A 288,358-nucleotide genomic window follows, 5' to 3' on the forward strand; every position below is an offset into this window, starting at 1 on the left:
GTCAAAAAAATGACGGAAATAACTGTCAGTTGCCTCAGTATCAGTACTCTGAGACAATCATGTTAAACTTTTAACTGCGTGTAGGCCTACATCTGTATTCATAGAAAGCTGCTGTACCTGCTGTTGTTCTCAGGGAAGATGCAGAGAGAGAGACTCAAGTAGTTTACAAGCGCAAAATATAGCCTAATGCAGCGAGTTTTGCATAGTCGAGCTACATGTAGCCTATACATGTTTGTCGAAATATAGAAATATAAATATACATGAAAAATCGGAGCATGTATTTCAGAGCATGTGCAAAACGCCCAAGGAAATTATTTTTGGTAAATATAGAATCGAATTTTTATGTCTGTTAAGGTAGTCACATGAGTGAAATCAATAGTGTATGAAAGCTCACGCAAGCCACTTTCCACGCTGCGAATTCGCGTGACTAACTCGAACTAACGTTAGTTGCGAAATTTCCGTGGGGAAATATTCGCCCTTACGCGAAATGACTAGCTTATTATTGCCCATGAAAATGTTCTATTTCGCAAAAAAAAACAAAAAAAAAAAAAAACCGGATTAGTACGATTTCATTGGACTAAAGCATTTACCTGAAAATGTAAAAAGATACATTGTTTTAGTCCAAATGAGATTAAACATGATAACAATTACAAAGACGAGCCAACTCACATTATACATATAAAAGCAACTATTAAGAAACAAATTGCAAAAAAAATAAAAAAAATAAAAAAAGTTTCATTAAAATGTATCATTTACTAGACCTGTCATTATTATACATTTACAAAGGTACAAGAACAGAGAACTGAAACACAGGTAAATCCTACAGTATTAGAGGAGCTGGTGTGGTTTGATGTCACACATACATCATGTCCCCTTGTGTTTGGAACATCATGGCTGCACATCCTACAGTGCAAAATAAACAACCAACTGGGATGAAATCACTGACCCTCGTAAACACATTTATGATTTACTCCAGGTCAGATGCTCTAGACATTAGAGTAAACAATAATATATGAGGATTTGCATGCATTCACCCTGTTAAAAGCATTAAAAAAATAACTAATAAAATATAAAATAGTACAGCAAACAAGAGAGATGTACATGAACATTTGTTTAAGTCAATGTAAATAAATAAATAACAGTTTTGAAGTACTGTGCAAAAATCCATAAGTAAGGCTAAATGGTTTCCCTTTGTCACCTATGGTTTTACACAAAAGAAAATTTGGATTTCTAAACATTTGTATTTACTCTGGAAAGACAAAAGAATCAGACTGTAGGTGGAATAAAAAGTGTGATTTTGACTAGATTTTATCTGAACTGGTCTGTAAAATTACTCTCATTCATGCCTAAAACAATACTGACTCCAAACAAAGGAAATAAAATATTTTTTATATGTGGTTTGAATGTACTGAAAGGTCCAGGGCTGGGTTTCTAACATTTATCAGTCCACTTCTGGGAAACCAGCCCATATTGAGTGAATAAGTGAATGTATTTAAAAAAAAAATTTTTAAATGCTTGACTCTTAAAGGGTTAGTTCACCCAAAATTTTAAATTCTGTGTCAAAATATTTTTGTGTTCCGACGATGAACGAAACTTTTACAGGTTTGGAACGACATGAGGGTGAGTAATTAACGGCAGAATTTTCATTTTTGGGTGAACTAATCCTTTAACTGCATCTGACATATGTTCAATCTGCTTGTATATATTTATATATAACAACAAAATAATAAGCCTCTCTATAGGTCCAAAGGTTCCAGCAAAAAGCAGCTTTAGTTTAAAAACAGCATTAGTTTATTACTATAATCTTTTATCTGTTGGTTAAGCAATACCTCAGACTGTGAAGAAAGACACTTAGTGCTAAAATCCTCACATTCAGTTCCGATTCATCTCCCACAGAAACATTCAATCACTGTGCTCCATTTGTCAAATCCATGAGAGAGTCTGAATCATTCAGGGTCTACCCATCAAAAGGCAAATGTCATGAGGTGCATTTTTATGGAAGAAAAAAAGAAGGTTCCTGGACCTAGTGCATGTCACGTGATTGGCCTGCAAGGTTCCCTGATTGGCCATGGAACCTTAAGGTTTTTTGGGGAATAAGGCTTTAAGTAAAGGAGTTCTATGGGTCTCCATGTGGAAGGAGGGAGAATGTAGTGGTCATGGGGAACACCTGTGCTTTCCATCGATGGGAGGAAGACGGTCTTACGGTCCCTCAGAGGTATGAGTGAGTGTGTTAGGTAACGCTGGTGCAGTGTTCAGAGGGTGTGTTAGTTAATGCTGTTTGAGGCATTGGCTTCAGGGCTGTCCAGTTCTCTGTGGAATGTCTCATCAGGCTGAAGGTTTGTTCTGGAATATTCCTCGTACCATTCCTGCAGACAAAAAGAAACAACCACTTTACACAAACATACCAATGCCTATCTGGAAATGTCTGTTTTTAAAAAAGGGGGGTCATTCTGAGCCAAATACATCACAGTATAGCTTAGCACAACAGACCATGATTTCATTTAAATACATTTAGCTAACATTTATTTTTCTTTTGCAAAACTTTCCTAGTTTCCACTTGGGCATATCCTTCTATAAATAGCTGTCTGATATATTACAATTTCAAACTTTCATGATTTAATTTTCTGATCCAATAAGAGAACCGTTTGGGAGTGCTTTACATAAAACTTTCAATAAAAGGTTAAAATTAATGTAAGAAATCTGGTTAACACATCACTTTTTATGACCACAATGCTACATTTATGCAAATTCAAAAGTGTGTTTTTTCCATGTGTTTCTATATGTGTGGTTTAAGTACCTGAATCTCCTCCTCATACATCTTCATGCTGAGGTCACTCTTGGTACGTGACCTTCGACCCTGAAATACTAATGAGGAGTGCTGTGAGCAAAGACAAAATGATCCATTAGTGTTCAATCAGTCTAATGAAAAAACTCAATTCGATGCTCTGAACATAGACTGCGCGTACATGTGTGCATGTACTCACCCCACTTCGCTCCAGAGCCACACACATGTCCTGCAGTGAGCTTAGGTTGGTGACGCCCAGTGTGTGTTTATACAAGTCCAGAATCTGTAGAGCTTCAGTCTGAGACACCTCTGTGTCAAATACAATCCCCTTTTCATCTATTACACACACACACACACACACACACACACACACACACACACACACACACACACACTCTCAGTATTAGATCTCAGTGAAATAGATCCCAGTCACACTCATTGTCATTGGTTGAACAGGACTCATTCAGAACCTTCTGGGTCATCCAGCGGCTCTCTGTTCTTCCGACTGTAGTTCATCCTGAAGACGAATGCATCCAGTATGAAGGCCACGATTATCGTCATGACTACCTGCATCACATAATCACACAGGCATTTACACTCAAAACAACACAGAGCTGTGAGAAAATATCAAGATCACTAAATCAGGTTATAACACATACAGACATGGGTAGCTGATTACAGTAGTGTGACATTCTACAGTTTAATAACATTCTAAAATCATTTTAAACAACATCATTCTATTGATACTTTGCAGTCACGTGATATCTGGCGGGCAACAAACGCGGTTAGTGCATCCAATCGCACAACAACAATCTGGCATGTCGTGTACACCTCAAAACACCAACTTTTGTATATTAAAACTGGCAACGTCCTGGCAAGATCCTTGATTAGTTTACTGGTTTTCGTTGCTAGAGAATGACATTCTTGCCCGCCAGCCAGTACAACTGACGTCACGTGCAAAGTATCAATAATTGCACAAGTATTAAACATGCACTTTTTGTCTAATATTAATTCAGCAACTAGATGACATACATTTTTTTTTAAATAATTAAAAGAAACCAGTTCCTCCCACTTAAAATGTACACTGTTCCTTATACATTTCAATCTAAAATCTTCATGTGAAAAACAAATAATGTCCACATTATTTCCAGCAGTATTATTTTAGTATTATGTATATACTATTACAGTTTTTATTAATATTAATTTTATTCTTTATATCAATATTTATTTTATTTTAATTTTTAGATGTTTTTATTAGCTTTGGTGAATTTTTTTTTTTTCTTTAAGATTACTATTTTGGTTTATTTATTTTTATCCATTTTAGTTTTAGTTCAGCTTTAGTTTTAAAAAAATTAGGTAGAATTTCAAGACAACTATTCTAATTTTCGTTAGTTTTTATTCTATTTTATTTTATTTAAACTAAAAATATGAAAATAATTTCTGTTATTTGAAAGTTTATTTGAAATTTGTTAGTTTTAGTTAGGAATAATAACCCTGATTTACTGACATACACAATCCCTTACCATGGTGACAATGTAAAAGGTCATGAAATAAAGGCGAGTCCAGTGAGTAGTTTCTGATGTCACACCTTCCTGTGAAAACAGGATTCAAAGGGTTCAATAACTACAAATGACAGACAGATGCTCATTTACTGACTGGTTCATAGGATCAATAGGCTTCTGCTACAAACACACACACACACACTGCACAAACACTTAGAGATGTTAGCATTACTTCACATTTAAAACAACACTTTCAAACAATGTAATGTTCATTGTTTACAATGACATGGGGAGATACACAACAATCTGCTGACTGACATTTAATTCCAATAAACAGCAGGTGTTTTTGTGCATTTACACTCACCATTGTGATGTACCAGTTGTTCACCACTGTTAGCTCAAATAGAGTGACTGAAACATGGCAGAGAAAAAAACTCAGATACAAATTACACAAAGCTATATACTGAAGTGAGACGGAGTGTGTATTTGTGAGTGTTGCACATACCAAAGCTGCTTAGGATGTTATTGAAGTTATTGAGATAGTAATATCCCTCTTCCAGCACGGTTCGGTTGCCAATGGTCACATTTATCTGGCGATACGAGTCAGCAACTGTGCTATTCCTTTGAGAGACAGAGAACATACCATTAAACACACCACTATTCAGTGAGAATCGTTTTTGTAGCTTGACATCTACTGATCACGTTGTACTTTCAGAAACATTCTTTAAAATGTCTTCTTTTGTGTTGCACACACCGCACTTGAAATAACACGAGGCTGAGTAAATGATTTCGTTTCGAGGTGAACTATTCTTTCATTATGTAACAGGACAGCAGTAGTAGATCATCTTACATTTATAAACTGCATAAGTTCAAGGTGATGTTCAGTCGGTTTTGATTTTTGCAAAAGGTGATGATTAAAGGGACTTACTTGCAGCAGTTCGGATAAACAACCTCAGCAAAAAACTCCATTCCAACGATGGCAAAAGAATAATAGAAGATAATCAGAGTCAGACCTAGACTACAGAGACAGAGAGAGTGTTATGAGAGAAGATCCTTCATCTGTGAGTAATGAGCTGAAATGGATTATTATTTCTGTACCTGGCCATACGCGGGAACAGTTCAAACATTGTGTCCAGAACATTCCGATAGCGCTGTTTAATTTTAAACAACCTTGACAAGAAATAAGAAAAAAATGATGAAACTCTGTTAAAAAGGAAAATATCTGTTTCTATCTATATCAGCTATGACTGATGAAAATATAAATTATAAAAAAGATATTTAATGATTCACACAAAATGACAGAGTTAAAGACACATCTTAAAAAAGTTATTACACTACAGTGAGGTAAAAATTTGGCATTTTTCTAAACTGATTGGTTTTTAATATAATGCACAAATTACATTACCAGGATAACAATTTGAGTGAAAGTTGAATACATAAAAATGTCAAGCCTAAAACATTTTTGTTTATTGAGAGGTTTGAACTAGGTTTTTGATTTTGAATTTCAGGTTTTCAATTCAGTCTCACACTTCTGGGAGAACAAAAATCAAATGAATAACTACAACTATATGCAAACCAAAAGACGTCAAAACACAAAAATAAGTACACACACCGGAGGAGCTGAAGAGGTCTCAACACCACGATGAAGTAGAACGGCTCCATGTCAAAGGCCAAAGCAATCAATCCCAGAAAGGCAAATACTGTTACTGAGAAATCAAAGCTGGAAATAGAAGCACACACCCAGCAATGAGGCATATGTGTGTGTGTGTGTTAGTGCTTATATGAATGTACGTGTGTGTACCTACAGGTTCCATCCTGAGCTGAAATATGTCATTGGACCAAGGCCTGTGATCTTCAACAAGACCTCAATTCCATAAACTTCATTCCACAGACACATCAGCAGGGAATTAAAAAATAATTGTAAATGGCACGCATATTCATTAAGACATTTACATTTGATTTCATTTGAAACAATTTCCACTTACTTGTGAGGAAAATAATGTAACTCAAGGGGACAACATGAGTCCATGAGACACCATCTGTGGGGAGAGAAGAGCTCCCTGAGAGCCAAATTCAATTGGGTTCACACAGAGAAAACTGTTTCCTCTGTTTACAAGCGTTTCTGAATGGTGAATTCATAGAATTATCTAGAACTGCAACACAGCTGCACTGCATGTCCTACTGTTACATTACATTACTCAAGCAGATCTTACCATTTACCATGTTTGTCTCCACTAGGATCCAGATGCCATTAATTGCTACTACCAGATCTGTTACAGGTCAATAATGAAAAACAGACAGTATTATTAGAAATATTGGAACGAATTTAGTGCAAGTGCAAGACACTACTACAATTTAAAAGTTTGGTGCCTGTAAGACTATTTTTTTTTAAACTAAATGAATAGGCCTACTTTTATTAAGCAAGGATGCATTAAATTGATCACAAGTTAGAGTAAAGACATTCACTTTGTTACAAAAAAAATCTATTTCAAATAAATGCAGTTCTTTTCAACTTGAGCAACAAATCATCATATTAGAATAAAAATACATCATTGCCTTCAAAGGAATAAATTACATTTAAAATAGAAAATGGTTCTTTTAAATTTCACAATATATAAATATTTCGCAATACTGTTTTACTATATCTTTAGTTAAATAAGTGCAGCCTTGGTGAGCATAAGAGTCCCCAAACTTTTGAACGGTACAGTATATAATAATATAAGAGGTACAAGGAGAATATCAGACAAATATGAATTTTTAAAATACAAATTTTTCTATTAACCCAGAAGCCAATGGGTTTAAAGGAGTATATATTCTGATCAGGTATTGCATGTTAATATCTAAAGGGGTAGAGCATACAACAAAATATTTAAGAAATATAACTTACACATTGCATATTGAAAAGCTTTAGATTTCACAAGTAAATTCATTCCTGTTAAAAAAAAAAAAGAATAATGATCATAAAGAGTATTACGGAAGAAAAATATTTGATGCCAACTAATCATAAATGTACCTGATCATTCTAAGCAGATCTTTAACGTGTAAAATACTGTAACTAATACCAAATTAATTTAAATGACAAGGAAGCCTTAAAAACCTTTGAAAATGAGGAATGCTGTGCGAGGAAGATCATCAAACCAGTACTCCCCACTCCGTCGAGCCTGCAACAAACACACACACACACACACACACACACACACACACACACACACACACCAGATGTTCTGGCTCAAGAGGGTTTAACATACACGCTGAGAGTATAATCATCATGTGACGGTGTGTGAAATCTGACCTTCCATTTGAGCCCAATCACTTCATAAAACTTATAAAAGTCCTGGAGACTAAAACACAAGCACAAATACACCTTAAAAACTCATCATCTGTTAAAATAATCAAAAGAATGTGAGCGTATGCACTCGTGCATGAGTATGAGCGTGTGTGTGTACCTAAGCATGGTTGTGTCTGAATAGTTGAGGGCTTTGAATGTGAGAAAACGATCCCGTGCAGTCATTCGTGGACGATAGAATCGCATCAGTCCATCAAACTGCTTCAAAGACACTCCATCTGGCCTCTAAATAAAAGACACACATGCAGATTTATCACATTCACTTTCTTCACAAAGTACACAAGGCTAAAAAACAGTCGTAAAAAACCAAGAGATGGGAAAGAGTGTTATCTGTATAAATCTCACCTGCCGACTAAGCAGCAGCTGGAAGGCATGCTCGATGGCAGATCGCTTATGTAAAAGCAGAGATTTAAATTTCATCTTCTCGACTCCATTAAAGGTGTCAAAAACTACTGCCAGAAGCTGAGAGGCAAAAAAGAATAGCAAACTCAAGGTAAAGGCTAGTTCACACTGCCCCAAAAGACCATTTCCAAAAAATGAATACATTATAACAAACAGATGTGATGTTGTTCATTACTGACCAAATTCATGATGAAGTAGAGCTCGATGGACAGATACACAATGAAGAAAATGCATGACCAACGATTCTTGGAATATGCTGGCATCATCACATCTGGAAAACTAGTGAAGAAAAAAGATGGAAAAACTGAGGTCTTTATAGATGGATAGTTTACTATGAATCATTTAGCAAACACTTTCTCATTGAAATTGACTATTACTACATTTTTAACAGTGACAGTCTGACTGTAGCAACCTGTGGTTAAGTACGTTGCTCAAGGGGATCTGAAAAATTCTCTAGTTAAAAAAACTCCAGGGGTTTGAACTGATAACATTTGCATTACTAGCTCAGTTACAGGAAGACATGAAACAACCCCACTGAGACTCAGAGTCATGTTATCTTAGCCAGGATGTGTGCCCCACAGTGAGGCTACATACTTACTTCGCAGTGGTCAGAAGGACGAACAAACTCACAATGCTGTTCTCAAGTGTGCTAAAATACTGTAGAGAGAAAGAGAAGTCATCCGGTCTCAGGGAGAGTTTTTATGTATGTGAGAGATAGAGAAACATCTGGAACACACAGGTGAGTGTGTGACTGTGATGCACTAACCGGGTCAGCTGGGTTGGCTGAGAACAAGCAAAATCCCAGGATGGCAAAGATGACCATGAAGAAAAGCAACAGCAGAAGAATATCAATGAAGGGAGGAAGAGACTGAAATATCTGCCTCAGGTTTCTGAGGGAGGACAGAAAGAGAGATAGAGCGTCAGAATATCACTACAATGTATCCGGTCAAGGACATGCTATACAGTAATTTTCCTAAAAGTTGATTTTAGGCAAAATCTGTGTAACACACAACCTCAAGCAGCTTATTGCTTTTATAAGATCTCAGAAACAGCAACAGCATAAAAAACACCAATGTTTAACAAACAATGTTTTATTATTACTAGTAGTAAACTTTTAATTTAATAATGATAATTTAGAAATGATTATAAAACATAATAATAATAATAATAATATGCCTGCGAACGGCTCCACAGTAACGGCAGTCCACCAAAAAGATCGGTCGCAGGGCTCTCGTCACACGCAGGTGAGATGTCTGCCGGACTAAGACCACAATCGCCTCGATGAATTGAAGAAACAGGACACATGTCTGAAAAGCACACAAATCAAGAGAGGATAACAGGATTCATGAGCTGAACTTCTGTGAATATGAATCTACGATGCATGCCGATTCAAAGAGGAAAACATAAACCATTTTAAATGAACATAGTCTATTACAAAATCCACACACCTTCACCATGGTCCTTTTATGCTTTATAAAGGTGTGAAAGCCAAGCCATCGGAGCTTCATACCCAACTCAAATGCCACCAACGCCAATGCCAATAACTCCAGTGTCGCGTGAATCTGACAGGAACAAAAATACACACTTTTAAAGTCTTATTCATATAATCGAAATCCACAAGCATACAAAAAAAAAAATAACAAAGGCATAAGCCCTGTCTGGATGGAAATTGTTTCTGATGGGGACATAAGGTATGTTCAACATTTACAGGGACTAGTCTGTGATTTTATTACCGTCCGAATCCAGAATGTCTGTTTTTCTTCCAAAACCCACGTAAAAAATACCCGGCCGAATTAACTGCTGTTTTTTAAAATGACATCCATCATTTTGAGAGATAAAATGCATTACAGAAAAGCAATCCAACTGTAGCACGTCTATTTTCCTATTTTTAAACATATTTAAATAACCAAATAATAAATAGGATATTACTATTATTAAAATAAATATTTATTCATATGACATTTTATTTACAGCAGTCAATCATACGACCATGTGAGCAGCCCGTTGGTTCATAGAATAGAACATTTTTAGAGATGTATGTGTGTGAGATGTATGTAAAGCCATACTGGGTTTACACACATACACTACCTTTCAAGAGTTTGGGGTCGGTACTCGGTAAGATTTTTGAATGTTTTTCCAAAGAAGTGTCTTATGCTCACCAAGGCTGCATTTATTTGAAATAAAAATACAGTAAAAAGCATAATATTGTGAAATATTATTACATTTTATTTTTATTATAACTTCAAATAACCATTTCCTGCTTTAATATATTTCAAAATGTAATTTCTGTATTCTTGTGAAGGCAAAGCTGATTTTTCAGCAGTTATTACTCCAGTCTGCTGATTTGGTGGTCAAGAAACATTTCTTATTAGTATCAGTTTTGAAAACGGTTGTGCTGATTAATATTTTAGTAGAAAACGAAAAAGAATTCTGGATTCTTCAATTCATATAAATTTCTAAATAAAAGCATTTATTTGAAATAGAATCATTTTGTAACAATGTAGAAGTCTTTACTGTCCCTTCTGATCAATTTAATGCATCCTTGCTAAATAACAAATTCATTTCTCTTGTCAAGTCTTACCGACCCCAAACTTTTAAATGGTAGTGTATGCACACAGTGCAAGTAGAAGTCACATACATAGACGTCCAAACGGAGGAAGGGGACGGCAGGGGCCTCTGAGAGGGACAGTAGCATGAGTAACACCGCAGTCAGCAGCTCCATCACATAGAAAAGGTGATTGTGAGCAAACAGGTAGGCGCTGAGCGCGTGGGCACTTCGCGGATGAGTGAAAAACTTGTCATTATTCTCTCCCTCCTGAGGACAAACACAGACAAATGGGAGAATTATTATTAGCCCTGAGTGTGTGTTTGTGATCATCTGCGTCTATTTAGGTGCTTCATTGGGAGTTCAAAGGATGACCTGCAGGTATATTGCTGCTTCCTGGTAGTTCATTTCCCAACTCTGCCGCAAAGAATTCTGGGCTCTGGGGTCTGGTGCTCCTGGGGTCGGTATGACAACATTATTCACAACATCATGATTTCCTGCCCCATCTGTGTAGAGAAAGAAAAAAATATATAGTAAAAATGATTTCTCAATATAAAATAAGCATTAACTTCTAGGTAGGTAGAGGAGGTTTTAAGCCAGTTGATCAACACATTTCATTAGCATACCGACAGATGGAAACTGCTGGCAGAAGGAGGATGTTTGGACTGGCCTATCATGTGTTAGTCCAGTCATGTTGTCAACCACACTACTGATTTCCATAGCAGCCCCTGTGATCGGCCCCACGTCCCAGTAGTCAGACAGAGAGCATGTCACTGGTCAAGCAGTTTTAGCACTGCAAGGGTTAATTATAAACAATGGACTCGAACATGCGAGTTTCATTGTGCCAGCTGCGGTGGCCAACGGTCCGAAAGCAGAACAGAATCCAGTGGTTATGCTCACGATTCCTCCAAAGACGACACGGATTCCAGGAAAACTCAAGTCAATTCAGGCCAAACGCTACTTTAAAACTCTAAACATCTCTCTCTGCACCTTCATACATTCATTTGATTGTAACGTTTGTTAAGAAAGACGAAAAACAATTGCTAATAATGTGTTTCTATGCTAACAATAACTAAATAGATTACACAAAAAAGTCTCTTTCGCTGGCAAAACATAAAAAAATATCCACAAATGAGGATCCCACAAAGTTTTGCTTCTAAAAAAAAATTTGATTAGACAATTTTACAGAAAAGTGAAGAATTAGATTAGGGCAGCTTTCAATAACATCAACAAGATTTAGATATTCAAAGACAATCAAATACTGAAAAAATTCAAATGTGAATAAAATGTGAACAAATGCACTTCAGAGCTGCTTCCCAAAACACTGACTGGACAGTTGAATCCCAAATAGCTAGATATTCCAAAAGGATTCCACTCTGCACTTTCCCCTCTCTTTCAGAGGATATGTGGGAAGGAGACGCTGTTGATGGTTCAGAGATCACAGTGTAACCCAGCAGTTGAATAGATAGTCCAGTGGATTTTCTTAAGCATCAGTCCCAAACACAGTGAGAATGTCCTTCAGAATCTTAGAGTTGCTTTGTCCGACACTAGTCCCTTTTCCGGCCAACCCCATCAGCTCGGTTTCAGTCTCTTTGTCATAGCCTCCTCTCTTCCGTGTCATCTTCTGTTTCCAGTGCTACATCCTCTATATACAGTGTCCATTTTAGTCCTTTTTTTCTCCAAGCTCAAAAACGCAGCAGTCCTTTGAGATTGAGGGTACTGCTGAACAAATCTACCAAGCTGAGAGCCTCATTTGACTCAGAGGGAAGTCAAAAGTTTCAATTCATTTTTTCGATTTATACTTACCATTGCTTCTCTGTAAGCAATGAATATAACATTAATCCACTAACACCCTTTTAAACGATCTGTCAGGCCATAGCCTGGTAAATATGCCTGGCCTTACCGATTAAATCACAAACAGTAAGAGCTTTTAGTTTGACCAAACACAAGCTGATTGAATGAGTTGCCGATAAGTTCATTGTAAACAGCTCTTATGGAGTGCGCACGTGACAACAACAGTGTGGGTTTTGCTCTGTGTCTGTCTGATCAATAAGTTCCTGGCAGAGCAAGAGCGAACAAGAGAGACAGCACTGATAGCAGTTTTCTTTTCAGTCCAGTTCCAGATTTCCTTCAAACACAAAGCGGAACTAAAGACCAGAGATTTAAAATATCCAAACAATCTTCACCATGACACTGACAAACATTTTGAGATAGCAGCTTGAGGCAGAATGAGGAAGTGAAGGCATCTGATATTCACGTCAGCTTCTTTCCTCATAAATTCAGAGACAGCTGTTCAGGAACCAAAAAGACAAACTGTGTCCTTACGTTGTTTTTTCTTAATGAAGAATTTTCTTGGCTAACTAAAGGAACATGTCAAATCCCAAAAAGAGCGCTACAATTTCCATTCATGTCCTCAAAATATTCACGCGTCCAGCTCTCATCACTCCCACACAGTTTTGACACAAGGCCATGGACTGTGTGTGTGCCAGATGGGAGTGGAGAGGGGGCCACAAACACCGTTGTATTTGCCATAGGCTGACACAGCATTTTAACTCCTCTGTCTGTGTGTGTGTGATGTACAAAAGCTGGTATGCTGCTGCATTGGACACTTGAACACGATCGTTGGGGTTGGGAATACTTCACTCTTAAAGTGAAAGTACTTCACAGTGTCCTTCCCCAAAAGAATTACAGAACAGAAATAGTCTTTTGGTAATTGATTCACATAAGGGTGGTGGTGGCGCAATGGATAAGACACATGCCTTTGGTGTGAGAGACCCGGGTTCGAATCCACTGTGCGACACCAATGTGTCCCTGAGCAAGACACTTAACCCCTAGTTGCTCCAGAGGCGTGCGACCTCTGACATATATAGCAATTGTAAGTCGCTTTGGATAAAAGCGTCAGCTAAATGAATAAATGTAAATGTAAATGTACATAATGTTTGTTAATGTTTTCACCAAAATGCAATACCACACAATAGCACTAGAGTGCAGCATCTCCCCAGTGATTTTAAACCACTTAGCCTACACCAAAAGTCTCAATCTATAAATGACTCTTACTACAGCTCTGAACACTTATGCCAAATTTACACTGCGAAGGTGTCACACATGCGCTTCTGAAGTGGCATTTAGGTGTCTTTACATAGACTTTTTAATGCTGCTCAGAAGTGGCATAAATGCATTTACAAAGCAATTTCAACTGTATACTTATGCAGCATTATGTCTGGTCTTTACACAGAATTAAGCAGACACAGCACATATTTAACTCTGCTGTGTAAAGTAGCCTTTTAATTCGATTATTTTCCTTAACTTTACACTGCAAAGTGCAAATGTGTCACAGAAGTACTTTCAAAGTGGCCTAAGTCTAAGGTTTAATGCTGCTCAGAGGTGGCATAGTAAATACTTTTACACCAAAATTACAACTTTGATTCTAGGGGCTGAGCTGGGTGAGAGCAGGCATAATTTAGTCTGGCTTTTATGCCAAATTGCTTCTTAAGACTGAATTTTGAGCAGGCACATAGTAGCCTTAACTCAGCTGTGTAAAGATGCCTTAAAGGGCTAGTTCACCCAAAAATGAAAATGCTGCCATCATTTACTCACCCCCATGTTGTTCCAAACCTGTATGATTTTCTTTCTTCTGCTGAACACAAAAGAAGATATTTTAAAGAAGGTTGGTAATTAAACAGTTGCTGGTCCCCATTGACTTCCATAGTATTTTTTTTTACTACTATGGAAGTCAATGGGGTCCATCAGTCGTTTGGTTACCGACTTTCTTCAAAATATCTTCTTTTGTGTTCAGCAGAAGAAAGAAAGTCATACAGGTTTGGAACAACATGCGGGTGAGTAAATAATGGCAGCATTTTCATTTTTGGGTGAACTAGCCCTTTAAGAACAACATATGCCAAATACCACTATAAGCAATAGTGTATCTGTATCCAATGTCAAATCTGTTTAGTGAAAAATGCCACACGTAACACAGTTATGTTATATTCAACAAAACTGGCTTCCGATGTATGGCCGTCAAGCCAACTTGATTTACTTCATAAACATATTTTTTAGTGTTTTGATGAATAAATACTACTGATATCTGTTTATCTGAATGTTGTAGATAATTTGTTAAACAATATTTGAAAATCATTAGAATTTTTTTTTTTTTTTTTTTCAAAAAACAAGTCGCGGGTGCAATTATTATTTTCACATGAACATGAACATAAAAGATATTTGGTGTGATGACATCATGATTAAGTCTAGCACTCTCAAGCCCCTCTATAACAAGATCCGCCACTGATGACAGCTGGCACACACTGATGAAATTAAATTCAACATTAGAAAAGCTTTTATAAAGCGGTATGGGGGGAAAACAGCCATGCTTTAGCTCTACTAAAACCGTAAATTGTGCCTATGCAGAAGGCCTACAAATCATCTCTCAGCGCATTAGCAATGTCAATAATGCAGTCAACAACGACGAAAAGGTTTGACTGCCGAGCCCTCTAGAGTCAGTGTTTGGAACTCACACTATATAAATGGCCATCTTTGCTAGTATCCACTGTCACATGATGGAAGTCTGGGGGTTAAAGATCAGCAGGTTTCATGTAGAACAGCTAGGCCTGTAATATCTCAGCGAAGTCTAATAATCAACATGTCTGTAAGAGTGCTAATCACTGATAATTAACTGACACCCAACAGCAGAAGTTGTCAAATGTCGGTTCTGCCTGGGACACTAGGGAACTACAGGGAGTCTGTAGACAATTCAGAGAATTTTATAAATGGTGTTTATAGGTCTATTGTTCTATTGACTTCACTAGTTGTTAACAGTGAGAGATCAAAGCGATTGTTGTTGTCGTTATAATATCACGCTTAAAATACTTCTCTTTATAGCCTAACGTTACTAGAAAATATGTAGCTACTTCGCCAGGATTTAGGCTATATTTGCATTACATTTGCGGACCTTGGAATGAAAAAGTTTCAAACTCCCTGCTCTAAAGTATCTGACAGCTCAGACTAAGCCAAGGAGATAGAGGCCGTTGACAGTATTCATGAAGGATGCTGAACCGGTGACAGATCTTTACAAGAAGGCTGAAAGCCGGTTAAAGATCTGTACGCAGTCCTGCTCTACCACCAGCAAAGCTCAGGTAAATACAGGTGACCGAACAATATTGCACAGGACACATATACTCACTCTCGTCTTCCTCCAGCAGCCCGCTGGTCGCATCGTCCCAGGTCAGAATCAGCGGCACATCGTCGTCCCCGTCCGCCATCCCGCAGAACGGCGAGAGGACCGCGGGTTTTAGGGGACACGGAGTCTCTATATTCGATAAACTAACCTTTCACTGCTGCAGAGAAACTTGTGCTACACGACACGAGTTACAGAAACCGCTTTATTGTCCCCAAACACCCAACTGAGCGCGTTTATGCTAAAATGTGTTTTAATTTAACTTTAACAGACGTCTAAGTTAAACAAATCAGAATTAAAAACTAACAGAGCCTGTCTGTTTACGTCATTATCGTCGGCTGTTATTAAAATACCATCGCAAGCGCAAGGTATATAGCTGCTTTCTAAATTAGTAATAAACTAATTTAACTTTATAATGCAGAAAAATGCGATTTAATCGCGTTTTTAACATTCTAAATAAAAGAACCGACGCCGTCAAGCAGGAGGATCTGACGTTACGTCTTTTTACGACAGTGTCGTTTTTGATCGCAGAGATAAAACAGCTGAAATGTCACAATAAAAGTCACGATTTGAAAAATGTCCCTTGTGCCAAAATGTTCAATTCATTCATTGATAATATGAGGTTTATGAATTTTCTTTCATACACGTGTATAATTAAACGATGAGTGAGATTTCTAATTTTGTTCTTTGTTGGAGTCGAGTGGGAAGTCACTGAATGGAGTGGAGGGGTTAAATATAAGAATGTCATGCCAACGCCGGTTGTCACGGCAACTGGTATAAACAACAACAGAGTTTGAGTTTGACTCTAATGAAGTGAATACGGATTTCGACCAAAAAGAATAGCACGGTGACGTATTACATATTAAAATGAATTTTAATTCAGAACTGTTTTTATTATTGAAATGAAAACATTTGTGTACTTAGGTATTTTTTGTATGAATTGCATTTCAACTTTGTGGAGACTTACACCTTCTGTATTTAAATGTCTTTCAAATCTTGTTTTAAATGTTTTTAAAATCAATATTGTTAGTAATGTTTCACCATAGATGATATATTGTCTGTTTATTTGGTGTGTGAATAGTTTTCTCTCCCTTACTCAATCAAAGACACCTCTAATGATGAGCTCAAAATTAGATGATCTCCCTCCTGAAGAGAGACTATCAGATGCAGCCAGCATTCCAAACAAAACTAAGAGAGACCTCTTAAAGACCATCAACCCCTCCATGAAGACTCTATCATCTCGGGAAGCAAAGCTCATTTTAGGGGTACTAGATGAGTGCATTGATAAGATGGAGATAGCCTCTCTTTTACGCACTTTGATGAACTGTCCAGAAACTCTTTCCCGCACTTTGCTGAACAGTCCAGAAGCTCTTTCCCCGAGCCTGCGAGAGGAGGTGGTGAGGGCCCTGAAAGAGCATCATAGACTTGAAGAAAAGTACCAAGCTATGGTGCTTGATGGGAGTCTTGAACAAAAGGATCAACTAGCCAAATCAGCAAAAGCAATTCAGGATTCCTTTCGTAACATTGTGCGGCTATTTAGGGCAACTCCGACCACAAGGGAGGTGCTAAAACGGATAGAACCTAATACAGGGGGAGAGATGGGGTCTCAGAAACTGAGAGATGGCCTGTGCGAGTTGAGGGAGGTCGTTTTGGAGAGGCTCCTCACAACCCCTACGGAGGAGAGAGAACGCAGAGAGATGATGCTGGAAGTCAGTCTACGTGACTCTGCCAACCAGGCAGTGATAGACTCACTGGACAAAGAGGTTGCAATGGCAATAAAAGCCAAGGATACAAAGGTGAGAAGCACCATAAGGAGAATTTTTTTTTATAAAAGTTAACAGTTGTGATTAGTCAGATGACAGAATCTTGACAGATTAATGAGTTCTCCAAACTATGTGTCCTCCTCTATTTTTCACCCTTTTCTTTCTCTGTCTGGCTTTCACTCCTAATTAGATCTCCATGTTGAATAATAAAGTGCACCAGCTGAGGAGCTCACTGCATCAGATGGAAAAGGGTTTGGAAGAGTCTGTTGTCCGAACTCAGCAGGACGCTGAGAAACAGTGCCAATCAGAAAAGAAAACTTCAGAGGGGAAGATAGCTCGTATGCAGCAGGAGGCCAATCAACTGAGAGCTCAGTTCAATAATGTGATTTCAGCAAACAAAGAGAGCGAACTGGAACTACGAAAGGTGTGCACACTCGTGGCTCATCCAGTTAATGAAACAGGAAGCATGCGTATAGTGATTAGTTTGTTGTAATGTTACTGATTTTTGATTTGCAGAAAAAATACAAGGTAGAAACAGAGATAGAGAACTTGATCCAGAAATACGATGCTGAAATGGGAGAGAAACAGGTAGACATTAATCTAATATGGCTTTAACTGATGTTTGATGCAATATCATTCCCAGATGTATTTACAGATACCGGTCAAAAATTTTTTGTTCATAAAAAAAAAAATATATATATATATATATATATATATAAATAATAAAATAGAGAATAGTTATTTTAAATTGTAATAATAAATCACAATATGGCTGTATTTTTATGTATTTTTTAAATCTTACCGACTCCAAACTTTTGAACAGTATTGTATATGAATTGCATTCAAAACATTCAATGTATCAGTGCATCAGTGTGAATGTATTTTAATATTTAAATGTATGTTGTCTTTATGAATACATGTATTTGATTTTATACGTATATATGTGTGTCTAGACAGAGTTGGAGGAAATTACGAGCATGCACGAGAAAGATAAGACAGAGCTGACAGGGCTGGAGGAACTTTTTGCAGTTTTGAACCTGGAGTACTCCCAGATAATGAAGGAGCGACAGGAGGCTCAGGAGAAGAGGAAACAGCAGGAAAAAGAAAGAGAGATGCAGAGCCAAGCTGCCACTATCATTCAGGCCCACTGGAGAGGCTTCTGTGTGCGCAAGGCCACGAAGGCCAGCGCAAAGCCCAAGAAAGGAAAGAAAGGAAAGGGTAAAAAAAAAAAATGAGAGAACTAGAAACTAATGCACAGTGCAAGATAATCATCATTATTACTATGTTATTAGATAAATAAAACCAATAAAGCCCACTGTGACTGAGACTCATGAAGCATTCAGAAGTGTTCACATTCATCTTTTGTTAATACTTTTACTCAGATTTTTGTATGTAGGCCACTCAGATATGTTTGATATTTTGAGCAGATTTCAGAACACCCATTGTTTTCATTTGTCATTATAATTATAAAGTCCAATTCTGCAATTTTTCTCGCAAGTTTATATCTTTAAATTTTGACTTTATTTCTCAGAATTGTCAGTTTATATCACAATTCTGAGAATAAAGTCAGAATTGTGAGATGTAAACTCGCAATTGTGGGGGAAAGAAAGTCAGAATGGGAGATAAAAAGACGCAATTACCTTTTTTATTGTTTTATTCAGTGGCGGAAACAAGCTTCCATAGAAATAGGAGGGCAATATGCTTTGATAATATTTCACTGATTAATTAAAAGGGAAAACCCTTAAAATTAATCATCCTTGTAATCTCCATACAGTATCCCTGCTGTCCCTCCCCACCCCAGTGCATAATCCTGTCAAAAGATTGATCAGATGATGATTTGTATTTAGCTTAGGCACATCTGGTCATTTTCAGTTGATGTACTGTACATCCTCAGAGCTTGGGTCTTAATCTCCTCAATCATTTTCTTCAGTTCGTTTCGGCATTGTCGTAATGTTGGACTTTAGATCATCATCTACTAGAGCTCCCATAAGCTGAAAATAGTTCTGAATCTGGAGAAAAAAAGAAGAAAAAAAGAATTTATTCAACACAGCAGTTGTGAAACATCAGCTTGCATATGCTGCATTTGATCACACATTGCTGTGATGACTTTTAATAACTTTACTGTACCTCGTTTTAATAAAAAAAACAGCAACAAATACTTGACAAACAAAACATTATTCACCATTTCCAACTGCTTGAAGGTGTCCTCAGAGTCCACAGAGACTCTTCTGTTGTAATGTGTGATCATTTGATAAATGTTATGGATTGTGGACTTTAGCTGAGCAAAATAGAGAATCTCTTTTGCTGCAGTGGAACGGAAGTGCTTCAGTTTTAATTCCTGTAGAATACATGAATAATCTGTAATCTTGGGAGACAGAACGGTACAAAAGACAGAGGTGCCACAGTGGCATCTGTGTGTCTTTTTGTGTATGTACATTAACACACTGACCCTTTGTAAAAGTGTGTGTGTATGTTTTTACCCATTTGTATGCTTCTAAGCGTATGCTGTCTAGCTGCGTCTGTCGCTGGTGTAGTTGGTTGTTACAGTGCTGGAAAACAGTTCGCTGTTTATTTATGTATTGTGTCAGTTCCCGCTTTGTCCTCTCTCTCTCTTTCTCTAACGCAGTCTGGTTTTCTAGAAGTTCCTTGTGAATGGACTGGAGTGCTTGAAGACGGCCAATGACTTGACCAATATTCTCAAACTCAAATGTCATGAGAAAAATGGGGGGGGGGGGGAGAGAAAGAAAAAGTGTAACATTACTATACAATATTCAAATATAATAAAAAAAAAACTTTCAAAAATGCATGTTTTGTCTTCAAATATAAAAAAAAAACTCAGTAGTATCTTTATGCAGATATTTTCTTGTTACCCCATCTGGCTCATTCAGAAAACAGAAAATCCAACCACACAGAATAAAGGCCCGTTCACACCAAGGATGATAACTATTATGATAATGATAAAGATATAGGATAGTTCTAAATATTGTTCTAAATATAAAAGAATAGCAGAGTCCACACCACAACTATAATAATAAAGGCACAGAGAAACAATATCTTAAGAATCACTTTCAGAATGTTTTTTTTCAGCTGATGAGTGATAAAAACATTTTAACAAAGTTAAGCTGATGACAAAGCGGCTTGGTGCGCTTAGGAATAAACAAAGAGTTATCATTCCTCCAGTGTTTACAGTTGCCATATTGAGCATTCAGGGGTGCTGCACATTTTTTTAAATCAAACGTAAGATTTTTTAAGAAGAAATGTACATTAATACTGTATTCACATAAAGAACAAACGTACCCATTATCAAAATTCATAATATTATAAAAGCAAATATACAAATACTAAACACATAACATGTAACATCTTAAAACATGTAACAGTGATTAATAAAAGTTCAAATCTAACATGAATAACTGGATGTAATGTGACTGATCAAATGACAGATAGTCATTATGTTTTTCATTCTACTGGCATTTCAAAAACAAAGTAATAATTCCACACCAGAGCAGTGTTCTTCCTTTTTACACATAATAGTGGGAGTTAACATAAGGGCCTGTTTTATCAGTAGCCCAACATCTCAGGTGGAGGTGCCGACTGTGAAGACCCCACAGCCTTCAGTTTTTCTGATGGAGCAAAACTTGCACCTTTGCAGTTGTGTTTGCCATTGTGTTACCCAGAGCTACTGCTAGTGGAAACTTTTATCACAGTATTGAATATTTCGACTTTTAAGACTTTTAAATGCCCTGCAGGAACCCTGGCGTTGCAATTCATAAATGTACAAGCAGACCATCTCTGCCCTACACAGTCTTTAGTTCAGACTCTCAAAGTGTGGAAAGTCTCACTCGTCAGTCAAATGAGGCAGGTGAGTCCAGACAGCTTGACAGTTTCTCTGAGTTGTTTCAGTACCTCTCCCCATTCCAGACACAACAACAGCAAAGACCTAGTTATTTAATGCCTACCTTTCCAGACATTTTTACAGCTCTTTCCAGGAACTCTTGGTAGCACATGGCTTTTCTGACACGTTCCTCCAGAAGCTCTTTACGTGCCTGCAGGGCGTCATTCTCTTTCTTTAGCTTCTGAATCTCCAGTTCTTTCAGTCTTATTTGAGCTCTCTCTGCCTCTGCTTTCTTTATGGCACGCAACCGCCTGGCATCATTTTCCTTAAGGGAAAGAAAAACACAAAAAAGGTTTCCAAAAAGTCAGTTTACATATTATTCATTCATATCAAAGTAGTTGTTTTAGAATGTTGTTTTACTTGCAAAAACTTGTTATATTTCAGTATGGATTTCTTCAGCTTCTCCTCCTCTTTCTTCATGTTTTCGCCTCTCTTTCTTAAACTCTCCCGCTTCATCTGCATCCCCTGACAAAAGCACACACAAGATGGAGCACGAAAACATTACACTCATTCAAACTGAAACAGCGAAAATGTAAATACAGTAGTTTATTTAATTATTTTCATACGACCACCTCTTTCTGCGCTTCCAGTGCTGTGGTCACGCTCGCGCACTCCTCGTGCACCTCCAAAAGTTGCATCACGTTTGTACTCATATCCGTCAAATCCTTCTGCTCGGCCTTATTTCTAAAGGGTTGAACAATCTCTGAGTAACTTACATGCAATTCACTATCTTTATCCGCCCAAACAAAGCTTTGACTACAGTTAATTGCACTTCAACGACTCTGAATCTCAGTGGCCATAACGGAGTAACAGATACAAAAACAAGATTTGTGGTGTAATAAATTAGATATACTTACAATGAGGGCCGTTCTTTGAAAACCAACTTAAAGTAATCCTCTAAATTCATCTTTTAAGTCCCACAAAAAGCTTTCTGGACAAACTTTTTCCGCGTGTGTCGTTTCCACGGCAACAAAAAGGAAAGCTTTTCCTCTATTGCCCTCTAGTGTAAGATTAATATTCCAACTTTGTTATTACTGAAGAGAAGACTGATGTTTTTCCTTACCGAAATAAATACCATCTCACGTCGTGATTAGACATTAAACAGGCATTTAAAAATAAAAACTGCATTTAGTGAAGATTGGTGCTGATAATACTTCGTTGGTGTGAATAATAATAGAGTAGTCTTTATGAATAACGTTGCTGTAATGATTCCTGTCTTGTGTTTCCCTTGTCTTGTGTGGACTTTAGTTATTTCCTGTTCTGTGTCATGTTTTGTAGTCCTTTGTAGTTTTTCTAGTTTATTAGTATCCCAGGTGTTTCTGATTAACCACGCCCCCTTGTTATCTTGTTTAGCTTGTTAGTCTCTGTATTTAAACCCTGTTTCTTGTTTCAGTGTTTGTGGGTTCTTGATGTTGGTTGTGCTGTTCCCTATGTCTGAGTTTTTGAGTCTGTCTAGTCTTTAGTTTATTTAATAAAAGTAGGCTACTACTGCTGCATTTGGATCCTGCTTCCTTCTGTGTTCCAGCCTGCCACGTTACAGTTACAGTTGCAGTTGCAGTTGCTGAGTGAATCATTTTATTAACACTAACTGTACATCATATAGATCTCCTACAACGGTTTTGGTGTATGGATCAGTACATAATCATCTTCAATATGGGGAGACCAGGGGCAATTCTACCATTTTTTACATTTTCCTTTGTAACTCAGAATACTTGAAATTCACTAATCATCTTTTGATACAAGAAACAAATATAGGTGCACCAATTAACAATACAATTTATATATTTTCACTAATAAGGACAAGACTATAATATTAAATTAATTAAGTGTTACAGTTTCCGCCTTGGTGGGGGCGATTGTAACAGTGTTTGGAGGTAATTGTATGATAAATAATGATAAATAAGTCATATTATATTTATACCCACTGTATAAATATATTCATTTTCTAACAGAAAAGTATGTCAACACAGACAAACAAGGTGCTTCCACTGGGCCATGTGACACAATGTTACATTTGCCCCCAATGTTGCAGCCATGATCAAATCTTGTATGCTAGCTAGCCACACCTATATATAGAGGGTTACCCACAGTAAATCCTCATGGGGGCCGAAACGGGCAAAACTGCTATGGGCCCCCGCAACCCACTGGGGGCCTGTGTGGGTTTTCTGTGGGCTTGCCCACATGGGGCCCCAAAGGATTTGCCTTTGCCCACACTGTCCCACAGAAAACCCACACTTACCCACAGCACTGGGATGTTTGCTGGGCAATAGCATAGGTTGTTGTTCATATTTTCATTTTTTTTTCAATTTTACATAAAATGTATGTAAGTTTAAATTCGAAGTCATCTAAACTTTAGAAAAATACAATAACAAAAAATAGTGTTCATCTAAAAAGTAACTTACATAACTCAAAATTGTGTAGGCTATTATGTTGAAAACTTCTGCTGGGGTGAAATGATTGTGATCCTTTTCCACAGGCAGAGAGAAAATCCTACTGATCATGTGCAGATTAAGTGTCATCACTCTAGCTTGTTCCTGATTGGAGGAATTAAGTGTGTCACAATTGCCCCCGGTCTCCCCCCTGCACACTGAAGCACTATCAAATGTATAAGCTATAAACATTTATGAGGAATTTTTATACACAAGCTTGTTAAATGTCTTTTTTGGTTCAAAGCGTGCCAAAATGCACTTTTTTGTCTACATCATTAGAATTTAATATATTTTTTCGCTATTTAATGAATAATTCCACTGGAATAACAATGCGAGAACATGAAAATTCCCTCTTTTTTTACTATGCTTAATGGACTTGATAAGATAAATTCAAATACGTTAAGTGTTTTTATGTGTTTTTTTATTCCTTTTGTTTTCGTGCGTGTGTCCAGACCTTCATTTATCTTTAATAAACATGCTTCTGTCTCCTGTCACCTTCTCTCCTAATGCATTAAGGCCACGAACGCTTCTGTTGTCTTAGTGTGGAATTAGAGGAAATGATTTTAACACCCATGTAAATGTCCAAATGCTGAAAAGACAAGAAACTATTTTTTCCTCACAACAGGCATTTATTTATTTCACTCTATTTGGCTTATGTTTCTCAGCTTTTGAACAAAAAAGAAGTTAAACTAAAATTATTTTGGAAGACGTTAAACAGTGGGGTTCCCTGAACAGTCCTCCATCAAGCCAGGGATCCCATATTTAGCCCATTATTTGACCCTATCCCTGACCTCAAATCTCAGAAAGAAAAAAAACCACACAACCCCACATATCAGCATGCTGTTCAGTAAATTAAGGAGGCATCAGGTTTCTGTGTGTCTCTCTGTTGTGTTCACACATGATCGAACACTGAACAAGCGCAGGCGAAATTCATTATTCAAAAGCATAACAGAGGTGAGTGAGTGAGCAGGAGAGCCACTCAATGTTCAGGATGATGTTTACCCTCACTTAGCATTTGTGATAAGTGATGAGACACCACAGCTGTCCCGCTGAGCCGGGGTCAGGGAGCATTTGTTTGTTTGTTTGATAGTTGTAATGCACCGTTTAGTGTTGCAAAAAGAGACTTGCTTATGGGTAGTAAACAATATCGAACAAGAACACTGGGGTGAGAGAGTGAGAGAGAGTGAGAGAGAGTGAGAAAGAGGAGAGGGGGAGACTAATGCTCATAAAGACCGAACAGCTACAGGTTGAATTAAAGCGATAGTTTAGCCAAAAATGTTAATTCTGTCATCTTTTACAGGCCCTCGAGCTATTTCAAACCTTTTGGATATATATATATTTTTTTTTTTATGTTTTTTGAAAGAAGTCTCTTTCCAAGTCTCTTTCCTTGGCTCACCAAAGGCTGCATTTATTTGATCAGAAATAAAGTAAAAACACTTGAAATACTATTACAATTGAAACGTTTTAATATATTTTAAAATGTAATTTATTCCTGTGATGGCAAAGTTCATTTTTTAGCATCATTACTCCAGTCTAGTGTCACATGATCCTTCAGAAATCATTCTAATATGCTGATTTGGGGCTAAAAAAAATATATTATTATTATCAATGTTGAAACTTTTTTTTTCTTAATATTGTGGAAACTGTGATACAATACTATTCAAAAACATTTAGAAAGTCATTCAGATGGTAGGGTCAGAATTTGGCATAAATAACATGAAAGCATGGATGACATGGATAACATGAAAGCCTTGTATCAATGGTTCAGGCTGCTGGTGGTGGTGTAATGGTTTCTGGGATATTTTCTTGGTACACTTTAGACCTCTAGACTCTTAGTATATGCATCGTTTAAATGCCACAGTCATCATTGTTTGCAGACCATGTCCATCCCTTTATGACCACATTTACCCATCTTCTGATTGCTACTTCCAGCAGGATAACACACCATGTGACAAAGATCATCTCAAACTGGTTTCTTGAAGATGACAAAGAGTTCACTATTCTCAAATGGCCTCCACAGTCACCAGATCTCAATCCATTAGAGCACCTTTGTGATGTGGTGGAACGAGAGATTTGCATGATGGATGTGCAGCCGACAAATCTCCAGCAAATGCATGATGCTTTCATGTTAACATGAACCAAAATCTCTGAGGAATGTTTCCAGCACCTTGTTGAATATGTGCCACAAAAATGAAAGCAGTTCCAAAGACAAAAGGGGGTCCATCCTAGATTCCCGGGACTGCATGCAGGGTTTACCTATAAGTGAGTGAGTATATATATATATATATATATATATATATATATATATATATATATATATATATATATATATATATATATATATATATCGCCTATATATACATTCAAAAACAATATTCTCTTTGAGGTCATGTAGGAGGCCAAACATCTCATTTTGCTCAAACCATATTCAAATAGACACAAAAGATGTAGGAAGGCATTTAAAAAAAGGTTCAGATTAGTGAAACAAGTGTTTGTGAAAGGTCAAGCTTTGGACATTAGGTCTCGCTCACATACACACACATACGCAGACACTGCATGACCGGCGGTGCCACTCGTGGTTAGTGATATCATTATGGCAGTTTTGCATGGGAGGGATTAGGGCTTTCTTGCTAATGGAGAGTGACAGTGGCTCCTTGCTGCCGAAGCACACTGCCCCAGAACATTCGGAGGTGGGGTGCGCTAGGGGGGTATTCACCCCCACATCGACAGTGTGTTGTGCGTCATTCCAACTCTTTTTACTTACTCTTGTTTGCCTGGGAATCATTTGTGCGTTCATGATCATTACATAAATCAAACACAGTAATCAGTAAATTAAAAAAATAAAGAGAAAAATAAGAGAAAAAAACATGGTTAAATGGACAATTCTTTGGAGGATTAAATATATATTTTAATTATTAACTTATTAAAAATCTAAATTATTCTATACATTATCAGTAACGCACTACAGAAATCATATTATCTGAGCAGGTAAAATGAGCACATACTGCTTTTTGTGTTAGTTTTTGATTTACAGAAAATCTCTATTACGATGTATTGTTTTTGAGGATCTGCTCAGGTCTTTTCTGTCTGTGTTTGGCTACAGGCTTTGACTTTGAGGATTATGAGGTCTCCATAGGGAACAGTCTTCTTGGGATGAACTGTTGGGGGAGGGGCTTCCATATGAGTGTTTTCTGGTCCACTAAGCATCAGATACATGGATGCACTGACCCACTCTGAATCTCTTGGCTGCTGGTATTTACTGATTATTGACAACTGCTGACTACATTCTGCCTCTCTATCAAGTTTAGTACAGGTTTATTGGCATAAATATTGAAAAACAGTATTAAAAAATCTAGAGGAATATTTTAGTTTAAATAAAGAATTAATGTAAAAAAAAATATATGTTCATACATTTTAATGCTATAACACATCATCTTTAAATATTTAAGACTTTATTTAATAAAAAAAAATTTCTATATTTTCAATGTATAATCCTCAGGTTAAAGAAAATTCTTGTTTTAAATTCAGTTAAGTCACAGTGCCTCCTTCTCTCTTGCCATCAACTTAACCTAATCAAACTTACTGAATAAATGTGAATTGAATTATGAGTAACTTCATTATGAGGCTCTACCATTCAAAATTTTGGGGTCTGTAAGAATGTTTGATGTTTTTGTCATAGTCCCTTATGCTCACCAAGGCTGCATTTATTTGATGAAAAATACAGCAAATAGTAATATTGTGAAATGTTGTTACGATTTAAAATAACTTTTCTATTTTAATGTATTTTAGAATGTAATTTATTGCTATGATGATGATGATTTAGAAAGTTAAGAAAAAACAATCTTTTAAAGCATTATCAATGTATTTACTGTCACTTTTGATCAATTTAATGTATCCTTGTTGAAAAACCTATTAAAACCTTATGATACCCCCACTCTTAAACATTTATAGGCCTACCAGCTGACATACAACACATTCAACATTAGATTCTTCAGGTCAAAGCTGGAAATGAGGAACAAGAAGACACAATTATGAATACATTAGTTGAGAGCTGCACTCCTAACAACTCAGCATTAACATTAAGATGTACGCTTTTCGATCTCTTCCCACTCCGCAATAAATTCCGTTAAATGGGTATCTTTCGCTTTCGCATTTTGCTTAAGTGGGCATCTTAACGATGAACGGGTTAATAGCATTACAAGCTAATGTCAGGGAGGTAAAAGGGCCCTTATTGGAGTGTGTGCGTATGCCAGAGTGTACTGGGGGCAGCGGCGTGTTTCCTGGAGGAGCTGGATGATGCCATTAGGATTGGGAAAATGAGCTCAGATCACTTAATTAGCAGTAAATAAGTGCTTAGCTGAGCCAGGAAATCCAGTCAGGGTCAGAGGCTTTTCAAAGACTTGATTTGAGTTCAGATTTGACATCTGCCACCCTAAACAGCTCTGCTGAGATGAGACAGGGGAATTCTGATAGCAGGCATATTATTCAGTTCATATTCTGTGTACTTAAACATTGCTTTTTTACATCCCTAAAAATTTGTTGGGATGTTCCAAATTTGATCTGAGATTTAGTTATAAATGGCAAACAGATACATTGCTCTCTGAATACAGTGCAGTGTTGTTTGTTCACAAAACCTATAATAACCTAATAATAATAATAGGCCTTTCAAATGTCAGCCATATAATCCAATGACATAAAAACTGGTAAAGGGGACAGAAAAGGGCTGAATTATTTTCCTCCAAGTAGAAATTGTTGTTGAAATGCACAAGAAATTCCCTGGTCTTTACATGATAAACTGTTTTGCCCTAAAGAACTTTCCAGTCATTCCTGTGAAGACAAATTCTCTCTCTCTCTCTCTCTCTCTGTTTCCCTGCAACAACTCGAACTCTTACATGAGGTGTGAAACTACACCTCTAAGGCACAGAAACACACACATGTTGGGTTTGCATGTTTTATGGGAACTTTCCATAGACGTAATGATTTTTATATTGTACAAGATCCCCCAACCCTCACCATACCCCTAAATCTCCCCAGCACAGAAAACGTCTGCAGTTTTACATGCTGAAAAAACATCGCTTAATATGATTTATAGAATGTTTTTAAGATGATTTAAGATGTTTTCCTCATGGGGGGCCAAAAATGCCCCCCCCCCCACCCACACACTGCTGTTGTCATACATGCATGCAAACATACACATTCAAAACATCAAAATCTATGAATGAAGTACATTTCAAGACATAGGCTCTAGATTAAACACAAAATACATGGTTGTGGATTACCATTTTATTTCAGCCCCATATTCAAACAAGTTTCAGAAAACACCTTCACGAAACACGGAAACTCTACATTTTCTGGGTAGATCACTCTCAATGAATTTAAAAAACGCTTTACAAATAAATATCAGCAAACACAAATTGTGAACTCAAAATCAATAAATAGTTCATCATTATAAATAATTGGAACATGAATTTCACAACATTAAAAACTCTTTTAAATTACCCTATTTCACTAATGAAATTCTTATTGCATGTTGTGTCTATAAATAAATGTCCAGCTGATGCCCCTCCTCTCTGTCTCTCTTGCCTTGGGCCATGGCAGGATTGGTAACATCACTGCTCCCTTAACGGACTGTGACACGTGCAGTACCCAGCATTCCCTTTTTTCTTCATTATAGAGTTAGAATAAACAAAATAAAGGACCCCCATCTGAAGCTAGCACATGAGCGTGTTCAAGTGGATATTTAAGAGTCTTTTGCATTTGGGTTTGTTAGTGCTTGTACATCAGCATTTCCCAAGTGAAATAGTAAAAGAGAGGATTCTCTCTAAATCTTCACAAATACTGGCCACAGTGAAACAACCCACCTCCTTAACTTTTTTTTCTTTTTTATTTCCTGGTGTAGATGTAGCTTGATGATTTTTTTTCTGCGGTAATGGTAACAGAGATTCACACATCTTTACTAGAAGAGATATTTGATGAGATACAAAGGTACACAAAATCTCACACACATCACTGAAGATGCAAGGGACATGCAAACGTCCATCACTGTGTTCGGGATAAGAGGAAATTAAATGTTTTTTTTTTTTTCAGTATTAAATGAAAATTTCTCATTTTTATCCTGAAATCCCATTAGTTTCCACTTGCTCCACAGTGAATGTGAACATGAAAAACTTTGTCAATATATATATATATATATATATATATATATATATATATTGACAAAGTTTTTCATATATATATATATATATATATATATTAGGGCTGTCAAACGATTAATCGCGATTAATCGCATCCAAAATAAAAGTTTGTTTTTACATAATATATGTGTGTGTACGGTGTATAATTATTTTCTATATATAAATACACACACATGCATATATATATTTAAGAAATATTTGCATGTATATACTGTGTATATATATTTATATTATATATAATTTATATTATATATAAATATTTTATATATAAATAACACATTTTTCTTAAATATATATGCATGTGTGTGTATTTATATATAGAAAATAATTATACTCCATACACACACATATATTATGTAAACACAAACTTTTATTTTGGATGCGATTAATCGCGATTAATCGTTTGACAGCCCTAATATATATATATATATATATATATATATATATATATATATACTGTATATATATATATATATATATATATATATATATATATATATACTGTATATATATATATATATATATATATATATACACTGTATATATATGCATGCTATAATACTCTGTTTGGTTATAATTGGAAACTTTATTTTTAATTAATTAATTTTATTTTTACTTAAGCTAATGACAAATCATGAGAAAGTATTAAATATTATAAAACAGTATATATAAAATATATACAAATATGTATATCAATAAATTAAATAATTGCTTGCTACTACACTGCAGATAATGTTAATTTTGATGTCAAATTTTATTGTTATTATTCATTTTGGTGAAATAGCAGAACTGTAAAATGTACCATTTTTAATCTGCCAGACCTGATTCCCAACAACATAGAATCTGTGGAGCAAAACAGATGCAAATGTGTGATTTCAGGATGTTATGAGCAAGTTATCACAATTATTCACAGACTTTTCCCCCCTTTTACACAAACAAACACACACACACACACACACACACACACACACATACACACACTTGCTCAACTGCCCCCACACCAGCTGTTTGGTTGTTGGTTTTGGCTGAATGATCGACTGCAAGCATAAAGCGATAAATCAGTCATCATGCAGTGTGACTGGACACCCACCTCACAGGTGTATTGTGGATACAGTTCCTGAGAGAGGTCAGTGGTGGGACCAAAAGTCCCACCCATTTCTTTAGCAGAAGAAAAGCTCTGGTAAGTTGTACTGTCTGTATAAGACGCCCACCTGAGGTCCTCCATGCCCCCCTGAGAGCTTCCGTACATGCAAGGCTGGTGCTGTGCGGTGTCCATACTGCAGGGCGAGAGCTGGTAGGTGAAGAGCTGGTAGGTGGGGTCATGAGCGCGTGGGGCTTCAGTGAGGGTGTGATCACCTGCAGAGAAAAAAAAACCCTGATTCAATCATTTCAGTAAAGACATGGCAAATAAGAGCTGAAATGTGCATTTCTGCTTTAAAAGAGTAGTTCATTGTTTTGGGTTTATATAGTTGGTTGCTGCTAGCTTAGGAGACGGCCACTGACCTTTTGAATTAATAATAACATGCATCCAGGATGGCAAAAAAAGTTTACCGAGTGCTCTCTGCTGCATACAGAATAGAGTCTAGACAGCAAAAATGAAAAGGACAATAAAATAAAATATTTAGGAGCTCAATTACACTGTAAGTAAAATAAATAATAAAAATATATATTTTTATCTAAAATACTTTTATCTGAAGTAATATGTTTTGCATAATAATTTAATATGGCTCAAAATTAGATCAATTTAGTGCAGAAATTAGCACATTGCATTCCCCGATTCAAACCTCAACTCACAAGCAATATCGTGGCTTCGTGAACATTTTTGGCTGACTCATTAAAAATAACCTGTTTGAATCAGACATCACAGCACAGGCTGTTTTTATTCTTTTTTTTTTGCGTGCAGAAAATAAATGTTTTCTCATTTCAAAGGCTAACGTAGGAAGTTACATTCATTCATTTACACCTAACAAATCATAACAGTCGTAACATTTTATAATGGTTACTTTTAGCTTGCTTAGTTGGGGACACTTAATATTCAGTAATATTATTGACTTGACTGTACTGACTCTATCGGACGAGAACTGAACTGAGCTGGATTTTCTCCAGAACTGCTTTATAGATGAATTGAATTCATACCATAATTGATGAACTTTACACTTATTGAACCGAACTGAATCAACACTGAACTTATTTGACCTGGATGGTGACTGTTTGCTATTTGCTATCTTTTTCCTGTTAACCAGTGTAAAGCAGCAGTGTAAAACAATCTGTATTGTACAAAGCGCTAAATAAAGAGGACTTGAGTTTTCTGAAAAGAGAAAATGATGTAGGCCTACCTGAACATTGTTTAAAAAAAAACACAAAAATTCCGAAGCAACACAAGAACGTACAAAATAAAAGTACAAATAATAAATAATAAGTATAAGTAACAAATAATAAGTACAAATCTACAAATTTATAAAATCAAATTATGACATATTAAATGAGTAAAGTTTAAAGTCATTTAGAGAGGTATAAGGCACTCATCTTTTTAAGCTGCTAAAATCATTTATTGGAGCCACTATAACAAAACTACATTTGAGTAAATAAAACTTACCTTTAGTCAAAATATTATAACACAAAAATACAAACTCTTTGTTTTGGACTATACCTGAAGTGTCGGAGCAGGTGTAGCCTGGACTGGGTTTTTGTGTCACAGTGTATTCTGACCGAGAGAGACAGTCAGGAGAGGGTGGAGCTACACGCTGCCTTGCAGTACTACGTGGTACAAGTGGATACTCCTTACTGTGGAAAAAAAAAGGCATCAGACACACTGATTCCTCCAGCAGAGACCAAAGACAATATTTGAGAAAATGATGATTAGAGGAAAAACTCAAAAGGATATTTCCAGGATATATCCAAGTGAATTATGGTACTTTTAGGGGAGGAGTCACAAAACACTGGCACTAGGGTTGATAGATCAGGGTGTTAAAAGAGAGAGAGCAGTCTCATGATTTGCATTGGCATGGTGGGGCGGCGAGGGTAAGGGATATCATTTGCACAGTACTGATCGTTTCTAATTAAATTTCTAAGCTAAGAGACAATTACAGTAGCTAAAAATCTTCTCTATACCCCCTTTCCAATCTGACCCATTCCTCTTTCTCTCTGTTTTCTCTCTCTCTCTCTCAAAAACGCATTTATTCAGACACACACACATTAGCCCTTCAGTGACCTTTCTGTGTGACAGTGTGTTGTGCCGCTCTGCTCTTAATATTGTTACACTATAAATATCCCTCTCTTGTGTGTCACATTCAATAGTGTCAACATTCAACAGAAAGCTTTGACTTTTGTTCCCAAACCCTGCTAGTTAAAGTACACCATATTCTCTGTGTGTCTGAGACAACAACATGCGACACACAATGACATGCAGGCACACACATACAAGAAAACTGAAAGAAAGAAAAAATACAGAACATTAATGATTCATCATTACTCGCTTCACCAACTGTTATGGTGCTGACATGATCTACTAAAGTAAAATATGTTTGTGTGTGGACATGCATACGTATTGATATGTTTAAAATATGTGCGCTCCACCTTGGCGTACGGGACATGCGATGCAATTCGACGTCGTCATTTCCACGGAAACCTTTAGCGAATGGATTATTCTCAATCTTCAGCTGAGTGATCTGAAAATAAAAGAGGATTTAAGATGAACACTTTATGCAAATCTGTCCATTTATTTACGATCATAGGACTCCTGCTGCTTACTGTGTGGTTCTGGTAGGAAGTTACAGCGATGAAAGTCGTCTCAGGAAAGGAGTGTGTGCAGAAACTTGTGTTGCTGGAGCCAAAGCTGTTCCTCTCGTCTGCCTTCACGATGTGCAGGCGAGGTTGGTATTTATGCATGGAATTTAAAATGATCTGCAGCAAATAACAGGAAGAGATTTCCTGGTTAACCCACTGGTTAAGAAACTGAGATGTAAACCTGTGGGGAGCAAATGAAAGAACCAATTCAATCTGATTGACATCATTACTTACATGTCCGAAAGGGTCCAGGTGGTTGTTGGTGAGTTTGAGTTTCTGGAAAGAGACGAGCTGTCTCATCCAATGAGCTCCTGAAGCCGGTGAGTCTGGGTGCACATACAGTCGGCCTGGAATCGCCGGCTCAGCTTTACCACTGATGGACCTGCAGAGGAGATAGGAACGGGTTAGTCAACATTAAAGAAGATGAGGACTTTCTGTCTGCTCCACAACTCTAAGATAAAAGTTCAGGGTGCAAAATGAGCTTCTGTCTCAGAGCATCTCTGTGTGGATCCTCCACTCACTGAACAATACAACCTAACCAAAGCTCATAATTATATGAGTCATGCATCATTTCACAACAACAACACAGTTCATTTTCTATTCAGTCATATTTACACTACGCATTCCTTTCTCTTTGCATTCCCCCCACGCATTGATTTAGCTAAATCTCTCATTTTCATTCAGTCATGCTCAACAGCTCAATGCCCTACAGTAAATAAAATGCTCACCACTCTGAAATTTTTTTTAATAAAATGCCCATTTAATATTGTTGTAAAAGAATGAATCATCTAACATCATAAAAAGGTTGACCCTTCTATTCATTTATGAATATTAATATTACAAATGACATAAATTAAAATGTATGAATTTCACTGTAGTTCTTACCATTTGTTATCTGCAAATTTATACCGATGCTCGTCGGCTGAAATAATGTCCATCAGTAAGATATATTTTGCTTTGGGATTTAGGCCTGTTACCTTCACTTTGTAGCTGGGAAACATTCGTCTGTAAAAGATTAATGATGCATTATAGAGAGCTAACAACAATTAATAATAATAATACATAAATGCATGCATGCATACATACATACAACAATAATGTTACAATGGAGTATTTTCTTGATTGTCTCTGAGCACTGGAACATTTTCCTGATCCATGAAGTCATTGCATGTAAAGAAAGAGCTTTTTCTTTTTGCAATAATGCAATCATTTTAATGAGCTGCAGATTTATGTCGCTAATGAGAGTCCCTGAAACTATCACATATATTTAAAGACATTATTTGTTTATCAATTTCAATTTTATTCAATGTGGCACACTCTTATTAAAAAGGGAATGGATTTTTTTGGAAATAAATCAAACCAAATATTTTCTGGCATCCATCCAGCATGTTTGAATATGATGACAAAGTTTGATGACAAAGTGTCACTCACCGGCCAGCTTTGGTAATGATCATCTCTGTAGAGACATCATGAAATTTCGCCCACAGATCTCTCTCGTGCAAATAAACTTTGATTCCCTCCATACCCTGCATCGACGAGGAAAAAAAAGGGGGGAAATGGAAATTACAGCTGATTTATTTATTTATTTATTCTGTCTGAATATGTTGACAAATAAAAATAATAAATATTAAAACATAATAATAATAATAATAATAATATATTATTTAAATAAAAGAAAGCGATTCCTGTCTGGTAATACATTTTTACGTTTTTTTTTTAACCATACAGTGTTTTGTTTTTTTGTGTGTTTTTTTTAAATTAGCCCATACGATAATTGTGAAATAATAATATCGAATTTGAAAGCAAAATAAAAAGATATGCGTGTAAATTTTGAAGACACCCAACAACAAACGATCTAAATACACTACGTACTAAATCCACGTAATATAAATAGGCCTAATACACTCATGTAATGAATGTGATGCTACAAAAATGTCTATTTGTTTTGTAAACATTATTTATTCCCTTTTAGCTGTATCCGCGGAGTGAATATCATACGTGCAATAAACAATTTCCACTTAAAATAAACAACAATACCACCACCAATAATAATAATAATAATAATCACAAAATGTACCAAAAAAAAAAAAAAAAATGTGACAGCAGAATTATTGCCTTGCATACTCGGGGAGGCTGCACGTGCAGTCATGGCTGACCTGTTGGGAAGGCTGAGTTTGCAGTGGCGGCGACCCGGTTTTGCTCCGACCATGATGTCCGGAATCTTTATCGTTCTCGAATTCCATCGCTGGAGAATCGCCGCCGGAACACGATTGTAGAGATCCGAACTCTAAATCCGCCATATCCCCGTTTGAGGTTAACTACGGCGAACTAAAAGATGCGCAATGGAAAATGGTAAAAAATAAAATAAAAAAAATAATCAGCAGGTGATCTCCATATGTTAATTACAAATAAACAAACAAATAAATAAATCCACACAAACTCACAATGTTCTTTAAAAAATGCGTTCAAAACAGCCGATTTCTTAAAATTCGTGTGAAATGTGATTAAGTAGGCTACTGATTTAGCCTTGATAAAAAAAAAAAAAAAAGTTTCGGGTTTTCAGTTTGCGTTCGATGATAAATCTGTAGGCTAGAATTTTAGGACAGAATAAGAGCGACGTTTTTTGGCTGAAAATGTAAAACGTTTAACGTTAGCTATAAATAATATTATGTAGCTATACCGACTGTTGGAAAATCTCGATTTGCAGGCTGCTTTATAGAAAAAAAATTATCTTCATTTATTTCTATCCGAAGAAATACTTAGCTACATTTATTTTCTCTTTAACCTTTATTTTTCTCGCGCATAGGCATAGGCATATTTGGATTTTTGATGTCTCTTACCTCATCGTTATAAGGAGCTTTTCGTTGGTGAATTAATTCCGAAACAGATTTAAAATTCGTCCCCACTGATTTGTTAGGCAGTTTCTCCAATAGGCATTTTTATCTCCGTGAAAACAAATGAGAATGTTGGCAAAAGCGTTTAGAACGTTTTGATTTTGGGGTTTCTCTTCTCAGACACCTATGCAAGCTCTGTCCCTTCTTCTGTCGTGTCTCTCCATCTGATTTCTCGGTCTCCCATTAGCGGGATGCCTTCTATGTCGTCACACCTTTTTCATTCATACACTCGACACGCCATGTCCAAACTCACACACGGCGACAAAATAAACACCACATTTCGCGAACTCCTATCCGTGATATATCTGCTTGTTCCTATATGTGCTTCCAAAATACAACTAAAAAATTAAGCCTAAAAAGCGTAAGAAGAGAAATTTACTATACTCACATTTATGGTGCAGAATTTATGCTCAGGGTGCAAATTGTGCGGTAAAAAAGCGGCGCTTGTCAGTCAACATCACTGCGCGCGACGGTTGCGCGCGCTGCGGGGTTAAAAGTTTAGGAGGTCGAAAGGAGGTAAGCGAGCGCTCTGTCCTCTCTCTCTCTCTCTCTCTCTCTCTCTCTCTCTCTCTCTCTCTCTGTGCGAATCCGCTTGTTTTTGTTTGTTGGTGATAGAAAACAAAATTCCCCTCAATGATAACTTTGGAAATATTATTTAATCTATTTAATGAGTGTGTCCAAGCACGCGCGTTCTCTGTCACTCGTGCACATTTCTAAACAGGCTTCCATAAATAAGACAAGTGGATGATAACAGGATAGCTTGCACTACTGAGCCCGAGCCGTGGGAACATTGCTCGTTAAGATAAGACACTACCCCGCAATCGTGCGGCCGGCGAGATAACGACAGGACACACCACGGAGAGCGCGAGTTTGACGCCGATCGAGCTTGTGACTTGTCGGTATTTGGATTAGGCTCTGTTTAACGTTGACAAACAAGATAATTTGGCAAATCGGTTTTCCTTACAATTACTTCATTACTGATGATGACTATTATTTTCATTTTTGTTTCTGCTGAGAGTGACAGGTGAATATAAATCTCATATCGGTTGCTGTGGTGGGCTGTCAGCAAGAATGGGCCTGACATGATCTGTAAACCAGACCTCGAACCACTTTTCATATTTTATTGATAATAAATTCATATAGGTCATGATTCATATAGGGAAATATTTCCAAACATATCAGTAGACAGATAGGCAACACAGGCAATATGCAGTAGCTGATATTGTCAACTGATATTGTCGTGTAGGCCTATAGCCTATATGCGCCACCTAGTGCACTTGCGTATAAGTCTACTTCTGTTTATAAACGTCTAGTGTGCACTGCTTTTAGAGCTCCATGTTGTCAACGGAAATGACGCTTAAATATCCAATTAAATATTTATGTTCAAATAGCCTAACTGTCTACAACCATTCTCCTCAGACGCAGGTTGAGACACAGTTATTAATTACGAAAAAGAGGAAAAAGGAAAATACATAGTTGTGTAGCGCAAATGCCTTCCAGGCTATGAAAACGCTTTCTTTATCAAAGGACTCAACATTCAAAGGTAGCGTACGACTAGCACGGACAACGTGTTAGCTAAAATATAGTGTTTATTTATTTATTTATTATTATTATTGCAAATTGAGAGATACATACATTAACAGTGATAAGAGAAAAAAAAAAAATATATATATATAATAAAACAAGGAGGGGATACGGACATCATCCTTCGGATGAGACGTTAAACCGAGGTCCTGACTCTCTGTGGTCATTAAAAATCCCAGGATGTCCTTCGAAAAAGAGTAGGAGTGTAACCCCGGCATCCTGGCCAAATTTGCCCCTTGGCCTCTGTCCATCATGGCCTCCTAATCATCCCCATATACTGATTGGCTTCATCACTGTCTCCTCTCCACCAGTAAGCTGGTGTGTGGTGGGCGTTCTGGCGCAATATGGCTGCCGTCGCATCATCCAGATGGATGCTGCACATTGGTGGTGGTTGAGGAGATTCCCCCATCTATGTAAAGCGCTTTGAGGTCTCAGAAAAAGCGCTATATAAATGTAATGAATTATTATTATTATTATCAAAAGAGATTGAAATAGGCTACACAAATCAATACAACATTACAGTTTGTAAATATAACAAATTAAAGGTTCTTTACAACAGACTCAAGGATATTATTTGTTTTAGAAACCTTTGAGTTTAAAGGTTTTGACATTTTCTTAAAGGAAGAAAAAAGGGACTTTAAATCAGAGGAGAATATTCTAAATATAGTGTTTGTTAGTGATTTAAAATTCCATAATTTATTTTTGATCGCAGTTGTATCTAAGTTTCTAGAGGCAAATTAACCAAAACTCCCACCACTAACGCGCAGGGTCAGTCAGTGAAATTAAGAAAGATAACAGCCTTGATCAACATGTATTTTAAGTCAAGTATATTTGTATAGCGCTTTTCACAATTGTATCAAAGCAGCTTCACAGTATTAAATTAAAATACAACAAGGTTTGTTTCTAGTGAAATTTATTGATTGATAAAATTAAATTAAATATTCCCAAAATATCCCCAACTGAGCAAGCCAAAGGCAACAGTGGCAAAGAACCAAAAAAACTCCATCAGGTGACCTAATGGTGAGCTGAAACTCCATCAGGTGACCTAATGGTGAGCTGAAACTCCATCAGGTGACCTAATGGAGAAAAAAAAAAAAAACCTTGGGAGAACCCAGGCTCAGTCAGGGGCCAGTTCTCCTCTGGCGTTTAATTTAATGTAGACTAATATGTAGATGGTGCAGACTTTTTTAAATATTGTGTATAATCTATAAGTATTTTTTCCCTTGTACATGTTAAAGAAATAAAAATAAAACCATATGTAATACCGGTAGCCACTAGATGTCTGTAGCCTTTTATATAAATATATGTACGGGGCTCTGTAATCTAGTTGGTGATCATGTCAAGGCACGATTAAATAAAATTACTTTGATGATTGCTTTTTACCTGACTTTATATATGTGACCTTAAAGGAATCCAAAAGTAATCAGATTACATTACTTTCATAATGTGGTGCTTGGATTACGTTACTGAATACTTTTTTTATGAAGTAATTTGTAACTGCAACAGAATACATTTTAAAAGTAACCCTCCCAACCCTATATAATAATTGGAAAAACAAGCAGGTGTGCAGTTTATACATGAAATGCTTTACTTGTTCTGTATTCAGACAAGATACAGTCGTCAGTATTTTTTTTCCTTCATTAAGGCAAACGGCATAGACCTATCAAATCAAGCTCTGCCATCTCACATATTTCTCCAGTGTAAGCTGTAGGATAGTTAGGTGTATTCTCTGAGCTCGTTTAAAGGATTAGTTCACCCAAAAACGAAAATGTCTGTTGTTAATTGCTCACCCTCATGTCGTTCCAATCTCGTAAAACCTTCGTTCATCTTCAGAACACAAATTAAGATATTTTTGATGAAATCCGATAGCTTTCTGACCCCTCATAGACTGCAATGTAATTGACACTTTCAGGCCCAGAAAGGTAGTGAAGACATTGTAAAAATAGTCCATGTGACTACAGTGGTTCAACCTTAATATTATGAAATGACAAGAATACTTTTTGTGTACAAAAAACAACAACAAAGCAAAAGAAAAATGATTTTGTTCAACATTTTCTTCTGTTTACGTGAGCACCACGACACACACATGTGATGCTGATGCAGGAGCCGGCGTTCAAAGTATTCTCGTTGCTTCGTTAAAATTAAGGTTGAACCACTGTGGTCACATGGACTATTTCAACAAAGTCTTCACTACTTCTCTGGGCCCTGAAATTGTCAATAAAGTTGCAGTCGATGGGGTTAGAAAGCTCTCAGATTTCATCAAAAATAACTTAATTTGTGTTCCAAATATGAACAAAGGTCTTAGGGGTTTGGAACGACATGAGGGTGAGCAATTAACATCAATTTCATTTTTTGGGGTGAACTAACCCCTTAAGTAGCATGGGAAAAAAGAAACATACTTCAAAGAACAAACACACGGACCCACACAGACATAAGCAAGAAACAACGAAAATATGGTTCAATAGGCTGATTGTTCAGGCCAATTCCACAGTAGCCACTTAATAGGGCTTGAGTGTGTGTTTTCAGCCCAATCTGAAGGGCACTTCACAGATCTGTGTTCAAGCAAACCAAAACACTGCCTAACTGTAAACATGAACAAACATCTTAACCAGAACCCTTTTTTTTTTTTTTTTAAATGACCTAATTTGTCCACTCAGATTTTGGCTTTTGCCCTGTCAAGACCCTGAAAAGATGAAAATCATTAAAGTAAATTAAAATAAAATAAAACCTGAGAAGAGGAACAAAAAGGAAGAAAAAAATCCAGCTGCCATAACAACGGCAATCTAAAGGGCCCTAACCCATCTCTATTCTTTTCCAATCTTGCCACATGTTAGTAATTATATTCTATAACAAAAATAAGATACAAAACTCATAAACGTCCATCGTACCTTAAGTTAAACAGTAAACTTGGAGTTAAAATACCAAAAAAATCCAGTTTTACAGGAGATTTTCCATTATAAGCATTACAAGGTTTTTTGTCTAATTGTTGCTTTAAATGGTTTCTAAGGAAATAACAGACAGACAAACATGCAAGTAACATTTATGCAACAGTGTGACGGGTGAAATTCAATGAGTGGATAGTAGATGGAAATCAAGATGATAGAAGTATCAAATTATTACATTTCACAATGTTCTTGGGGGGAAAAAGGCGAGTCAGCACATGCAGCAGAAAGGGGGAAAGCTTTCATTCTTTTCATTCACTGTCCAGGATATGTCTTCAGTTAAATGTTAAAGCGTGTGTGAGACTCTTACGTGTGACAGACCCAGCAATGGTTCTCCATCATGCGAGTCTGTACACTGATGACGTGTAAAGAGATGACGTGTGTGCGTGTGCGTGTCTGCATGTATGTGCGTGTTACAAAGGGACGTGGCTGAACAAATACGAGACAGACTCCCCATTATGAGTTCGCCTGATGGCTTCAGCCAGGATCATAGAAATGTCGATCACCTGGAGAGGGAGAGAAAAATAAATCAGTCAGAATGCTCAGAGTAAAGAACAACAACTAAAAAATACTATCTGTACAGTAAAACAACCAAATCAGATATAATATTCCAGAAGTTAAAACCAGATTACACTACCGTTCAATTGTTTGTTTGTTGTTGGTAAGAATTTAATACTTTTATTCAGCAAGGATGCATTAAATTGCTGTTCTTCGATATTCATTAAAAAAAAAAAAAAATTCCTGAAAGTAATTTACTAAATATATTCAGCGGCAACATTCATTCATAGTAATAAGCATTCATTTATAGCAAATATACTGATATTAATAAGAAATGTTTCCTGAATACCAAATCAGCATATTAGAATGATTTCTGAAGGATCATTTGTCACTGAAGACTGGAGTAATGCTGAAAATTCATCTTTGTCATCACAGGAATAAATTACATTTGAAAATATATTTAAATAGAAAAAAATAACATCTAGCCTCAGCTAACTTTTAAACAATAGTGTACATGTAATACAAATATATGGTAAAATTGTGAGACCATAATAGAGTTGCATATCATCACTGATTTGATTCAGATTCACAAGCTTGAGATTCGATTCTGACTTTGAAACACATATTATACAATTATTGCATTATCATGTGATTATGTTTATTACAATACTGTGTGACCGGAAACATTTGTTTGAATTATTTTTAAAAATAGATCTTGAAGAATCGATATTTAAATTGATTGTTATTATTTGGAAATTATTACCCATCCCTATAACATCCCCCATTTTTTATATGATAAATGTCTGTGCCTGAATCTTGTTGCAGTGTTTGATTTTGTCCTCCTGTGGAATTGTGTTGGTGACCACGACGGCCTCAAAGTTGGCATTGTTGATCCGAGAAATGGCAGGCCCAGAGAAGATACCGTGAGTCAAGATGGCGTAGACTTTAGTGGCTCCTGCAGACACCAGTCTGATAGAGGACAGAGACGCACATATGCGGTTAAAACACAGACAGGCCTGTATGGAGGCATGACAGATTACTAGGAAATTCAGGAATGTGCATGTGTTTGAGCATGAAAGTGTATCATGCGAGTCCTCACTTGTCAGCCGCGTGACATACTGTCCCACATGTGTCCGCCATGTCATCTACTAAAATCGCCACTCGGTCCTTCACGTCCCCAACCAGCACCATACGATCCACCTCATTGGCCTTCTTCCGCTCCTTGTGGATTAGGGCAAAGTCCACGTTCAGTCGGTCAGCGATGGATGTTACTCTGATAAAATGAACACACAATTCTTAGGTAGCATTCTGTACAACAGTGAGAAATGACAATGGATGCATTCAGGCTTCTCTGCAAGTATCATATACAGACATCACAGATAGGCCACATGCGCAAATGTCAGTAAAAAACAAGTACAAACTCCAGTCACAGTGTGTTTAAGATCACTCACTCACTCGAGTGCCTTAAATTGTTACAAAAGGGGGCGCTGCAGTCAGTCCATTTCTCCAGAAACACATCACATGATGTAATCAGCGTGATTAAATTAGCCAAGCTTTAAAAGGCTTCTTCAAACAGATTTGAAAAAATGCCCACCACTATATTGTACAGCTAAAGGTTTAGGCCAAGCCATCGACTGTTAGCAGAGAATCACACACTCACACACAAACACACAAAAAACCTGACATTTCCTCACCCTCCACACCTAAAAAGAGTAAAACACACTCATGTCCATCGTCTTGAAAGAGCCTTATCAACATTATAAACTAGAATTCTCCAGGTTTAACAACCTGAAAGGGTTATGTTGCTTTAAATCATATTATTTGCAATCCAATACTTAAAAAGATCACAAAATACATTCTTTTTTTAAAAACTTTTTAAACAAACTGGAAATCTAAATGACAAGAATGACAGTGAAACAAGAAAAGAAATAAGTGAGGAAGAGAATGGGTCTCATTCAATGATAATTGTGTAAATTATTCAAATTTATACATGGTGGTCCAAATTTAGACCACGTGCATACAGACACTCGTTTGTTCTTAACCTTATTGGAATGTTAATGAATTTGGATTATCCTGAATTCGCCCCCGGTTAGTAATTTGTGTAAAACACACCCAAACCATTTCCATATGTGGCGTTTCCACACAGCTTCTGGTCACTCCACAAACATGGAAATATTATTAGGCCTTACTTACTTTTTCCTCATGAAAGAAAAAAGGTTTATTATATATAATATAAAGTATAATATAATATAATATAATATAATATAATATAATATAATATATACATACACTGACTTAAGACATAAGTGACAATGTTTACTTGCCATGACGGGCCTTTCAACAATTTTGTTTGAATAGGTCTGTTCAAGCACAAGATGATGTGAAAGAGCTCAATTCAGTATCGCGCGCTCACTGAGACGTGTGCTTCGAGAAACAAATTGAGTTCCCTTTCACGTCTTCTTGTGCTTGATTATATAAATTGGCAAAGCTTTAACTTTCATGATGATGCATCACTGGCCCGTAAACTTTCCTGAGCGTTGTTCACTTTAAAATGAAAATTACCCCATGATTTACTCACCCTCAAGCCATGTATATGACTTTCCTATACTATACACCAAGTATATGACAAGGTGTATGACTTTCTTCTTTCTAATTATATTAATAAACACCCTGACGCTTGCAAGCATTATAATGACAGTGGATTGCAACCATCAGATTGAAGCTCAAAAACTGCATCCATCCATTATAAAAGTGCTCCACATGGCTCCGGGAGGGTCAATAAAGGCTCTCTGAAGCAAAGCGATGAGTTTGTGTAAGAAAAATATTCATATTTAACACGCTACAAAGTAAAATTCTAGCTTCCGGCTAAACACAGTCTACTTGCCCCTGATGCGCAACTTGCGCAACTCATGACGTCAGAAGTAGCGTAGTGCGTCATGGCGTAGCGTAGATATCAGCAGTACGTCACATTACTCGCATAAGTTGCGCTTTACACTGAAGTGCAATCCGTATGTTCGTTTGGCCGGAAGCTAGTTATTTTACTTATTTTACTTAAGTTTTAAACATGAATATTTTTCTTACACAAACTCATCGCTTTGCTTCAGAGGGCCTTTATTAACCCCCCGGAGCCATGTGGAGCACTTTTATAATGGATGGATGCACTTTTTGAGCTTCAATCCACTGCCATTATAGCGTCAGGGTGTTTATTAATATAACTCCGATTGTATTTGTCTGAAAGAAGAAATTCATACACCTAGTGAGTAAATAATGGGGTAATTTTCATTTTAAAGTGAACTACTCCTTTAATGTTTTCACAATACTGCATTGTTAGAATACATAAAAATGTTACCGGCCAACTGGCGATTGACACGGTTTCATATACTCGCCAACAACATTTTTATTTGCATGTGGTGCTTGGCGAGTGTTAATTTTAGGCCCTAAACATAAATATAACTATATAAACATGTAAATATATATAAAAACGTTTATAAGACCACCAAGACTGTGATTTTTGCCTGTCTGGTTTCAGTTGATGTTACATTTATTGTGAAGTTATTCTAAACTTTTGGTACAACAACTGATGAATCTTGATTTATTTGTTTGTGAAAACCTTTGTACGCAGGTATCACACATATTTCTGCATACACATGGGTCACTGAACGAGACCCTATGTTTTTGAGAGAGAGGCAGGAGAGGAAATAGAAAAAACACACCTCTTGGCTCCACCGGCATCAGGAGAAACAATGGTGCAATTCTTCCACTCATTGATGTTTTCCTTTATCCATTTGAGGACTGCTGGCTCAGCATACAAGTTATCAACTGGGATATCAAAGAATCCCTGACAAAAAAAAAACACATCGACTTAAAATCATACCTTGAGCAAAAACGTTTAAGAAAAAAAACACAAAAAAAAAACACTTTGTGTCCAAGTCTCGAAACTATAAAATGTAATGCCCACCCAGTGTTACATGTGCCTGACTGTAGGGTTATGTCACTGATCTCTGTTCTTGAGAGATAAGGGTTTGTTTTGAGTCTGTAGAGGGAACAGGGAAGGCGTTTTACTGTGTGTACCTGAATTTGAGATGCATGTAGGTCCATAGTGATGATGTGGTCTGCTCCGGCTACAGACAGCATGTTGGCGACCAGCTTGGCTGAGATTGGAGCCCGACTCTACCAGACAAAATTTTCACTCGTAACTAAACACACACTCATAAACGGGTATCATCACGACCATTAACTATAGACACATTAACAGGAAAAGAGCAAGCATAATTAGCCATGCCTTATAAGTTGCCAAGAGGCCAGAAAAGGAGAATACAAGAAACACACAGTGACACCACAGAAGAAAGACTTACAGAAAGTAGCCCACATGGATCCATCAACAGTGATGTGATTAATGTATGATCAACTGTGTGTACATGTTAATAAGCAAGCTGTTTCTCTCACCCCCACCTTGTCCTTCTTGTCCTGCCGAGCGTATGGAAAGCAAGGAATGACCGCGGTGACTCTGGATGCTGACGCAATCTTACAGGCATTGATCATGATCAACAGCTCCATTAAATTGTCGTTTATTTCCCCACAGCCACTCTGGACAATATATACATCTTCTCCACGCACACTCTCTCCTATCTCAACACTACACACAAAAAACACACAAAAACACACAGATAAGGCTGAGTCTCAATCACTAAAGACAGTACACAATAAATCTATATATTTGTCAGCCTGATTAAAGGGGATTATCTGATACGAGCTGATATTTGGTCTTGACTGTTAACCATTGCAAAAACAAACTGAAACTGTTGCGTCAAGAACCTGGCTACATTTATCAAAAGTCAGGAGCAGATAAAGAGTAAGAGACATTTTATCTTAGGGTCACAAGCCTTCCACTCATCTTGGGCTAAATGTCAATTATATAAACAGACAGCAGAGCCAAGATGATTTTTCACGTCTACATATGAGAGTTGTGTATTTTTTTTTTTATTACGTGTAATGTGTACAGCAGTATTACAACTATTAATAATAAATAATAATACAGCTGCATTTCAAAAGGGCACAATTAATAACAGTATGACTCCTCACGTGGCAGAGGAGGCCAGACAGGACGTTTAAAATTAGCATTAGCGGCCCTAGAGTCACATGCTTAATGCAGGTGCATGCTGGGAAACTGAGTCTGTTGCATGTTTGAGGTGCATTGCGCCAGACGACATCTTCCAATTCAGAAAACTACAAACTAAAAAAACAAAACATGGTTACCATGTGTTTACCATTCCGTGTACCCTAGCCAAAACATTACGTGAAAGCATAGTTTCAGTATCAATTCTGACTGAAAATAACTCACCAGGTTTCCTGATTGCTGAATTTTTTGGTGACCACTTTGCCCAGCTCGAGTCCCAGTCGGTCCGCGATCTTCTGCGACAGATCCGGATGCGAACTGCCGCTAAAAATCTTTATATTTGGCATTCTTGGCTGATCCGTGGTGCCTATAGTGTCGGGGTGCTGTACAGTGTTTTTTACAAAACACTGTAAGTGAAATTCTCTTCTGATTCAATGTTAACCTCAATAAAGTGAGTGCAGAGAGGGCCTTGGTACCGGTTATCTGATTTCGGGTCCGTCCACGCAGCAAATGTACTATGTGCCTTTGTGGCCCCGCCCCCTCAAGCAAAACCACACCCATAAACTGTGGCGCTCGTCAATTTCTGGGATATGATTGGATACATTTCTAGGGGCTTGATGACTGACAGCTAAACAGACAGATATGCGCAAAACGCGATAATGATGTTCCAGTTTACAGTTTCAGCGTAATGTAACTATATTATAAAGCTTAACAAATGAGATACAGTTAGAAACCAGCTAATTGGCCTATATAGATAGAAATGTCGTAAGTCTTATGTCATCAGGGCTGGTTTTATTAAACCTGTCCTGTGTATCATAGCCTACATACAGATGAAATATAAAAAATCATTTGCAAGAATGAAAATAATTTCAGTATTGTAAATTCTTTTAGTTTTTAAGTTCAGTGATTTCTACGGAAAATCTCTGGTTTCATAGTTAATAGTGCACTCGTGTGGTATAAGAGGTGTAACAAGTTTGTAAAAACTGCCATCAAAGCTGATTTACCATGAGATATGCAGATATATTTATATTTATAACTCGACAGAGCAACAACGTTGGAAAACAGAATGGCTACATCAAATTTAGTTAAATCAGATTTGTTCATATTTTTACAAGCAAAAATGAAACGGTACTGAAACAAGTGATCAAAAGCTCTTTTAATTAATATTTATTCCATAAACATGATTACAAAACTCAGCAAGTTACCAATATTACATTTGTCACCATACAGGCTTGATCACAAATATTTCAACTTTTGTGACAGATACAACAAAAACAAAATACTAGAATAATTTACATGAAAATCTATAAAACAGCAATGAGATCACAAATTAGTGTTATTGTTCCACTGTCTGTTTTCATGGTTTCTTTTTTATCTTTAAATTAATATATATTTTTTACTAGAGCACAACACTCTTACAACAAGATTGGTCCAATTACAAAAACTCTCAACAAAGAGTCACAGCTTGCTCTCCTTCTCTCTCCTTTACAATAGTTTTTTATTTATTTTTTATAATATTTTCAATTTTTGGTTTTAAAACAAACAAACAAAAAACAAATAAGAGAGAGAGAAAGAAAAAGAAAGAAAGAAAACATGGCAATTAGCAACCTTCTCACTTGCTGAAAAGGGAAAAGAACAAAGCCACAGTAAGAACGACCTCACATCACTTTCTAAGAAAAATATACACTTAGAAAATATGTTACAAATTGGCACAATGAAAAATATACAGGTCATCATTTTTTTCATTGAGAATCCACCTAGTGAACACAGACCAGGCAGTAGAAAGAGTTTCTTTTTTTTTTCCTTGATGAAAAAAGGCAAAAGTAGTTACAAGTAATGCAGTGTCAAATAAATCATGAAAAAAAATCAAATAAAAATACTTCCAACTTGACAATATAATACATTCATAAATAGGGCACAATTAAGTGTTTGATATTCCTGTTTTAACTTTACATGATGCACTTATAGGGGAATAACACTGTGTAAGAACTTTTAAAAATATGAACAGTAAGTGCAGGGGATGTGTGCTATAAAGTTTTCACTGGTGTAAAACTCCGTTCTCAAAATATGAACAAGAGCACCCTGCACTGGCATCACAGATGTCCTGCAGGTTTAGCAACAATAGGGCTATGTAAAAACAGTACAGTAGGGGGCACCGCTGAGAACAGCTTGAGTTTATGTCGAGACGGACAGCTGAGGGAATGAGAGATGTGAATGCAGTTGGGTTCCCTGAGCCAACGGACCTGAACCAACTGTGTTACATCTCCATTCACTCAGCACGGGGAAAACATGGACAACAAACTTTCCCCGGCTAATATTTCCTGGCTTTTTGCTTGGCGAGGCTCTAATTAGTTCACCCTAAAGTCAAGAAGTTTTCAGAGGAGCTCACTTCTGAATCACACCACCAGCTGTGGAATGTCACTCATCATCTGCACCTGTGTTCATCAACATTTTCTCCAATAATTTAACCTCAATTCATTCACAGCAATGTGAACAGCATTTGCACAAATACCCATTGAACTCTGAAATAGGAGGATCAGTTCACAAACTAACCCGATGTAGTGAACAACTTAAAAGACAAAAAGAGAGAGAAAGAAAAAAAACTTCTTTTCAAATACATATTCACAAAAGAGGGGATCCAGGGAGTTGTACAATCCTGCAGCAATGTAGTAAACAGTACATGGGGGTAACCAAGTTGGCTTCTTTCCCTCTTTTTATAACACAACAAATAACATTCCAACAGCAATTGAAAAACAATGGTTTTGAGATCAGGTAAGAAAAAAACAAAAAAACAGGCTAGTCAGAGAAAGTAATACAGGGGATCAGCATTCACAGCACATATTCATATGTTTTAAATGCATGCACAACACTAGCAACAAATTAGAAAAACTTTCAAACAATATTTGGTCCTGTTCTTATCTGGTTTTAAGGGTGTAAAATTCATTAGAGGTACAGAGAAAATATTTACTGAAAGCTAAATTAGAAACTTGGGGACGTAAACCGGTTAGAATGCATTTTATGTCTTGTTATGAGAAGGAATGATCATTTTCTTACCTTGTTATAGATGAACAGTGATCTTTTACCATCCAGAAATAAATCAGAATGAAAGGCAACCAATGAATTTCTCTGCCATTATAGCACTTCGGCTTCCTACCACCAATTCTTGTCATGCATCTCTCTCTTCATGCCTCTAAACTGGAACTAGCCAAGAGTGTAAAACAGAAAATAAACCAACATTTTTCTTTTGATTGTTGAGATGACTCCTCGCTGTTTGTACAGATGTGATGCAACAGGAGTGAATCTCAGATTAACAACTCCCCCCATCCCAAGCACGCACCCACACACACACACACACACACACTCCTCAATCACTGCCACATTATAAAACAGCAAATATTTATGTAGATAAAAATGTCTGTACATTTAATTGTTCATAGTTTGGCACATTAATTTAAACATGTTTGATATAATCTTGTTTTGTAAATAGTGCATATGTTTGTGTACAACAGCATTTTGATACTGGCAGGAGATTCACTGGAGAACAGATGAATGAACCCCCTTTTCACAACTTATAAACAAACAACAATGAAAAAAAATCTCTTTCGGAATTTCAGAACCTCAGAAAACGCACATCTTGGTGAGGACGCTTTCTTTTAGCTTGTCAAAGCCCAATGTTCTGAGGGGTTGGCACAGAAACGAGGGGAAAACGATTCTTAGCACAGAATACTACACATGACCTTTGACCCCTGAACAGAAGGCAACCATTTGCTGAGAGACAGAGCAGGGCGCTGGGCTCGATTTAAACCATGGTGCTGTGACACCGATTTAACACATACAGTGTTGTAGCTGCAACGGAAAACAAAAAGACAAAATATTGATATTTAGATAAACACCACACTAAAAGAGAATCCAAAGACTTTCAAGGCATTTTTCTTCTTGTAAAACAAACAAAACACAACTAAAAACAACTGAAAATTTGTCAGGTAAAAATGCAACAAAGCAGCAATGGTGAGTAGGGTGCAGCCATGACAGTGAGACTTCAGTCAGTCTAGTAGGTAGTTTAGCAGGGCTGACATGCAGGATGTGCCTGCCTTCCAGTGGGCTAGGCAAAGGATTGTGGGTAAAGTCGGTGCCATGCAGCTCTGAAATGTGGAAAGGATTTTAGGAGGATTTGGCAGGGTGCGAGGGAAGGGAACGGAGAAAGAGAAGGGGCACATTGCAGAGAGAAAATATTACCTCCGTTTCTCTACCAAAGCGGTCAATGCTACTCCTTTTATGTCCCTTTTGCCCGCTAAGAGTTCCTCACGGGCAAACTTAGCACTGCTTTTGTGACGGTACATTTTTTTGTGGGCTGGGCGGTGTGGAAGTGGGAGGCAGTCTAATCCAAGGGTAGGAAAGAAGCCTGGTGGGAGAAGTTTAGGCAGTGCTTTACCACCACGCCCAGCCCCTTTCTTCCCTCGACCTCCGCCTGAGGCACCACCCCGCTTTTTAAGGTCAGCGGCACTACCCAGAATCTTCAGAGTCTGGCTCTGGAGGGCATGTTGACCTGGTGACAGGCAAGGCCCCCAAAGAGGTTCCACAGAGGCCCTCATAAAACGCTGTACCTCAGCCATGCCAGACACTATATTGGACAGGATGTTTGATGGTTCCTGGAACTCTCGTTGGTCATCGTTCGACAGTCCCCCGGGAATAGGCCACTCCCCCTGAGCTCCAATCAAGCCAAGCGATGGGGTGGGGGATGAAGCGCAACTTCCTGACCCTCCGCCACATTTGGCTGCTTTTCCCTCTAGCAAGGCTTTGATCTTCTTCACAGAACGAGAACCCTGACGTGGGAGCTTGACTTTCTCTCCTTTTACTGCTTTTGGAGTTTTGGTCTTTTTAGTGCCTTGTCCATTTTTCCCACCCTTTTTCGTAGAACCTTTGTGATCCCTTAGCCCTACATCTTCCTCCTCTGTGTTGAAAGACTGTATCTGAAGGAGGTGTGGGCTTCCATCTTCATTTAGTTGTGGGACAACTCCACAGTTCCATTGTACATTTGCTTCTGCTGCCTCAGAGAACTCTCCAACTTTACCACAATTCCCCAGCAGCTGTGGGGAAGAGTTAGGTGTGTCTGGTGGGGACATCTCAGATAGCGATGAATGACGGAACTTGTCAGGGGTAAAGTTGGAGATATCCAGAAGGTCAGTGGACTCTCGAAGTGGAGCAACCTCCTCTAGACTTTGCTGTAGGATGAGCCGTGGACTGCAATGTGGCAAGAAGCCATCGTTGATCTCACTGATCTCTTCTTCCCTCTCTCTTTCACCCTCTCTTAGGCTGAGCGAGCTGTAGTTGCTAGAGGTGGCAGAAAGTGACCCAAGGGAGTTAAAGCTAACCAGCCGCCCTACACCACTGTCACTCCTAGACCCAGTCGGACTCAAGCCATAATCAGCATCAGGTTGGGACTCTTCATATGTCACCCTGCACCCTGATAGAGACACTTGCCCATACCCTGCGACATTTGTGCCATCCCCTGCTAACACAGGCAACGGTGTGGGAAAGCCTGATGGCATCATAGGCGACTGGGTTGGGATGTCTGGGGAGAAGGGCAGCTGTTCAGCAGATGGTTGGGATGGCCATGAAATGGGCTGGGTTTGTTCAGTAAGGTTTGGCTCAGCATAATGTGTGTGGTTGGGCCCGTGGTTCATAGGTGGAGGAGAGTGGGGCAGCTCTGATTCAGAGGGAGGAGAGAGAACACAGCTCTGGACTGGCTGAAGGGTGGGATTCTGCAGCCCTGGATGGAAATAAGTGATGTTAGCAGTGCTCGATGACTCAGAGGCTTCGAGAAGAGTCTGCAGGTATCCTCCCGGGAGGAGTTCAGCGTTTCCATTAGTCCCTGGAGCTGTTGGGGTCAAAGTGCATTTTTCAGGGTCATTACTGGAGGTTTCATTTGTAACTTTAACTTCTAAAGAGTTACTAAGGTTTTCTGGTAAACATGGGCTGCACTGCTCAATCTCAGAGGCTTCAGGGACTCCCTGTGTCTCAGCGTCTTTTAACTTTTTCAACCGAAGTCTTGCTTCACTTTTAAACTTCTTTATCTTTCCTGTTTTACCTGCCTTTCTTCTTTCTTCTCTCTCCTGTGTTCTGCTTTTAGCCCTGGCAGTGTGCTTAATGGGGGTAATGTCATCTTTTGGTTCCTCTGTGCTTTTCAGTGATTCAGTCTCCTCTGGCTGATTGTTGGCGTGGACCACTATAGTTTGGCTGGGGAGGGAATTCTGTACTGCATGGATCTGCTGGATCCTGAGTCTGGCCAACCTGTGCTTGCGTTTGGGTGTAGTGTTTGGCGGTCTTTTGCAGCCATTGAGACGTTTGGTTGTTTCTGCAGCTTTCAATCTATTCTGTTCCTGCAACTCCTTTTCTCTTTTCTGCCAGTAAGCTTTTAACGGTGCAAGTCTCTCATAGCGTAGCAGAGCATTTGGACTCAAACAGACTACAGAAGGTGATGGGTCGACTCGTCCCAGCCGCACCCTCATGTGCCTCTGGCCTTTAAACCGATTAATGATTATGTATTTTATAATGACAGGTGGGTCCTTCCTATTGGACCGCCTCCTCTTCTTCGGACACCAGTCATCATCACGCTCTTTCTTGAGCCCAGCAGGCTGTTTATCTCGTTTCTCTGCGTTTTTCTCACTTTCTATAGAGTCCACATCATACAGGTAGTCTTCTCGGTAGGCCACCTTCCTCTTGGCTCGGAGGCGGTAGCTTAGCTGGCTGGAGGAGCTAGAGTTTTCTCTGGACAAACGGCCATGGCGAAGGGAGAGAGCGTGGTCTGGGGAGCCTGTGCAAGAGCTGTCATCACTGAATTCACCAGAATCTTCTGGAGAATTACTGAGGTCAAAAAGAAAGTTACTGTCTGGGCTAATATTGGGGGTCACATGGTCATCACCCTTAATCTCAATGGATTGGTCCGTTTTCTCTTTTGGCCCCTCTTTTCTACTGCAAGGTAAACTGGGAAAGAAACCTAGCTGAGATTCATCCTGTAGGGCAGATTCACTTCTCTCCTGTACTCCATCCTGATAGGACTCGTAGCGTATCTTAAGTGAGCAGACGTCAGTACTGAGTGCTGTCTCCTCCTCTTGAAACATGTAATTCTCCACATCTTCTTCACAGAACAGATTGACTGCAAGTTCACTGCGAGAGCATAAGTCCAAGAGCTCCATACGGCTTTCACTGATGAGTGTCTCTAGACAGCTCCAGTCCTGCGCCTCCTCACCGAGACCTTCGTATATGCTCCTGGATGCAGGATCCTCATCTGATTCGCTCTCCTGCATCGACCTCCCTTCCTCAGCCCCCTCATTGGTCACAGCTGGATGGGCGGGGCCGCTGAGCAGCTGGTCAGATAGGACCTGGTCACCATAGCGACCTGCGCTGGGGGCGGGGCCAAGGCATTGCAAATTGATGCTGGCAAAGCCGAGTACGGACTCACAGGATTCCGGTTCTGTCTGATTTTTGGGGATCAGACAGCTAAGGCAATCTCCGCCCCTGGAGTCCATGTTAGAGAGGGATGACCTGTCACAGGTCTGCGGCACAGACCAGGGCGTCACAGGTTTGGAACAGGGCACAGAAGAGAGAGATGAGAGGGAGGAAAGAGAGGAGAACGAAGAGAGAGAGGATAGAGAGGTGGTGTTGGAGACAGACCCATCATGCAGGTCAGCTGGGCTAAGGGGACCTTCAGAGGTCTGACTCTGGCCACAGAGGGAGGGCAGGGACAGCACTGCAGGAGTGATGTCATCACAGCGCCTTAAGTCATGTGGCACATCTGCCAACGGGTCATGTGGTTCTAAAAAAGTCAAAAACAAAAAGAGGGTGAGAAAAATCTTTAAAGTGAAATTCAAGTTTTTCCTGACAAACATCTGTAAAGATTTTTATAGATATAAAAGACGCATTTTACATATTACACTGAAATCAATGTGATTTTTTAAATTAGGTGCAATAATAGTTCTTAAAATGCTGCATATTATATGCATGTGGGAACTCCTACCATTTTCACTGGCATCTCTTGGGCAGGGGCTGTGATCTGCCCCTGAGAATCGAGACTCCCGTAGAACATCCATCAATCTGAACTGAATCTCTCTCTCACTAACATAATTACCACTGTCCAGCCTGTAGAAACACAAAGACACACACAGTAAAGGCTATAGTGGAAGCCATGCAATCTTTAAAATCTGTCAGCGCTAAAGTCTGGAAAAAAAACTAAAACAAATCACACTTTTCAGAACTCTAGATTTGACCGATAAACCAGTAGTGTTCTTGGTATTTTAGTATGGTGTTAACGTATTCTTTTATCTGTATTCTGTATTCACAGTGACTTACAAATAAGGAATATCCCAATCAATTTGTCATAAGAGCCAACATTATTTGCACTACACAATGGCAAGTGTAAAGGATAAAATTACTCTAGCTAGACCAGAAGTGAAATGCAGAAAATAAGTGTATACATTTTTATAAGTGTATAAAAAAAAAGTGTCAGAAAACATCAGTTCTTAGCCAATTAATAGAAAATAAAACCTAGGGAATTCTCATAAACTTCTTTTGTGTTCCATCAAAGTCATACAAAACATTTAAATAGACATGATGGTATTTTCATTTTATTTGGGTGAACTATTCTTTTAAGTTTATCAGCAGCTAAAATGATGAAGAATGACTTGTTAATTTAGGGGAATTTTAGCTTCAGGTCCAGAAAAAAATATTCAGTATTTCAATGTTCAAAACTTATATTCAGAGAATTGAGAAGAGAAATTATTTATTTAACATGACAACTATGAGTTACAAATCAGCCTTCTCTCTCTAGTACTTCCTTGATTTGTGTCCCGTTTTCCGTTCCGGTCTCTCACTTTTACTCTCAAGGATTACAGTAAGTTGTATTGCTTTACATCATTCTGTCCTCTGATTGCCCTTCACTGTGAAGTACAACTCTTGAGGATGTGAAAGAAATGAAAGAGCTTTGTAACAGCAGAGACAGAGAAAAGAAAGAGTGCTATCTCTTGCCTCAGGCTGTGTGTGCATGTGTCAGAATAGTGTGCCATATATGCAAGTAAAAAGACATGCAGCTTTTTATTTAAAAAATAAATAAATAAACATAACGCAGCAGCATATGCTGTGGGGAGAAATGCTGATCTCTAGTACACTGTTTGAAGTGTTCCCATGAGGTGAATTTATATAGGAAATCAGAACTGACCTATTGAAGATTTATGAATCGCACATGAGTTTTGAAACTGTTGAGTGGGCATTGTGTGTATTTCAGTGGTTTGCTTCTCCAATTACAATATTTTTCTATACACTTTAAATAATGTAATTTAAACAAAAAAAAATAAAATAAAAAAATAAATCTAATTTCATTATCACTTGGAATTCCATATGAAATTTTTGTGGATACATTCAATTCGAATTCATATAACTGATTTGTTGTTATTTACGGTTTGTTCAATTACTATTGTTCAACAAACATAACCGCTAATTCAGAAATGTATTTATCAAATGTTATTAAAACATGCTTCTGATCATAAATACGTGAACATTTACCTATACCTTAAAATGTTTATGGCCCAACTATTTCAATAAGCTGTTACTGTCAACAACACATTTGTCTTATACCCCATAAAGATATTCTCTGGATAATTTTAAAATATCATCAGGAAAAAATTCCATAACACCCATTTCCAACAACACACAGAGTAATCCACTAAAAACACCATTTCCGGATCTGGAAATGGCTATGATCTAGGATTTGCTCCTTCCAAACCAGTGCCAGTATGAGAAAAAGCCCAGGGCTGTTCTGAGAACAGCATGGCTGGGCTCATTCTTGCCAGCATTGCAGACAGAGACAGAGAACAGGGCAGTGGCACTGTCTGCAAACTGCTTTTATTAAAAACGAAATTAATATTTATTCAGCTTCAACATCCACCCAAGAGACAGACAATGGAATTACAGGGGGGAGAGAGAGAGAGAGAGAGAGAGAGAGAGAGAGAGAGAGAGAGAGAGAGAGAGAGAGAGAGAGAGAGAGAGAGAGAGACCCCTAATCCACGTCGGTGTGAGTTTGTTAGATCTTTTTCAGAGATCGATAAATCTGCTGCAATCTGTCCTTGGTCATCTGTCAGACAAGCAACCAAATGATCAAACATCCATCCATTTATGTAAATGAAAACATTACTTCACTGACTGACTACTTAACTCAAGGTAGAAGGTTTAAACACTGCAAGTCTGGCTTCTGTGTGGAAAACCAATAGACCTATGCATCCATTCTGATTGATTGTTTCGTCGATCGATTGATTGATTGATTGATTGATTGATTGATTGGGGTGGTTGTTGTGCAAGACACCTTCGGTTCTGTTATAGCCGTACGTGTGCGGTGCAGCTTGACAGCATCAAAGAAACTTCCATAACAGCTTCCCAGGACAGGTATCCGGTGACAGACAGGTCCTATACTCTAAACATGATTATATCAAGGGCCTGAAAGATGAGCACGCTTTCAACATCTCGGATAACCAAGAGAATTTACATTATTCAGAGAGACGTAACAGGTTTGAGTCCACCCTTAATTATTGAAGGCCTGGTGCGCTATGATACGCGCTCTGCTGTTCTGCATCTCCCATCGCCAAATGCCGCATCGGTCGCAGGCGCCGAGCACCGACCACAAGCAAAACGCGGGGGGAAATGAAAATGCGTAAAACGGCACATACAGAATGTCGCCACATAACATCGTTCGTGTTTATTGCTCTGTGTGAACGAATGCGTATGTAGCTGTGATGGCCTTGGCTTAGGGGGGATGGTGTGTAAGAGCGAAAGAGAGAGAGAGTGTGTGTGTTTGCCTCACGTAGCACCAATGCTTTCTGTCCCCTCAAACGATGGCCTGCGACTCAGCTTTCGCAGGACACAGAACCATTCCTCCTCCTCTTCTCCCTCACTCACTCACTCACACACCTGTGCAATATGGACGCATCATGACAGCTGACACTCGCTCCACCATTTCTCCCCATTGCAGCGTTTGACGCGCGTCACACTGGCCCGCTCACCGCATCACGCACATAAACACGCACAGCCCACATACTCACCTCCCGTTACACTCGGGCCGCACGTCCCGCCCGCTCTTAAGACTCCGTTTGATAGCTCGGCGCGTGGAATGTTGTCATATGTTGTTTTTTTTGCTTTTTTGTTTTGTTTTTTTTGTTACCCACTTCAATGCAGTGGTCTCAACATGTTTCCCCTCTCGCGAGCCCGGACTGCCTTCCCGGTAGCAGCAGGTGGACGCGCCTCTCGCGCCTCGGAGCCCCTACCACTCCATTTTATTTCCTCGCGCTCCAGGGTTTCCAGGAAACAAACAAAGGTCTGCAGCAGCCCCTGCTCCTCGCCGCATGCTCCCTCTCTCCCGTTCCGCTCTTCCCTTAGAGTCGCTTTTGTTTTTTTTGCCGTATGTGCGTGTATGACGGAGACGGGGGTGTGCGTGTGTGTGTATGTGTTTTTCCCAGCTGTACCCCGTCCGTCCCTGACAACGACGGCGCGCTCGTGCGCTGCTGCTCCCCCTCTTTTGAGAGCTGCCATAAAGAGCGCGCCCCCATATTTTGCACGGCGGCGCGCTGAGGAATCGGGAGCGCGCGGCACTGCTGAACAGGTGCAGAGGCGCACGCATGCGTACTGATGTTTCACAAGCTCCAAGCACCAGCTAGTGGTCTCTGCAGATTTAGTTTATTTCTGCTTATTTATAAGCTGGTATAACATGCACAGTTACTTTAAATAAATAAGTAAATATCAGCGAGGAAATTTGAAAACCAAAATTTAGAAAAATCCATCAAGTTGAAAATAAAAATAACCTTTACGACAGTGATAGTATTACACACACGCAGCCAGTTGCATTAGATAAATAAATGTCAGCGAGGAAATTTGAAAGACAAAATTTGGAAAAATCCATCATATTGAAAATAACAAATAATCTTCATCTACGAAACTGATATTACAAATGCAGTTACTTTAAACAAACAAATAAATAAATATGTTCGAATGAATTTTAAAGCCAACATTTCTTACACATTGAAAATAAAAATTATCTTAATTTCTCGTGTAGAAAACTTGCAACAACGCTCCCTTTAAACAAACACTATCAACACTAGTTATATCTGTTTTTGAAAGTTTGACATACATGAATATTTAGTGGAATATGTAACATATGTTCTGCACTGCTGCCTGGTGTGATGCTATCTTTTACCTTGTAATTATTACCCTATAAATTCACTGCAAGTGAATAGTCACTTGCTTGAATGAGGGCCGCAGTGTCCCGCCCCTTACGTCAGTGAGATTTAGATTGGCACAATTTCTATCCAATCATGTGAACATGGGATATGACGTCAGGTTGTTGTTCCCGGGAGCGTGCGTCATGTAGCATGCGTCTCCTCCGCTCAGCTATAGACATGGCGAGATAGTGGATCACTGAAAACCTCATCAGTTGAAAAGAACAGCCATCATTTAAGTGGACCAGGTGGTTTCGTGTAGTGTTTCCTTCTTGTGGTTTTAGTCCTATGGAAACGGATCTTATCGAAAAGATGCCGTGCCATAATCAGCAGCTGAATAACAGTGAAAGCCCCGAACACGCCGCGAAGCACGTCCGCTTCGCCCGCAGTAGCGCTGCTGCCGAGACCTGTCAAGATGACACGGAACCGTGTGAAAACCAAACCATGAGCGACATCCAGGGACAAATAGGACCTCAGCTGAAACTCTTGCCATTAAATGACCAAATACGAGAACTTCAGACTATCATTCGGGACAAGTGAGTCTCCAGTCCGCATTTTAACCAGATTGAGTGCACATTGCGTGTCCCCATAGGCCAGATCTGTACCATATGCACCTGTATATAATTTCATGTGTACAGGAACATAAACTTGTAACTTATCAGAATGTATCTAAAATGTCCATGGAATAAACTGGGATATAGCCTCATGTCATTTGGTTGCACATCAATCAACATGTATATTGCAATAGTTTGTCACATAGTGACTTTTCTTCTTCTCTCTCTCCCAGAACTACCAGTAGAGGTGATTTTGTGTTCTGTGCCGATAGATTGGTAAGCATCACCAAAAAATGGTAAAGAATTGTGGTCTTGTCTTATATCCTACTAAACCAGCCATTATTCTTATAAAGACCTTGTAAATAAAGGCAGCTCACACAAGAAATTTTGCAATCAACACAAAGTGAATGTATCGTTGATTAATTACGTTTCACATTCCTTGATTGCTTTTTTTATTTGACTATATTCATTAAAGAATCAAAACTTGATTTTTTTTTTTTTTTTTTGTATTGTCAAATTAGTAGGTCAACTCTTATGTTCTGTATTTGGTTTGCTACTCCCTATTCTGATTGGTTGTTTGTTTTGCTCTCAGATAAGATTAGTGGTGGAAGAGGGTCTCAATCAGCTTCCATACAGTGAATGCACTGTAACCACACCAACAGGTGAGCCTGTCACCATGGTGATTACCCCCCCCTCCCCTCTTCCTTTTGCATATGAACATGGCATTGCTGCCATCAGCTGTTGAATTTGTCCAAATTCAAAGTTTCATTCTATACTCCTTATGCAGGGCATAAATATGAGGGTGTGAAATTTGAAAAGGGAAACTGTGGGGTTAGCATCATGAGGAGTGGTGAGTCTCTTTCTTTCTCACAAAGTCATACACACACAGCCATGGTGAAAAAAACCCCAGCCCTATTTAGTGTGCATGCCTTTTATACTTAAACGCATATGTTAATGTGAGCAGGTGAGGCCATGGAGCAAGGCCTGAGAGATTGCTGCAGGTCAATCCGTATTGGGAAGATTCTGATCCAGAGTGATGAGGAGACACAAAAGGCCAAAGTTTACTATGCAAAGTTTCCTCCTGACATCAGCAGAAGGAAAGTTCTGCTCATGTACCCTATTCTCAGTGAGTAATTCACCTCTAACAAGGCATTAAGCCAGCCCACGTGGAATTTGAGCGATTTTTTGCATTTTCTGCACTGATTTGGGGGGAAATCTGGATTTAAAAATGGTCAAATATGGCATTCAAAGAGACGATTTATTATTGTATGTGTTCAGGTACAGGCAACACTGTGATAGAAGCGGTGCGGGTGCTGAATGAACACGGCCTGCTGGCCAAACATATCATACTACTGAGTCTATTCTCCACTCCACACGGTAAGACACGAACACAGTGAACGGTGAAGACTTGATTTGTATTCTCATTTACAAACCAATCACATCATAAATGTCTGTATCTATATTAGTACATGTTAATAACACTCTTGGTAACATACAAACGAGAAACAATTTGAACTTAGCTGTATATTTGGAATATTCTGTCATTTATAATAACTTTTTAACTCAACCCTGAAGTGTCAGCAGAGACCGTGTCATCTAGACTATCCCCTTCGAAGGCCTCATCGACACAAAGTTTTTTTTTTCACGACTAACATTTTTCCTCAGTACAGATGAAAACGTTATCAAAATGATTCCCGTTCACACGATACGCGGAAACGACTAAAAACGCTGTATAATGCATGCCAGACAAGTAATTGGCAATGTCACTTTGTAAAGACAGACATGCGCAGGTTCACGTACTGCTTGTAAAACACGTTTTCAAAAACTTGCACTTTAAAACCCATTTCAAAGTTTGTGTTCTCAGGACACCAAAACGCTGTTTGTTGTGTAAATGAACAGCCAGAACGCATTAAAAGTTTTCTGTTTTCAGTTGAAAACGGTGTGTAAGCAGTCCCTAAGTTAATGACTAATGATTTTTACAATGGAAAGTAATCAATTAAAAACTTACTTAAGCTAGACAATGACTTTTTTCTAGAGCTGCTGTACAGCCAAAACAATCTTTGTTGCATTCATTTACTATTATCACTGTAAAGCTGCTTTGAAACAATCTGTATTGTAAAAAGTGCTATATAAATGAAGGTAACTTGATTTAATAAATGATAAATGATATACTCTACTATTCAAAAGTTTTGGGCCAGTAGGATGATTTTAAAAGAAGTATTTTATGCTCACCAAGGCTGCATTTATTTTATAAAAAAAATACAGTAAAATAATACAATTTAAAATAACTGTTTTCTGTTTTAATGTATTTTACAATGTAATTTTTCCTTGTGAGAGTAAAGTAATTTTTTCAGCCATTACAGCCATCGTGTCACAAGATCCTTTAGAAATCATTCTAATATGCTGATGTTGGTGGTCAAGAAACATTTCTTATTATTATCAATGTTGAAAATGGTTGTGCTGCTTGTGGAAACATTTGTTTTCAGGACTTTTTGATCAAAGCTCCAGTGACAGTCCATAACTTTTTTGGGTTAAAAATTATCCAAAATAAACTTGAACAGGTAGCCTACATAACCAGCCAGTGTTCAAAACTATCTGCTCGCCTTAGCGCCATTCAAAATGGTAAGCTTGTAATAATGTTTTTAGTTCCAGTGGTACTGGTGGATTTCCGCGGGAAATTCAAGCATGTCTTTGCATCATTACGTCACATCTGTACACTTAAAGAAGGTGTCCCGGCTAGTAGGCTATATTGCGTGTGAGGATGTTGGAGGTGGAGATTTATAGCCTATTCTCACAGCACTTGATATAATTAAATTTATTAATTTGATGGCGGATCCAGAAAGGTTCAAACGACAATCACTAGTGACAACTGGAGATTCTCCCACTGTAAAATGCAAAAGACTTAGGAGTGGCTACAGAAAAAAAAGACTGCAACCGGGCCCATGCGAAAACAACGATAAATATCTGAAGGGCATTAAATGTAGTCACGCAATGCTGATGTTGTTAACATTAACAATTTGAGAACAAAGTATAATTTGCACGGTTTGGCGTGATATGATAAGCGATCATTAGATTTAATCAGCGTGATTAACTGCAATGCTTTTTTAATCTTAGTTGTTCAGAACAAAAGTGGATGTTACTTACTTGTTCAGACGACATTTTCCGGTGAAAATTCTTATGTTGGTCGAATGAGTCTCCACACTGCGCGGTGACTGACAGCCGCACGCTCTCCTCAAAACATTGGGATTCATCCGTGCTGTGCCGAGGCACAACCCACGTAAAGTTGATAATTCTGCGAATAACTGCAATTGCAGATTTCAAACAGAGATGGCGACAAAGAGGAAAAACTACGGACTGCAGCTTTAATTAAAAGTTCAAAAGAACAGCAGGCATTTGAAATAGAAATCTTTTGTAAGATTATAAATGTCTTTAATGTCACTTTTGATTTTCTTCATATAAGTCCATTTTTTAAATTGTGCAATGTATGTGTGCAGGTGCACGGTCCATTGTTCAGGAGTTTCCTGACATCACAATACTGACAACTGAAGTTCATGCTGTCGCTCCGACACATTTCGGCCAGAGGTATTTCGGCACAGACTGACAAACCACCAATTCCACACGAGTTCATTTGGATTCATCTGAAGCCTGACCAGCCCCACAGCAAGTGTCTGAGTGTGAGATTGGTTGATCAGGGCTGGCCTCTGTATTTTTATTGGTTATGTATTTATCCATGTTTAATGTGAGCAAATGGATCAAGTGATCTTTCAAAAACATGTGCTTTTCCATGATACCACCAGGATTAAAACAAACTGTGTTCTAGACTGTTCCTGAACACTCTAGAATGATGCAAATAAAAGAATTACAAATAAAAATATTTTGTATTAAATGAATTGCCTTTATTTTCATAAAATGTGTTATTCAATTCATCTATGAGACACTATTTAATAGTGTCACCGTAAAGCTAGAATCCAATCCTACAACAGAAAAACCACTACATTTCAGCACAAAAATATTGAATTTAAAAGATTATCGCTGAGCAAGGACACCTGATAAAGCGCTCTCACACCCTGATCAGTAAAAGAGGTTTCGGAGACCTGATCGCTCCCTTAGGAAGTGTTCCAGGTGAAAACTGAGCATGCGGGCAGGTGTTCACCCTCACCCCTTGTTCTCCCCGAGGGCCGGCCGCCACTCCTGTAAGCTTAACCTGTGACTGAGATCTTTCTAAAATCACCTCACTGTGACAATGTCACACAACACATTCCGTTAACCTAGAAAGACAAAAACACGTTTCTATTATTTGGATTTCATTTAGTTTCATTTGAACACTGCTGAAAATGCAGAACAAGCATTTCTCATACCTAATTTCAAGACTTCTAATCATCCACTGCTATGGTAACGGAGACCCCCTCAGGTGAGACTGGTGGCAGAACAGAATGATACAAATGGCTCAAATCAGAATTTTCGATTAGCCTGTGCAGCCCTAGATTGGCCTCACGGGGGCAGTATACACTTGGAGTCTGAACCTTTTCCCAAAATTCTAAATTACAAAAATCTAAACTTTGTATTACAACAGAAGATTCCTTTCATTTCTCTCCTAAACTGCCAGTTACTTCTGAGAATTAAAAAAAAAAAGAATATTCAGAGTACTATTTAGAGTTACTGGGGGAATTTTAGAGGATGTGTGTTCGTAATCCTACTCTTTGTGATAGCACACTTAAGTTAATGACAGAAGCAGAGAGGAGATCACCTTCGAGACAGCGTGAGAACTGGGATAAATTCAGTCTCCCTCTAAATAAAAGATTTACCAAACCATTCTGACTACAGTGCTGACACATAACTAGATGACTCTCTCTATACCGGGAAACATGACTTGGATTGATTAACCAATTTGTTAAATTTTGAAATATGATTCAGATAATATATTTCTTACCCACAGTTCCTTCCATGACACAATGCCCATTTCCATTTATCACTGAAGGACTGCGAGACGACATCTGCCATCTCAAGGGGAATGAATGTCCATCCCCTTGACTGTGATGGATATAAAAGAAACAGTTGGTAAACATAAGCTATGGCATCTGTGATGTGGCATTAAATCAAAAGAAATCACATCTTTGGCTGGTTTCACAGACAAGGCTTAAGATAATCCAGACTAAAATGCATGTTTGAGCTGTTATAACTGATCTTAAAATGTCAATGCCAATTTTTTGTCTCAAAATTCACACCAGTGATGTTTTCTTCTATGGAACATTTATAAAAGCTACTTAAATGTCGTAATTGAACAGCCTAATCCTGGCTTAATCTTAAACCCTGTCTGTGAAACCAGGCCCTTAAATGTTTGTGACTGGTGGCTTAAATTAAATGTCTGTTTACTAAACAGCGAAATGCCAGTATTTAACAAGGAAATGCAGTTTGGAAATTCATCAAAACTGGCATTTTAATCTGAAAACTGGAAAATGTTATTATTGGGACATGTTTCTCATTCTCATGGCTGTGCTTACAGTGATTTTATCATGAGTGAGCAGTTTACTTAGGCAAAACGAAGCAGAATGCCTAAAACTCCCTTAACTACTGAAAGACCAGGCTTGAGTGGTATTGCCAACAGCAATTTAAATGACAGGAAGCATTAATATACAATTTTAATTAAGTCTCTTAGGCTCACCAAGGCTGTGTATTTGATCAAAAAAAAAAAAAAAAACAGTAATATTGTGAAATATTATTGCAATTTAAAATAGCTGCTATATATATACACACACACACACAGCACTGTGCAAAAGTCGTAGACTTTTAAGCCAGTTATTTATATCTTTTGCTGAAGTGTGTCAGTAGGAAATATCAGTTTACATTTCCAAACATTCCTTTTGCCATTAATTGTAATAATCCAGTGAGAATCCGTTATGCTCCACACAGATATTTGTTCTCACCATCATTGAGTCTGTCTGTAAATACATGAAGAACTGCAGCAATGCCTCCAAGTGGATTGAAGAAACCGACCAGCAAAGCTACAGTACTGTGAAAAGTGAGGATGCTTTCAAAAATAATGCCATAAATAGATTTTATTAATTAACTTTTATTAACTAAATCAAATCAATATTTAGTGTGACCACCCTTTGCGTTTAAAACAGCTTTTGTCCCAGGTACACTTGCGCAGGTCGGTTTCTTCAAGCGTCTTGGAGACGTTGCCACAGTCCTTCTGGATTTAGTCCGTCTCAGTTTTTTCTATTTCTTCATATAATCACAGATGGACTCTATGATGGTGAGATCAGATCATACCAGCTGTTGTCAGACTGCTTGTGCATGCAAAAATCTCACTGGATTATTACAATTAATGGCAAAAGGAATGTTTGGAAATACAAACTGATATTTCCTACTGACACACTAAAGCAAAAGATATAAATAACTGGCTTAAAATAATTGATTTGTTGAAAATACTAACATGCCAAAGACTTTTGCACAGTACTGTATTTATACACACATCGGTTTTATTCTGTAATAGCAAAGCTTTCCTTTGGAAATCATTCTATTATGCCGATTTGGTGCTGAAGAGTCATTTTTATTATCGAAACAATTGTTCTTCTTGATATTTTGTAGAAACCGTGGCACAGTTTTTCAGGAATCTTTTATTAATAGAAAAAAAAACAAAAAACAGCATTCATTTGAAATAGAAGTCTTTTGTTGCATTGTAAAAGCTTCACTGTCACTTTTTAATTATTCTGCAAAAAATAGTGTTTATAATCTGAAGGCTGTTTATGGGTGCCATCAATGGTGATTACTGCTTAATACTGACCTGCCAAACACTGGAAATGGCCAGTGTCTCTTTTTCTTTCCAAACACCTGTAAGAAGTTTGCCCTGACACCCACATCAAATGCTTCACTTCCTGGTCCATCCGCAAAAAAGGGGACTGACAACCACTCTGAGAGAAAGAGAGCCAGAGATGTTATGACGCCTACAAAACCTCATTCGAATAATGAGCATATGTGAAATGTAGGTTTTACCAAGAGTAGTTTTGTTGCTGGCGAGCAGCCAGATGTGGAAGAAGAGCAAAAAACAGAGGGTAACAGCAAACATGGCCGACACCAGTGTCAAGAACAAGACGTGCAGTTTAACACAACTATCAAACAGTTTGCCCTGAGAGAGAAAGAGAGAGAGAGGTCCCATTAATATTAGTAAATGCAGAAGCTAACGAACTAACAATGAGCAATATACTTTTCATAGCATTTCTTAATAAAAAAAAAGTTCATTGTTTGTTTACAGCAAATTAACTAATGTTAACATACAAGTTTTGATTTGAAAAATGTGTTAGTAAATGTAGAAATTAACATCAACTAAGTTTAAAAATTCCTGTAGATGTATTGTTCATTGTTCGTTCATGTTTAGTATGTCGTTATCTAATGTTAACACATGAAAACTTATTGTAAGTGTTACCAAATTATTATATAAATAAGAATTCATTATACTGCAAAAGATAAAACGTTGTATATCAAATTTACTCACAAACACTTTATTACAACCACATTTCCAGAAAAGTTGGGACATTTTGTTAAATGCAATAAAATTAAGAATCTGTGATTTGTTAATTCTCTTTAACCTTTATTTATCTGACAAAAGTACAAAGAAAAGATTTCCAATGTTTTCACTGATGAACTTAATTGTATTTTGTAAATATAAACAAATTTGGATTTTGATGGCTGAAACACACTCCAAATAAGTTGGGACAGAGGCATGTTTACCACTGTGTCACATCACCTTTCCTTTTAATTTCACTTTTTAATTGTTCGGGAACTGAGAATACAATGCAAGTGCAATGCAATACAATACATTCTGCAAGTGGAATTTTTGCCCAATCTCGCATGATACGAGACAGCTGCACAACATACATTTTCAATAAGAGATAGATCTGGACTGTCCGGCACATCCACTCTATGGTGTTTAGAAACCACTCTGATGAAGCACGTGCTGAATAAGGCCTGGTATTGTCTTGCTTCCCAGGAAAGATGTCATCTTGATGGCAGTGTATGTCTCTGTACAATCCCAATATACGCCTCCACGTCAGTGATACCTTCACACACATGCAAGTCACCCCTGCCATTTGCACTGATGCGCCTCCATACCATGACAGATGTTTGCTTTTGCACCTGTCGCTGATGAAAGTCTGGATGGTCCCTTTTGTCCTTGCGACTGAGATCCCAATGTCCGTTTCTCCCAAAAACAAGCTGAAACATGGACTCATCAAACCACAGCACACATTTCCACTGTCTTTTAGACCATCTGAGATGAGCTCGGGTCCAGAGAACTCACCAGCATCTCTGCATTGATCTGATGTATTTCTCCTTGTGTAACAGAGACTCAAGCATTTCTTGATGCAGCAGCAGAGCGTGTAAAGCGAAAACGGTTTTCCGAAGTACTCCCGAGCCCATGTGGCTGTATTTAACAGAGTTTCTCATGCAGTGCCATCTGAGGGCTTGAAGGTGACGCACAACCAACAGAGGTTTTCTTTCCTTGCCCTACACAGCCTCAGATTTCTCTGGATTCCCAGAATCTTTTCACAGTATTATGTATGGACAAATTGTTTGCAATCTTGCATTGAGAAATGTGATTTTTTAAATTGTTTGACAATTCTCTCATGAACTTGGCACAGAGTGGTAAGCCATTACACATCTTTGCTAGCAAAGACTGAGATGTTCCTTTTATACCCAATCAAGATACCCTCAGCTATTTCCAATTCACCAGCTTATTGTGGGCTGTTTCAAAAGTTTAACTTGTATATTTTATAATCTTTTAACTTTTAATTTTGGAGTGTGTTGCAGCCATCAAAATCAAAATTTGGCCATCTTTACAGAATACAATTCACTTGAAAACATTGAAAATCTTTTCTTTGTACTTTTACCAGTAAAATAAAGGTGAAAGAGAATTAACAAATCAGAGGTTCTTCATTTTATTACACTTTACAAAATATCCCAACTTTTCTGGGAGTGGGGTTGTAGAATGTGTGTAAAATTCTGAGTATATTTAAAATATTTTAATGATATTTCATTAATATTTAAAATCTGTGACTCACTACCACTCAAAGTGCATGTAAATCTTGCAACAACAAAAAAAAGTCACCCACCAGCCACAGTTGGATGAAGGTCGGTGTAACCGTTGCAACGATGAGGAGGCAGTACAGGAGTGAGTAGAGGAGGAAGAGCATGAAGAACTTATAGTTGGAGAACCCAATACAGTTATTCAGCCTGAACATGCTCACAACAACACACAACACACACACGGAAGAGGAGAATAAGTGTCACTTTTTAAAAATGGCAACATTACTCATTTAAACAAAATGTAACATGTTAAGTCTTTTCAGTGAACGTAAATAACCATTTTACTTCCTGAATGAAAGCTAATTAAATATCTAAGTAGATATTTGGCTTCAATATCCAATAGCCTTCACAGACTAAGCAACAACAGCTGAAAATAAAAGATGTTTACAGGAAAAGTAAGTTACTAACCTTTGATTAACCATTACTAAACTATAGATTACAAAGATTATTTATTCTTTAGAATAAAATACACCAATAAGTAATTCACAATAAACAGAAACAAGAATTTAGCAAGTAAATAGGGTCCATTTGAATTTAGTTTACAAACCAGGGGCAATGATGATCCATCTTCAGTACACACCTACAAAAAGAGAGAGAGACAGACCGCAGGAGTGAAGTGCACAGGCCACAGGAACTATTCTCATTAAATAATAATAAAAACCCTAGTGTAATCAGACACACACACACACACACATTCAAAATCTCCACAAACACACACAGTCATTCTTTTTCTCCATTGCACTCACTCGCTCTCACACAGACACTCAGACCTGGACTTTAATCAAAGGCAGGGAACCTGATATTGACACGGAGCTGAAACTCATTTGAGAAGATTCACTGTGTCCGCTCAAATAAATGTGACCAAGCGCTACAACAACATCCTGTAATTATCACACACACACTCACACACAGATCACATTTCAGCATCTCTCCCTTTCATTAAGGGAAGAGTGTGTAGGTGAGTGGGAGATGCACTGATGCGCACACAGAAATGGAGAGAGAGAGAGAGAACAATTCTTACATTTGGCAGACAGAACAGTGATGGCAGCGATCTGGTTTTATCAATTGGCAGTGATGACAGAACCTGATAGCTGAGATGAACACACACACAAGCAATCAAATGAATAAATAACATTTTCTCCAACGTTTAGGAAAATAGAATTCCTTTTTGATAAGAGACTGTTATGTTTTCATTATGTTGTATATCTTATAATAGAAGATCATTTTAGATTAGTTAACAAAAAATCTTGGAGGATATATATATAGGTCACACTTCATTTTAGGTTCCAATTCTCACTATTACCTAACTATTAACTACGACTTTTGCTTCAAACTCCTAAATACTGCTTATTAATAGTTAGTAAGGTAGTTTTTAAGGTATTGGGTGAATTATGGTATGTAGAATATGGTCATGCAGATTAAGGCATTAATATGTGCTTTATAAGTACTAATAAACAGCCAATATCCTAGTAATATGCATGCCAATAAGCAACTAGTTAATTGTGAGAATTGGACCCTAAACTAAAGTGTTACCATATTGATTGGTAAGTGAGCTGGAATTTATTCTTTAAAAAAAAGACGTTTATTGGTTTTGTTTGTTGTTGACACATTGGTGTTATTGATCTACTTTGCATTAAAGTAAAATGAATTTAAAAAGAATATTTCGTCGTCATTTTCTTATCCTTACATTTCACCAAACCAGTGTGACTCAGTATAACTGTGTTCAGTTAGTCGGCATCATTATTGTTCAGATTTTCAGCAAGTAACATCATTTTGTTTGTCAGTCTGTTGTGGGACTGGGTATTGATACAGACTTTCCAATTCAATCTGATTCCAGATTTCCAATTAATTTGGGTGTATTTCAGTTTTAATCATCTATTATTTAATCATGCATCTATATGGTAGAAATTCTCTCTCTACTAAAGCTGAAAATAAAGGCAGCGTTTGATATTGATTAAAATGGCAACTTGTCTTTTGAAATATTCAATAAAACAAAAAGCTCATAAGAGCCATTTGGTTCAGGATCTGAGCTACACTGATACGGCTGCATTTCTTTTTTTGATTCACTAAAAAGAACGGACACATAATAGTCACTGTTTGTGAATCAGACTGCAAACCCAAGACACAGACCTGGAATATAATTTCTTTTGCCACAGTGCTGAGTATTCAGTACAGGCATCAGATTCCCCTCTCTTACGAAGCAGTGAAGGGAACACTGATGCAGTGAACCTTCTAACATGATGCAGATGCTTTTCACTGAAAGCCATTCAAAATGCACTAATTGCAGGTTCAGTGTGTCTAGAGTAATCTAGAGTTCAGTGTCTTCCCTCAATTACATGATGCAGGTTAATGTTTACAGGTTCAGTGTGAATCGAGTTACATTTGGAGTGGGTCCAGTTTAGTTTGGAGATTTGATTTACTTAACATTGTCATGTTTCTCCATTATAGCACTGACAGGTTTCCTGACCTCCGGTTGCTGTACGTGTATGAACTGGAAGCTTCTGGGAGATTTCCAGAAGAATCTGACTCTTCTCCATACCGCCATGTTCCTGCTCAAAGAGCATCGAGTCTGAAGAGGAGAGCTGAAACTGAACACAGACACCCAAGCACACACAAACACAATTAGTAAATTAGATAGCGGTGCTCTGAGAGGGAGAGGGGTTTCTTTTACGCTCATTTGTCACATATGACATGCCTGACTTGAATAACTTGCAAGTGGATGGGCTGACCCCCGTAAGAGCCCAAGTCTACTCATCTCTTCTAACTGTGAGGTTAAAGCCAGCAGAAATGGTGAAGAGTTTAAATTCCCCTTGCAAAGAAAGTACTGGCTGCGGGTGTACTATAGTACATTGATGCAAGCCTGAAAACTAATTTTTTGGGGGGGTTGGGGGTTGGTTCCTTTAAATATTTAAAGGATTTTTAGGGATTTAAAGGAATAAAGAAAACAAAAACAGAAAAAGAACTAGAATTTATCTATTTGAATTATTTTCAAATAATACTCAACATATAGCACCACTAAAAACAACAAATGTTGACCAAGGTGCAGTGCACTATATCAAATATCATCAACATTTAACACCATGTACAACATAAATTACAGAACAGACAGCACAAATCAACTACAATTAAAAGCCAAAGAAAAAAGATAGGCTTTGAGTTTTGCTTTAAATTTTATAAGTTAAAAATTATTTCTAAATATTTATTATACACATTCCCTCTTAGTATTTTTGCCTAATGTGCCAAAACGGCTTTGTTAATGTTCCTCGTCTTGTCACATTTAATTATAAATTGCATGAATCATGTGAAATCCTGTATTTTTTTATTCAAACAGTACAATTTGGCATAAAAGTCAAGTAGTTTGCATCACTGAATATTACTGTTGGCCATTCAACATTTCTATAGTAAAAAAATAAGTCAAACATTAAATAGTTAGCTACTTACATTGCACTCTATCAAAAAAAAACCAAAAAAAAAAACCCACACACTGTAATTCATGTTCTGCGGTCAGTAAAGCCTGCCTTCTTTGATTCGATTGGCCATCTCAATCATTTTGACATTGACAAGTGCTGTCAGACCACTAAGGCAGACCAGCCTAAAAATGTTAACTTTTAAAACTTTTTTATCCTAATAACAATTTGACCATATCTGATTATTGGGGGGACTTGTCCCCCTCAATGTCTATGGTGGTTACAGTCCTGCAGCAATGGTATAATATAGTCATACTACTGTCCTTAATTTATATACTATAGTATTTACATGGTACTCCAAGATAGGTACATCAAAAGTCTTTTCTATGATGTGTACAAAAAACATGCCGTTACGATTGTACCATTTGCAAAAAGCCATAGACGACCATTCTCCAGAAGTCAGGGGAGGAACTTGTTTTTTGGTTAAGAACTATACATTTCTAATGCTACTGTACCTCCACAGAAGGAGAGGATGGTGGAGTAGACACTGCTTTCCAAAATGACCACGAGAACATCCCAAAACACACGTGGAACAGGCAAAGGAACACCACTGAGAGAATAAGTACATATACAATTATCAATCAAAATAGCAGGAAGCAAATGCCAAATTTGTTCATTCAAACTTTAGAACTGCATTTTTTCACACAATAACTATTTATAACACCACAAATATTTCATACCTCTCTGCGTTGCACAGGTAAGCAGGACTGGCACACAAATATGAACAAGAGTCATTCATCAGTTATAACATCTGATGCCATATCTACGTTACTGAACAGTTTTAAATACTTAGATTAATAACTGGTGCTCAATGACTTTCCAAAATAAGAGGGAGACCAGGGAGTGCAACAGCCACAATTTAACCAATATGACATGAGCTGCAAGGCTGAAATCACTACAATACTTGACCACCAATGCACTTCTACTGGACCCACAACGACCAGTCGTCTGACTAATACACACACAATCTATATATATATATATATATATATATATATTTTTTTTTTTTTTGGATTGATTGATTGCCGTTTTGAATTAAAATGTTTTCTATTCGTTTAGCATTTTGCACTCAAATGAATTACATATTTTTTATTTATATATATAAAACTGACGCCCATGATTTAAGATAGTCTTAAAACACACCTCAGCAATGTAGTTGTAACTCTGACATTAAATAACAGATAAGTGATACTTAACCTGTAGCAGTCAAATACAGGAGCATCTTATAAAAGTTGAGAAACAACAAAAAACACCGAGTTACACAGACGCTAAAACAAAATGTTACATGAACTTCGGTCTCTTCTACATTTTAATATCACGTATGGCCTTTTAATCCCACGAAATCTGCGTCATTAAACTAACTTTAATAATTTTGCAAAAATATTACTCACTCCAACAGAAGTGCACGACATAGGCGTAGTATGACCACATCACAACCACGATAATGATCGTAACAGGGATGCAGTAAAGCAGCCGCGCGCAGCGGCGCAGACACGCGGGCAGAAGCATCAGGGTGACCGGCGCGAGACCAGCGCGAGACGCGAGTCTATGAAGCATCTGTGACTGGAGTGACCAGTCCATGGTATGAAGCACAGTAATAAGAGAAACAGCGCCTGCACAGGACACAGCAAGCAAGTGGGTTTTTTTCTATCAAGCAAGTGTATCTTTATTTCTTTTATCTGATTACATCTACAAAGCAGTTGAACAGAGAACAATCCTCACGTCATAAAACAGATTGAGCTGACTTTTAAGACCTTTTGAAAACAAAATTATTTTATATTTTTTATATTTAAACATAAAAAGTGTTAGCAAAGACACTTAACAACTGTCTTTTTGTATACAGGCTTCTGAACCCCATTGTGCCCAAAAGGACATACATGTGCCGGATACATTTCAGCATATTCATACTGGTTTTGAGGTAGTTCGAAAAGCAATAGGTCTTGGACCTTTTTTATATCAAGTCAATATCAGGCTATGTATTTGCTTTTGAAACGGAGTAAACCACTTTGGGTTGCAGCTGGAAGGTGATGCTGGGGTTGTTATAAACATCCAAAGCAGCAGAATGTTGGGCATTGCCTTGTTTGACAGCAAGTGAAGTCGGAGGAACGCTCTTGGTTGTATAGCCGACATTTCGAAAAGCCACAGCCTGCTGAGAGAAAGAGAGAGATTTTTAGCACTGCAGTCTACAGCTGCAGAATTTCTGTTTAATACACACACAAATACAGAATCCTTAAATGTTAGCGATTAAACTGTACCTGTAGGTCCCGATTGGCTTGTCTGGAGGCGGCTTCATTGGAGATCTGTACAGCGGCCTGAAAGAGACAAATCATGAATGAGCTGTTGAACAAATGTGACATGCAGAATGAAGGCTAGTGTGTGAATATGCATCAACATGATGCATACAGACAATTTTTATTTTCACATAAAGGTCAGGGTCGTGTAACCCAGGTTTGGGCAACCCCAATCTTTAAAACTGCCTTAAGAAGATAAAACTCACAGAAAACACAATAATTGCTTTTAATGTCTCAGTTTTTGGTCACTCTCTTTATTGCACAGAAATTTTTGCCTAGAAGTTTCTAGTATGCCTGGTAAGACCTTGAATAGCTGGTTCAGGTGTGTTTAATTGGGGTCGGAGCTAAACTCTGCAGGACAGTGGCCCACCAGGAGCAGGATTGGACATCCGTGCTCTAAAAGTGTAAATTACCAGGGTTGTGATGTACCACCTGGGGGCACTCTGTACCACAGTTTAAAAACACAGACTTGCAATATGTACCTTCTTTTCTGCACGATATTCATCCCAGGCTGCTCTGCGCTCTTCCTCACTCAGCTCCTCTTCCTCCCGGTGGTCTAACAATGAGTTGTGCTCATGATAACTTACTATGAGCTGCTCACAGCTCTGCAGCAGCCGGACCAACACCTCATCCTGATAGACAAAAGGAAGATAAAGCCTTGTGGTCATAATTATCTCACGTAACCACATCTGTGTGTTGTACAACAGCAGGTCCATATATGCGTGTTTACCGCAGGCGTTTCTGTGTGTTTACTGGGCCGTAGGTCAGGCTGGAAGTGGTACAGCTCGTTCAGCTGACTGTGTGTGAAGTGTCTCTGAATCTGCTGCTGGTCCAGAACACGGGAGGACAGAGACTGCTTAGCAACCTGCCGCTCATAAATGTTCTGTTCCATCGTCCCCTACACACACACACACACACAAAAAAAAAAAAACATTAAAAATGTATATATATAAAAAATTATCAAATACACAGTACCTGTCAAAAGTTTGGAAACATTTAATGATAATAATAATAACAAATGTAATGTTTTTGTCTCTTATGCTCACCAAGTCTGCATTTATTTGGATAAAAATACAGTAAAAACAGTAATATTGCAAAATATTATTACAATTTAAAACAAATTATATTTTTAATATGTTTTAAAATGTAATATTCCTGTGATGGCAAAGCTGAAATTTCAGCATCATTACTGTCTGATTGTCTTATTGTTATCAATGTTGAAAATAGCTGTGTTGCTATGCTTAAAATTTTTGTGGAAACTAATACTTTTTTTTCCCCCACAGGAATAAATATATTTTTTTAATTTATTAAAATAGAAAACAATTATTTTAAATTTCAATATTTCAGAATATTACTATTTTTACTGTATTTTTGATTAAATAAATGCAGCCTTGGTAAGCATAAGAGATTTCTTTCAAAAACATTAAAACATTGTAATGTTTTCCAAACTTTTGACAGGTACTGTATAAATTCTAAAATAAATACAAAAAAATACAAATATATATATATATATATATATATATATATATATATATATATATATATATATTATATATTAAAATATTTTACTCTTAAAATAAAAAAATAATTAAAACTAAGACAGTCCTCACAAGTAATAAAATCTTCATGAATGGGTTAAAAATTCCTTAACTAAAATCTTAAAATAGCATCTGTAATTGTTTTTTTCATTCATTTTAATACATATTTTTCTTAAATATGAGAAGTCCGCCCAAGTATGTGTGATTCTATGTGCATACCTGAGCCAGAAACCGGTACACAGCTACAGTTTTTTTCTGCCCAAAGCGATAGACTCTGAAGATGCTCTGGATGTCATATGATGGATTCCAGCAAGCGTCAAACACCACGACTCGGTTTGCAGCAACCAGATTGATTCCTAGAGACCCCGCACGAGTGGAGATCAGAAACAACCTCCCTCTGGCACAGAGGAAACACAGAGTCAGGACAAGAAATCCAGAAAACTTAAATGTAATGTTTATAAGCATTTTGTGTGCAGTACCTTATGTTTTTAGTGTTGTTAAACTCTTGAGCCCATCTCTTGCGAGCACAAGCACTAGTGTTGCCATCCAAACGATAATAATCTTTATTTTTTACCCAAGATTTCTTTCCTGCCAATACACACAAACAAAAAACACTATTGTATGCAATGAACAAATGACAGCTCTAACAATCCCCTGTACAAACTGTTTTTACCTTTGTATGGACACCCTTCCTTCCCGCTGGTCTCATCTGCATACAGGAGGAAACTCTCAATAAGGTCCAGTGATATCAGAGATTGACTGAACACCAACCTGAACAAAAGCAAACAGCATTCATTCATGTGTCAAACTTAGTCACTCTTAACATTTAACACACAACCGTTTAATCCACAATATCGTTTAAAAGTTTAGAAATACAGTAAAAACAGTAATATTGTGAAATATTACAATTGAACGTGATTTCTATTTTAATTAATTTAAAAATAATTTATTCCTGTAATGGAAAAGCTGAATTACTCCAGTCTTCAGTGTCACATGATCCTTCAGAAATCATTCTAATAGGCTGATTTGGTGCTCAAGAAACATTTCTTATTTCTAATTATCACCAAGTTCTGCTTAATTTTTTGATGGAAATTGTGAAATGTTTTTTAGGATTCTTGAATGAATAGAGTTCAAAAGAACAACATTTATTTGAAATAGAAAGCTTTTATAACAGTCTTTACTGTCACTTTTACTGTCACAATTTTAAGCATTCTTGCTTGATTTCTTTCAATGACCCAAATATGAAAATGAACCAAAACAAAGCTTATAACAAGTGCTACTTCTATTCAAGTATGTGTTCCTCACACTTTGTCTTGTAGTTCCTCTGCCCAGTGTAAAATCTCCAGTAGCAACTGTAATTTCCCAGAATGCTCCAGCACCTTGGCATCAGCTGCTGTTACAAACGGCAGATACCAGTCCGCAGATGACCCGTTCCCCACAATAAATCCTGAATAATAGACAGAGACACTAAAAGTGAGACAGACATACAGACAAAGAGAGACAGATTCAAAGAAACAGAGAGAGACTGTGTACATGTACCTGCTTCCCCACCAGGAATTTCCATCGTGGGTTTGTTTGTGACATCTTGCTTTTGATTGGACCCACAGACTGAGGAGACTGGATCAGTATTTCCCTCTTCATCACCCACTAAACCTGTGATCGTTGCATCTCTCCTATGAGACAGATGGTGGAAACATCAGAGCAAACCTGGTCTTGTCCAAAATTTGACTTCTAGCAGGTCTCTACATAACTGTGTATTACAAATAAAATATGTTCTGGTCGGTTGTGATTGTGTCATTCAAGCAGCAGTCTTTCATTTACCAATTGTTTCCAAAACAAAATGTTCTCAAATTACTCTTCTATTCAAAGTCACTCAAGCATCAATGTGTGATATTTTACAAAAGCATGAGAAACATTATTGGTATAGAAAAGACTGAAATCTGATATGACACAGCATACCTTTCAGAGCCATTTGGCTTTACGGAATCTCTCTCCAAACCTGCATCCAGCCCTGTGAAGACAGGAGCAGGCTCTTGCTCTTTCCCCTGCATCACACAGAAATATATAAGGTGATGGAGAAAAATCAGTGACAACTGATAGGATGTTTGTAAAAATGAGTCATGATGCATGTACACTACCATTCAAAATCTTCTCATTCTCACCAAGGCTACATTTATTTGATCAGAACGACAGTAAAAACAGTAGCATTGTGAAATATGATCATTTAAAATAAGTTTTGAATAGATTGTTAATAAGTTGAATAGATTTTAAAACGTCATTTACTTGTCATTTTCAGCATCATTACTCCAGTCTTCAGTGTCACATGATCCTTCAGAAATCATTCTAATATGCTGATTTGCTGCTCAAGAAACGTTTCTTATTTTTTATAAATGTTGAAATCACTTGTGCAGCCTAACATTTGAGATTTTTTTTAAGGATTCTTTGATGAATAGAAAGTTCAAAAGAACAGAATTAGTTTGAAATACAATTTTTAACAATGCAAAAGTCTTAACTGTCTTTTGATCAATTTTATGCCACCTTGCTGAATAAAAGTAATCATTTCTTTATTAAAAAAATCTTTCTGGCGCCAAACTTTTGAACAGTAGTGTATCTGAATGAGGGGTTGTATACCTTATTCCTGCTCAGCTGAGCAAGTTTAAGACACCAGGGATGAGTCCAAATCAAACTCAGAACATGAAGATCCTGAAACAAACTGTTCACACCTGCTCCTTGCCCTAAAATAAAGACACTCTTATCATTTGCAAGCTATCAATCTTTTAGCGCAGTGTGTGTTAATGCAATGTTTGAAATTAAAATAAAATAAAAAAAGTTATCATCACATCACCATATAGCAATATTAAATCCATGTTAGTATCTAAGGCTATTTTTATGCAATACTGGATTAAAATATCAGCCAATATTGGATATTTAATTGTACATGCTCATTTATCCAATTTTTACATTTAGATGATATTTTACACCATCTAAAACTGACTTAAAATTCATCTATACAACACAATTTAATAACAAAATATATATTTTGGTACATTATAATGACATGATGCTTAAACTAAAAACTAAAATCAGTCATTTAAAATGATTAGTGTTTTATTTTGAATTTATTTAGAAAAAAAAAACAAGTATAGAATTTCAATATGAGCCATACCATGAAAACAAATATTAGCTTAGTCTCTACAGGTTGACATTTTTCTACTGTCACAGTACTAGTCCAGCTCTAGTGTGTGCTTGTGAGACTCTGACCTTTGTAGGTTTGCAGATAGTGTGTGTATAACCGACACTGCAGAGGTGTCATCCGGACTGACAGCACATACTCGCGCTTGGGCGGCAAACAGGACGTCAAAACTGCATAGTCCCGCCTCTGCAACACAAACACAGATCATCAAATACAAAACATTTAACCTTTTTTTCCACAGCCTCTAGCTCTATTTATTCTCTCTCTTTCACCTGTATGAATCCTGACATCATCTGATGGAGCACGTGCGATCTATTCTTCATCAGTCTGACATCAGCAGGGGTGGAGTCTGCGCACTGGCCGTTCTGGATTGGATTAATAAAACGGTTTCGGAACTCCTTTAGAGAACCCAGCAGGTTCTCCTTAATGAAGTTTATCATGCAGTGATCTAAAACAATAAACAAAAAAATTACACACTTTGCCTTTAAAGTCAGAAAACCTCAAAAAGATTGATTGAGTTTAATATTAAAAAAATTATTAAGAAAGTAATTTTTCACAAGCAGCTTTTTATAGAAACGGAGATGAAAAGTGATTACACTCAGTGAGGTTGTTTTGAAGCGGTGTTCCCGTCAAAATGACTCTCCTACGTGTACGTATAGCTCGCATGGCTTTTGAGATGCTGGAGTCTGCATTCCTAAGGACATGGCCCTCGTCACACACCACCAGATCAGGGCCTAACACACACACAGGTTTTAAAATACTTTAAAAAACATTTTAACTGTACTCAGTATTTGAAGATGGATTATTCAGAAGAATTTACCTGGATCCAGGAGAATTGAGCGGAAGCTTTCTTTGTGCTTGCTGTATTTTGCACTATCTGTGTTCGTCAGAACACGAAAAACCTCATAACCCATGATTATCACGCCACCATTCTTAAACCATTCAGTCAACAGCTCAACGCGAACAGCCAAAGACTTCACCGTAGCCAGCTCTGCCACCTGTGTGAGGCAGACCCAAGAAAAAAGGCAGAGATGATCAGAAAAAAATATCAGTGATGTGGTCAAAAGTCCATATTCAACAAAGTGGCAAGAAAACAAGAAATTTTGTTTTGTTTTTTTATGCAACACAAAAAAAGATTATGCTTAACAGATTTTTCTAGGCTCAGTGATTCTAGGTCAGTGATCTTAAAGGGATAGTTCACTCAAAAATGATTGTTGTCATCATTTACTCACCCTCAAGTTGTTCCAAACCTGTATGAGTTTCGTTCTTCTGTTGAACATAAAAGATGATATTTTGAAGAATGTTGGGAACCAAACAGTTGATGTACCGCATTGACTTCCATTGTATTTTTTTCCTACTATGGAAGTCAATGGCTACAGTCAACTGTCTTACCAACATTCTTCAAAAATATTTTGTGTTCAACAGAAGAAAGAAACTCATAAAGGTTTGGAACAACATGAGGGTGAGTAAATTATGACAATTTTAATTTTATCCCTGGATTAATGTAACCCCGAGTTAGCCTTATCCCTTTTGCACTGTCAGTGTTTAAGTACAGATTGAAAGTGGCCTTAACCTCGAGTTAAAAAAGGGTTACATTATGTGTAGTGTAAAAAGCCTAAACATTACTTGAGCGCTTTATTCCAAGTCTTCTGAAGTCATGTGATAGCTTTACATTAGAAACACATAATTAAAGATGAATAAATGCAACACATATAAGGAGAGATTCAGGTCTGAAAAAAAAAGCCCCTATGTTAGCTAGTTCTGCACCTTTCTAATGTAAACTTCCATTCAAGTTTGGGGTCAAAATTTTGTTTTTTAAAGAAACTTATTTTATACAGTAACGATTAAAAGTGACAGTAATAACATTTATAATGTTACAAAAGACTTCCATTTCAAATAAATGCTGTTCTTTTGAACTCTGTATTCATCAAAGAACATATCGCAGTTGCCACAAAAATATTAAGCAACACAAGCATTTTTAACATTGATAAGAAATGTTTCTTGAGAACCAAATAAGCATTTTCAAATTCTTTCTGAAGAATCACGTGACACTGAAGACTGGAGTAATGATGCTGAAAATTCAGCTTTGCCATCACAGGAATAAATTACATTTTAAAATACATTAAAATAGAAAACAGTTATTCTAAATTGTAATCATTTTTATTGATCAACACAAGAAGTGAAATAATTCTACCGACCCTCAGTCTGTGTGGTCTTAAGCCCCTCTGCCACTGGTCAAACTCACTCTTCCAGTTCAGCACCGTGTTGAGAGGACACACCACCAGAGCCGTCTTCAGTGGCAACTCTTTACACAACAGCACTGTGTGAAGGAACACGATGACCTGAAACACACACACACAGTTACTGTCTGTGAAACTTCCACTTTCTGATTTTTCAAACAAAAGGAGAATATTCATGTGCCCCTTACCTGAAAGGTCTTGCCCAGGCCCATGCAATGGGCCAGAATACAGCCGGAGCCTGGAGACGACTTAACACTCTGAACAGACTCACAACAGCAGTCCCACATGAACCGTACACCTAACAACACACAAATACATGCACTACATGAACCATCTCTATCACAAACTGTCACTAGGTCACATCACTGGCTTTCATTTCATTCATGCTGCTTCATAAATGCATGTAAATATTAAAACGGATGAAAAACAGTCATGTTCTGACTAATTTCTACTGTTGTAAATCGTTAGGAAAATGTCATAGGGCATATCCCCTAATGTATCCTTAAAAGTTTGTTTAAAAAAAAGAAGAACTTAATACTTTTATTCAGTAAGGATGCATTCAATTGATTAAAAGTGACAGTAAAGACTTTTATAACTATGTTTTTATTTATCCTTTTGAGTCTGCCACAGTTCTTCAATGGACTTTTATAAAAATTATACACCAGAAAGACAAAAAAAAGAAAACAGGGAGTGAGTTTTGGAGAGCTCCTGTACTGCACAGTTATTACATGTCATAATGACAGACAGGTGAGTTAATACATTTGAAAAGCATAAAATGTGTAAGTAAGATAATACAATGAACATTATTTGACACATAAAAATTGCCTTGGCAATTTGACCCACAGTCCACTCCTGCATATTGACTCCTGACCCACACCCGCAACGCAAATGACTATGTTAGTATTTTTCAAAACCATTACATCAAATATTAGTGGTTAACCCCATGATTTAGGCTGTTTCGACTGCTTCTGTCTCTTTATGCAATACTAGACTGACTCGATGATGGTGAGATCAGATCTCTGTTGCAGGATTTTTGCCCACACAAATATCTCACTGTATTATTACAATATTTGCAAGAAGAATCTTCAGAAATCAAATAATTATATTTTCTACAGGCACACTTAAGCAAAACAAATAAATAAGCATGTTAAAACAAATATTTTTGTGAATCATCTAATGTGCCTCGTGCAACTTACTGTATTAACACTGTACAAAGGCAAATTTTCTCACCCTCTCGCTGGTGTGGTTTAAGTTTATTCAGAAAGCCCATGTGCACTTGCAACATAGGCTTTTGCGTTACATCATCTTGCTCAAGAACCAATGGTGTGGCCTGTCTCTCAGAAACTAAGATGACCTAAAGAAGGTGAGAGGAGAAAAAAAATGACAAATGATAGACCAAACACTAAATTTATCATTCAGGTTAAAAGCATGTCATTAATAATGAACATTAAAAAACATTGAAGGAATAGTTAAGCCAATAATGAAAATTCTGTCATGACTTAAATCACCCTCATGTCATTCAAAACCTGTATGACTTTCTTTTGTGGAACATTAAAGATATTTTGGCCAAAACTGTATGGACAAAATAAATAAATAAAAATCCCACAACATCTTGACATGAGGAAGAGTAAATAGGGACAGAATTTCAATATCTTAATCTCTTTAATATTTAAAAATGTAACATAATATGACACTATGCAGGTCATCACCTCTGGGTCTGCTTCTTCCCGTTCTCTCCTCTCACGGTCCAGTCTTTGTTTTTCTCTCTCTGCTAATCTCTTCCTGCGCTCCTCCTCTTCTTTCAGAGCGCTCTGTGTCTCCCGGGCCAGCTGACCCACCTCTAGAAGCCGTCTGATCTGCCTTCTCCCTCGAGGGGTGCTCCTCAAACTTTCCTCGGTGGTTGGAGAGACATCATCCTACATATTGACCCCCCCCAAAAAATAAAATTACATAAATAATTGAAGAATCCACATTCACAGCATCTATGATATAGAAGGAACAAACACACACATCAGCAGCGGTGGTCTTGTCAGGTGTGCGTGATGGACTTTGAAGCTTCTCATTATGAGTGGGCAACTGGGACCTACAAAAATGAATACATTGGGAAAAAATGAATCATCACTGCACACATTTAGGCTTGTTGGTAGGTACTAATTGAAAATGTGCTTTTTTATTCAAGTGTTTGATGTCCATAACAGACTCCAGTTGATGAATATGATATCTTGAGCTTTACCCTATTTCCTCAGACTCTGAAAGGCTGAGTTCCTCATATTGGGCAGAGTCAACCGTTTCATCACTGCTGCTCACTAGGATTAAAATGGGAAAAAAAATCTAAATAACACCAGGTCCGAACAAATAATCAGAACATTACATTATTTTTAAGAGTTAAAAAAAAAAAAAACCTGTGCAACCGTACATCTGACGTTTAACTCACCAACAACGCATCCAAAATCTTGGACTTCTCTTTTACTCTTCTTCTTCTTCTCCCCTTGCTTTTGACTTTTTGTTTCTGCCTCTGATAAGGTAAGACCATGTCGCAGTAATCGGTGGCGGTGCCGTGACCCTGACTTTGACCCACTGGACTCTGAGCCATCATTGTCTGAAGAGAAACTATTTTTGTTCACGCAACAATAAAATACAAGCATACGTCTAATAATATTGTAACTATTCGAAGGATCTGCTGCATATGTTAATAAAAGATATTATAAAGTGTTATAAAGCTACATACAAATACAGTGAAGTTAAATCAGTTTCAGATGCTGTTTATGTTGTTTTCATCAGAAATGCCATATACATTGAGATGCAAAAGTAGTTGCAAGGTCTGTTCTCCATGGTACCAGTGGTATTGGCCTTCACTCACCTTCCTCGTCTGTTGTCTCAGATGCTTCGCTCTTGCTCTTCTTCTTCTTCTTCTCCTCATCCTCTCCTTTCGTGCTCTCTGATTGCTCATCTGAGCTGGCGTCCAGCTCAGAATCAGAGAGGTTAGCTCTGATCTGAGCCAGCAGAATCTGCCTCGCAATTCTTTATAAAACAAATGATGGGATGAAGCAGTAAAGAGAATAGAGAGAGAAAAGGGATGAAGAGAAAAGAGGGACAAAATGTGAGGTGGGTGACCAATGGATTCAGATTCATTAAACAATGCATCTTCCTCCAACCTCTTTCATTGTAATTTCTCAAAAGTGCACTTAAATAGTAGCAAGATTACATGTTTTGTTACACAGAAACAATTCAGAAGAACAGAAGTAGTTTCTATTCTTTTTTCTTTTCATTTAAATTAGGAAGGACGTAAATATAAAGGACATACCAACATTTAAATAACAGGTTACTAAACAATGAAAAATATCAAATGGGCTGTAAAGTGGTCTGTTAGTTTCACAAATATAAAACCCCTTAATTTATGAGTGAAACGTAAAAAGACACAAGAAATGTAGATGAGGCATTCTGAACCTCTGAATATGACAAACTGAATGCAACAACCCCAAAAACTAAATAACAATAACAAAATATATATAATACAAAATGCACAGAGGCTGTTGTGGGTGGGGTATAAACTTTTATTACAACTACAATTCATATACAGTTCTTACACAGTTATTTACATTTTCTCTTCTCAGATGCAAATTAATGCATGCTTCTTTCTGATGAAAATAATGAAAAGGCTGTTTCTGCATAAAACATTTTAATAAAACAATAGCAGTAATAAATACTTCCAAACAAAAGGACATTAGCATGCAATAAATATTTGAGCTCTTAGGGTTTTTGAAATGCAATGAAAAGTGAGAGGATTCTACAAGAAAGTAAAGACAACAAACAGAAAAAAAGAACACTTTGAAAGATGGGTGAAAAAAATGGATTATTATCAAAAGCATGTTAATGTTAATGCATGTTAAGGTCAGGCAGGGTTCCCACTTGGTCCAAGATATTTTTTCCATTTATTCAAGGCATTTTATGTGACGGTCATCTCTAATATTTAATCAACATCTATGGCCTGCTGTTGTTTGCCTTAGAAAATAAAAGTTGACGTCCATTAGATTGCAAAAATTATAAAACATTTTTGCAGTACTGCACTTACAATGGAAGTTTTGTAGGCTTGAGAGTTTAAAAGCAGAAATACAAAGGTTTATGTTTGACTTTTGAACTGTAACGTTCAAATCTGATTGACTGAGTTAAGAAACACAACACAAACACAGAAGATATTAATCAGAATTAGATCACATTCTGATTCGATAGCACCAGTGTCATGTTAAACACATGTAATGTTCAATGGTTATGGAGATGAGTCAAGCTAGTTTTCCATGGTAATTGACAGCATGCCACAGATTCTGATTCCGCTGGATTTAATCTTGATTATAATTTTGGAAGAATCTTCATAAATCTAATAATTATATTTTCTACAGGCACACTTAAGCAAAACAAATATTTTTGTGAATCATTTAATGTTTACAGGTAACATAGCCACTGAGGTATCGTGGTTATTGGCATGGTTCAAAATGCACAGCTAATGTGAATTGGCCTTTGATTTGAGTGACAAAAGAAGCCTCCGGAAGATTCTAACTGTCCACTCGAATTAACCTGATATAGTAACTTTCCTTTGGAAAATAATAATAGTAATAATAATGTATTGAAATATGTATGGTATCAATGTCAGTTGATATCAATGAGTGATTTCTATACGGAGAACAGAAATGACGGTGAGTGTGCAGAGACTATGACGTATTCCTGCTCATGACAATACACAGGCAAACGCAAACGAAAAAACAAAACGATATGATTCTGCGATGTCATTCATGCCAGAATCCATGAGAACTGACCCCGGTTCCAAATCCCGATGGGTCCCAGGATTTCTTCATTTTATGAAAACGTTGTCAGTGATACGGTGAACCAGTTTGATTAAAAGGTTACAGTAAAGACATTTTCCAAGATACTGAGGTACATTTCCCATGATTTTTCCATTATTGGAAAATCGCATTACAAAATTCAAAGTTTTCCAGGTTTTCCAGGATGCGTGGGAACCCTGTTAAGCTACAGAAAAAGAGACGAAACGGGGAAAAAACAGAGAACAAGAGAAAGAATAAATAAGTGTTTATTGCCTCTCCATAAGAACCATGCAAATAACACACAGAAACCACTCATGTGAGAGTGAAGACTACACTCGATCACGCGCTGTTTTTAGCGACTGACTACACACAAGCTTACAGATTGCATGTTGGGCCTGAAAGAGCATCATCACTGCCACCTGCTGCTGCCCCGTGAACATTCGAACACAAACTGAAGCCACGTCCACCAAAGCAATCGTTTCACATTTGGGTTGGTTCAGCCTTCTAACCGATTTTATTTATATGAATATTAAAAAAGGGTGGGAACGAGGGGGAAATAACACAAGCCTGGCTTAAAATTTACATTGCATGAGCGAGCACCATTAATCAATGAGTTAGAGCGCATGCACCACCTGCGAGGCCATGGCTCCAATCTAAACTACCATTTAAACCACCAACTCAAAAACTTTTACGTGCTGGAGTCAAGTTTTCTGTTCCCTCAAATTTCCAATCCCTGACATCCATCAACTTCTGCTAAAATGAACAATCATTAACAGGATAAACTTTTGACCTTCTCACCAATTTACGAGGACATAAATTCTGTGTAAATTATTTGAAAATGTAATACTGGACCAATAATAATATAAAAAAAACAACGCAAGTAACTACGTGAAAAAAAACAACGGTAACTTATTTAACAAAGGCAGTTCAGACAAAGGGATAAACAAATCTTCAGTTTAAGCTCCTAAATGTAGAAAATTCAGTTGTCTGTCGCAGGATTAATCTCCTGAAAAAGAACAAACACAACCGCGTTTAACATAAATGCTAATACTGTACGACTGCGTTTCACTCTGCCTAAGAAACGTGTTCACTTGAATTCCACCAATAATGACATTTTACTGTCAATAACAAAAGTGTTATATGAAACTAACACCTACCGTTAGCAAACCACACAGCCTTTGTTTTGACTGACCGAAAACATTACAGCGTGAGAACCGGGAAGCTGAGCCCTAAAACACAAACACACACAAGAAGTTGTCTGTCTTACTGAGCACAGGATCCATCAGATCCGAGGTTTAGAGGTTTAGAGTCTTTCTACCCTCTTAAAATCTTTATTAGCAGCACAGACAGTAAAGAGGACAGTGTGGCTTTCAGGAGTTCTGCTAAAGACATGCAATGGTCTGTGTCAGTGAAGTAAAATTCAAACACAGGAGCTTCTCCGGAGATGATTCACTGACTTCCGTTAGACAGTGCAGGCTCAGAGCTTCCCCACTGACGGGCGGTGTGTGCCTACGGCTACAGATTCTCTACTGCGTGTGGAAGAAACTGTGGGGAAATAAAAATCGGACAGTGTTGATCGAGCCAAAAAAGCGTGTTTGGGTGAGAGACATGTTCAAAAGCCCTGTCTAGCGGCTGTGCATGTGGATGGAAGGGAAGCTTGCGTGCTTTTAAATGGGATTTGGATCAAAGCTCTCGCTGTAGTGGGTTTGGGACAGTTGGAGTCCAGTGGAGAAGGCCTGTGCTGGGAAAGTGTGTGTGGCCCTGGTGTAGTCAGAATCGTACCTATTTTCTAAATCATCGTCCTCCACAGACAAAGACGGACCTGGCTGGATGTCCATCTCATCACCTAGATATAGACAGAGAATAAGAATGATTCAAATTAAAAACAAAATTTTGCTTCTGAAATATGAAAAACAAAACAGAAACAGAAATGAAAAGTGCTCTCTTCATGTCAGATTTTTTAAAGATCAATGTAAAAAAAAAAAGAAGTTTTTACATATAGATTACAAACACTTTTATATTTACATTTTTTTTTTCTTAAGAAAAACATGTTCCTGGTATTACTGTATAAAGAAAATGTTGGCTTTTTGCACCCACACACAAACTTACCGGAAGACTGCTGGAAATTTCCAGAGCCCAGCAATGTGACGCCCTCTGTCAGCGGTTTGATCCTCTGATCGTCGGAGTCGCTGCTCGGACCACTTTCCAGTTCCTGTCCTCCCACCTCACTTGATGAACTCCCGCTCTGTCCCGTCATCCTAGCAACTTTGTGGGCTCTTCCTCTGGTCATTCTGACCGCAGACCCCTGGTCTTGGGAGCCCCTCCTTGAAGACGCAGAAGAGGATGACGAGGACGATGAAGATCTCTCCTTGAGATTCCGCTTACGAGAACCTCTGTCGGGAGGTGTGGTTTTTACCAGCCCAAAGAGTCGCTGCTTTCTGACATGCTGGTTTGCCTCATCCCCGTCCCAACTGCTACCTACCAAACCCTCTTCCTCACTATTCGCCATGGCAGCAGCGGTCTGGAGCAGCACTTCAGGCACCTCGTCAGAATCAGAGTCATCCTCAGCTAAACCAGCATGCTCGGCAGAGGGGTTTGTGTTTGTCCGCCGACGGCGCGGTGTGGTTTTTACACGTGGAGAACGTTTATTCTCCTCTGATAAAGACAAACTTTTTGGGTCAGTTTGATCCTCCTCCTCTTCTTCCTCCTCCTCCTCTTCTTCCTCCTCTTTCTCTTCCTCTTCATTATTACCACAAAAATTCTCCACGTGTCGATCTCTCTCAGTAATTCCCTCCATCTCAATCCCTTTCTCCATCTCCACCTTTGCTTCACTTTCTTCCAGTGTTCCATCAGTCTCTCCAATGTTTATGTTTTGTCTGTCAGGTGATGGATGAACAGAAGGAAAGTTGCTGCTGATGGGCTGTGGGCTGACTGGTACGGGAGTAAGTTTGACCACCAGCTCTTTAGTGAGTCCAGGGCTCCGTGATGACATGGCCTTCTTCGGTCTACGTCTCCCTTTTGATTTATTATCTAAAGCAACTCTACTGGCACATTTGGGCCCAGTCAGCTCATGGTCCAGGGCTTCCTGCAATTACAAATTAGATGTTGTTGTAATACATTCATATGAACGAACTGCAAAAAAGTATTATGGTTTCCACAAATATATTTAGAAGCAACAACTGTTTTAAACATTGATAAGAAAAGTTTCTTGAGCACCAAATTAGCATATTAGAATGATTTTAGTGACACCAAAGACTGTAGAAATGACTGCAAATTCAGCATTACTATCACAGGAATAATTTACATTTAAATTAGTTATTTTAAATTGTAATATTTCAGAATAAAGTTTTTTTACTGTATCATTGATCAAATGTTATATCTGCCATAGTTTAACATAAGACGTCTAAATTCAACTTACACTAGCATTTAAAATTATTGATTTTAGGTTTTAGTGTTTTTTTAATTATTAATTTTAAAATCAGACAAGTATCGCTATCAATCTTAACATGGAAATAATAATTACCGGCTTATCTGTGCATCCCTAATCAAAATTGTATGGTTCTTTTATTGTAAGCATTCTTTTGTAAGCATTCTTCTTACAGTTTAATTAGTAAAAACTGGTAACTTCTTTTACCTGTAATGCACTGTTGGCTGCTTGCAGATCATCCAGTACAGCGCGGAACATCCGTAACTGCCCAATTCTCTCTACCTTGTCTTCTTGGTTTCCATCCTCCTCTCTTTCACTTTGAACAACTGCCTTGAAGGAATGACTCAAAGATGTTGTGACATCTACAAACCGCTGCATTCGCTGGTAAAGGCCTTCAGAGGGCACCGTTCCACCTCCAGCCCCCATCAGATAGGACGCACTACGACCTTTGTTAGCCCTCCCCCTGACCGAGTTTGGGTCGGTACGGGAGACTCGTTTTTGAGCCTGCTCCAAGCTCTCTAGAACAGAGTCGCAGGCCAACACCAGCTCCACCAGTGGCTCGGGACTGCACACATAACAGTACCACTTCCTCTCCTCCTCCAGGATGGTGGACAGCTCCTTCCTCCCCAGGTTACGCAGGACACATTTCTTACAGAAGGCGTTACTGCAGTAATCACAGCCAATCAGACTGCCTCCCTCTGCACACCACCTGAATGAACAGGGATTTAGAGCACTTGTTTTACAAACCCACAAATAAGTGAATACTTCAACTAGAGATGCGCTTTTGGGCTATTATTTCATCCGCAACCGCATCACAAAACTCATCATCCGTCCGCCATCAACGTTTTTGACCAATTTTCAAAACCGCACCCGCCCGCCATCCGCTGATTGGTGTATACTTATATTTTTCAACAAGCCACATTTTCTTAAATCCTAAATATAAATGTATCATTTTGTAAATGAAGGTACAGGAGATATTAAACCACACATATTAGTTAATCATGTATGATCCTAATCTGCTTCATAAAATTCTCTCTAGACTCAAAAAAAAAAAAAAAAAAAAAACTCAACTTTTTGACAAATCACACACGTACCTGCATTGCTCGTCCATCCCCTCTGAATCTTTGCTGATGTCATCACTCATATAATATTTAAAGCAACTCTACAAGAAAGCAAACAGATTCTTATAAAACTCTGCGGAAGATTTCACTAGTTGTTAAACATGCTCTAAAACCAATGCAGGTATGAGAAAGTAGCGTTGATTTTAAGACTCTCCTGTTAACTTTCATATGCATAAACAAACATTACACAGATTACTGCAGAGAATCACATTTACATACCTTGCAGATAAGCACTTTAAGCATAGGGTGTCTGTAGACTGAGTCACGTTGGAAATGATTCACCTGCTGACCACACGCTGTGCAGTTTACCCTCTCCAACTCATATCCTCCTAACACACACAAACACAAATCAGAAGAGTTTACCCTCATAGCCTGACACACACAGCTAAAAGCGCCACAGAAAATGGTCTGAATTCCCCATTGTGAGGAAAGTTATTTTGTGTAAGATTGGGTGACAAACTATCTTTCAAGGTTGGCTGATAAACTGTTTCTGGCATGAACACTGAATTCTTTGTTTTATGTGTACTACAAAACAGTGTTTTGAGATTGGGTGCTTGGGAACATCTCTGAAAGGATTTGAGGTGGCTGTTAGTCTTCTGTCCCGGGAGCTCTAATAATAACGAAAGCATCACCATCAGTTTGACATTTTTTAATTCAAACCCTTATGTTTCATGATATAGCCAAATTCTGCTAAGGAGAAATTACATGTAACAAATCATGTAAGAATGTAACATATTTTATTAGAAAATTAAACATTATCAATTACTCTGATAATTGCCTTAATCTTTTAAACAACTGAGACGGTAGGCAATTTTTTATCAAATGTAGTTTGATCATGGTCAAGTTCCCAAAGCTATGTTTGTAAGAGTCAATTATGTACGTTATCGTCTCTGACACACAGCATGTTGAAGCCGCTCGGGACACCATTTTATCCCTCTAATCGGAAAGAGATAACAGTCAAAACATCCAGTAGAGTGAGTTTTCCAGGAAATGCATGTACTCTCTAGACCTCTGCTTCTCAAACACAGAGCAGTCTGCACAGCGCTGCCTTCATTGAAACAAATCAAACGAATGACTCAACTTACTTATTTAGACATTTACCACCACCTACTGGTGGTTTTAGTTACTTATTTAAATTATAATTTCATTGAAAAACAATTTCCTATTTTGGGGATAGTTTGTCTAAATGAAAGTTCTGTTTATATACATTTACTCATCTTCATGTTGTTTCAAACCTCTATGACTTTCTTTTGCAGAATATAAAAGATATTTGGAAGATGTTGATTTTGTTGAAGGTAATAGTTTTGGTCTGTAAATATATGTAAATACCAATACCGATGCAGCTTCTAAAAAAACAAACAAAAAAACATGGCCGTTGAAGCCTAAAAATTTGCGTTTAATAAATTCTCGTTTGAATCAGATGAAATATTTCTTTCTAAATTTACTTTTTGTATTGTCTATTTGGTGCTTTTCTCATTTAACACATTAATGACTTTAAATGATCTTTGCAATTAATTTGTGATAAATTAGACTAATTAATCGGCACATCATGTAATTTAGATGTTTAAAAATCATCTTAGTTTTAGGCAAGCAGTTTTTGCTGTATTATCAAAATTGTGAAATTTAATCAGTATCTAAAATTGTGGTGTCATAATAACCTTATTTATTACAATACAAGGTTACATGGGTCAAAAACAACTGGGCCAGTAGAAAAAAATCTTTAGTGTTGAGCCCTGAATGATTTGTTTTAAGTTATCTTTGTTAATAAAAAGATCAAAGATGCAAACGACAAAAGGACAAATACAATAAACAAACAAACAGTGCTTTAGGTACAGTAGGAAATACTACAGAAATTGAATAAACAAAATATTTTACAGTCTTCAGTGTATGAAACAAATACACATTTAACCCTTATTAAAGCCACTTAAAGGGGTGGAATAATGCCCTTTTCACAAGATGTAAAATAAATCTCTGATGTCCCCAGAGTGTGTAGGCCTATGTGAAGTTTTAGCTCAAAATTGCCCACAGATATTTTTTATATAGCATGTTAAAATTGTCACTCCCTGAGGGTGAGCAAAAACGCACCGTTTTGTGTCTGTCCCTTTAAATGCAAATGAGCTGCTGCTCCCAGCACAGGGGGCGGAGCTACAAGAGCTCTTGTCCTTAGCAGCTTTGATTACCTCACACAGGCATGCAGTGAAAATTTCAAAAACTTTTAGCCTTTTATGTTTAAACTGGAGTCAGGAAGATGGAGACGTAGACAACATTTCTGAATGGTTAGTTGATGAATTTATGTAACTTATGTGGCGTTATCTTCTAGTCATTGATTAGCATATTCTGTCTTGATGATCTATAAACCGTGTTCCGGGAGAGGGGTTTATGTAAATATTGGGGTTGGTGATGTCACTAACCCAGGAGGAAAGTCGTGTAGTCCTTACCAGCCATTTGTTGTAGTCCTTAAAAAGCAATTTCTTTCAAAGAAAATATGTCCCTTTGCTTTAAACTTTGAGCGTGGTAACTTTGCAGATGTTGTTTATGCTCAAACATCAACATTACACACTAACTAAAGTTAGAAAAGTGAAATCATAATCAACCACCCCTTTAAGTTATTCACTAAAGAGCAGTGATTGATTTTCTGTCTTTTGTTGTTTGATTAACATTAAGGACACAGGAAGCAGGTATATTACTCTGCTGTGCACAGTTCTAATGTACTGACACATCCAAATTCTTCCCTATCCATTTACGCTCAAGTAAGAGACAACGCACCATGTTTATGTGAATTCTCACCAAGATTGTGCTGTTATTTCATTTGTATCAATGAAGTGCAATAAGCCGTGAAAGAGAACTGAGTTCAGGATAGCATTCTTTCTGAATGGCGGCTTTTTGTGCACTTGCTCCAGCTTCAGGTGTCAGACAGCACAAGTACAGCATTGTTTTGTTTAGTTTCTTGCAACTTATTACACTTAAAAATCTTTTTAACATTAAGCATGTCCTATGCTTTGTTTTCTCATTTTGCATGTTTCTTTATTGATCTAACAAGTCAATAACTTCAAGCAGTCCAATACATGATACAGCAAAATCTCTATACACACTTTACATCGTCACCAGAATATATATATCGGCCAGCCCTACTTAAAGCTTAACGTTGTGCCTCTCTCTTACCTCGGCGTCTGTCACCATCTCTGTGCGGCTTGTAAACACGCCTACTGCGGAATTCTGGACCACGGAAATCATCACGAGCTTCATTAAAGACCGGCTCTGGCAGCACAAACGCCGTTCCTGTGTCAGATAATAAAGGGGCTCAAAGACAACTTGAAATACCCTAATGTATTCAATAACAGAAACCATAACATAAAATACATCACACAGGCACGATCATCTGAATCAGCCAAGTGAATACGAGAATGGGAGTAGCACCTTTGGGTAGAAAGTTAGTGTCATGGTCGTTGGAGTGGACAGACATCACATCCTCTGCTCCACTCTCAGACGAAGCGTCCGACTCGTTTATCCCGCTGTGTTTGGTGACAACAGTCGGTTTCCTGTAAGAGTAACAGTTTACAAATGAGTTCACTAAGTCAGAGCACAAAGGGTCTCCAGATGTGGTTCATCCTTAATTGACAAACCTTCTTGAACGAGCCGACGAAAACATTCCCACTTCTGAGGGACCGCTGGGCTGAAAAGAAAAAACATTTTAAAAACAATTAAATCTCAAGAATTTTTCCATTTAAAAAAAACTAACTAACTAAATTTCAGCCAACTTAAATTACAATGAGAGTTCTTGTTAATCTATACAATAGAGTGCCACAGGACCTAAAGCCCAGAAACAAGTTAGCATTTTTAAACTTCCGGTTCCATCATACCAAAGTCAATGGGTTTTTGTTTAAATGCATCAAATAACATCTGTGGTTAATACAAGCTCAAGATATTTTCTTTATTCTACTACATAAAATACATCACCAATAACCCACTTGTGATTTCTTTAAGTTTTTATGTGTCTTGAAAAAGGCGGTTGCTAAGCTGTGGCTAAATGAGACTAAAGATTGTCAGAGACATTAAACGTCATCATGGCAAACAGGAATATCATCTACTCAATAGTCCACTTCTACAGGATCACTGTGTATAAACTCACGCTCTTGCAAACTATTCTAAATCAAACTTTCCAAATTGTAGATTTTTAAATAAAGATGGAAAGTGTCATCTGAAGCTTAGAGGTGGTGACGTTAAAGTCATGCGACTGCAGTGAAGTTCGTTTATAGCCTAACTTTAAAGGAGAACTCCGGTCAATTTTAACATTGAGCTAATATTTTTGTAAATTTGGAGTGCTGTCAGTACAGAGAACAACGACAAAAATCGGTGTTGCCTACACCTTGTTATCCTCTTTTTAAAATTTGCACCCTGTTGACTTAAATGGGGCAAGTTTTAAACCTGCTTTTAGCCTCTTAAAGGGGGGGTGAAATGCTATTTCATGCATACTGAGTTTTTTACACTGTTAAAGAGTTGGATTCCCATGCTAAACATGGACAAAGTTTCAAAAATTAAATTGTACGTTTGAAGGAGTATTTCTGTGCCAAAAATTGTCCTTCCGGTTTGTCACAAGTTTCGGAAAGTTTTTTTCGAGTATGGGTATGTGTGACGTCAGATGTAACGGAATTTCCTTATATGGGTCCTAAGGGCACTTCTCCGGTAAGATCGCGGCCGCGCGCGCACTCGTAGACCAGAGCAAGAGAGCGAAAGCAGTTCGCCATCAAAGCGCCCTGCCCGGCTTTTGGGAAGCCAATGTCACCAAAGAAGTGTGTTTTTGGTTGCCAGGGCAAGACAACCCTGCACAGATTCCCAAAGAACCCGGCGTTAAGGCACCAGTGGATGGAGTTTGTTTTTCCTGAGCATAAACGGAGTTGTGTAGACTGTTTGTTCCCTGCATTTCGACGATGATTGTTTTATAAACAAAGCCCAGATCGACAGATTTGCAGATCGTCTATATGCTTAAGGATCGAGCAGTCACAATGATAAGTTCGGTGAGTAAAACTGCTTCTATTGTCTCTGTGTGTTGTTACTAGCTCGGCGCGTTAGCACAGCTTTAGCTTCGCCCACAGGGCCCGCCTCCAGCCGCTCGTTTTTTTCCGGAAAGACTCGGTACAGCCTATCTTTCTTTAATAAATATAATAAAACTAAAGACTTTTTGGAGATATGAAGGATGCAATACTACTCTATAGGTACTCAAGATTAACAGGAGATTGAGTGAAAATGAGCAGTTCACCCCCCCCTTTAACATCCTTGATGTGTCATTACAAGTGCCCAGCCATGTGAGTGATTCCTTCAGAGTGAACACGGGTAAATCTGACTGCAGTAGATGTGAAAGATATGAATAAAAGTGATGTTAATTCAGCCAGCGCACATACCTGTATTTTCTTCCTGTTTTCGGTCAACAATCGATTACTTTGGACTTCGACCGAAAACAGGAAGAAAATACAGGTATGTGCGCTGGCTATTGACTGGAGTTCTCCTTTAACTTTCTGATACAATTGTATTTAGGCTTAGGTATGCAAGTTGTTTTCATTTGTGAAGATCATCTCATCCCTGCAGCAGTCTAGAAAAAGTCTACCTCCTCTGCGGTCTGGACAAGAGCCTGCTGCTCCAGGTATTCTTTGGCCGTAGTTCCTGTCAACGAGACATGATAGAAATTGAACTATAACTGCTCCATTAATGAGTTTAATTTTGGTTCTGGTCAGTTGTGACTGTAATGATCAATATATTTTCACTACTGTTCTCACCATTCCAGTGTCCGGGTAAAGTAGGTTCATTTTTGTCTTCCGTAGATGCCGACAGGTATTCATGGAGCTTCCCAATCAGCTCACCTAACTTACTTCCTCCACCGGCCACCGGCCTGGGTCTGCAAAGACAAGACACAGCTCATCTCCATGGCAACTGCCTCCCGCTGGAATCCCTCATGATACATTAAATACACCGAATAGCCCTTTATAAACCCCAAACCACACTACACACAACCACAGAGAGTTTCTAATATACAGAACCATATCTCAGGCTTCAGTCTGACAGGAATATGTGAGGTTTACGTTTAATAAGATTTAAATAGGGTAATTTATAGATCTTTCTCAGAGGAGCACCGACTCTTTGTTCGGCTGGTGCAGATAGACCAAAACTGCAAAGTCAAAACGTAAAACCTAACATTCCTTTATGTAAGGGAGATTAAAGAGCAGAGATTTAATTCAAACAGCGACTGGATTTAATTGATGTATTGTCGAGGAATATTAACAAACACACCAGTGTGTACGTTAGCAGTGGAAAATAAAATAGTGCGCCTTACCTCAGGACTTCAGTAGACATCGCTTCCTCACGCGCGGTGGTTCAACACACCGTCGAGCATTTAGCACAACCAACAGCAGAGATGCGTTTAACAATTATCGGCATAAAACTTATAATTGTCCAAAAGAAAAAACTAACCAAAAGCCAGTTTCACCCGCCATCTTCCCAGTGGAACTTGCGCCATGCAGCCTAAAATGGCGCACCGGAAACTACGCTGTGACCGTGACTGACGTAATGTGATGACGTAATTACTTCATAGGATTTCGTCATAACCACACGTGGAGACGACTGAGGATGGGCAATGTCAGCTTTATTTTTGCACGGAAATGAGCGAGTTGCAAACAGTATACATTCTGATCACTGTAATAATGCAGAATATACATTTGGTTATTTTCTGCTTAGATTAGTGCGAAAAAGCAAATTAAGGTATGGACCCAATATGTTACACATTTTGACTCAGCAGCGTTTGTCCTTGGTATAGACTGTTTTCACAGTGGACGCCATATTAAATGTTTCACAAATGAAAACGAGCCTTTATTAATATTATTTGATATTAATATTTTGAATTAGCTTTCATTTAAATTTTGTTCAGTGCATTTGTAATTTTATTAATTAATTTATCTTTAATTAATTTATATTTCAGTTTTAGTTTGTCATTTTGGTATTGCTACATCAACTTTCATTTCAATTAGTTGCCAACTTTTCTCATTTTCGTTTGATTTAAAACATAATAATTACCTAATATTTATACTTTATTGTCTTTACATGGACACATGGTTTGGAGAATTGATGGATAGATGAATTTATGTTTTATTTCAGCTTTTTTTTTCAATTAAAAATAGTTAACAATAACAACACTGATGATATATTGAAGGACTACATCTATCTCTCACACATTTTCATTTAGGGAAAATTAAATATGCCGTCTTTCCTGAAAAATACTTGAAAAACCAAGTCTAAACGCTGGAGGCTGCTGGAACATGTTTGAAAAAGCAAATGTTTGTGACTGTAAATGTATGTGCATCTAGAAATATTGGCTAATCCTGCATGTGACATAGAGGCACACAATCTTCATGGTGCAAATGCGCATATCTATGCAGTTGAATTGGCTCGTGGTGGGTTAGCATTACTCTCAAAGTCCATCTCTTGATCTGAAACAAGCCCAAGGCCCGTATGACACAGTTGTCTCTCAAGCGCTGTGATTCTTTGCTTCAGACTGCTTTGAGTCACTGTGAACTCCCCGAGCAACCGTGCGAAACGTGCTTGTAGAACATCCAGTGAGCCCTCCAGCTGTTTAACCTTCTCATCTGTGTCCATGACAAGCAAGCCTGCCTGTGCGGTGCTTTCATCCAGAAGCCCCTGCTTCCTCAGAATCTCCCTTCCACGCTCTTCCAGAACCTTCTGAGCGTCTGGGTATTCGGTTACGGCCTCCATTAGGTCGTCCTTTGAAAGGCAGAAGAGGTCAGAGTAGCCGATGCTACGAATGTTAGCTGTCCGACGGTTTCCCATTTTACTACCCTGAATATTAAGAATGCTAATCTCACCAAAACAACCTCCAGCTGTTAGCAATGCAAACTGTGTCACCCCATCATCAGCAACAACTGCTAATTTTCCCTCTTTAATTATATACATCTCTTTTCCAATGTCTCCTTTTCGGCAGATGTAGTCACCAGGACTGTACACTTGAGGGCGCAGTTTTAAAACCAGTTCTACTAACAGTCCGGCCTCACAGTCTTGAAAGATGCGAACTTTCTTCAGAGTAGATAAATGAACGTTGATGGCAATTTCTGCACGTAGCTTGTCAGGAAGATTCTTTAAGACTTCCTGCTCATCCACCGCTTTCTGATTTGTCCACAGGTAGTCAAACCATTTGATGACACGTGTCTCAAGATGGCGACTGACTTTGCGGAAGTGCATGTAATGTTTAATAGCATCAATCCGTCCCTGGAACTCTGCCCGCGTGGCGTTCATATTGGAAATCATGGAACCCACATTACCCACAATGGTGGCAAAAATGAGCACTCCGACAAGAAAATCAAACACCACAAACACATATTCCTCGTCCCGTACGGGTGGTGGCATCTCTCCGATGGTGGTCAGCGTCAGTGTGGACCAGTAGAAGCAGTATACGTAACTCCGTCTCAGACCTCCTTCCTCTGTGGATGAGATGTTGGGATAAACCCATTGATCTGACCCAAAACCAAGCGACTTTGAGATGGCATAGAAGATGCAGGCATTCCAGTGGATAATAACTAGAATGTAGAGCACTAAGTTCCAGATGCGGAAGATGTTTGGGTAGTTGGTTCTCGTCTCAGTACGATTAAAGAACTCAAACATACGAGAGAAGCGCAGGAGGCGGTTGAAACGGACCTGTGGTGTGTTGATGCCCACGATGATGTACGCCAGGTCCGTGGGAAGGATGGAGAAAACGTCCATTTTGAACTGAAATGTATGAATGTAGCTGTCTCTGAGTTTCGCTAAGTCCTTCACCAGAAGTCCTTGCTCCAGGTAACCTGGAAGAGCATAAAAATGCTTTATAGTTTGTTCAGTAACACAAAGAATACAAAAATCTGCACATTGTTGTGCTTCCAAGTTGCTGAATGAAAATAAAATTTCACAATCTTCCATATTGTGTTGTACATCTGAGTGAAACGGAAAAGAAAAAATGTAGGACGAGAACTTGGTTCTGTCCGTCAGTTTTTGAATGGATGGAGGCAGATGTGAAAGAAAGGGGTGGGGTTAAAGCAGACAAAATGATTGGAGAAGTCTGGCATATGTCACCAGAGAGAAGTCTGTCGTTTCAGAAATTACGAGGTCAAAACAAAAAAAGAATAAAACATACATGTATGAAACGTTTACAATAAAATCAATAGCATGCAATTAGAAAATAGATGAATTTTCATTTCATTACAGTTATAAATTAACATGAAATATGCATATGTTTTAATATGACTTTGCCCGAATAGAAAAACTGACTTTGTAAATACATAAACAACAGCATAACTGTGATTTTCCAGCCTATCACATGGAACAAACACGGGGTCAACAACAAAATATATGGGAAGTGTTTTCTTTTAAAAGTTAATACGGCTATTTATTTTATTAATTTAAACTATGCACAATTAGTTATGCAACAAATAAAATGCAACTAATATGGTTGTGTTCAGAATTGATTTTTGTACTTGCTGTCCACAAACAAATATAAAGCACTCCTGTAGCTTTATACAGTCAAGCACGGTGCAGGAAATGCCAAGGTTATAGGTTCAATTCCCAGAGAATTGGCCAAGATTTTGTGATGATAATATATAACATGATTTCCATATAGTGTTTCTGTAATGAGTGAAGGCACTTAATGAATTCAATCATTGGGATAATTAACTTTAACGTGGTGTAAGTCAGGAATTTTGAGTATGTGTGTGTCTATACCTGTCCTTAGCCGCATACATGAATCCAGTATGTAGACAATGTCACAAATATAGTCAAAAACCAGCCAGACAATAGGATTCTCAGTCTGAAGCTGATCAAAACATGCTCTATTCACACAAAGACAGAAAGAGAAAGAACATAAGAACCACAAATATTTAGACAACCTGCAGACACACACATCTGTACAGTTAGTCAAGCAGTTGTCTCAAAGGACTGTTCTCTTTGTGGAAGAGTGACAGGCGTAACGAAAGAGCCTTAGAGCATCGTAACAATTAGTTACGCCAGAAACAAACCGCCAGCACAGGGAACTGTGTTTATCAGGAGCACATTAACAAAGGGTATAGTGATGAATATGTAAAGAAGAAAGACTAGGTGAAAAGTCACACCTGGCTACAAGAAGAACCCAGTTATAGAGCACAGCAGCGGCGATGAAGAAGAGCCAGTAGTAGTAAATATCATCAGATGGAGAAACTATAAATGTCTCCCATTGTTTCCTGTGGGGAAAAAAACACACATATGTAACAAATGTTATCAGATTTATCCTCTCTGTATGCAGACTAGGTTTCATGCCCATAAGTCAAAGAAAAAGAAATGTGTCACATTACTTTGTATTTCCCTTAGTATTTCCATTGGCGTCTGGTTGGTTGTTGCTCCTTCGACTGGGTGGGGCTCGTCCTTCGGGTCCCCGGAATCTCTCTAAGAAGGAATCGGGTCTCTCTTCTTCCTCTATCAGACTCCTGTGTGCCCAGTCTCTCAGAGTCACCACCAGAGTCACCAACCTGGCAGCACAAGAGAGAAAGGATCTATCCAGACTTGCTGTGGCACATGTGAGAATGTGTATGTGCATATTTGTATGGATCCTAAACCTGGATAGAGCTCCTCTTCCTCTAAAGGAGTTTCTTGATGGCGTATCTTGGGGCTCTAGAGCAGCTACTCGCTGCAGCTCAGACGAGGTGTCGTCACACGCAGACTGAGACCTGAGAGAACAACGAATGAACATATGAGCGGGAAATGAGTTGAAATCACACGTTTTATACCATCATGGTTAACTCAAATCGAATTCTGTTGTTCTTGAAGTGTTTTGTGTTAAATATGACTTTTAAACCTGTATGAATTTCTTTCTTCTGCTGAACACAAAAGACGATATTTTGAAGAATGTCAGTAACCTTTTTCATACTATGGAAGTCAATGGGGACCAGCATCTGTTTGGTTACAGACATTCTTCAAAATATCATCTTTTGTGTTCAGCAGAAGAAAGAAATCCTTACAGGTTTAAAACAACATGAGGTTGAGTAAATGATGACAGAATTTAAATTTTTAGGTGAACTATCCCTTTAGGATGTGAATTACACTACCACTCAAAGGTTTGGGGTCAGTAAGATTTTATTTTTTATTTTTGAAAGAAATTAATACTTTTAATACCTTCATCAAGGATGCTTTAAATTCATGAAAAGTGACACCAAAGAATTCTGTTTCAATTAAATGCTGTGTTTTTGAGCTTTCTATTCATCAAAGAATCCTGAAAAAAATGTATCATGGCTATTAGCAAATAAACTGTTTTCAACATTGATAATAAGAAATGTTTCTTGAGCACCAAATTATAATGATTTCTGAAGGATCATGTGACATTGAAGACTGAAGAAATGGCTGGTGAAAATGTAGCTTTGCGATCGAATGAATTACATTTTAAAATGTACTCAAATAGAAAACAGTTCTTTTAAATTGTAATAATATTTCACAGTATTAGTGTTTTTACTGTATTTGGTGAACATACAATACTTCTTTCAAGAAATTTTTTAAAAATCTTACTGACCCTCAAGTTTGGATTTTTTGGTCTTTACGTAATTACCAAACCAGTCTCACACTTACATATGCAAATGTTTAAGAGTTTGGAATAGTGTGTTTCGTCCTTTTATGACACTTCTGAGGACCACAAGCTCACCAAATTGGTTTTACTATCATTGTGAGGACATTTGGTCCTTGCATAGATTGAAAACAGACCACACACAAACACAAAATCACTGACCTGCTGAGCACACTCTCTGCTCGGTCCTGCTCATCCTCTTGAGTTTGCACAGAGAGACGATGAGAGCAGGGAGATCCCTCAGCGGCCGACTGGCCCGTCATACTGTACACACAAACACACACGATCACTTACCCTTATTCTCTCGTTTATTAAAGTGTCCTAATATAGTATACTTCTTTTAAACTAAAAAATAAGACAGTATACTTTCAGTCTACTTTTTATGTACTTCTCTAAAACATGTGCTACAAGTATTTGACTATAGTACATCAGTATAAGTTCACTTGTAGTATAGTTGCAGTACAAATGAAAAACTCAGTTGTAAACTAGTTGTGTACTCAAAGTTTACTAGGCTACTGTTAAAGTAAAAAGTGAGCCAATTTAGTCCCAAATATTGAAACAGTACACTTACAGTATACCGATGTTAGTATTACAAAAACTTTACTTAAGTAGGCTATACTTAATAAAATTAACTTGAATACTTATTTTTTGTAAGGGTAGTTGGAGGACGTTGGATGTTTTTTTTATATAAATCCCAGCTCTCAAAAATATGTTCCAAGAACGCTTTGCAAGCATTCCCGTTAAGATGTGAAAACGTTATTTCTGAACATTCTCAGAACATTCAAAACGTCCAGTTTTTAAAATGTTTTAAAAACTTTTCTTTTCTTGTTATATGCAAATAGAGAAAACATTATGGGAATGTTTTCTCTGTTTTATCATTTTGCGAGTATTATGGGAAAGTCAATGTTCTTTAACCCATCTCAAAAAAGTAGTAAAGTTTAAAAACTAATGTCCAATTCAAATGTTTCAGAAAAACTTTTCATGAATAATGTGTAAACAACCATTTTTGTGCTAATGTTTTGATAATGTTAAGAAGAACTGGAAGAACGTTTGTGAGAGAACTCTCACAAGGTTCTAGAACCTTCCCTGTTAGCATGGGGAAATTACTAAATGCTAACCCTTAAACAAAACACTGCATCTAAAAAATAATAAATTATTTATTTATATTTATTTAAAATATATTTATAAAAATTTTCATTCTAAATTACATTCCATTTTCGGTACAACTCAGCCCTTCAAACTTCTCAGGAGTGCATGTCAAAGACATTGTGGATGAAATGCAGAGGGACAGCAGGTCAGGGGAGTTACCAGCAAACACTTCTCGCCTGGGAATGTGGTCACTATGACAATCACCTCAGATTACCGTAAGATATAGATGCAACAGGGAGAGATTTAAAAACCACAGCCCAAGATCCAAACTGAAGGATGATCTCATGGTTAATAAGGGAACGGCTTTAGGGACTGATGGATGGATGGTTCAACAGACGGATGGATGGATAGTGCTGTGTCTAGATGAATGTTAACAATGTTTTTGGTAATTGGCTCATCATTAAAGAAACACAGAACACAGAGTGACACACAACTGTCTTCCCAGAGGACAAACACACAGAGCTAATGTCTCATGAGAAATCATGGTTGCTAACAACCATTCCTCTGACACAGACACACACATTAGATTTTCATGTTTTATGGGGAGATCCCATAGACATAATGATTTTTATACTGTACAAACTGTATATTCTATCCCCTAACCCTACCCCTACCCATCACAGAAAGTACTTGCAATTTTACATTTTCCACACACGATTAATATTATGATATAACATATTATAAATATAATAGTGAATATGTATTATGTATTAGTGAATATGTGAATATTATATTATTATACATCATTCAAATTAACATTAAAGAATTAAACAGTTGTACCTCATTGTTATTAAAAATCTGTATATTATAAACATGTATGAACCTGCATGCATGTGTGAGACAAATTCCCTGACTCACCTTCAGCTGCTCCTCTTCAGGATCCCAAAAAAATCTAGAATGTTGGTCCATATTACATCCTTATACTCAACAAGAAACACACAAAGTGTGTTTCTGATCTTCATACTAGTCTAAAAACATAAAGTTCTTTTCCTGTGCTTAAATGGAATAATGCCATGATCAGTCAATCCATCTGTCTTTCTCATCTCTAGAGTAAAAGACACTCCAGCAAAAAAGGCGGGGTATGAAGAGGCAGGGCAGGAGAGAATGGGAGGAGAAAATTAGAGTTGGTCACATAAATTAGTGACATTTGCATGAACAGTATAGTTGCAAATAAAATGGACATGAGCTTTTTTCATGACCATGTTATAATGTACACTACTGGTCAAAAGTTTGGGGTCACTAAAAAACTCTGTTATGCTATCCAAGGATGCATTCATTCTATCAAAAATACAGTAAAACAGCAGAATTGTGAAATATTATTACAATTTACAAGAACTGTTTTCTATTTTAAAATATTTTAAAATGTAATTTATTCCTGTGATGGCAAAGCTGAACAGTTGTGCTGCTTAATAGTTTGTCGAAACTGTGATACATTTCAGGATTTTTTAATAAATAGAAAGTTCAAAAGAACAGCATATATTTGAAGATTGAAATCTTTTGTAATTTTTGACCAATATCATGCATCCTTGCTAAATACTACAGAGCCCCTAAAGCAGGGATGGGCAACTTCGGTCCTGGAGGGCCACTGTCCTGCAGAGTTTAGCTCCAACCCTACTCAAGCACACCTGAACAAGCTAATCAGCGTCTTAGGATTATTAGAAAACTACAGGCAGGTGAGTTTTATCAGGGTTGGAGCTAAACCCTGCAGGACAGTGGCCCTCCAGGACTGAAGTTGCCCATCCCTGCCCTAAAGGGACTTTTGCAAAAATAAAAATAAAATACCGATTTTTACGTGCTCATGAAATTCATTTCTCATGAGCACGTGAAAGTCTGTATATTTTTATTTTTGCAAAGGTCCCTTTAGGAGCTCCGTAAAATACAAATATTAATTTCTTTAAAGAAATTCTAAACTTTTGAACAGTGCAAATGGATGTATAAGAGAAAATATAAATCTTCTTAAAAAATGAATTATATACATATATACACATAAAGTATATTATAATTATTATTTTTTTATTAATTTTATATATAGAATTTTACCCCAAACTTTTAAGCGGAAATGTATATGGATGTATATATAGGGAATGCTAATTTTAAAACATTTTTCAGTGCTTTAATCACCTTCTAGCTGTTCACTTTTATGGTCCTGGAATGTTACAAATTAAATTATAGAAGTACAAATATTTCTTTAATCACATGTCTGATAATTATATGTTTTTTTAACTTTTTGTTTGACTTGACAGAATTTTTTTTTATTCCGTCTTACTTTCTTCAATAAAATTCATGATAAAATATTGTTTTTGAGGGAAGAACAATTAAGGCACTCAGATCTGTCATCTAAATGACTCCAGGTGGACACATAAAATCAGGTAAGACTCCAATGGGAAATTATATGAATATATAAATTGGTTTTGGTTTTTAAGCAGCACATTTCTCCTTGGACTCATGAGCCAGCGCATCAGTAACAGCTGCTCAGCTCTGCTAACTCTGAACCCAACGGACCAATCAAAACCTATCACTCTTTGAAATCTTGAGCCCAATGGACCAATCAAAACCCTATCCTGTTGTAACTCTAGGCCCAACAGGCCGATCACAGTCATTGTACAAGTCTGAAAACTAGTATTATAATGCCAACAGACACCGATTCTCTGAAGAAAAAAAGATTTTCCCAATATACAAATAAATGTGAATTGAATAAATTATTTACATTCAAGAACATAGAAATTTGCAAAATATTTATTTATATACACAAACATATATATATTCTCATCTGAGCCAGCTGATTGAGATGTACATCACCGAAGGAAGTTTATTATGTTTTATACATTTCGGATAGACCACATCAGAAAAAGATCAGAGTTTCTGTAAAGACTTAGGGCTGATAAACTGGGGATTTTACTGCCTTGGACAAAATGAAAAGATTTTATTCAAATCATCATCTTGATCACATGCATTTTAAGGTACAAATTCCCACAATCCATTGAAGCAGAGGCAAAAACGTGTGCAGCAAGAAAAAAAACATGTCACAATTTTTTCCCAACAGCTGTTTGATACTAATGCTGGTATAGGTTAATGTAGCTACATTGGCATCAAATGTATATGAGAGACAAGCAAGTATTTAAAACAACTTAAATAAAATGAGGAATATTACAAAGAAATGTTGCAAGCAATATTATAATCTTTATACCAATTATTATGGACTGAGGGAGAGCAGGACCCCAGAACAATCCTGATGACAGCAGCGTTACCAAATAACATATCTAATTTTGTCTAATTCAGTTTCCAGCGTGTCATTACAGTTTGGTTTCGGTGTGTTCTAGTGGATAAGGAAAGCTGCACACCCTCAAACATCTGCACACACCCCTCAAATGAATAAACTGAACAAAACAATTAAACAATGAGGCTGATATTTCCAGGGGTCAGTAAACAGGGGATATGTTTCTCACACACTGGCACATTCACAATCTCTCTCTCTCACACACACACACACACACACCGGGTTCTTCCTTAAACCTGGTCTCTGAGTTTGGCCAGTCTCTGAGAGAGCTCGTCCTATGGTGAGAAAGATAAAATCATTGTAGTACATGTCAGTTATATTTTTGTTAGTATGTCTGTACTCATGTTTGTGTTAAATACCTGTTCTGCAGATGCTACGCTGGTTCCCACTGATCCTGACTGACCTTGAGGAAGCTCCATATTGAGGTCCAGCCTAAACACACAAGAACAGACACTGTTTGTTTTAATCTTAAATTAAAGACATTTTGTCAGTTTAATTATATATATATTTTTTTCATTTTATTCAGCAAGAATGCATTGATTTGATCATAAGTGACAGTAAAGACATTAATCATGCTATAAAAGTTATGTAAAATAATTGTTGTTCTTTTCCATTTTGTTCATCAAATAATCCTGAAGAAATGCATCTTTGTTTCCACAAAAATATTAAGCAGCATATCTGTTTTCAACATTGATAATAATAAGAAATGTTTCGTGAGCACCAAATCAGCATATTAGAATGATTTCTGCAGGATCATGAAGTAATCAGGGCTTGACATTAACACACGCAAAACATTATTATTGAATTTTATATATAGTATACACATTTTTCAATCTTAGTCTTTTACAAAGGCATCTGAAATAATAAACTAAGTGCAATGTAGTGTTGTCAAAAAACTCGATTTATTAAACATATCGATACTGAAATATATGAACCAGTTGCGCTTTCTCACGCTCTCATCTCTCCGACAGTGAGTTGACACACAAACGAGGCGGGTTTGTGTGTCAACTCACTGTCGGAGAGATGAGAGCGTGAGAGCCCTCTCTCACTCGTTTAATTTACTCCGGATGAATATTGTTGCTGTTAAAGAGCTTGGATTTTGGCATGGGATTGCACAAATTGCGCATAATTTTACTAATTCCCGCAGATTTTGTGCTCATACCCAAAGTATGCGTACATAAAGCCGCCTCTCAGTACTAAATTGATTTTTTTCCCCACTGCTTATTGCACTTAAACGGTCAAATAGACACAAAATAATGCCAAAATGCCGATCTAGGCGAGTATTCACATTTTAAGTGAATGTAGTTGAGAAAGAAAACACGTGTAACAGTATAATGGATCCGTGCGTCAGGTCTTACAGTGACAGCAGCCTAATAAACCTGCTGCCAAGTTATGAGATATTATAAAAAATATCTATATGGCTGTTGTTCCTCATGCTATTCAATGTCAAAATTGTGGCCAGTGAAAGTGCTGAGAGGATAGTAACTTTGGAAAACCACTAGCCACAGTGGCTGGTGAGCTAAAATGTTGATGTCAAGCCCCGGGAGTAATGATGCTGAAAATTCAGCTTTGCCATTACAGGAATAAATTACATTTGACAATATATTCAAATAGAAAACAGTTATTATAAAGTGTAATAAAATGTATATTTCACAACATTAATGTATTTTAATCAAATAAATGCAGCCTTGGTGATCATAAGAGACTTCTTTCAAAAACCATTTAAATTGTTTTTACCACCCCCAATCTTTTGAACGGCAAAGTGTGTATTAAAGTATTTACTCATTAATAAGAATAACACATTTCAGCATTTAAAATGTTCTTACCCGGCCTCATCCGCCATTTCCATCATCAGAGAATCGACTTGACCCTAAAACACACCACAGTGTCAGTAAAGGCAAAACAACTACTATGTCAGTGTATTTATCGCCTACGGTGCAGTCACTGTAGTACGCGAGTGCATGTATGACCTGTGGTGTGGTCAGTGTTGTGGTGCTGCTCATCGTGTCCTCCATTTGAGCCGTCTGTACGTCCAGAGTCTCAAACTGACGCTCAAACTTATCCATCAGACCTGAAATCTGACGAATCAGAACAAAGAGAATAAATATAGAGCCAATAAAATAAAGACAAATCAAAGCACTACAACTGTTTATGTCAAAGAGAAGTCTTCCTCTCTCTCCCTCTCACCTTCTCAAGGTTCATGCTCTTCAGGGTTGCATCCATGCCCTTCACCACCCCAGCCATAGACTTGGTGACCTGGAGAATAAAAATCAAAAGTTAACTATTAAATCTATTTGGAGTGTATCTGGTTTAAAAGGAGAAAGCCATTTGTGTACCTTGTTCATGGTGACAGCCGTCTGTACTCGTGCAGCCACTGCATCCACTCTCGCGCTCATTCTAAGGAAGTTCACCGATTGGTTCTTCTGGCGGATAGCGTTTTCTGCATGTATCCGTGCAACCTCCATATTGCCCTTCTGGATCGCCTAAAGTAACCAAAACATAAGCAATGAGCTTCATAACATCACATCAACGTTGCCCGATTACATGTGCTATAATTATGGATAATTATATATATACAGTACAGGCCAAAAGTTTGGACACATTACTATTTTTAATGTTTTTGAAAGAAGTTTCTTCTGCTCATCAAGCCTGCATTTATATCAAAGTATCCTAAAAAAGTATCACAGGTTATGAAAAAATATTAAGCAGCAGAACTGTTTCCAACTTTGATAATGAATCATCATATTAGAATGATTTCTAAAGGATCATTTGATAGACTGGAGTAATGATCCTGAAAATTCAGCTTTGCATCACCGAAATAAATGATAATTTAAAGTATAATAAATTGAAAACCAATTATTTTAAATTGTAATAATATATCACAATATTACATTTTTTTCTATAATTTCTATAATTATGGAACATTTACTTTTAAAATACTAAAGTACAATCTAATGTGACTCAACATTCTCAATTATGTTTTTGACTTTGACATTTAGATTAGTATAATTTTTTGACAATATATACAGTACCAGTCAAAAGTTTGGAAACACTACTATTTTTAATGCTTTTCAAAGAAGTCTCTTATGCTCATCAAGCCTGCAGTTAAAAACAAAAACAAACAAAAAAAAAACAGTAATATTATGAAATATTATTACAATTTAAAATAATGGTTCTCTTTTTTTAATATATTTTAAAATGTAATTTATTTTTGTGATGCAAAGCTGAATTTTCATCAGCAAGTGCTCCAGTCTTTGGTATCTTATGATCCTTCAGAAATCATTCTAATATGATGATTTGATGCTCAGTTATTATCAATGATGGAAACAGTTGTGCTGTTTAATATATTTTTTTGGAATACTTTTTTCAGGATTCATTGATGAGTAAAACGTTAACAGCATTTATTCATAAAAACAGCATTTATTCAAAATAAAAACATTTCTAACAATATAAATCGTTACCATCACCTTTTATCAATTTAACGCATCCTTGTTGAATTAAAGTACTAATTTCTTTAAAAAAAAATTGTTATTGTTCCCAAACTTTTGAACGGTAGTGTATATTGTTACAAAAGATTTCTATTCTAAATAAATACAGTACTTTTTAACTTTTTATTCATCAAATAATCCTGAAAAAAGTATCTCAGGTTATAAAAAAATATTAAGCAGCACAACTGTTTCCAACACTGATCATAAATCATCATATTAGAATGATTTCTGAAGGATCATAAGACACCAAAGACTGGAGTACTTGCTGATGAAAATTCAGCTTTGCATCACAAAAATAAATTACATTTTAAAGTATATTAAAAAAGAGAACCATTATTTTAAATTGTAATAATATTTCATAATATTACTGTTTTTTTTTTTTTTTTTTTTTTTTTTTTTAACTGCAGGCTTGATGAGCATAAGAGACTTCTTTCAAAAACATTAAAAATAGTAGTGTTTTCAAACTTTTGACTGGTACTGTATATATATAAAGTATATATGTATGTATGTATGTATGTATATGTATATATATATATATATATATATATATATATATATATAGACTTAAGTCTATTTTCTCAAAAAAATGTACTATGCAGATAGAAAATATCCAGACAGAGAAACAAAATACTCATAAAGTAGCTCAGAAATCTTCAGCGTTCAGCTCCAAAAGCCAATATCAATGGTTTGTTTACCTTCTTGACCTTGACCTTCTCTGCTTTCTCTTCTTTGTCGCATTTCTTGGAGCTCCGCTGAAGTTCTTTAGCTGCAAACTTGAGATTAAACAACTGCTCTGAAGTCAAAAGTCAAGGAAAAGATTGTATCATGTAAAAGTTATCTGATACCTTTAATAAAATGCCCCAAAACAAGCCTAAACAATGTAACAAAGCCGATTACAATAGAATAGAAACAACAATGTTGACCAAAATCGTCTCGAAACTTGACAAACTAGTCTGACCGGCTGGATTGAGAGTTTACCTAGATACATATAACGTTAGGTGGCGACATTACGTAATTCTACGTCACAGTCATACCTGGGCGGATTTGACGATGTTTTAGAGCACGAAACTATCAAAATAAGCACTTGAAACTTCATAAACGTACAAAAATATAAACAGCACGGTGAGTTCACCAACCCATGTAGCGTATCACTTTAAATCGTTTTCTACTCTAGAGCCCGAAATTCACTCTCTAACGTTAATTCAATTTCTACCTTCAGTGACGCGAACAGAAATCCCGAAAGTGCGATTAGATTTTACGGCTCGAATGTGACCCGACCTATTCGTAAACAACAAAATGTTGCTACGACTGAGTTCAACCCATAAATTACTCTAACGTTAAGTAGAAGTGTTTACGGTCCAAGCCACAGTGAAGTGAATCTGGATCGGGCCCGACCCCCGCGGTCCGCAAGGATACTCTCCATGTTTGACATCCTGGTTCCACTTGATGAAGTGTGAAGATTAGACGGGAATAGTTTTCAGTCTTGTTTTATTCCCCCGAGCTATTCGTGTGGATCAGTAACTGTCCTCGCTCTGTTTGTTGTAATTTCCCCGTATTCACTTCCGGCTTCTCCAAACCACTGGGGTGATGTCACAGTCATGCGCTCAGGTCAGCGTCAGCGATGATATCACGACTGGCAAAACAAAGCTGTGTCCCTTCGAAAGTATTAGAATGTATCATGTAACAAAATCTTTTGTTTAAAATAATTGGTTACACTTTATTCAACTTCATATGGAAAGACAAGCCTCACTATTTAAATATAAATATTTTATGTAATTCATATAATGAGGGAGGGTTGAATGTGCTTGATTTTGCTAGAGATCGAATACGATTTTCAAGTTGAACTGGAATAAACATTAAAGCTTAAAGATAAGCAATGGTATACAGCTTGTCTTTATGCTTTATATAATGTTTAATCAAGTTTAATACAGTTAAAAATTGAAAAAATAATATGGAATAATAAAAATGTTAAATATATAAGAATAAATAGGCTAAATGTTCTATGACAATTGGGTAAAAAATTATATTTGAATGTTTTTACAAATTATAAATGGTGAGGGCTATTTATTTACATACTGAATTTTTAGAGACATTCGGTTTTTCAATATCTCCTCGAGAATATAGGCTAGCATATTTGAAGCAAAACCAGGAGGTTTTTTAAGACTTTTGCAAGGCATCAGTGAAATAGCAATCAACGTTTAAAATGGAGGTCTTGAAAAGCGGTGTTAAAATGAATGATATGCAGTATCCATTTTCAGACGTTTAATTCATTGCCCTGGAACATTTCATAGCTAATAAATACTTTTGGAATAACCATTTTGAGAATACTAATTGGAGATTGATTTGGACTTATAATAACAAATACTGTATCAATAAAGAAGTTAATGAAATGTACTTCAAAATGATACGTATCATTTATCCAACAAACCTAAAAAGATATAGGCCTAAATCTGATCTTTATGTATGTACTGTATGTTAGTTTCTTTTGGATTGATGTGGAATATTTATTTAATACGTTCAGTGGAATTAAAATGAAAAATATATTATTTTTTATTATGACAAAAAAAAAAGATATAGACAAGAATCACATTTTTATGTTAAATCTTATAATATACTTGGTAAGTTTCACATAAACAAATGTAAATGTTCTGAATGGATACCCAATATCATCTATGGCTGACATAAAGATTTATTATGAAACCTTACAAGGTCTTTCAAGTCGTAAAGCAACTAGTTATGGACATTTACAAAATAATTAAATTCCTTTTTTTATTTTGACTATTCACATATACCCTTTTTCTGTTATCTTTTTTCCTCTCTCTTCTTTCTTCCTCCTCTTTAATATGTGAATATATTTTAATTTAATGTTTTTGTTATGAATGTTATCCTTAACGCTCATTATATAGTGTACAATAGCTGATGTTTAATTTTTTATTGATGTTTTATGATGCTATGCAGTTCTTTAGAGCATTATATGTGAAACATTTGTATTTCTCTTAAATGCATGTTACATTGTTGGAAATATAAGTGTATATATCTGTGTATATATAAGGCTATTATACTTTTTGAAAGTTATATTAAACTGTCTGAAAAAAAAAAAAAAAAACAGGGTTCACAAACTTTAGAAATATGTTCACGGTCCATATAAGCTATAGGCCTATAGCGTTTAGTTTAAGTCAACATTTGAACGGCTTAAAGGTTTTTTTGTTTTGTTTTGTTTTTACATTTGTATCATTAGATATTTGTGTAAGTTGAAACCCAATACTTAGCCTACATTTAAACGTTTAAACTTTGGTGTCCATGCCGGAGACTTTGGTGTCTGTGCCGGAGACAGTGGGTGGTGAAAGTTTTTTTTTCTCCTGTCGTCACTAGCACACAATTAATATATTTATATATCTTCCTGAGATGTTGGTGTCCATGCCAGAGACGATGGTGTCCGTTCCGGAGACGTTGGTGTCCGTTCCAGAGACTTTGGTGTCCTTTCCGGAGACTTTGGTGTCCTTTCCGGAGACGGTGGTGTCTGTGCCAAACACGGTGATGTCCATGCCAGAGAAGGTGGTGTCCTTTCTGGAGACGATGGTGTCCATTCCGGAGATGATGGTGTCCATGCCGAAGACGGTGGTGTCCATGCCAGAGACGGTGGTGTCCGTTCCGGAGACTTTGGTGTCCATGCCGAAGACGGTGGTGTCCATGCCAGAGACGATGGTGTCCATTCCGGAGATGATGGTGTCCATGCCAGAGACGGTGGTGTCCGTTCCGGAGACTTTGGTGTCCGTGCCGGAGACGGTGGTGTCCTTTCCGGAGACGTTGGTGTCCGTGCCAGAGACGGTGGTGTCCTTTCCGGAGACAGTGGTGTCCGTGCCGAAGACGGTGGTGTCCATGCCAGAGACGGTGGTGTCCGTTCCGGAGACTTTGGTGTCCTTTCCGGAGACGGTGGTGTCTGTGCCAGAGAAGGTGGTGTCCTTTCTGGAGACGTTGGTGTCCATGCGGGAGATGTTGGTGTCCATGCCGGAGACGTTCGCGTCCATTCCGGAGACTTTGGTGTCCATGCTGGAGATGGTGGTGTCCTTTCCGGAGTCTTGGGTGTCCATGCTGGAGACGGTGGTGTCCTTTCCGGAGATGGTGGTGTCTGTGCCGGTGTCCGTGCTGGAGATGGTGGTGTCCGTGCACTTGTCTGTGCTGGAGACGGCGGAGACGTGCCGGAGACGGTGGTGTCCATTCCGGAGACGGTGGTGTCCATTCCGGAGACGGTGGTGTCCATTCCGGAGATGTTGGTGTCCGTGCCAGAGATGGTGGCGTCCTTTCCGGAGACGTTGGTGTCCGTGCCGGAGACGTTGGTGTCCTTTCCGGAGACAGTGGTGTCCATGCCAGAGACGGTGGTGTCCGTTCCAGAGACTTTGGTGTCCTTTCCGGAGACTTTGGTGTCCGTGCCAGAGACGATGGTGTCCGTTCTGGTGACGTTGGTGTCCATTCCAGAGACGATGGTGTCCGTTCCGGAGACGTTAGTGTCGGTGCCGGAGACGTTGGTGTCCGTGCCGTAGGTGTCAGTTCTGGAGACATTGCTGGTGTGCATTCCGGAGACTTTGGTGTCCGTGCCGGAGACGTTCGTGTCTGTTCCGGAGACTTTGATGTCCGTGCTGGAGACAGTGGTGTCCTTTCCGGAGACCTTGGTATCTGTGCCGTAGACGGTGGTGTCCTTTCCGGAGACGTTGGTGTGCGTTCCGGAGACTTTGGTATCTTACAAAGATTTAAATTTTGGCGCAATTTTTTCTTTAGATTGTTGATATGGCATCTAGTAAATACACTAAGTTTCGTCATGCTAGCATGTTTGGACGTATTTAAATCAAGGGTGTTACAACTAGCCCCACGTTAGGTTGTGCCCCGCTCTCCCAGTTCTGGGCCGTTCCAGCCCACTTTAACCCCTGCATACTACACATAGACTACTCATATATAGAACAAACTTTTTTAGCAGTTGTGAAGTAATTATTCAATAAGTAGGCTACCTACTCAAGAGAGTGTGCGATTTCAGATGCAGTCCAAGACTCAGTTAATAAGAAAATGAAAACAAGACTTTATAACCAAAACAATGTTTTTTTTATTACATTTTTATATACAGTAGCCTATACCAGTCAAATTTTAGGTTCCAGGCTTTTTTTTTTATATATATAACAGATACAAGAATAGGTAATGTTGGTAAAAGATGTTTATATTTTACATTTTGTATGTGACTGCATTTAATAGGCGTTTGATGTAAATCAGGGTTTTCAGGCCTTCAACAGCTCCAGGAAACTTCCACCTGAACCAAACTATGCACAAAGACATGCACAACTATGAAAAATATTAGAGAATGATTTGATTTACTATTTTACTTTTTAAACATGGCCAGAAATGGGGTTTCCCATTATATACGATGTATCTATCCATTGTCTCTAATTTGCATTTTAATGTGTTCTTTGGGTGACATGTAATGAAAAAATTAGTAGCTATAATAATGAGAGTAATAACTTGGCAACATTTTCATAATATTTCACAGAAATATTGATATATAATATATTCCCTATTCACTTATGTCTCCCTAAAATGCCTGATAAGCATGTCCAGGTGTCCTCTACAGTGGACATGTATGAAACTGATTCATGTCTCATAACAGAAAGTCATATTCTGATTTGAAATCTCACAATTTTTTTTCTTTTTTGGCAATGTTAATTTACGACAAGCAATAATGTAAAAATAAATCAGATTTAAATGATAATTACAAAATATTATCATAGTCCCATAAGAGTGCTGGATTTAGTCATTCAGTCAATGTAAGTCCTATTTAAGTAGGACATAACTTGTTTGAGCATAAACAACATTTGCAAAGCTGTGACGCTCAAAGTTCAAAGCAAAGGGAGATATTTTATTTTAAAGAAATCGCTTTTTAAGGACTACAGCAAACGGCTAGTAGGGATTACACAACATTCCTCCCAGGTTAGTGACATCATGAACCCTAAAATTTACATAAACCCCGCCCCAGAACACGATTTAAAGATTATCAAGACAGAATATGCTAATTAATGACTAGAAGATAACTACACATAAGCTACATAAATTCACCAACTAACCATTCAGAAATGTTGTCTACATGTTGTCAGGTCTTCTTTTGAGACTCTCCATCTTTCTGACTTCGGGTTGAACATAAAAGGCTAATAAAAGGTTTTGAAATTTTCAGTGCATGTCTGTGTGAGGTAAAAGGACACAAGCTGTTGAAGCTCCGCCCTCTGTTTCGGAAGCAGCAGCTCATTTGCATTTAAAGGGGTAGACACAAAAACGGTGCGTTTTTGCTCACCCTCAAAAAGTGACAACTTTAACATGCTATATAAAAATATCTGTGGGGTATTTTGAGCTAAAACTTCACAATACACACTCTGGGGACATCAAAGACTTATTTTACATCGAAAATTTAAAGACCAAGGAGAGGGAGTTGTCATGGTGAAACCTCCAAACATTTGGTATCTTTGAAAATCCCTGAATGTAGTCTTTACAGGACATCCAAACTAAAACTGTGGCTTATGGTCTCAAAGAAATTTGGCAAAATATGTTTTAAATATAGGCCTATATATATATATATATATATATATATATATATATATATATATATACAGTGCTATGCATAAGTTTAGACACCCATGCTAAAGTTGACTAAAAAGAGGAATAAAAAATCATCTTTTGGAAATTGAACTTAATGCCTTAATTTAAAAAATTAGGAAAAATCCAACCTTTAAGGACACCAATTTTCTTTGTGAATGAATAATGTATCGTAAATAAATAAATGTTCTTCCTTAAAATACAGGGTGCATAAGTTTGGACACCCCTATGTTAAATTCCCATAGAGGCAGGCAGATTTTTATTTTTAAGTATTTATTTTTATTTATTTTTTAGGATACTATGCATCCTGATAAAGTTCCCTTGGCCTTTGGAATTAAAATAGCCCCACATCATCACATAGCCTTCACCATACCAAGAGATTGGCATGGTTTTATTTCAGTTAGCCTAATAGCTAGTTTGATTTGCATTGAGAGATGATCTTATGGAAAGTACTCCATGCCAATCTCTAGGTATGGTGAAGGCTATGTGATGATGTGGGGCTATTTTAATTCCAAAGGCCAAGGGAACTTTATCAGGATGCATAGTATCCTAAAAAAAAAAAAAAAAAAAATACTTAAAAATAAAAATCTACCTGCCTCTATGGGAATTTAACATAGGGGTGTCCAAACTTATGCACCCTGTATTTTAAGGAAGAACATTTATTTATTTACGATACATTATTCATTCACAAAGAAAATTGGTGTCCTTAAAGGTTGGATTTTTCCTAATTTTTTAAATTAAGGCATTAAGTTCAATTTCCAAAAGATGATTTTTTATTCCTCTTTTTAGTCAACTTTAGCATGGGTGTCTAAACTTATGCATAGCACTGTATATACACTCACCTGTCCTAAAGGATTATTAGGAACACCATACTAATACTGTGTTTGACCCCCTTTCAAATTGGAGATTTGTGGGATGCACATCCAGGGCACGAAGCTCCTGTTCCACCACATCCCAAAGATGCTCTATTGGGTTGAGATCTGGTGACTGTGGGGGCCATTTTAGTACAGTGAACTCATTGTCATGTTCAAGAAACCAATTTGAAATGATTCGAGCTTTGTGACATGGTGCATTATCCTGCTGGAAGTAGCCATCAGAGGATGGGTACATGGTGGTCATAAAGGGATGGACATGGTCAGAAACAATGCTCAGGTAGGCCGTGGCATTTAAATGATGCCCAATTGGCACTAAGGGGCCTAAAGTGTGCCAAAAAAACATCCCCCACACCATTACACCACCACCACCAGCCTGCACAGTGGTAACAAGACATGATGGATCCATGTTCTCATTCTGTTTACGCCAAATTCTGACTCTACCATTTGAATGTCTCAACAGAAATCGAGACTCATCAGACCAGGCAAAATTTTTCCAGTCTTCAACTGTCCAATTTTGGTAAGCTTGTGCAAATTGTAGCTTCTTTTTCCTATTTGTAGTGGAGATGAGTGGTACCCGGTGGGGTCTTCTGCTGTTGTAGCCCATCCACCTCAAGGTTGTGCGTGTTGTGGCTTCACAAATGCTTTGCTGCATACCTCGGTTGTAACGAGTGGTTATTTCAGTCAATGTTGCTCTTCTATCAGCTTGAATCAGTCGGCCCATTCTCCTCTGACCTCTAGCATCAACAAGGCATTTTCGCCCACAGGACTGCCGCATACTGGATGTTTTTCCCTTTTCACACCATTCTTTGTAAACCCTAGAAATGGTTGTGCGTGAAAATCCCAGTAACTGAGCAGATTGTGAAATACTCAGACCAGCCCGTCTGGCACCAACAACCATGCCACGCTCAAAATTGCTTAAATCACCTTTCTTTCCCATTCTGACATTCAGTTTGGAGTTCAGGAGATTGTCTTGACCAGGACCACAAATGCATTGAAGCAACTGCCATGTGATTGGTTGATTAGATAATTGCATTAATGAGAAATTGAACAGGTGTTCCTAATAGTGTATATATATATATTTATTTATATTAGCGAGAGAGAGACACCCACACTATATAGATCAGACAGTAGAGCCTAATCACAGTTTTACACCTTTATTATAAAAAAAACCCATACAAAACAAATAAACAGACATAAGCTTATGACATCTAACATCATGACCATCTTCACCATCAGTGTCACTGAACAGATCCAGGCTTTGTCACCCAATGACAACAGATCCCTGACACACACACACTTACAAAAAAAAAAAAAATGCCATGAGAGATGAAAAGAATAGACAAAATAAACTCAGTCTGGTCAAATCTTTTCTAAGCACAGAGCCTGAGGAGGTTAATGCTGTATCCTGATTGGCTGGGAAAAGTCTTTCAAACAGGTGAGGAAAAGCAGATTAGGGACTGGATGGAGAGAGTGTTTTCCATTACAGTGCCATAGAGACAGGAAAAAATAAAGTGAGAAAAGAGGGATAAACAGAAAAAGGTAAAAGAAGGGCAAAACAGAGAGAAAGAGATATGTACCAGTGTGTTAATCACATTTTTGTATACACCCTTTGAACACCACAAACCAAACTCAGATTCAACTCATGATCTCTTCAATTTATGCTTTGTATTCATGATCCTGAAAATACACCAATGAAAAACACTCTAATATGGATTAAATGAGCACCAGATCATTTTCTTGTCTCCCTTGTCCAAAACATAACAGTCTTTTCAGTTTTCCATGATAATGGTACAGAAGAAAAAAAGATAAAAAATAACCATTCTGATGCTCCTCGGATAGCTTGAGGGCACCGGCTTCAATTTACATTATATTTGAACCAGAGTCCAGGATTCAGACATCACCTCATTTCAACCAATCAGCTGCCACGTATACTTGACATAAAATGTGCAAACATCATCAATACTAATATTATCCTTACTGCAAGATAAAAATGAATCAAAGTGTATCATACAAGAGTGGAAAAATATAAATATATTCTGTAAAAACAGTCTGAAGTGTTTTTGTGTATTTGAACAAGAGGAGAAGTGCATTTTCTCCTACGCTTCACATAATCCTCCTCGTGTCTGTACTTTAATGGACGAGGAGTAGCACAAGTGATCTGGAAGTAGTTAATGCATCTCAGAGGTTGCACCTCCACTAAATCATATGACAAAAATGTATTATATTATTGAACAGAGGTAAATGCATTACCTGATTTAATAGTAAAGTCAAGTCAGCTGAATTATATGGTAAACTTAAGTGTTCTCAATGACCCCCCTGTGTAAAAAAAAAAAAGTATGAAACGAACGCAAGATGGAGAAAGTGAGGAGAGCAGCACCATCTTTATGACTGGAAAATGGAAACCAAAAGAACCATGATGGGAATCAAAGTCATTCAGGAGGGAGGAAAAAAGGAAGGAAGGAAGGAAGGACCACTCCGGACTAGAATAAGGCAGAGGTGGCGAATTAGTTGATGGCAAGATAGTTTCCGTGAACACCAGAGAAGAAAAAGCACCACAGTCCAGGAAGAGTCATGAACATCAAGTCTCGGAGACAACAATAGTAAAAAAAAAAAAAAAACAAGTCACAAAAAGACAGTACTAAAAACAAAATCCCTGCAGTATCGCTGTAGTGAGGATAAAATGTCAGTGTGTCCAGCCCATAAGATGGCTAACCCTCGCACGTTCAGTCATGCGACGGACCCTTCCAGAACGTGACATTCCTAGATTCAGAGGGTCTGTCGTCAACCCCTCCTCTTCAGAGTCATCATTGTATAGAACAGTCCTTCGTCCCTGGTTACGAGTGTTAACCCGCCCTGACTTTGGAGTCCTTTGATTTGACCTCTGACTTCCAGTTTTTGATGATGAAATGAGGTCTTCATCCTCAGACTCCTCCTCTTCCTCATCCAGCTCCTCTTCTTCCTCCTCAGGTTCCTCCTCTTCATCTGGTTCTTCCTCTTCCTCAGGCTCCTCTTCTTCTTTTTCGTCCGCCCGCCGCGCTCGCTTCTCAGGTTCTGTTGTCTGCTCTTCTCCTTTGCGCTTTCGTTTTGCGTTATCGACAGAGGCTGCTGGCTCTTTTCCTTTCTGTTTTTGTTGCGGGGCTTTGCTGTAGTCATGATCGCCGCCGTCTGCAAAGCCGCCCACCTCAGTACCGCTGTCGTCGCTCTCGGACGAAGACGACGAGGTTTTGGAGGAGGACGATGCGGATGTTGAGGAGGAGGACGAGCTGGTACTCTCACATTCAGAGACCTCTCCCTCTTCTGTTAACACTGCTCCTCTCCTACGTGAACTTCGACCTCCATTTGGCAGGCAGTCATTGCCACCTGGGACACAATATCAGTCAATATCAGTCAATATCAGGAGGTAAAAAATTCTTTGCAATATGCATTATACACTCTTATGCTCACCAACGCTGCATTTGATAAAAAAATACGGTAAAAACAATGATGTTTTGTTTTCTATTCTAATTAGTTTTAAAATTTAATCTATTCATTATGAAAAGCTGAATTTTCAGCGTCACACGACCCTTCAGAAATCATTCTAATATGCTGATTTGCTGACACAAATGCATTTTTTCAGGATTCTTTGATGTGAGAACAGCACATTTTTTAAATGGAAATTTTTGTAACATGAGAAATGTCTTTACTGTCACTTTTGATCAGCATAATACATTTTTTTGCTGAATAAAAGTATTAATTTCTTTTAAAAAAACAACAAAGTATTGACCCCAAACTTTTGAGTGGTAGAGCATGTTTGTTTGTGTACCTGAGGTTTTGCTTGGTGTACCTCGGCTGCGTGTAACTCGGTCGGCTCCTGCATGCTCTGATGAAAAGGACGAGGAAGATGAGGAGGAAGAGGATGAGGATGAAGAGGAAGGCTGACTGTCTTCATCAGCTTGTGCAACACTCAAATCTGGTGAAAGAAGCAAACACTGAGTCTCCCATGAAAAAAAAAGGTGGCGTCTCACTAGCTGACTACTACTAAACTATATATATATGTATGAAGAGTTCAGATGCAAAAGCCTCTAAGTGCCATCTGAAATTTCCTTCTAGAATGATCATTTTTATCAAGCTTGTTTGTTTATGTTCACTTATTTCACTTTAATGGGAATTAAATTTACCTATTAATTGTCATTAAAGTGAAATTACTGAACTTAAATATACGAGCTTGATAAAAATACAAATTTTAGAAGAAAATTTCAGATGGCACTTAGAGGCTTTTGCATCAGAAGTCTTCATATATATATATATATAAAATAATCATTAACATTTCTATTTCTACCATTATTGTTGATTTGAGACAACCCCAATTTGGAAAGTCAGGGATCAAAGAAAACCCAAGTTCCCACTGGTAATTACAACATCTCTAAGACTTTTACACACCTTGAGAGGATTTCCTTGAGCGGGACTTTGGAGTCATCAGGGAGGTTTTCTTTACAGATTTCTGTTTTCCTTTGGGGCTGTCGAAAACACAAAAGTTTAAAACGGATCAACAAAAAAGAAAAAGAACAATCTGTGTGGACTCTGTACCATGATTTGACATTGAGTGTACATGTTTTACCTGTTGGGATGGGAACTCTGCAATCTCTTGCTGCAATTGAGTCTCTGTTGACTCCTACGCTGATTCTGAACAGCAGATTTGTAGTCTGAGATTATGGGAATGATTTGATTCTCAAAGAACGCCGACAGACTCAGAGTCATACTGTAGATCTAAATAAAAAGCAATATCAGAGTCATACAGTGGATCAACTGTCAAAAGGCCTAAAAGATACTTTATGCATGAATGCAATATACTGTTTTAGTTAATATATAAAAGGTATCTTTAATAGCACAACAATATTAGAAAAAAAATGTATATCAACCATATACACTACTCTTCAAAATCTGGGGCCGTTAATAGTATAGAAGTAGTTTTTATGTTTCTGAAATAAGTCTCTTATGCTCACCAAGGCTGCATATATGCGATTAAAATAAAACGGTTATAATGTGAAATATTATTAAAGCAATTATATTCGTAATCGTTTAAATATATTTAAAAATGCAATTTATTCCTGTGATGGCAAAGCTGAATTTTCAGCATCATTACTCCAGTCTCACATAATCATTCAGAAATGATTCTGATATGCTGATTTGCTGCTCAAGTAACATTTCATATTATTATCAAAGTTGGAAACAGTACTGCTTGATATTTTTGTGGAAACATTTTTTCAGAATTCTTTAATGAATAAAAAGTTAATCTGAATAGGCTGTCACCAAACATTTGAGCGGTAGTGTACATGTAGTAAGAAAATAAATACATCTCATTATTTCATTCATTGTAAAGTAATGTAATGTAAAAGTAATGTTTATAAAACTGATAGTTCCAGGCATTGATTCTGATTGGTTGAGCCACGTTTGAAGCCATTGTAAAATACTCCACAACCATACACCTGTGACCTCATTAGATCAGTATTACGGCACCACTGCGCCCAAATATTAACATAAATATTTTTATGGACTAATTGTTTTATAAAAGCAATAAGCCCCATGAAGCTGTGGTTTACAGTGAATTTAAAACAGCTAAACAACGTCCTAACATATTATGGTATATAATATTGAAGTATTGCTTGATTATAAGAGTGATGAGTGTGATTGTGGGAGAGCTGGAAAAAAGGGTGCTGGTCTTACTCTAGACTTCTTGTTGGGCGTGTAGGCCTTTGAATTACTGAAGATAAGCCGCACATCTTTGGCAAACTCTATGGGATTCTCGTAGTTCCCACCCATCAGGGTCTCAGAGACTGTGCCCAAATCCATAGGAGTGTCTATAATATCACGGTAATCCTGATACAGAGAGAAAAAGATTAGATCTGAAAGATTTCCAACATGGAATACAAGAAGTGACAGACATCACGTTAAAGGGATAAGACGAAAAGTAAAGGAAGGAAAGGAATGATAGAACGTAGAGGGAAGAATGAGCTACCGGGTAGATGAAGAGGTCAACAGGCTGGCGGAACGGTTCTGAATCTGGGCTTGCCATCATTCTCCTCACAAGCTCTTTGCATTGTCTGTGCCATGCGTTTATATCTAGGACCACGCCACGCTTCTGAGGCACATTACTGGACCTCTGTAAATGATGGGAGGGGTTAAAGAAAACACCTGGTACTATAACGCTTTCATAATAAGTAGATTACAAAGCTTAATTGAACATGCATGTGCTTGAATTGTCTCACCCTTTGACCAGTGGAGGTGCCGGGAGTGTCCGAGTCCACATCCACAGTCTCCTAGAAAACAAACAAAGACACTGAAGAGTTCATCATCTTCACACTAAAATATATACACCAGGCCGCAGCTTTCCCAAAGCTTAGGGACACTGGTCCTGGGTCTGTAGACATACTTATTGTTGAGCTCTGTACACACATAATTCACACACACAGACTCCCAAGCTCACCTCTTCCTCTTCTGCACTGCTGAATTCAGTCTTCATCTTATTGTGCAGATCCAAAATATCTGTACAACTTTGATCCCTACAGATACATGTACAATAAAATTGAAAAATCTCAGCATGGTCACTGAGCCCAGCAGGTGAACCAGGGGGATCATAATGTAAAAATGTGAAAGTGATTGTGTTTTCTCTGACCTGATGAAACGCAGCAGGACGTCGCTGACCGTTTTCGCTGCTGTGACAATGGGGCTCTGTGGTTCGTTAAAAGTTCGAGCATTGTGTTCGATGTAACGCACTTCCCACATAAGTGCCGAGATTCGCCTACACATACAAACAGAGGCGTCAGAACTCCAGCAGTTGTCTGTGTGTGTACCTGGAAGAACGGGGCACTCATTTTTGTCTGATAATGCTATCAGTGAGGTAAAGGACTGAGTATACCTGTAGAAACGGTTCACTAATCTTGTTCTGATCGTGCTGAGGTCAGTGAGATAGGCCACAACAGTGCAGTACAGCGGATATTCCCTCAAATCTACAGGGCAGGAGAACGCCTTTGCCACATCTGTAAAACACACAAGAATAAAATTAAAGCAAGGAACATGCTATATTATGAATAGATATTTTAAATCACAATGTTTCACAAAATGACTGTTTTACTGAATTTTAATCAGTTTTTAAATTAATACTGAAAGTAGCTGGTTTGTGTGCACTTGTGATACCGAGTGTTAGCAGCTGATCTATGGCCGTGATTACTCTCTCGCACTCCTCATCTCGTGTGTGCAGCCCCCACTCTCCCTCCCGTGGGCTGTACAGTAGGGACTGAAGCTCGTCCTCTGTGACCGGGACACTGTCCCCAGTATCCTCTGGGACTTGAGCTGTGGACAGTCAATCACACCATTAGACATGCCAGAATGTGATGCTTATTTACTGTCAGAGCTCATGGGTGAAGTAAAGTGTGTCAGTACCTTCTTCAGGTATGGGCTCTATATCCCACGGACTCATCTTCTCTCTCTCTCCATTATCCCACCTGCAAAATAACACACAAATTATTGATACTTACAGCAATAATCAGCAAAAGGTTTAACTTCATACTCTGGTAAAGCGGGTATCAAACCCATGTACCTGACAATGTAGCACTGAAACAGGCTGTCTGGATATTCAGACTGAAATGGCTCCTGACACTCCACAGAACCAAACCACCAGGCATCATCAATGATGCTCCTGAAACGGTGACCTGCACACACATATACATCACTGTTATTTGCAAATTACATGTTAATTTATGATCATCATAACATTACATATCAGAAACCTACACACGTTTGTCTTTACCACAACAGCATTAATAGAATAATAACCTATGCTATGCAGTCACTAAGGCATTCTGGGTGTTTTATAGCATGATGCTATGCATTTAATAGCATGTTCTGGGTGGTCGTTTACTGGCTCAAATCAAAAAAGCCCACCCACAAGTCTCTATGATATTCTTGTATGGCTCAGGCTAAAGATCTGTAATCTGCATAAAGTCAGGATAAATAAATGGATTGTGGGCTGCTGCAAAATATAATTATCTAATAATAACAGCACGCATAAGTCTGTCACTGGTGATCTGAAGCGTAGTGTGTGTGGAAATTGGAAAACATAGCGAAGTGCAAATTGTAAGCTCAATCACGAAAAGTAATAGCGCACCTCTCTTCAACAAACCACATGATTTGAGGCATCATTTATAGCCTCAGTGCAAAAACAGTGCAAATTTTTTTATAGCAACTCTTGCATGCACCACAATTTAAAACACAAACACACCAGGTTGCCAGTTTCGTGCTTTGGCCTCATTATAAATCTGTTGTAGCACCAGAAAGTCAATGACATCAGGCATATCATGATACCTAAAGAGAGAGATAGAGACAGCCATCATTTACAATCTCATATTCATGAAGAATCTTATCCTAACATCCATATTAAATTTATTAATCAGTATTTTAGTATTTTTTATTTTAAATCTAACAAAAAATCTAACAAAATGTGCCAGTGTGTGTTTTTGCAAATATAAGCATGCATACTTCAAGCTGAAGGATTCATTGGTCATTTTCCCTGAGGTGGGGTCCAGGAAGGCCAGTTTGAGGCAGCACAGAGTTGGCGGCCCGACTTCATATTTAATACCCACTACTTTTACAGACTCCTGATCCTAAGAGAACAAACAAACAACATACATGTTCCTGTTGGTCTGCCTGCAGAATGGGTCAACCACGTGTGATGCAGACCAGATTATGCCTAATAACATGTGAGAATGATCATGAGAGAGGAAATGAACTTCTTACCCTGAGATCCAAGCGGTTCCAGGGCTGTTTCTGAGGATTCATGCTGTAGGTTTTGGCACGACACACGGCTCGGACATATGCTTGATGACCCTGACGGAAATATATCAACTACAGAGAGACAGAGAGAAATGACTGCAGAAAGATGCATGCATAATGCAAATCCTTGTACTTATTTCTGGTCATTTAGTGAGCATGTCTATATTTAAAGGAACTCACCTCATCTCCCATTTGAGGTACGAAAGGTGATCGTCTTGGAATTGTTTCCATGATCCAAGAGGGGGGCAACCATTCCTCTAATTCTCCAGCAGGCACAGACTAAACACGGACACACATTATTATAATAGAAAAAATATGGATGAATGAATGATAATGGATGGATGAATGAATGATGAATGGATGCTCACCCGCTGTTTAGTCTGTTTCAGTTTCTTTTTCTTTTCAGTCCGTCTACTCGTTCTCTCAGCCTCCCCTTCTCCCTGCCCTGTCCCTTCCTCATCCTCAGAGCTACTGCTCCCGGCGACAGGGGCCGGCCTTCTGGTTGTTCGTTTGGGGGGCTGGAGGTTGATTCCCGCATCTGCCGTCCAATCAGAATACTCACTGGAAGAGTCACTGTAAAACAGATTCAAACAGGAAAGAGCAAAATAAACAGCAAAATCAAAAGATGCAAACCATGATCAAACAGCTAATTGTCATTAACTTCACTGACTTTTAAGTTAAACACTAAATCAACTTATTCTGAAAGATTGCTATAAACAAACAAAAAATGTATTAATAAATATACAAGAGTACTACTTTTATAGTAATTTTACTATTTTGCCTAATGAATGTTCAATTTGAGAATTGCTAAAAATTACAGTGCTATGCATAAGTTTAGACACCCATACTAAAGTTGACTAAAAAGAGGAATAAAAAATCATCTTTTGGAAATGGAACTTAATGCCTTAATTTAAAAAATTAGGAAAAATCCAACCTTTAAGGACACCAATTTTCTTTGTGAATGAATAATGTATCGTAAATAAATAAATGTTCTTCCTTAAAATACAGGGTGCATAAGTTTGGACACCCCTATGTTAAATTCCCATAGAGCCAGGCAGATTTTTATTTTTAAGTATTTTTTTATTATTATTTTTTTTAGGATACTATGCATCCTGATAAAGTTCCCTTGGCCTTTGGAATTAAAATAGCCCCACATCATCACATAGCCTTCACCATACCTAGAGATTGGCATGGAGTACTTTCCATAAGATCATCTCTCAATGCAAATCAAACTAGCTATTAGGCTAACTGAAATAAAACCATGCCAGTCTCTAGGTATGGTGAAGGCTATGTGATGATGTGGGGCTATTTTAATTCCAAAGGCCAAGGGAACTTTATCAGGATGCATAGTATCCTAAAAAAATAATAAAAAAAAATACTTAAAAATAAAAATCTGCCTGCCTCTATGGGAATTTAACATAGGGGTGTCCAAACTTATGCACCCTGTATTTTAAGGAAGAACATTTATTTATTTACGGTACATTATTCATTCACAAAGAAAATTGGTGTCCTTAAAGGTTGGATTTTTCCTAATTTTTTAAATTAAGGCATTAAGTTCAGTTTCCAAAAGATGATTTTTTATTCCTCTTTTTAGTCAACTTTAGCATGGGTGTCTAAATTTATGCATAGCACTGTATATTCAGTGTTACAAATTTTTGTGTGTTTTTAAGAAATAACTTAAGTTAAAGAGTTAGTCCAATCAAAAATTAAAATTCAAACCCTAAGACTTTCGTTCATCTTCGAAACACACAAAAAAATATTTAATATAATCTGAGCCGCGATCTAATTGATATGAATGGAGCGGTTTAGCCCAAATTTTCTGAAGAGACTCGATGATGATGAACAGACTGAATTGAGGCTCTGATTCACATATAAACTGATAGGGATGGAAATCGCTCAGATTTTATTAAAAATATCTCCAATTTTGTTTCGAAGATGAATGAAAGTTACGGGTTTGTAACGACGTGAGGGTGAGTAATTGATGACAGAATTTTCATTTTTGGGTAAAGTAACCCTTAAAAAAAAAAGAAAGAATGATACCAATAAATAAAATCTTAAAAACCTGCCAATATATTGTGAATCCCTAAATAAAATGCATGTTGTTAGACTTTGTTTAATTCCATATGAAGTTAAAAACTAAAAATGAAAAAATGTAAACCTAAGCCAGTTCTAGACCAACTTCACAAGGCTTCATTTGCATTATTGATATTGTTGTGAAATATATGTGACTAATTGGAGACTGAACCTGGAGCTACTGTCATTCTCCCACTGAGCTTCACCATCAGATGATCCATCACTGTTCTCATTCTGGTCCTCTTCCTGCTAGGTGCACACATACAAAAATGTTGCATATTTAATAAAGCATTTCAAAACTAGCGCTGAAAAAAATAAAATAAAAAATAAACGTATATCTTGATGGCCGATTAAAGATGATCAGAGTTTGAGGCCAAACACAAACTGCTGTCTTACCTCTGCTTCACTGTCGGACTCTCTCTCACTTTCCTCGTTACGGGTGTACGAGAGCACGCTTGAGCTGCGTCTCCTATCTCGAGTCGAGCGGGTCTGATATGTGTGTCTCCTCTGCTGAGCCTTGCGCTGAGGCCTTCGTAACATGCGGACGCTGTTACCCACCGGCTCACTCTACAGATAGATGGGGAGAAAGTGAGGTTTTTACTCTAGACTGGCACAGTAAAAAGTGACTATGTTTGTGTGTTTGTTTGTTTTTATTGCCATACCAGCATCTATGGCTAATTTCATGGCAAGATCAATGTATCTTTAAAAAGAAACGACAGTAACAAACAGTAGAAATGAACAACATCTGACATCTTTGTTTGTGTGCATATGTGTATTAAACTCACTCCTGTTGTGGGTGCAGATTTTCTCTTCTTCTCAATGTTGTAGAAATTCCTTTCCACCTCTCCTTTAGCAAACCTACTGTCCTCCATCACTCTAAACAAACACAAACACATCACGTCAGGGTTTGAGCTCACAAAGCTGTTCACAGGAAACCTACATGGACAGTTTAGTGTCCATAAGCGATTTCTAGACCTGGAAAAGTCATGTATATTGTTCAAATCTTATAACTTTTTTTTTTTTTTAAATCCTTATCTTTTATCTTAGATTGCAGACAAAGGGGTCAATTGTTTGGGTCAATAGTAGCTGCTAGTTTTAGCTTTTTTGCTTCGTTGACTAATGGTTTGCTCTTACGTAACCTGAGAAAAATTACGCAAAGATATGTAATCTGCAAAAGTGAGGCAGAAACGGAGTTGCACAGCCAGCACAAAACTAATCCATTCAGTATGTTGCGTCTTTATTCAATCTATTTTTCTCTTAGTTTTATATGCGTTTATACTTTAAATAATAAATTCTGGATGTAACATTATATTCTACACACTGTATACATACAATATTGCACTACCAGTTGAATTCAGTTTGACCACACTAATCACATCTCAGATTTGAAAACTGTTTAATTGTCATATTCGTACCTGAAAATGCCAGACTGGACTTCATTAACCACTACGCGCCGGCTCCATGCCAACAGGTCTCTCTCAGTGGCCATCTGACTGCGGGGGGCATTGTTGTGCATCTGCCGTACACCCTCAACTTGTCCGCTACGTCGAAGCCCAACGTTAGGGGGTGATAGAGGACCACCTGCCACTTCAGCACCTACTGATCCAACAGCTTTAAGTGTCACAACCTCTAAACTAAAAGCTTTCACATAAGTGACCTTTAAGCCAACAGGTGCCAGTCTTAAAATGCAAAATACATTTTAATATAAAACAAATTCCAAATCATATATTATAGTAATTACATTCTGTGCAGTTTTCCCTCTTGAATGTGTAATAATTTTACCATAAGAAAATTCTCCAGCAAACCAATGAGAATGCTGTAAAACATTTCAAAGGGTTAACTGTGGCTTGTTCTCACCTGCAGGATTTCCTGGGTTGCGATGCTCATCTTGCTGGTGCTGGAGCTGCCTAATCAGGTCATCCAATGGGCTTTCTTCCTGAGAATCCTCTGCGGTCTGCTGGCCAATCACCTGCTCAACCACTTCGCCATCACCTAAAAACATTAAAAGACTCTCAACAAGCTAATTTAGACTAAACACTAGACCAGTCCTTGAATAAAAGGACTACACATGACATGACAGTAAGAACAGGGAGGTTTTCATTTAAAATGAACCCTAATGAGGTCCTCATCTTCATAGCTTTCAATAGGAAATACATTTGAGCCAAAGGCCCTGTTTACCCCTGGTATTAAGTCGTTATAATTAAGTCATAAGTTAAATTGAGTTTTCATCGATCTGAACATAAGCGGATGACGCTAAATACAGGTGTAAACGGGGTCTAAAACATTTTGAGCTTGTCCACTTTCGACAACTTCCAGAGGTAGTCGAAAACACATTCGCCCGGATTGCATTCGTAGTGTATTTGCGCTAATGTGGTCGAATGCGTTTGAACAGCCACAAAAAGACCGCCTACTGACCCAATGCGACATTACGGGAAGCGCACTAGCCAGATGGGATTTAAACTTTGTTGGCTGAAGATCCAAGTTTGGTTTGAAGATGAAAAACATACCAAGCACAACGTTCTCTCACTATTCCCTTTCTAACAGGTCTTGGTCTTGCGGCTGTCAGAGCAGAAATGAAAGCTGCTACACTCCGTATGTTTTCCATCGTCTCGTCTCGTTTCGTGTTCATATGTAAATTGTGCGAGCTTATTTTGTCCATTAAACCAAAAGTTATGAAACCTATACATTTACCCACCTATAGACCCTCCCCTCAAGACAGAAGTGGTTGAAAGTGGACAAAAGAGACGAATTAAAACACCAGGGGTAAACGGGTATGCGTCTCCCTCGTCTACTTGTGATCCGATTGAACAAAGCGCATCTTAATACCATGTGTAAACAGGGCCACACAAGTGGTGTGTGACTGCTTAAAAGGACAAAATGACAAGCAATTTTGTAGCTACAGCTATGGTTAGTAAAAAAAAAAGCACACAGCATTTTGTGTTGAATAGTACATGCCATAATTTTTATTTAATTAAAAATTTATTTGGATTTTTTTTTTAGATATATAAAATAAGGCTGCGTTTTTGCTGTAGCATTGGTATTTTTTATCAAGAATCATGACATGTCAATAGTATAGGCAACTGAAATTCCATTACCATGGAGCAAAGCAGGATGTTATCTTACATCTTACTTGAGAAATTATTTATTAACTTGGCTATAATTAGTTGTGCAAATCTATGACTAATATAATTTTAAAAAGTAATTAAAACATAATTACTAATTATTACTATGGCTTTACAATTTATTAATCGTGAAGCGAAGCTTTGTGTCATTGTTATTAGCCATGTAAACCTGATAAATTTACCATTAGCCATGTAGCCGAGCTGTGGCACAAGCTGTTCCTCTTTGCAGTTTTCTCTTCCCGGCACCAGGCGCTGGCAACGAGGTGGGTGGGGGTTCCCATCTACGTCCACCAGGAAAGGCGGAGGCATAAGATGGGGTGCCTGCTGCGTCTGCTCATCTAGAACAAAGTTATTGGAGTCCCGGATCAATGGCCGGAAATCCGTATGGAAGAACATTTGGTCTAGAATCTGAAAGCAGAGAGAAGCATTGGAATGTGAACAAGAGTGGATTCGATCAACTGCACATAAGGCAAAGAATACCAAAAATATGACACACACACACACCTTTTCATAAGGCTGACTGCACCCAAAGCCGAAGATGAGAAGATGACCATGAGAGTCTGTGCAGGCAAAGTGCTGCCCATCCATTGAAAATTTACAATCAAAAACAGCACCATGTCCCTGGCCCTCAATCTAAAAGAGAAAGAGAGACAGAAAATAATTCAATGACTGTGATAAGCAGTACTTTTATCAAAATCTAGACACTACAGTATATACTACAGTTCAAACGATTGGGGTCAGTAATATTATTTAAAGTTTTTTTAAAGTAATCTTGTGTTCACCAAGGCTGCATTTTATTTGATAAAGGTATAAACAGTAATGTTGTTAAATATTATTACAATTTAAAACAACTGGTTTCTATTTTAATACATTTTATTATTTAAAAAATATGTATATATTTATAATAAATGTATATACTTTAAAAGGTCATTTATACCTGTAATATTTACAGGTCCATCTATTTTTTTAATAAGCTTAAATTGAAACTGCAGATCTGTCATGTCATCTCACCATATTGAAAAAGTTTCTGATCTTCTGGCCTTTGCTGAGGTCCCAAATGTATATGTTACCATCATGACCAGCCGATAACAATATCCGTGAGTCAAAGGGGTGAGCTTCCAAAACAAACACTTCATCATCATGACCCTATGGACAGATAAACATTGCCTATATAATCCGTACAGTCACAGAAAGTTCCTCCAATGAATTACAAAACAAGGACCGAAAGGAACAGACTGAATTCTGCCTCTCACACACACATACCGACAGCACATGTAGTAATTGGCCATTTGCTGAGCTCCAGACTTTGAGGAGGCAGTTTGAAACAGCTGTGATGATGGAACGATCGCAACGATCCCACGCAACCATGGTCACCACCAACTTTGTCGATTTATCGTCGCCTGATATCACAGCACTCCTGTGAATACAATACATATGTCCACATAGACGTAAAAAATCCAATTCAAGGACCACATTTTTTTTTTTTTCTCCAAAAGAACAATATTTAATGTTAACAATTAGATTCAGTCCAAACTGTGCTTGAGAACACACACTGACCCTGGTAATCTGGTGGTCATGTCCAGCACAGTACTCTTCCATTCCTGCTGTTGGTAATGCCAAATCCGAGCCGTACCATCCCGACTACCACTCACAAACCTGAGACTGGAGATACAGAGGCAGCCAACACACAAACACACTTAAAAACACCCAAAAATCAATAAAGATTATGGTACATCCCAATGAACAAGCACAAAAGGAACCATAACATATCAAAAACTCACCTGTCGGTGTTATTGCAGAACTGAATAGCAACAACTTTATCCTGTAAAACAAAAACATGCATTAAAATTAATTAAACTTTTAAATCTTTAAAATTTTCCATTCTACATTATTTTTTACAAGTTCTGTTTTTTCTGTCTATTATTCTCCTTTCTATCACTATCTCTCTTGCTTTCTTGTCTGTCCACTTGCTTCCTTTTCTATTTCTCTCGCTCTCACCGTGTGGGAGTCCAGGTCAGAAAACTTCACAGGCGTCTCTGTGCCGAGGTAGTAAACTCTGATCATGTGATCTGTGCCTCCAGTGGCCAGAAACATTCCACCTGGGGTCAAAGGACACAATGTCAGAATTATAATCTGACTCTGATCATGAGAAGATAATAAAGAGACATGAAAAGTGTAATTGAATCAGATCATTGAGTGTTTGGAAGTTGGAGTGTAAGTGTGGGTTAACACACCAGAGCTGAAGGAGCTGCAGGATATCTGAACTCCGGGACGAGAACGTTCCATGAACTTCACAGGCTTTTCACTGCAAACACAAACACACAGCTTATTGCAAAGTTACTCTGAATAATAAAAGTGAATCACAGGCTTCAGACAAAATGTGTCATTTAAAACGTACAAATGACACTTACACAAACTTCATACTGAGTGAGTTCCACTGCCAGAAACACACCATGCCATCAGCTCCAGTGGTGGCCAGATACCGAGAGGAACCTAATGCTGATGGAGAAAACTGCAGAGACAGACAGAGAAATATCCTTTAAGCACCAAAAACATCTGAATTAATGCTACCTACTAAAGCAATCACCATTCTAGGGAGGGAGGGAGGGTTACTGTAAAATAAAGAATACTTAAAGTGCCCCTATTATGCTATTTAAAGGATCCTATCCTAATTATGTTTTTGAGGTCTCCTAGTACAATAGGTTTACATTCATCCAAGGTCAAAAAACACTTACTTTTTTTAAATATACATTGCACACCACCTCATTTCTCAAAGAGTCTGAAAATGGTTTGTTCGAAGATTGTCTCTCTAAAGTTAAAACCCCTCCTTTCTGAGAGCCTTCTCTACTCTTGTTTGGAAAGATGGACGACTCATTTCAGCAGTTTCAGCGATTCTATCTTTTAGGAGACATTAACTTTATGTCGTGCATGTTGATCTTTAAAACTCTGCAGACCTTTTACATTCACAAACAGCCATATTACACACTGCATGATAGGTAATATTCGAAAAAGAATCTTATTTTACAGTACAACTGTAAAATTTCAATTTATATTTTTAGATGTCTTAATTTATAAACATTAAACCATCATATTAATTTATAAACATTAAGCCATCATACTTTTATTTTGACAAAAAAGCTGCAGAGAGCCCTTAAAGTTTCTCTTTTGCTGACAACAAATGGTTTTTAACCACTTCTCATTACAAGTACTGGTTGGTGCATGTTGCGTTCCTAAATGCATGTTATAAGCGACCTACACTCACAGCGCAGAGATGAGTTCATGTGGAAAAGCATTTAATGTGAAGCGAGCAGATCTCAAACATTGCAAACAGAGCTGCCAAGTTTATTAGATATTAAGATTAGGAATCAAGCAAGAAAAAAGAAAAGGTGTGATGTTTGTGTGGAGGTAGGCAGCTCATTCCACCAGAGAGGAGCAGAGATGGTGAAGGTTTTGAGACTTTGTGCCTCTATAAAGAAAACTTGTGTTCACAGACCTGTATGGAGGTGATGGAGGCTGTGTGCCCCTGCAATACAGCCACAGGTGCACAGGTACGCAGGCACCACACGCGGACGATCTTGTCACAACTGGCTGAAGCGAGGAGCGTGTTCTCGAAATTCACTGTCATATCTGAAATCTCTGCCGCGTGTCCACGCAAAGTGGCTAGCAGACGGCCATCATCTGTTGCCCAGATCTTCACTAGACAGTCGTCAGAACCCTGACAGAAACACATGTGCATAAACCTTGATTACAAGCGCACACACAGAACATTACAAAACTACTGACACCAGCGTTTCCTGCATTAGTATTTAGCAGCAAACTGAGCAATGGCACGAAAACGACATCAAAAAGGCATGTGCATGACTTGTAATTGTCTCTGCATGTTAAACTAGGACAGGAGTCAACAATATTACACAATTCACTCTTATGTCTAAATCAGGCCCAGTTACTGCCCATTTGATGCCCTATCCTAAACTTCTGAGTGTTACACACATCCTCTTTACCGTGAAAATGCGCCGTCCAGTGCGATCAAATGCCACACAGTACACTGATGAGAGATGGCCCAGGATCCTCCGATGCATCTTCATGTGCTGGTAGGTGCAGGAGGGGAAAGCGTGGCCAAATCGAGCCACTCCTGTTTTTTGGCGAGCACCCATGATTGACACTGAGCAGAGAGATTTAGACTGTTACAATCAACGGAACAACAGAAGCTGGTCTACACCGATGGACGTTATTCTATCACTAAATAGCATGCTAAATAAGTGAAATTCATTCAACAACAGATCATCAACAGAACAACAACACTGAAGTCGCAATGAAATGATTCTTAAATAAGAAATAAGTTTAGGACAAGGACTTGGTTCTATCCATTGGTCGTTTATTGGATTTTGAGATGCGAGTTATGACATTTTGAATAAACAAAGTAAAAAAAAAAAAAATAATCATTTAATACCTACTTTAATCAGCTATCATGAAGCACTATTTTCAATTCGACACTTTGTGCACAAACCCAATTAGTCATTCCTAAAACTGAACCCAAAAACAGCCAGCACCAACACCCTACACCATTTAGTTAGCAGGACTTACCTATATTTGGTGGTTTGGCACAGTCTATAGGTGGTTCTGGGGGCCGTCCCCTGTGCAGGGCGACTACTGCAGAACCACTCCATACTGTATGAGAAGAACCTTTGAGAGAGAACAAACCGTAAGGGAAAGTGTTAATGTGTTTGTGTGCTATTCTCAAGTCTTTACAGTACAGAATAACTGAGAAAGGTTCTCATTGTTCACTCTATGTAGTGATCTTGAGTACATCTCACTTTTCGCTGTCCGTAGTAAAGACTGTCGTCCGGTGCCCAGTAAACTGTGTACTCCAGGAACACTGGGAGGAATGTGTTTATCTACCAGTGGGCCAATCTGCTCACACACACGCAACAGGTAATCTGCAGGTATGTGCTGATTTAACAACACCTGAAACATACAGAGGTAACTGATACATAAGGTGCTTTGAAAGACACAGCAAATCTTATTTGCATTAGGATTAAAAATGGCATAGAAATAACAATATGAGTCGTACTATATTATAGTATTAAAGAATATATTGTATTTTATTATAATTTAAGATTATATTATAGTAATAAACTAGCGTGAATTTTGCTTTATTTCACCAACATTTCCCATATCATTCCCGAAAGACCACCCTTTCCCCTCCACAAGCTTCAGCCAATCAGACGCCTTCTCCACCCATCTTTTTCGTCTCCTAAGTAGCAACTGAGGTTTGATTGGCTGCCGCCTTTGGTTGACGCAGCAACCCACCAATCCGCTCTCGATATATCTGCGCTGCAGTAACGCCCCCGGCCGGCACGTACAAAGCCTTTCATTTCAAAACAAATACTTAAAATTGAAGTTCCTAAAATCAAAACTTTCCCGCACTATAATATAGACTCGTGTATATTATAAAAATCAAATCCTCGCCGCTAGCACCACGTTCTCACATCAGTGCTTTAATGCACTGTAATATAAGTAAGCCAAGCACCTGTGAGAGTTTAGTACTGTACTTCACGTGCGTGTATGTGTGCGATAGTTTATTTAATCTCACCCAGTCTTCAAAGCTTCGCTTAAACAGCTTTCCATCCCAGCTCCAGCGCTTCGGAATGATCTGCACACAAACACAGCGGGGGGAAAACACACCACATGCGGGATTTAGACACGCAGTCGCGCTGGGATGAGGAGGAGATGCTGATGTTGGGATATTTGAGAGAAATAACGAGTTAGAGTGGGAGAAGAGGCATGAAACTCACCTCATATTCGTGCATCTCCTGCAGCAGCATCTACAAAAACACACAGAGTTACACACACACCGTAACACACAATCATTGCTACACACCGACACTCACAAGCCATTTTCCGTCTCACCTGAGCGGATTTCTGACATGGTCCTGACTGCAGGAATCTGGCGATCAGGTAATAAAGTTCTGCAGAGAGAAACACAACAACAGCAATCATTAGCTTTAGCTTAGCCTAGCTTAGCCTCACAGGCTAATGCTAAAACAATGCTTAAAGTCTTTCTAGCGATAAAGACGCAGAAAAAACGCCAGAGAGGTGCCCACCGGCTTCAATCTGCGAGCACGGTTCCGCCGCCATGGCCCGGTCCGGGCGGTGAATGGAGGTTGGTGAGGCTCTGCTTGCTAAGAGCGGCCTGTGCTGTATTTGCTCTCAGCGTTTCGGCCTGCAGCCGCCGCTCGCGCTGCTTTGTTTGAGCGCCCCCGCGCGGCGGCCGCACGCCAGTGTCAGTGCAGTACCGCGCTCCTCCGCCAGGGGCGCTCTGAGAGCGCACAGGTGAGCTCACCATTTCCACGGGCGGACATTTTGCATGGTGTGTTGGTCCCTGTTGGGTGATTTGTTGAAACCAAAACATAGATGTATTGCAGTAAAAGGGCGCATTCCTTCTTTAACATCATATTGAGGATCACAGGTCTAGCGTGTGTGGGTTAAACATAAGATCTGTTGAACATTTCCATACTCTGAACATCCGAACATTTCCATACTACAATCAATGTGCCATATACATGCTGTTATGTAAGGAATGGGTTATAAATATTACGTAATACAATTATGTAATGTGCATTTATCGAATAAGTGTTAAAATACATCCATCATACATTTTAGTTCTTTAACAAAATGTAACCCTGTTGGATATATGTATAAATAATTCACCCTCTGTTGTTGTTTTTTTAGTTAGTTCTTTATTGCATGTTTCACTTCATTATGTAATGTCCATGATACCTCTGATTTTTTACAATAAAGTTATTAAAATGTTAATACGCAAATTATTTGTCCTGATATGATGTTTTCTGCATAGTTATGAAGAGCAGAGCAGAATATGTTGTCAGTGTGTTGCCTCTCAGATGACTCAAACTTAAGAGGTCATGGATGCTTGCATTCATTCATCAACTAGAGACACACAGCAAGGGTCGGAATCATAGCTTTCAAAGCTATCTAAAATGCATTTATGTGCAGTTTTAATGTCTAAGGGACACTCAATTTTCTAACACTAAATAAAAAAATAAGCTTTTTTCTAAAGCCACAAAGTGTTTACATGGTGACTGTTGAGCATACTGGATAGAGAGCATCCTTTTTGCTCTCTATCCAGTTTGTCTCAGAATCTTTTTATTCAAGATGATAAACAAAATATACATTTATAATGGAATTCATATGTGCAAATAAATAAATAAATAAATAAAGCAATGCACACCAATAAAATTGGGGAGGTGAAAAAGTACAAATAAACAAAGTCTTTTCTTAAAGTCCCTTATAATCCCAGCAAATCTGCAGGCCTTTTACTCTTTCAATGATGGAAAATAGTTGCAAACAAATCTTTAAATCCAGAGAAATAAGATTTTCTCTTCATTTTTGGAACCTCTTATATTTGTTCGGGATGATGATGCCTGAGAACGTCTCAGCTTGATAAAATACTCATTCATTAGGACTGTTTTTTTTTTCAATGTATGCAATGACTTTAAGAGTAAAAACCTATTTTGTCTCATAAGTTATGGCTCAACTAGTTTTCATATTTGCATTTACAGTGTTTGTCTCAGCTGTTGTGATTAGGATCATTTGTTAAGATTTAAATGCAACGTGAACCAGTGGTGAAATCCGCTATTACAGTTAGATTATTGCCTCAACCACTGTTATAAACACTTGATAACTGATTATAGAACAGCATATGCAGAGAAACTCTGTATTTAAGACAGTATTTAATACATAGTGACCAAATCAGTGAAAAAGACCACAGCAGACATTATGAGGAAAACTCCAATGATGGATTTTATTGAGTGAGACCGAGAGAATTATAGGGGACACTAAGTACTTTTTCACAGATGAATTTTCAGTGTTAAAAAAACTCCAAAAAACGCATAAATTTTTTTTTCTTTGAATCCTGTAATTTCAAAAAAGTCCTCTATAATAACAGAAGGGTTTTTCTGGCCTCCTAACAAAGCCCAGTTACATGTTTCAACAAATTGCAAAGGTGGTATGATTCTTAAAAACGCCAGGAGTCACCATCTAATGCTGAACCTGGAATGTAAGCAGTCTTTAGTTGTTTTCTTTCTTTTCTTCTACATTTGTTGAACTCATTCCTCTTTCTTAAAGACAATCCATTACATTTAAAAGAAAAATAAAATAAACCCCGTACAGAAACGTTACAGACTCCAGAGCAACATCACAAGCACTAACGGACATACAGACTGAGAGCCTCCTCCCACCTCCCACTCCAAAACCAAGCTACAGACCATCCGCTTTAAAAAAAAAGAAAAAAAAGGAAAGAATTAAAATCAGAAAATCAACTAAACGAAAGAAAGATGCCGCCTTTTCCCACATCTCTCGTGTTGTAAACACCTGATACAGCCGCGGCCGAACACAAGACTTGTTTAGTCAGCTTTGTTTTTTGTGCTAAAAACCTGAACCAGTATTTACAAATTCGCTGATAAAAATATTCTTCTGGTGGTGATGGGCAGAGAGGAGGTTGTTGAGAGAGCTGGAGAGGGAGAGAAAACTGGGAAAGAGAGGAAGATAAAAGAAAGGAAAGGGGGAAAGAGAAAGAATGGACGGATGGATGGACAGGCGTGGTGCTACTCTGTCTTCGGGTCCTCCTTCTCGGGCTCTCCCTCCTCTTCTGGAGTTTTCTCAACCTGTGTAATAAAAGGGACAAACCCATGAGAATCAAACAGGAATGCCTTTGCACCAATCAGAATCATTCTTTACAAATAGAGGAGGTGACATTTGGAAATTTCACTTTAGTTTAGGCTATCAATGTCTTCATTTTAGGGAATTAATTGAACTATGTTACTCAGTATTTTTTATACTTTAAAATTTAAAAAAGCTTTAAAATGAAACTTTTTTCATTTTTTCTTTCAAGGGACTAGCCAAGTAAAGGTTGTTTAATAGTGACAGTAATAAAGTGTATGTATGATTTGAGGTAGACCGATGTGTGTGTGTGTGTGTGTGTATATATTATTATTTAATTTTTTTACCTCGTTGGTCTTAGTCTCGCCATTTTCTGATTGATTCTCCTCCTTGGATTCTTCAGCCTTTGCCTTTGCTTTTTTCTCTTCCTTTTTATCGTTCACTTCCTTCTCCTTCTGTCAGAGAGGAAAAGACAGGGCAAAAGAATGACTATAGAGCAATCCATATGAGGCAAACCGAATCATGGAAACAAGTGACACAGAGTATCAGTAAAAGTGTGTTCACTAAAAGTGTAATTACTACAAGTACCTTGGGAGTTTTTTTCGGTTTGGGTTCAGGTTTTGGAGGGTTTGGTTTCTGAAGGGAAAAGAAAATATATGATTAATTCACAAACTTACTTTGATAAGAAAAATGCATACCTAAACAATGAACATATGAATAGTTAAAATAGAGCACAGCATGGTCTTTGTTGTTCTGTCCTATCCTGAATTTTACAGATCATCTTAACGGAAAAGTCTGGCAAGACAGTGCTAATAATTTCCGAAACTATGTTTAAAGTTCCTGAAGACATTTGAGGACTTCTTAAAAATAAAATAATTATATAATGGTAACATTAAAAATCTCTTTAAAAAGAAAACAACTTACCGCCGATAATCTAGCAGACCTTCTCTGAGGCTACAAAAGGGAGAAAGAAAAAAAATCTATTTATTTGAGGGCAGGTAAGAGAGAACAGATACTTACTGTAACGCCTATTTAAAAAATCTTGTACTTTCTCTCCATTTCACCTTCTGTGTGTACCAAGCAAGCTTATACTTTAAACTAAGCACAGTTTAAAGTACTACATAAAGGCTATTATTGGCTCTTATGACAAATTGTTTGTGGTGTTTCTCGTTTGTAATTCGATTCAGTAATTGTAATTCAAGAAGTGACAGCTAAATAAATAAGTGTAAATGTAGATATAGAGTAAGTAATGCATTTGTAATGGTTGTGATTACTTAAAATTTGCAACCCAAAATTGCTTAAGATATTCTTAGAATATTCTTTCAGTACCTCCTCCTTGACTTCTCCATCAGTTCCCTGCAAAAGAACAAAACAAATATCATAAGTTAGAACATGATCTATAATTTTATTAACATAAATGGCGGGAAAATCAAAAAGGCAACTTGTAGAAACATTGGGATCTACTGTTCTGCATGTTTGTAAATGTGAGCAACATGCTGGGGTGGCTGAAAAACGTGTGGTTAGCTCTATCAAAGTTCAAATAACTTTTATCAGAGAGGCTTTGCGAATAAGTTTATTTATAAGTCAGCGGACGGCAGTGCAAAATGGTGAGCCGATTTTTTATTTATTATTTTGCACGAAGGCATTTCACTTCACAGGCTTCACACATTTGAATAAGGAGGAGGGGCGCGATTATCCCGCCTCAACGCTGACACCTGGCGGCAAGCAGGCGTTATGACACTCCTCTTCCATGGCGAACAAAGAAAATGCGTTAAAATTGTTTAAAAACGCGAGCGCCTTTTCGCAAAATTACCACCATTCAGAAAATTAGAGTTATCCAGCTATTTTTTAATCCCCATTTTACAGCGCCTGGGCCACGATTGCGCTTATAATCGTCGGTTTTCACGTCGCGCTGTGTTGGAGATGGAGAGAGAGAGAGGGCAGCATGGCTGCGGTTCCACGGGCATGAGATCAAGTCGAGCTTCAGCACAGCTCTGCTCCACTAAAACCCTCCTGCTGAACGCACCACCGTCGACTAAAACACCGCGGTCCGGCAGAAAAAATCGCAAAATTAACAACGATTTTTTATCTGCCCACTGATTCTAAAGAAGTCGCCTGGATTTTTATTAAAAAAACATTGTCTCGAGGGCTTCCTAATTTCACGACTGATTAGTAAGGGCAAAAGTGTAGCCGTGCGCCGCGCTCGGCTTTTCTACATACCTTTCTCTTGGGCATGTTGAGTTTGGGATATTTTTCTTCTTTTATGCAAAACTAACAGGTTATCTTTTGTGATTCGTAGTTCACAGTTCAGGAGACTGTCGTCCGCTATGCACTAATTCTGTAGTAAACACAGGGCTACATTAGAGAGCCAGTGGTTGAATGGGAGGGTGGGGGCGGGGCCATGTTGTGACTGATGTTCCGCTTGTCCAATCAGCGGGCGTCTGAGTCCTCCACAGAAGAGGCAGATTCTTACCTCCGCTGTGCTTTTACGCGCGAAATCCTGAGGTGTAAATCCAACGGCGGACCTTCCTGTTCAGTTTCCCTCCCAACATGTTAAAAATATAGTTTGATGTGAGTGCATTCTGCACCAAATAATGCTCTGCCATACAGTATTGATGTGAAAAGGAAAAGCTCACGTTTAACCCCAGGAATAAAGTCAGACCCTCCTATGTCTGTATATGCTATAGCTGCATCTGTGAAGGGGTTTTTAAGCAGATGAGCAGCTTACCTTAGTTATGAGCTCTTTCTATGAAAACGTTCCGAAGTGCAAAGATAATGAAACATGAAATTGCAGTCACATGTGGCAATCTGTAATAGAGAAGAGGAGCCACAAGACTTTTCTCACTTCTGCTTTGTTCAAGCAGAGGCCTAATCTGTGTAAGTGTTTGGGTGTGTGTGTGTTAGGGTTTGTGATCTATAACTGCTTACTTCCTCTGCTGCTACCCAGATCAGAGACGCCAGCTCAGAGAAAACATCTCAGACATAGATATATGGACAGACAGATATATAGATGAGAGAACTATCTGAAAGTGACACGATAGATTGGACATTACTGAGCATTACTGTCACTCTTGAGATTTCTGTTTTTCTGCAACCATACAAAAAGGCACAGCACTCTAAAACGTTTGGTAAGTTTCTTATAGATATCTATATTCTTTATAAATAGATAGTTGTGACTAGGCTATAACGATCTGCTTTTGTTTTCTTAACTGGTTGTCTAAAGGTTTTTGAACAGTTTATTTGGGGCATTTCGTGTGATCTGATTACATCAATTGGAGTAATCTTCTATATTCTGAAAGGATTTTATTAAAGAACTTATTAAGGAAGGAAGTGCAGTCAGTATGCACTATACTCAGTCATTCAGTTCTTTTTAATTCCTCATTTCAGTTTGATTTCATTTATGCCTTTTTTATGTTTGATTTTGCCATCTTATGTATTATTATACTCTGTTTTTGTATTTGATTCAAGTTTCTTCTTGAGTAAATATTAAAATGTATATTCACTGGGGCTCGATCTGTGTTTGTGTGCGCAGGCTATCATGCTTGGAGAAGCTTTCCTTCATGTTCTGAACTGCACAGAAGACACAACAAATCATGATGGACGGTCTCACACACTCTCATCCACCCTCACGACCTGTCCCGACCCCTGCATGACACACGCCACTGCCAGATCACCTCTGACACCACGAACTGTGAGAGGTGAGAGACCACAGAATTCTGGGTTATTGGGGTGAGGCTGTGTTAAAAATAACATTAAGTCATGATCTGACTGATAGCATTGGGAGATGAACAATGAAGCAATATCACTTATAGACTGAATGTGGCCCAGGTCCTGGGAACAGTCAATAAATACAAAAATAAATTTCAGGAAGGAAGTGTGGTTCTGCTGATAATTTTAACCCACAAACTGAAAAGCCACTTAAATTCAGGTGTTACATTTGAGCATGTGGTTAAAAGGATAGTTCACCCAAAAATGAAAATTCTGTCATAATTTATGCACTCATGTCGTTACAAAGCTGTATAATTTCAGTTATTCAGCAGAACACAGAAGAATATATTTTGAAGAATGTTTCAACTATTTATATGTCCATTCAATGAAAATCCAAAACAACTTTCATTTTATGAAGAAAAACAAAATGCTTACAGGTTTTTGACATGAGGGTGAGTAAATGGTGACATTTAAAAATATATATAATTTGGAGTGAACTATGTATTTAAAGTCACCATGAAATCAAAATTGACAATGGCCCCTTTTCACGGACTTTCAACTTATCGCAAATCTAGTATTTTCATTATTAAAAAATGTAATACACATTTATAACGCTATACTTTAAGTGATATTACCTTGGCAGTAAATGACAAAAAAACGAATTAACGCTGCAATGCTGTTTCTAATACAACTGCTAAGGAAGTGATAGCAAATTCGACATCTTTCTCTCTTCTGACTGCTGTAATCTATCTCTATATTTTTTCCCTCTTTTGGAAAGTTTTGGAAACACTATAACAAAATGTTTCTTTTGCTTTTGGAGCAAATGCAAATACAAAAATTATATTTGCTGTCATCTCCCATTCACTGCTATAGAAGTTTACCCAACTATGTTGACTTCCGCTTCTGAGAACCCTGGAAATGTGAAAAGGGTCCATTCTTATTTTTAATGAAATATTGCAATGTTAATTATAAATTATTATTATTATTTATAAATTACATTATTAAAAAAATTCATATGCCCTCGTAATCTTTAGTCAAAAACTTTAACTTCCCTTCCCCCTTGCCGTGACAATTCCCTTCCAGCAACCTGTCACTCACAAACGACAACAACCTAATCAATTTGAGATTATTATTTAAAAAATGTCGAAAATTTCTTATTCAAGAACCTGTCACTCATATAAACAGCACAATAGAGAATAAAAGATGATCGTAATTTCAGTTTAATGACAACTTCAAGTGATAATATTGTGTAATAGAATAAACCAACAAAATTCCAAGTCCATTTAAGCTAATATTTCAATTCAGTTGAGTGGCTCACAGCTACAATACATAAAAAGGAAAATTAAGAAAATAATTCCAAGTACTTCCTCATTTTGGTGAGTGCTCAAGTGAATTGCACAAAAGCGGCATTTGTATGGAGACATTCAAACTGTCATTCAGTGTATCAAGTGAGCTCCAAACTCTGGACTTTCCTACAAATTTCCACATTTTTTGGCTATTTATTTTGTGCTATGTTAAAATGAGGCTGGTTATAGCGGTGCCTAAAACATTCTCTCTTCATGTCAGCTGGCAGGCCCGAAGGCCTGGAAAAGCCAAGGCAGTGCCGGTCCTCTGCACCCAGCAACGCTATGCCCATTCACAGCTGTAGCAGGGAGGAACACGTGGGCATGACTCTATATTGCTCGTGGTGCTGTCCCAGCTTCTACAAGGACTATCCAGACCTCCGGCTTGCAGGTGACCGACTGGAGCACTGGAGTCCTCATAACCCAGACCTGCTTAACCCACCGGACGACGGGCCACTGCTTCAATCTCAGGACTTGATCTTTCTGGAGCCTTCTTTGGAGCCAAGTCAACAAGCAATGGGTGTAAGCCAGCAGGACGAGGGGTATCTTGTCATGAAGAGTAGCCCAGGCTGGGAGAGAAGGCTCACCAACTCCATGTTGAACGGCTATCTGGAGGTCCAAATGCTGGAGGTGTTTTGTCAACATATGCAAAACATGGCGTGCTGCGGATCTTCATTGCTGGGCGCTGACGTCATGCCGGCACTGGTGCCCACCAGCCTGACTGTAGCCAAAGAACAGACAACCAGTCAGGAAGAAGAGCTGGATTCTTCATCCAATAATGTTGTGCGATACTTGAGCACTTGCTCAGCTCCAGCCACCTCCCACTTCAGCTCACCTGTGCTGCGAATTTCAGAAGATGAGTAGCCACACTTATAAACACACTCCTGCCCTCATAAAACTTCCTGTCTTTTGACCAACACACAAGTATTTTAAAGTTATCTGTGTTGTTAAAGGAATGTTCTGCGTTCAGTACCCACATCATTTGTGGCATGTTGATTACCAGAGATTTGTTTTGACTCATGCCAGGATTTTTGTAAAGCAAAACTAATGAACATTAACATACACAGTGTTTCAAAAGTATAGACCTTATGTAGACCCGCCCCTTTTCAGCATTGCGCTGTGCTCTGTCTTTTCTGGTTTGTATTTCCACTGTATGATGGTAAGATCTTACAGATTTATGAATGAACCGCTCGTTTTAAATTCTTCCCGTTTTACTGACATTTGTTATGACATCCACTTCAAACATTACAATGCTCATGATAACTTTCGTTAACTCTAAAATATGTAAATCCATGTCACAAGCTTATTACTCTCCAAGACGGATGCTATAGAAATATGAGCTAGCGCAAAAACGGAAGTTCAAAGACAAAATTCTAAAGATGGCTGCACGCTTGTTTCTCTGGCACATACATGTTATCATAGGGTGTGATAACTTGTGACCTTGTCTATGTAAAGTTACACTACTGTTCAAATGTTTGGGGTCAGTATCTTTTTTTTAAAGAAGTCTCTTATGCTCACAATGAAGGCTAAATACATTCAATCAAAAATACAGTAAAAACAGCAGTATTGTGAAATATGTTGTATTGTAAAATGTAATTTTTTTCATGGAGCTGAATTTTCAGCATCATTACTCCAGTCTTCAGCGTCACATGATCCTTCAGAAATCATTCTAATATGCTGATTTGGTGCTCAATGAACATTTCTTATTATTAGCAATTCTGAAAAACTACTCTGAAAAAACTATGAAAACTGTGATATAATTTGTTTTTAGGGTTTTTTGATAGCATTTATTTGAAATGGAAATCTTTTGTCAAATATAAATGTCTTTACTGTCACTTTTGATCAATTGAATGCATCCTTACTGAATAAAAGTGTTAATTACTTTTCTTTTCTTTTTTTTTTAAACTGACTTTTGGACAGTAGTTTACTTCTAAATTGTGTACCTGCTATCTAGCATGATATCCACAAGCAATGTGACAACTATCTGTAATGCCCTGTGTTAACATGGAGCAAACAGATAGAATAGTAGTGAATTATGAATGTTTTTTTTTTATTCATATGAGTGCTTTAACAAACATGAGTCTCACATTTCTATATTTAGACTTTCCAGATTGCTGAACTCTTTACTTCCATTGTAAATACTAAATTGCCTATGTAATTATTACTGTAACTGCAATTTGTGCTTTTTTTTATTAAAAAAACTTAGGCACAGTTCTGTTATAATGTTTAAAATGTTTTTTTTTCTGTTACAATCAACATTCTGCCACAAATTCTGTCAATAGAACTTAACTTTTGTTTAACTTAGAACATTCCTTTAATTTTCATTTTCATAAATGCTATTTCATCCTTTCCAGACCTCATAGACTGACAAATTGTGACCAACTGCAAATCCCTCAGAAAACCCACAAACAAGTCCAATGTAATAGCAGAGTGCCTCTTTTCTTTTTACTCATCCACAATCCTCCCCTCTCCTCTGCTCTTCCATTGTAAGCTTCCATCAACATGGTATGTTTAGAAGAGGAACCAAAGTCATGCTATCATGTGTAAACTGTGTAATGACATCTATAAATGTTACCACTTCCTCCTAAACAGCCAATCAAATGTTGTTTATCTCCATCATTCCTGCTGCTAAATGCTACTTTCACTTTCCCTGTAATCATAATAAAGCGGTAATAATGAATTTAAACTTTATGAGCTTATGTCCTCAGTTCTATATATAGTGCCATGATTCAGTTAAATCAATTCCTTTTCCCATTAGATGTTTTGGTAATGTTTCAATAATGTGAAACTGTTCAATAAGTGTTTTTAAATACTGCCACCTGCTGTTCTTACTGTAAAATGACACCCAGGCGCAGAGAACAAATGCTTATATTGTGCTCGCGCCCTCTGCTGGGAGCGTTCGGAACGGCGGCCAATGTCACCATCAAGGGTTATGTCATACTGGCCATGGCATTGTCCTTAACCCAGAGCTGTGAGACCTCAACTGTTGTACATTACATCGATGTTTACAGCTAAAATACACGCATTACATTAATATATGCTATATTAAGAATTTCATTTTATTGTAGTAATGAATGGAAATAGCTTACATGCCTTTGCTGACATGATGTTTTGACGTCGCTCTGACGTCACATTCAGGGAGGTGCAGACATAACAGTTAATGGGCCATGAGTAATGTGTGTTTGTATGCATGCTGATATCCTGGCACCGGTACACAGGAGCCAAACTCACAGCATCATCAACAGGATTAACTGTTAACTGTGATCTGTAAATGTGTTTGCATGTGTGTGTGTGTGTGTGTTAATCTGATCTGTGCCAACATGGCTACTTCACACTCTTGTCGCTGCTCTGTGGGCATCTAAACGGGCTCTTTAGCCTGGCACCATGTTGCAAACCATAATACCAGATGGACCGCTCTCTCTCTTTCTCTCTCTCCACTAGTCCTGGAAGTTGCCCAGGCCAAAATAACATTTAATCTAGTTCCTTGCCATATTTTGATGTCCTGTGGTAGTGGGACAGGAATGTAAATGCATATGGGTCAATGATGTAATGCTCATTTAAGTGCTGGATCTGAAAAGTAAATGCAATTTATAGAGTCAAATACACCTTTTGAGATGTTTGTGCATGTGTTTTGAATTTCTGAACTAAAATTAATTTTAAAGTTAAAAAATATACATATAAATATATACAGAGGTGTAACTGGAGATAAAAGGATGAAATAAAAAATTTAATGTTTTATATATATATATATATATATATGTGTGTGTGTGTGTGTGTGTGTGTGTGTGTGTGTGTGTGTGTGTGTGAAGACCTCCGATGCAAAAGCCTCCAAAAATGAGATAATAATATTGAGTGAATGCTCTCCGCACACAGTAGCCTATACGTTCATCAATTACTTTCACTTCAAACTCACTAAATCCAAGCCTCAGCCTATTCAGAAATGTCGGTACTTATAGAAACCTATAGGCCTACATAGGAGCCTGATAAAAATGTTAATATTAATAAAAAACGTTCGACGGACTTCATATATATAAGTAGCCTATATATTTACGTAAATAGAAACATATGTACAAAACAACGATCAAAAACCTAATACACAATGATTATACATTTATTAGATAGTGGCATGTTTTTTCGGCATGTCTCGCACATTCTTGTTTGTTACTGCCCCACAGCCGGAGCCCCAGCACCCCCAATCTATTTAGTCTTTATGTGCATTTGCGATCATTTGAGCATGCTCTGTCTATTTGATCGGGTGACCCGGTTTCCCTGGCTCGGTCGGTTGCGGTTACCTCACTCTGCTGAGCAGCTATTGGTTTAGCTGGCGCACACTCTGACTTTTGCCATACGAGTGATATTGGGCTGCGGTGACGTAAGCGAACGGGCGCGCAGAAATTTTCCAGACGCAGACGGAGGAACGAGCTCGTGTAGACCCGAAACGGTCCAACCGAGAGAGAGGGAACCGAGAGAGAGAGAGAGAGAGAGAGAGAGAGAGAGAGAGAGAGAGAGAGAGAGAGAGAGAGAGAGAGAGAGAGAGAGAGAGAGACGCATACAAGCACGCATACCAAGTAGCCGTTTACAAGGCACTCGGTTGCATCTCGCGCTCAGTATCGGACCCAGTGGAGCTGTTCAGCGTTTATCGGTAGTGTCACCGAACAGTCCCCACGCTCACGGAACCGCTGACCCATGTGATACTGCAGCGTTGCGAGCGCGGAAGGGAGGGGGGCGAGAGACACATTCCCCCCCCCCGCATCTCCACTCGATAGACTGGAGAAGCAGGTGCACACTTGGGAGAGAGAGAGAGAGAGAGAGAGAGAGAGAGAGAGAGAGAGAGAGAGCGCTGGAGGGGGGGCGGGGATAGAGTCGCGCGCGTGGATCTCTCCGTCGCAGTCCTCCGCGAGGATGTATCCAACAGCAAGACTCCTGCCGCGCGCGCGCTGCCGTCAATGTAACGGAATCACATGTGCCTCTGTGATCTAACGGCGGTTCTGATCTGTTTCTCTGGGTTCGGATGGTCCGGGCGCTCCATACACAATTCAACCGGGAAATCAACGCACACCAGCCATGGCGCTGGTCATGGAACCCATCAGCAAATGGTCCCCAAAGCAGGTGCTGGACTGGATGAAAGGTAAAAAAAAAAACTAAAAAAAAACATTTGTCCCCCCGATGTACCTCTGCATGACCTATAGCCGGTGGGAGAGGAATGGGTGAGCGGGAAGAGCGTCTCGGCTGCATGCGGGCTGTGCTCGTCGCTGCCTGTGCCGTGCAGTGAGGTATTGATCGCGCTTGTGTGCCATTTTGCGCCTTTGCTCGGCGCACCATGGTGTGTGTGATCTGCACAGCGCTACACGCGTCGCGCAATAGGGGGTGTGCGTGTGGTCTGGGGATGGATGCATGATGTGTATGTGTGTCTGTGTGCGCGCGCTCGCGTGTTTTGCAAGTAGATTAGCAAAAACGGTTATAATGACAAAGGGCGACATGGCGTTTTCATACAGTACCTAAATATACACATACGTGCATGTGCACACACACACACACACAGAGAGAGAGAGAGAGAGAGAGAGAGAGAGAGAGAGAGAGAGAGAGAGAGAGAGTGCTGTTTCCAGCCTCAGTGAATAAATCTCCCTCTCGCGCAGTGATAACTAGCACCATGGACAGAACCAGGCCGTCGCGCGCTGTGCTGCGATGCAGATGCGCGTAATCTAGGGACCAGAAGAGGGATGACGGTATCTGTGGAAACCAGCTGAGTTTTGACAGTCCCCCATGACAAACATTTACTACTTTAAACTAATTAGTATCTATTTTTATGTCACTAGTACTTGGGGTTTAATTGCCATAAGTAATCCATTAGTAGCCTATCTTTTTCAATTTCAATTTCAATTGTTTAGATTCTTGTGCTTCCTACAGTGACTAGTATATTAACTTTGACACAGTACCTACTAGTTCTTATTTATTTGCTTCTAGTCACTATCCTAATGTGGACATATATCTATTCCATTGTTACTGGAAACAGATTGTACATTCATTGCTTGAATTATGTTACTTCTACCTATTTCTGTTTAACTATTTATTAGGGGTGAATTCAGGTTGATTGGGACACTTTTCCCCAGTCATCTCAATGACCAAAATGTCCCAATCAATCTGAATTCACCCAACTAGTTGACCTATTTATTTCTTATGTACTTCTAACAATCATAATAGTTATAATAATAGTGTCAATTTCAGCTTCACTTGTACTTATATTTATTAGATAGACCGTCTACCTATTTTATGAGAGATTATTGTGTCTATCCCAATTGTACAGTAACATAAAAATAGATAGTATTTAGTTTTTAGGAAAACTAGGTTAAAATAGCTTTGCATAAACCCATCCAGAAGAAAGCAAGGGAGAGTAAGGCTATCCGAATGCTGCTTGCCGATAGTTGAAGACACTAGCAGGTTTCGTCATGCAGTTATAGCTCAGGGATGTGGACTTGGCCTTTCCTTTTTGAGAAAAACTGACGGCATTTTCAAAAAGCTATACAGTCTGACATGACAATTGGTATCTGATTGGAAATAATTTTCCATTAATGACATGTTCTTCTTTAGATGACATGCAAAGACACACTGATGGATGATACACAGACGATATAAGTAGGACACAATGGAGCAGCTGTGGTGGAGAGACATAGGGCCGAAATACCAGCAAGATCAGATGCAATCTGAAGTGAAGTTTAAGGGCATTAGTGCACATGACATTCAGCGGCTCATGCTACTCATGAGCATTTCAAAGGTCAGATAGCCTTTGCCACCAATCTAATAATGGACAAGTGTACACAGGTGAATCAATAATGGTTGTGATCTCTATGTCCAAAACACCCATACTTTAATGGAATTCTTAAGCCAATTATATGGCTCTCCTGTATCTATTAATGTACAGTGCCCTCCACTAGTATTGGCATCCTTGGTAAGTGTGAGCAAAGGCGGCTGTGAAAATAAATCTGCATTGTTTATCCTTTTGATCTTTCATTAAAAAAAATCACAAAACTCTAACCTTTCATTTAAGTAAAATAATTGAAAGTGGGGGGAAACTCGCATTATGAAATCAATGTTTTTCTCCAATTCATGTTGACCACAATTATCATTCATATTTACATTTTCTTATCACACCAGGGTGACTAGGAGCATGAAATTGTCCAGCCACGACCTCCTGTTCCACAGGAGAATAAATATGAGGAAACACAAAGGCCAAATTCCCTTAATCATCCATCACAATGAGTAAAACCAAAGAATATAGTTCTGATGTGCAGCAAAAGATTGTTGAGCTTCACAAAATAGAAAGTGGCTGTAAGAAAATAGCCAAAGCATTGAAAATCCCCATTTCCACCATCAGGGTAATAATTAAGAAGTCCCAATCAACTAAAGATGGTATGGATCTGACTGGAAGAGGACGTGTGTCTATATCGTTCTAATGCACGGTGAGGAGGAAAGTTTGAGTGGCCAAAGACTCTTCAAGGATCACAGATGGAGAATTGCAGAGATTAGTTGAGGCTTTGGGTCAGAAAGCCTACATTTTTTTATCAAACAGCTGCTACATCACCACAAGTTTGGTAGAGTTTCAAGAAAAATCCTCTTCATGCATCTGAAAACAAGCTCCAGCATATTCAGTTGTCAGACACGACTGGAACTTCAAAAGGTTCTATAGTCAGATGAAACTAAAAATGAACTTTTTGGCAGCAAACCTACTAGATGGCTTTGGTGCACACAAGGATAAAAAGTACCCCATGCCCACGGTTAAATATACTGCTGGATTTTTAATGTTGTGGGCCTATTATTTTTTTGCTGGAGGTCCTGGACATCTTGTTCAGATACATGGTATCATGGATTCTAGCAAATACCAACAAAAATTGAAAACCTGACGGCCTCTGCTAGAAATCTTATAACGGGCCGTGGTTGGATCTTCCATCAGGACAATGATCCAAAACGAACATCAAATCAACACAAAAATGTGTCACTGAGCACAAAATGAAGCATCTGCAATGGCCATCCCAGTTCTCTGACCTGAACCCTATAGAAACTGAGTGTGCTGAACTGAAGAGAAGAAGCACCAACTTAGAGCTGGGAATCTGAAGGATCTGGAGAGATTTTGTATGAAAGAATGGTCTCTGATCTCTTGTCAGGTGTTCTCCAAACTCATCAGGCATTATAGAAGACGACTCAGAGCTGTTATCTTGGGAAAAATACACTGCAATCATTGGGTGCCAATAATTGTGGCCAACGTGAACTAGAGAAAAACATTTAATTCATAATGTGAGTTCCCCCCTCCCCCCACTTTCAGTTGTTTTACTTCAATGAAAGGTTAGAATTTTGTGAATGAAAGATCGAAAGGATAAACAATGCAGATTTATTTTCACAGCCGACCTTTGCTCATATTTACCATGGGTGCCAATATTAGTGGAGGGCACTGTACTTAGGCAAAAAATGCCCCATAGTTGATCAGTCTTTCTTTCATTGCTATTATTGGAATAACAGCCTCGTAAGTTCATGTATTTAATGGGTTAGCGTTTCCTACAGAATTTTACATATACTAAACAGTTCAGTAAAGATTTGTAGAATTAATTCAAACACTTTTAACTTGTTTTTTTAAAACAATTTATTAAAAGAAGCAGCCATTTGTTCATGAATCGGACTATTCTGGTCACTCTGTTTGTTTTCAATTCACCAAAAAGAACCTTCTAAAAACAGTCATTTGCTTGTGAATAGGATTACCCTGATCATGCTGTTTGTTTCTGATTCACTAAAGAGAACCGGCTGACAAGAGTCATTTGTTCATGAATCGGATTATTGCTCCGTATGTTTTTGATTCACAGGAAAGAACCAGCTCAAAATAGTTATTTTTTTGTTAATTGGACTAAACTGGTCACGTTGTATGCTTGTTTTTGCGTGGAAGCACTTGAGGATATTACAACAGAGACATTCTTCTTGACACTGTTTCGTGGTGCACACTCTTTATATTTGATCACAATTGATTATAGACTACAAACTCAAATTGATAAAATATCATAAAATATTTTCTGTACATTTATGCAATATGGACACTATTTAATTGACATTACTCTTAATTGTAACATTTCTGTAAAGCTGCTTTGAAACGGTATTGTGAAAAGTGCTATAACTGTGAATTGAATTGAATTCTCCCCTGTGCAGGATCACTGATTAGTTCTGTATTTTAGAGAACTAGGTTTCACGGCCAGTTGTGCAGGATGGTTTCCATTTTCAGGAATCCTGTTCACTGTCTCAGATGCAACTGCAAACTATAGCTGCTTGTGCATAATCTTCACAATTACTGCTGACAAAGAGTTTGTCAGACCTCAGCACCTGATCCTGGGTCATTTTGCTGGTAGTGATGCTTTCTATTGCTTTGCATCAAATTTTCATAGAGATTCTGCACAAGAAAACATCTCTCAGCGTGATTGTTTTGTGTTTATTGTTTATTTCCTAAATTGTAGTCTTGGACCAACTGCCATTGCCATATTTCTGTTATGTGTGTATTTCATTCGTTTTCTTACACTTGCAAAAAAACTGGCATGCAGAGATGTGGCATGTGCTGATGACGTCTAGGGATAATCTTCCTCCACTAACATTACAGACATCTTGTAATATAAAACTCTGCTGCATGCCCAGTTTTGACCTTTACAGCTTACATTTGAAAAATCGTCATGCAGGTTGACATATGATAGGGTCTTACACCCAAGATGACAGTTAGGACTGTGGATATGCATTTGGTTCAGCAGTTATTGTTAAAGGTTTAGTTCACCCAAAAATGAAAATTCTGTCATTATTCTGTCATGTTGTTTCAAACCCGTGAGACTTTCTTTCATCTTCGGAACACAAATGACGATCTTTTTGATGAAATCTGAGAGCTTTCTGTCCCTTCCATTGACAGCTACGCAACTGACAGTTTGACGATTCAAAAAGTTCATAAAGAGATCGTAAAACTAATCCATTTGAATTGAGCGGTTTAGTCAAAAAATTTCTGAAGAGACTCAATCGCTTTATATGATGAAGAAATTTAATTTAGGCTTTCAGTTGTGGTAAACGGAAGCTCAAGCATGTTTGCATGACGTGCAAGAACCAATGAGGTTCATTCTCGTGTTACGCAGCACGTTTGAACTTCAGCAAGAACCAATGAGGTTTGTTCTCGCGCATCAAGCGGGTTCAGTTGAGCTTCTGTAAAACCGGTCAATTCAATGTTGAATTGTTTTATTTTTACGATCTCTTCATGAACTTTTTGAAGTGTCAATGTGTCAGTTGCAATGGAGGGACAGAGAGCTCTTAGATTTCATCAAAAAGATCTTCATTTGTGTTCCGAAGATGAACGAGTCTTAACGGTTTGGAACGACATGAGGGTGAGTAAATGATGATAGAATTTTCTTTTTTGGGTGAACTAACCCTTTAAGGTTATCCATATAGTTGTAGTTATGATATGGTATTGATATTGCAGTCCTTTCAAATGTGTTCCGTTTAACAGAAAAAATTGTCAGTACAATGTACTATTTGGAGTTTGTCTCACTGCGTTGGTTCTTCCCGGTGTTTATTGCTACTGTTGCTCTTCTGTCACTTATCAGAGCATTTATCTCCACTGTTCTCTGTTAACAAAATGAGTGCACACTCCGTAAGCCCTGGTGGCTCACCTGTTTCATCTAATAAAATCTAATTTCATTTGCAAACCTATTCAGCTTGTTTGTATCTCTGTATATTTTAGGGGTTTTAATAGATGACTTATGTCCATGTGTAAATAATCAAATGCCTCTGCCTTTTCAACCAGCTTTGTATTATTGCAATGTCAGCAGTATATGTAACTGAACATTGTGTAATCTTTCCCCATTTATCTCCCTTTATTGGTCAACTAAAGTCACGTTTTACTTTACAGGCTTTTGACAGCTCCAAGTCTTTTGTGAAAACTACAGATTGTACTTCTGCATTTTTGTATCCCCGCTCACATACAGTTTGATCGAGCCCAGTGTATTATGGTTGTTAAAGTTTTTATAACTTTCTGGCAAATTGAAACACCACAGCCCTTTTTCTCTGTTTTCTCTAGTCATACAGTGCAGATTGATTAAAAACATTATCCCATTATTTAAATTATCCCATTAAATGTTGGCTGTTTCAAATTCAGATCAGAATAACCTACTATCACATTACTTTCACTGTTGCTGCAGTATACAGCATGCAAATGTTCTGTCAGCATGAAAATCCCGGATGAGCTGTAATACATTTGCCAAAATGTGCGTTATACAACAGAGCTCACTGCCCTGGCCTGAATACTATATTCCATAATGGAAAGTGCTCAATTTGACCTTCAATTTTCAGTGTGATAAAGAAATCACAAGTTATAACAGCCATATTTTTTTAACGCCCTTTTCTCGACTCGTTATGTAATTAGACTACCAAGAATTAAGACATTATAAGACACCGCAATAAAACAAATCAATAAAAATGCTCAATAACCATTTTTACACATAATAGGGTCATGTTGTAGAATTGATTTGAGATGTTTATCAATGCATACTGCTTCACATAATGCTTTTAAAAATAGTTGACAGTTTAGTTTGCAGTACACTATTCTATTTCAACACTGCATTTTCTTATCCAACAGATACAACTTTAGCACCTGTCCTTGACTTTCATAGTTTCATTGCAATTTGGCAGATGTATTCATCAAACTAACCTTAAAGGAGAACTCCGGTCAATTTTAACATTGAGCTCATTTTATTGTACATTTGGAGTGCTGTCAGTACAGAGAACAACTACAAAAATCGGTGTTGCCTACACCGAGTTATTCTATTTTTAAAATTTGCACCCTGTTGACTTCAATGGGGCAAGTACTAAACCTGCTTTTAGGCTCTTAACATCCTTGATGTGTCATTACAAGTGCACAGAAAATGTGAGTGATTGCCGAGTTCACGCGCATAGGTTTAGTACCTATGATCACGCGCGTGAACTTGGCAATCGACTACTTTGGACTTCAACCGAAAAACAGGATGTAAACAGGTATTTGCGCTGGCTTAAATAACATCATATTTATACATATCTTTTACATCTACTGCAGTCAGATCCACTCGTGTTCACTCAGAAGGAATCACTCACATTTTCTGTGCACTTGTAATGACACATCAAGGATGTTAAGAGCCTAAAAGCAGGTTTAGTACTTGCCCCATTGAAGTCAACAGGGTGCAAATTTTAAAAATAGAATAACTCGGTGTAGGCAACACCGATTTTTGTCGTTGTTCTCTGTATTGACAGCACTCCAAATGTACAAAAAAATGAGCTCAATGTTAAAATTGACCGGAGTTCTCCTTTAAGTCACGGAGTACACAGTTAATACATACCCATGAAATAAAAGTCTGGAAATTTGTGGCTTTTAGTTCAAGTTAGCTTTGAGGCCATATATTTGCCAGTGTATTCCAAAAACTATTTTATTTATCTATCTTAAAAAAAAAAAAAAATCATGTATTATTTGAAATGCCCCATTAGAACATACTGTTTCACTATTTACATTTATGGATTTGGCAGATTCCTTTATTCAAAGTGACTTACATTGCATTCAGGGTATATATTTTATGAGTCTTACTTTCCTAGAAATCAAATCCATAACCTTGGTGTTGATAGCACCGTGCTCTACAGCCTACATGAAGGCTGAATATGAAGTAAAATGTGCTCATCAAGCTATTTCACGGAAATTCTTAACACAGTCTGGATTTCTGAAAAACTAACATTCAAATAGATGTACAAGACTGGATGTCTGAAGGGGGAGATGGGTAAAAGAGTGAACTCAAAAACACAGAGGTCAAACCAGCACAGGTGTTGAGCTCAATTCAAACATTATCTCTTGTGCTGATTCAGATACTGCAAAAGAACTTATTTGATGAATGCCTTCAATTTAATAAACCCCAAACAAATCGACTGCATTTGTGGGGAAAGTGCTTTGCACTCCGTCACCTTGCCTGAGCTGAGTGTTTTATCACTCATTACCTGCTCTTTCTGAAGCTGTGAAGGTCAGGTTCTCTTAGCCTACTAATACAGAATGCTCCAGGCACTCATTTAAAATGATTTCAAATGGTGGATCACCTTCCAAATATAGGCCTATCTAAAATTATTCTTCACCACTCATGCATAGTTTTAAATTCCAAGATTTCAACCTGTCACACACGCGTGAAACAGGCTAGTGATAGGAAAAACAAAGCTTTTCGAAACTTTGAATCAATTGTTCCATTTGCTTCATAAAATGAGTCACTGTTTCAAAGCGTTCGAATCACCAATCACTGGTTTGAAACAAATGATTCGCAAAGGTTTCGAACCTTCATGAAGCGTGTTATGAATTCATTAAAACACTCACTTTCACACTAACAGCGTTTCTGCTTCGTTTTGATAGAGGCAATAGTGATAGGCTATCTAGGTTGCTAAATTGAGTATTTTAAGAGATAAAAAAAAGACTTCAACTTTGCTTTTCATTTATTACTTAAAGCTCACTTGAAGTTCGTCGATAGCTACCTACATCAGAAACTACTGGCCTAACTGATAAAGTTCACACATTATTTAAAACAAGTGAACATTCAGTAATAAAATAAGAACAAATGCTCAAATTAAGCAGAGATGAATAGCCTACTAAATAACAAAGTTACAAAGTCTATCAGTAGTAGGCTTTTCAGGTAGCCTACATAAATTAATAATTAAGCCTGAAAGTAAAATAACACTATTTGTTCACTGTAGAAATTAAATATAGTTTCATCTTTGTTAAAGCTGTATTTTGTTGTTTTATTAATATTAATGACACAGACATAAATAATATTAGGTGCGAGCTGTCAAGACAGACTCCACGGACCGAAAAAACTGACAAACATCTGTTTCTTTCTCAACTGTTCACTTATGACATAGGCCTAAACGAGAGAATACTTGTCGAGACGGCCATTTAAATGGGTATTTTGACATAATTTTGTGTTCATGTGTCCGTTCAAGGGCAAGGAAACGCAAAGAGGAATCAATTCTGTATTTGAGCGCTGTCTGAAACGTGCCTCTCCCTCTCTCTCTCTCTCTCTCTCACTTCTTGTGTGTTATGCTGTGCGCACAGATAATGCACGAGTCCCGATTTTCACCTCTTCTTCCGTGTTTAAAATAGTTTGAATGTGTAAATTGGCAAGACAAAAAACGTCCAAATTATAAACTTTTACTCTATGATGGGTACATTTATCAGTTAAACCACGAATCACATGCGTGCCGAACCGTGGGACCTGGGGCCTCATTTATAACCGTTAATGAGGCCCCTGGTCCATACGGATCACGTATCAACTGCGATCCGTTCCACCCCTATTGTTGACTGAATTGTTTGAGTAAATGATTCACGAATTGCTTGAGTGAATGATTCAGTGACTCACTCATGAGTACAGTTGCTTGTTTCCTTTCTGTGCATTTGACTGAACCGACTTAGGATGAATGACTTAGGGCCTATTCATTTAATGATGGTTATATGTCGCCACCTACTGGCGTAATTATAAAAGACCACACCATTCAAAAGAGTCCAGTAGATAATATTGTTTTAGTGTTTTTGAAAGAAGTCTCTTATGCTCACCAAGGCTGTATTTATTTGACCAAAAATACACTAAAAAACAATATTGTGAAATAGTATTTGAATTTAGTTTTTTTCTATTTTCATATATTTTAAAATTTAATTTATTCCTGTGATGACAAAGCTGAATTTTTAGCATTATTACTCCAGTCTTTAGTGTCACATGATCCTTCAGAAATCATAATTTGCTGATTTGTTGCTCAGGAAACATTTCTTATTATTAGCAAAGTTGAAAACTGTTGTGCTGCTTAATATTTTTGTGGAAACTGTGATAAACTTTTTCAGGATTCTTTGCTGAATAGAGCAAAAGTCCAAAATAAATATTTCTTTGAAATAGAAATCTTTTGTTAGGCTACATTATAAATGTCTTTACTGACACTGTAAAGTTTAGTATTTGATCACTAATAGTGAGGCTGTACGTTTTGTGATATCATGAAAGAATAGCCTTGAGCAGAGACTAAATCTATGACATGTTCTGTCATTTATGATCATTGGGATGGTCAAAGGACTTTCAAGAAGTATAAATACAGGTGGTGAACAGATTAAAAAAAAGATCTCCAAGATGTCTGGTGTCCAAAGTGGGGTGTATCAGAACCTGAAACAGCAGCAACTGGGCTTGGAATGGTAGGATGTTTGCAAGCGTGTGTCTCTGAGTGAGTGTTTGATCATTTTCTAAGGGGTTTCCTCACGATGAGTCACCTCTCTTAGTGGGAGGGACCAGATTCATTTTTCCCTTTGTCAGCTGTTCTTGGATCAGCGTAGATGTGTTAGCGCAGATGTGAGATGGTGGGATGTAAACCAGATGAGTGGACTTGAAGAGATTATGCGTGTGTGTTTCTTAAAGGAGGCCATTCTCATAGAGTAATGCATGTAATTATGCATGATAATTACCATTTTTTTCCATGGTGAAGTACTCTCTCCTGTCCCAGCTTAATATGCAGAGACTACGCTGCAAAAGGGGAAAATGGATAGTTTATACATTGAAGATGTATACATCTATCTGATGTGACTTTTAAAAAATACTTTTGGTTGGTGAAATCTTATTTAGTCATGTTAATTTAGTCATATTAAACATTTAAATATTTGTATAAAATATAGAAATAGCCTATATATTCAAATATTTTTAGTATGTCATTTTTATATATATATATATATATATATATATATTTTTTTTTTTTCTTCCAATACTATTTTTGTGGAATAAAACCTAGGCCCTATACCATGAAGCATGTTTAGGTGGTTAGCCAGGTATGTTTCAGTTTCATTTGTGCCAACCCTGGGTTTTAGGCACCATGAAAGTGGTTTGGCTTTTAGCAGTATTCATTGCCATAGTAACTTACGCTCAATGGCTAAAGGTATGCTCACAGTCACACTACATGATTTTTGGCTGGAATTCGCAGTTTTCTAAGGTCTGCAACAAAATCCCCGGATTGCAGTCAAATTGGTGCATGTTGCAGTGCCGATGGCCGTAAAGTATGAGCAGGTCACACAGGTGCACACACTACAAGATCACGTGACAATAATATCAAAAAGGTTTTAAAAATAACGTGACTGCTCGGGACAGACTAAGATCACGACGCTGCGTTATTTTTAAAACCTGTTTGATATTATTACCACGTGATCTTGTAGTGTGTGCAATACAACGACAAGGTGGAGGGACACAGAAAGCATTTTGTCTTCATGTCCGAGGCACTTCACTGAATTTGTACTTTGAAAATATTTAACAAAATGTGGACAGTGTCTATAGTTGTTTTTTGGCAATATTGTAAGTATTTACTTGTGTTACTCTCTTGTGAAAAATATTTTTTCAAAAAGAAGAAGCAAGATATTTAATAAAAAACAGACTATAAAATTATGTCCCTCAGTCTGAACTAAACCCCGTCATGCCAACTATTCTCCACTTACCAGAAATCACATCATTCAGGTCTCTTTAACAGTGGTGAAGAAGATGTCAAGTATAGTATCCTACTTTTTATTCATATTTTTGAATCGTATTAGTCAGGGAGGGTACTGTCAAGCTTAAAAGGGTAGGCAATTTCGGAGCGGCTAGCAATAGCAAGTTGGTTTTGAAAGCACTAGATCCCACTCTCCCCTCAGAGCGTTCCCCAAAGCCACGCCTCCTTTGAAACACATGAACGCGCAGGTCGCTTGCACACAGCCAGAGCAGATTTAGCTAATTCATTTCGGCATTGTGTTGCCAGAGAAACAGAGGAACAGCTCAGAGTAGAAAGTCACAGTTGCTATCTTGTAATTATGGTTACAACCAGGTTACAATATGTCATGAAGCATAAGCTCGTTGTTTTGGTTCAGGAGGAACTGTAAAAGGTGCACTGTAAAAAAATATTTTCCTGATTTGTTATCTTAACTTTTAATCTTTTGTCAAAACAACTTAGATAATTAATGTGGTTCAGATAACATATATTTTGAAGTTCTATTTATTAAACCATAATCTTTTGTCAAATCAACTTAGATAATGTTGTTCAGATAACATATATTTTGAGTTTCTATTTATTAAACCAATCTCTTTGTTGCATTAACTCAATTTTTTAATTTCAATGAACTCAAAATTTTAAGGCAACCAGGTAACTTACATTTTTAAGTTAAAGGTTTAACTTAAAAATGTAAGTTACCTGGTTGCCTTAAAATTTTGAGTTCATTGAAATTAAAAAATTGAGTTAATGCAACAAAGAGATTGGTTTAATAAATAGAAACTCAAAATATATGTTATCTGAACAACATTATCTAAGTTGATTTGACAAAAGATTATGGTTTAATAAATAGAACTTCAAAATATACGTTATCTGAACCACATTAATTATCTAAGTTGATTTGACAAAAGATTAAAAGTTGTGATAACAAATCATGAAAATATTTTTTACAGTGTGGCTCTCTGTAGCGGTGTTGACGTGTGATGTCTGTGCGAACGGGTTGCACAGAGGTTTGGAAATACATATGTTGACTGGCAGGTAGGACATCCTATCATTGCCTTTTGACCCGAATGCAATGATTGGACGAATATTTTTCAGTCCTGAAAATTCTACAGAAGATATAGGCTATGTACATTTTTTATATGAAGACCACTTCTATTATTGATTGCTCAGGATGTGATGAGAGTTTCAACCAGTATAATAAAAAGGGTTTAACAACTCAACCCCATCACATAAAATTAAGATGGAAAATGATTATTTTTGGATTATTATAATCCATAAGTATATACAATGTACTTATTTCATTGCTGCCATATATGGTCTATACTCTCCTACACAGGAACAGTGGCCATTTTGTGCAAAAAAACCCCCATCACACTCAACCCTGTCACATATATTCTCATTGTTTCGGGTTGTAAGCTTGTGACAGGGTTTTTCACTTCAGTATTTCACTTATTTATGTATAATTGTAATTAAAAAAGAAAATATAGCTGCGAGCAGCGATTACGGGCCCAAGCCGGTGGCACCGCAACCCTGTTGCCTTTAGTTACCAAAAGGCACCGGGGTGGCGGTGCCGCCGGCTTTGGCCCTTCATCGCTGCTCGCAGCTATATTTATATATACAGTGTGTGCAGAATTATTAGGCACGTTGATTTTCTGATCATATTTTTTTTCCAGGCACATTTGACCAATTCCAAACCACATTAATCGTAATAACTACAATTAATTTTGTATTTAATCATTTATAAGTGATATATAATTGTTCATGAAGGCTGGAAATGAAAAATGCCTTATTTTCAGGTGTGCAGAATTATTAGGTTTATTAGGTATATTAAGTTTTCTTGTACAGATAAAATAAGCTAAAAAAGAGATTTAACTCAGACTGAAAAGTCAAAAATTATTAAATGCCCATGAGAAGAATGCAATACTAATGCAAAACTAGAAATTGCAGTTAAGGCATGACCATTGGACAGTGAAATGCTCAATAGGTCAGCAGGGTCAGACAAATACAGGTGGAGAAGAAAAGACACATGTTAACTGCAAAAGAATGAAGAATTAAGGTGAAGAATTAAGTGTGAAACCATCAGGAACCCTTTAGTCTCCAGCACTGTTTTCCAGAGCTGCAACCTACCTGGAGTCTTCAGAAGAGCAAGGTGTCAGGGTCTCAGAGACTTGGGTTAGGTTAAGAATCTGACCCCCGAATCTGGCTAAAAAATGACCCCCTCTTAATAAGAATCACAAGCTGAAGTGTTGTGAAATACATGAAGACTGTTTTTTATAAGCTTTATAGACAGACAGATTGAGAGTGACTCTTGAAGGACCAGCACCATATCCTCTTCTACCACTATTTGAAGAATTCATCTTCCAGAATCTGACAGTAAGTTTTGGGAGTTCATTTTTAGTCCATCTCTGCAAAACGGACTTCAGGGTAGGAGATGGACTAAAAATAAACTCCCAAAACTTATTAAAACGTATTCTGGAAGATAAATTCTTCAAATAGTGGTAGAAGAGGATATGGTGCTGGTCCTTCAAGACTCACTCTCAATCTGTCTGTCTATAAAGCCTATAAAAAAACAGTCTTCATGTATTTCACAACACTTCAGCTTGTGATTCTTATTAAGAGGGGGTCATTTTTTAGGATTCTTAACCCAACTCAAGTCTCTGTGACCCTGACACCTTGCTCTTCTGGAGACTCCAGGTAGGTTGCAGTTCTGGAAAATGGTGGCGCTGGAGACTAAAGGGTTCCTGATGGTTTCACACTTAATTCTTCACCTTAATTCTTCATTCTTTTAAAGTTAACGTGTGTCTTTTCTTCTCCACCTGTATTTGTCTGACCCTGCTGACCTAATGAGCATTTCACTGTCCAATGGTCATGCCTTAACTGCAATCTCTAATAATGTATTAGTATTGCATCCTTCTCATGGGCATTTAATAATTTTTGACTTTTCAGTCTGAGTTAAATCTCTTTTTTAGCTTATTTTATCTGTAAAAGAAAACTTGCCTAATAATTCTGCACACCTGAAAATAAGGTATTCATATTTTTCATTTCCAGCCTTCATGAACAATTATATATCACTTATAAATGATTAAATACAAAATTAATTGTAGTTATTCCGATTAATGTGGTTTGGAATTGGTCAAATGTGCCTGGAAAAAAAATATGATCAGAAAATCAATGTGCCTAATAATTCTGCACACACTGTATATTAAATATAAAAAAGACAGAAAATATTACTTGTCTTACCTTATTCTGATTTTATGATACACTCAAAATATTCCACAACATTGATTAACGTTGATTAACCCGTTGATTAACCGGTGGTAAAATATTCTCACCGTCACATACCTAGTATATTTTTATACACTCACCTAAAGGATTATTAGGAACACCTGTTCAATTTCTCATTAATGCAATTATCTAATCAACCAATCACATGGCAGTTGCTTCAATGCATTTAGGGGTGTGGTCCTGGTCAAGACAATCTCCTGAACTCCAAACTGAATGTCAGAATGGGAAAGAAAGGTGATTTAAGCAATTTTGAGCGTGGCATGGTTGTTGGTGCCAGACGGGCCGGTCTGAGTATTTCACAATCTGCTCAGTTACTGGGATTTTCAAGCACAACCATTTCTAGGGTTTACAAAGAATGGTGTGAAAAGGGAAAAACATCCAGTATGCGGCAGTCCTGTGGGCGAAAATGCCTTGTTGATAGAGGTCAGAGGAGAATGGGCCGAATGATTCAAGCTGATAGAATAGCAACTTTGACTGAAATAACCACTCGTTACAACCGAGGTATGCAGCAAAGCATTTGTGAAGCCACAACACGCACAACCTTGAGGCGGATGGGCTACAACAGCAGAAGACCCCACCGGGTACCACTCATCTCCACTACAAATAGGAAAAAGAGGCTACAATTTGCACGAGCTCACCAAAATTGGACAGTTGAAGACTGGAAAAATGTTGCCTGGTCTGATGAGTCTCGATTTCTGTTGAGACATTCAGATGGTAGAGTCAGAATTTGGCGTAAACAGAATGAGAACATGGATCCATCATGCCTTGTTACCACTGTGCAGGCTGGTGGTGGTGGTGTAATGGTGTGGGGGATGTTTTCTTGGCACACTTTAGGCCCCTTAGTGCCAATTGGGCATCGTTTAAATGCCACGGCCTACCTGAGCATTGTTTCTGACCATGTCCATCCCTTTATGACCACCATGTACCCATTCTCTGATGGCTACTTCCAGCAGGATAATGCACCATGTCACAAAGCTCAAATCATTTCAAATTGGTTTCTTGAACACGACAATGAGTTCACTGTACTAAAATGGCCCCCACAGTCACCAGATCTCAACCCAATAGAGCATCTTTGGGATGTGGTGGAACGGGAGCTTCGTGCCCTGGATGTGCATCCCACAAATCTCCATCAACTGCAAGATGCTATCCTATCAATATGGGCCAACATTTCTAAAGAATGCTTTCAGCACCTTGTTGAATCAATGCCACATAGAATTAAGGCAGTTCTGAAGGCGAAAGGGGGTCAAACACAGCATTAGTATGGTGTTCTTAATAATCCTTTAGGTGAGTGTATAGTAGAGATGCGCGGTTGGCGGTTATAGCCGCGGACTCCGCGGATAAACCGCGGATCGGGCGGATGACGTGATGAAAAATAATATTTTTATTAAATTCGGGCGGGTGGCGGGCGGTTGAACCAATCAAATCAAAAATGTATACATTGTTAGATGTTGTTATCTGACTATACCTACATCCAAAAAAATCGCTTTTGGAATTTTTTGCAAAGCACACTTTGAAATAGTCAAATTTTCTCGCCTATGCAGAGTCTATGCATACTGCTTGTTATTATCAGATGGTAACACCAGCGAAGGAGGAGGTACCTGACAAACTCAAAAAAGGAGAATTAAAAACAAAGGAAATAGAAGGTTATCCATACATTTTTTTTTTTTTTACCAAAACGCTATAAATCCATACATTTTTTCCAAAAATTGATGGTTTGTCTTTTTTAAAAAGTCTTTTGTCATTTATTTTTCGTGTTTGCATTTATGAGGAAAAAACAATGTTACGTGACAGTTCTCCATTTGCGACCGCTCTGAGCAACATTCAAACTTTCACAGAGACCTCAAACAGAAAGCACAAAGTCCTTCTTTAAAGCGAATTTCGTTTGGTATTAATTGTATCTTAATTTTAATCCATGTTTCATTAACTAACCATGTCCTGGATTTAATAATTAAAAAGTAAATAGGCTATCTTGATTGTATAGGCTATTTTTTCATTATAAGTGTAAAATATTAGGCTGTGTATACCGACATGGATCAATTATTCATATTAGATTTCATCTGTCTTTTGTAGGCATAAGCCTAGCTGGCGCACCAACGAAAAAGCCTAAATGATGTGCCAAAATGCGTTTTCTATTAGGCTACAATGAAAATAATGTACAGTAGCCTATCAGATAAGGTCAGTTTTGCCGAAACACGTTTAATTTAGGCTATTTATTTATTTATTTATTTAAATTTTATTTATTTTTGTCCCTGTGCGCCGATCGGAGACGGAGTTCACTGCTGATATTCTGAAGTAAGAGCTTTCTAGTCTCGCGGCTGTCATCAGCAGCGCCTTGCATCTCCCAATCAGCGGATGGTGGGCGGTTGCGGTTTTGAAAATTGGTCAAAAACGTTGGTGCGGATGGATGGCGGACGGATGATGAGTTTTGTGATGCGGTTGCGGATGAAATAATAGCCCATCCGCGCATCTCTAGTGTATAGATACAATAGGCCTACCTGATTTTGAACACAAGAGGGCAGTATAGCACTATGAATGACATGATTTATTCATTTTTTGGACTAAAAAAAACTTTCTGGCTGTTTTTAAACTTAAACAATTATTAAATTGAAAAAAAGAAAAAAATGAGTTTAGTTCCTGATATTTGTATCATTTTATATAGAAATAAATGGTGTATAATTACATTTTTCGAAGATATGAGGCTTTTAGTGTTTTCATTTTTGACATTACTTTAATCCCTCGCCCTAGCAAAACCGTTTGAGATATGTGTTATCCGTTCACAATTTAGCATATTTAATGTATTTTCATCATGTTGAAAAAGTTAAGAGGAGTGGGTAAAAATTCAGAGGCTGATTTTGCAAAGAAATACTCATTCAAACCAAAATATCTGACTTCCTGTTGGTCGGAGCTAATGACTGTAAATTAGAAAGTTGTCCGGCTCGATGAGACCAATATACGTACTGATTTTTGTAACTGTTGGTAAAACTAAAACCCCCACTTTTGTCAAAAGCATTTTGAAAGTGACACACTTCCTGCTGCCAGTTGGTGGCGCTATAACTTTGACTCACAGTAGTTACATCCATCTGATCGGCCTCTTACCACAAACACACTGCTGAAGTTTCATCAAGATCAGTTAATGTGTGCAGAAATTATAACACTTCGTGTTTCTCTTTTCTCGCCATAAATTTGTGTCCTCGCCACGGCCAAAGCGTTCGAGATATCCAAAAATCCGTCCGCAATTTAGCATCCTCAATGTCTTGACTTCAAGCACACAGAGTTTGGTGGCGATTGGATGAATTCTCTAGGAGGAGTACATCAAATTCCATAGCATGCGTTCTCCAAACAACCCATAATAGCCGACTTCCTGTTGGGCTGGCGTAAAACTTAAGAGTGCGAAAGTTGTTCGGCCCGATGAGATCTATATGTGTACCGAGTTTCATATTAATTAATGCAAGCGTGTTTGATATATGGACCACGTTTTCAGACCCCGTTCAAGGGGGCGCTGTTGAGCCCCCCGTCACGCCCGTTTCTGAAACTTTTCACATGTCTACTGGCTAATAAGTGTGATGTGTCTGTCGAGTTTCATCCAATTTGAAGCATGCTAAGAGTCTCAAAAGCATCCGAAAAGAATATTAAAGTTTAATGCGTTGCCACGGCAACAGTATCTAAGATATCAATAATCCTTCCACAGGTCTACATCTGCCATGTGTCTACATTATACACATAAAGTTTGAAGCAAATCGGGTAAAAATAAGAGAGTGATTTCAAAGCATTTTGAAAGTGACAAACTTACTTACTTTGAATAGTCACATCCATGTGATCGGCCTCTTACAACGAACACACTGCAGAAGTTTCATCAAGATCAGTTAATGTATGCAGAAGTTATAACTAGTGATCGACCGATATTGATTTTTTATAACCGATACCAATTATTTGCATGTTTATGTGCCCGATAACCGATATGCAGAACCGATATTTATTTACTGTTAAACTTCTGTTTAGTCAAATGTTTTCATATGGAGAAAATAATTGACAGGGGAGTCATATCACCTTTGGAGAAATGTAATTCATTTTAAACAGTTTTATAAGGTTTATGTGCCATTTAATAGGTTTAAAGAGTGAGGAATAATTCACTGGGTAATATTCACTGAATAATATTAGCTGGAATATAACATTGTCAGGAAAGTAACAAACAAAACAGCATATTTGCATTTTTCAACTAGTATGTTATTAATTATTAATAATGTTTTTGTCGGTCTATATCATGAAATGCTTTCTGACAAAGTGCTATGCATTTACACAGAACTAGCCTATAACTTAGGCTACTCAACAGCGATTTGCGCGTGGAGATAATAAATAATTCATTTCCACATGGGTATTTATTTAGATTTGTATTAGCGAAATAATGGTTATGTAGTAAATGATAATATAATAACGAGATAATCTTGTCAAAAGTTTCATGCAGTAGCCGTGCTTGAACATTCCTGATCATCAACCCAGTCAGGTGCTCAGCAATATGAACAAACTTTTTTTTTTTCGAGACTATATAAACAGCACTTTGTCAGTTGGCATTTCATGATCTAGATTGAATATAGATCATGAAATGCCAACTGACAAAGTGCTGTTTATCTATGCATTTACACAGAACTATAACTTACTCAACCGCGATCGCGCGTGGAGATAATAAATAATTAATTTCCACAAAGCGGTACATTTTAGATGTGTATTAGCGAAATAATTGCTATGTAGTAAATTATAATATAATCTAGGGTGTTTAAACAAGATAATCTTGTCAAAAGTTTCATTCAGTGGCCGTGCTTGAGCATTCCTGATCATCAACCCAGTGAGTGCTCAGTAATATGAGCGAACTTTTTTTTCGAGACTAATGGTGATCAAATACAACAGATAGAGAATTAAATTTAGCGCTTTTATTTTCAACATGCACTCATTCATGTCTGTTTTATTTAATTCATGTAAAGTTACGTCTTTATTGGGGCAGGACATGACGGATTAACTTTACGCTACGTGACTCCATGAGTTCGTCTCAATTTTTTAGAACCAAGCTGCATAAATAAACTATATCAGGCATTTATGTCTCAAATCTCATTTCTGCATGTCTGTTATGTTAAATAAAGTTGAACAATTAAAGCAAAGCAAGCAGAACATATACTTTACCCGTGCACAGAGTTGTTGTTGACTGATCTCCTCAGACGGAGGTTGCAATGGCGGAATTCTCAAAACGGCCACAAGATGTTTATCGGCGAATCCGATATTACAAAACCGATACCCGATTATGGGAAAATGCTTAAATATTGGGAAAATATCGGTAAACCGATACATCGGTCGATCACTAGTTATAACACACTTCCTGTGTCCCATTATTCGCCATGAATTCGTTTCCTCATCACGGCCAAACCGTTCGAGATATCAAAAATCCGTTCGCAAGAATTCATCCTCAGTGTCTTGACTTCATTCACACCGAGTTTGGTGGCGATCGGATGAATTCCCTAGGAGGAGTATTTCACATTCCATTGTATGTGTTTTCCAAACAACGTATAATAACCGATTTCCTGTTGGGCTTTTGTAAAACTTAGAGCACGAAAGTTGTTCGGCCCGATGAGATCTATATGTGTACTGAGTTTCATATTATTACATGCAAGCGTGTTTGATATATGGACCAAGTTTTCGGACCTCATTCCAGGGGGCGCTGTCGAGCCCCCCCGCCACGCCCGGGTACCAGCTTCAGCTTCGCCCTTTCAGGGCTTGGGCACTAATAATAATCCTTAGGAAAACAATAGGGCCTTTGCCCTTTCAGGGCTTGGGCCCTAATAATAAATAATCCTAACGAAAACAATAGGGCCTTCGCCCTTTCAGGGCTTTTCAGGGCAACCTTAACCCAGAAAGAACGGCACAATATGAGACAGAGACAAAATTAAAAATACAAAATTGAAGGCAATGTCTCCCTTCAGACCTGTTACAATCTTCAAACCCGTCACACTATTCTCAACTATTCTTTTGGGAAAAAATAGGGAAGACGATTAAAAATGAAGGCATTTCTTGCTGATTACCACACTGTAAAATGTGTTCAGTTCACGAACTTAAAAAAACTAGTAAACCCGTTGACTTAAAATTAAGTAAATAAACTTAATGCTTAATTGAAAAAAATTAAGTTATGTTAACTTGACAATTCCACATTACCTATTTTTTTTCCGATTAAGCATGCCGTTTATTTATTTACTTATTTTTAAGGCAACGGGTTTCCTCAAATTTTTTTTAAGTCAACTGATCACTTTTTAGAGTGCACCTGACATGTTAAGGTCTAACACAATAAAATAGTGGTTTTATTTAAATATCTAAATTGAATTTTATTTTTTACAAAAATAAAGAGACCACTACACAAAATTTGCCTATTTTTACCTTCAGTCCCATAAAAATTGAAAGATTATCATAAAATGTTACATTTGTAGTTATTAAATTGTTATGAGGTACACTTGAGCAGGTTGATGTTTGTTTTATAACAATTTATTAGCAATATTTAATGCCTGAGGTGGGACAAATATAATATGCTGAAGGTTTGATATGTGCCTAATGATGTGGGATATTTAGAAAATTAATTACCACTATATGTAGTTTTAAAAAAAAAAATCCAAGTTGAAATATTACAGAATCCCAGGAATGACCCTGGAACTAATCCAGCCGATCACAGTGCATATGGTATAAAAAGGAAAATCTCGGAATCACTTGTGCAAATTTCTCACGTGAATTTATGTGCGAAACGTTTTTTCCCCCTCGCTGTTGGTCAGGACAGTCTCTTGACCAAATTTCTTGTAGTTTTGTCGGCATTGTGTAGTATGCGTGCTGCTATGACAAGATGACGACAGATGACAAGAAACCTTGTAGTGTAATGTGAGCACCACAGCAATTCAGTGAGTCCTACAGTCCTGTAGTGTGAGTAAAGTAACACATCTCTGACGCAATAAAATCACTCCCCCAGTTTCTCTTGCTCCAAATTAAAGGTCACGAGATAACCGATTTTTAAATACAAAATCGTCTGGCTTTTAGCAATTTTTCGATTTATATATTATTTGTATAATTAATCCCTTAATCCATTAAACATGAGCAAATTTACTTTAACAATTATCAGTTAGTTTAAATTTATGTAAAAATATAGGCTACAGAGATGTAATATAAACACGCTTTATAATCAATATAGATAAAGCTTTAAAAATGACTACATATGAGCTTACATATTCAAATGATATAGCAAGATATTTACTTCTTGCTGTGTAAATGCATTTATATACTTCATATTCTTCAATCTCTTAATCCTTGGCAGAAGAGACAATTGAATCGCACGGACTCTCGCGAGAAGTGAATCACGGTTTTGCACGTTTCAAGGCATGTGATTGGCTGTTCGCTGATGTCACACTTTCATGTGCTCACGTTCCATCAACAACATGGTAAAAAACAAAGCTTAATTTGACTGGTTTGGTTTTGTCAACTCAAAGCTAATCCCGTAACTCTGAGTTTGTTCAACTACCATAATGGTATGAGCCCCTAGTAAGCCAGAAGCCATTCCCGCCTGACCAATGGTGTGTGAGTATTTGGCTGGATAATCTGGGCATCCAACCAACTGTTAAATCATTATTGCAATTCCATTTGGTGATGTTAGTGCTAGAGGAAATACACATTTCTCCTTTAATGTGTGTATATGTTTGCAGTGTATGTATGTGTGCACATTTCCAGTATGGACGTGTGTGTGTGTGTGTGTGATTGTAGGAAATGGAGGCCTTTATCATTCCCTGTGCAGGCTTACCTCACCGTTTCTAAGCAACGGTTGCCAAGCAGCCCGTATAGCTGGAGCAGAACGAGAGAATGAAGAGACTGAGCACGAGAGAAAGTCTGTTTAGCTGAAGGACATCCTACACACACATACCTACACACACACACACACACACACACACGGGCATGTCGATAAAATAACACATAGGTTATCTTGTGTGTGTGTGTTTGAGACCATAGAGCTGTTTATGAAGGACACTGAGCTTGGGTGCATCTGCAAGTTCACAATGTTCCCATCTGAAGAGTGTCGGCCAACATCATCCTCTGAGAAAGCAAATGTGTGTGTCGCTGCCTTGAAAAATGCAGGTGTGTCTCTTTCTGAGAGACGTGCCTGTATTCACTAAGTGGTTTACCGGGGATAAAGCACAAACTGCTACAGGAATTAGCCACTTGACATCATTTGCAGGTTTACGATGTGTTTATGCATTGCGTTTGGTGTGTGTGAGTGTTGCGTATTAATCATTCTAATGACAGCTCTCTGTATGGAGAGAAGCTCCATTATACACTGGGTCACATCTTAAGTTTATTACATGACATAAATGAATTATGATCACATGGTTGTGTTGCACTTCTCTCTCTCTCTCAGGGTTGGATGACTGTTTGCTGCAGTATATGAGGACATTTGAGAGAGAGCAGATAAACGGAGAGCAGCTGCTTCACATCACCCATCAGGAGCTGGAAGAGCTCGGCGTGACCCGCATCGGACACCAGGAGCTCATTCTGGAGGCTGTGGACTTACTCTGCGCACTGGTGTGTGTGTGTGTGTGTGTGTGTGTGTGTGTGAGAGAGTGAGGGAAAATGAGACTGGCTGTGATAATGATGTGTTTGTTTTGTTTAATGACACGACAGACATTTTATTCAAACTCCGCTTAACACTGAATGATTAACACCCAGCGGGAATCTCTCAACCAGTATACAAAAAGAGGAGGGAGTTTGTGTGCAAGGAAGGGAAGATGTGTTTTTGGTTCTGATTGGCTGCTGGAGGAATTCATGCATCATAGAATGAGAGGAGGAGTTCAATCTCAGTCAACTAGCTAACTTCCTCACAGCTGTTCATGCAAACCAATTCATCTCAGAAGCAGAATTCAGGTTTATAAGTAGGCTAAAGAGCTGTTTCGGGTGAAAGGATTACAAGTGGACAGCAATAAATACAAATGCAAATAGGGTCTAAAACAATTTGAGATCTTATCGCAGATGACAGCGAAGGGTCGCCTACTCAGTCATAGTCAAGTTTTATTTGTCCGGTGTGCAACAACATTGGAGACAGTACTTGTTGACTAATATTATTTTTATGCTATTTATTTATTTATTTATTTATTTATTTTTTATTATTTTTTTTATTTTTTTTATTATTTTAATTTTAGTCATTTATGTTTTATTAATTTTTTAATTTAAGTTTTAGTAATTTTGCTTTTGTAATTTTTATAATTTTTTTATTTATTTTATTTCAATTTTAGTTTTAGTCATTTTCAGCTTGATCTTTTACATTTTATTTCTGTTAGTTGCTAAAGTAACATTTCCAAGGCACGTTTTTTAACCTTATTCATCCAATATTTATATTTTATTTAATTCATCTGTTTTATTTAATTTCATAAAAAATTGTTTTAATAGTTTTAGTTTTAGTTAACAATAACAACACTGCTTTACATTGAAATGTTTGTTTCACTTAAACTTAAATGGCTTCCATTTAAAGTAAACATTTTAAATTAAATATAAATACATAAATATAAAATTTATAAACATTATGAATATCATAACAAAAATAGTGATTGTGTAAATTAAACATATGAATTTACAATTACAAAATAATAAATATTATAACAAATAAAAATAGTATAAATTATAAATATTATACATTATAGTCATCAATCAATCAACCACTGCTAAAACAAGGGTTTTAAACTGCTGTTTCCATTTGGCTTTAAAATAAAATAAAATAAAATGTGGTGCATACCTGCCCTCTGAAGCACCATCCCAAAGTCTTTCGCTCCTTATAAATTTTGCATTGAACCTTTTTTAAAACAAGAGTCAGCTGTCACCAGATCACTCCTAAAATCTCATGGGTTCTGCTGACCTTTAGTTTTTTTTTTTATTATTATTTATTTTTTTATTTGCTTTAGGTCTCTGCTATTTATCCTGACATTCATAGCTACCTGGAAACTTATTTAAATTCTAAAGATGCCTCGAAGAGCTTTTAGGAGGCTTGAAGTGATGAACAACATTTCAAAGATCTTACCCCTGAACCTATTTATATAAGGATCTATTTATAATAATGGTTGGAACATTGAATGGTGTCTACATATTAATATGCATGGCCGCTGTAATTTATGCAGCGAGGAGCTTGAATTAGATAAAAGAACAACAGTCACAACTGTAGAAAAAGACACGTCACTGCTGCAGATACCAGTTTACACCATATATAGAAAAAACGGAGAAGTCGGAAAAACCCCTCCTGCCTATAAATGGGATGCTGGGTCCAGCTGATTAACACTATAAACAAACCCAAAGGAAGTGTGAGAAAATCTATCTATTTAGAATCTAAAATTTATTTAGCCGATCGATACACAGAAATGATGGGTTCTCCAAGCAGCAGTTCTGAGAAAATGGCATTTATTCTGAGTAATGCATTTTTCCAGATATGAATGGAGACTTGATTGTGTGCTTTATTTCATTCCACAGTGTAGGCAGTGTTTTATTTCTGAGTAACTTTGTTAGTGTGTAGTGATGACCCTCTGTACATGCTATGAGAATGCTGCTTGATTTTTCTGCTGCTTACACTTAGATTTTAAGTCTCAGAATGATAAAATCAGACCTTGGACCCTCTTAGAAAAAAAACTGCTATTGCACTGTATTGAAAAGAGCATTTTAAAATAATAAATCTCTCATGCTAACATTCAAAAGTTTGTGGTCAATAAGATAGTTTTAAATTTTTTGAAAGAAGTCGTTTATGCTCATCAAGGCCGCATTTATTTGATCAAAATACAGTATAGCTAAACAGTAACATTGAGAAATATTGACTTGAAATTATTACAATTTTAGATAACTGTTTTCTATTTTGAAATGTAATTTATTCCTGTGATGGCTAAGCTGAATTTTCAGCAGCCATTACTCCAGTCTTCAGTGTCACACGATCAAAGACTATAGATATACAAAGACGGTTCCCACCTTCTCATTTATGCTCGAATGATATTTGAGCATTATAAACAACATTTTTGGGACAGTTCATATCAGAATTTGTTGCGGACTTTAAATATGTTATTTAATTGTTAGTTCAGCAAGCAGTTTTTTAGATTTAAGGATTCCCCCATTCAGACAGATAGGACTTGATCTTGAATTCCCAAAATAGCTGCCCGGAGGCATTGCAAATATGACCGCTGAGTGAACAGATTTTCTTTGAAAGGGATTTTACACATGATCCTTCAGAAATCATTCTACTATGCTGATTTGGTGCTCAAGAAACATGTATTATTATCAATGTTGAAAACAGTTACTTCATATTTTTTTTCAATAGATTTTTTACAGGATTCTTTGATGAATAGATATAAATATAAATTAAAATTATAATTGAAATATAAATCTTTTGAACATTACAAAAGTCTTTACTGTCACTTGATCAATTTAATGCATCCTTGCTAAAATATTCTTTTCTTAAAAATGTTTTTTGAACAGTAGTATAACTACTTTAACAATGATTTTTTCCTGTTGCAGAACTATGGTCTAGAGACAGAGAATTTGAGGACTTTGTCACACAAACTCAATGCATCCGCCAAGAATCTGCAGAACTTCATCACGGGGCGGCGCCGTGGGGGCCATTATGATGGACGAGTCTCACGGCGTCTTCCAAACGATTTCCTGACTTCAGTCGTTGACCTCATCGGAGCTGCTAAAAATCTACTGGCATGGCTGGACAGGTACTCAAACCTCCCCGAACAGGGAATGAACTCACCTGGGCTGAATAGAACAGACCTGAAAGTCATATGATATCATAGAAATGAATGGAATTGAAATCAAACCTGATAGGACTGTATTAAAAGGGAGTCAAATAGCCTTGATAAGCTGTCCAAAATAACAAATAAACTAATTAAATTCTCATTTGTATAGTGGCAAGTGCACAAGTGCTCTGACATATTGTAGTGTGGTGCTCATGAGAGACAAGTTTTGAGTCCAGCCCAGGTCTTGTTCCCAACCTCTGTTTAAAATGTTAAAAATGTCTCTTTATGTATGTTTGCTTTGTTTGCAGGTCTCCATTTGTCAGTGTTTCTGAGTACTCAGTGCTGAAGAACAACATTGTTCAGCTCTGTCTAGAGCTAACCACTATTGTACAACAGGTGTGTGTGTGTGTGTGTGTGTGTGTGTGTGTGTGTGTGTGTGTGTTGTGTGTGTGTGTGTGTGTTGTGTGTTGTGTGTGTGTGTGAGTGTTTTGGTATTCAACACACACAAACAGCACAGCCCTTTATTATTATTTTAAATGTAAAAATGTTCTTCTCCTCTTAGGATTGCACAGTGTATGAAACTGAAAATAAGATTCTGCATGTGGTGAGTATTTCTCAAGCCTCACACACTTTCTCTTTTACACACACAAACTCTTGTACACCTATACCTGTGAGGACCCCCTTTAACTGTAGTAAGAGCATACTTTCGATTAGCACAGACACTTATTTTGACTCAGTACTGCACAGTAAGCAGAAATGTGAAAATAATATTATTGTTAAACCATTTATGTGAATTATACACTCACACACAGCCCTTATATTTAGATATTTCAAGTAAAACGTGTTTGGGAAGTCACATGTATCTAGCCTGCTCCTAAGCAAACGTCAATGTGTGTGTGTGTGTGTGTGTGTGCGCGTGTGCTTTGCCTAAGGTTGGATATCCTGAATAATGCAGATTTTTCTCCCTTCAGGATCACTGCCTGTAGAACAGAGAGAAAGAGAGAGAGGGATGGATAGAAATAGACAGAAAAAGATGAAAGAAGGAATATAACATGAATAAATATACATATAGCATGTGACTTATTAATGCAGATTCATTATACATTATGGGTATATTTCATGATGCTGAATGCCTTTCATGTGAATGGTTTGGACTGCTGCAGGGTTGCCAGTATTTACTGCTCCCTCCCAGTTCAACAGCTATAATTAGACTGAGAGATTTACAATGGAATCGCAAACATAGACTGACAACACTGTCTGTTTGTCTCTCATTGTCTTTCTGTCTTTATCTCTCTTTGCAGTGTAAGACTCTATCAGGTATCTGTGAGCACATTATTTCATTGTCGTCCGATTCGTTGGTGTCACAGTCTGCTCACCTCGAAGTCGTCCATCTGACTAACGTTATGCCTAGCGAGGGCCTGGTGAGTAAACAACAGCAATAACCCTTTCATACTCTATAGAAATATGAGAAAGTTTATAACAGAAGGGTGTAATTGGTTGGATTTTAGGAAGTTTATCTCATCACAGAGACAACTATAAGAAAGCCATTTGTAGGTTGATTTCTTTAAAAAGAAAAACACTGTTGCTCTGTGGTGTTATCAAAAAATTGCTCTGCTTGTTTAAATACCCAACATAGCAACATTGACTCAACCAATGGTGTGAGTTTGGGGCAGGACTATTTGTTTGTGTGACCAATAGCAGACAGGGAAACCTGTTTGAAAACAATCATTGTTTTTGCAATTCCATTCAGTGATGGAAATTACACACTTTAGGACAGTTTGAAAAATCTGTATAAATCTCACAACACTCTCTTTCCTGTTTTTAGGGCATGTACATCAAGTCCACATATGATGGTCTTCATGTGATCACTGGAACTACAGAGAATGTGAGTTCAGAGCTGTATTTATTCTTCACCTGTCTTATAGTGAGGGTCCTAACAAATATTGGAGAGGAGCTTTTTCATATAAATTCTACAAATCCAAATCCTAAGATTAGCTGCTCTCCTTCACTTCTTCCCATGGTTATTTAAAGGGTTAGTTCACCCAAAAATGAAAATGATGTCATTAATGACTCACCCTCATGTCGTTCCAAGCCGTAAGACCTCCGTTCATATACGGAACACAGTTTAAGATATTTTAGATTTAGTCCGAGAACTTTCTGTCCCTCCATTGAAAATGTATGTACGGTATACTGTCCATGTCCATGAAGCTAATAAAGACATCATCAAAGTAGTCCATGTGACATCAGTGGGTTAGTTAAATACATTTTGGTCCAAAAATAACAAAAACTATGACTTTATTCAGCATTGTATTCTCTTCAGGGTCTGTTGTCAATCCGCGTTCACGACTCCGCAGTGACGCTGCTGACGTAAGACGCTGCTAACATTAAAAATATATAAAAGAATATAGCAATACCAAAATACAAACAATGTGGAATAGCTTGAATACAGCGTGCGTCTCCCTCAGACTGTAAACGAAGCTCGGGCGCACCAGATAACACGTCAGCAGCGTCTTACGTCAGCAGCGTCACTGCGGAGTCGTGAACGCGGATTGACAACAGACCCTGAAGAGAATACAATGCTGAATAAAGTCATAGTTTTTGTTATTTTTGGTCAAAAATGTATTTTCGATGCTTCAAAAAGTTCTAACTAACCCACTGATGTCACATGGACTACTTTGATGATGTCTTTATTAGCTTTCTGGACATGGACAGTATACCGTACATACATTTTCAATGGAGGGACAGAAAGCTCTCGGACTCAATCTAAAATATCTTAAACTGTGTTCCGTATATGAACGGAGGTCTTACGGGCTTGGAACGACATGAGGGTGAGTCATTAATGACATCATTTTCATTTTTGGGTGAACTAACCCTTTAAGAATATACAGTAGGCATGCCATTTAGGGGTGTGTGATATGTATTGCCTATGATGATATCGTAATTGTTGTTTTAATAATGTGCGAGCTGACATTATTAAGTGCCTCTCACTTTGCAAAAACAAACTAAACATGCTTTGAGAGTCCACATATTCACTAAAAATAGTGAATACAATAGCCAAAAATAGCCATCTCTAAGCAACACACAGCAGTGTTTTGTTATTGAATGAATCTGCTTTTTTTAATGAGTCATTTGAGTGAATGATTTAATGACCCATTCATAAAGACAGGCAGTTGCTTAATTTCTAAATGAATGAAAATATTTCAGTAAATGATTCAATGACTCACTCGTTAAGACTTTCTTCCACCTTCTAAAGGTTTTAGTTTCATATTTAAAATTATTACTTTATTTTCTTAAGCCCTGTGATGGACTGGCCAGCCGTTCAGGGTGTTCCCCTCCTTTTGCCCAAGATCCATGGCCTGAGCATCCAAAGTTATTTTGAAAATGGATGGATGGATTTATTTTTTTTAAATAAGTTCCTATTTCAGTATTCAAAATATTATTTTTAAAACATCAATTTCAAAGTATTATTTAGGGCCAGAGCACCAATGGTGAAAGGACCCTCTTGCGTAGTTTATTATGTATTTGTAATTGCTGTGTACATGCATGTATGCCATCTCTGAGCCGCATTGAACAGTCTGTGTAAATACATCTAAATGGGATCTAAATTTGATCGGTAACAGCCATAATGGGTCTTATTATTAAAAAAAAATACTGAAATAAGTGTCCTGAGAAATCACACCTGAGTCTGTGACAGCCTTAGGCTCTAAAAACAGCAAAAAACATCTTTTTCACTTTTTTAGCCAATCATGGAATGTTTGATACCTTTATGTGTTGGGGATAACGCAGTCTAATTATGTGGTTAAGCAGATGTTGGCAAAACATCTGAAATGTGTTAAAGCACCTTTAAAAGTTACAATAGCACTCTTTGAACCACCTCTGCTTGTTTCCAAATAAGGTTTTAATTTATGCCAGTGTTTGATATTTATAGTTGATGTATTGCACATCAGCATGACATGTGATGTTATAAATAACTAAAATAATTTTATCCAGACTGGTTTGTCATAATTTTATGATTTAAAGCACCTCGTGAGTTCTTCTACTGCTAGATTAAAACTTCTACATTCTCAGATAAATTGGTAAAAAAGCTGTCACTGGGATGTTACCATTTACAAGTACTAATATGTACACTTTTGGTACCTTTGAAGTACTAGCACTCTTTAGGTATAGCTTTTGAAAGGGTACCACCTCAGTGACAGCTTTTGTACCTTTTTGTCTGAGAGTGTATAAGTGTTTATGGCAAATCTAAGATCATTATTGATGATGCTATGTGATAGGACTTCTTATTCCGGAGGAGAAAAACGGGTCTGGTTTTCTTCATATTGTCAGTGCCCATTTCAGACAGTATTGCTCTATAAAGCACATGCTGTGCTGCAGCTCTTCTGTGGGGACAGCAGAACCAGGTCATCCGCATTGAGCAGGCACTTGATTTCAGAGCTGGCTAGAGTGAGGCTTGAAATGGTGGATTGTTCCAGTGCTGTTGTTAAATCATTTATGTAGATGTTCAATTGGGTTGAACTCAAACATGCCTTTTTTTAGTTGCTGGAAGAACAGAATTCATTGATTTCTAACTCCTAATGCACATTTAGCCTACTGTTCAGCTAAATGGATTTTACAGTTTTTAATGATTTTTTAAGTCTATTCAGTCTGTAGAACAACATATCAGAGCAAATGCAAAATCTTCTGAATAACATTCTGGACTGGTGTGGCATGGTTTAGTAGTTTTTAATTGTAAGTTCAAACCTCAAAAGGTTTGAAAATGCCAACCGTTGTACCCTTGAGAAAGGCATTTAATCTGAGTTGCTCCAGTAAGTCACTATGCATTGAAGCGTCATCGAAATGACTGCTTACTATGTTTGAACCGATTATGAAAATATTCTTTAAAATAAATGTTTTAGCTGTTTATGCCTAAGTGTGTGGAGAGAGGAAATGAGCAGAGTTGTGTTTCGCAAAAGCATTGTAAGCCTAAGTAGATTGTAGAAAGTTAGAAACCAGTGCTCTCCACGATCTACTTAGGCTTACGCAGCCCAGATGAGTGAGACTTTGATGAAAAGACGTCCAAACGTTCTTCATAGGAAAGGTCAACATTCAGGCATGTATGATACTATAATACAACACCGAAATGCCTTGGTAAATAATTGGTGTCAGATTTATCTCTATAATGAGCAGGGGTTATTAATCTCACTATCTCTCTCCTGCAGTCTCCCGCAGATCAGTGTAAGAAGATCCATGCCGGCGATGAGGTCATTCAGGTCAATCACCAAACAGTGGTGTGTATCTTTGCATGGGTCAGTCATCTGTGCTTGCATCTTAGTGCATAAATGTGCAGATATTATATTGTTTGTGCAGATATTGATTGGCAGTTGATGCTCAAGGGTTTTCAGGTGGATCTCATGAAGCCTGTCAAGAACCTGTCTGCAAAATTCCTTTGTAAGAAATGGGAAAACTTAACAACAAGGTTTCATTTGTTAACATTAGTTAACATGAACTAACAATGAACAATACTTTTACAGCATTTATTATTCTTAGTTAATGTAATCTCAACATTTACAAATACATTTTTAAGATCAAATGCTGTATCGGTTAACATTAGTTAATGCACTATGAACTATGAACATGAACATTTTTATTATCTAACATTAACAAAGGTTAATAAATACTGTAAAAAATATGTTGCTCAATGTTAGTTCATGGTAGTTAACTAATTTTAATAAATGAGACATTATTGTAAAGTTTTACCAATTATATATTTCTAAAGAAAATATTTCTTACTTTAGGACCATAACTTTTTTTTGCACTGTAACATTTGTTTTCTCAAAATTAATGCACATTCTCATTTAATTTAAATTTCAGTTATATATTACAAAAGATTATATTATAGTGTGTGTATATATATACATCAAATTCTCATTCATATATATGCCTAGTTTTTTCATGAAACTTTAGATAAAGCAGGCTGATGGGTCTTTAACGCAAGCTGATGATATTTTCAGCGTTAACTACTTGGCACAAGCTGATTGTTTCATGTAGCATCTGCAGCCAATGAGTTTGCTTCTCAACATCTAAATGGCTTGTTACCATTCACTATAGCAGTTTGCAGCGTGCTTTCAGAGTTCGTCTAAAAAAACCCACCTTCCCCAGCTCCACCTGTATAGATCGGCTATGGGTAACTGATATGCTATTTGTGCAGCGACAAATATCGGCGTATGTATTGGCTGCAGCAAGTTCCTGTACTTGCTCTGCAGCAGCACCAATAATCTATAACAACAGCAATAATCAACAGCAGCAGTGTAGCAGATCTATTCCACCAATACCAAATACATTAACATTGTCATATCCATATATATATATATATATATATATTTCTATCATGACAACAATATATGTGACCATGGACCACAAAACCAGTCATAAGTCGCACGGGTCAAAAATACATTGTATGGGTCAAAATTATCGATTTTTCTTTTACACCAAAATTCATTAGGATATTAAGTAAAGATCTTGTTCCATGAAGATATTTAGTAAATTTCCTTCCGTAAATATATAAAACATTTATTTTTGTGAGTGGATTTTTACCCATGTGACCCATGTGGTTTTGTGGTCCAGGGTCATATATATATGAGAATTTGAAAAGAAATACAAAAATGTCATAATTTTGGGTTTAAATCATCTATATCTTTTAAGGTTGGCTGGCAGTTGAAGAATTTGGTCAACTGTCTTCGTGAGGATCCAAGTGGAGTCATCCTCACGCTGAAGAAGAGGCCACAGAACACTCTGGGCTCCACCCCTGCACTCCTGAAGAACGCCCGCTGGAAACCACTTGCCCTGCAGGTGTGTGTGTGTGTGTGTGTGTGTGTCAGGATAGCTCAATGTGTTTGTTCAAGTGTATCCATTTAATATGTAGTGCATACGAGTGTGTGTGTGTGTGTGTGTGTGTATGTATAAAGAGCATCTCAGAGCACTGAATGAGTTCCGTACGGCTTGTTGCCATGGCAGCCAGAGTTCTGTGGTTGCTCTGGATACAAGTATCAGACAGATGCAGTTAACAGCTTGCACATGTGTCCTCTCCTCACAGTCACGACACAGTAGAGCGGAGTGGACGTTCACTCATGAATGAATTCACATTGGCGATTTGAAGGACATAATGATAATTGACATAACCACTGATCAAATTGTGGTAGAACAGGATTTTCAATCCTCTCTGGATGATTAAATAAACAATTATACACTTGTGAATTACTGCATGAAAACAGCACTATGAATAACCTGATAAAATGACTAAAGAGTAGAAGGGCATATTTGCACTTAAATGTTTACATGCAATAAAACAATGCCCATTGATAAATGATAGTGATAAATCGATGGACAGTGTTTTTATATATGTCTCTCCCGCCTCTTGTTGCCGGGTTGCTTTCTGGTGCTTGTTGCTATGCTTTTCCTCATTGCTAACTGACTGATGCAGCGCTCATGGTTGCTAAGGGCAACACTATCTTCGTTTTGAAACACACTCTTGGTCCTCTGTTAGTCAAAGGTCTTTTGACGTGTGTGTGTGACCAATCACTGTCCTGCCCTCTAGTGAAAAAAACTGCAAAAGACTAACATACTGTACAAGTATAATATGATTCATGTTTGAAAATATATTTCTGCCTGAATACCTTCATAATCCATCATGAGAAATATAAGATCAGTCTGATATTTAATAGCTGATTTTATTGTAATTATTTTCCTTCACATTAAAGGGGCTATATGTACGAATGTTCATGGATTAATCGTTTTTTATTAGCTTGTCTCAGAACTTAAAAAACGAGACTTCCCCGACTCCCTAGTTTATGAAAGCCTGGTGACTGTTTTTTATGTGAAGGACGTTTCTGCCAGGAAAATCAAAAGTATGTGACGTTTACGCGCCGAGAATCTCTCTTTTGTTCAATGGCACAAGAAATGAATGCTACATTGTTCAGGATAATACCGAAATAGCCATTCTGTACTGTAATGTGTCATGCAAAGAAATAATTAATTCAAACTATAGTCTCACATAGCCAGATCTATGTATCTAGTTTATAGTCTCAAATATACTTTATAATCAAACTAATATTTAATGACCTCATCTGTCGATATGATGCCGGTGAAAAAAATATCCTCATCACTATGATTGGATGCTTTCTTAACTGCTGCCTTCTCACCGCTGACATTTTTGTTGTGTGTTTATGTTAAGAGGAAAGCACGTAACACATATTTACATATTCATCTGAACGTCGCTTTCAATAGCGTGGACGGTGTCTGGATGTTCGTTAACAGTATATAGTTGCAAAGGTATTTCCAACTTCTTTTTACTTGTAAGCAAAGGATGAAAAACAACTTTGTGGTGAGTATATCAGGTCATTGAATCAGTCAAACGTGTGCACGAGTGAGAGCACGAGCAATAAGTTGCTGGCCGCAGTTCACTTAACGGCCACTGGTGTCACTAATAAGGGTTTCTGAATTCTACAATCTACAGATAGCCCCTTTAATATAATAACAACAAAGTGCTGTTAACGTTATAGTCATGTTATTTTGTGCGTGCTTTTGATTGACAGCCGCTGTCCACCAGTCCGTGCAGTGGTTCTCCTACACCACCCAGCACGCTTGGGTCAGTTGGACTTTCACCTGGAGTGGACACACCTGGGGGACATGATGTTTTTATTCTTTCCCCTGTCTACGGACACAGGTATTTACATATGAAATATATGCAAACCAAAACCGTTAGTCTCTTTTAGCATGTTGGCTGAACTTCTTTCTCTTTTCCTTTTGTTTTCTTTCTTTTGCTCCTGTTCTCATTCTCTTAGAGAGGAGGATCTGGATCGGGGTGGGTTTGGTGTGTTTGGCTCTGATTCTCCAGGGTATTACGTAGAACAGGAGGTACTGGGGGGCCAGTACTTCCCCCTCCTGGAAGAGGATTCTGGGAGAAATACCGGACTGCGACGCAGAGACCGGACCCCAACTCACAGTAAGAGCATACACATTAGGGCTGCAACTAATACTTGGATAATACAAATATGCAAATACATAAATGAAAATTCAAATAAAGTTCTGTCATGAAACTCTAGATGGCGCAGGCTGATTGGTTCCTGCTGTATCAGTAGCCAATGAGCTCGCTGCTCAACCTTTATAAACTTGTTCAGCATCAGCTATGGCAGTGCTGCACGCTTTCAGAAACCCTCCATCTTCCCCAGCTCCACATGTATAGATCAAAATGATTGGATTTAAATGATTTATCTGTACTAATTAGTAGAAGAACATGCACTGCCCACTGATAATAATAAATCAATGGGCAGGATTTTTACGTCATTTTATAAAGAAAACAAGACCTATTTTCAGATCATGAATATTTATTTTTTGCATTGTACCATTATTTTCAATAATTCCAATTCAGTCATTTCAGTTTTCTCTACTGTTAATTTAAATTTTATATCATAAAACAGTGGTTCTCAACTCCAGTCCTCGGGACCCGTTGCTCTGCACATTTTGTATGTCTCTCTTATCTGACACACTCAGTTCAGTTCATGGAGTCTCTCTTAACGACCGGATGATCTGATTCAGGTGTGTTAAATAAGGGAGACATACAAAATGTGCAGAGCAGCGGGTCCCAAGGACTGGAGTTGAGAACCACTGTCATAAAATATGAAATTATAAATTTTATCTATTAAAAATATATAGTTACATATCATGGTAGTATTTGTTTTACTGAAATCAATGTATGCAAATTTTATTTAAAAAAAAGCATTGTGTCTGGACAGGATGATTTTAATTGCTGTATTACAGTTTGGATTTAAGTGATTTGAGAGTAATTATTATTATCGATTTTCTCAATTAGTTGTTGCCATCCTAATTCATGTAAGTACTGTACAGTACTCTTGATTCAAAACAACATAATATTAGGCTACATGCGGTTTCTATACACTATAGTATACTGCATTCTCTTTTTTAAATAATAAATGAAACACTCAAACCGCACAGTTTCCAACCATGCATTTTTAAATTGTAGTATGCTTGTGCGATGTTACACAATGCAAGTCTTACATCATGCCTGGATGGCTTTTTTTTAAGCTGGACATAAACGCAGAGTGCATTACAGGAGATTAAGCCACCATGGACCTCCTGCTTTAAACTGCAAAAGTGCAAATCTCAGCCATTTAGTATGTTGCAGCTGCGCTACTGTGTGCACTAATACACACTAACAGAGGAGATGATAGATGCTCTGAAACGCACCAGAACATACACACAGACACACTCAAATGTTGTATGTCTCTGCCTGTAGGTGACCTCCGACAGGTTACCATGGGAACTGAATGGCTGGCAGAGCCTCAAGAATCTGGAGTTTACAAAAGAGGAAGCAGAGGTGATGATTTTACTTTTTTGCATACTTTACTACATTACTTTTTGTTCACTCTACTGGCGCCAAGTCATTAAAACTTTTAATTGTCACTTTGACTCACTTTTTACTTGAGCACAACCGCGATTTTGCTATCTGACAAGGAATTTGAAAGTGGTTCACTCAAAAATGGCATTAATAGTTCAGTCTTTTTAAAAACAGACAGATGTTGAGGATTTGAGTTCAGAGCTCAGTGTCTGTAATGTGAGGCTAACATAAATACTCCATCTCTGATCCTTACGGTATTAGTAGGAAAGAGAGGTGTAAGATAAACTAGTGGGTAAGTTGCCCCACTCATATTTCTCAATTTTTTTTTAAGTGTCCATTATATTCAGGGATCTGTGACTATATGATCTCATCTAATTATGTTATGCCAAAGATGTGTGTATGTTAATGTAATCTAGTTAGAAACTTCTTCTTGATAATTAAAATCTAGTTTATCAACATCATGTGTCATTCTCAGTTGCATATCCTGGTATTTACCATTAGTGTGTGATTTGTGTAAGTTGCTTTGACTAACAACACGTCTGCAAAGAAAGTAAATGTCACACAACTATAGAACTGACATTTTAGAGCATCGGAACTGAGAACACAAACCTGTAAGGCAGCGATTTTTTTCTAGTGAACTCTGCAACCAAAAGCAGGAAATACCGTTACATAGGCTTGTTTGTGAAAGCTGAGGTAAGCAAAGATTTCTTTGAAGAAGCCACCTAATCTTCAGAAAGCTGGAGGAATGGCAGACAACCATTTCCTTTGCCTCTGATTGATCAGTACAGCGTAGGACTTACAACTTCCCCCCCCCCTGAATATATTTTAATGAGAAAAGTATTTTGTGTGTGTGTGATATTTTTTTTGTATTGTAATCCAGATTTACATTTTTAGGCTTTTTGAAACTTTTTTGAAACAGTCCATTAATGTAGATTATCACCTTCACTTAATAATAAAAAGAAAGTTTACTGCTAAAAATTGTAAATATTAATTTAGTATATATTATTATTATAAACACTTTAACCAAGTTGTTATCTTTAATTAGTAACTGAAGCAGATGAAATCTAATTTCAGCTGATATTTTCCTTCTTCACTAACAGTTCTTAATGTGTGAGAACTAAAAGATTTAACCTTGATGTGTGATATTGACAGTAACCAACTTTCTTTTTGGGGGATTGTGAGAGGTGACAACTTAACTGTAAACATGTAAACTCATTCATTATTTCTTTTTTTGTTTCTTTTTTTTGTGGAAACACAACTTCTAAAATAGAACAGAGAATACGTAGGCGCCACTTGCACAGATATAAATAGAAAGAAAACCTCCACCCACACACACACACACACACACACACACACACACACAGGAAGGTATCAGAGTTGCTACGTGATGTGGGAGTTATGAAGACTTTTGCAATTTTGCAATACGTTTCTGCTACATGCTCCCATTATAAGTCCTTACGCTGTTTTTCTCTCAGTGTGTGACTCCCTGCTTGCCTTCTGTTTTTCTCCATCAGATTCTGATTCCTCTCTCTTGCGGTTCCTCAGTGATGACAGGATTGTGTTGATTCAGGAAGAGGCAGAGTTTTCCCAGCGGGACACAAGCAGGAGATCCAGGAAGAAAAGCCGGAATCCCAGCAGTCCCAGTTTCCCCATCAGTCCATCTATGCTTGCCCCACCTGTGCGTCTGGACACAGGCCCCCCCGAGGGGCTGCCCTTTCCCGTGCCCGACTCAAACACGATGCCACACTACCATGTAAGTGAAATGTCGACTCTGATCAGAGCTGCTGTGTCCTGATGTTTAAATATATCACTTGATACAATGCACTTATTTGTGTACATACATGTACTTATATTTAAATAATACCTGCAAGTAATTACAGCTGTAAATAATTTATGTAGTTAAATCAGTAATTATACTATTGACCATTCCCTTACATCTTAACCCAGCTTTAAACCTAACCAAACCACGAAACCTGTCCCTAACCTTACCCGTAACCCACCACAATAGCAGCAAAACACAATAAGTACATTATGCCTTACAATTTTTGCTATGTAAGTATGTAGTAATTAAAGATACCTATTATAAGTGATCAAAATTTCTGAATTGCCTCATCTCGCAGCATACATTTGATCTATATTGTCATGTGATTGTACATACACACACTCACACCACACGTCTCTGTAACAGTCCTTTTTTTCATAACCTAGAACAGGAAATTCAAATCTCTCTTCCTCTCTGTCTCTCTTTCTATTTGTCATTCTGTTCATTGCCACAGAGAACGGCAGACACACTTCGAGCAGATGCTGATAGGTGAGTAAACTTCACACCTTCCTTAATTTAGCATACATTTTGGTATTATTTATTGATTTTGTATTATATTCTTTATCCGCTGAATTTGACTTGCCAAAAAGTTACTTTTTTGCACGTTTTTTTTTTTTTTGCTGGTTTGTCAAAAAATGTTTTTAAACGCCCTCTTCACTTGTAAAATGAGAAAAGTGCTCTGACACAAGCTGTAGGTTGCCTCTTTGCATAGCCTGCATTATATTGTGAAAGATTCACTAAATAATTGGGCAATTTGGGCTCATTCAGAAAGATTTTCACAGCAGCAGGTGCTACACACAGCCAGATGTGTAGGCGCTATACAGAGCACAAGTTTGGTGGATTTCCCCATATTTTATTTTTATTATTATTGCTTCTGGTGTTTAGATTAACAGTATCAATTCTGCTTCTTCCTTATTACCAGACTGTGACTGGACTGGCCAAGATTCAGAATATTATTGTCATTGATGTGTAAATGCAGCTGATTATGTTAACATTTGCAACTTCTTACATCATAAATCCAAGAATGTCAGAACTAGATGTTTCTGGAGATGTTCTTTTTTGACTGGGGAGCAAGTTTTGAGTTTTTAAAGTGACCACCTCAGTTTACTATAATAAATGTTATCCCAAACATTTGCTTTGAAACTTTGAAAGCTTTGAAACTGGTCACTTTAAGTTCAGAATAAGCATTTCAAGAGTTTTGTTGATGTACAGGATATCAGGATGCTTCTCACAGCTTTGTTCGAGCTTAATGAACTGCCATTTATTTATAAATGAGGAACAGAAATTCCTTGACTGCAGTCTTCAGGAGGTTTTTATTTCCTGTGACTAAAGCTGTAAGAGTTGTGAAGTCTCATTCTGTGGAACGTGTCTGTCTTAAGATGGAATGATCTCCGTTTCTCTGCTGTTACGATGCATACAGAGAATTAGATAAAAGAGTGTCTTCTGGGTGGCTAAGATTTTGTGTTTAATGAATCTACAATTGTGTTTCTGTGTGTGTTTGTGTACAGGTATCACTATACTTGTGAGGTCCAAAAATGTCCTTACTATTTAAAAATATCCTCACTAATGAAGTGAAACCTGTTGAACACCAACTAGTGAGCTGGACCTCACTAGTTAAAATTGGCCAAATCTTGTTTATATTTAAATTTAGTGTTTTGCCATGGATGCCTATGAGATGACCTCACTATATTGTGAAACAAACATAACTTTGTGTGTGTGTTTGAGGGTGTGTATGTGTTTGTTGGTTTGAGGGTGCGTGAGCATGAGCAGGAGTTTCAGTTAGAATCAGTTTTGAAGTCAACCTCAAAAACCAGCATCCTGTCCATTTACCTGTGTCTATATTTAAGTTAAATAGGTGAGGAAAAAAAAAACATTTTATTTTATTATATATTATTTCTCTTTCTCTCTCTCTCTCTGCAGATATGCCAGTTCAGGACTTGACCGACAAGCAGGGGCATCAATGAGGAAGGTAAACCACAAGCACAGTTACAGCATCAGTCGTGGTAATGAGAATACATAGTGTTGGGAACAAGAGGTACAGATGCAACTTTAACATTTTCAGTAAAAAAAGGTGATGAGATACTGTATGCACTGGAGAAGATCTTTATTCATTGGAGAATCTTTATTTGCAGTATGGCAACAAAAAGTGTTGCGGTAGTTAGAAATTATTTGATGAATACCAGGTTTGTCATTATATTATTCAGGTTTGGACATTTTGCACTATTAGACAGGCACAACTAAATATTTACTTTTTAATATTTTTGTATTATCCATTATATTATTATTGTATTTATTATTGATTATATTATTACATTGCAACGTTTTTGTTTTAATATTAGATTAAATCATGCTAAATTTAAATCAGGGCACTTTGCAGTAATTAGAATGTAACTAATTTTTTATAATCTAAAATAAACATGAATTTATTTGTAATAATTTAGATCTAAAGAAGGAACGTGTTTATCTGTTATAGTATTTAATAATTAATCATTTCATTAGTTAAAAAAAAAAATCCTGCACACTATCCCAACTTGTTAAAAGTATCACAATTTATTCAGCAACGTTTCGTCACATGACCTTCAGCAGGCATTTGCCACATGATGGGACTGAAACGTTGCTAAAAATTGTGATTCTTTTAAAAAGTTGGGATTTTTTTGTTTCTATATTGAGTTTTGGCTATAGCCTTCGCCCCTATCAATTAGCCTCAGGTGTGCAAGGTTAATTGTTTATTGATAATGATTTTTATAGAAATCCTCACAACTGAGAATGGTGCAAATATGAGCCTTTTGAAACAAGTAATCTATGAAACAAGTCCTATATTTCTCATGTGTCCTTTCTCTCCTCTCTCTAGTCTGTACATTATGCCTCTCTGAGGACCAAGCCCAAGAAGAAAAGCAAAGGTATGATGATGCGATCTTGGGTTTACTCTAAGCATTTAGGTAATGTGTTGTATTACACTGTGCTGTGCTTGTCAAGAACAATATAAAGTGTGACTGTATTATCCCAAAGTTATTCTGCCATATGTGGTTGTCATTTAATATGCTGTGTGTGTGTAGGTTCCCTCAGTAGTGCCAGCAGAAGGCGTATTGCCTGCAAAGATCTGGGTCATGGCGACTGTGAAGGCTGGCTATGGAAAAAGAAAGACGCCACCGGCTACTTCACGCAAAAATGGAAGAAGTATTGGTTCGTTCTCAAAGACTCCAACCTGTACTGGTACACCAACCAGAATGTAAGCAAACAAACCCAATTCCCTTCCCTCGGGTGGTGAAGTGTGTTGGCTGTACGATAGTGTGTATGTGTGTGTATAATGTCCTTCTTTTATGATCCATTTCCACTTTTGGCATCACTGAAAAACCTCATCAGCTCCCAATTAATCTCTCTTATTATTAATAACAATTATCAGCACTTTCAGTACTCGCTACTTTCATTGATGGCCAAGTCACAGGCTCACAATGCTGATGCGATGTTTAGTTTTCTTGTCCACAACAATAAAATGTGCATCATATGTTCTCAGTTTCAGAGATGCTGATCTTTGCATTTATGCTAACACCTAGTTATGATGCAGAAATGATTTCTCTTGTTCTTTATTTGTTTGCTCAGGATGAGAAAGCAGAGGGCTTCATCTGTTTGCCAGAGTTTCGGATAGACAGAGCGATTGAGTGCAGGAGGAAACAGTGAGTGTTAGAAGACAACAATAATAGCTCTTTCTCTCTGTTGTGTTGGGTTTGCTGGTTTTTGGGCGGGTCTGTGTTTGAAGCCCATCGGCCAGCGGAATCTGGGTCACTGCAGAACTGCTGATCTCTCTTTTACAAACACACACACACACAGTAATTGATTGTAAACTAGATATTTGTGACTGAACATCTCTTTTTCTCTGCCTTTTTTTGTTTCAGTGCCTTTAAAGCATGTCATCCCAAAATTAAGAGTTTCTTTTTTGCTACTGATCATTTAGAGGAGATGAACAGGTTAGTGGTTTCAGAGCCCTTTCAGACTTCAGCTGTCCCTTCATGTTATTTCCTCTCACGTCTATGGTTCCTGTTGCAGGTGGATGAATCGTTTAGGCTTGGCTGCGATTGGCTACACGCCTGATGATCCAGTACCACGTCCTGATGAAGGTGAGATCACATCCTGTGATGTTATCATAAGCCCATAGTGTGACTCTAATAGTTTCACTCCATTCCATGAATGATTGTACTTGAAGCAGTTGAAAAGCCTAGTTTGAGTATCCTCCTGCTGTTGTCATGTACATGTGATCCTGATGTCATTTTTTTTGTTTAGATTACTGGAGTGAGAGTGACCAAGATGAGGTTGATGGGTCTATGACACTCAAACAGGAATCCACGTACCACCACAACCCGCCTGTGAGTATAAACACACGTCTACGAACATATATGCATATATTCAGCCAAAAACTCTCTTTGATTTTCTTTAGCACAGACACACCATCACACTGCCATCATACTGGTTCTGGTGCCGGTTCCTTATTGACATTTAAACCTCAAATCATGAACCAGTGACATCAGAGGTCAGGAGTCAGGATTATGCCTCAAACTAATTTAAAGGGATAGTTCATCCAAAAATAACAATTATTTCATTTTTCATCAATGTTTATATATGAATTCAATTCATATTGAATGAATTAAAGCCTCAATTAAATCTGTTCATCATATAAAGCAATCGAGTCTCTTCAGAAAGTTCAATTGAATACGGATTAGTTTTACGATCTCTTTATAAACTTTTTGAAGCGTCAAAGTTTCAGTTGCGTAGCTATCAAAATGGAGGGACAGAAAGCTCTCAGATTTGATCAAGAAGATCTTCACTTGTGTTCGAAGATGAACGAAAGTCTTACGGGTTTGGAACGACATGAGGGTGAGTAATTAATGACAGAATTTTCATTTTTGGGTGAGCCATCCCTTTAAAGTGCATAACAAAACTACATGGTACTGGGATTGTTTTTGTTACAGTCAATAAATCTAAACACAAGCACCCAGTGAAGTGCCCCATTCCTATTCCTATTCACTCCAACCACTTTCCATTTTTGGACATATGCAGCCTTGGTGAGCATTAGAGACTTATTTCAAAAATCTTCAAAAATCCTACCGACCCCAAACCTTTGAACGGAAGTGTACGTCATATTAAATCCAGCTCATGATGCCATAAAGATGTTAAATTACATTACTTTAGATGAGAAAATGAGTTGCGAACAAAGACTGATTCACCATGTTTGTTTGTTGCCAATATATGAAGTAACATAGTCACTTGCAGTACGTCATTTTTTGGGCTCACGTCACTGGAAACATGGGCCGGTTCTGAGAAAGGTTTGCTGAGCACCTACACTATATTGGTGGAAAACGTGTAGCAAACTCACTCTGTTGCTCTCTTTGGCTATCATTCTTATACCTCTAGCGCTCTTACTGATAGATTGACAATGCTAATGAGCCGTGATTCTGTTGTCCTCAGGGAACTTCGTCCAGTCCATTTCCTGAGCGTCATTTTTCCAGCGGCTCCACATTCTCGCATTCCTCTGCCGAGGAGTCCCATTCTTCTTGCCGATCCTCCCATCGAGAACGCCGCTCATGGCAGGACCTGATTGAAACCCCCTTGACCAGCACAGGTCTACACTACCTGCAGACTGCAGAAGAGGAGGAGCCATCCCTGCTGTCACCTGACCAGCACCGGCAGGCCACGCTTCCCGCCCAGCGCCGGCGTCCTCTGGAACGCGATGGGCCATTTCCATTGACGGACAGCGAGGAGTCCCGGCCCCGCCATCACACTCACAAGCAGCGCAGCCAGAGCCTCCCACGCCACCGCGACACACACGGAGGACACTCGCACCGCAGCGCTCGTACACACACTCACACACACACGCACGGCACTCTGAGGCCAAGAACTCATCTTCATGAGGAAGAGGAGGAGGAAGAGGAGGAAAAGCAGATGAGGAAAGCCAGCAGCAGGAGGCCTGAGAACGAAGAGAAAGTGTCTGACGTCACGGACGGCCTGCAGGAGTTGTACCGATCGCTGGAGCAGGCCAGTCTCTCGGCTTTCGGCCAGCAGAGGCCTTCCACCAAACAAGAGTTCAGACGCTCCTTCATCAAACGTTGCAATGACCCCGCCACAAATGATCGACTGCACCGCATACGGGTTCTCCGCTCCACGCTGAAGGTATGAAAACACAGGGAGCAATGGACCCTTTTCACACTTCAGGGTTTGGAATGTGGAAGTAAACTATAAACCAGGAAAAATCGGGAAAGTTTGAATGTTTTTAAAAGAAATCTCATGCTCACCAAGGCTGCATTTTTTAAAATCAAAAATACAGTAAAATGGTAATATTATGAAATAGTATTACAATTGAAAATAACCGTTTTTCATTTTTATATATAACTTAAAATGTAATTTAATCCTGTGATGGCAAAGCTGAATTTTCAGCATCATTACTCCAGAGTTCAGTGTCACATGATCTTTCAGAAATCATTCTAATGTGCTGATTTGGTGCTTAATTGTTTATTATCAATGTTGTAAAAAGTTGTGCTGCTTAATATTAGTCAGATTTCTTTAAATAAAATAGAAAGTTCGACAGAACAGAAACAGAATTTATTTGAAATAGAAATATTTTGCATTTTTTTTATCAAAAAGAAGAAAAAAATCCTACTGATCCCAAAATTTGGAATGTACATTACAATTTTTAATAATGAATATATAAAAAATTATTGCAGTGTCATCACAGTCTGTGAATCGCTGTGGTCTAAACAAATCTAGAGGTATCTAATGGACAATTCTAGAGGATCTTCATAAACATTTAAGACTAGGACATTGCCAGCTGCCATCTTGACAAGTTATAAACCTCATCAGCTTAGCTCATGAATATTAATTGGGTGGCTTACTGTAGTGTCAACAGATTAAATTTTTTTTCCAAAGCAAAATAAAACTTATGATAATTGGAAATGTAGACATTTCCGAAAGCTAAACCAATTACAGTTGTTGCTACTCCCCTGCTAGCTGATATTTGTTAAAACCTGTTATGCTTCATAAAGCAGATTTGTGACGTTTCGGTAACTTGAAGAATTTCAAACGCTTCAGCCAATCAGATGCTTTTTGTACAAATAATGAATTGAGCATCTCGTGTTCTGAATCATCTATTTTCCACCTCTCTCTCTCTCTCTCTCTCCTCCCTTTCACCCACAGGCAAAGGAGGGCGACTTGGCGATAATCAGTCAGGTACTAGACGATCCTTGTTTGACCTCGAGGAAGTTTCGTGAATGGAAGCAACGTAACCACGAGCTCTTCCTGGATATCTGTGAGTTCAGCTCTGCTCCATTGGAACCGCCCAGCGATTCCAACGACCTTTCACCTCTCTCGCCAACGCTGATGATGCACACTCACTCTTTCATAGAAACGCACGTGTGAAACACGCTGTCACGCACCCGCACGACAAACAAACAGTCACATGCTGAAAATACAGACATAAAGGTACATGAATAACCTGAGTTGTGCGTTTCAAACCCACTCACACACACACACACACTTTGAAAAACACTGTGGATCCAGACTGTCTTCACTTTTTCCTTGACGGATGACCTGATACTGCCCTCCTCCCGAGCGTGAGTGACACCAGATTGAACCAATACACTGTAAGATCAATGTCAAAGAAGTGACCCAGCTTCCAGAACTACTGCAGACACACACGCAGGCACTGACACCGGAAGGTGACTCGAACTGCTCGTCGTGAAAGCGAAAGTGTTACCTGCACACCTACGGCTCATTGCAAACTCTGTACAAAATATTTCATCACGACCACAGTTTAAGACGGATGGAAGAAAGGCCCCGTGAGGTGCCCGCTGCATGCCTGAAGAATCATCTTTTCAGATTAATTGACCACCAGTTGAACAAAATAGGACCGTATATAAAAACGAATCTCTTATTTTTGTCTCTGATTGGAGTAAAAAAAGAATCTTTTTTTATATCTTCTGAAGATTTTTGTTCATTTGTTTATTTGATTTTTTTTTTCCTTCCCTCGGAATGCTGCAGGAAGAGCACTCATGTAGCCATGGGCAACAGGCTTCACTCTGTTACCAAGCAACACCGCCCTACTGTGTTACTCTATACAACTCTGAAGCAAGCAAGAGTGTTGAAAAGTGTGTGTGTGTGTGTGTGTGTGTGTGTGTGTGTGTGTGTATGCGTATGTGTGCGTGTGTATTAGAGAAATGAGAGAAAGAAAGCGAGTCAGATGGATGCTGAAGAGTCTCTTTTTGAGAGTTTGATGACCATTGCGTTCGTATATGGTAAAAGATGAACTCCTGGCAGGTAGTAACGTGTTTAATTTGGCTTCTTTAGAATATTTATATTATAGCTAAACTCATGCATGGTTTAAAAAATTATTACTATATGCTATCAGGCCAGAGAACAGTCTGTATATAAGAACATATTATTTGCATAGCTGCATCCTCTGTTTAAAACTGTGAATTGTACTCGTGAATGCAATCTTTTGACTCTGCCAACGCAGAACCTTTCTACTCTCTATTTTTTTCTACAAAAAAGATGAAAAGCTTTGCTTCTCTGATGTTATGACTGTTTTTGCTTGTTTCCGGGTCTTTGCTGGTCATTACCTCTGAGCTATGGGCTACATTCAGGTTGTTAGTTTCTGTTTGCTAATGTACGTGTCCCTTAGACAGACTCCACCAGCCTAAAGCCAACGGTTTATTCCCTTTCGCAATTCTGGACGTCAGTGGCTCAGGATTTTAGAATTGGATAAAGTACAATGGGAGAGAATTTGAGGTTAAAATACAAAAAAAACAAACAAAAAAAATCAATTGGTTCATTCCCGGCTGTGGAGTGCAAAACGTACCCCTGCTAAATGTTGTGTGTGTGTGTGTGTGTGTGTGTGTGTGTGTGCTCTCATTTTGTTCACATTAAAACATCATCAAGACACATTGGTTTTAATGCAGCCCTGCATATGTGCTCAGTTTTACAGTTATGTTTGATTGTCACTTTTTTAGAATCTCGTGGGATGTATTTTAATTGAATAGAATGTACTCATCTAATGGCTTGTTAATTGTAAATTTCATTGAAACAAACGACACACACTACTCACACACAGACTTTTATGTCCGTGGTCGATGCTTTCTTACCAAAGCGAGTCTCAAATTCACATCTGCCTGTTACAGTTGCTGTTTTAATGATTCTTTTTATGTAGAATGTTGGTTACACTTTACTGTGCTTCATCTCATGGTGTGTGTGTGTGCGTGTGTGTGCGCGAGTGTGTGAGTGTTATCCAGGCCATCGGGGTTTCACTGTGGTTTTAAGGGCATGTCCCCCCTTCTCTCCCCCACACGGCTATGCTGTATAAGGTGTAAGTTGCACTGCAACATTGAGACGGAACATATTGCTCTTTTTTCAAGGTTTTCTTTCAAAAATGTCCCCTTCTGTATATTAAAACACCAGGAAGAGCCTAATATTTATTCACAGTATTATTCAAAGCTAACCCTCTTTGCTTTCAGAAATATAAATACATATATAAATATATATAATACAGATTGTAAAATGTTAAACTAATAAACTGAGTTCTCTGCACTCTGCATTTGTGTGTTGTCGTGTGATGCTTCCAGTGTCCATCATTTCTGATGTACATCCACTGACATGCAATACCAATTTCACTTGGTTTATCTAAGCAAGGATCAGTTTTGATGGGGCTCTTATCAACAGGAAGAATCTTACCACTAAACCAACATCATAGATGTATAGATTATTCTTATTTATTTTCTTTGAATTTTGTTCCCCCTCCTCTAAAATCAAAATTTATCACCTGATTCCTTACAGTTGTCTCTGCACATTAAACTCCAATGGGAGACAGAACAAATTATACACTTGTAATGTGTGGCCTATATATCTTCAAATACCCCAATTGGACCATAAGACAGGTATTTTCAAGACAATGGAAGCTCGGGTTGCATTAATAATAATAATAATTATAATACTAATAATAAAATCAATAGTAATAATAATTATTATTAATAATAATAATATGAGAAGCCAATCAGGAATATTCTCTCGCGTTTTGAGGGCTTTCATGACTCCTCCTGCTTTCCGTAGTGAGACCGAAGGGGGCGGGACCGGCATGGCGGCCAAGGTGAGTTACACTTCCAACTGAGTTAGTCCAAATGATTAGGTTCATTCTTTTATAATATATCCATTCTGCAGCAGAGTATCACGCAATTTCGTCAAGTATAATTTCTCATGAGTTGCATGATGCAGCTGTTAATCAGAGCGCGAGCACGCTGTTTGTTAAACCACAGCGAAGAACATGCTGTTCCTAAACTCACTCTTATACATGATGAGCTTTTTGAGGCACCTGTCTCTAGTTTTCTGGAAACGACATTCAAAAGACAGCTTTTGGTTTGGGATTATTACACGCAGTAAAGCGTCTTTTCTTGCTTCAGTCCATTAAACTAATACAGATAATGTGCTTAAGGGAAGATCAAGAAGCTGAAAGGGGGAAAACGCTCAGCCAGGACAAAGCTGATTGTTATACTACAAATGGCATTATATTATTATAGATATACGTTATTATAGGCATTATATTACTGCAAACATGTTCACTGAAAACTACACAACACATATTAATGTACCATCATATTCCCATGTTTTTGGGCATGAAATATGGTAGTAACATGTAAGTCCTATGGTATATGAATAAGTCTTTATTAATAAAATATTGTGTTGATCCTCAGATTCTGAAGTACGCAGCGCTTCCTGCTGCTGCTGCAGTGGGTTTGGGTTCATTCAGAATTTATTCCATGAATGAGAAAAAAAATGAGGAGCTAATATCTCCAAGAGAGGTAAGAAGTCATGTTTGGAATATAATACACCTATTAGCAGTGTTTTTGATGTATGTGCATTATTGGGGATGCATTAATTTAGCAAGGATGCATTTATTGGATCAAAAGCGACAAATATTTATAATGTTACAAACGAAATAAATTCTGAAAAAATAGGTTCTGTTTTCCACAAAAGTTCCTGAGCAGCAAATCAGCATATTCAAATGATTTCTGAAAAATCATGTGACACTGAAGACTAGAGTAATGATGCTGAAAATTCACCTTTGCCATCACAGGAATAAATTACATTTTTAAATTGTAATATTTCACAATATTACTGTTTTTGATCGAATAAATGCAGCCTTAGGAGATTAAGAGACTTTAAAGACCCCAAACTTTTGAACAGTAGTGTATTAGTGTGAAGTAATGCATGTGTTAAAAATATCACCATGACCTCTCTTTCTGTTTCTGCCTCTGTCCAGTTGTCTATCTACTCCCCAGATGTTCCTGCTGTGCCATTAGTGGAAGAGCAGCCTGGTGCAGTGCAGACGGGGCTGGGGGCCGTGAGGACGGGCCTGAAGCCGTACGTCAGAGCCGTGCAGGTCTGATACACATGCTGTCCTGTCACACTGTGATAAGGAATTAGTTTGTCATTAGCCATGTTTCCGTCCACCTATTCCAAAACAAATTTTGGAACATCACATAAAAAAGCGCTGGATGGATTCACATAAATTCTAAAAATGTGCATAAAAAAATCTTATGCACTCAATTGAGTTGGATAATTTTTTTTTTATCCAATAAGAAGACATGCGCATGAACTATGATGGAAACACATTTACACAATGAATCCCTCGATGCTCAAAAAAAAAACTCAACAGAGGATGTGATTGGATAACTGGACTCACCAGCAGATCAGTTTAATTGCACAGCATCTCATATGTTTTTTTTAGTTATTCTGAAATGCCTGAGCCAAAGTCTGTTATCTGAGTGATTTGGTATAATAACCTCCCAGAGCCGCCTCACACGATTGCATTTACAAACACCAGGCATCCGAACGCAAGATAACATGACAGCATTGATTGCGTTTCATTTTCCCGCTCTTTTGTTCTCTTTAATACATGGGAAGGAAACTGTGCTTTATTCGCAGATGTTTCATGCGATATTCCAATTTAACGTACAAGATAAATCCGCAACTTTAGATGGAAACATAGCTATTATAATATGATTGACAGAACAACAAAATGATCTGTTAGCATTCTCTCTTCTTTTTACAGAGCGCCTTGACTTCAGTCAAAGTTGGTGTGATATCTGTTTACCAGGCCGGGGAAGGTGAGTCTGATGTGTGCGATTGAGCGAAAGGCAGTAAATGACTGTGAACCTGACCTTTAACACCTGACCTTCTCATTTCAGACACGTATCACTTCCTTCGAGACCCACCCCCTGGCTTCCTGCCAAGAGTGGGTGTCATCGGTGTGTCTGGATTGGGTGGCCTGGTTCTGGCACGCAAGGGTAAGCTTAGTGTTCGGTAACTGCATGTTGTTTCACCGTTTAAATCGATTAAGAAGCAGCATCTGTGTGTGTGTTTTTGCCCAGGCTCTCGTTTAAAGAGGATTGTCTTTCCTCTTGGACTGGCTACTGCTGGTACTGCTGTATGTTACCCCACACAGACTGTAGCAGTCCTGAAGGTACATTCTCTCTCTCTCTCTCTCTCTCTCTCTCTCTCTCTCTCTCTCTCTCTCTCTCTCTCTCTCTCTCTCAAAAATATTTTGACTTGATGTAAATTTTTCCCAAACCTAGGAAATCTTTTCTTCTCCAATATATTTCTACTTCATTGTTGAAACTATATATTTTTTTTTTAATAGATCACAGGTAAAAAGGTGTATAATGTCAGTTCATCTGTTGCTTCAATGTTGAAATCCAAACCAAAGGAAGATGTCATCATGTCTGCTGTTAGCGTGGAGGTAATCTACATATTTCATATTAAAACCAAGTTACATTGGTTTTTATAGTACATATCGCGTCTGTGTCTGCTAAAGTGTCTGCTAAAGTAATAAATGCAAATATAAGCCCCTTAAGTTGGCTTTTTCTAAATGTTGTTGATGTAAACAATTCATCTGTGCACTTTTTTTTTTGATTAAAGTATGATAACTCGAACTTCCGGTGAAAAGACAGACTTCTCCAATCATCTTTTCTGCTTAAACCCTCTTTCTTATAATCGACTAGAAGCTTGCGTTAAGATCTTTACAATCAACCGATCATAGAGCCAATTCCCCACCTTACTTTTTTTTAATTTTTTTTATAAGATAATCTGTTTCACAGATTTCAGATGTACGTCACAATATGGAAAAAAAGATCTGTCGCTAATTTAAAAAACTTTACACAAAATTAAGTTTTATACTAATTAAGCGTAGCCAATTAGCCTGTCAAGATAATTTTGCATTTATTTTACTCCAATGTTAAAAGTAATTTTATATATTGCTATATAATTTGTTTTTTTACAGTCTGCTGCTGCAGTAACGAACCCAGATACAGAATCACCCGTTAAAGCACTTTCTGAACTCTCACCCGAGTCTGAGCCGCCCCCTGCTGTTTCAGATGAGGAAGTTACACCAACATCCAAAGCTGAATCAGTGGAATTGTCCCCAGTAGCTGATATCGTATCAGAAGATGTTGTAGAACCTCCCTCTGTTGTTGATTTAACAACCCAGATTGCTTCCCCACTCTCTGAACCTGAATCTCCCCCTGCACTTGAGACTGCCCCAGTTACAGAAACTACCCCTGAACCTGTTGATGGTGCTGTCCGGGATGCAGAATCCACCCTGGAGCCTGTTGCTGAAACTGTCGAAGAAAGCACGCCTGAGCCCCCTGTCCCAGAGCCTGTGGTCAAAACTGCCCCAGAAGCAGCACCTGCTGACTGTGCTGAAGACGCTGCTCCTGAGCCAACACCTTCCGCTGAAATGAATATTACACCTCTTGAGGAGTCTGATCCTGAATTTGTCCCAGAATCTGCCCCTGCTAGTCCAGAATTTGAAGTCCCTGCACCTACGGTTGTTATAGAAGAGGCTACGCCCTCAACAACATCTACAGTAGAGGAAAGCACACCCCCTGCCCCCATCCTTCCTGAAGATACCACCCCAACCACAGTAGATGAGGAACTGGCTTCTGTTACCCCGCCCCCTGCTGAAGAAGCCATTCCTCTGACTCCTCCCCCAGTGGAAGAGGCTCCGCCTTCATCTCAACCTCCTGTAGTTGAGCCAGCCACAAGTGAGAGAACTTTTTTATTTTTTTTATATTCCTCCAAGTCTAATGCAGCCTTCCTAGTAAATTCCTGTAGAATAAAATGGACGAATTGATCAATTAAATTTTTTTAGTACCTGACAAAGAAGGGTTTTTTAGTACCTGACAAAGAAGGGAAGGGTTAATAAAGAGCAAAATATGCACCTTAATTTGTGTGTAATTTATGCTTTTTATATTGTATTTTATAGATATTTTTCTATTTTATCAATCTGCTTTCCAAATAATGGGAAATGTTGTTTGGTCATGCATTTATTTGAAATAGAAATGTTTTTTAACAATGTAAAAGTCTTTACTGTCAGTCACTTTTGATCAATTTTAATGCATCCTTGCTGAATAAAAGTATTCATTAAAAGTAAAAAAAAAAGTCTTTCGGACTCCAAACCAGTTTATACTGGTCAGTAAATACCAGTTTGCTTCCACCATGTTTGTTTAATTGACATTTTGGTTCTGTTTGTGTGCATCTTCATGTTTATCTTGCAAATTCAATCATTCTTACATGACTTGGCAGCATACGCACTTCCTCTTCTCCACATACTAATATCCCCCTTTTCTTTTAATCCTAGTAAAGTCACGCTTTGTTCCTGACCCTTCTCTGCTGGACCACGGGCAGTCTAATCCAGAGGACGCAGACATGTACAGCACACGGAGCTGAATGAGTGATAGTGACTGCAGATGAGAGAAAGATGGAAATTATGAGATATTTTAATGTGCCATGATTCCAGCAGTGTTTAAAAGTTTTGTAATTAGGTTTAATTACAAAATTATTATTTTACCAATAATGTGATGTGGTGAAGAAGGTAATGGCATGTTTCTTTTTTTCTGTGATGCTTCACTCTTATGAGAAGTTTCTTACCTCAGCAGGGATATCAAACACACACACACTTTCTGTGTTAATACACGTTGTCCACATTGTGTTTAGTAGCTCTTTCTCATTGTGACACTACTAAGGAAAATCCAGGCCCAGGGTTACAGTATTTTAATAAAAAGCCTGTGGTCCCTTAGTCTCATCTCCAGGTTTATTTCCAGTAGCAACAGGAAGTTTGTGTTCATTTTATACAGTTAAAATTTGCATTTAAAACTGGACCACACCAAAAAAAAAAAAAAAAAAAATATATATATGAAAAAAAAAACATTTGACGTATGAGTATTGTAAAAAAATATGCTACAGGGGTTAGCAGAAAATATCAAGCTTTATCTACAAAATCTTGTAATCAGACTTGAAAAATGTGTTGAATGATCTATGCAAGTATTCGTTCACGCCACATTTTAAATTTTAAAAGGGCTTTTCACACTGAGCGTAACGTTGTTCTAAAGCCCGCTTTTAACACAGGGTCAAAGGAACGGTTCACACTTGTAATTCCGAAGCGAGGTTAGCACCGCTTTTTACCCGGATTATGACCAATTTTGCGTTGTTAACCTCGCATTGCGGTGCCAAACTACAGCGTGAAAGTTTACTACAGAATGTTAGGGCTAGATGCTTAACAATAGACACCAAATCGCTTGTCTCATTCACGTGCTTTGGACAATCACACAAACACCGCCTGTTGTACTAAACAGTTCAGCGATTGAAAACATGCGAATTGGAGTAAAGAAAGACTGATATATTCTTACCTTTATAGCCCAAAGAGCACCTTCAGGGAAAATAACCCGGTAATATACTGAATGAAGACGCGCAATGCCAGAGCCTTCATGTAAACCGTTCCCGTGCTGCGTTCGTCCAATCAATGACGCGTCACGGATACAGCAAATAAGAACGTTATAACCCCGCGTTTAGGAATGTCCAGTGTGAAACGTCAGGATTAATTGTTAACCCCGGGTAAAGTATGAACAGTGTGAAACGTAGAAAGACCCAGTCAACTATTTCAAGTGTGAAAAGCCCTAGTATTTCTCAGAGAGCACTGACGGTGCAGAGTAAATGTTTTACATTAAAATATTTAATTTATACTGTCTTTACATGAATCTGTTGTCTGTGCAAAAGAAAAAACAGGACATGAAAATAAATAGATTTAAAGAACGTTTTGAGTTTGTTTATTTTTCTAAAACGTTTCCTGAAATTTCAAACAAAAGATTATAATCATATTTTATCTATACAACAACGAACAAAAACTTGCTCAACCAAAAATCCATTTTACACATAAAATTAGTCTTCCAGTCCCCTAAAATAACAACTCAAATCAGAACACACTGATATCAGTCCCAGCACATGTCATCTGACTTGTACAGGACTTTGCTTTTTTTTGGCATGATTGATTTTATTGTTGTTAGGTGTGTCCTCTCATTGAGTGCTGTCGGGCTGGCAGATGTCCGCTGTCCTGTAGAGTTTAGAGCAGATCATTTCCACCCTGCCTTCTTCAAGCAGACATAGATCAACAATACACACCACACGCTCTGACTCCAGCATAGGGGCAGAACTCATCAATGACTCTGCAGAAAAAAAACATGCACTGTGACTCACAGGTTATTCAGCTGAGATGGAGGATGTGAACAGAACAGAGTGGTAAAACACACACACACACACCTGGTGCGGGAAAGCTGCCGTCTGGCTGAACACACAGACGTCCTGATGAAATGCAGGACAGCAGTGAGTTGTCATGCTGAGTGTGTGGCACTCCAGCAGCTCTGGGGTCATCAGATGAGACGACGGGCACAAACAGAACATCTACTGCAGCCGTTTGATTCAGCCCTGAGAGGAGAAGAGAGGTCCAGTTATTACCTGAAGCTCCATTCCACAACATAGTGAGCTACAAGTGCTGCTCTCACCCAGAATCGTGAGCATGAAGTAACCGGGGCAGGCCACAGGTGTGCGCGTGTGCGTCTGTGAGGTCAGATCGGGGTTCCATCTCGCTGGGCTCAGGTTCAGGTCATGTAGTAGAACTTCTCTGTCGTCAAAGTGGAATTTTTCAGGAATACTTTCCTGATCGAGTCTGCCACTGCAAACGTGATCTGCCACTTGCTGTTTCACTATCGGCCAGACTCTGCTCTCCCATAATGCAATGGGGTGGCTAGCAGCTTGCTGTACATCTGGGACTTGCGATGTCTGGTCAGTCTCTTTAGAAATAACAACACAATATTTGATATTACAATACCGTTTAGAAGTTTGATGTTTTTGAAAGAAGTCTCTTATGCTCACCAAGGCTACATTTATTTAATCAAAATACAGGTCAAACAGAAATAATGTGAAATATTATTCAAATGTAAAATAACTTTTCTGTTTTCTGCTAAACTGTAATATATTCCTGTGATGGCAAATCAAAGCCATTACTTTAGTCTTCAGTGTCACATGATTCTTCAGAAATCATTCTAATATGATGTTTTGGTGCTCAAGAAACATTTCTTATTATTAACAATGTTGAAAACAGTCGTGCTGTTGAATACCTTTTCAGAAACGGTGATACATTTTTAAAGATTTTTTGACATTATAAATGTCTTAACTGTCAATTTTGATCAATGTAATGCATCCTTGCTGAATAAAATGATTGATTTACTGACCCCAAACTTTTAAACAGAAGTTAATGTATATTTTATCATTACAAATTACTCCAGACATTTAACACATTCAATTATGTATTATATTATACATGTGTCAGTGATGTTCAGAAGGTGCGACACCTTTTCCTACAGCTGACTGTCTAAATGATATGTGTTCGTCTTCACCCTCAGATTCGTCTGACTCCAACTCCCCTTCGTCCTGTTGTTGTTCTTCTTCCTCTTCATGAGAGGTAAAGGCCACCTGCATACCTGCACTGTACCTCAATGGAGAAAAAAAACATTATTCATATTGTGCACTTACAATGGGAGTCAATAGGGCAAGGCACTCAAATGGAATAAATGCTAAATATACAGAGTTTTCAACTGTGGTCGTAATAAAAAACAAAACAGGTACATTTTCAGATTAAAATATATGATACTTAACTAGACAATAATAATAATAAAAAAAAAAATGCATGTAGATATTTTGTTATCAGTATGCTTAACTGAAGAGTGATTTGTTTTATTTATGGGCTTTAACACACAATATTTTAATTTAGAATAATTCTTTACTTAAAAAATAAACATGTAGATGTAAAATTGAATAACAAATTCTTAAGAAATTCTTCCTAATTAATTAATTCAAGTGAGACTGAGTGTAATGTGCTTAGATTACCTGTTGGACTGCATTTTGGATCTGGTAAAATACTGACAATGCACTCTAAACGAAGAGGGGAAAAAATAATTGGTGACATACTAATGAAATTAAAAACTTTTCATATGAAGTAATTATACTAATTAAGCAATATTTGTTCATCCTTGTTGCCACACCTGCCACTGGCTAGTAAACCAGCCATAAATGTCTTACCTGCCAAGGAACAGTTACTTGCATTCATTTTTATTGACATTTGTCTTTAGACTCTTCCTTAAAAATTGACAGCACTGTTCAAAAGTTTGGGGTGATTTATAATGTAGATTTATAATAAAATAGATGCAGTTCTTTTCATCAAATAATCCTGACAAAAATGCATCATGGTTTCCACAAAAATATTAAGCAGCTTAACTGTTTTCAACATTGATAATAATAAGAAATGCAAAGCAGCAAATCAGCATATTAGAATGATTTCTGAAGGATTATATGACACTGAAGACTGGAGTAATGATACTGAAAAATTAGCTTTGCTATCATAGGAATATATTACATTTTGTAATATTTTAAAATAGAAAACAGTTATTTTAATTTGTATTAAAATTTCACAATATTACTGTTTTTACTGTATTTATGATCTAATAAATGCAGTCTTGGTGAGCATAAAAGACTTATTTAAAAATAAAAAATAAAAACATTCTCACTGACCCCAAACCTTTGAACAGTAGTGTATAATGAACAATATCATGGATCTGATTCACTTTGGCTACTTGTACTGGTTAAGAAAGCTTTACCTAGAGCCTGTCTGCACTCTCCTGCGTTTGGGTGAGACTGTAATATCCGAATCAGGTGAGGTTGAATCCGTTTCTCTCTGTGACAGAGTCATTTCACCCTTTGTGTTGCTGACCCCTCGTACTGAGACACCCTCCTCCTTTAAAGACATCACCAATGATGTTATTATTTTTGTCAGCACATTTAGATTCTTTCTAAAAAAAATGTAAAGTGAAATAACAGACTGTCCTCATGGTGGCTGCAGCTGACTGGCTGTTTTCATCTTGATTCAGAAGTACAGACCTGTTGTTGATGACTGTGTGGCGGCTCAGGCTGTGGTGGCCAGATGTGGAACTGCACAGCAGCCACGTGACCCTGTATAGCTACTCTCCTGTGCTCCCTGTACTGCAGACTCTCCAGCTCCCCCTTCAGCTCAGCCACAGCTGTTATAGAAAACTCATCTACAACACACAGGATTAAACGTGTTTAAACATGTGACCCCACTGATTTCCATTGTAATTTTTTTTCCATACTATGGAAGTCAATGTTGCCCATCGACTGTGTGGTTACCAGTATTCTTCAAAATATCTTCCTTTGTGTTCAGCAGAAGAAAGAAATTCATACAGTTTTGGAACTTGAGGGTGAGTAAATGACAGAATTTTCATTTATCCCTTTAAAACTGCAGTGTACCAAAGACAGTCTCAAAAAAGCGGTTTGAAACCGCCCCCGTTTCCTACCGTCAAACATGTAACCATCCCGTCAACATGCAGGGCTTTTCTCCACTGACTTTCTTTGATGTTCAAAGCGTTTCTAAGGATTTGATTTTTTAGAAGGCAGCTGTCTGACTCTGAGATGGTGAATGGGAACATGGTTTGTGTAACATTAACAACACATTATTAGCTGTTTGATAACATAGTCAAGCAAAAGGCTAATCATATCAATTACCGTTATGTGTCCAACGTTGAAGAGAGCGATACATAAAACGCATTACCATTCTTTCTGATACATCAACTTATCAACGAGCCTGTATAATTCACTCTTTCACTTCAGAATCAGTTTCTGGTTCAAACATACAGTGGGGAGAACAAGTATTTGATACACTGCCGATTTTGCAGGTTTTCCAACAAAGCATGTAGAGGTCTGTAATTTTTATCATAGGTACACTTCAACTGTGAGAGACGGAATCTAAAACAAAAATGCAGAAAATCACATTGTATGATTTTTAAATAATTAATTTGCATTCATTTTATTGCATGACATAAGTATTTGATCACCTACCAACCAGTAAGAATTCCGGCTCTCACAGACCTGTTAGTTTTTCTTTAAGAAGCTTTCCTGTTCTCCACTCATTACCTGTATTAACTGCCCCTGTTTAAACTCGTTAACTGTATAAAAGACACCTGTCCACACACTCAATCAAACAGACTCCAACCTCTCCACAATGGCCAAGACCAGAGAGCTGTGTAAGGACATCAGGGATAAAATTGTAGACCTGCATAAGGCTGGGATGGGCTACAGGACAATAGGCAAGCAGCTTGGTGAGAAGGCAACAACTGTTTGCACAATTATTAGAAAATGGAAGAAGTTCAAGATGGGGTCAATCTCCCTCGGTCTGGGGCACCATGCAAGATCTCACCTCGTGGGGCATCAATGATCATGAGGAAGGTGAGGGATCAGCCCAGAACTACATGGCAGGACCTGGTCAATGACCTGAAGAGAGCTGGGACCACAGTCTCAAAGAAAACCATTAGTAACACACTACGCCGTCATGGATTAAAATCCTGCAGCGCACGCAAGGTCCCCCTGCTCAAGCCAGCGCATGTCCAGGCCCGTCTGAAGTTTGCCACTGACCATCTGGATGATCCAGAAGAGGAATGGGAGAAGGTCATGTGGTCTGATGAGACAAAAATAGAGCTTTTTGGTCTAAACTCCACTCACCGTGTTTGGAGGAAGAAGAAGGATGAGTACAACCCCAAGAACACCATCCCAACCGTGAAGCATGGAGGTGGAAACATCAATCTTTGGGGATGCTTTTCTGCAAAGGGGACAGGACGACTGCACCGTATTGAGGGGAGGATGTATGGGGCCATGTATCGCGAGATCTTGGCCAACAACCTCCTTCCCTCTGTAAGAGCATTGAAGATGGGTCGTGGCCGGGTCTTCCAGCATGACAACGACCCGAAACACACAGCCAGGACAACTAAGGAGTGGCTCCGTAAGAAGCATCTCAAGGTCCTGGAGTGGCCTAGCCAGTCTCCAGACCTGAACCCAATAGAAAATCTTTGGAGGGAGCTGAAAGTCCGTATTGCCCAGCGACAGCCCCGAAACCTGAAAGATCTGGAGAAGGTCTGTATGGAGGAGTGGGCCAAAATCCCTGCTGCAGTGTGTGCAAACCTGGTCAAGAGCTACAGGAAACGTATGATCTCTATAATTGCAAACAAAGGTTTCTGTACCAAATATTATGTTCTGCTTTTCTGATGCATCAAATACTTATGTCATGGTCCGAATGGTCCTATAGCGTGTGTTCCCTGTCGGTCAATGTGTGTTTGCATTCCACTGCGTGTTGTTCACGCAGACGACATAATTCATTAGTGCGTTCACGTACGCTGTGCAGACGGAGCGAGAATGGCAGGCAAGCAGCAACAATAACCAGACTCTCATCGTGGAACACCTGGCATGCAAGAAATATGACACACTGACAAGTTTTGCTAGCTAAACAAACCGAAAACATGCTGCATCTAATTCCGTTTTCAAGAATTTGTTTACGTTTGGTATTATAGTACTGTTACTAACTGTATTATAAAGTTTTCTCACTGGTGAATAACACATGATGTATTGCAGTAACGTTGTCTCCAGTCTTCTTGGCTGTGTGTGTGTTCATGCTTTCAGGAGGCGTGGCTTTAAACGTGGGTGGGACATACGCTTTTAGTGCTATCAGGCTAAAGTTAGCATTTTCCCAGATGCCCTACAGCACCTTTAACATTAAAATATTGTCAATAAGTCTTCTAAACATTGGAAATAAAATAACATGACTGCGTGCAATGGTCTTATTTGCATTACTGTCTAAATTTAAAGTCAGCATGAAACATATTAATTTCTTCCCTATTGTTAAGTATATAAGAGTGAAATATAGGGCGGGACTTGATTTTGTCTATTGAGAATTGATTGGATCGTTGTGATTTGCTATTGCTGTGATCTCATGTGAGATCCCCTTGCTCAGTAAACACATTATCAGAGAAGTCTTGATTAAAGATTATGAGGCACATAGATTTAAATACATAAAAATGTTAATAAATATAATAATAAAAACAGATAAATCATGTATAATAAATACTGCAATATTCCATAAAAAACTTGATTTCATGTGTACTTGAAATTCTTACTGGTCATGTTGCTATTGGTGGTGGTTGGTGTGAAGGTGGGTGGGGCAGGAGGGTAGCGGTAATGTCCTCCAACTGCAGTCCTCTGCAGCATGACACTGTCCTTCAGTGTCTTGGTCCACTGGATGAACGCTTTAACTTTTGGCTCATTGACGTAGGGCTGCTTTTTATGGCAGCCTGTTAATGCAAAAAAACAGACATATAAACAGTTGAGCTGATTGTGGTTATCTGTGACCTCATTGTAGCTGAAATTTACCCGTGATGAAGAGCTGTGTTTCTGTGCTACTGGTCAGATACACAGAACAGCCTGTCTGACACACCCTCATCTGAGTGCACACCAGGTACGTCACTGAGAGAGAGAGAGAGAGCGAGAATCAAATCAGGTCATTCAGCATTAGAGATATACAATGCTTGTGGACATAAAGCCATGGGCGGGGTTTTTACTAGGACAGATGTTGTTGAAAATCTCCGGCTGGGATGAGGAGAAGATCTCCAGGATAAAGGGAGAGTCAGTTGTCCCATCCACTGCATGTACCCAGCGATACGCCCAAAACTTTTCAGGTCCTGACACACACACACACACACACACACACACACACATGCAGATGTAACGATGGTTTGATTAAACAGTCAACCCTAAGTATGAATATTAATAATTGATACTGGTGTAGGGGGCGAAACATCAGTGAACAACGGCCTCCAGCTGACAAACCTGCAGTTTACCTAATGGCATCGGCGGAGGTGCGACAGGCCGTAAAGACAAAGCAGGAACAACATCTTACATGTATAATGATCTTAACTGACAACCAGCTGTTCAATAATAGCCTATACCTGTCTTTTCCTTGCTCCTGATTCGCTCAACCCGGCCCACATAAGTCACTAGACCAATGACATCACAGGCTTGGTTACTGTTCATTGAGTCCACCTCTGACCTGATCACAGAGAGAGGGTTTGTTTAGTTAGGAGACTTTATTATCCACAATGTGGAAAAATATTGTTTGGCTTCATGACAAAAGAATGTGTATTGTAAATAAGACAAAAACAGTAACATATTAGGTATTAAAAATAAAAACCATAATGCAATAAAATAACCCTAACACATTAATAACTATGCTATCACTTAAATTAACTTTTTTTATTTTTTTATAGAAGCCTCAAGGCTGCATTTATTTGATTAAAAACATAGTAAAACAGTTAGTATTATTGTGAAATAATATTATTATTTTTAGTAATATATATATATATATATATATATATATATATATATATATATATATATATATATATATATATATATATATATATATATATATATATATATATATGTGTGTGTGTGTGTGTGTGGCATATCTAAAAATGTAATTAATTCCTGTGATGGCAAACATGACGGTCCCAATAGCAGCCATTAAGTTTTTAGTCTCTAGTGTCACATGAGCCTTCAGAAATCATTCTAGTATGCTGATTTGATGGTCAGGAAGTATTTGTTTTTATTATCATTGTTAAAAACAGTTCAAAAGATTGCCAGTAGTTTAAAATAGAAATCTTTTGTAACATTATAAACGTCTTTATTGTAGCTTTTGATCAATGTAATGCATCCTTCCTGAATAAAAATAAAATTTAAAAAATTTAAAAAATCCAGTAAAAAACTTACTGACCCCAAACTTTTGATTGGCAGTGTACATCTAATGTAAGAATGAAATGTAAGAGTCCTGTTTCAAACCAATACATTGAAACCAAAAGTTTAAAGGAACAAATTAACCAGTGTTCATTTTGACCACATATTTTGATTTAGTTTTAGTCATAGTCTTTTGACTAAAATGAAATTTAGTTTCAATCATATTTTAGTCATCTTGTTTTAGTCGTCTAATAAGTCGTCTAATGAGTTTAGTTAAATTGCAATGCATCAATTAAGCATTTCTCTAAAATGTCCAAACTCATTAGCTACTGTGTATACTCCTGGAGAAAACATCTAGGCCAATTAACCTGTTAACATGAATGATATTAAAGGTGCAATAGGTGATCAGGGAAATGCTAACTTTAGCCTGCTAGCATTGAAAGAAGCGCCTGCATACATAAGTATGTGATTGTGAAATGACTGCAGTTCAGAAGTTGACCTGTTGATATAAAGGAAAGAAAGCACAGTATTCGAATCTCACTGAATTATCTGCATAGGGCAAAGTCAGCGGTACATAGAACTGTACTGTCAAACCTGAACTGTAGATACTGGCTACTTGTTGTTGGTTCAGAAGGAAAGTTAGGTTGTTTGCCTGCAATTCTCGCTCTGTCTGCACAGCGTACGTGAACGCGCTGATGATGTATGATGTCTGCGTGAACAACACACAGTGGTATGCAAACACACGTTGACTGACAGGGAACACATGGAATCATTTCATTCGGACCGAACAAACATTTTATGGTTCTACTAGCCAAAAACAAAAAAGAGAAAGAAAAAGAAACTACGTCACAGTTTATATATATATATATATATATATATATATAGGGAGATATATAAGCGGTGACGTAGTTAATCTGGGTTATTTCTTTTTTTTCTTTATATACATACATATTATAAAATTTGGATTTCATACATTCATTTCTTATTCAAACAACAAAATCTCTTTCATCCTCATTCTTTTCACCAAAATGTATTTTAGGTGGACAGATCAGTACAGTACAAGGAACATCAAAAAATGTAATTGTAGGATGTTGGAAAATAACTATGTCTTTTCTGTTAATCAAATGCTTTTTAATCTCCGCTATTGCTTTAATGCAAATGAACAAGCACGCCATTATTTGTTGCGTAGTGACAGGCATGTTCAAGTAAGCCAGATATGCGCAGATTATGCAGATTACGCTGTATTTAAAATATAATGATGACTCACGAATGGAGTATTTGCGCTAAATTGGCACAGATTTGGCTTCACGAAGTTCCCCAGCAAAGTGAGCAAACATAGTAACACGCCAAATTGGCTTGTGATTTGCCAGTGTTACCCGCCATAGCTGATTTTTACGGGTGTTAATTTCAAACCCTGCTTATATATATATATATACACGCATTTAGACCGTTTAACAAAGTTATTGCTATCAGGATATGAGGAGACTTTCAACCAGCATAACATAAAATGTTTCTGTAGAGAATCACCTATTGCCCCTTTAAGGTTTGAACATGCAATACAGACACAAATTTCACTGCTGTGACACAACGTCTTCATTTATCTTAAAATTAAATAAAACATGGTCTCTTCAATTAATGATATATGCATTCTTTATAACAACTTGCATACAATTCTTTCAATTTTCACTCTTTCAAGCAGATATATTTGTAAAAATTCAATATAGATGAATCTATATATTAAAACAATTAAATTATTCAGTCAAGTGCATTGAGTGATTTTCTCTTTTTCTTTTGTTTTATTACAATAATGATGACGGACAGCAGCAGGTTTAGGCCAAATGCACAGATTCAATACACTGATACACATCCAATATTCTACCAAATGTTTACGTTCACTTAAGACATAACCGACTGCGTTTACGTGAATACTTTGCAAAACTTACATTTTGACATAATTTTGTGTGTATTTGTCCGTTCAAGCACGAAAAGACGCAAGACAGCTCAATTCAGCTGTCTGAGAGGAGGCTTTCTGTGTGAGCACAGAAAAACGGACTGAACTGAGCTCTCTTTCGCAATCGTCATGCTTTTTTTTTATTTTATTTTTTTAGATTCATCCATTTTTAAATTCACCATATGTCTGCTCTTTTCTTTCTCCTAGATGTTTATATTTTTTAATGTTTTATGACACATGCAAGTGTATGCCAACTTGTGTCCCGCCGGGTAGATCAGCACGTTACAATTCAAAAGTGCGCATCATCTACCAAGCAGGACATCAGTTCTGACAGGATCTCTTCCCAAATCGCCCCTGCCTAACATTTTCATCTCATTTTTATTAGTTGACGAAAATGTCAAAAGATTTTTGTCTTAGTTTTTGTCATTCAAAACTGGTTTTTATTTAGTTATAGTCTCGTTTTTAGTCAGTGAAAAAAAATTGTTGATGAAAATGATTCATCATTGAAATTAACACATGAAAATGTTTGCAAGTGAGTATGTGTACCTTGTGGCAAAGTTGTATGGGACATCAGGCAGACCCCACTGAGGCTGAACACTTTTTGGTGGAATCACCGTCACTACAGATGCAGGACTTCGAGGATTTAAGCAGATCTCTACAATACACAAAACAACCACAACCGAGCTGAAATAATGTAACTTTTCCATGAAATGGTCCAATATTGAACCTGTATAATACAAACCCAGCTGAAATACTTGCATAAGAAAGCTAGCTTTGGAAAAAGCTCTAGAGTTCATACCAATGGAGTGGAAAGTCATAAGAGAGAGTGTGTGGATCTGTGGTCTAGAGCGCTTCTGATAACTGTGTTTCAGCGAATACTGCTGTAGATATAGAACTGAGCCAACTGTCAGTCGGTTGAACCACTCAGGACAAAGATCATTCCATACAACCATAGACATGACGCCACTCTGATCAGCCACCTCACAGTACACCTGAAAGAGTGAAAGAAAGAGGGAGCGAAAAAAGAGATTATGTTTGGCACCGCTGAAATAATCAATAGCTGCAGACAAAAAACGATGAGACCTACAGTATGACCTCAACTCACCTGAAATGGGAAGTCAATGTTTTGTCCTGGTTTTCCATAGTACCGGATCCTGGACCTATGCAGAATTCGGACCAGTAGTGGGAGAGGGCGCCTGGAGCTGTGAAAGAATGCATCCAGATCCGCAAGAAGAGTGATTCTAGAGACTGAAAAAAAGAAAGAACAACATTGCCCAGACTATTCATATACTATTCCTAAATACTATATAACTATTTCACTATTATAAATTGTGTGCAAAAGAACAGCTGTGTTTGAATATTACAAACATGTAAATTCTCTCATTCGATGTTCTCATTTTTTGTACACAATTTTTGACATACAACTCCATTTGTCAAACTCAACAATCCAACACTTTTAAGCTATAATTATTTGAAAATAGTTTTAAGTCTCCATGAAATCAAAAGTGACAATTCTTATATTTTAAATGGAATATTGAATATTATCTGTGCACATAATCTTCTTAAATTTGTGTGCCCTCATAATCTTTAATAAAAATAACTTCCCCTCCATCTTTCAATGGTATTTCTTCTGAATATTCATATTCTCTCTGATGATGCGTTTACTGGCATGAGGGCGGGGCAACCTGTCACTCACAGATCACAGCAATAGCAAACCACAACTACCTAACAATCCATCAATTCCCGATGGACAAAATCAAGTCCCGCCCTACATTTTTCTTGTGCAAGAAGCCGTTTCACTCAGTTATACGTCACAATAAGAAAGTGAACAACTTTTTCAAGAAAGAGAGCAACTTTCGTTTCATGCTAATTTTAATATTACTACATTAATATATATTTTTTATATTTATATACAAATATTTTATTTTTTGTATGGCACTTATACGTTTATTAATAATTACAAGCAAACGGTTTGGCCCTAAACTAACTAGGCTTTATAGGCGTATAAAGCCTAACTTTTATTTAAACCTTTAATATGTATGTATGCATGTTATGTATATGTATGAACATCTCTGTGTGTGTGTAATGTATAAATATGTATGTATTTATCTATGTATGCATGCATATTATATACACACACACATATATATACATACATATACATACATACATATACATATACATATATATATATATATATATATATATATATATATATATATATATATATACACACACATACATATATACTTGTATGTATGTATATTATACTTGTATACTTTTTTTTACCATCAATAACCACGTCTGGAGGTGGGTTGTTCGGAACCCACACGCTCCCATAAGGATCATCGTTTATCCACAGTGGTAAATAATATTTTCTGCTCAGCTGCAGGGGTCCATCGGATCGGGTCACATAGTCCTGGCACCACTGCGGGATTTTCTCTACGTCTTTAATGGACAGAAATCTCTCAGGAAGCTCCACGACGCTGTGAATGCCATCTATCCTCAGGTAACTGTGACTCAGTCTCGTCTCATCGTGAACCAACGACAGCAGTGACACCAGGACCCCCGCCCCGCAGCGCAGCGAGCCCGTCCGGACCCAGCGGGTCAGACTGTCCGCCAGCTGACACTTCATCCTCCATCGGCCGTCCGTAATCGTCAGGTCGTAGCTGTAGCTCTCACCGGAGGGATGTTGTAAGCCCAAGTACCGGTCCAGAGCGACGACAGCCAGGCACAGCGGGCTGGCGAGGGTCAGGGAGAGAGTGTGCGCGGACCGCAGCTGTTCAAACACAGCCTGAAGAGCAGAACCGGACCCGCTGTCACTGTGATCCGCCGGACCTGCCATCTCTGAAACCTGAGACGGTTAAAACATCTAGACCCAAACCTCTACACGATCTGGCCCGAACCAGCATTTAATGAAGTTTAATACGTGTATAAGTAACTTATGAAAGCGATTGCAGGATATAGACTTGCTAAGCTTGCGTATCTGAACTTTACACCGTATTATTCTTTTTCATTTTGAAACAATATAAGTTAATGCGATTTTATAGCATACACTGTCATTTATTGAAATCTGAAGTCAGCTCAACCCTCACGGAATGTAAACAAACTCCAAGCGCGCGGCGAGTTCGTGTTTCTTCTTCCCGAATCACGAGCAGCAGCAGAAGATTAAACACTGAAAGTAACCGCAGCGCCAACTACAGGCACGGAGGACACGACAGCGACACCGTCTGCAACTTCGATCCCACTTTCACGGACAAGGCTGGTCCAGACCAAACTGCATGCTTGAGCCGTTTTAACGAAAGTAACGTGCACAGACATATCTTAAAATATTTTTTGGAGAATACCAGCAACACTTGTGACGTCAAGTGGTCAGAACAAACAGAAGATGGAGCTGCTGGTTTATTTTGCCAACGGCGCACAGGGCTAAAAATATCTTTAAATATGTCAGTGCCATTGTTTTTTGTCTTAAGATGCACACCAGTAATGTTTTTTTTTTTTTCTAAGGCACCTTTTTGAAAGCTATATTTAAATAATAACCTAATTAAACTAAAGGTCTTATCCTGGCTTAATAAGCTCTGTCTGTGAAACCAGGTCTCATTTTAGTTTTGTGCTGTTTGTGATTCGGGAAGAAGAAACATGACCTTAAGGATAATGTATGTTTTGAAATTGCATTACAATCGATTTTTAAAATTCAATATTGTTGGACAAGCACATTTTGCGATACAAATTAAGCAAGAGGTTTTGTTAATAATTATAGTAAAAAAAAAAAAAAGTGGATTAAAAATAATTAAAGTCACTATAACATCCAAGCTGTTTCAGAATGTAAACTTTTTTATTATTAATTTCTTTTAAAACAATATTAACAATATGTTAAAGCTTGTTGTGATGGTATATGTACACAGAAGAATAAAAGGGGGGAAAAAACAAGCCATACATCATTGACTGTGCAACATCAACTCGCTGAACTGACAAACAGAAAGCTTTACGTCCCCCAAAGTAAGACACTTCAATAATTAATCTGTTACAAAATACCTCTGTTTTACTTTCAAATCATACACTGTATATAAATTTATTTCAATCTATTTAACATCTTATAAAATAAACAACTATATTTTTCTAAACCTTTTTGTATGTCTTATATTACAATATCTTCCATGTATTTTCTGCAGAGTATCAGCAGAGATGGCTGTTTATACCAGGTGTCGTTTTCCGTCTCATCCCACACCTGGTAGAATATAAATGCATTGACGCTCTCGCAACCACAGCGAGAGTTATGTCACCTGAAGTCAAATGTTCCGGTAACACACATAACGCATACACTCACAACGCACACATAACACACACTTGCACAAATCCATGAGGCCTAAAACCTCATCAGACCAGACACTTTTGGGGAGAAATCCAGGCCAGAGACAAAGAGAGAGCAAAAAGCAAAAGACATAAAGAAGGGAAAAAGAATAAAGTGCAGTCTCCACAACCAGAGCATAGATTCACAGGATGAAAAGAGAAAGAAGATGAGAGAGCCAGTACAGGTATCGTCTACCATTCACAACCCAATCAATGAACACACACAAAAAAAAAATCTGCATGTGCAAACGACACAGCAAAAACATGAACGTCTGCATAACAACCAAACCTTTAACCTCAGCAAACATTTGAGACTAAATGTTTGAGCCTGGCTGACAAAATATTTCATGAAAACGCCACAAATGGGCATTAAATGAAGGACGAAGCAGCTGGTTTTGTCCGTGGGATGATGCACACACTCTAAAATGGCGTCGCATGAAGACTGAATCAGATTGGCTTAAATCACAACCTTTGGATTTATTCGTCCAGCTCATTTTGAAATCAGTCTTTGCAAGTCTACTCCACTGGAAAATCCATATTAAAACTGGTTTTGGAACAAAAATTCACTTTGATTGGTGACTCTCTGGTTTGTTGATGGTCCTGGATGGTTTTTATCAGCTTGGACCAGCTAATGACCATCTAGTTTAGACCAGCTACAAGCGTTCCAAAATTCACCTTGAGATGGATTCTTAGGTTGGGTTCCTAAAAATCTAAAAGTTAAATCTGACTCAAAGTGTAGTTTCTCTCATGTCTACAGACATAAAGAGCATTTGTGAGACCCAGAGATAATCTCAGAGCAGCAGAAGATGATAAACGGGAGGCACTGATGCAGAACACCCTGACACGTCATGCTTTGTGCTAGCCAGCATCTGAAACACAAACACGCCAAACACCTTCCTCGTCTTTTCTAGTGCCACTCCAGGAAGGCAGAACAAAGCACTGAGATGAACAAGTCACGCAATTCAGACTCTACACAAACCTTTTAGTAATGGTTCAGATGGCCGTAAATGATCTCTTGGAAATGTAAAAACCTCTGGAGTGCTTCCTTTGAATGTAGTTTGATCTGATTTTGAGCTAAAGTTTAACAAGCTACACCTGCGTGAAGGGGTTTCACATTTCTGTACATGACTGAAGGAATGTTTAGGATCTTTGCATACAAAAATACTTTTACTGTTTTCATTCAAACAGCACATTGGCTTTTACTAATATGAAGTGTTTCTTGCTAATACAAGAAAACATACCTGACTAAAAAACTAAATTATAAGTATAAATTACACACATTCTTGTTTTTTCGATTCGCATCTAACAACAGGTAGAAGGGCACACGATCTTAGACTTTCTTGAATGGAATTTTCTTAGTTTAAAAAAAAAAAAAAAAAAAATCAGCACCAGTCTTTAATGTGCAACATGAGACAGGACAGAGGAAAGCACAGCTTGAAGTCTCCGCATAAAAGAGATTTTCCGATTGTCAGATTTTGTGTGTCTGTGAGTGTTCACAACATTCCAGAACACCTGAAATTATTTTGCCCTTTGCCTGACATGTATGTGTCTACACCAGAGATGCCCAAACCAAAGTTGGCCCGTGATGACCTTTGACTTGCCATGAGGGGGAAATATAGTCTAGGAAAAAAACATGCCATTTAAGTAGACGTGTGCCGGTATTCTACATAGCATATTAGCATAATTCTTTTAATTTCTCTGAACTTACAGTATTTGCATCAACGAGTCAAGATTCAGAATGCTTTAACGCAACCCTTATGAGCAGTTTGGCACATCCATTCTGTGTCCCATCTGACTGAGAACAAGAGTGTAAACTACACCTACAATGAGAAGCATGTTCAAGTATAGGGGTGAAAAATTACGTGTTCAGTCTATAAGTGTGTAGTGTTTCTTTACAAAGAGACATCGCCAACTACTGGCCTGGCATGCATAATATAACGTTTTTAGTCATTTTCGTGGATCATAATTTATATATTATTAAACATAATTTATTTGTGGATTCATTCAAAATTTCTTAAATGTTCCAGATTCTTTTCATTTTTATTTTGTTGTTAATTTTTTTTAAATGTAAACTGGTGTTAAAAAAAAACTAAAATATTACAAAAAAAATTTACTGCAGATTACAGTGTTATATTTTAATATTATGAAATCACAAATGAGGGGAACCAAGGTTAAACACTTAGAAATTAAAGATATAATGCAACTTTTACTTTCGGCCCTCAGTCAAGTTTGATTTTTCGTTGTAAAATGTTTGGGCACCTCTGGTCTACACCATCTCCCTGAAAATTATTTAAAAAAAAGAAATAAATAAAAAAGTAACTAAGTGCATGTTTTTTACTATTATTTGTGAAACACAGAGCCCAAGTGACACAGGCAGATGAGAACATTTCCATTTCTGCAGGCCTGACAATTATGATTGTCTTAAATCATTGTCTTATTTTATCTATATTTGTTCATTACAGTTAAACTGCTGCACTTCCGCCCACCACCGTAAAACGATCACAAAGTCCCTCTTCTACGAAGCATAAATTAGACAGAGCTTCATCCCTGTGTAATACTGAAACTAAATATTAGCTCATCTGTTTATATTGACATCAAATCAGTGGAGTTATGCTGTGTGGACATGCGGACCACATTAACATCTGAGAAATCAAAGAATCAGCAAACATGCTTCTCTTGAGGAGTTATGTCTAGATGCTAGCCTAAATATGAAAACCGAAATAAACGCACTGAAATATGACCATCCAGAACACATTATGTGAATGAACTATATGTACAGTAAAGTGGATCCAGAAAAAAAAAAAGAGAGAGTAACAGGGATTGAGTTGAACTCAACAGTAGAAAAATTCTGCCCTAGTCTGAACTTTTAAATTGTTCTTAAATATTTGAAATATACAACGTGATTCAAGTTTCTTACGTTAGCATTAACGTTACAGCAGGAGGGGACTGAACTTGCTCTGCACATGATAATAGGCAGCCAAATTTATGCATTTTTGAAATGTTTGGGACTTCACTGAACTGTGCTCAGCTCCTCTCATCAGCATACACATATGAAATATGATGTGTGAAAAGCAGTTCATGACCATGTATTTTTCTTCTTTTTGGTGGGGCCATTTCTCTTTTAGCTAGTATTTTAGTATGCGTTTGAGAACAGAACATGTGACAGCACACTCAGCCGACTCTGCATTGAGTTTAAGCTCTGTCAAGGCATTACTTGATTTTGTCTTGTTTGTGTGTGTTTGTATGTTAAAAAGTCCAGACGACGTCAACCGGTTGTAACATTACAGTGCCAAAACCCTTCCGGCTTTCTGTCCCTTTTCTATCAATCGGAGCATCTGCTCGACTGTTCTGTGATCCCGTCTCCGTGAATAACAGATGGGTCACGCCTCATGTGGGCTCCTCCTACATATCCCAGCATCCTCTGCGTGCAGTCCGGGCCAGGCAGAGCCCTTGGGCCTCGTGGCGTTATCACCATCATTTGCTGTCATGGGGACTTTAAGGGACTTTGGCTTTCTCGATTTGGTTTGGCTCGGGACCGAGCCTTCCTCTGAGCCGAGAGAGTCCCTTCCCATCATGCCTTTCAGAGCTAAATGCTCAACGCGCTTTCCTGGCAACCTCTTGTCTTCTCCCGGGGGGCGGGGCTACCGTTGGAGCATGTTTCTGTAGTCCGACAGGTTGCTGGACTGGGAGTGATGATGCTGCTGTTGCTGTTGCTGCTGCTGCTGCTGTTGTTGATGCTGCTGTTGTGGCTGTACGTATCCCACAATGCTTTGCTGTGGAATGCCAGGGGTGTGGAATAAGGCCTGAGTGGGAGTGCTGTGAATCAGACCCTGAGGCTGCATCTTCAAGAGAGAAAGAGAGATAGAATGTTACCAGAATGTTTATGAATCACAAAACATGATTCACGATGATATGATACAGTTGATGACTGAGAAGAACTGTAAATCTGAATCACAATTAATCAAAATTGTGTTTGTCTACCTGAAAGAACTGCTGAGGTTGCTGTAGAGGTAAGCCATGCGGGGCAGCCACCGGGTGAGGCGTGTAGGTAGGTGTGGCCTGATGGGTGATGAAACTATTATGGGGGATCATGATTGGTGAGGTGAAGACGGGGGACGGGACAAGCACAGCGTTACAATTCACCTGCTGCACAGGGAAGGAAGGAGCCATAATCTGCTGGTCCAGAGGATATCTGTAACACAAAAACAATATTGGTGAATTCAGAATAGTATACTCCTCATACTGTTTCTATTATGGCAGAAATGGTAAAAGTAGTACTGTATACTACTATGTTCTTCCATATTCAGCCCAACAACCGGTCTATGACTTTACTTTCATTTTGAATGGGGCCATCAATCCCACACACACTTACTTGGTTTGTTGAATAGTTGAGCTGCACTGGGAAGACTGAGCCCCCCCATTGCTGTCTGATACAAGCGTCTGCATTGGCTGGTTTAGCAGCATCCTACTAATCCGAAAACACCCTGTATTATATTACTGATCAGATCAGGGAACATGTCTTGTTACAATCACACATTCTGTGATATAACCAAAATCAGCCAATCAAGGAAGCTCCCTCACTCTACCAATCAGAAATCACCTCTCATTCTGCTGTCCCCTGTACAGTCATCACTGAATTATCTACTATAATCTATTATTTATTAAGAAACAGATAAATAATGGTTATTTATTATTTGGTTATTAAAATAATGGTTATTCAAATTATTAAAATATCATTAAAGGGGTCATGACACGAGAAATCAAGTTTGCCTTGATCTCGTGACGTGTGTTGCGTCAAAAGCACTGATGCCCTCTATACTGGATAAAGTGTACAGATGTACATTCAGTTTCTGATGTGCTCCGGCATACCGGATCGCATCAGAGGATTGCATGTTTGTTCAGAGCATTTTGTTTTGTGAATGAGGCAGTGTAATAGAGAGTTTGCAAATAAACTTTAGTTGAAAGATAAAGCAGCCAGCTGTATTGGATCTGACAGCAGCTGCATCGCAAACTGTAAGTAAATGATTTCATTATGTGTAAATGATGGTTTTATATGGATAATGTTTTCAAAACACTTTCTCAAGTGCAATATTGAGTGGACGTTGATACTGTTGAGTTAGCCAATCATAACCGTGGCCGTTTACAGACAAGTCTTAAAGGAGCCACCCTTTAAAACGGATCATTACAGAAAGAGGGTCAGAATGAAGGTGGAAAAATAATAATTTCCCACATATATATTTGTTGTTTTGTGCAAAAAACTTTATTAACTTTATAAGTGAACCTCAAGGAACATATTAAAATCATTAAAAAAAATCCATGTCATAACCCCTTTAAAACTGCCTTTTCAACCAGAGATCATGTTTTAGCCTAAAGGTTTTTCTTCTGATCTCTAGAACATCATTTCCAGAATATAAATGTCTACCTAATTTGATCCATCTGAATTGATAGGTATTACAGCTGGAATATTATAAAAGACAAGAAGCAACTCCAATGTTTGAACAAAGATTTGGTCTGATTTTCATATACGATTTGTCTGTTCAGACCAACGCATAAACAATGGCCGACGGGTTGAATGAAAGTGCAAGAGTTCCAGGTTCTTTCTCTGATATTCACTATAGTTTTATTATATATGTTTTATTTGCGGTGCAATGGAAAACAGATTAGAACAACTCTCTGTAAAAAAAAAAACCTAAATAAAAAAATTGTTGGATTAACAGCATGTGATTGTTCATGTCTGTCTGAACAGACATTAACAGACGTTTATTCAAATTAAAATGTTTATCACACTAAATTTTCAAACTGAACAGTCGTCTTGATAGGAACAAGCCTTTACAATGTACTTCAGCCAGAGTAAACTGTGTTTTTCTGTGTGTTAAGGTGTGTTGTTACCGTAGCTGTCCATCCTGGTTGTAGTCGGTGTGTGTGTTTCTTTGGCGGTGTGTGTCGTGTTGGGTTCTGTGTCCGTGGTTGGGGGAGAACATCATTGGGTTGCTGTAAAAGGGTGTGGTGAGACTGGTGTGTGTCTGCATTGGAACACTGACGACCTGCATGTGTCCAGTCTGAACCAGTCTCTGCTGCCCCTAAACACACATAAACACAAGACAACCATCAGTGTGTGTCACAAGTATGTGAGTGAGTAATGTGTGTGTTGTGTGAAGTGTACCTGAGCAGATGAGCTACTGGGCTGTTCTCTGAGCAGTGTGTGTGATGAATGTGAAGCACAGTGTTGAGGTTTGGGGTGTGTGTTGTGTTGCGACTGTGAACCAGAACTGGCAAACTCTCCCTGTATCGGCTGCTGGAGAAACATCTGCAAGACAGCGATCCAAACACACTGTTCAGAATCAGACCACTTTAGCTCTAATAATAAATAAAGTAAGACTTCCAATACAATAACTTCGTCTCTGAATACAGTAGCATTTTTTTTTCTACAGAAAAGGAATATTGTACATCTACTGTACACTACTTTTCAAATGTTTGTGGTCAGCAAGTTTAAAAAAAGAAAGAAAATAAATGAATACATTCATTCAGCAAGGGTGCATTAAACTGATCAAAAGTAACAGTGAAGACATTTGTATGATTTCAAAATAAATTGTTCTTCTGAACTTCCTATTTATAAAAGAATCCTAAAAAAAATGTTTAAGCTGCAAAACTGTTTTCAACATTGATAATAATAAGAAATGTTTCTTGAGCACCAAATCAGCATATTAGAATGATTTCTGAAAGATCATGTGACACTGAAGACTGGAGGAATGATGCTGAAAATACAACTTTGCCACCTCAGAAATAAATGACATTTTACAATATATTAAAATAGAGAACAGTTATTATATAAATAATAATAATATAATTATTTTCACAATAATACTTTTACTTTCAAAAACAGAAAAAAATCTGTAACACTTTACAATAAGGTTCCGTTTGTTAACATTAATTAACTACTTTAGTTAACAAAGAAAATTCATTCTAAAGCATCTATTAATCTTAATGAATGTTCATTTCAATATCTGTTAATATTATTAAATGGAACTGAGCTAACATGAACTAACAATGACAAGCTGTTATTAACTAATATTAACAAAGATGATTTAATTTTAGCAAATGCATTAACTAACGTTAACTAATAGAACCAAAAAATCAGTAGTGTATTTCTTCCTCTTTTTACATCACATTTTCTATTTTTTATGTATTTTATCTGACCCAAATTTGCACAAATAAATATAATACTGCAAGTGTATGATTATGTGTGTGCACCTCTAGGTTGGCGAGCTGTAGTTTCTCTTTAATGTCGTGCAGCTCTTGTTGTTGTGTCTTGATGTCGGCCTGTAGGATGCGTGTCCGCTCCTCTAGCTGCTCTTTCAGCTGATGCATGACGCCTAACTGAGGCTGCTGGAATCCGTACAGAGACTGTGTCTGCAACCCACATGCACAAAGAACATTGAGAACACACAAAAAGACTCAAGAGCAGCAACATATAACCCTTTTTCCACCTTTTCAAAACTGTGACCTTCTCTCAAAACCAGCTGTTGTTTCCACTAAGCCGAATGAAGACTTAACTGACTACATTATTCCATAACATTTGGAAAAAGCTATTTTAGAATCTAAAACAAATTGGTTCAGAGTTTTTTTTTTTTTTTGTTGTTGTTGCCATTGTGATCTGCAAATGGGCAGAATTTCTAACAAATACAATTTCTGCAGGGAACAAGGATCTAGATTTGGCACCGTTACACAGTCGTTGGTAAAATGTTAACAATCTTTCTATTCTAAGATTAAAACAAACTCTAAACTGTAGCTATACTTGAACATGGAGGGGAAGACAGACAGTAGGAAGGAAAGAGAGAGAGAGTACTGACCATGGTGGACTGCTGACTGCAGGAGGGAGAGAGTGATGTGGCCTCTGAGGAGCTCTGCCTCTGAATCAGGGTCTAAAACAAACAGACACAAAACGTTCAGATACACAAACAACCACTGGTGATAACAACACATACAATACTGTACAAAAAGTAGGGGTCAGTAAGATTTTTGATCAAAATGTTTACAAAAGATTTATATTTCAAATAAATATCGGTATTCTGAATAAAATTTCATCGTTTCATCATTAATAACAACAAGAAATGTTTCTTGAGCATTATTTGAATGATTTCTGAAGGATCATGTGACACTAAACACTGGAGTAATGATGCTGAAAATATGGCTTTTAAAATAAACAGTCATTTAAATTGTAATAACATTACTGTTTTATTGTGTTTTAGATTAAATGAATGATGAGTATAAGAGACTTCTTTCAAAACCGTTAAAAAAAAAAAAAAAAATCTTACCACCCCTAAACTTTTAAACAGTAGTGTACAGAGCCATAAAAGTATTCAAAGTGGTTTTAGGGAGATCTTAGTTATAGATCTTATGACATTTATGCATGTTTTGGGGTGGATTTTGAAAGAATGTTGCAAAATTGTACTGTTAACTATTAGCAATGTAACCATGTTGAATGACACAAATTAAAACTATAAATATGTTACTGCTAAGATTAGTGTTACGATACATTTCAGAGTATGAGCTGCAGTTGTATGTAGTTTTTAACAATATTTAGTAATGTGTATTGTTTAATGGTTACATTTTTGCTGCAGTTGTTCACTTGTCTGAGTCCTTCATAACTCACCTGGATATTGGTGGGGACTTTTATGTGTTATTAAACATCTGATGAGACAAACTAATGACCTTATGATACAGATCTAAGGTCATCATCCATCTGCCTGTCTAATCTACACACCCTCACCTGTTGAATTCTATCTGCAAACACCTGTCTGTTGAGTTAATTAAAAATAAAACACAAAAAAACTATAATAAATGTTTATTAAATCACAACATGATAATGTATAGTATGAAAATGGACAATTCATTTTGAGAATGGCTAAACAGTCTTATTAAATTACTAGTGTTTTTAAAGACTTTAAATGAAAGTTAGTCTATATGTCATGCCCTGTTGATTTATGAAATTGTAAACTGTTGCTGAGAATCAGCCAAGAAGATTTATAAAAATCAAAAAATCAATAAACGGAGCAGTTCTTATAGGGTCCTTGCACCATTGGTGCTTGAGTCCTAAAAAGATCACTGCAGATCCCCACCAGATCACTTCACATATAAATGATGATAATGGAGATGATGATGAGGTGCATGTTTGTACCTTCGATCCACTATGTGGCATTCTGCTGGAGTTCTTCTCAGGACCAATGGAAGCAGACTGCCGTGACGATGTGCATGCTTCTGTGTACCTCACCGACGAGTTCGCTATGGACACAGACACACACAGGCTTACATTCACATGACCCTCTTATGCACATGTACACCTCATAAGGGCAGAAGTGTTTGTACTTACATGCGGAGTCGGACAGTGCTGTGTGTGATGATTTTCTCGAGCTTTGTGATGACACTGATCGAGCGCTGTTGATTCTGTCCCGTGCTTTTTTCAAAGGAGGATGCATGTCCAAAAACACCTCCTGCCCCTACACAGACCAAACTCATTCGCATAACTATTCACATAAACACATAGGAATGCAAACAATAAAGCAGTGTGTGTGTGTGTGAGTAATACCTTGACTGAGGATGTGGCCATATCAGATGAGCTTTCCTCCAATCCAAACTCTCTCCTTCTCTCCGCTCGGACTTCAGCATAACTTTAGAGAGAGACAAAGTGTTTTGTTTTTACTTTTCATTCTTTTAACTTGTACATCCACTGTGAAAAGCTGTAGACCAGTGGTTCTCAACTTTTTTTTACTCCAACACTGTGTTTACACCTGCGCCGCAACAGCTTGAGGCTGTCAACGCTGGACGCGACAAAGTGACCGTTGCAAATCCATTTGTTCTTCGTGTCGGATGTAGCGTGAGAGCTTGAAGCATGTCAAAAATAGAACGGGGCTTTAGTTTACTGTCGGGAATTTGTTGTGTCACATTGCGCTGCATCCAGTATAGACATCATCACTCCCCATTGTCCACAACAATTTTTGAGGGCCCCTTTTTCAGTTGTTTGTGATTTACTGGATAAAGATTAAGAATTTTTAGAATTTTAAGAATTAAGGATTTTTTTTAAATACATAAAATATACTTACAATTTCTACCCAATAAAATATTCTAGAACTTGTCATTACTAGAAAACTGTTTATTCTTTACAAAAATGCCCATAGAGTTATAATATTTTATGAATTTAGAGGTTTCATAAAAAAAAAAAAAAAAAAAAATATATATATATATATATATATATATATATATATATATATATATATATATATATATATATATATATAAGAATAATAATAATAATAAATATATATATATATATATATATATATATATATATATATATATATATATATATATATATATATATATATATATATATACACACACACAGGACTTTTCCAGGTGTAGAAATCACACTTTCAAAATGAGTCTTCCTCATATATCCAGGATTTTCAAGACTGTAGGAATACTGGTTCTTAGAAGACAAAAAAATAAGAAATAACTTGATTTTTAGTTGCTTTTTTTTTTTTTACATTTGAACTCATCTTGAGGACCCTTTGGAAGTTTTTTGATACCACCAAGTGGGCCCTGGGCCCCTGGTTGAGAACCACTGCTGTAAAAGGACCCTGTAATGTGGTAGCCTGGGTTTCCCCATGCTGCCTTGAGCGCAGCACGATTTTATTCACGCTGCTAGGCAGCCTGGATACCATGGACTAGATTTTCCCCTCAAATAGGGAACCAATCACAGAACGGGGAGGGAGCAGCAAGACGATGACGAAGTCTATGCGACACACCGAAGCAGTTTGTTTATCTATGGATCCAACATGACAGACGTAAAAATATATGCATATTTTTAGGAACACATCTACAAAAATATGCCTGTATTTCAAGTTGATAAAATAATTTAAAATCCACATCAGTTTATTTGTGCCGACGCGCCACGCCCTCCCAGGATCTATAACGTTACCTAGGCTACTTTCACTTTTAAAAATTCATCATAACCCCGCGCGCGATCTGCTTGCAGTCGTCGAGATGGATGCTGAGGAGTTGAAGAAAAGAATAGCTAGTGGAGATTGTAAAGTTGTCGACAATACGTCATCAAAAATCAAGTCCAGTGTGTGGGAGAAATTTGGAGTTATCTGAAGAAAATATTGCGAAAGGCTTTGCATTTTCGTGTTGGATAGCCGCAGATGTGGAGCTTCATCCCTGAGGAAGCACCAAGCGTGCCGCACAAGCCCTGAAAAGTGAAGCCAAAACGTCCATGATTTCGTCGAGACAAACTTTGAAGTTGGCTTGAGAAAGTTTGGACCAGAACGTTTATTGCTAGGCGGTTGCTAGGATGTTATGGGTGGTCGCTATGGTGTTGCTAGGCGGTTGCTAGGGTATTCTGGGTGGTTGCTTTGGTGTTGCTAAGCGGTTGCTAGGGTATTTTGGGTGGTTGCTAGGCTGTTGCTAGGGTGTTCTGGGTGGTTGCTATGCTGTTGCTAGGCGGTTGCTAGGGTGTTCTGGGTGGTTGCTATGCTGTTGCTAGGTGGTTGCTAGGGTGTTTTGGTGGTTGCTATGCTGTTGCTAGGCGGTTGCTAGGGTATTCTGGGGGGTTGCTAGGGTGTTGCTAGGCGGTTGCTAGGGTGTTTTGGTGGTTGCTATGCTGTTGCTAGGCGGTTGCTAGGGTATTCTGGGGGGTTACTAGAGTGTTGCTAGGTGGTTGCTAGGGTGTTTTGGTGGTTGCTATGCTGTTGCTAGGCGGTTGCTAGGGTATTCTGGGGGGTTGCTAGGGTGTTGCTAGGCAGTTGCTAGGGTATTCTGGGTGGTTGCTAGGGTGTTGCTAGGTGGTTGCTAGGGTGTTTTGGTGGTTACTATGGTGTTGCTAGGCGGTTGCTAGGGAATTCTGGGTGGTTGCTAGGCAGTTGCTAGGGTATTCTGGGGGTTGCTAGGGTGTTGCTAGGCGGTTGCTAGGGTGTTCTAGGTGGTTGCTATGATGTTGCTAGGCGGTTGCTAGGGTGTTTTGGTGGTTGCTATGGTGTTGCTAGGCAGTTGCTAGGGTATTCTGGTTGGTTGCTAGGGTGTTGCTATGCTGTTGCTAGGCGGTTGCTAGGGTATTCTGGGGGTTGTTAGGGTGTTGCTAGGTGGTTGCTGGGGTGTTCTAGGTGGTTGCTATGATGTTGCTAGGCTTTTTGGAAGAGAGCGAAGGGGCGTCGTCCATCTTTTTTTACAGTCTATGGGAAGCACGCAGAAACTGTGGTAACAAAGCAGTTCTATCGAACGGTATTTTTCTAATTTAACACTGTTAAGTATGTGTGGTGTGCAGGGCGTGTTTGAACCCAAAATTGTCAGATGTAGGCTAGACGAAATTGCGTGGCATACAGTAGTGTTGTAGCCGCGTCTGTTCGATTGGTAAAATGTTGTAAGGCTACTCAGTTTTGTGGTAACGTTAGCCATGTTCTTCATGTAAGTTATCGGCCTGTTGACAGCTTCGGCTGAAGTTGTCCTTGTGTTAATTGTCGTGTAATAATAACCTCTGTATGACCCGGCAATAAACATTTTTGTAAGTGTGTCTAAAATTTGATAGTCTAAACTGATTTTATTTCGGCTGGGGGTCGGGTGTCGGTTCTATTTTAAGCTGGTCGGTGCAGATTTTAATTAGTGCTGCTGTTGGAAAACGGGGCGGGTGCGGATTTACAAAATCGGACCCGTGCAGGACTCTGGTGTACACATAAATCTCTGACCCATCGTCGTCGTCTTCGTTGAATATCTGTCGCTCTACATACGTCATCTGGTATAATTGAAACGATTGGCTATGAGCTACGTACAGGCGCATTTGATAGACATTTGTAGCGCCCAATAAACGGCTCTGGGCATTCGTAAACCACGCCTCAAATACGAGAAAATGAACATATGGTTTCCAGACCATGTCTCAAAGAGAAAGAGGTCTGACGTTAGCCAGGCTAGTAATGTGGTGCATTTCTGAGAATAGGTGGTCATTTTTGAAGGCCAAACCTGTAGTAACACAAACTAACCACTAGATGGAAACTGAGGCTAAAAGATAATAGACACTGTAAAACAGACTCAATTAATTGAGCTGATAATCATATTAATTTGGGGGGGGTATTTTTGAAGTTATGAACAGGCATTTGAACACAGATATCCATGTTACAAATATTATTAAACCTAAAATATTTTAAGTGTGAGTGAATTGTTTTTGTTTATACGCATATAAAATTGAGTGTGTATTTTCCAGTGTGAGACTTCTTTATTGTCATTGTAACAGAGTCACAACAAAATACTCTGTGACTCAAGCATATAAAAACTACAATTCCGACAAACATTAAAATGACAAAGAACAACAAATTTCAATGAACTAAATCCAATGATATATATAAAGAATAAATAAGAATAGAATATAATCAAGACACGTCAAGTCGAGACAAGCTATTAGGTTTCTTAAGGTGCATGAGAGGTCAATAAATAATGCTTTGCTTTCCAATATACATGTATGAATTATGGTTTTGTGTGTTTTACCTGACCACGTTGTGTGTACAGACGATAAACTCTGGTTTGGAGTTCCACTGGTGGTATGTGATGTAATAGTGTGTCTGTAGCCAGATCCACTGCTGTCCTTTAGTCAGGAACCGATAGTAACAGGATTTTCCTTTCCCAAATTGCATCACTGCAATACACACATGCATGCACACAAACTCTCAAGATCAGTAGTCTCTAAAAAAGATTTGAGAGCTTCTTACAAGGTCTTTCATCTTTCCTGGTGGGAGCATTTTCAGCTCCTCTGTGATTCACACAAACAGCACACAATTTCCAAGCCAGTACACTGACCTAGTTTTAGAAGAGAGCAAGAGAGAGAGACTTTGAGATAACACTCACATTGTTTATGACACTGAGCAATCAGCTCCAGGTCGTCCACATGGTAGTAGTCGTAACCCGAGGTCCCCAAAACCTCAAACGGTAGGTACCCGATGATAGGAGAGGCCCTGCGAACACATACACCTTCAGTACATACTATCTGCTACCAGCACATGCACAATTCCAAGCATTGGCCCAATTTACAAAACAAGAAGTCAAATCGTATGTCCTTTCAGACCCATTAAAAACGGCTGAGCATTTCCCCTAGAGGCTAAAGGAATGAAACATAGGGCTCAGATGAGCCAGCAAACACTCATCGCCATGGAAACCACTGAAATAAGCAAGAGCGTGGTGACCATAGCCTGCCTGAGTCTTGTATGTGTTTGTAAATAAAGAGGCATGTAAGCTTAACAGTGAAGTGTCAGTAAGATTTTTATTTGATCCGAATTACAGTAAAACAGTAATATTGTGAAATATTACAATTTCATATAATGGTTTTCTGTTTTTATACATTTTGAAATTAAATGTATTCCTGTGATGGCAAAGCAGAATTTTCAGCATCATTACTCCAGTGTCACATGATGATACGCTGATTTGGTGCACAAGAAAAATCTTTCATTATTATCAAAGTGTAAATCAGCTGTGTGTGTGTTATAAGTTTTATAAATTCCCCAAAGTAAACACTCTGTCTCAAAACACTGTTTGTTTGACAATCTGGACCACAGCGACACTGGCTTAACCAATTGTGTGAGTTTGAGGGCAGATGGGACTATCTGCATGACTGACCAATAGAAAATGCAGGGAGTGTTAAGGAAACCTGTTTGAAAACCACATTATTTTTGTTGATGCTGAAATTGCACACTTCCCCTTTAAAGAGAGAGTTTGACGAGACAGCTCGAATGTCCAATTATAGCTCTGTGGGGAACAGGACATCCAGTACTCACACACGGTTATGTAACTCTCTGGGGGTCAGAAAAGCCTCCTGAGTAAATAATCTCTATCCTGAAATTTATGAATGGCCACAGCTGAATAAAAACATCACATTTAAAATAGGAGTGTGAGAATAGATTCAAGCACACGGACATCTGATGACATCCCTGGCCCTCGCAGCCGTGCGTGGGACAGCGGAAAGTCTGAATTAGCAGATGTAAGTGGGTCAGCGACTGATGAATGAATTAAGCAAATGACAATCAGAAAGAGTCACGAATGAACCTACGAAATAACGGAGTGCAGTACAACGGACCATGCAGAACCACAACATCAGAGTCGTTTGCATAATTGAGCGGCATTTGACTCACCTGTGATCTAAGAAGAGAAATTTCCATTCCAGACTGTGTCTTGATGTGAATTCATCACACACATCCTCCATGTTGCACATATCCTATAACACACACACACACACTAAGTCTGTCCTTCCTTTGACGTAAGGATGAATGCAAGTAGTGTGTGTAATATTGATTTTGTGCGTATGCGATTCTGTGCACTGTTACCTTCAGAAACTGAGGGGTCACGAGTCTCACTGTGGCTATGAGACAGATCTGCTCCTCTAGTGAAGACTGCAGTGTGCGCGGGAACGCCAGCTCATGACCGTTACATGTGGACAGAGGCACTGCGACACAGAAAAACATCATGTTCTGTTTAAAAAACACCCACAATGACCAGATTTCAGAGATTAAGTATTAAACTTAGCACAAGGTATATTTTATGTATATTACACCAACTTCTAGTGAATGGCAGTGAATGAATTTAAAATGTATTTTTTACTTCGATTTTTATACTTTTTTAATTACTATTTTGTATTATTATTAATAATTTTTATTATGTATATCTGCCTATTTATACACAGTTGCATAACCATAGCCACTATGTTAAGCCTGTGCTTTAAGAACTAGTCTGACCAACTAGCAATTAGTTAGGGGTAATCAGTCTTACCTTTCAGATTTAATTTAGACCAATCTACCTTTTTATGTAACTGACTTTTAAAGAAAAAGTCTTGAAGAAAAAAAATTAGCTGACTAACTTGTAAGACTAGTCTAAGCAGTTTATGCAACCGGCCACAGGTGTGAATGTGATGAATACAAATCTTGATTCTTGAGTAAAAAATGTTTATTTATATATATATATATATATATATATATATATATATATATATATATATATATATATATATATATATATATATATATATATATATATATATATATATAAATAAATATGTGTATTTTTATATATATATATATATATATATATATATATATATATATATATATATATATATATATATTCAAGTAGTGGTTGTAATATTGTACTTGAACTCTGTTATACTTAAACAAGAAAGTTAAAAATGTTCACAGAGAGGACTATCATTGTTCTGGTCGTGGCTTAAATGTTTTCTTGTCTTCTCATTTTCACATTCCCTTTCAGTAAAAATTTGACCTCATAATGACATTCTACATGTAAATCAGGAGACAGACAAATAGTTCCAACATAGGCAAATCCTCCTCCTCATTAAATCTCTTCCTCAACCAAATACACAGGAAGAAACACATGCATGCTCACTCCAATTGCTTACTAACACAGCTAAAGTTGACTTCTCAAATCAAGTAATAAACAGAATAATAACTATATCCATCTATATCCATCCATTGTGTCTCTGTTTGTGTTGCATGTAGCCTGGAAGATTAGTAAAAAATAATTAAAACCCACCATTATTATGAAACTTGAAATCTCCAACAAATTTGACATATTCATATGTGGGCGGTTCTTTCGGGTCAACGTTCCCCCTCGCTAAATGACAGCAGAACTCGACGTGCGTCTCATCTGAAAGAAAGATAGTGTGCACAGGGAGAGGAAAGAGACTGTTAGCAGCTGATGTAACAGCAATTCAGTTTGTCAGACAAACCCACAAGGTTGAGGTTAATGTTCTATTATGGCTGTGGCCTAAGTGTGACTTTGATGATTATCCTAAAATAGAGTACAATGACCTGACAGACCATACAACAGTGTGTGAGTGTGTTTGTTTTGTTCACAAGCGAGTGTGACCAGTGAAACAGAGGTGGTTCTGGTGATCGAATGAGATCAAAAAGTCAACAGTGACTGTTTTTTCTACCAGTATCTCTCAGTATTAGAGTGTGTGTGTGTGTGTGTGTGTGTGTGTGTGTGTGTGTGTGTGTGTGTCTGTGTCTCTCGGGGATTGGGGTCAGGGTAAGAGCTGTATGTGGGATTATTAGGGTGTTGTAACAGATAATCTGTGTAACACTGCACACGCAAAGCCTCTATAATTAGCCTTGAGTGTAATCATAGAGCACACTACATCCAGGCAATAAGATGGCACGCTCTCACAGCATTTTGCATATGTGTTTTCAGGTGTGTGATGGTCTGTGTGTGTGTGTGTGTATACACTCACTGCTGTTGAGTAGGTCCACAGCAGAAGGCTCCGTCAAGAGCATGTGTGATGACAGAAGTTTATACACCTCTCCGTGCTCTCGCTCTGGCAGGAAGTTCAAAATGTTCTGGTCCACCATATCTGACTGAGACACAGCAGTATCCATAGCAACGTCACTCCCAGCTCACTTCCATCAGTGCAACACAATGCACTACATTTCCCACAATACTAAGCACTTATGTATAACATGATTTCACAAGAAATTTCATTTTGAATAATTATTAATTATTATTAATTGTAATAATAATTTGCTTTCCATGAAAATTCAAAAGACAGGTCCTACAGCATCATCAGCTTATGGCAGTGTTGTTATTGTTAACTAATACTGAGGGCCAGATTTACTAAACAGGGCAAATTAGCATGAGGGTGCAATTCCAAAAAAGCGCAGATGGGAGTGGAAATGAAAGAACACAGATCATTTTCATAATGACCAGCGCAATCTACCAAGAGCAGTGCAAATTATCATCTGGTTTAAGATGCTTTTTTTGGCGTTAAATAATGGTGCAAATACCAGTAAATTGATCAGTGAAAACCATAGTAAATCGTGTTGTGTGATTAATTTAAATACTCTCCTCCCATAAAACTCCTACAAATGCATATGCAATAAGGTCAGCTGCAAAAATAACTGTCACCGCCTTTTCAGCGCTAATTTTTCACTGCGCTTTTTAACACCAAAAGAAGGTTTGTGCTGGGCAAGCTGTAAGTAAATCTGGCCCTAAACCTATTAAAAAACATGTTTGGTAATTCGAAATAAATTTGAAATAAATCATATATTAGATGAAAAACTTAAATTGTGAAAATTGTAAAATGTTGCCTTGGCAACTAATTGAAATGAATAAGCTTAAGTGCAAGTAAAATTACTTAAACTAAAACTGAAAAAAAAGCTATACAGAAATATAAAAGAAAAGCTAATAAAAGCACATAAAATTACGAAAAACTACATTCAAAATAATAATAAATACAATAATAACATAAATAATACTAAAGCTGCCTTGTTGCTTAAACCAGCATTCTGCTGTAACAGGAACTGGTACCATCTCAACAAAATCTTAAGAGTATTAGCACAATCTGTGTAGATCCATAATTGCCACACATGACCTCAGTGCCACCTGAGTTCAGCTTGTTTGATTCCTTAATAACAAGAGTCTGCTAAGCCCACCTCTCTGCTTAATAAGGCCAAAGGTTATGGCTTTGACAGTGATGGAACTAATCATCATCACTATTATCAAACCACATTCGTGACCCACACACAGCAGGAACCGAACTAACAGTAAAGTTTAGAAGCAAATCTCATTAGACTGGTAGCATGTGATCACACTCTGAATGGATTTTGACACATTTGTAGAGTTAAGAAGAGAGGTGCATTGATTCAGGTTTATGAAATGTTTGTTTTTTTCTGTAATAAGTTAAACCACTTGACTGGCAATAAGCCAAAGCACTTGACATTTCATGATTTTCAGATACTGTACAAATACAGTTCTGAATATCTAATAAAAATCTGCAGCATTTCATAAGGACTGTTGTCAACAGCTTACAGAAAACCTGCTGTGTGTGAGCTGGCTTAACTATGTTTAGAAAAACATAGGCAAAATAGCATGAGTTTGCCTGACTAGTCATAATAAAACAGGGTTTTACTCTCAGAGGTAATGAGTTCATCCAAATCAAGTTCTCTTTAAATCTCACTGGACCCCACCCCATCACTTACCGGCAGATGGCCAATGAGAGACGAGACACTGTCAGATACATATATGATGTTCCCATCTGTGGTAAGAGCTATTAGGAAACCATCCAAAGCCTGCCATCACACAAAAAATTACATTTTGAATCAGCAGAAATTCTCATAATATACTGATGACAGTTTTCCCTCTGTTATTTAAGAAATAGTTCATCCAAAAATAAAAATTCTGTCATAATTGAGTCATCATTCACTGAACATTCACTGAGCTGAACTTTGAATATTGGTCTTGTCCCCACACAAAATAACGGATGGGTATTCAATTCGAGTCAAATTAATGTGCAAGATAATTTATTAATCTAGAAATTCTTTCTACAAAGCTGAGAATGCTGGATAAGAAGAACCTTTGAAGCTGCAGAATGTTGACTATCGGGCTCTTGAAGTTGCACAATAGTTTTTCCTTGTTTTCTTAATGTAACAAGAAATAAACAAAGGATTCCCCAACTCACAACATCTTCACGTGTCACTGTACTTGTACATTGGAAAGTCTGAGACTGGGAACTGACAAGAGCCTGAGTTTGTTTTTAAAAGGAAGTGTTCATGTGTGAATGTTTCCTTAATGCTGGAAACTCTGGGGATAATTCAAAAATGCCCCATACAAAGCGCGACATCCGGTTTTTCAGGCTCTAGGAATGCTGTGCGCATTTCAGGCTGACTCTGTATATTCACTTCATGTATTTCTGCTACTGTACATGATTAAAGTTAAACATTTTCCTTTATTTGTAAAATGTGTTTTCTTCAAGGAGGCAACATAGTTGAGGCTGAATCAGTGCTATAAGGCATCTCATAGTCTCGCAAAATACATGTGCTTGAGAAATACAGCTGAAGCATGGAATGTTCCCACAAGACTACAGAAAAACTGAAGGTGAATGAGGCAGATATGATGCTTTACCTCCAACATTAACTGGGTGAATTCCTCATTGCTGAGGAAAGAAGGCTTCCAGTCCTGCCGAACCTCACAAGATTCTGTTTGTGCTGTGATCTCTGGAAAACACCAAACAGCAGGAAGAAAACATTTTTAGGAATGCTTGAACATGATTATGGAATTCTGAGAAAGGGAATGTGTGAACTAACAAGTTTGAATGGAACGGATAAAAATCGTAAGAAATTTAAATCAAGCAGTAAGGAAGTCTGAGATTGGGGGAAGTTGGAAATGGCACTAGAACTGTTTATAGGAGCAGTGAAATCTGCTGCCAGTAAACGTTGTGCCGACGGCCTGACAGCTGTGCCCTGGATTCAGACAGGAAATGGAACTGGGCCCATCACAGAGCAGCTCCTGGCACTCAAAGGTGTTGGTAGTGACACCCCCAGGAGCTTGCAGCAGTTTGCTCCTCCCACCAATGCAAAAATAAAGTAAAAAGTATTCTGTTCTTCAAACCAGGGTCCAAAATTAATACTCGCCAAATGTGCGTAAACCTTGGCATTAGAGAGTACATAAAATGGAGTAAATGTTTTAAATCAATTGTGACAATGATAATATGATCATCACTGGTGTGAGGTGGAGAGATTCAAAACAAATCCAACCGTCTCCCAAAACAAGCATCTGTGACTCTTTGAGGTAGCCTGATGTCGTCATACTCAGATTCTAGTCAGAATATGAGTCTGATACTGCTCCATTGGGCTGTGATTATTGGGCGTGTTTCAACCGAACCAGGAAAGAAAATGCTTCTGCATTCAATTGGATAGACCTACAATCAATGAGAGCAACGGAGTAAGTGACGTCTGATCGACAAATGCCTTGATCGCGATTCTCTGTTCCTCTTTTAAAATTAATGCGCTGTCAATATCTTCTATAACAGACGCGATGGCGGAATCTACACATCTCAATTCTCCAGCGGCAGCCATTTTTGTTGTAAACGAATTCAACCCAAGCGCTCTTTGGTGACGTGGATGATTACGTTACTGTTGATCATCTGTCCATCATCACAATTTGATTGGTCCAAACAGCTCTGGTTCGAGCATAGTTGCTCCACAACGGATCAATTCCAGACAAACTTCCTGACCTCAAATGTTGTGGGCGGGGCTAAGTTCGGCTGGCATCCAGACTATCTTTGAGGTTTACCTCTCTGGAAAATCAAGTTTACCTGAATGCCTTAAGGATTTTTTTACACCAGAACTCCACGCAGCCACACATATGCGTAATATTCCTTCCTTTTTTTTTCCCCATAGACTGGGAGCAACTCTGAATATTTTAACATGATTTTTCCCTGACCTTTCTGTTTCTGCAGGAAGTCAATGGTCCTCTGCAGGATGGTGGATTTGTCCATCTTGCGGGGGTGACCTTGACCCTGCAGCATAGTACACAGCTCTTTAATGAGAACATTGAACTGGTCTCTCCTCTTCTTCTCTGATTTATTACGGGACGCCCTGCAGAGAGATGGGCAGATGGGCAGAAAGAGATGACACTCATATTACTTCAGACAATGAGAGATGGAAGAGGGAATGTTTGTGGATGTCTGTGTGTGGTGACGATGGTGTTTGTGTATGCTTTCTCATGAGGATCTCAGATAACTGTAGAGAATTACAAACATTTCTGTTCTACGCATCCGTATCTCTTTAACAATTTTATAATTTCATTTAAATTACAACTGAGGATTTTAGGCTTCCAGCTAATGGTTTATACACTTGCAACATTACCTAATAAGTAAATAAGTGCCTTCTACCATCAAAAAAACTCTTTTCAACCCTTTCCATTATCTCCAATTTTCATTACTCTCTTTCTTTCTCTCTCTATATCAGCCCTAAACACTCCTTCACAAGTAAAATCTATTGTATTGAGTGAAAGCGTGAAGAGCTTTTAAAGGTGTGATTTCTTAAACGTCTCTGGGCACAATTAAAGTTTGCAGGTTTACAGTCTAATGTGGGACATAATCACAATAATATGTACCATCACTATAAAGAGCAAAACACACACAGACCTTTTTGCTCTGTCCTTCTCATCTTCGTCCATTAAATCATCCACACAGCTGCTTGTGCTGCAAGCAGAGGAAAATGTTTTCTATTTAAAATTCCTATTTGGCACCATCAAAATCTCAAAGAACAATATAACATGGCAAATTACTTATAAATTGACAAAAAGGACAAACATATTGTGACATTAGTGTGGACTCACTCCCATTCCCTCCGGCTGGATGGACAAAGGCCTCCAAACTCCGAAAGGTTGTCCATGCTCACTCCTTCTCCCATTCAGGCCGTCTGTAAAGGCTGGCGTGTCCCATTCGCGTTTTCTACACTTAAAACACCCACAGAAATTCTAATAGACGCCACACGCTAACCACCTAATGCTAGTGGTTAGCCACTACTCCCAAATCTCAGATGGCTTGTGTTACCTCACTGATGATTGGCAGCCGATAGACGCTGAGGTTATGTCCTTACGACTAGCCAGTCCTTGAATGCCAAAAACTGGCTATTCATCAAGATATCGTTAATCGATATCCAGCCAAAAATTGTTAATGTACATTTGCAGAACTTCGTTCTCTCTCCATGAAGTTAGTGGTGGAAACAGTAGACCCTGTGGAGGAAAACAAAAAAGGTGTTTTAATTTTCAGTTTTTTGGCTGTATTTATGATTGTTTTTATCCTGATTAAATTACTCTGCAGCTAAAATTGTCTGGTATAAGGCTGGGACACGCCAAGCTAACGGTCGGCAGTTGGGCAACGTTGGGCCGTTTTTGAGGGTCGGTCGGCTTCGTTTTTTTGGTTTCTGCCGCACAATTGGTTCTAGTCGGATGCGTTAGTATTTTTTGGGTCAATTCAGCATAGACCTTATGTAGCCCCGCCCCTTTTCAGCAAGGCGCTCGTTGTCTTTTGACTTCCGGTCTGTATTTTCACAGCGATCTTGTGTATTTATGAATGTACGGCTCGTTTTAAAATCTTCCCGGTCTACTGACATTTGTTAAGACATCTGCTTTAAACATTACAATCCTCATGATGACTTTAGTTAATTTTACATTAAGTAAATCCACTTCAAAATCTAATTACTCCTGGACAGCAATGCCATAGAAATATACAGAGCGACTGCAAAAACGGAAGTTTAAAGACTCTAAAGATGGCGGCGCCCTCGTTTCTCTGGCGCATAAGGTCTATACATACAGTCGGCGTCTAGTCATAGTTGGGGGCGTGGCGAGGGTGGAGTCGGCGTGGGGGAAAACACAGCGAACATCGTGTGTATTTGAATGACAAAAATGTCTCATTGCGAGTCATTGACGCCTGCCGACCGGCAACTGTACATTGCAAAATTAACTGCTATAGGTTATGATTGCCTTTATTTAATTAAAAACTGGGTCAATGACCCAACCAAATGGCCGGAGGTGTCGTTTTCAGACATATTTTGTTATCTGGTTGAATCTCCAGGTAAGACATCGCGGTAGCTGTAGCGGCAACATTAGCCTATAACTCAATCAACTTTCATATGTTGCATACTGTAACTCCATAAAACCTTGTCACTTAACAATTGTACGTATGCTTCACTCCAAACTATTAATTCTTTTGTAAAACAGTGATCAGTAGTACGAGTTGCCAAGGGACTGTGCTGATGTTATCCCTAACTCACAGACATAGGTCCATAGGTTCGCGATTGGCCTATCAAGCGAGCCTTCAGCTGATAACGCTAATGTGAATGAGACATCCCTTATGAAAAACAACTATAGGAATACTATAGTATTTTGGGACAAAATATTATAGTAATCCTATAGGAATACTATAGTATTTTGGGATACTATAGAAGTACTATAGAGGTATTACAGAACATCACAGAAGTATTAAACACTACTATAGAAATCTTATAGCATTACTATAGTTCTTTTTCATAAGAGATGTAGACAAATCTGGCTAATATGAGTTTAACACCCACTACTATATCACACAGGGATCTACTCACACAGTAATCTCAAAAAAGAAAGCTCAAAAGCCATTTTGTCCTCCTTTCCGGTTCTGTGTGTTTATTAGGAAGGATGTAGAACTTCAATTCATAATTTGTTTGTTTATTGGCGGTACAGAAAACGACACAGCAACTCTTCGGCATGATTGTCCCGTGTATTTCAATGAACGCCAAGGCAATGTTTTCCCCCACGGGCTAAATTCACATCACTCGACGGGGCGTTCCCGGGGGCGTTCCCAGACCAACCGTCTGTATCTATAGGGCCGTCGGTGAGAGAACTATGATTGGCTGTTCAGCTTAGCGAACATAAAATAAAATAAAATAAAAGCGAAAGTGATGAAAGCGAGCAAAGTCAAAGTCAATACAGTACAGAGAGAAGCTGTTATAAATTTACATCATCTTATCTGTGCATTCGAATGCACGAATGTTTTCATAATAACGTGAGCCAACTGGAAAGATCAGCATGACTGATTTTCAAAATGGTAAGCAAGCGCTGCTTTGTTTACGGTTTGTATATCTGCAGTACTATAGTTTCAGTTTCCCTTTTTGAATGACGAAAATTGACTATTGATACCTGCTGATCTAGACAGATATTTACTTACACACAGGCGCAGAATGCATATGCTTGTTGACGGTCGCCTTTAGTCATTTTGGTGTGTTCAAGTGCGCTTTTTGGCAGAGACGCAGTTGATGAGAGGCGACAACACAGTTGGCTTTCGTTGCCGCTAGTTCTTTGATGTTGGCTTGGTGTGTCCCGGGCTTTAATACCACCAGGTTGGTCATGTGATCTCAACATGCCTACTAAAATACATAATTTTAAAATATATTTAAATTTTTCTTGAACACAGTTTTGCATCATCCTCTGGACTTTCGCCTGCAAATAAACCAGCAGATCACGGTGCAGGTAACATGGAGAATATACTACTGATATTGTAACTGCTGGTTGAAAATCGGCACCCCTGCTTTAAAGGTGCAGTAAGCGATTTCTGAGAAATGCAGTTGATATTTGAAATCACCAAAACAAACACCCCCCTATCCAAAAAGGAAAACACCCCTATCTTGATAGCTCCACCCCCAAATTTACTAACGCTATGCAGCACAGGCACCTCCCCTCTCATGAGTGTATACGCCCCTTGCTGCTGATTGGCTACAAGTGTGTTTTGATGCTCAGTCCGATCTACTTTCAACAGCTTTTCTCAGAAATCACTTACTAGACCTTTAATGCACCTTAAATACTTCACCTAAAAACTTAAATGTTGTCATCATTTAATGGTATCCATTGACTTCCATAGTAGGAAAAATATATACTATGGAAGTCAATAATGCCTATCAACTGTCTGGTTACCAACATTCTTTAAAATAAGTTATTTTGTGTTCAACAGAACAAAGAAACTCATACAGGTTTGGAACAATTTGAGGATGAGTAATGATGACAACGTTTACATTTTTGGGTGAACTATCCCTTTAATACCTGGCACAAATCACAAAGTTTCATTAAACAATAAAGAAAATATCACAAAAGAAGAGCATTTGTTCATTCCCTCTTCATGAAGCTCCAAACTGTATTGTATATAAATCAACAAAAATAGTTTTCTAATCAAATTAGTGCATTTTTTTAAGAGTGTTCAAATTAAACAATATTTACAAATTCTGTTTAAATGCATGAATTAGAAAAAGGACCACCAACATTAATTAGATACTCTCTCTCTCCCTCTCTGTCAAATGAATAAAACATTGGCACCTCTCCAGGTACATTACAGTTCAGCAAAGCCCGCAGAGACACCACATGCTGTGTGCTCCGTGATCAAAAATCATCCAAAATTACACAGCTGAAAACTCGTCAGCTGATTAATATATTATATTAAAATTATTATATTCATTTAAAATATACATTTCAGATAATTACAACTGAAAAATCCCACCCAGAACCTTTACTTTAAACATATTGTTCTTGACAGCTAAAATAATTTGTATAAAAGTGCATGCTAATAATAAGTAATATGAATAAATACTAAAGCTAAATATTAGCACAGTAAGTTAATTAATTTTTCAAGTGTTACAATTTGCCTCAGCCACACTGATTGTAACACTCTTCTTGAATTGAATATTATGATGTAATCTGTAGGTCGTACTTTTTAAAGTAAAAGGTTACAATTGCCCCTGATCTCCCTTACATTCAAAGTGAAAAGGTGTAAAATCAGTATATGAAACATCAAAAATATGGAATGTGCTTCCAAAACCAATACATTTTCATCATTATCTCACCCCTGAATCTGTTGAAGCACTACATAACCTGTTGATCATCTACACACTCATGTCTCATTTAATAACTGCCTACTTGTTTCTCACAATAACCTCTACAATGATGAGGATTTTGGGTGTATCAGAGCGGTTTTAGCTCAAGTCTAATTACATACAAGTAAGCTGTAGATCTCCACCTTAGTCCAGTCAATAATCCTGCTTCAGACTGCAGCGTAAATGGTTCAAACTGATGTGCAAACATGTTTAATGCAATATTCAATGACAAAGTAAAGAAAAGTGCACGAGAAGTATTGTGATGACACCTAGGCTTAAGCGTTAATGCAGGAAATATTGCATTGGCAAGGAGTGCCATGACCTAGAAACATCTTTTATGCCAAGCACATAAACCAACACAATAGCCAATAGAGAGAAGAAGAGAGAAAAAAAAGAAGAAAGAGAAAAAGTGGGGGAGAGAGAGGAGTAGTTAGAGTGTATGAGAGAGTTAATGGAGAGAGAGAGAGAGTGTGTGTGTGTGTGTGTGTGTGTGTGTGTGTGTGTGTGTACAAATCCATCAACAAGATAGAATACTGCACACCTTATCAAACACTTAGAAAAAATATATATTTTTCAGTTTTCTTTGTCTTACGCTGGCTCTGTGACACTATAGAGGATAAGCGATTTGGAGAATGGATGGATATTTTTATGGGAAAATGAATTTACTTTAGATAAAATTCTGTAGTTTTCAGAATTTTTATATTCTGTAGAATATATCTTGATTTCATTTTTTTCTTACCAAACTGATAAATAAACTTTGTCAATGAGAAAAGCAAAATAAACTTAATGTAATAGATTGGGTCAGACACATACATAGATAGATAGTATACAGAACAGAACAGTTGATTTTACAAAACAAACAAACTATTCCTGATTTGAATGACACAGATTTTCATCAGTTATTAGGAGGATAGGTTTTTAAACCAAACATAGGTTTGTCATACATTTAAGTTAGTTAGATACATTTTTATTTTGTTAGGAGATGATCTGCAATTAAAGGTCTAGTAAAACAAACTCTGTCTATTTTTGGCTGCTTGTTTGGACATTTTCCAGTAATGCAAGTCAGTTTGGTAAGAAGCACCACCTACACAAAGAATATAAATGGAAAAGTATAATACAAGCAGAGAAAATAGCAGATGACCAAGGGATGCACAAATCTATGTTTTCAAAACAGTCTGCCTGAACAACTAGTTGATAATGACACATATATTATATATATATATTATATACACACACACACGTCACACACACACACAAATACATCTCAACTGTGGTTTTAGGATATAATTCCATAAATCTGACAGTTCCTACCTATCAGCTGAGAAGAGGTGTGTGTCAGACAATGACTGACCTATATTCACACACAAACACACTTCATTTATATACTATCTTAAAACATGTTTCGCACTGCAAACCATCACACTGACAGACCTGTGAGATTAGCCAATGGCAAAGGCAAAGTTATTTCAGGACAAAATGAAAAGAAAAATATTCAGTGTCTTTAGAAATATAAGGTTGTAATGGAAAGTTTCTAAACCAAAAAATGTTAGTAAGTGAAATGTGTTTCACCCAGCGCTGGCTATACATAAGCCAAACTTTACAAAAATGGGAGTGTTTGCAAATTACTTAATATATTCACAACAATTTTATACCATTAAGCTGCCTCAATGTGTGTGTGTGTGTGTGTGTGTGTGTGTGTGTGTGTGTGTGTGTGTGTGTGTGTGTGTGTGTGTGTGTGTGTGTGTGTGTGTGTGTGTGTGTGTGTGTGTGTGTGTGTGTGTGAGTGTGAGTGTGAGTGTGAGAGAGAGAGAGAGAGAGAGAGAGAGAGAGAGAGAGAGAGAGAGAGAGAGAGAGAGAGAGATTCTTTATGATTTTTACCATACATGAGTTGGTTAAGAATAGTTTCAGCTAAACTGTGATGATGACCAGACAAACACAAATGAGAAGCTGCAAGATTTAATACAACCAGATGGAATTATAATACAGCACCTCCACAACTCTTAGAAATACAGCACATACAGTAGGTGCACACACACACACACAAACAAACAAACATCCACGCACACACACACACACACACTTGTATACAGACACAGATTACTCACACACACACACACACACACACACACACACACACACACACACACACACATACACACACACACACACACACAGACATTGTGTTCTGTCCAAGTTTTCAGACTAATCCACAGTAAGTGTGTCTGACAAATAGTTCAAGCCTTTGAACTACAGTTTCGTATTTAATTCACATTAAAAAAGTAAATTGAAAAAGATGATGAAAGCGAAGGAACACAAAGACAAAATGCAGCAAACTCTCGGCTAATGCTGACTACAGCAGACTTTTTGCTAATAATAAACAGCAAATTCTCAGGATATTGTATTATAGGATTTGTTCTTGTCTAGAGCATCTGAAACTATACAACAGAAAAGAACAGGGCGCAAAGACAAACTGTTAAATTGACAAACTGTCTTAAAATACAATTTCTTATTACACAAGAAATAGAGTTGAGATGTCTCTGCATGTGCTCTAAACTGCTAAATGTTACCAATTAGCCATTAAAGTCACCATTAAATAAAAAAATTTACAATTCTTATTTTTTTATGGAACATTGCAGTATATATTATAAATGACTTATCCGTAAACAGTGAATATATTTTTAATCAAAATAACTTCCCCTCCCTGCGCAAGGGCAGGACAACCTGTCAATCACATGAGATCACAGCAATAGCAAACCACAATGATCCATCCAACCATCCAATCAATGCCAAATGGAGAAAAATCAAGTCCCATCCTACAATCTTTCTTGTTCGAGAAGCTGTTTTACTCAGATGTAAATCACCAGAGAAGAATATACTATCTTGACGTCCATTTCATGACGTCTTAAAGGTATTATAAACATTAACAGTATAAATTTCTGCAAAGCAATGTGTCTTGTGAAATGTGCTATACCAATAAAATTGACTTGACGTTAGAGCTGCGCGATTAATCGTTAAAAGATTGCGATCTCGATTCAAACACCCACGCGATTTCATTCCGAAATGACAACAATTCGCCTTTGACAAAATCACAGCGGAACATACAATTCTGCCACAGTTCTCATGTATAGGTATGGAACAGCTTCACAAACAGTATTTTCAACCACACAGTATTGTTATTTCTGTGTTAGAAATATTCATATTATCACAGAAGTACTGGGATAAAAGTTTATAGTTAGATAAATCACTCCGCAGAAGTAGCAGTGCTTCGCCTTCTGAGAATATAGTTCCCAGTATGTATACGGTTAGAAGATGGCTGTGTCTCATGTGACCTTGTTATTTGTAAGCGCTGTGACTATACAAATCACAACATGTAAATAGAAAAATGTTGGCGTTATTTTGTCACTTATTGTGAGCAGTATGCTAGCTGGAGCCGTTTACCTCCCGTCTTTGTGCTAAGCTAGGCTAGCGGTGGCTGCGTCAGACAGAGTTACGGCACGCACGGAGATGAAAAAGGTATGTATAATGGACTTATCTAACTCTGGGTGACGCGGTGAATAAGCTAAAGTCCCAAAAAGTCGGCGTGTTCCTTTAAAAAAATGTATTTGTCATTGAATCATTCATTCAAAAGATTTGTTTAAAAATGCTGATTCATCCAGTAATGGAACAAGTGAAGTATTTGAGTGATTAATTAAATATATAATTCAAACCTTTTTTATATAAACTGCAAATTAACATTTAGTCAGAACCTCTAGTAAATAGCATGTTATTTTGTTTAGTTGTCTGTTCAGAATCATGGGAGAATTGTGATATCTGTTTGAAACAAAACATTGTGATTCTCAATTTATCCAGAATCGTGCAGCTCTACTTGACGTGTACAGCTGTAGGTTTTAAAGGGTTAAGTTCAAAAACTGTAATCACTGGATTATGATGGTCGTATGTGACGTCAAGTTCCAGCTGAAGATTAACCACTGACCTGACGTATGACGTAGGATGCAGGAGTATAGGGTAAGCCTAGGTGAGAGTAGATCTTGCGGTTCAAACAAACAGAATTTTTAAAAATAAATGTTGGAGGATTTTAATATAAGAGAAGAGGAGCTTGAGTTTGTTGCCACGTCCCGTTTGTTGAGCTTTTTGGGCTTCAAAACCTCAGTTACAATTCACTCACATTATAAGGCTTGGAAGAGCCAGGATATTTTTTAATATAACTCAGATTGTGTTTAGCTGAAAGAAGAAAGTCAGATACACCTAGGATGGCATAAGGAAGAGTAAATTATGGGATAGTTCAAATGTTTGGGTGAACTAACCCTTTAATGCCTTAACAACACTAAAACAAACCAAGCTAATTAAGCATTATTTTCTTAAAAAAAAAAAAAACTCACTAATTGACAAGACTGTTGGACAATTATTCATCTAGTTGACTATGGTGACACATTTCCAGTAATTAACACAAACACTTTCCTAATAATAAACACAACTAATAAACAATTCCCCTGCTCATAATGAACAGCAAAATATGATAACAAATCAAATTCTATGGCAATAATCATTCAACACCGCAATCATTCTGATGAACAAAGAAAAATGCCTGCCAATAATGAATCAACAAACTATCCAGCAGTAATAAGCAAACTCTCATGATAAACACAGCAAACTCTGATAGTAATGAACAACACAGCTATCTCTTTGCTAATAGCCTAATAAAACTCTCAGTTCCTGATCATATTTATTCCGAAATATCTGACAACTGCACACAGCCATTAACCAATCAGAATCAAGTCTTCTAAACCGGTGTAAAACTTCCACAAAAAAAACTCTGCTAATAATAAACACAGCAAACTCTTTGCTAAAAATTAATACAACAAATTCTCTGCTAATAGTAAAGCATCAAAAAACACAGAAAACATCTGCTATAGCAAACAGTTTGAAAATAGATCAGAATGAATTAGATCTCTGCTAAACAAAGGCACATAGCAAAATCTTTAACAGCAGAGTTAACACTCTGAGCAAACTCTCTGTTAATAATAGACAGAAACTCTGTGCTAATAATTAAAAACTTTTACCACTTATGGCTATAAATTTTTTTTGCATTAACTCAGGAAACATTTGAACTAAGTTTAGCTGAACCCAAGTCAGCATAGTCAGACTTCAAGATCAATAATGAAAACTATACAACTGTTAGAGAAAAGATTACTGGCTTCTCATTTTAATGACATGACAACACATCAGTGCCATTATGACATTATTAATTATGTACAGTAAATAAAGTTCCTTAGTTTGAGTTGCTGCATCTCACTTTCTAACACATGGCTCTTCTCAGTGTGAATTTGCTACTTTTTTTATCCACACAGCAAACAGCACAATAAAACACAAATAAATTGTTTATGAAAAGTTTATAGACATAAAAGAGGACAGAACAGAAAAAGTGAACCACATAAAGGACGCCACAGAGGAAAGAGGAGAAAATCTTTCTCCCATGCAGAAAGACCTGAATATCTCTTTTTTTTTTTTTTGTCTCTGTCAGGAAAACAAACAAAAGACACTTTAAAAAAAAACAATCATTGTCAACTGGCCACCCCTCCTTACCCAAACACATACTCATTCTTAATATACTCAGTTTATCCCCTAAAACAGGACAGACAAATATTTTTTTGTGTATGTGTGTGCATTGTTTCTACCTGACTGGCCACTCAAAATCCACCTTTAGTTCAGACACACCTGGCCATGTGTATAGCTCATACAGAAACATGTTAATAACCTACAGAGTTGCCTTAAATCACACACACACACACACACACACACACACACACACACACACACACACACACACACACACACTACAAGTACAGAGTAGACAGCATAAGCAACACTTTCAAACACTCCTAATAAATATTCACTACTTAATAAAAACCAGGGCCTGGGGCAAAAATGCCACCAAAATGAAGTTAATTATCAAATTTAAGATGGGGGGGATTGGGGGGCTCCTGCACAATTAAAGTGCCCCCATTATGAGGTCTCCTACAATAGGTTTGCGTGCATCCAAGGTCAAAAAACACTTTAATTTTCTCTATAATATACATTGCACATCACCACATTTCTCAAATATTCTGAAAACGGTTTGTTCGAAGATTCAGACCCTCTAAACCCCTCTTTTCCACAATCCTGCTCTGCTCTGATTGGTTAGATGGCTTCTGTTGTGACTGGTCTACCAGTCACATATAAAATGGGGCACTTTAAACTAAATCTATGACAACTTAAGCGATTAATTAGAAAGTGAATAAAAAAAAAAAAAAAGTGTAGATCAGATTATATTTTACAATTTTTTTGCAGCATTGAACATTATAACCAATCACACACATTCCTGTTGAGCTTATTGCCAATCGGTGGCGTTTCAATTACTAGACACCACTGAATTATGTTCAGTGTGTGTGCGCTCACAAATTCTCTCAACGTAAATAAAGTGCAGCTACTATGTAAGAGATTCATTTTGCAGTGTAGACAGACAGCTTCAGAGTGATTGAAGTAATTGTTTAAAGTTAAGTATTTGGCATAAGACAACACAAATACATGCAGCACATGTAATTATATAAAATCAATTCAATAATTTTTTTTTTTTTAATTAACGTGATTTAAGAAAACAAACTAACAAAATGTGAACAGGATCGTCAATTGTCAAATCACATACTAAGACAAATGAAACTAATGTGTGAAATGTGGTTTACAAAAACTACATTTCCTAGTTGAAGAGACATCCACACACACAGAACAGAGTACAAATGCAGAGTACAGAGGTCAGTGAGGAGATTATCCTTTTATCTCAGTATCATAAGAGTGCAATAAGACTCTTTCGCCATTCTCTCTCATGATTTATCTCACTAATATGAATCTATTCACAAACACCCACTTAAACATGGATAAATTAACACATAAATGCACGCAAGCTTACAAACACCTGAACTCGCTCATATAAACACCCACACACCGGACATGTTGGGTTCAGAAAGAGCCCAAGGATCACACTTAGGGCGAGAGCTGATAGAGGCCCCAGGAGAATTCCGGAAGGGCTGGAATAACTCGAGAATGTTACAGCAGCAACAGGAAAACACACACAGCTTCAGCAGTGCAACAGGAGTGTTAATGCGATATTAGCCCAGAGATGTGTGTATGGGCCTAGTTCATGAAACACGAGCAGAACAAATCGCTCAAACGGAATTGATTGCAGCAATTTATGCATGGTTTTACGAATGACACTGACAGAAATTTGTTCTGCTTGTTCTTCATGAATAAGGTCCATTATATATACACAAGCATGGACTTCATAGCTTAAAAGAGTTACATTAGCATTCAAAAGTTTGGGATCAGAGAGATTTTTAAATAAATTAATACTTTTGTTCAGCAAGGACACATTAAATTAATTAAAAAGAGACCGTAAAGACATTTATAATAAATAAAGATAAAAACTGTTCTTTTGAACTTTCTTTTCATCAAAGAATCCTGAAAAAATACATCACGGTTTCCACAAAAACATTAAGCAGCACAAATCAATAATAAGAAATGTTTCATGAGCAGCAAAATAGAATATTTCTGAAGGATCATGTGACACTGAAGACTGGAGTAATGATGCTGAAAAATCAGCTTTGCCATCACAGGAATAAGTGACATTTTTAATATAATCAAATAGCAAACAGTTATTTTAAATTGTAGTAATATTTCACAATATTACCGTTTTTACTGTTTTTCTATGTGCATCTGGTGAGTGATCTGCCTTGCCTCTGTCTCTATCAGTGTACAAGTGCACTTGTATATTCAAGTTACCAAATAATAAAAAATGTACAGTCTGCACTTTCTGCGTGCATCAATGTTAAGGGGTGGCACTGATCTACACATGCTCCCAACAGGGTGATGATGCATATAAAGTTGGATGTCATGCCAATAAAGCACACTAAAATTAATATTAACAGATTAAGGGAAATAGAAACACAAATGCAGATATATGTAGTTAACACATCTGAGATAAAGAGCAGCACTGAGCCCAAAAGTCATGCAACAAAAATCCTGCAGGCCTGAATAGGTTTAGGTGTGCACTTGTTTGCTAAATTTGGACTATACTGAGACCTAGCAATTCTGAGCAAATACTGAGACCATAATGTCTTGCTTTACATCCACTAATGTCAACAGGTTTAGGTTTATGGGCTAGAGATAGGGTTACTGCAAATATCATTACAATACTTTATGAAAACAATTGAAACTATGACACTTCTTCACTGGTATAGCCTCAAAGATCTGTGTGTGTGTGAAGTGTAGCAGTAGTGCGTAAATAAAAAGCTTTTCAATGTATTAAATATTATAAAGTTACACAAAAACTACCACAAAAACCAAATAAATCCCTATGCCATTGTTGTTATGCCATCAAGGGCATAAGTAATCATAGCACATTTAGCCTATTCAGGAATATAACAAATAAAATAGACTACATAAAATGTTTTTATTTATTTATTTAAGTTTATGTTTAAAATAAAAAATGTCCGATTAATGTTACTAATTATTGTATTTTGTAAAAAATTTCAGTGCAGAATGCACATCAAAAATTGGCTTAAAAATGTTTGTGGTAAAAAAAAGTTTTTAATGTTGTTAATATATATGTGGTGTTGTTAATATGCTTTAAGACAAACCATGCAAATTCATAGTCAACACCATTGCTGAGTATTTTCTCCTTAAAACTGCAGTGAAAAAAAGACAGCCTCAAAAACGCGGCTCGATGGTGTTTTAAGCCCCCAATGGCTCCTTAGAGGCAGCTAACCCTACCCTCAACCTTAAACCTACCCATCCCCTCGCTGCCTGGAAGGCGCCGTTGGGGGCTTAAAACACCAAAAACGCGGTTTGAAATCGCTGGTTTTTATTACGTCACAAACTACCAAGTAACCAATCCCGTCAGCATGCCGGCGGGCTTTAGCATATCATTAACTATGCTGCAAAGCAGGGCAGTCTCAAGAGAAGCCAGGTTACCCCAGCATATTTCTGTTAATATGAAAAATCGAGTACAGCAATATAGCGGGTGAATTATGTGTATGATGTATATTACGATGTTATGATGAACTATATGCCTTTCTCCACTTTCTAAGGATGTTAATTTTTAGAAGGCAGCTGTCTGACTCTGAGATGGTGAACGGGAACATGGTTTGTGTAACATTAGCAACACATTATTAGCTGTTTAATAAAGTAGTCAAGCAAAAGGATAATCATTAAATACTGTTATGTGCCCAACGTTGTAGAGAGCGATACATAAAACGCATTACCATACTAACAGATCGACTTGATACTTGAGCCTGTATAATTCACTCTTCCACCACTTCTTCTGAATCAGTTTCTGGTTCAAACATATATGACAGAATTAAACCAGTATTTTTGTAAAGTTGATCGAGTGGATCAGCTATTCTGAGATGGTGTGAGTGGAGACGGGGCTAATTTGCATATTAATGAGGTTGCGTATACTAAATGAAGCAAGGGTGTAGAGTTACATTCAAGCTATTTTAAGGCATGAACTTTTTTTTTTTTTTTCACATGAAATTTTGTTGATCAAACATTAGTTTTAAGAGGTAAAATTATTGACTACAGGGGACTTTAAGTAATGACTCCATCTATAAAGACTGTCCATCTATAAATAAAGACTGCAGAGACAAAAGCACTGTGGATCTAGTTGAGTACTGATTCACTGTTGTGATGATGCAGCTGTGTTGTCCCTGCACTTACTGTAAATGCTGCTCTAGATAAGCCAGGTGAATATTTCAAGTGCACCTCATTCATCCATAATCACACACATTCACAAACAAAACCACACCAACATAAATAGGAGAGGTCAGGAAACAGCAGTGAGGATCAAGTACCTTCTGTGCTTCTAAACACAGATTAATTTGTGGGCAATATGTGCAGTACACAAAGAAATGACAAGAGGTATCTCTACAACTGATCTAGAATGGTGCCGCAAGAGTGGTCTTTAATGAGCCGAAGAAAGCACACGTCACACCTCTCCTCATAAACTTGCACTGGTTGCCAGTTGCCGCTAGCTTACAATTTAAGGCACTGATGTTTGCCTACAGAACAACCACTGACATTGCACCCCTATACATAAACTCAATACTTCAGACCTGTGTGCCCTCCAGAGGCTAAAGTTCTGCAAGTGAACGGCGCCATCCCAAAGAGCACAAAATCTTTTCCACTGACCTTTACCTTGACTGTTCCAAGCTGGTGGAATGATCTGCCTAACTCAAATCGAGCTGCATCTTTTTCGTCAACACTTAAAGGGATAGTGTGGGCATCTGACGTGAGTTCACGAGAGCGCCACGACGCACGCGCGAGAACTGAGATGATGACGCAGATGGGTCTCAATGTAGTGTTTAAAATGGTTCTAAAGCGTGCATTTCCTGGATGTCCGAATCGTGAGAAACCAACAAGAAAACGTAAAAGTGCCTTACCAATGCCGCAAAATGAATGGCTTACCTTTCACACTTTCCCATCAAATGACCGTGAGCGTCATCTTCTCAGTTCTCGCGCATGCGACGTGGCGGTCTCGTGAACTCACGTCAGAAGCCCACACAGAAGAAAATGTTATATTTCGTTATATTTGTGTTTTTTTGCGCACAAAAAGTATTCTCGTCACTTGTTAAACTTAAGGTTGAGCCACTGTAGTCACTTGGACTATTTTAACGATGTTTTTACTAACTTTTCTGGATCGGCTGAATGAAATTGCCTAGAAGCCTATGAAGGAGTGAGCCAGCTCTCAGATTTCATAAAAATATCTTAATTTGTGTTCCGAAGATGAACGAAAGTCTTACGGGGTTGGAACAACATGAGGGTGAGAGATTTTTGGGTGTACTAACCCTTTAACACATGAATTCTAACCCTTCCTATTCTATAAAAAAGACTTGCTTCGTGTACTGTGCTAGACTAACTGGGACTAGTCATTACTTGCATATTGTTGCCATAATGTTGGCCTGATTGCTTTTTTGTTCTCATTTGTAAGTTGCTTTGGATAAAACGCTCCTGACCAGAGCAAGAGAGAGGAAAACAGATAAGGACAGAGAAAGAGAATGACAAAGAGTGATTTCCAGGAGGCGAACATCCTGACCCCCATGTGAGAGGTGAGGGAATTATTGCATCACTCGAACAAACTGCACTGTTTACAGTATTACCATGAAGCCTAGAGCCCATCTTTAACCATGCAGGGGCCCATACACCATACAGCAACACACACACAGACACATTCCATTAACCAGGGGGCCCAGGTAAAGGCTCCATTACAAATCTACACACTCGTCCACACTGCACAAAAACATTCAAACAGGTCTCTCCATCACATGAACATACAATGTGTGACATTACAAGAACTCACAGATTCATGCTCGCACTTGCCACTAAACATTAAAGGGTAGCTGACATGAAATATTTTTGGAAAGGGTTAAGGTTAGAGCTAAATTTACTTAACCCACAACCATCACTTAAAGGGAAAGTTCACTCAAAAATGAAAATCCTGTCATCATTTATTCATCCTCATGTCGATTAAAACATGAGTGACTTTTGTTCTTCTGTGGAACAAAATATTTTAAAGAATGTTGGCAACCAAGCAAGGACAAGAGTATGTAAAGACATAAAGTAGGGTATACCTGAACCACACACACAAAGACATTCAAAATATATTTTTATGTTCCACAGAAGAAAGTCATACAGGTTTGGAATGGCATGAGGGTAATTTAAAAAAAATGACAGAATTTTAATTTTTCATCCCTTTAACTAATCCACAACCAAAATTAAATAAACTACATCATATTCTTATAATAAATATAACCTAATAAATAATAATAAAATTGTAATAAGGTTCCTCATTTGTGACTCATTGTGGATATTCCTAAATTAATAGATTTCATCAAAACCCATTTAATTATTCTAATTATTATTATGCAGGCAGCTTTTAGCTTTATATGCGTATTGCACCTGCTTATACATTCATATACATTTCACTTAAAATCTCAAATCTAAAAAATGTCCATGGACAGCTGAGCTATCTTTAAACTGTTACTTGCAAAGTCCAAATCATTTCCTGAACCACAACAAATAGAACCCAAACACACACTTCCAGCCCAAATAGCAGGAGTCCAAGGCCACAAAACTATTAAAATTGAAATAAAACCACTCAGTTATTCCCTTAAACGTTTAAATAAAAACTAAGTTGTGCGGAATTTACAACTTAAATTAAGTTCATTGCATGCACCTTTTCAACCACTTTGAACAATATGACAAGTGGAAGGAAACTATGCTGTCACAACATTTGAAAACATTTGTACAGTGTAATTAAATCAGAGGAGCTCCTACGTATTTCTCACACAAGTGCAAATGGATTCAAGTCATTTATAAAAAGTTTCAATAGCCTATAACATCGATATTGTCTTAGACAGGTTTTCTGCTGCTGGAGACACTGGTTTCAGCGCATTAAACAATAGTGACCCATTATGACTGCATTCCAAGATTTCAGATCAATCCGGAACCATGGCAGTTTAACCAGCAAAATTCCCAGACAAAACATTAGAAAGTTTTCAGGAACATAATTCCATTGTCCAAAAACCGAACGTGTTTAATTGTGCACTCATTCAGTCCATCGCGCCCGGGATAAAAAGATTAAGGTAAGAAAACGCTCGTGGTACAGTGATTCGACCCGGTGATTCCGTTTCCACGCCACCCTCACACATCAATTTCTCAATATTCACTTACGAGTCCCACTTAGTTTCCCCATAGACTGTAACTAGAAAAAGCGCAGGATCCAATGGAAGCCAACAAGCTTATTAAACGCGTTAAAAACAGCTCCACAGACTTAACAGCTTTACTTTATCATTTGTATTATAACTTATCTAATACGTAGCCTAATATCTTACCGTGCGTTAAGGGCTACAGACAGGTCCACACTTCACTTTTGCCCTCGTCCGCGCCTCTCATATCAAGCCACGAGTGAGCTCGCCTTCACCATAAACAACCCACGTAAGAGCCACTGTGAAGTCGGACAGAAGTCAAAATATGCATAAAACACGCTAACTGAAGAATCCCAAAATAGAGCGGAACAAGAGAGCACGCGACTCGGCGTTTGGGCTACGTTTTTTCGTTAACGGGTCCACATCCTCCGCTCACGAGCGCCTGTAAACAGCGCTGAGCTGATGCGAAGTACGAAAGTAGGTCAGACGGGAGCTCAATACTCAACCAACGACATCACTAACCGCCCGCAGCCTCACACACACACACTCCAGAGAAAAGACACACAAATGCAAGGACGGCCTCGAACATAAACACCCGGCAACAATCATTTTTAACACATTTTCACAGACACAGACGATCCGCTCTTTTTGACCCTTGGTGCATGTCATGCTGCTGACAGCTCGTGTGTCTAAGCTGAGGGTCGCCTTTCACATATTATGCACATTTGCCTCAATAGAGTTGCATTAGTTAAATATAACAATTTCCTGCAAGATGGCACACCTCTTTGTAAATACAATTATTATTATTATATAACTATTATTATCACATCAATAATAATTTTTTTTTTATAGTGCCTTTCTAAAACTTCAAGGTTGGTTGCTTTACAAGACCATGAAGAGCTCTGAAAGTCAAGAGAAGTATTTTAAACAGATTATGGAATGAAACAGACAACTAATGCATTTTAAACAGGGTGTGTATATACAGAGCGCTTGGTGTAGAAAAAAATATTTATATAAAAAAAGAAATATATATGGTGCAGTATGTATACAGATGTGTAGGATACAGCACAATGCAACCTGCATGTAAAAATCAATGACAAATCAATAGTCATGGTGGTTGGTGGAATTGACTGCATATATGTCCAGACTTAATAGACAGGGTAATGCTCAAATTTACAAGAAGCTGAGCACGGCTACCTTTTGGAGGCATGTGTGTAACTATTCTGCACTATTTTGGAGGTAGTTTCCTCACATATTCCAATGATGCGGCAAAGGGTGAAACTGGGTCTGTTGCAGAAGAGTCGGTGGAGCTGAAATAATGATGACAAAATTAAATGATGTTTGTAATAAAATAAAGTGACTCTTTTAGAAATTTGCACTGAAACTATACTGACAGCAAAGAAATGACTTTAGTAATAAAAAATAAAAATAAAAATCTTACAGGACAAAATATGCATAAAACGTCAACACAAATATATGTTCACAAACACATCTTTTAGAGAGGACATCTTTTAAATCCACTCAAACAGCTAAAGCAGAAATAATGTGTGATGTTGGAAAGCACAGTCTCAGGACCAGTATCTGTTGCCATGGCAAAAACCGAATCCTCCATCAGACCCTCGGTCCAACATGGCTGCTGGGCAGAAGAGCCTTTCAAACACATCGGCAGTGTGCCTTTAAAGGCTCGGTGCATTTTTACTGTACTCACCAAATAGATTGAATTGCTCTGCATTATTCTTAAAACTTTAATGGCTTTAGTTGCCATGATGTTCACACAAAAATAGCTGCAAAACTCTCATAATTATTATAAAACCAAAAGTAATGAAGTCTAATTAAAGTCTGATTATAACTCTTAAAAGAGGGAGTCTTAGATTCATCATGCGATGAGTCATTGGGGATATAAAAAGGTCAACAAAAACAATGTCTTTCTTTCTTTGCCCTTATTTGGTTCCTTTCTTGTTTTTTTTCTCTTTGTAATTTCTTTTATGTTTTGCTTTGTCACTGGTTTTTTTTTTTTTGTCAGTGCTACTTTAGTTTGGAGGCAGACTGCGGCTCTGTAGCTTTAAAGAACTAGGAATATGGGTCAGTGGAACACCAGCACAAGTGCGAGGGAGTAACTGAGAGAGAGAGAGAGAGAGAGAGAGAGAGATAAAAAAGAAAGAAAGGGAGAGGGAGAGAATTTAAACAACATAGCAAACAACATTCACAAGTTCAGGAAATAATAACAAGAACTTCCTCATTAGAATCCAACCACAGATATGCGTCAAGGGTGTTAGTGAGTGTGAGTGTGTGTGTGTGTGTGTGTGTGTGTTTGTGTGCACACAGCCTACATGTTTCTGTGGCAAACCAATAAAAAGGTCAAGTGGTTTGCTCATAAGGAATTGACAAATCAGTGATTGTTCCCTCTGCTTATGGTTTAGGAATTTTAAACGAGTGTTGATGGTTATAATCAAGCAACAGGTAATCACCCAAATGCACAAGTATTTGTCAAATCTTGTTGTTTGTGACCTGCAGCATGGCTTGTTTACTCACTGACACAAATTACAGTCAGATTCATTTCAGAAGTATAGGTTCTGTTGGTCATTCTATTATAATCTCTCTGTGGATCTTTCGATATCTCTCCCACTGTCTCTCACACACTATAAAAAAAATCTTAGGTTACGACTGTAACCATAGTTCCCTGAGAAGGGGAACTCAACACTGCGTCTAGATCGGCGCTATGGGAACTACATCAGTGTGACCGGTGTCTGAAGCATGTGTATACACACAACAATTTCATTGGCCGACAACCGTCCATGACGTCACTACTGGAGCACCTGTGGGTATAAGAGGGCAGATGTCATCAAGTTCTTTGTCTGAGGGAGACATGCAGGTGAGCCCGAGAAACTATGGTTACTGTCATAACCTGAGACGTTCCAAAGTGGAACTCAACACTGCATCTGGATTGACGCTAGGAGGAACAAATACCCACTCCGCCATCCTGAGGGAAGGCCTGCCTCATTAGCTGTGCATATGCACACAGCCACAATGGGCATAGCATTATTGACTCTATATGGGCTTGTCTAGCCAGAAGTCAGAAGCGTCAATCATACAGGGCGCATCCTAAGATTCATAGACTGTCAAGTGGTAATACTTCCTCGACCATTACCCAAGCTCATATGCCCCGTGACAAGAAAAGTCCTGGCCTTTTTCAATCTTCGTCGCTTCCTTGTGGACCCAGCCTTAGCCACCTACAGCCCAGGTGCAGGGCTCTAAGCTATCTCAGCTTCTTTAGTTGACACAGCTATCCGGGAATACTGGCCCAAGAAGACTATTTTAATACGTTACCCTGGCCTACCACTACCACTAGAGGGAGCAAAGACAGTGTTTTTCATTTAGAATAACTATTCACCCTCATTGCTAAAAAAGAACTCTAACCTCTAGGAAACTGCAGGGGAGCTACAGCTGTAATACCCTAGAAAGATTGGGGGAAAGTGCTCACACCCTGCCTGGACTAGTCCAGAGCGACTCCCAAGCACCTGACAAAAGTGTCTGAAAACAAGAAGAGCTGACATAAGGCAAATTAACCTCTACTTGCTAAGTTCTAAGGGATCGGTTAAGGCTCCAACAATGAGTGGAGGACCCTACTTTAAAACCACAACAGTAGGGGAAGGTTCTACTCTACATTCAACTGCCCGGACCTGTCTAGGGTCCCAAGACTCCCAGCACCTGACAAAAGGTGCCTGATAACAAGAGGAGCTGCTAAAGATAAATTAACCCCTACTTGTTAGGTTCTCTGGGACCGTTTGAGCTTCAACAGGGAGTGAAGCAGTGGCGATTTGTTTAAGACTGCAAGGGAAGCTCAACTTCCCCTATAATGTCAAACAATGAATGGTCAAATATGTACTATTGTATTAACATTTTATTGACTAAAATGTGTTAGAAAACGTTTGTCTCAAAGACGAGTTCGTTCAGAATCAGTTACATACAGCAGGTCGGCTGACTCGATTTCCTTCTCATACATTCCCGTAGCGACACAGACAGTGCATTTCCCTGTTGAAGCCCAGCTTCCATTGACTTCAATGGGGCTTTTTATGATGTAGGCCGAAAATGAGCTTCCCCTCTTTGAAAGACCAGCAGCAGCCACTGGAGTGAAGGTACCCCATTTTAAAACCTCGAGGGGAGCCATCCTAATTAAAGACCCCTCTTGGGGGGAGGCACGTCAACACTCATCTAGGACCTGCTATAGCCCATGCTAATTTAGATCAGCACTAACCTGTATTGACCTAGCAACAAGCCATTCACAGCTCTATTCTCAAGCCCTGTGCCAGACTAATCACAAGGCAGATCATAAAATAAACTAAGCACGCCATTTACTTTATCAGTCCAGCCTCAGGGCCTGATGTAGGTGCTTAAAAATATAAGAACTAGCAGGAGGAGTCCTGAAAGGAAAAGGTCTCCTCATCAGACTCCTCCCACACTCCGCCTACAATCCCTGCGATAGATCCCGCCTTGCCACTACAGCTGCCAAGAGACCTGAACCGCAGGGTGTAGGTGCTCAACTCTCATCCCTCAAGAAATAGTAAAGCAGAGATGGAGCTTTTCACTGTGACTGCATCACAAATCATGCATTCAACTCTCGAGAGAGCTGAAAGCTCTCCGTTCAAAGACAGATTCTTATTACTCAATCGGGAATGAAGCGTGAACAGAGTATGCTACCACAAATTCTGACCACTATCCCTCGGGTGAGAATCAAAGAAGATCAAAGTTACTTACCAGTCTCTTTCAGTCATACTCGCGAATGCATTATAATGAGCAGGAGTCGAACACACTCCACTTGTAGTGTTTGTTTTACATGCGTATACAAACAAGCGTCACCTAAAGACAAAAAAAAAAAAGTTGATGACATCTACTGCAGGTGACCTCTCATACTCACTGGCGCTCCGGTAGTGACGTCATGGACTGTCATAAGCAATGAAATTATCATGTGTATACACGTGCTTCAGACACCGGTCACACTGATGGTGTTCAAAATAGGGCTGGACCCGAATATTCGAATATTCGAATATTCGTTCGGTGGGTTGGTATTCGATTTGAAAATTTGACATTCGAATATTCTTTTTTTTTTTTTTTTTGCACACCTGCAGTTTTCATTCGCGCTTGAATAAGGCCGGCGACACACTGGGTGCATGGCGTGTCCGTTTCTATTTCGGCTCCCATGTTTGAGTTTGGACACTGCCTGCGTGAGACACGCGCCTAAGGCGCGGCTCCAGCCACGCGGAAAACGCGTGCATGCTAGAAATAGAACCGACGCCTAGTGTTCCAGCAACGGGAGTGTTCTCTGGCTAGAGCGCAGAACAGCGGAGTTTGTATGGACCGAAGTGCATGCCTGAGCTTGTGTTTTGGGTTAAGCTGCGTTGCTTTGACATTGTGGAAAATGGAATAATAGAAACAAAATGTATTAGCCTTTTTACCCGTTATCATCAATCTAAATTAATCTCATTTTTAATTTAACTTAATTTTGTTTTCTTTATTTAAATTTCGGTTTTCTTTATTTAAATTTCGTTTTTCTTTATTTAAATTTCGTTTTTATATATTTCAATTTCATTTTTCTTTTTTAAATTTAGTTTTTCTTTATTTAAATTTCGTTTTTTCTTTATATAAATTTCGTTTTTATTTATTTAAATATACCCTTTACTGTTTCAGTAATTTGTTAGTCAGAAAAATATTGGACTACCTTAAAAGTATTGCTTAAGTTAACACACCTGTGTGTGTGCGTTTTATATCACTAGTGCAGTGTCCCGTTCTCGGAGCTTATAAGCCCTGCTTGCGTGAGGTGCGCCACTTCCCGCTCACGCTGTTCTGTAGTTTACTAAAAGTTTATTAATTCTGAACTTGTTGCGTCTCGCGTGTCCATCTATATTTTTACCAAATGCGACACTGCACTCCCTTGTGAAGTCGATTGGATGAACGGTTCTCGAAATAATCAAAATGCAAACGGACAGACAGACACATAGAGATTCCTGCCTTTATTAGAGAGAAGAATATGTTCAGCACCCTCTCTCCGAAGCTTCGAATATTCGATGTTCATTACTACCGAAGCTTCGAAGCTCAAAAAATGGTATTCGGACCAGCCCTAGTTCAAAATAGCATCAATCTAGATGCAGTGTTGAGTTCCCCTTCGAAAGAGAACTTGAGTTCAGTTGCTGCCTTAAATTTTGAAGTACAATCAACTTGGCTGTATAAGCCATTTTAACTTAAAGCTACACTGTGTAACTTTTTTAGTTGATTCTTAGCAAAAAACACTTAGTTCTTTCAAAAATATATGTGCTCATTAATATATATTTACTTCTTTCAAGTAATAAAGTATTATATTAAGTTTATAATCTGCCATTGAAAGTACATACGGGTGAGGGGTTCGAATGCCGGTCGCCATGTTGCCCCTCCATCTTGAAACTACATTAGCCAAAGAGGGACATGCCTGTAAATTCAAGCTTCGCCTTTTGCGTTTTTCACTCAGTGACACCGTGACGAATGCGAGGGGGAGATTACTCGCGAGCTCGCGAGTGCCGGTGTAGTGCCGAATTTCTACCCCCGCCAAATTATTACCCCCCTAGTATTGGTAGGTTTAGATTAGTTGTGGGGGAGGGGTTAGGATTAGGGGTGGGGTTAGGATTAGGCAATCAGGTACTGACTTCAACGAGGGGGGTAATAATTTGGCAGGGAGTCGAAATTCGGCACAACACCGGCAGATTTGAAAGATAGTGTGGTGTGCGCGTGCGTACTCACATTTGAAAGAGAGAATTAAAACGTCAACGCGACAGACAAATCAGCAAGACCATAGTCAATATTGGAGTAACTTTTCCCAGATGGAAAGAGCTCATGAGGAGAAAAGATTTTAAAACGGACGCCGAGGTTGCCTGCTTTCTTCTCGACAGGTAATTCAGCCTGTTGTAATTCATTTGTGTAAATTCGAAGTTTTATAGTTGCTTGTCTAACCATAGCATGGTTGTGCATAACGCCAGAACGACCTCTAGTATAACTTCATCCTCGCGTCAATGGGGAAAAAGTATTGTTTACCTTGTAACATAAATCTGTGCTGCGACGGATCACAGGTGATGAATAGTTTTAAAGGCGCAATTTTTTAAGCTATATATAAAAAAAGGACACTGTAAATTTTTGTTATTTTTAATTGCTTTTACTTTGTACACATTGTAACATTGCCTGATTATGCTGGGATAGCCGATTCCAAGGGTGACGTTTACCTCCTGACATCTGTCCTGTAGACAGTTTTATTCATTTTAGACGTATTGTTTATTATTGTCATGGACGAAGTGATAACTGGAAGCCATGTTAATATTGGAATAATACGGCCACCGTAGGAGTTTAAACGCCCTCGGAATTGAGAGGAACAGAAAATAATTTTCACTGGGTAGTCATATACAATTTCACCGCTAGATGGGGGTAAAAATCACACAGTGTAGCTTTAAATTACATTAAACTGAGAAAAAGAGTTGAATCAAAAAAAAAGTTGAGAATTGTTTAACTTATTTTGATGAGCTAAAGCAATGTAGAAACATATGTTGTCAACTTATTGATCATATCATTTTTTGCAGTGTAGTTAAATCTCATATAACTTATATTTTTTTCTTTTTTAAATTGCTCAATTTATTTTTGTGAATTAAAGTGATCTAAAATATATACATGTTGCCATGACTTATTGATCATATCAAGTTAATAAAAATGATTTCTGGAAAGCTTTTCAATTATGCTAGGGCTAGAATGTTTTTATTTAATTTACAAATTTCTACAAAATCTGAAGTTTTCGATCGCTAGTTTGATATGTTCACCGACAGCCGATTAAAGATAGTTGCGATCAAATTTTACCTCAAGCGAAATTCTAGCAGCATCAGATGATGCAATTAGTGAGACAACAACAAACCACCACTTGCTCCACACATATCGTCTTTGTTTTTTTTCCATTTTTCTTTTCAAGTCAAGTCATGATCAAAATGAACGCTAGATATTGTTTTTATTTGCTAGTCACCATTTCAATCCCACATGTAAATGCGGCTCAGTCACCGACCATGTCATGGATTGATGTACAACTTTCAAATAAGTCTTGTGTGCATCCGTTTTTAACGCGTCTTGACTGCCATAGTCTGACATGAACAACAACTGAGATCAGTGTGACATAGTGATCAATTGCATGCAATTCATAATATGCAGAAGATTTCAACGTTTGATCCCCGTTGTTTCAGTCAGTAAGCATAAGTTTAACCTCTCTGCTTCTATTGTTGAGCCTTGCACAAGATTATGTAGGTCAGCTGGAGTAAAGCAGTAGTTTTCTTCAATCTCAGCGGGCAGGAAAGTCTTGTAGACGTTTAAAACCCCACAGCCAGAAATACACCTCTAAACTGTATGATCATTTCACAGGAGGCCATCTTACTCTTTGAGCTGAGATAATTGCTGCTCTCTCTTCCTCCATCTATTCACATGTGCTTCATCCTTCAGTCTATTCATCCATCCATCTTTCTTTCTATTTATTCACTGAGCACTGTCATCATAACGGGCTGTTCTGGGCTCCTGCCCTTTATTCTTATGTGTCATTGTGTGTTGCAATTATCCACATATGCACTGTAGTAAACCCACATTGTTCTTTTATAATTGTAATTATCTTAATGTGATCTGACCCAGCTAAATGAAAAAGCTAATCATCACACATTAGATCAAGTAAAAGGGGCTGTTCATAAGTGTGTGTGTGTGTGTGTGTGTGTGTGTGTGTGTGTGTGTGTGTGTATTCTCTCAATACTGTCAAGAGTCATTAAAAGGATGCAGTGTTCCACCTCTCTCTTTCTGTGTTTATGTGTGGAAAAGAGAATAAAGAGAGGCAGAAAGAAAAACAGAGAGTGAGAGTGAGGGGTCTATTAAACAGAGTTAAGAGGGAAAAACACAAACTAATTAAGGGAAGAGAGACTATAATTAAAATGGCCTGTTTTTAATTTAACAGTGAGCTACTTTATATCAAACAGAACAGTGATCACTTAATTATACAGGCAAAATCAGAGAGAGAGAGAGAGAGAGAGAGAGAGAGAGAGAGAGAGAGAGAGAGAGAGAGAGGGGGGGGGGGGGGGGGGGGTTAGTAAGATGTTGATTGTCTGCAGTGAATTCTATATTCATTCTAGAGAAAAAAAACAATCAACCATATTGTTTTTATAACTGGAAAATTCATTCTTTACATTAAATATTTTAGTATGGAAGCCCTAAGAGGTTCTGCACTGCTTTGTTTTAATATATAAATAATAATAATAATAATAATAATAAAATAATAATAATAAAAAAATAATAATAAAAACTTCAGTTGACACCATACAGAATGTAAAAACCCGATCCAGCTACAGTATGAACAAAGGGCTCTATAGCTCTTCATTTCCATCTTAGGAATCCTGCTAACTGTCTTGCCACTGTTAAACAATCAAGTTATAATTAATAAAGTACATGAGCTTGACCAGAACATATTTCTAAAAGCCTGATATAATTTATTTTCTAGAAATATTCCTTTATTTACAATCGAGTCATTAGTTTTTCAGCATAATGGAAAAAATGCAAGTTTATGTAATGACTTAAAAATGCAATTTAATATGTACACACACACACACACACACACACACACACACACACACACACACACACACACACACACACACACACACACACACACACACACACACACACACACACACACACACACACACGAATTAAAACAATAATTTCCTAACAGGTTCAAGAGATGACAGAGCTCAACAACAAAAAAAACAGTATTGAGTATCAATTTGCCTAAAATATTATTTACACATAATCATGCATTGATTCTAACAGTAACAAGAACATACAAAGCTTTCAATTCCGAGAAAATTATTCCATTCTGCATTTTTCTAATACATAATTCATTATAATTATATAACCAGCCAAATTTACCTGAAAACTTTTCAAAAAAATATTTCAAAATGTCTTTTGGTGTGTATTTTGTTCTAGTCCCTTTTAATTTAGCACAAATTGAGCTGCATTAACAAGTTTGTGTAAAACCTGATCATGTTCTGCATGATTCGAGATGATCCAAAGAGCATCTTGTGGAAGAAAATCTGACCTTTTGTATAAATGAGTTCACACGATCGGTTTCATACATTTTATTATTTGATTAGTGCCCTTAATCTTAAATATTTCAAATTCATTTTATATTTTTCAAAATCCTAAATGATTGTTTATTTCCAAGTTTAAATGGAAAACATCCTGTAAAAAATTATTGTAATTTTAACTGTGAAAGTGCAACAGTAAAAACCTGTTAATTGGTTAAAGGAGAACTCCGGTCAATTTTAACATTGAGCTCATTTTTTTGTACATTTGGAGTGCTGTCAATACAGAGAACAACGACAAAAATCGGTGTTGCCTACACCGAGTTATTCTATTTTTAAAATTTGCACCCTGTTGACTTCAATGGGGCAAGTACTAAACCTGCTTTTAGCCTCTTAACATCCTTAATGTGTCATTACAAGTGCACAGAAAATGTGAGTGATTCCTTCAGAGTGAACACGAGTGAGTCTGACTGCAGTAGATGTGAAAGAAATGTATAAAAATGATGTTATTTAAGCCAGCGCAAATACCTGTTTACATCCTGTTTTTCGGTTGAAGTCCAAAGTAGTCGATTGCAGAGTTCACACGCATAGGTTTAATACCTATGATCACGCGCGTGAACTCGGCAATCGACTACTTTGGACTTCAACCGAAAAACAGGATGTAAACAAAGGTATTTGCGCTGGCTTAAATAACATCATTTTTATACATTTCTTTCACATCTACTGCAGTCAGATCCACTCGTGTTCACTCTGAAGGAATCACTCACATGACCTGTGCACTTGTAATGACACATCAAGGATGTTAAGAGGCTAAAAGCAGGTTTAGTACTTGCCCCATTGAAGTCAACAGGGTGCAAATTTTAAAAATAGAATAACTCGGTGTAGGCAACACCGATTTTTGTCGTTGTTCTCTGTATTGACAGCACTCCAAATGTACAAAAAAATGAGCTCAATGTTAAAATTGACCGGAGTTCTCCTTTAACAGTAAGTTCCTGCACTATACAGAGAAAAACTGTAATAGATCGAACCTTACATTTCATGCAATTTTACAGTAAAATACTGTTAAATGTACCATTTTTTTAAAGTAAAAAGAACAAATAATTTACAGTGGAAAGCCATAAACTGACATTCCCAGAATTCCCTGCGGTGGCACCTCACATTTGATGTTTTTTAATTATGTTTCTTTAGTTTTATTTCTTCTTATCAGTTATGTATATTAGGGTTTTATGTTACATATTATGTTGCTTAAATTGTTTATTGCACTATTTAGTGTCATATGTGTTACCCTGATGGTGTTTTTTACTTTTTTGCATGACACTGTATGCACCTTCTATATATTATGTTTTACCTCAACTTGAGAAAAAGCTATAGAGTGGTGCAGGGATGGCATATTTTTGTAGGCCAAAACCCGGAAATGAGTTCCCATTTTAGTACTTCCGGTTCCATCGCCCTGAAGTCAATGTTTTTTTTGAATGGGTTTTTAGTTAAATGCTTGAAATAAGGTCTGTGGTGAACACAAGCTCAAGATAGTTTCACGTTTTATTCTACGACATACATCAGTAATATTGTAAGCATCGGTTGCTAGGCGGATCTAGGCACAGCAATTCTTTTAATAAAACAAAAACTCAAAATAACAAGATACCCAGAAAATGAACAGAACAACCCATCGATATCTAACGAAGACAGATGAACTGAGGAAAACACAAAACTTAGGGTACGTTTACACGACGACATGCTTAAAACTGAGAAGTTTTTCCTTTGAGTTTTCGGCGTACAGACAACTCCAATATCAAAACGATCCCCATTCACATGGATCTGCGAAAAACGGCTAAAAACGCTGTATTTTGCTGGCAGGCCATTAGATGGCGATGGAAAAACTATAGACTGAACACGTAATACGCATGTGCATGACGTTATCATCTTCAGAGATTTGAGTTTTTGTGGTTTACACGGAGACTGTTTTGAAAAACTTGCACTTTGAAACGTTGCGTTTTCAGGCACCCTGAAAACGTTGTTGTCGTGTAAACAAACGGCCAAAACACATAAAAATTTTTACGTTTTTAGTTGAAAACGGTATCGTGTAAACAGCCCCTTAAATACACAGATCAAACCAATCAATGAAATGAATCACAGGTGCAAACACTAATCAAACAATGAAACAGATGAAAACCAAGGAAACTGAACTAAAACATGAACAAAAAGTAAAGTAAACACAGATAAACCCTGACAAATAGCTTTTACTTGTCTTGTAAAAGGCTGTTGCTAACAAGTGGCTAAATGGGACTACAAAGGTTATCAGGGACATCAAACGTAATCAGCCGAACAGGTGAACTCATCCACTCATTAGTCCGCTTTCACAGCCACGTTGAGTTTATAATCGCACTCTTGCAAACTATTATAACACAATCTTTTTTATATGGTCTCATACTTTTGGACCCCGCTATACACACACACACATCCAGAAAACATTATATTTGAACAGATTTTGTAATGTTGCCAGAGGGACATTTTGAAATGTAGCCTGATTTGATTGCTAGGTCCACTCCTGAACTACTCGTCCCATAATGCAATTCAACGTTGGTAATAAAGACAGTTTCAGCTGCAGGTAAGGCAGTCGTTGCTGTTGAAGGTTTGCAGCTTGAATTTTTTCCAGGATTGAAGTTATCTTTCAACCCTTTCCACGTCCAAAAGCAGCAAACACTGCTTTTTCTAATCGTCCATTTAATAACCTACCAAACCATCTTAATATTTGATATGATACAGGCTGTATTAATTTATCAAACTTGTATTAAAAGGGCCCTTTGGCTAATGCTCTGATGTCTTTAGTGTAATGACTGTTGTGGTCTCCTCTCATTAGTCTATAATTAAAGAACCATCAATCTCTCCTGTGAGCCTCAACATAGCATAAATAATTTACTTGTATATTCAAAACTTTCATTAGATTTCATTAATATTAACCACTCAAACAATCCCCACAGTCCTGCAAAACACATTGAGAAAGCAAGAGGGAAACAGTGAGAGAGTGAGAGAGTGAGAGAGAGGCACAGAGACATGAGAGAAAGATTGTAACTCCATGCAACGAGCGATAAAATGATTATTTATGCTGGCACACATACAAAATACACTAAAAAATCTCCTACACGCTATTGGATAATCAACGTTTTGCATAAAAGCAACAAAGACTTGTACTGAGAACATTATGACATTAGCATGACATCATGATCCCACATCAGAATACCCGAGGTGACGTTTGTTTATGCGTTTAATTTTTGGGATATCTGTAAGATGACACACAGGACCTACGGCTGTCCCTGGCCTTTTAGCAAACAGGAAAACAAACAAGACAATACAGTCAAAGTGAGTCATGAGCTACATCATTGGTCAGTAGCTGCACAGTGCAATCTTAAACTGAAGAGAGAAAAAATTACACCCACACCAATAAACTTAAATCCCCCTTTAAATTTTTGTGTAGGCAAACATTTGCATAAGGCTGCTTGGAAATAGAAACGCTGGAAGCATCGAAAAAAAATAATATATGCCAGCTAATATTAGCAAATAGTCAGTTAAACAAACCACAAAACCAAAGTTCAGATATGATTTTCTAGCACTGGATCCACACCCAAGCTGGCTGAACACAGATTGAGAGAGCTGTCAGATATCCCATAATTCATCGCTGTATCCACAGCAAGCCCTAATACACAGATAAAAGGTTAGCATTCACACAAACATGAAATACTGCTGTAAAAGTTAGCAAGTGTTATTTGTAATTTTTATTTCAAAGCACCATTAATTTAAATAAATTATTTGACATTATTTTAATAATTATCATTACTTAAAATAATCAGTTTTCATCAAATGTTTGAATATATATATTCTGGCTGAAATTATATATATTTATTATTTGTAAGATAAATCAGAAACACCACATGAATATATATATATATATATATATATATATATAATATTATATTATAATATTTATAATATTATAATATTTATATAATATTTCATTCAGACATTTGGAATATGTGCATATGTCATGTGGTGTTTCTGATTTATCTTACAAATACAAAAAAATACACACAATAACTGTCACCACAATGTACAATAATTAATTATATCTAAATACACTTACTGTATTCACATATAATGTTTCAGTCATAGTAATTAGATATTTTATTTAGAATTCAATACAGTTATTCCCATTTCCGTTACATCACATGATAATTAATGATAGCAAATGATTAGAAAACAGCTTATGGTAATACAACAATAAAAGCAGTTAACAGTGAATAAATTCCATTTTATATCATGGAATTCATCCACTCTTCCTCTGGTGTTAAAGATATAAATGGTTTTATGCCTGGTTCACTGCTTAAATACAGCTTGAGCTACATTGCACCACATATAAAAATTTTAAATAAGGGAAAAAAACGACCTATTCATAATACATGGGAATGTTAAAGCAGTATATACACTTTCAGAAATTATTTTATTCAACAAGGATGATTTCAATGGATCCAAAGTGACAGTAAAGACCTTTATAATGTTCTATATCAAATAAATGCCATTCCTGTTAACTTTCTGTTCTTTAATTTCTGTTCAAGAATCCGGATTTTTTTTATCATGGTTTACACAAAATATAAAACAGCACAACTGTTTTCAACATTGATAATCATAAGGATCACGTGACACTGAAGACTGGAGTCATAACTGATGAACATTTTAATAAAAAATAATAATGTATATTTTATATATTTATATACATAAATATATTAAAATAGAAAAACGTTATCTTAGATAAGAAATCTTACAGAACCCCAATTTTTAAACATCCATTTATACAGGCAGAAATTGCAACTGAAAAATAGAACCGAAAAGTTTCCTGTATAGAGGTGTTAGATAGTTTCATTTAATTGACATAATTATTTATTTTTACTGCAAAAGATTCACTTAATGCACATGAAAACACAATAGTTTTCACAAATGGTGGACACTTTGGCGATGGTGCAGAATTTCCATGACTCAGCCATAAAATGTAACATACAAAAAAAAAGCCCAATGCACAACCAGCACCCCACCAAACAGATGAACTGTAATGGAATTAAGCCCAGCGTGGACAGTAATAGTTTTAACCTGAACAGACTCTGATGTTCTAAGCAGTGGTAAGAATAGGACTAACCTAGAAACCTGGATAAATAAACACTTATGCTTACGGAACAAGACCCCACTCAAGCCCATGAAAATGCATGGATTAAAAGAGGTCTTAACCTGAAATAGTCATCCATGCATGGACAAAATGTATATAAACACACACACACACACACACACACACACACACAAACACACACACACAAAATGGCATGCCGTTCAGGACATTTTTGCACTGATAATATGAAGTTTGAGTATATGGAATGGAACTCTGAATATACAATTCATGTTCAACAAAATGTTGCTGAAAGAACATTCTGGACCATTCTCGAAGGAATTTACGAATCTCTTATGGAAATGTTGGCTGAAATAACACTCTAGGTAGAAGCTGATATTCAAGTGAATGGTATGGGTGCACATTCTGTATCACTTGTATATTGGGGCTGCTGTGGATGGTTCCTGTGAGGTGGAAGGCATGTTTCTTTCTGTATTCATTTTTGCCTGATAAGCAGTAAAGTTCACCGCATTCAGTCTGAATGAATTTCTACATTGGTAGAACGGTATTGAATATGGTTACCAGTATTTTGTCTCATACATGCATTGCAGGGTATTAATAGCTAGTCATTATTTTGGATTGCTGCTACTAGATTTCTTGCAGACTCACTTAAAGTATCTGTATGGAACAATCACACATGAAAAACACAAGATGACACTTTAATGACGTCAGATTTCATATGTTTCAATCTATTTATTCAGACTTTCCTTTTAAATATTCTCAGGTTTTATTCCATATATTCTGATATTTTAAACAATACTCAGACTTAATTCCGTTTATTCACAATCTCATTCCATTCCTTATACTCAAACTATATGTGTGTGCGCACGTGTGTGTGTGTGTATGTGTATGTGTAGAGAGAGAGAGAGAGAGAGCGAGAGAGAGAGCGAGAGAGAGAGCGAGAGAGAGAGAGAGAGAGAGAGAGAGAGAGACTTAATCACAGCTGGAGATCAGTCTGCTTAAATGGGTCATATTTTTATCATAACTTTTTTCCACTTAGAATTCTATTAAAGTTTTTTGTTTTGTTTTTCATGACATTTTTTAAACAATACTCAGACTTAATTCCGTTTATTCACAATCTCATTCCATTCCTTATACTCAAACTGTGTGTGTGTGTGTGTGTGTGTGTGTGTGTGTGTGTGTGTGTGTGTGTGTGTGTGTGTGTGTGTGTGTGTGTGTAGAGAGAGGAGAGAGAGACTTAGAGACTTAATCACAGCTGGAGATCAGTCTGCTTAAATGGGTCATATTTTTATCATAACTTTTTTCCACTTAGAATTCTATTAAAGTTTTTTGTTTTGTTTTTCATGACATTTTTTCCAAGTAATTTTTTCTGTCAGTTTGATTTCAGTAAAATGGTTCTTTTGGTCTGAGAGGGTACTTAGACTAAGCACATAAAGCTATTCTATCTCAAAACATCACAGAACATTTGATCCTCACGATATGATCCCCTTAAGGTTTCCTGTTTGCCTCCATCCGACCTCACACTGCATCACTCTGACGATTGCTCATAAGACAATTGGCCTCATTCACCAATATCTTCCTTTGAACTTAATAAACTTCCTAAGAAAAGTCTACGTCGGATTCATGACATGTTCTTAAGCAACAGAATTGTTCGCACCTGTGTTCTTATAGATTGATGAATCCCACGTCTTCGTAATTGAAAGTGTGTGCCAGTTATTCCTAATTAGCATAAGAAAACGCCCCGCAAATTCCCATATAAGGACATGACACTTCAGGGCCGTGTGCAAGAAAAGTTGGTGAATGTCCAAAAGACGCAGAGACGGTGGTGGTCCACCGATCACCAAACGAAAAAAGAACTTCAGTAATTCTGAAATAGAAATTCTACTGCAACAGGTAAATGCCAAACGAGGCATAATATTTGATTTAATCAGCTTAATTGCTGATTGTAAATTGCAGTGTTAGTGTTTCTTTGCATACTATGATTTTTTTTTTTTTCAACAAATGATCAGAAATACATTACAGTAAAATACTATCATTGTAAACGACTGTAGAATTAAATAAAATGCAGTAACCAATTATTTGGAGCAAACTGTCATCACTCAAATGTGCGTAAGAGAGCTCTGCTCTTGAGCGTGCATAGATTTTGCTCTTAGCTAAGAACAAATCCAAGATAAGAAAACATTAGTGAATGTCAGAATCTTCATAAAAAGTGCGTAAGTGGGGTTTAAGAACACATTTCTTCGGATGGTGAATGGTGAATGAGGCCCAATGTTTTATATCAAAAAGGTTTACCTAAAGTATCTCTGAGACAGCACGCTCAAACAAACCCACACACTTGTATCTCCAGAAGGGAGACGTACAAAAAAAACAGAGGGAAATTTATTTGCTCCTTAATCATGCACCCATTGGCAAATTGCATAAAAAGGAGAAAAACTTAGGCTGGGGGAAAAGGGGGGGAGACATAGAAAGAGAAAGAGACCTAGAGGAAAAGAGAAAGAGAGCGCATAAAGGAGAGAGGAGGAGGGATGTGGGGAGAGAGGCATTTGAGCAGAGAATGACGTCTGTACGAGCAGTTATATAATCATGCGCTGAACATTGCGTATGTCACCATTAGAAGGTTACAGAGAGCGACATGAATACCAGACATTCCCTCTACAGTCATGTGCAGCATACTTCCACTCGCTTAACGTACTCATGAAGCACAGCACAGCTGCTCCTGCCCCACGAGACCTTCTACGGCCATTAAATCCGCACTCAGAGAGACTTATCTGCCCCGACACCAGCTCACATCCCCAAAGTGCTCTGAAATCTGGAGGTGGACTTGGTTTTTGGTCCACATTTACTCCCCTCAAACCTGTACGGCATGGTTTTCTCCATCAAACACAAAAAGAGATGTTAGAATGTTTACACTGCTCTTTTACATACAAAGAAAGTAAAGTCAAGGACAAAAAACAACCATACACTAGTGTTCAAATGTGTGGGGTCAGTTAAATTAACACTTTTATTCATAAGGAGCATTAAATTGATCAAAAGTAACAGTAAAGACATTTATACTGTTACAAAAGATTTATATTTTAAATAAATGCTGTTCTACTGAACTTTCTATCCATCAAAGAACACTGAAAAAAGTATAATAAAAATATTCCACAGAAATATAAAGCAGCAACAATGATAAGATGAATTGTTTCTTGAGCACCAAATCAGCGTTATAATGATTTCTGTCATGTGACACTGAAGACTGGAGTAATGATGCTGAAAATATATTTAAAAAAAACAAAAACATTAAGATTTATTAAAATAGAAAACAGTTATTTTAAACTGTAAATATATATCGCAATATTACTGATTTTACTAAATAATAAATAAATATATTATTATTATGTATTTAAATATGAAATATTATGATTTTAATCAAATAGACTTCTTTCAAAAACATAAAAATAATCTTTCAAACCCCACACTTTTGAACAATGTTTAAGTAGTTCATGTTACTTATTCACTATATCAGCTCTTCTAAAGCCATATGATAGCTTTGAGCGAGAAACTAATGATTTCATAATTTTATTATTACTGTAAATCTCTCCATTTAGAAAATGACAAATCCCAAACGTTTCTGCATTACAATCTTCAACTTGAATCTAGGACATTTGAAATTTTCCCATAATATTTATGGTTTGCTTAAAGACCTGCATGAGTTGCCAGTGACTTTTGCAAATGGCCATTGAGAATCCTTTAAACCTTGAATGCCTTTGAGAGTTCTCTGGCACATGCCTCTCATGGCTAAATAAAATTGCTGGATGCAATTCTCACATGATAATCACAATGCATTTCCATTTAGTGCGTCATGCCCCCTTTCCCTGTGACACTGACATTGTGCAGAGCTACAAACTCATAGTACAAGCATACATACACACAATAAACACTAAAATGACATTAAAAGCAACAAAAGTAAAGCAACAAGAAGTCACGTTTTTAATGAGTTGGCCACGATTCCAGTGATGAACGTTGATAAAAGGTAAACCATACACGATCTGGATAAATAAACACCCAGAATGCTACCTACAGTAAATGTAACTTAACATTTCCAGCGAACAAAAAAGCATTCATGTCCAATATTAAGTGAGTAATGCAAAATATTAACGTGGCTGATGGTGGTAGTAGTGTCCTAATTCCAAATCCGTGACACATCCTGCTCTTTGCTGGCTCTGCACTTTGATATGATCACTGTAAATAACAAATGTGGGTCAAACACACAAGCATACTGAAACTAATGAGGCACAACGGAGATATTCTGAGCATGATTCTGGCCTTGCAGCAGCGCACTTTATCAATGAGCTTTCTTCTCATCAGAGAATTTATAATCATGGCCGGAGGTGGTTGTGTAAATCGGCTTTTTCAAAGTATATTCAGCACCAGCTTTTAACCTTCATGTCTCATTTATTACCCCGATAGAGAGAGGCGATAATGTCGAAGTATAGCGATGACTATGTTCGAAATTAGAGTTTTAGACTAAGGGTATGTTCCAATCACCCAACAGTGTCCTGTGCATTCAGCCGTTTTAACTGGGAATCCAAACTGTAGCATACACAACTATTCAAAAGATTGGGGTCAGTAAGTTACTTTAATTGATACTTTTATCCAGCAAGGATGCATTAAATTGCTCAAAAGGGACAGTAAAAGACATTTATAATGTTACAAATAAATATCCCTGTATACATTGGATTGATTTCAGTGAAGTGTGTACTAAGCACTAGGAATATAGAAGTAGCGGATCTGGACTCAATATCAGCAGATGCCCAATATTCAAGGACTCGGATCATATCGGGGGCACAAAAAAAACTTGATTGGGACATCCCCAGACATCACACCTGAAACTAATCTGCGCGATTGCGTCTGATGAAGTGCAGGGTACTCTAAACAAACAGATTTAAATCAAATGAAGTGAACTTCTACAGATTAGCAAACCCTGTATATCTGAACGCAGTTTAAGGCTGCTTTGCTCTTTCACTGAAATTGAAGAGAATGCCGCAGGCTTAAACTACTGTAGATTTCTTATCAAGCTCTCAATCAGTCTTTGCGTCATTTAACTGGTGTAAAGCCCTGAAAAGGCTGTTTACAGAAAGTACATGGCAAATTACAAGCAATCCCTGAATGGAAAAATTCAACTATTTTGTGCGTGTGTGTGTGTGTGTGTTGTACAGTATAAAAACCATTACGTCTATGGAAAGTCCCCATAAAACATGAAAACCCAACATTTAAATCGAGTTGCAAAGTGCACATTTTTGAAAACGATACCGCTATTGTCTCCATGTAAACTACAAAAACGCAAATTTGTGAAAATGGTGACATCATGCATATACGTATTAGTGTTCAGTCTATAGTATTTCATTACAAAGTGACCTCGCCAACTAATGATTCATGAATAATGTATAGTTTTCAATTATTTTCCCGGATCTGTGTGAAAGGGGATCATTTTGACGAAGTTCCCTGTTTTTACTACATCATTTTTGTGTAAACGCACCCTATGTAAAGTTAACAGGCACATAACGACTCTGAGAGGCTTATCAGTGAGAGAGCAGCTTTATTTATTTTATTGTATATTTAGTTTTTGTTAAATTGCTGCTTTTACTTACTACTTTTACTCAATGTGTAAACAGTATATAAAACATTCAGAAAATGTGCTAAAAAGTGTTTTTCGAGATGATATGGAGCAGACAATGACATATATACATACAGTCTACCTCACAACCAAGTTCTACACACTCCATCTTTTGCATATTTTAAATATCCTAAGTTTTCTAACAATATTTGTGTAGTATTCTCATTTAACCATGTTTAATTCTGCCGTATTGAGCAGATATTTCCCCCACAACAGCACAAAAAGCTGGCGTGCTCAAGGCCTCGTGCCTGCCTCTTGACAAAGGTTAGCATTTACCAATAGGAATGAATGAGTTAGAGGATGTAAATGAGAGTGAAGATAAAAGAAAGGAAATGTAAGTGATGCCTCAAAGTGTTTGTGAAGCATGAATGGAGGAATTGATTAGATAGTCTCTAACTGATTAGAGTGAGAGGAAGAACAGAGCACTGAAGAAACAAAATGGAATGAGAAGGGAAAAGGCACATGACATTTCTTTAGATTAAAATATTCTATTAGAAAGAATATTTGTGTAAAATATATAAAATATGCAAAAAAGGAAATGAAAGAGGCAGATAATTGAAGACCCCAGTGTTTAACTGTGTTGTGGTTGTGACAGTAGTTCAAGAACAGTACTGCCCTCAAACTATGCTTCACAACCTTGCAGATATCATTTACACTGAATTTATCTGCCAAACTTATACAACCTGGGTACATTCGGGCACAGAACTGCCTCGAGTTCAAGAAACATACATGGCTGGGAAACCATAAATTTGATGTCTACCTAATTACTAAAAAAACCTACATCACAAATGTTCAAGATAGTGGTTTTGTAGGCTTTATGTCAAATGTCATTTGATAATATTTACGTGGGGGTTGCTATTTTACATTTCCTTTAGTAGCCGAGTGGGCGTGTCCTTAAACTATCTATTTAGGCCGGATGGATTATGATTTGAGTGAATATGAACATGGTTATTGTAAAGCTGCTTGAGCACACTGAAACTCAATAGACCTTATTCAAAGCAGCGCTATGACAGGTATGAAAGCGAGGCTGTGAGGAATGGACTTACCATGTTTTCAATGGCATCCGCTGTAAAGAGCTTATAAAGCTCCTAGATCCCTATGATTTTCCACAGCTCATGTTGTCTGTTGTTTTTTGACTGCATAAATTTCATGGAAATATATTTTTGCAGTGTTTCGTCAGCAGAACAATCCAAAAACACATTAAATAACAGTACAACCCACTAAAGAGATGAATGTCTATCCCTCACAGCCTCGCTTTCATTCCTGTTAAAAATCAAAGATCGCACTGCTGTGAATAAGGTCATACAAAGCACATACAAAAAAAACTGAAAGAGATGCGACCTGTTAGACAGAATACAGAAGTTTGTTGCACTTGAGCATTACCCCAATGTCACTATTCCAACAATCTTGCACACTGTAACCTTAGATCCAGGGGCGTAATTTGTGGGGGGGTTGGGGGGGAGATAACCCCCCCAATATTCAAATCTATGCATTACAACCCCCCCAATATTTATACCATGATCACATGAAAAATATGCAGACCCAAACTTCAACCCCCCCAATGTTCAAACCAAATCTACGCCCTTGCTTAGATCAAAGGCCTTCACTGCACTATATCTCACTTCACCAGTCATCTAGGCTTGACAAAATGACTTTTACAATCTGTTTACAGGGTCCAGTTTTATAAGTTTACAGTCAAACTGTAAATCCACCTTGTACAGATAGGAGGAGGCTTCACAAACAAACTGAAAATTCATCACAACTGCCACTAGGGGGCAAATTGAGATTGTTGTTAACATATTAGCCTACACAACTATTCAAGACATTTTTATAATTAATGTATTTCCTGGAAATCACACTTTGATGTCAGGTTCTAGCTGATTCCCAAACTTTTGTGTCCACCAAACCCCTTTGACTTAAAATAGTTAGCCCTACTTGAAGTAGCCCACTGAGATTTGAAGTTAATATTTCAATAATTCACATGTTCATGGTTCCATACTGGTGACATGACATGCAGGTAAATAAATACAATATTTAATATTTTTTAGTAAGCAAATGATTTGGATTGTTTTTCATAAAAAAAGTATTTATTCATTATAATTAAATGGATACAGGTTTGGAATGCCATCTTTGAGTGAACTATCTCTTTAATCTTAACCATTGTATCTTTTATAAAACAAGCCACAACTAAAGTATAAGGCTCATTTGTTAACATTAGTTAATGTATTAACTAACATGAACTAACAATGAGCAATACATGTGTTACTGTATTTATTGATCTTTGTTAATGTTAGTTAATAAAAATCCAGCTGTGCATTGATTGTTCGTGTTAGTTAAAGTGCATTATAATGAAAACAAATACAACATTTGATTTTTTTAGTAAATGCTGACCATTAACTAAGATTAATAAATGCTTTAGAAGTGTTGTTCATTCTTAGTCCATGTTAACTAAAATATTTAACTAATGAAACCTTATTGTAAAGTGTTAGGTACCGATTGTTTTATACAAGCTCCAGGCTTCTCTTTCTGCAATTATACAGGTGTTTTTCCCCATATTTTTTTTTCGCTCCCTTTCATTTGAACCAAAGTACCTTTCTTTTTTCAAATTTTTATCTGTCAACTCAGTTTTTCAGTTTCATGCTCTGCTCTCAAGGCAGTACATCTGATACAGGATTTGAACATTCACCACTGCTCTGAGAGCTCTTAAAGGGCCGGTGCTTCTCTTAACGTGCTCAGGCAAAGCAGCAGCGGCTCACTACCATTTCTGCCTGCCAAGTCACAATGACATGCTTGCCTGCGTGCTGGGGCGAAGCTCGCAGGCCGTGCCCCAGTAACCCAGTTTCCCCAGTGCGAAAGCTCCGTAACAGCCCAGCAGTGGCCACTGTGTCATCTGTTACCTAACACACTCACACACACACTCACACCGGAAGGGATGTACCTGTCATGCCCTCAGCACCCACCACACCATGTTTCCGCTGAGGTTTTCATTTTTGGTCTATTCGTGAGTCAATGTATTAGGTTTTCTTCTAATGAGAACCTTTATTCAGAACCATTTAACATTTAGAGCAGAACAGGGCACTTCTAACTGCCCACACAGCACAACAGATATAAAAGACTGAACAAAGAAACCGAGTTAATAGAACATAGAAGAGATAAAGCGAGCCATATAAGACACTCAAGCCTTTCAAAATTCACCTGTATTATTCTGATGAGGTAACAATGGCTTAATCAGTGAATAACAACCTCAAGATGAGCCAATCAAGAGCCAGGAAACTACTAAGTTTTGTGAAAAAGGAGAATCACAGAGGCTTTATTCGAAATTGCCCTTTATACACTCATTCACTATTCCCTACATTACTCTAATTAAAGTCCACTAAATGAATGAATGAAAACAAGAGAGCGAATACGGACAATGAGTGCTCTGGAAGTGTTGTGAACACCATGCAGAATTAATTTGATGCATACAGTGGATGGGTATTTGTAGACTCATGATTGAGGTGCATTATGGGGTTGAATGAGAGCAATATGAATGCCCACTATGTTTAGGACATTACTAAATGTCTGTCCCCTCAAATAGTGCACTTTTTAAGGTTCTAGGACTGCAAACAACATCCTTTTCTTGATCTTGACCATTAATCAATTTACTAGCACACATCTAACAGTCTAATTTAATGTGAGCCACAGCAAAGTTACCAAATGTTTGTATCTAAATTAGCATATCACTTCATTACATCAAGTGACCACTGGTTGATGATCAGCGCATAACATGTCTAATTGATTGCTAACTTAATTAGCAATGACAGGCTGATTCACAATCTTTATCTTTCAATCTCCCATCCCTACACACTCACAACAGACGGATCAAATAAACAGTCATGACGCACTAAAATAAATAAAGTGTATATTTATTCTCATTTTTAAAAATATATATTTTTCACGTAATCAGAATTCCTCTCTTTGAACAAGGCATAATAATGGGGAAAAAACCCAAATCAAGTCAAATATCCCATTCACATGTGACAATAAGATGTCATCTACAACAATGTAGGAATATGGAAAATTGCATGTTTTGTAATGGAATATTTTTATGAAATATTCCATGTTTTTTAATGGAGTATTACATACGGAGGATTTATTATAAATGATAAATCTGTGCATATCATTATTTTTTTCTTAAAATTCCTGTGCCTTCACAATCTTTGATCAAAATATCTTCCCCTCCCTCTTGCTCAACAACATCTCTTCTCTTCGTGTTTGCAAGGGCAGACAAACTGTCACTCACATCAAATCAATTCCCGATGCACAAAATCAAGTTACGCCCTACATTTTTTCTTGTTCGAGAAGGACCAGGATTGAGAGAAATTTGTGAGAGGGAATGAATGAGGTGAAAGTTCAGAGTTTTGAAACCAGCTGCACTGGTTTTCATCTAATGGGACATCTGATGGATCTGATACTCTTGTTCAAGAGATCTGAATCTGTTATACGTGTTTGCCTAAAGACCACATGCTTGTTTCGTTCTGTCACCTGCTTCAAAAAACACTGCTCAAAAAGCTCTTGGATCAATAAGCACATCATTTTTCAAGTAAGTGCTTTGTGTGCAGAAGGACAAACAGTTTTGAATTCGACCCATGTTGTGACCACATTTCGCACTCCACTGTTCTGTTCATTTATAGCACATTTTCCACTCACAAATCACTACAGAGCAGCGCAGCATCAAGCAGAGGTGTGTTTTCCAAACGCATTGTTAGCCAATTACGGTCGCAAGTTCCATTAAACTCTATTGAGACTATAGTTGGCTTTGGGAAACGCACCCCTGTATGATGTGAAGAGCAGCCATGGGGTGCCAGAACACCCATCTATCAGTGGAGAGGATGTAGAGTGAATATAGTAATAGTTAGGCAGCCAATGGGCAAATCTGGGCAGCGTTTACACCCCTTCTCTTTTTCAAGAAACTCCAATTGAATTTCTACGACCACAGAGAATCATAACTTTATTTTAACATTTCATCTCATCTGAAGAGAATAGTGTCGCCATCACTAAATTAGGACAGAGTGCAGGGTGAGCACCATCTGCTGGCCTCACTACCTGCCTTAGTTTCCCTGTAAATCTCCCATCCAGGTACAACCCTGTTTAGCTTCAAGAGGGACCTAAATGAAGGGTGAGGGGTGGGTAGAAAAAAAAGCTTCTAGCCTACAAAAATATTTCTGAGCTTTACATTGTTTTCCAATGCTGTACAACTGAGGGGAATGCTAAGTTCAACTAATTAGACAAATTAAGATGATTTGCAATGCAACAGCTGTTCAAGTGTGAACCCTGCCTTCCTTGAGTTCCCACACTTTATCAAACATAAACAAAGTACAACAAAATAAACCTTTTTGTTCATGGTTTATTTTGATGACTTGTCACTTGAGATTCACTCAGGCAACCAAAGAACAAAAAATTAAAACAATTAGGTTGAGGACTGGCAGCTGCTCTCGTGCTCTGCCAAGCATAGACATCTGTGGCTCATGCGCGTCACGGAGAAGTGTATATCTATATAAAACTCTCGACGTATCCAACTACAGACAGCAAAGCCTTCATAGCACAATCTAACAAGCCACCACTACTTCAAATAATTTATAACTTGTGTCTATTTGTTAACTTTCTCCAGAACAAGAAACACCAACAAATTAACAACACACGAGCAAATAAGAGAGATCAAAGGGCATTTTAGAGCAAAAATTATTAATAATCACCAGAGACTAGAGAGTTTAAATGAGGAAAACAACTGAACGAGTAACAGCGGACACATCGTCAGCAGTGAACTTTTTATTCCTCTCAACGAAATCCAGGGCATGACGTCACTGCCACCGGCTCATGATTCTCAAGTCATGTGTTACATAACTTGCAATCTTTTCATAAGTGCTTTTATTTTGAGGGTTATTACGTTCAAACTTTCAATTGGCATGCCAGCATCGTTTCACCAAAGCTTTTTATGACTTCAGTCCATAAGAAGCGGTAAAAGAAAACATACTAGACTAGATTTTACCTTGCTATTCCTCTTGACCTCCATTAAAAACACAAGAGAGAAACGTCACCTCGGTCTGTCAATGAATGAATATGTATATGCAGACTCACGGAGAGCATAATCTGCCCTCCATCTGATATCACAGTAACTATCTTCATTCCTGGAATATATGTCATTTCAAGTGTACATGAACAAAGTACAGAGACTGTCCTAATCAATTAAGAAACAACGTCATTACATCATCACATCACTTTCTTAGTACAAGAAAGACCAATTTAGCCTACTTAGTTCTCGCTATTAAAACACTCGCGTTCTATTGCAACTTTAACTGAACGCTAAAAATGTCCATAGCACCAGGTAAACCCGTTATGGGCGCTTGCACCGGGCGCCTTTAACACAATGACACACTTCTTGTGTGCTCTAATTTCACAAACTAAACCAAGCAACAGCCAGCTGTACTCACCTAATCAGAGGCAGCAATGAGAACCCGACTTCAACAGAAAAGTTGCAAGGAATCTCCAGCGACGAGACACACCGAGAGCGTTTTTTGCCTTTCTTGCCGTACACATGAAATAGAGTTACATAACCGGCACCGTTTCTGTGGGCAATGAGTGACTTCCAGAGCGCTTTTTTCATTCACTGATGTTCATTTTCCAACGCACACACCTCACGCTTACGTCATCAGCCGTCGTCACACCTTAAAAGGAGCGAATGGGCGTGTCTGGACCGGATTCGCCAGAGTCAGCGGAGGGGAGCGCGCACACCCACCGCAGCGCATGCTCGCCCTCCTGGTCTCTCGGTCTCTCGGTCTCTCTCTCTCTCTCAAACGGCTTGAACGGCGGCCAGAGAATGTCATCGGCGGAGAATTAAGGAGGCCGTGTTTCTGTGAGGCAAGCTCTTCGTGTGGAAATAAAGGGGGAGCTTGAGTTACAGATCGGAGGAAAGCCAGATTTAGTAGAATATTACAAATACCTCATATTTGAGTGAACGATGTTAACCCTATGGGACTAGTTATGAAATTACAGCTAAAAAACAAATCACTTTATATTTTACATATATTTAAGGCTAAAAATCATTTTCCAAGATTAGTTTTCTACATCTTTCTGACTTTTGACCGTTTTTTAGTCCTATAAGGGTAAATAATTTTTGGCAAAATTTCGGAAACTTCACACACATTCAAATTAGGGGTAGTTCTCGGTAAAAAATGGAACCATATGCTACTGTCTCAACCCACGGTTCGGCACTCACTTGCACCGCGGTTCATCTCTAATCTGATGACTCATACACGGTTTTGTTGAAAATAACAATGCGTAAAACAGACAGACAGAGTTCAGTTAAAGTATGTTGTCGATGGATACGCATTCTGGCTTCCCAATACGTTACAACAGCGATGATCAAAAATAGTGGACAAAACAGTCACTCTTTGCAAACTTTGTTCAATAGGAGTGCAGTATGCTTTAATATGACCAGTCATTAACACAGTCATCACCCGGGTGTTGATAGCATGTGAGCGCAGGTGAGACCTGAACAGCACACGTTGCTATCTGTGTTTAAAATAAACTAATTTAAGCCATGCCAATTTAAACATTCAGGAGCAAGAAGATGCGAAAGAGAAGTGGCGCGCGCTGTGTGAAAAGTTTTGTGTGTGCATGTGGAAAGCCACTTCTCAGACAGCGCGCAAATACTGAGTTCTCTTTGAAGTCTTTCGCTTGAACGGACAAATTCACACAAAAGGTATGTCAACATGCCTGTCTTGTCGAGTATCCTATAGCAAACATAGTAGGTTATGTCTTAAGTGAACGTAAAGAGTCGAGAAAGACAACGCCTGTGTATCAGTGTAGGCCTAGATCCGTGCATAATGTTTTAAAGTGACAACAGCCTAATATTCCTGCTGTCTGTTTTTAATGTCAATCAAACAACAAAAGACAAGGAAATCACTCACTGCTCCTGAAACCTGAAAAGCACTGTTTATTTTATTTGTATCTTTGCTGTATTGTATTTATTTGTGGTGTTGCTTGTAGTTTGATTATTTGTTCTTATTTTCTTTATTTTTATTTGACAGTAGTCATTTTTTCTCTCAACGCAGCACATACCAAACCGTATCGAAACAGTGACCCTAAAGCCGTGATACAAACCGAACCGTGAGTAATTTGAACCGTTACACCCCTATTTTAAATGCATTTTCACTATCTGAAAAGTAGTGAAAAGGTCTAGTGTATCAAAAAACAATTAAGAAGCTTTATTAACATTCCATTTAATCTTGTGCTACTATATTTCATTTATATATGTCAAAAACTTGACAAGAATTCAGATAAAACTTCTGGAAAGTAGTAAAACCATGTCTTAGTGTTTCAAGAAGCATTAAAAATATTGTTTCTTTTTTGGAATTCCAAATCAATTATAGTAGCACAAGTGAAAATCAACAAGACTCTTCTTTTTCCTGACCTCTGGTTGTAGTATGGATCACATCCTCCAAACTGGCATAGGATAATGTACCAAAATGCCTGACTTCCAAAACAATCTATGAATTAGGCTATATTCTTCATCTGCAATCACCCTCACTGCTTCTATCCTCCTTGATCTTCAACTTCTTCCTTTCTTACTACAACCTTATTTTCTGATGCACTGCCGTCACTATATAGTTTGGAAAAGGTATAGTTTTTCCTCTCTGTTTTCTATAAAACTTACTAACATCAACCTAAAACACAGGCAAAAAGGCTATTATTAGTGCAGCGAAAATATCTATCCCACAAATTTT

General features: G+C 37.7%; 18 protein-coding genes across 47 annotated transcripts; 5 read left to right on the forward strand and 13 right to left on the reverse strand.

Moving 5' to 3' along the window:
• Positions 1-601: 601 nt before the first annotated feature.
• tpcn1 (two pore segment channel 1) lies at positions 602-16,279 on the reverse strand. Of its 5 annotated transcripts, XR_013821192.1 has the most exons (27): positions 15,757-16,279; positions 10,956-11,086; positions 10,674-10,850; positions 9,484-9,597; positions 9,212-9,342; positions 8,802-8,925; positions 8,634-8,692; positions 8,215-8,314; positions 7,979-8,095; positions 7,734-7,858; positions 7,580-7,628; positions 7,385-7,448; positions 7,175-7,219; positions 6,501-6,557; positions 6,273-6,326; positions 6,093-6,165; positions 5,900-6,007; positions 5,386-5,457; positions 5,216-5,305; positions 4,793-4,908; positions 4,652-4,698; positions 4,309-4,377; positions 3,256-3,352; positions 2,985-3,121; positions 2,798-2,878; positions 1,686-2,366; positions 676-1,533 (listed from the first exon to the last, which is right to left on the reverse strand). XR_013821192.1 is itself a non-coding variant. In XM_079870493.1 (26 exons), exons 1-26 carry the CDS (start codon positions 15,833-15,835, stop codon positions 2,265-2,267), a joined length of 2,418 nt encoding a protein of 805 aa, XP_079726619.1. In that variant the 5' UTR covers positions 15,836-16,279; the 3' UTR covers positions 602-2,264. The 5 variants fall into 5 exon arrangements, 4 of the variants coding, with proteins under 4 accessions (XP_079726619.1, XP_079726617.1, XP_079726618.1 ...); XM_079870493.1 differs by having other exon boundaries at positions 602-2,366; XM_079870491.1 differs by having other exon boundaries at positions 609-2,366; positions 6,273-6,347; positions 15,757-15,968.
• drc10 (dynein regulatory complex subunit 10) lies at positions 15,123-19,193 on the forward strand. Of its 3 annotated transcripts, none has more exons than XM_079870502.1 (5): positions 15,123-15,709; positions 16,857-17,546; positions 17,704-17,937; positions 18,030-18,101; positions 18,467-19,193. In XM_079870502.1, exons 1-5 carry the CDS (start codon positions 15,614-15,616, stop codon positions 18,746-18,748), a joined length of 1,374 nt encoding a protein of 457 aa, XP_079726628.1. In that variant the 5' UTR covers positions 15,123-15,613; the 3' UTR covers positions 18,749-19,193. The 3 variants fall into 3 exon arrangements, with proteins under 3 accessions (XP_079726628.1, XP_079726630.1, XP_079726629.1); XM_079870504.1 differs by lacking the exon at positions 15,123-15,709 and adding an exon at positions 16,522-16,597 and having other exon boundaries at positions 16,832-17,546; XM_079870503.1 differs by lacking the exon at positions 15,123-15,709 and adding an exon at positions 16,529-16,597.
• On the reverse strand, positions 19,172-22,648 carry cfap73 (cilia and flagella associated protein 73). Its single transcript, XM_079870510.1, has 7 exons — positions 22,266-22,648; positions 21,981-22,092; positions 21,769-21,873; positions 21,473-21,673; positions 19,994-20,215; positions 19,696-19,851; positions 19,172-19,522 (listed from the first exon to the last, which is right to left on the reverse strand). The coding sequence occupies exons 1-7, from the start codon at positions 22,313-22,315 to the stop codon at positions 19,427-19,429; spliced, it is 942 nt and encodes a 313-aa protein (XP_079726636.1). The 5' UTR covers positions 22,316-22,648; the 3' UTR covers positions 19,172-19,426.
• An 8,100-nt stretch (positions 22,649-30,748) lies between these two features.
• On the reverse strand, positions 30,749-37,384 carry tbx5b (T-box transcription factor 5b). 6 transcript variants are annotated; one of them, XM_079872629.1, is made up of 10 exons: positions 37,100-37,384; positions 35,974-36,145; positions 35,249-35,343; positions 34,703-34,822; positions 34,052-34,199; positions 33,782-33,934; positions 33,608-33,699; positions 32,682-32,815; positions 31,243-31,387; positions 30,749-30,874 (listed from the first exon to the last, which is right to left on the reverse strand). In XM_079872629.1, the coding sequence occupies exons 2-10, from the start codon at positions 36,115-36,117 to the stop codon at positions 30,799-30,801; spliced, it is 1,107 nt and encodes a 368-aa protein (XP_079728755.1). In that variant the 5' UTR covers positions 36,118-36,145; positions 37,100-37,384; the 3' UTR covers positions 30,749-30,798. The 6 variants fall into 6 exon arrangements, with proteins under 6 accessions (XP_079728755.1, XP_079728756.1, XP_079728751.1 ...); XM_079872630.1 differs by lacking the exon at positions 37,100-37,384 and adding an exon at positions 36,658-36,893; XM_079872625.1 differs by lacking the exon at positions 30,749-30,874 and having other exon boundaries at positions 30,977-31,387.
• Positions 37,385-39,860: 2,476 nt separating this feature from the next.
• prps1a (phosphoribosyl pyrophosphate synthetase 1A) lies at positions 39,861-47,398 on the reverse strand. Of its 2 annotated transcripts, none has more exons than XM_079871384.1 (7): positions 47,077-47,398; positions 46,188-46,371; positions 45,807-45,905; positions 45,449-45,573; positions 42,835-43,008; positions 42,545-42,704; positions 39,861-41,743 (listed from the first exon to the last, which is right to left on the reverse strand). In XM_079871384.1, the coding sequence occupies exons 1-7, from the start codon at positions 47,196-47,198 to the stop codon at positions 41,651-41,653; spliced, it is 957 nt and encodes a 318-aa protein (XP_079727510.1). In that variant the 5' UTR covers positions 47,199-47,398; the 3' UTR covers positions 39,861-41,650. The 2 variants fall into 2 exon arrangements, with proteins under 2 accessions (XP_079727510.1, XP_079727509.1); XM_079871383.1 differs by having other exon boundaries at positions 46,182-46,371.
• A 601-nt stretch (positions 47,399-47,999) lies between these two features.
• nexmifa (neurite extension and migration factor a) lies at positions 48,000-58,462 on the reverse strand. Its single transcript, XM_079871087.1, has 4 exons — positions 57,939-58,462; positions 54,869-54,990; positions 51,088-54,667; positions 48,000-50,697 (listed from the first exon to the last, which is right to left on the reverse strand). Exons 2-4 carry the CDS (start codon positions 54,939-54,941, stop codon positions 50,565-50,567), a joined length of 3,786 nt encoding a protein of 1,261 aa, XP_079727213.1. The 5' UTR covers positions 54,942-54,990; positions 57,939-58,462; the 3' UTR covers positions 48,000-50,564.
• Positions 58,463-59,221: 759 nt separating this feature from the next.
• Positions 59,222-65,343, forward strand: uprt (uracil phosphoribosyltransferase (FUR1) homolog). Its single transcript, XM_079870518.1, has 7 exons — positions 59,222-59,644; positions 59,896-59,938; positions 60,255-60,324; positions 60,450-60,512; positions 60,627-60,788; positions 60,941-61,039; positions 63,157-65,343. Exons 1-7 carry the CDS (start codon positions 59,397-59,399, stop codon positions 63,261-63,263), a joined length of 792 nt encoding a protein of 263 aa, XP_079726644.1. The 5' UTR covers positions 59,222-59,396; the 3' UTR covers positions 63,264-65,343.
• Positions 63,873-73,914, reverse strand: zdhhc15a (zDHHC palmitoyltransferase 15a). 2 transcript variants are annotated; one of them, XM_079870509.1, is made up of 12 exons: positions 73,605-73,914; positions 72,894-72,920; positions 72,669-72,763; positions 71,214-71,334; positions 69,768-69,837; positions 69,294-69,326; positions 68,773-68,893; positions 66,659-66,791; positions 66,450-66,576; positions 64,593-64,693; positions 64,021-64,079; positions 63,873-63,930 (listed from the first exon to the last, which is right to left on the reverse strand). In XM_079870509.1, the coding sequence occupies exons 1-11, from the start codon at positions 73,792-73,794 to the stop codon at positions 64,036-64,038; spliced, it is 1,062 nt and encodes a 353-aa protein (XP_079726635.1). In that variant the 5' UTR covers positions 73,795-73,914; the 3' UTR covers positions 63,873-63,930; positions 64,021-64,035. The 2 variants fall into 2 exon arrangements, with proteins under 2 accessions (XP_079726635.1, XP_079726634.1); XM_079870508.1 differs by having other exon boundaries at positions 68,773-68,902.
• On the reverse strand, positions 73,861-97,368 carry atrxl (ATRX chromatin remodeler, like). 2 transcript variants are annotated; one of them, XM_079870468.1, is made up of 34 exons: positions 97,166-97,368; positions 96,612-96,730; positions 96,443-96,498; positions 94,464-94,513; positions 94,258-94,379; positions 94,003-94,119; positions 91,060-91,169; positions 90,814-90,881; positions 89,927-90,428; positions 88,402-89,377; positions 88,075-88,138; positions 84,336-84,496; positions 83,910-84,074; positions 83,709-83,781; positions 83,486-83,558; positions 83,185-83,391; positions 82,706-82,829; positions 81,664-81,773; positions 81,434-81,577; positions 80,056-80,233; positions 79,832-79,969; positions 79,508-79,683; positions 79,304-79,421; positions 78,674-78,777; positions 78,002-78,087; positions 77,582-77,715; positions 77,348-77,489; positions 76,716-76,813; positions 76,522-76,630; positions 76,262-76,439; positions 75,235-75,402; positions 74,987-75,136; positions 74,469-74,525; positions 73,861-74,362 (listed from the first exon to the last, which is right to left on the reverse strand). In XM_079870468.1, the coding sequence occupies exons 1-34, from the start codon at positions 97,183-97,185 to the stop codon at positions 74,186-74,188; spliced, it is 5,274 nt and encodes a 1,757-aa protein (XP_079726594.1). In that variant the 5' UTR covers positions 97,186-97,368; the 3' UTR covers positions 73,861-74,185. The 2 variants fall into 2 exon arrangements, with proteins under 2 accessions (XP_079726594.1, XP_079726595.1); XM_079870469.1 differs by having other exon boundaries at positions 74,055-74,359.
• Positions 97,369-98,171: 803 nt separating this feature from the next.
• cnga2b (cyclic nucleotide gated channel subunit alpha 2b) lies at positions 98,172-102,717 on the reverse strand (the record flags this gene model as incomplete). Its single annotated transcript, XM_079870718.1, has 6 exons — positions 98,172-99,677; positions 100,591-100,697; positions 100,977-101,084; positions 101,196-101,369; positions 101,457-101,567; positions 102,617-102,717. 6 exons carry the CDS (start codon positions 102,715-102,717, stop codon positions 98,257-98,259), a joined length of 2,022 nt encoding a protein of 673 aa, XP_079726844.1. The 3' UTR covers positions 98,172-98,256.
• Positions 102,718-106,317: 3,600 nt separating this feature from the next.
• On the reverse strand, positions 106,318-111,960 carry chmp1b (charged multivesicular body protein 1B). Of its 2 annotated transcripts, XM_079870519.1 has the most exons (8): positions 111,785-111,960; positions 111,064-111,161; positions 109,217-109,363; positions 109,068-109,136; positions 108,851-108,958; positions 108,707-108,750; positions 107,240-107,312; positions 106,318-107,155 (listed from the first exon to the last, which is right to left on the reverse strand). In XM_079870519.1, the coding sequence occupies exons 1-8, from the start codon at positions 111,798-111,800 to the stop codon at positions 107,111-107,113; spliced, it is 600 nt and encodes a 199-aa protein (XP_079726645.1). In that variant the 5' UTR covers positions 111,801-111,960; the 3' UTR covers positions 106,318-107,110. The 2 variants fall into 2 exon arrangements, 1 of the variants encoding a protein (XP_079726645.1); XR_013821193.1 differs by lacking the exons at positions 106,318-107,155; positions 107,240-107,312 and adding an exon at positions 107,404-107,842 and having other exon boundaries at positions 107,930-108,750; positions 111,785-111,939.
• Positions 111,961-119,010: 7,050 nt separating this feature from the next.
• On the reverse strand, positions 119,011-138,118 carry brwd3 (bromodomain and WD repeat domain containing 3). Of its 7 annotated transcripts, none has more exons than XM_079870474.1 (40): positions 137,978-138,118; positions 137,784-137,842; positions 137,669-137,698; positions 137,467-137,526; positions 136,688-136,838; positions 136,458-136,556; positions 135,875-136,035; positions 135,367-135,588; positions 134,285-134,385; positions 134,108-134,178; positions 133,872-133,972; positions 133,655-133,695; positions 133,431-133,535; positions 133,137-133,290; positions 132,885-133,019; positions 132,378-132,506; positions 132,056-132,281; positions 130,609-130,743; positions 130,167-130,347; positions 129,537-129,627; positions 129,148-129,318; positions 128,924-128,997; positions 127,047-127,251; positions 126,859-126,957; positions 126,643-126,750; positions 126,385-126,509; positions 126,128-126,210; positions 125,447-125,558; positions 125,290-125,351; positions 125,044-125,199; positions 124,766-124,886; positions 124,523-124,648; positions 124,334-124,409; positions 124,116-124,166; positions 123,866-124,009; positions 123,574-123,726; positions 122,468-122,616; positions 122,290-122,366; positions 121,673-121,819; positions 119,011-121,230 (listed from the first exon to the last, which is right to left on the reverse strand). In XM_079870474.1, the coding sequence occupies exons 1-40, from the start codon at positions 138,009-138,011 to the stop codon at positions 120,554-120,556; spliced, it is 5,202 nt and encodes a 1,733-aa protein (XP_079726600.1). In that variant the 5' UTR covers positions 138,012-138,118; the 3' UTR covers positions 119,011-120,553. The 7 variants fall into 7 exon arrangements, with proteins under 7 accessions (XP_079726600.1, XP_079726601.1, XP_079726597.1 ...); XM_079870475.1 differs by having other exon boundaries at positions 124,116-124,163; positions 128,924-129,000; XM_079870471.1 differs by having other exon boundaries at positions 128,924-129,000.
• Positions 138,119-139,854: 1,736 nt separating this feature from the next.
• hmgn7 (high mobility group nucleosomal binding domain 7) lies at positions 139,855-143,169 on the reverse strand. The gene is made up of 6 exons (XM_079870523.1): positions 142,773-143,169; positions 141,882-141,908; positions 141,477-141,506; positions 141,141-141,188; positions 140,900-141,007; positions 139,855-140,557 (listed from the first exon to the last, which is right to left on the reverse strand). The coding sequence occupies exons 1-6, from the start codon at positions 142,785-142,787 to the stop codon at positions 140,498-140,500; spliced, it is 288 nt and encodes a 95-aa protein (XP_079726649.1). The 5' UTR covers positions 142,788-143,169; the 3' UTR covers positions 139,855-140,497.
• A 326-nt stretch (positions 143,170-143,495) lies between these two features.
• Positions 143,496-148,293, forward strand: LOC307158175 (uncharacterized protein). The gene is made up of 3 exons (XM_079870517.1): positions 143,496-143,680; positions 144,085-144,250; positions 145,827-148,293. The coding sequence occupies exons 2-3, from the start codon at positions 144,091-144,093 to the stop codon at positions 146,465-146,467; spliced, it is 801 nt and encodes a 266-aa protein (XP_079726643.1). The 5' UTR covers positions 143,496-143,680; positions 144,085-144,090; the 3' UTR covers positions 146,468-148,293.
• A 1,724-nt stretch (positions 148,294-150,017) lies between these two features.
• LOC307158154 (connector enhancer of kinase suppressor of ras 2) lies at positions 150,018-196,948 on the forward strand. The gene is made up of 23 exons (XM_079870478.1): positions 150,018-150,731; positions 173,850-174,013; positions 176,972-177,174; positions 177,504-177,591; positions 177,758-177,799; positions 178,497-178,616; positions 179,021-179,080; positions 182,394-182,462; positions 183,877-184,023; positions 185,766-185,896; positions 186,015-186,175; positions 187,487-187,567; positions 189,103-189,341; positions 189,865-189,899; positions 191,331-191,379; positions 192,262-192,310; positions 192,467-192,639; positions 193,011-193,084; positions 193,304-193,375; positions 193,455-193,525; positions 193,689-193,771; positions 194,871-195,572; positions 196,593-196,948. Exons 1-23 carry the CDS (start codon positions 150,668-150,670, stop codon positions 196,812-196,814), a joined length of 3,099 nt encoding a protein of 1,032 aa, XP_079726604.1. The 5' UTR covers positions 150,018-150,667; the 3' UTR covers positions 196,815-196,948.
• Positions 196,949-199,461: 2,513 nt separating this feature from the next.
• apool (apolipoprotein O-like) lies at positions 199,462-204,514 on the forward strand. Its single transcript, XM_079870499.1, has 9 exons — positions 199,462-199,533; positions 200,135-200,242; positions 200,704-200,823; positions 201,496-201,550; positions 201,632-201,730; positions 201,815-201,906; positions 202,084-202,182; positions 202,723-203,485; positions 204,082-204,514. The coding sequence occupies exons 1-9, from the start codon at positions 199,474-199,476 to the stop codon at positions 204,168-204,170; spliced, it is 1,485 nt and encodes a 494-aa protein (XP_079726625.1). The 5' UTR covers positions 199,462-199,473; the 3' UTR covers positions 204,171-204,514.
• Positions 204,515-205,530: 1,016 nt separating this feature from the next.
• radx (RPA1 related single stranded DNA binding protein) lies at positions 205,531-218,514 on the reverse strand. Of its 4 annotated transcripts, none has more exons than XM_079870482.1 (15): positions 217,642-218,514; positions 216,458-216,600; positions 216,152-216,344; positions 215,899-216,007; positions 212,618-212,718; positions 212,231-212,350; positions 212,043-212,135; positions 211,790-211,963; positions 208,710-208,867; positions 208,430-208,566; positions 207,663-207,707; positions 207,173-207,261; positions 206,279-206,566; positions 206,037-206,201; positions 205,531-205,942 (listed from the first exon to the last, which is right to left on the reverse strand). In XM_079870482.1, exons 1-15 carry the CDS (start codon positions 218,195-218,197, stop codon positions 205,794-205,796), a joined length of 2,520 nt encoding a protein of 839 aa, XP_079726608.1. In that variant the 5' UTR covers positions 218,198-218,514; the 3' UTR covers positions 205,531-205,793. The 4 variants fall into 4 exon arrangements, with proteins under 4 accessions (XP_079726608.1, XP_079726607.1, XP_079726606.1 ...); XM_079870481.1 differs by having other exon boundaries at positions 207,173-207,267; positions 217,642-218,497; XM_079870480.1 differs by having other exon boundaries at positions 207,128-207,261; positions 217,642-218,495.
• Positions 218,515-221,765: 3,251 nt separating this feature from the next.
• npas2 (neuronal PAS domain protein 2) lies at positions 221,766-286,275 on the reverse strand. Of its 6 annotated transcripts, XM_079870484.1 has the most exons (23): positions 258,842-259,139; positions 242,078-242,259; positions 241,861-241,980; positions 241,667-241,723; positions 240,961-241,115; positions 239,641-239,732; positions 238,719-238,808; positions 236,975-237,098; positions 236,275-236,388; positions 235,059-235,177; positions 234,867-234,949; positions 233,590-233,696; positions 233,233-233,380; positions 229,289-229,370; positions 229,073-229,199; positions 228,881-228,984; positions 227,553-227,624; positions 226,954-227,112; positions 225,866-226,009; positions 225,592-225,782; positions 224,075-224,170; positions 223,684-223,894; positions 221,766-223,544 (listed from the first exon to the last, which is right to left on the reverse strand). In XM_079870484.1, the coding sequence occupies exons 3-23, from the start codon at positions 241,932-241,934 to the stop codon at positions 223,344-223,346; spliced, it is 2,550 nt and encodes an 849-aa protein (XP_079726610.1). In that variant the 5' UTR covers positions 241,935-241,980; positions 242,078-242,259; positions 258,842-259,139; the 3' UTR covers positions 221,766-223,343. The 6 variants fall into 6 exon arrangements, with proteins under 6 accessions (XP_079726610.1, XP_079726611.1, XP_079726609.1 ...); XM_079870485.1 differs by lacking the exon at positions 258,842-259,139 and adding an exon at positions 286,064-286,275 and having other exon boundaries at positions 224,075-224,167; positions 241,861-242,259; XM_079870483.1 differs by lacking the exon at positions 258,842-259,139 and adding an exon at positions 286,064-286,209 and having other exon boundaries at positions 241,861-242,259.
• Positions 286,276-288,358: the final 2,083 nt, after the last annotated feature.

Source organism: Squalius cephalus (genome assembly GCF_949319135.1).
Source record: "Squalius cephalus genome assembly, chromosome: 5".
In the NCBI taxonomy this organism is placed as follows: domain Eukaryota; kingdom Metazoa; phylum Chordata; class Actinopteri; order Cypriniformes; family Leuciscidae; genus Squalius; species Squalius cephalus.

What these genes read in the sequence shown, in the direction of transcription:
- radx (XM_079870479.1), bottom strand. Translation starts at nt 218,197, where the DNA reads ATGGCAGGTCCGGCGGATCACAGTGACAGCGGGTCCGGTTCTGCTCTT. An exon ending in CCATACAACTTTGCCACAAG is followed by an intron (nt 212,719 to 215,898) that starts GTACACATACTC and finishes CTCTGTGATCAG; the next exon opens with GTCAGAGGTGGACTCAATGA. An exon ending in CACACAGTCATCAACAACAG is followed by an intron (nt 208,567 to 208,709) that starts GTCTGTACTTCT and finishes ATGTCTTTAAAG; the next exon opens with GAGGAGGGTGTCTCAGTACG.
- cfap73 (XM_079870510.1), bottom strand. Translation starts at nt 22,315, where the DNA reads ATGAATTTAGAGGATTACTTTAAGTTGGTTTTCAAAGAACGGCCCTCA. An exon ending in CTGTAAAAATGTCTGGAAAG is followed by an intron (nt 20,216 to 21,472) that starts GTAGGCATTAAA and finishes ATGACATTTGAG; the next exon opens with TTTGAGAATATTGGTCAAGT. An exon ending in CCTTCAAGCAGTTGGAAATG is followed by an intron (nt 19,523 to 19,695) that starts GTGAATAATGTT and finishes TTTTTTCTCCAG; the next exon opens with ATTCAGAACTATTTTCAGCT.
- atrxl (XM_079870468.1), bottom strand. Translation starts at nt 97,185, where the DNA reads ATGTCTACTGAAGTCCTGAG. An exon ending in TTTACCCGGACACTGGAATG is followed by an intron (nt 96,499 to 96,611) that starts GTGAGAACAGTA and finishes TCTCGTTGACAG; the next exon opens with GAACTACGGCCAAAGAATAC. An exon ending in TGTACCGGTTTCTGGCTCAG is followed by an intron (nt 75,403 to 76,261) that starts GTATGCACATAG and finishes GTGTGTGTGTAG; the next exon opens with GGGACGATGGAACAGAACAT.
- nexmifa (XM_079871087.1), bottom strand. Translation starts at nt 54,941, where the DNA reads ATGGATGTTCTACGGGAGTCTCGATTCTCAGGGGCAGATCACAGCCCC. An exon ending in AAGAGATGCCAGTGAAAATG is followed by an intron (nt 54,668 to 54,868) that starts GTAGGAGTTCCC and finishes TGACTTTTTTAG; the next exon opens with AACCACATGACCCGTTGGCA. An exon ending in GCTTTGGTAGAGAAACGGAG is followed by an intron (nt 50,698 to 51,087) that starts GTAATATTTTCT and finishes TTTCCGTTGCAG; the next exon opens with CTACAACACTGTATGTGTTA.
- tbx5b (XM_079872625.1), bottom strand. Translation starts at nt 36,117, where the DNA reads ATGGCGGATTTAGAGTTCGGATCTCTACAATCGTGTTCCGGCGGCGAT. An exon ending in ATCATTACCAAAGCTGGCCG is followed by an intron (nt 34,823 to 35,248) that starts GTGAGTGACACT and finishes AATCTTTTACAG; the next exon opens with ACGAATGTTTCCCAGCTACA. An exon ending in AAATTTGCAGATAACAAATG is followed by an intron (nt 34,200 to 34,702) that starts GTAAGAACTACA and finishes TCTCCTCTGCAG; the next exon opens with GTCCATCAGTGGTAAAGCTG.
- hmgn7 (XM_079870523.1), bottom strand. An exon ending in GGTCTGCTAGATTATCGGCG is followed by an intron (nt 141,189 to 141,476) that starts GTAAGTTGTTTT and finishes TTTTCCCTTCAG; the next exon opens with AAACCAAACCCTCCAAAACC. An exon ending in GCGAGACTAAGACCAACGAG is followed by an intron (nt 140,558 to 140,899) that starts GTAAAAAAATTA and finishes TTTATTACACAG; the next exon opens with GTTGAGAAAACTCCAGAAGA.
- LOC307158154 (XM_079870478.1), top strand. Translation starts at nt 150,668, where the DNA reads ATGGCGCTGGTCATGGAACCCATCAGCAAATGGTCCCCAAAGCAGGTG. An exon ending in CAGGGGCATCAATGAGGAAG is followed by an intron (nt 191,380 to 192,261) that starts GTAAACCACAAG and finishes TCCTCTCTCTAG; the next exon opens with TCTGTACATTATGCCTCTCT. An exon ending in CGTACCACCACAACCCGCCT is followed by an intron (nt 193,772 to 194,870) that starts GTGAGTATAAAC and finishes TGTTGTCCTCAG; the next exon opens with GGAACTTCGTCCAGTCCATT.
- zdhhc15a (XM_079870508.1), bottom strand. Translation starts at nt 73,794, where the DNA reads ATGGACTGGTCACTCCAGTCACAGATGCTTCATAGACTCGCGTCTCGC. An exon ending in TACCTGTGCAACGCAGAGAG is followed by an intron (nt 72,764 to 72,893) that starts GTATGAAATATT and finishes TTATTCTCTCAG; the next exon opens with TGGTGTTCCTTTGCCTGTTC. An exon ending in CAGCAACAAAACTACTCTTG is followed by an intron (nt 66,577 to 66,658) that starts GTAAAACCTACA and finishes TCTTTCTCTCAG; the next exon opens with AGTGGTTGTCAGTCCCCTTT.
- prps1a (XM_079871383.1), bottom strand. Translation starts at nt 47,198, where the DNA reads ATGCCAAATATAAAGATTTTTAGCGGCAGTTCGCATCCGGATCTGTCG. An exon ending in GTATGTCACGCGGCTGACAA is followed by an intron (nt 42,705 to 42,834) that starts GTGAGGACTCGC and finishes GTCCTCTATCAG; the next exon opens with ACTGGTGTCTGCAGGAGCCA. An exon ending in AACACTGCAACAAGATTCAG is followed by an intron (nt 41,744 to 42,544) that starts GCACAGACATTT and finishes CTCCCTCTCCAG; the next exon opens with GTGATCGACATTTCTATGAT.
- npas2 (XM_079870483.1), bottom strand. Translation starts at nt 241,934, where the DNA reads ATGGGAGAAGGAGTGAGCATGGACAACCTTTCGGAGTTTGGAGGCCTT. An exon ending in TCCAGCCGGAGGGAATGGGA is followed by an intron (nt 241,724 to 241,860) that starts GTGAGTCCACAC and finishes CTCTGCTTGCAG; the next exon opens with CACAAGCAGCTGTGTGGATG. An exon ending in TCAACTATTCAACAAACCAA is followed by an intron (nt 223,895 to 224,074) that starts GTAAGTGTGTGT and finishes TTTGTGTTACAG; the next exon opens with ATATCCTCTGGACCAGCAGA.
- drc10 (XM_079870502.1), top strand. Translation starts at nt 15,614, where the DNA reads ATGAAGGATGCTGAACCGGTGACAGATCTTTACAAGAAGGCTGAAAGC. An exon ending in CTACCACCAGCAAAGCTCAG is followed by an intron (nt 15,710 to 16,856) that starts GTAAATACAGGT and finishes ACTCAATCAAAG; the next exon opens with ACACCTCTAATGATGAGCTC. An exon ending in TAAAAGCCAAGGATACAAAG is followed by an intron (nt 17,547 to 17,703) that starts GTGAGAAGCACC and finishes ACTCCTAATTAG; the next exon opens with ATCTCCATGTTGAATAATAA.
- brwd3 (XM_079870470.1), bottom strand. Translation starts at nt 138,011, where the DNA reads ATGGCGGCGGAACCGTGCTCGCAGATTGAAGCCG. An exon ending in GAGAATGACAGTAGCTCCAG is followed by an intron (nt 127,252 to 128,923) that starts GTTCAGTCTCCA and finishes TCTGTTTTACAG; the next exon opens with TGACTCTTCCAGTGAGTATT. An exon ending in AGATCAGCTGCTAACACTCG is followed by an intron (nt 124,887 to 125,043) that starts GTATCACAAGTG and finishes TGTGTTTTACAG; the next exon opens with ATGTGGCAAAGGCGTTCTCC.
- LOC307158175 (XM_079870517.1), top strand. Translation starts at nt 144,091, where the DNA reads ATGCTTGGAGAAGCTTTCCTTCATGTTCTGAACTGCACAGAAGACACA. An exon ending in GACACCACGAACTGTGAGAG is followed by an intron (nt 144,251 to 145,826) that starts GTGAGAGACCAC and finishes TCTTCATGTCAG; the next exon opens with CTGGCAGGCCCGAAGGCCTG.
- uprt (XM_079870518.1), top strand. Translation starts at nt 59,397, where the DNA reads ATGGAAACGGATCTTATCGAAAAGATGCCGTGCCATAATCAGCAGCTG. An exon ending in CACTGTAACCACACCAACAG is followed by an intron (nt 60,325 to 60,449) that starts GTGAGCCTGTCA and finishes CTCCTTATGCAG; the next exon opens with GGCATAAATATGAGGGTGTG. An exon ending in TCTATTCTCCACTCCACACG is followed by an intron (nt 61,040 to 63,156) that starts GTAAGACACGAA and finishes GTATGTGTGCAG; the next exon opens with GTGCACGGTCCATTGTTCAG.
- tpcn1 (XM_079870490.1), bottom strand. Translation starts at nt 11,300, where the DNA reads ATGGAAATCAGTAGTGTGGTTGACAACATGACTGGACTAACACATGAT. An exon ending in AGCTGCTGCTTAGTCGGCAG is followed by an intron (nt 7,859 to 7,978) that starts GTGAGATTTATA and finishes TCTTTTATTTAG; the next exon opens with AGGCCAGATGGAGTGTCTTT. An exon ending in AGCTTTTCAATATGCAATGT is followed by an intron (nt 6,558 to 7,174) that starts GTAAGTTATATT and finishes GACCTGTAACAG; the next exon opens with ATCTGGTAGTAGCAATTAAT.
- apool (XM_079870499.1), top strand. Translation starts at nt 199,474, where the DNA reads ATGACTCCTCCTGCTTTCCGTAGTGAGACCGAAGGGGGCGGGACCGGC. An exon ending in CGTACGTCAGAGCCGTGCAG is followed by an intron (nt 200,824 to 201,495) that starts GTCTGATACACA and finishes TTCTTTTTACAG; the next exon opens with AGCGCCTTGACTTCAGTCAA. An exon ending in TGTAGTTGAGCCAGCCACAA is followed by an intron (nt 203,486 to 204,081) that starts GTGAGAGAACTT and finishes TTTTAATCCTAG; the next exon opens with TAAAGTCACGCTTTGTTCCT.
- chmp1b (XM_079870519.1), bottom strand. An exon ending in AGAAGGTCAAGGTCAAGAAG is followed by an intron (nt 109,364 to 111,063) that starts GTAAACAAACCA and finishes TGGTTACTTTAG; the next exon opens with GCGATCCAGAAGGGCAATAT. An exon ending in CAACACTGACCACACCACAG is followed by an intron (nt 108,751 to 108,850) that starts GTCATACATGCA and finishes GGTGTGTTTTAG; the next exon opens with GGTCAAGTCGATTCTCTGAT.